Source organism: Xenopus laevis, chromosome 4L (genome assembly GCF_017654675.1).
Source record: "Xenopus laevis strain J_2021 chromosome 4L, Xenopus_laevis_v10.1, whole genome shotgun sequence".
In the NCBI taxonomy this organism is placed as follows: Eukaryota; Metazoa; Chordata; class Amphibia; order Anura; family Pipidae; genus Xenopus; species Xenopus laevis.
This window is the reverse complement of record NC_054377.1, coordinates 105,131,451-105,419,808: the sequence shown is the minus strand read 5'-3', so window position 1 is coordinate 105,419,808 and position 288,358 is coordinate 105,131,451. Positions and strand designations below refer to the sequence as shown.

Here is a 288,358-nt window from a genome sequence, read left to right as displayed (position 1 = left end):
TAATGTTATTTTTTTCAGAATGTTCATGTGCAAAATCACTGCTCACTGCTTGGTTATCCATAATGGCACACAGGAGCTTTTTAATCCACTGGGAGCAAGAACATGCTTTTATTTGGCCCAGTTGCACAAATTTGCCAGTCTGGAAAAGGTGTAGCAGGTGAACCCTAGGGACATTATCAGAGAAGGTTCATATATAATGCTTAAAGGAGAAGGAAAGTGTAAATCACATGGGGAGGGGTTGCCAAATGGTAGGCAATGCCAGTGATTATAATCACTTACCTGACACCCAGGGCCAGTGCCCCTTTTAGCAGAAAACTGCACTGGCCCCGGGTTCTCTTTCAGTGAGCACCAGGGAGGGGATGCTCTTCCTGAATCCTCCTTCTTTGAGTGGAAACTCATATGCAGTAAAGTGAAAATAGGAACTGTAACAAATAAGTTGGCTTTTTCACTCCACTGCGCATGCGTCTGCCCCAGGCATTGAAGAAAGAAGGATTGTTCCTTGATGCTCACTAAGAAGAACCCAAGGGTATCAGGTAAATGAATACAATCACTGGGGTTGCCTAACATTTCACCCCCCCCCCTCCCCAGTGATTTACACTTTCCTTCTGCTTTAAGTAATATGTAACTATGTGTGACACGGTCATCTTGTACTTGTTAGATCCTTTAGGTAACAGAGTGTTCTGGTGTGAGTGTTAAGATGAACGTACATGTATAGATACACTTAGATGAGGTTGGGAGATGATCTATTCTTTGCCTATATAAAACAGCCAGGGCCAAAATCTGGCTAATCTGCAAATTTGCCGACAAGAGGAGCCAGATTTAATCATTGAGATATGTCACATATAAACCACTGTCATCAAGCAAAAAAACATTGGTGTTCCAATCTCCTCTTTCCACCTGTCAATGCTTCACATAGTGATAGAAGGACCTCTGCTCAGAAATGCTGTTGGATTACTAATGTGTTTCCCAGTTTAGTATTCGTAAGTGTGAGTAATTTGTGCTTTACAGCACTTTTTTTGCTTGTTATATTAATCATCAGTTAGAGATTTCAGTTCAATATTAGTGCTGAGAATCATAAAAATCCCCTGAAATTCTCACCCATCAAATCTTTCATGTCCTCCTACATCTAAAATCATAACATGATAAGGACTGAATTCTTTTTCCCTAAGCCTCATTTCCACTTTAAATTTGTTTCTGTCAATGATTGTGCAATCACTCCAGTACCCCATCAATTCATTTGGCACCAGTTTTAATGTTAAACATCTCATTTTGTTGTATCTATTTCCATTCCTGTGTGCTGTGTTTCTTTTATCTGATGTTACTTCCTACAGGCAGTTAGTAGTATTATTCACATACAAATGGAGGCATGTGGCTGCCATATTTTATATGAACTGGATGGTTGAGAGCGTTTGAGGCAGGAAGTCTCATTAGTAATGAGACAGCCCCAAACTCTCTCAACCATCCAATTCATACCGAATTTGGCAGCCAATACCAGTCAGGAAAGAGGGGATCCTTGGTAAAGCAAAAAAGACTGGGGCCCCTTGTTGAGAAATGAAATAAAGAAATCAGGAATGTTCAACATTTACTCCAAAAATGTCATTGAACTACAACAAAAATGAATATCTGATTTGCAGATGGTAAGATGGTATTTAAATGGCAATATATGGTATCATTATTTCATACTCAATTCTGTTATCCCAAAGCCGACTCTCAGTCCTGCTTTGGTTCTCTTGTGTTAAATGTTAAAGGGATTACTGTCAGCACATAATTGACATTTTTGAAAATATATTTTTTATTTTTGTATGTACTTCTAATTAGCACTTGCTTTGCTTATGTACAACGTTTTCACAAAGTTCCCAGGTATAGGACCTGCTATCCAGAATGCTTGGTTCCTGTGGTTTTCCGAACAAGGGTTCTTTCTGTAATTTGGATCTCCATACCTTGGAGTCTACCAAAAAATGTAAATATAAATTAAAGCCAATTAGATTTTTTGCCTCCAATAAGGATTCATTATATCTTAGTTGGGTCAAATATAAGGTGCTGTTTTATTAATACAGAGAAAAAGGAAATCATTTTTAAAAAATGTAGTTGTTTGAAAATGGACTCTATGAGAGATGGCCTACCTTTAATCTGGAGCTTTCTGGATAGCACATTTCTGGATACAGTAGAGCTGTACAATAAATGGGTGTAAACATTTAACATGCAGATTACATACAAAAAACAACAAGAGGTAAAGAGAGTCCTGCCCTAACAAAAGCTTACAACCTAAAAGAAGAGGGATGTGATTGTACTGAATCATCTTGTTAAAGGTTAAAGTCCCAGTGGTGCTACGTGGGCTCACTTGAAAAGCAAGAAATAGTGCAATGCAACATGCTGTGATCCATTCAGTGCAATTGTGCCATATATCAGGAACAAGTAAGTCCATCAGAATGGGTACAATTTGCATCAGATCACATGAGATTAGACTGGTACCAGTATGAGTACCGATAGTAAAGACACTCAAAGAAACCTTGTAATTATCATCTGTCAGAGCAGGTTTTAGCTTCAAGGCTCCCTAGTGTGCAAGTTGCCTTATAAGCAAAAGTAGATGCAGCTGGCATCTTTTTCAGAGAAAGAAAGGGGATGTTGGCTACACTATGTAAGATAAGCTACATTATGTAAGCACAAAAGTTACTATAACTTTTCATATTGTGGTTGAAATGATTTTAAGCAATGAACTGCTTTACTAAATTTAACACAATGTCTAAGACGCAAGCATTATCTTAAACAAACAGGAACAGCACTCACATGTATTTCAGACAATTTAATTAAGCCAAATGTTAGGCACCTGTTCTCCCAGAGATTATAATCATTTACCATTTACTCTCGGCCTAGTGCACCCCTAGAAAACGGCACCCATTGGGATGCAAATATGCTCCTGGGCACTAATCCGTAGCATCCAGTAAAGATTTTACGTTAATGGTTTTACTTGCAGTAGTTCCTCTGATCAATGTTGGTAAATGAGCCCCAGTATTACTGAAACTGAGGCACAAAGGACCCTTAATTTTACAAGACTCTCTTTGAGAACTGAGCCCATGCAACTGGGGATTTACACACAATCTTCTAAGAAAAATACCAATTTCTTATTTAGCCTTTATTTTCAGTTTTGGTTTTTTTCAGTATATCATGCAATATGATCCCCATAGTAAGCAATACGTGAGAAATAAATGCTCCAATTCCTATAACCCTGTCGATTTCTTGTATACTCGCATATAAATATTAGTCAAAACATATCTAGCAACCCTTTTTGTGTCTGCAAGACCCCTGTATCCTGGGAATTTCCACAACAACAGAGAGAGCGCCAGCATTCCATTGGCTATTTTGGAGCGCAGCCAAGCCTTGGCTTTCTGTTTAGTGTAAGTCATTATCTGCTTCAAGTAACCGGACAACATCCATATCTGGCACCATATTCCGCTCGTTTACGTTCATTGTAAATTATATTATTGATTGAATGACTGAACAACAAAACCAACCTTATACATTTAAAGATTGTCAGTCTAAATTGGTAAAAGTGCTAAGTGCAAAAATCAGCATGTAGCCATGCTTTTACCCACAATGCTAAATTTTTCCAAGAGTTTCATTGCTTTTCAAGCCCACTCCAAGTTGACACACAATTCTGTAGACAAAACTATGTAAAAACAGGATTCCAAAAATGGTTTGTAAATGGTTTGCAGGTTACACGCATGTCAAACTTGGCATCCCATAGGATGGACGACTGCCTATAATCTGATACCACCTTTGTAAATAAAACCCTGTATGTCAAAGTAATAGGGCTTCCTGGATGACCATAGTGAAGGGAGGGGAGCTTTGACCTGGTTAGGAAGGCCATAGGGAGTAGAGGGTTAAAGGAACAGTAACGTCAAAAAATAAAAGTGTTTTAAAGTAATGAAAATATAATGCAGTGTTGCCCTGCACTGTTAAAAGTGATGTGTTTGCTTAATAAACACTACTATTGTTTATATAATTAAGCTGTTGTAGCAATGGGGGCAGCCATTCAAAGGAGAAAAGGCTCAGGTTACACAGCAGATAGCAAATAAGCTCTGTCTGTATAATGGTGTTATCCGTTATCCATTAGTTATCCTGTGCCATATAGCCGTTTTTCAATTTCCGCCATTGCTCAACAGCAGGCTTGTTTATATGAACTATAGTAGTGTTTCTGAAGCAAACAGATCAGTTCTACCAGTGCATGACAACAATACATGATATTTTCCTTACTTTAATGGTGTTACTGTTCCTTTAAGGTTGTTAGGAGAGAAAGGGGGAGGGCTTACCTTTGCAGGGTGAAGCAGCGAGAGCCGGAATCCGTTCAGTCTGGTATCAGTGGTGGGAGTAGCGTCCCGCCCTCCTGCCCTTGTGTTATGGTTGGTCATTGGTAAGTATGCTGCCATGGCAGCTGGGTAGGTGGGGCAGTGTTTGCCAGAGTGGCAATGGGACAGTATTCCCCTATCTGCACAGTGTGATGGTGCCTATCCAGGTAAGGGTCGCAGGAAATAAGGTTTTGAGTGAGGCCATTTGCTCCTACTTGCCCACCTAGATGCAGCACATTTAAATGTCCGGCATGGCAGGAGAGTAATTGTTTGGCCAAGCATTCCTGTTGGTTTAAAGTTATACCTGCATGTTATTTGATGTTATGAATAAAGAGGGGTAGGACTGGTGACACTGACGCTGCCCAGGTCATACGTATAATAAATAATAAAAAATACCACCCCTTTTAATACAGAACCGGTTTATCAGCAGCTAATATAGATTGAAGTAAATCTAACTTTAAGTCCAGATGTCCCTAGAACAGACTGTGTCCATTCCATTTTACCCAATAACCAATCTAGCTGCTGCATATGCCAAGATTAATGAACATTACCAGCTGATAAATATTAGTCTAAGCTGAATAGTCTATGACTGCATGGCAAATATAAAATAATAAAGCATAGTAAAACATTAGGCCAGAGTTGCAACTCATCATGACACTTTGATTGACTTCCCCTTATTGCTATATTGGTCATGAGTATTTTATCAGGAAGTTTGCTTTCCTGTTTAGTTTGTAAAAGTGAGAAGTTCTGTTTTTCTTAAGGGCAGCAATTTCCTAAAATGGCACAATGTCACAATTCATTTTATTGTTCGAATTGTACATTGTAACTTGATAAAAGGCCACATGGCCTGAAAGTTGCTGTAATGCCCTTCACCAATAAAGGTTTTTTACCCAGAACAACGTTTGGTGCTGTGACTACTTGTCTGCTAAACGAATTGTACATCATGGAGATATACTTCTTGAGCAATGCACATCTACTCAAATGTTTTTTTCCAGTACCTTTCCCACCACACAATATTCTGAAGGAAAGTCTTCTTAGGTCACTAGAGACTATTCCATATAACATAATATATCCTTTATTAAAGACTAAATGAAACGAGAAAGTCATCCATCAATGTCAGTGGAGTTCTTTAGCTGTCTAAGGACCATAAAAACTCTAAGGTTTGGCAAAGTTGCCAGATGTGGATGTTTAGGTGTAAGGCCAGCTTTAGTGTTCCATGACTTTGCTGTTACTAGTGGGACTCATTTATAAACACTGGGCAAATTTGCCTATGGGCAGAGACCCATGGCAACCAATCAAATTGCTGCATTCATTGTTCTACTTGCAGCTGGTTTCAAAAAGCTAATCACTGATTGGTTGCTATAGGTAACTGCCCATGAGCAAATTTGCCTAGTGTTGATAAATGAGCCCCAGCGTATGCTAGTTCTTAGGGTAACCTCTCTTTCAGAGAGAGAGGACAGCTTTGTTAAAGAAAGTGAAGTGATCTGTGTCTTTTGTGCTCTGTGCTTTGTCAGGAAGGCTTAAGAGAAAAGTTCACCTTTATTAAACATTTGATTACAAAATAATTTTTAAATAGTATAACCAAAATAATATTTTTTACAAATTGCTTTCTATTTTCTATTTTATTCTATCTTTTAAAGGCCTATTTACTTAAACTCGAATTAATCTAATTTTTGATGAAAACAAACTCCCTTCCATGAATTGAACTCATTTATCAATCATTTTTGACGAAATGTTGCGACACAATCAAGCATCACTGCATATCATACGATTGAGGCTCCGAAAACTCAATTTTATTTTCACAGCGAAAACATGACTTTTTCAGATTATCGGAAGAAAACCACAACTTTTTCAGGTTATCCAGTGCACATCTAGATGTTGAGAAACAACTTCATCTTCCATTGACTTCTACATGACCTTGACAGGTTTGAGATGGCGTGTTTTCAGATTTTTAGCAGATAAAAATTCAAGTTTTTATTTTTCCATGAAAACCTTGACCAGAAAAAAATCGAGATTTAATAAATTGGCCCCTTAGTATGTTATAGAATGGCTAATTCTAAAAAACTTTTCAACTGCCCTTCATTTTTTATTTTTATAGTTTTGGAATTATTTGCCTTCTTCTTCTGACTCTTTGCAGCTTTCAAAGGGGGGTCACTGACCCCATCTAAAAAGCAAATGCTCTGAGATCAAATTTGTTTTTATTGCTGCTTTTTATTGCTCTTCTTTCTATTACGCCCTCTCCTATTCATGTCCCAGTGTCTCATTCAAATCAATGCATGGTTGCTAGGGTAATTTGGACCCTGCTATTGTGGTTTTTTTTCCTGTACAGTTTTCAGAAGCTTCAGAGAAATGCACAACTAAGGTATTTGTTATAAAAGTCACTCTGTTACTAGGTGAGCATACTCAGTTGGGACTACACCTACTGTTGTGCAAAGAAGAATTGACCTTAATACTGTAGGCAAAAGAAATGCCATTAATAAAGTTGGTTGAAGAATGACAAGTTCATCAAGTTTCTCTCTAAAGGAAACCTGTCTAACTGCTAATTGATCCAGACAAAGGCAAAAGATCCCTTTTGAAGTCTCTCCAATTTGTCTCAGAGGGGGTAAAAACTCATCCCTGACCCCAAGATGGCAATTGGACCAGAATCCTGGATCAACTTTGTTCATGAGTTAAGTTCTTAAGACCTCTCTTGAAGTCTAATGTGTCTGCATAACAGCTTTAGGAAGAGCAGAGGGAGAGCATTTTCCTGGGAGCAGTGGACTGTGCCTTTTCTTGAGCAAACACCACTTTTGAACAGGTCCAGATTTGTGGAGAGGCCACCAAGGCCCAGGCCTAGGGCAGCAGGATTTTAAGGGGCGGCATGCAGCCCAACAACACCCACACTGGTTCCGAAACACTGGGGATGTGCAGGACATATGATTGTTTTTGAAATTTCCCATGTGCTAATCCCCATTGCTCTGATTCAGATGATGAAAATTTGCACGAATAAAGGGGAGGGGACCAGAGAGATGAACAAAAGTGGGCCAAGGGGTGCCCGCTATGTAAATACGGCCCTGCATTTGAAGGTGGGAGGGAGGATGTGGGCAGTGTTGGACGGGGGGGGTCAGGTCCCACCAGGGATGGCAGAACAGAGGCCTGCACATACCTCCCCCTATCCACAGGTCCAATTGCACCAGCATCATTCACAACTTGCCTCCACCAGCCTCCCCGCGAGAGCATATCTGTCTGTCGTTCGGGCGGGGGGGAAGTCAGGAAGTTTCAGGCAGGCGGGGGAACCTGCCCAGTCCAACTCTGGATGTGGGTGCAGGCAGGACTGTGAGTGGGGGAAGGCTCTGGGTCCACACTGGGCCTCCCTCTGCCTCTCTGCTGTACTGTAGTTATACCACTGCATGGGAGGCCCAAGGGAACTACTAAGGAAGCTTATGATCAGCTACCAATAGACACAATGGCTGCTTAGACAAGGCTAAAACTGCAAACTGTATCAGTAGAAAATGTGCATTATGCTGTGAATGTTCCTTTAATATTATTTATATAAAAATACCAACATGTAGAGAGTCAAGCCAGGCTCCAGTACTGTGAGACAACAATGCTAATCACTGCCCCATCATGCTAACCTCTTGACACAGCAGCTTTCCTAACCCACACTGCAGCCAAGTGACGTGTAAAGAAATATGTCTTTAGTGTCACTGTAATAGTGTTTTGCTACATAATAAGAATAATGTCTGTGTTTCCCCTTGCTTAAGTTATGGGAGAGCATAGGCTTTGTTTTTTTTATAGTACTAATAATATATGAGCAGTACAATTAAGTGGAAAGGAAAGTAAATCCCTTCCCTTGGGTTTTACAGTATTGTTTAGAAGCAGACGGTGGTTCCCAGACACGTCTTAGAGCCAGAATTACTGTGAGCCACCTCTGTGGTTTCACTTTCATGTTGCCACTGTATAGCTGTGACCTTTTGCACTGTTGTGTATGGGGATGCGTATCTCAAGAGAGATAATAGATATTTCAAATATTTTTGGTAGACATGGCATCAAAATATCTCCAGTACCGGATTATGAGCTAATATCTCAAAAAGAGTAAAATAATGCATATGTATTGGAAAGTTGTGCCCTTTGAGGGTCAGTCCACACGAGCAGATTCAAGGAGATTAGTCGCCCCATCGACAAATCGTCTCTTCTTCGGGGCGGCAATCTCCCCCAAACTGCCTTCCCCCTGCCCTCCGCCAGCTAAAATGAAAATCGCCTGTGGCAAAGCACACGCTGTGCTTCGTTTTCAGGAGTTGCCCTAAGTTGCCTCATTTTAGCCGGGGGTGGGCAGGCAGTTTGGGGAGATTGTCGCCCCGAAGAAGAGGGCGACTAATCTCCCCGAATCTGCTCGTGTGGACTGACCCTTAAGGATACTGCCAGAATCCATGCACTTTATGGTATGCTTTTCAGAGCACTTTTGCAATTTTATCTTTTTAAATGACTCTTTTAAAGAGAGGCTTTAACAATTTACTCACCACCAAACGAAATGTTTAATTTGTATTTTTTCACTTTGTCATAGTTGCACGGTGAAATTCACGGTTGGCCAGTCATCAGCGAACTGACTCTAGTATTTCTCCACTCAGTTTGTTTTGTCAGCAAATATCCACTCTCAGCAAATAAATCCGCCCTTTGCCGACTACATTGACCATTGAAATCAATGTCTGACTTGGAGAATTTCTGCCCTGAGCAACTGGAGGAGATGAAATCTAGATGACACAATATTGATGGAATTTGAAAATTAGGAACCACACACACATCTTGTCATGGAAAAGGTCTTTCACCTACTTTTATTTGGCCAGAAAACAATAGGCTGGTAAAAGAACCACAGTAGAATGTAAAGATCTGGTAACAAGTTAAAAAAGAAACCCCAATAACCTTTGAGAACACAAATGGGTCCCATTCTAATTTCTTAAAGAATTCAGTGAATAAAACTTTGTGGGAATTTACAAAAAGACAAACAGTTTGGGAAATTATTTCAGGATCTCCCTCTTTTTTCATATAAAATAGGAAAACGCATAGGGGAACTTATTTCTAAACCCCAAAATGTTAAACAATAAAAAACAAGCTTATGTACTTAAAGGGCATGTAGAGTCTAAAATAGAATAAGGCCAGAAATGCTGTATTTTGTATACTAAATATAAACATGAACTTACTGCACCACAAGCCTAATCAAACAAATAATTTATGCTTTCAAAGTTGGCTACAGGGGGTCATCATCTTGTAACTTTGTTAAACATCTTTGCAAGACTAAGACTGTGCACATGCTCAGTGTGGTCTGGGCTGCTTAGGGATCATCATAAACAAAGCTGCTTGAGTTCTGCATGGCTGGGAAGTAAGGCGGGGTCTCCCCCTGCTGTTCATAAGTATGATTGTTTCCCTGCTCAGCAGTTAGGGACCATCTGACAATTCCTATCCACAGCAGTAAATGAAGTGAGAATTTCACTGCATATAGTCAGGTTTCTTATAAAAACGGTACACATTTTTTAATTAAAGTATATTGGAGATAGGTTTCTTTTTCATTAAATGGATACTGTCATGGGAAAACATGTTATATTTTAAAACGCATCAGTTAATAGCGCTGCTCCAGCAGAATTCTGCACTGAAATCCATTTTTCAAAAGAGCAAACAGATTTTGTTATATTTTATTTTGAAGGGTGGGCGTGTCCTAACAGTCCCTACCAGAAGGAGGGGAACAGACAATTACAGCCCTGCAGTCACACAAGCAAAGACAAGCTTTAGTTCCCTATCAGGTCAGCCTAGTTACTGATTGGATCTTAGCCGAGAGTGCAGTGTGCTGAGTGCTGCTTCTCCCCTGCACAGCCTGGGAAAGGAGGCAGCAGGAAGTGGAACAGATGGACTAGTACGGGTTTTGCAGAAATTTTCAATAAAGCAACCAGAAACAAAACTTTTAAAGTGTATTTACCAAGGCAGCTGACCAATGGGGTTCTATTGGAAATCTGCATCCGGCCCTGTGCAGAAATTCTAGTAAATTAGCCCCTTAACTCCTAAGCCTAACTGTGAGTCAAAGGCATGAAGTTTGCACAATATTGTCAGCAGCTTATGAGTCTAATCCAGTTTTGCTTATTAACTAAGTCCTGCCAAAAAGTTCAACTTCGCCTTTTATATGCAGTATGCAGTGTCGGACTGGGACTCTAGGGGCCCACCCGAAAACCTTAGACCAGGGGCCCACTCTCAGTACTAATATTCTTCATCTCCTCAATCAACCTCTATTCTCCTAGTCTCCTCTCTTTATACTATAATCAATTATTCCATCTATTTAGCCTCTTTGTTCTCATAGAAATAGGGAATGGCCATGAAATAGGCCAAAAGTTTAACAGCATGAGGGCCCACTGACACCTGGGCCCGCCGGGCGTTTTCCTGGTATCCCGGTGGGCCTGTCCGACACTGGCAGTATGCATTTAGTAGTGAGTCGTTGTTTATTTGGCAATTTTCTGTTTACACAAAGTTTGTGAGAAGGAAGTGAAAAGAAGATAGCAAGAGATGCCAGATAAAGTTTGGAGAGACAGCTCAGCAAATTCTAAATCAAACACAATGATGGGGCTTTAAGATATGGGAAACTGTCATACAGAGACATATACATCGGCACAGAGGTAGGTGTGTCTGAACATTGCACCCTCTAATTAATGAACTATACCTAATACAGGTATGGAACCTGTTATCCAGAATGTATGTAAGCTCCAAACTAGATTGTAGTCAGAGTTATTGTTGAGATTTATAGAACATGTAGGGTGGCAGATAAGGAGATTAGTCGCCCAGCGACAAATCTTCTCTACTGCAAATGATTAATCTCCCCAAATGTTTTCCTGCCGGCAAGAATACGAATCACTTCGGATTTCTATTCTTGGAAGGCATTTTGGGAAGATTAGTCGCCCGCACTAGAAATGATTCGTCGCTGGGCTAATCTGACCCTCTGCCACCACCCTAAAGGTAGTCCATCAATGTCTGCAACAATGCTTTAGATATGACTACACATGCAACATAATACAGAACTATTTAAAGATGCCTAATTATATGGTCAGACTGAGGAATGGCTATTTGTATTGTGCACATATGTAGCACTTTACAGTATTTTAAGTGACAAGTCAATGATGGATTTCACATTGCTGCACATTGTTAGAAGCATGATGTGTTAAAATTAAGCTGAAAGCACATTACATGCCTTTATTTCACTTACGTGCCCCCGCATTATACTCCTTAGAATTATAAGGAACACTTTGTTCCAGCTGTAAACTGCCTTTTCACAGACCAAGCTCCCATCAGCTGCAAACAGCATTTCCACTTTTCATGTATTTATAACACAATACAAAAGCTCTTTCAGATACACTCCATACACAAACCTCCCCTTATAACGTACAGTGTAATTCCCAAATTATGGATATACAAACCTCCTGAAAGTATAGACAATGTATAAATCTTCACCTAGACAACATTTAAAGCCTTTTATTAGAGTGCACATTGAGTGGAGGTCAAACAAAAGGATAAAACATAGATGTTTAAACTAAGGGTTGGAAAGGCCCCCTCAGTCGCCTAAATCATTCATTTTGTTTTGTCCCATGAAGCACTGCTACCTTTGATGGCACTGCCCGTACATTTAATTTATTTTTTCTTCTTTAGCAACAGTGCGTTTATATATCAGGCAACTTAATTTCCAGCAATGTTCAATAATAACACGTCCCTTTAGTAATACACGCAAACCCAGAGGATAGGCCTCCATAATACTCTTTATTAGGGCTTTGGTCTTCCTAGCATTTTAACCCTCACTATCATGTTCTACTGGAGCACCTCCCACTAAATCTATCCCTCATATTAGCTAGGACCTGATTCACAGGGATCCTATGTTACTTGGAGTATTCTGGGGCCTATGCCACCCTATGATTTGGATACTAACCCACCCTCCTCATTCAAGGGGAATTTAACAGTCTGCATATAGTTTCACCTTCCAGTGCCCTATACTAAGGATACACCTGACACTGCTTATACTGCATGGCACTATCCCTCCTAAAAGAGCTAACATAATATCTGGTGGGGCTACCAGAAGCTTTATAGCATTATAGGTTGATTTCTAATTGATATTCACTTTGTAGGACTATCTCTTTTATCATATCCCTACAATGTCTGTAGTTGAGATGTTTCAGGCTGGTACACCTTAATTCATCTGATGATAAACAGTAGTCTGGCTATGGCTCCTAAGGGTAAGGGCACATGGGCAGATTTGGGGAGATTTAGTTGTCCGGCGACTAATCGCCTCTTCTTCGGGGCGACAATCTCCCCGAACTGCCTTACCCTATCTTCCGCTGGCTTTATTAAAAAAATCGCCAGTGGGATGCCACTTGCGGTGCTTCATTTTCCGAAGCTGCCTCACGAGGAAACTTTGGGAGACTTCAGAAAATGAAGCGCCGTGAGTGCCATCCCGCTAGCGATTTTTCAGTATAGCCGGCGGGAAGATAGGGCAAGGCAGTTCGGGGAGATTGTCACCCCAAAGAAGAGGCGAATAGTGCCGGGCGACTAAATCTCCCCGAATCTGCCCATGTGCCCTTACCCTTAATATAAAGTAACAAAGTGTGGGTACAACCATTTATCATATTCCTTTATCACTAAATACACTTATCCATAAAAGGTTTTAATAATCACATGTACCTGTCAATTGAGAATGATATATCACTTGCAATTAATAATAACTATAGTTCAAATAATAATATGGTTTGTGTAAAATAACATCCAGTATCCTAACTGGTGCTGGAATGTTAGAGTTCTTCCTGATTTGGGCTTTTGTCTGTGCATATTGCTGCAAAATGATAATGATGCTATGTATTTGGAATGAACGATATTGATATACTGATACATGTCTAAATGTTTATGTTAAAATGATCTACACTTTTAGTGCTGTTAAGGAAACACATTTGGCTCCATCATGTCAGTAATGATTTTGTTTTAAATAACGGCATGCACCTATCATTTATATTCTAAATAAGCAACGTAACTGCCACATTACCCCGCTAAATTGAAACACAGTTCCTGAGCATGCTCCAACCCCCAAATGATTTCCATTTAACTCTGCAGAACATATACGAACTGATGTGTGGATATGACAGGTATTCAGTGTTAATTGGGTTTAATTTCCCTGCCACTGATCCATGGTAGAAAGCAAATGCATTATGGAGGTAAACATCAAGCTCATAAATTACAAAATCTTTTATGAGAGTCTTGCTAATTATGACAAGCTATTTGTAGCCTCAGGCAAATGTCCTGACCTCCCTGAAATCCCTGTTCTGGTTAATTTACTCCAGTAAATCCTACACAGAATTATAGCTGGAAAAACTCTTTTTATGGGACCTGTTATCCAGAATGCTCGGGACTTGGGGTTTTCCAGGATAACAGATCTTTCCGTTATTTGGATCTTCATGCCTTTAGTCTACTAGAAAATCATGTAAACATTAAATAAACCCAATAGACTGGTTTCGCTTCCAATAAGGATTAATTATATCTTCATTTGGAGCAAGTACAAGGTACTGTTTTATTATTACAGAGAAAAAGGAATTCATTTTTGATTATTTGGATAAAATGTAGTCTATAGGAGATGGCCATCCTTTATTTTGGAGCTCTCTGGATAAGCTCGATCAACCAGTTTTGCTTTACTTCATTAAAGGGGTTGTTCACCTTTATATTAACTTTAAGTGTGATGTAACATATATGTAACAATATGCGATTGGTTTTCATATTTTGTTATTTGTGGTTTTTTAGCTTTTTATTCAGCAGCTCTTCGGTTTACAATTTCAGCCTAGTTGCTAGGATCCAAATAACCTTAGCAACCATGAATTGATTTGAATGAGAGACTGGAATATGAATAGGAGAGGCCTGAATAGAAAAAATTGTATTCAAATTAAGCAATAACAATATATTTTTAGCCTTACAGATCATTTATTTTTTAGAGATGAGCTCCATTTGAAAGCGGAAAAGAGTCAGAAGAAGAAGGCAAATAATTTAAAAACTATAAAAAAAGAAAAAATGAAGGCCAATTGAAAAGTTGCTAGGAATTAGCCAGTTTATAACATACTAAAATTAATATAAAGCTGAACCACCACTTTTATGTGAAAAAGTGTAGCAGATAGCAGTAAGTAACCATTTTGGGGTCATGATCCATATTTCTCGCCTTTGTCAGGAACCCACCTGATGTTGCCTTGTGCCATTATCACAGATCACCCAAATGTAGATCTGTTTGGTGTTCAAATTACATGATGTTTATTTACACAGAAGATACTGTGCACTGTTCTGTAATGTATACGTATATAACAAGCCTGCAGTTTGAGTACTTTTACAAAAGTCACTGAATTCTGAGCTGGCTTCCAATTTTTATTTTTAATTTAAGTGTTTATCCTTTATCATCTAGAATTATTCATTAACATATGACTTACAAGAAAGATAACTTCTGGCACCACACTTTCACAGCCCACTTTGTCCCCCCCAACCCCGACATACAATCACTGCACATGTCCTGCTACCAGGTCCCCTTCTTTCCTGCTTCCCGACACATTGCACTGTCCTCATTGCAGTTTCATCTCTCTATATAGAAGGTCCCCCCTCCAAGTTCCCCAAAAATATTAATTCTGCTTCCTTCCCCCATCAGCTGCATCAGTAGTTTACTGTTCAACAACAGGTTGATTTCTAAAAGCACATTGTGACATCAGAACATCATGGCTTTTATTGGGTTTTTGCATTTGGAGGCACAGGACACACACGACTGTTGTAAACAGCATTGGTGATATGGGTCATAAAAGACAACATATAAATTATCTGTTGCTCTGTCAAGGTGCAAAGGCCATATACTGTAGCTGAACGTGATCATTATTAATATACTCAGTGTGTTTTTTTTATTATTGTATTAGCATTCTAATCAATTCAAAAATGTTACTGTCGTGGTCAGTTTGATTGTGCAGTTTGGATTCAGATTAGGGTTTTTTTTAAGTATAAATGTGTTTGTTGTAGGTTTTTAAAATATATATATTTTATTTACTGTTCAGGAGTTTTTGAAATGTAGAGAGATCAAAATGCAAGCAATGAATACTGATCTTTTCCATGACACTCAACTGAACCTAATTTGTGATACAACTGCTTGCAAACCATTCAAAAAATCAAAGACTCTTTTGTCCTTTTTATCTTTTTTGAAGTAGGTATTGGATCAACCCACGAATCAGTAGAAAACAACTTCCTAATCTCCCCCTTCCTTGTCTCTCATGGTACTTTGAAGTAGTAAAGTCACTTACGTCGGAATACATATAAATATGATAAATATATGGGTGTAATTTTCATGGACACTTGCTTTAAGCAAGGCAATAATTGTGCTACAACTAGCCATATGTGATATGCTTAATGTTTGTGGTTAAAACAATGCAGCTGTGTTTTAAACAGCCTTTTCTAACAGAGTGAGATAAACACAGTCCAAACTGATTTGTTGTTACGAGATTTCTCGGGTTGGACTGGGATGTCTGGGGCCCACTCAGACTGTGACTTCAAGGGCCCGCCGTGTGCACACAAGAAACCTTCTCCCGCCATCCACCCTCCCTCCTCATCTTGTGTGCCTTCGTTGGGGGGGAGGGCTATGAAGGCTGGGGGCCATAGGGTATTTACCTGGTGTCCCACAGGTCCAGTCCAACACTAAGATGACTTAGTCATCATTCATGATCAAGTCAATAGGAGCTTGCCATCTTGGATCTTGTTAGACTATATTTTGAGCGTCAATGACAGTCACATGCTCACAATGGGCTGATTCTGATGAAGAATTTACTGGTTTTCTGAGTTGCCATGTAACATAAAGCTAAAATGATAAATACATAGCCATGTATCATGACTTTTATAATCTATATATATACTGTATATTGTGGGGGGATCCCTAAGCTCAGGTAACTGACAGCAGCCTAGAGCATGAAATGAACTGAATCAGCAGAAATGAAAAAGAGGAGCTACAGAGGACTTCAGAGATAACATAGCTTCACTAAAGAACTAAAGAACTGTGGTCACCTTGGCTTACATTGCCTACATCTTATGCTTTAGTTCTCCTTTAAAGGAGAAGGAAAGGCTTGCAGCACTTGGGGGTGCAAAATGTTAGGCACCCCCAAGTGATTGTATTGACTTACCTGAAACCCGGGCCAGTGCTCCTATCAGCAGAAAACTGCACTGGCCCGGGGTTATACCGGTGAGCACCACGGATCGATCCACTTCCGTCTTCTTCTTTATTCAAATTTCCTGGGGCAAACGCATGCCTAGTTGAAGGAAATAGCTGACTTTTTTTAGTCAAAGTTCGGATTTTTGTTCTACTGCGCATGCTCAGCCGTGCGAAGAAAGAGGAAGACGGAAGAGGATCACTCCGTGGTGCTCACCGGTATAACCCCTTGGCGGTGCAGTTTTCTGCTGATTGGAGCACTGGCCCGGGGTTTCAGGTAAATCAATACAATCACTTGGCACCCCCAAGTGTGCGAAGCCTTTCTTTCTCCTTTAAATGCTTCTATGCAAATGATCCGTTTTAAAAACCATGGTAATTTCAAGGGGCAAAGTCACACAAAGACAACCTCAGGGATTATCGAAAAATGAGGGAGAATCTATATTATTATTCTATAAATGTAGAAATAATAACTTTTTAGATTTATTTGTGGAGAAAAAGATTAAGTTAGTGTTGCATATTGTTAATATTTTCTTTTCTTCTGTCGTGACTTCTAATAATTACTTTGAATGATTTCAGAGTTAAAGGAGGACATGCTTTCTGCTTGGAGTCGTTACTTTTGGTGTAGCACCATCTGTTACCTTTAGTTATTAGGCTGCAATACTCCAAAGAGACTTCATTATTTAGTTCTCATTCTAGAAATGTGAAAAGCAATCAGGAAATAACTAGAGTTTTTATTCTAAGGAACTGTTGCTGGTTTAGATAAAATAAAAGCACTCACCATTCAGGAGACCTGTATATTTATTCTAAAAAAATTGATTGAAATATCATGATTCCAGTCACTTCTGCATAAATTGTGTTCTGATAACAATGAATTAAAGGTACGTTTCTGTGTGCGTGTACACACACCTTTGTCGCATCATTTACAGATCACAGCAATGGTCTCGTTTTTCTAGCCCGTGGAGGCGAGGATGCTGAATGTAGAAGGTTTCCATGGAAACCATCAATACAAACGTGAGGAGTCTGAACACAGAATCAAGAATCCACTTCGATTTCCGAGTAAAAGGCTCTCTTTCTCGAGATACTGTCTAGTGGCTTTGAGATGCAGAGGAAAAGATAACTAACTGTTGCATATATTTCCCTTATGGTTCGTTTTGGGAAATGGTCTGAACAGCTGGATCAGCAGCAATGGCTGTGTTTTTCCATAATTCAACCCCTACAATAGCTCTGAAGGATCTTCTGAACTCTTCGTTCTTCCAGGTGTAAATGAAAGGATTGAGCACAAAAAGGAGGCAGAACAGAAGCCAGCTTCCAGTTATCAAAGTTCTTGGCAGAGGCTGGAACAGGCCATACAGGACTGACCAAGCAAAAGGCTCCGTGGTCAGTGCAAACACGCAACATACAATCAGTACATAGAGCCCCAAGCGTTTGTCCTTACGAGGGCAGGAGCAGGGTAGGTTGTGCACCACTTGGAAATTAAGGACACTTACCCTCTTCAAACTGATTTGAACTTTTCTAAAGATACGAAAATAACAGTGGAGGACAATGGCAGTCTGGCTCAACACAGTGACAGCAGAAAGAATAGCTGTGTAGGTACTGGAAATGGGAACCTCTTGCTCCAAAAACACATAAAGTCGTAGCTGTGGACATGAGAGAGAAATCTCATGTGGCCTCTGACCAAATAACCAAGGCAGAAGAAAAGCCAGTGGCAGCACCCATGCCATAGCGATCATCCATTCTGTATTGCGCTTCTGATAGACTGTGTGGTAAACAGTAGGCAGTTTGGTGATCATGACAAAACGATTCAGGGCAATGAGAGCATGGGAGAGCAGAGACACCGTCATCCAAAGGAAAAATACACCCTCCATGAAGACTCTGTATGTGTGATTCTCAACCCGACCTGTTGAAAGCAAGATGACTTCTTGTGGCATCCAGAAAGCGCACACTAGAAGATCAGACACACAACCATTGACAATGAAGGCATTGCTAGTGGTTTTAAGTTTCTTGAAAGAGCAGACCAGATAAATCACCAGGACATTGGCCAAAGTGCCAGACACAGAAAGCAAGGAATAGACAGTGGCCACCAGCACCTTTGTACCCACGTGACTCTCGCAGTGGCCAGAAGTGATATTGGTCATCTTGTCCTGAGTGGGTGCACCATCTCCAGATGAAGAAAAGGTAAATAGTACAGAGTCAATATGTATGTGTGAGTGGAAGCAAGAGAGTGAAGCAGCCAGAAAGAAAGAAAGCGAATATGAGATTGAGAGGGTGGGTGGAGATGACACAGCAGTGACAGGACTCTTATTCTCTCCCTCTCTCTCTCTCATCTCAGTTTTCGTGAATGTAACAATACATTATACTTGGATAAATAACAGTAATTGTATTCGGCAGGTTCTAACAGGGATGTGGGATACGGAAAAGCTATATCATTATCTTTGTTATGTTCTCTTCTGTATAGACTAGGATATGGAGAGCATAAATATTGCTCAAAATGACTTAAAACATAACAGAGCCTCTGTATCTTCAACTTCCCATTGTGCTCTAAAGATTCAAGAAAAAAGAAAAAGGCTTTTAGCTGCAGGCAATATCAACAGTGTGTGCTTTTAATTGGATTCAGTCATTCTAGGGTCAAATCAGACTGGAACATGTTACTCCAGAACACAGGAACAATGATTTGCTGTATAAACAATCTCTATGGATCACCTACAAAACCTCTCAAAATTTGCATGGTACAACTGAATCCGTGTATGAAAACCAAACGTCCACCGCCAATTATCTGTAGGCTAAAGCAGTAATTAATAGCAGCAATTAATAGCAGCAAAAAAGGCTACACTTTCAGCCGTGAATTTATTGTACCCTTTTTATATTTTTATGCTCAACAGTGTGGTCATTATTTAACATGATTGTGTTATTGGAAATAGGAGGGAGGGGTGTGTGGGCTGCTGGGTTTGTGATGGTGCCAGTGCGTTAGGCTGTTGCTTTTTGCATATTCTCTAGTTGTTTATGGAATACAGACTCTCATATAATTGTGCAAGTATATATGAGTTTATAATATGAGCTGTAGGATAAACGCCTTAACAAGCACCTGTGAAAAAGGAGCTCTCTTGGCTTAGTCTGTAATGCACAAACATTTTCATAAGAATAGAATAAGCACTAAACCCTTTTTTCCACTTATTCCTTTATGTCAGTTATTGAAAACCTTAAAATTGATTAATTAGCAAAATTTGACAGTAAAGCAGATTTGACCGGTCTCTCATCGGTCACACATGAATAGCAATGGGCTGTGCACTCACATCTTAAGCACTGGCATCTCTGGGCATCCATCATGCTGAGGGCATAATCAGCAGCTCTGGTGTAGCACTGATTGAAATGAATTAGAGGTCAATTCCAATGTAAATTAGTAAGACAAGTTAAATGTTCACATCTGAACTCTACTAAATACGTCTGCATCAGTTCTAGGAAGCAATAACTACTTTTGGTTGTTTTTCTTGGGACAAGTATGTTCATTTGCTATGGAGGGTATGGAATCCATTATCCGGAAAACCATTATCCAGAAAGCTCCAAATTAAAGGAAGGCGATCTATCATAGACTCCATTTTATTCAAATAATTTGTATTTTTAAAAATGATTTCCTTTTTCACGATACCTTGCACTTGATCCCAACTAAAATCTTAGTAATCCTTATGGGCAGCCCATTTTTATTATTTAATGTTTAAATGATTTTTAGTAGACTTAGGGGGCTATTTACTAAAATGTAAGTTTTTTATCAAAACAAAGTCTACCAAACTACCATCCACGAATTGAACTCATTTATCAATAATTCTTCTCGAAAAATCTGTATTTATCGGATTATTGGACGGAAACCAGTGCAGATCACAATGTAAAGAAACAACTTGACCAGATAAATTCAAGGTTTAATAAATCGCCCCCTTAATGTATAAAGATCCAATTTACAGAAAGATCCATTATCTGGAAAACCCAAGGTCATAAGCATTCTGGATAACAGGTTCCATATCTGTAGAAAAATATTTCTACAATAAGTAGGAATACAGCTAGCAGTTAGAACTGGGTTTAGTTACAATTAATTTAATCAGATTGTTGAGCTTTAGTAAGAATAGATAGACAGATGGGCAGACAGACAGATTGATTTCTGGGTTTACATTAATTATTTTCTTCCAGCATTCAAGATATAAGCAAATGTTTACCCATAATGCAACATTCAATAATTCCACTGTTACTGCACCTGCATATAATTCTGCAAAAAAAAAGAAATGTACTTTGGTATTCATGGTCCTTCAGGCTGCTTAAAAGCTGTTATGATCTCAAGTGGGTTTTAAATTACTCATTGTCTTGTAATAAAATTGACTGTAAATGCTGTATAATAAGAGAGATTGTCTATCATTCCTTCTGCAGTTGTTTTTCCCCCATAACAATGGTCTCACAATTGAGTTTTTGTAAATGATATCTGATTGATTTAATAGGATTATGTCTCCTTGCACATTCTCATTTTAAAATGTCAAGCAAGTACAGTGTTGATCTCAGGCAATTGCCATTAAAAACGCAAAGGGACAATTTTGAGCATTTTGCTCCCTGCCCGTGAAGCAGCAAAATACTGTGGCCACAACACATAAGGGGTCATTTACAATGTCCCTGGGCAAAAATGCTCTTGCACTGCTTAGTGCAGGTTTGGGATCTGTTATTTGGCCACCCATTATCCAGAATGTTCCAAATTACAAGATGGCTTTTTTTTCGATAGACTCCATTTTATCCAAATATTCCATATTTTTAAAAATGATTTCCTTTTTCTCTGTAATAATAAAACAGTATCTTGTACTTGATCCCAACTAAGATTTAATAAATACTTATAGGAAGCAAAACCAGACTATTGGGTTTATTTAATGTTTACATGATTTTCCAGTAGACTTAGGGGCAGATTTACAAAATTCGAGTGAAGAATTCCAATGTAAAAAACTTCGAATTTCGAAGTATTTTTTGGGTACTTCGACCATCGAATTGGTTAAATTCGTTCGAATTCGAACGATTCGAAGTAAAAATCGTTCGACTATTCGACCATTCGATAATCGAAGTACTGTCTCTTTAAAAAATACTTCGACCACCTACTTCGGTAGATAAAACCTACCGAAGTCAATGTTAGCCTATGGGGAAGGTCCCCATAGGCTTGCTTGTGATTTTTTGATCGAAGGATTTTCCTTCGATCGTTGGATTAAAATCCTTCGAATCGTTCGATTCGCAGGATTTACGCAAAATCGTTCGACTTCGATATTCGAAGTCGAACGATTTTAGTTCCCAGTCGAATATCGAGGGTTAATTAACCCTCGATATTCGACTATTGATGAATCGGCCCCTTAATGTATGAAGATCTAAATTATGGAAAGATCCGAAATTCCATACCTGTACTGCCTACACTCTGCACCTCATGCCGGATAAAAGAATTCTGGCACTAGGTGCTGAATGCAGTGTCACCAGTCACAGGTGCTGCTGTATTCAGTTGGGTGGAAATTCTCTAAAGCTGGAAGTCAGTATACATTGTGAAAAAAGTTTGCAGATTGCGTTACTTTTTTACTCTTTGCTTGGTGAATAGCCCCAATAATATCCACATATCCAAGTAAAGTAAAGTCAGTCCACCAATATAACTTCATCTTTCTGAATTTGACAAAAATAATTACACCAACCTCAAATTGCTGCTCCCAAAAAAAAGTAGTACATGGAGAAAAACAACTTCTAAAACAACTTAACTCCAAAGTCTATAAACCCTGTCAACATCACACATTGGCACTCACCACAATTCAAAAAGAGTCCTGGCTGCTTCTCCCCGACCATTCAAATATTTAGAAATACTGGAGGCACTCAAGTAAATAGTCATATATGAATTTATTCAATCTTCATATATTCCAATCTCGTGTCTGGGGCATGGCACTCGTGCTAACATTTCCTAAGTGCTAAAATTTCACAAGTGCTTAGAAATGACAGTTAAACAAGGCAGTTCCATGGAACTAACTCCTATCTCTTCTCATTCCTACAGGTAATTCTGCTATATCCATATACTGCAACTGTTTATTCTGGTAATTCTGCTATATCCATATACTGCAACTGTTTATTCTTGTAATTCTGCTATATCCATATACTGCAACTGTTTATTCTGGTAATTCTGCTATATCCATATACTGCAACTGTTTATTCTGGTAATTCTGCTATATCCATATACTGCAACTGTTTATTCTGGTAATTCTGCTATATCCATATACTGCCATATCCATATACTGCAACTGTTTATTCTGGTAATTCTGCTATATCCATTTACTGCAACTGTTTATTCTGGTAATTCTGCTATATCCATATACTGCAACTGTTTATTCTGGTAATTCTGCTATATCCATATACTGCAACTGTTTATTCTGGTAATTCTGCTATATCCATATACTGCAACTGTTTAATATATACAGAGAGAGAGGGGGGGGGTAAATTTATCAATTATCACTAGAGTGAAATTCCGCAGCTCTCAATTCATTTCTATGGGATTTTGAAAGGCATATTTATCAATGGGTGAAGTGAAAGTTCACCCTTTGATAAATACGCCCATAAAAATCCCATAGAAATGAATGGAGAGTGGCGGAATTTCACTATTAACTTCACTCTTTGATGAGAGAGAGAGAGAGAGAGAGAAAGAGAGAGAGAGAGAGAGAGAGAGAGAGAGAGAGATGCACATACACAGTGAATATGGCACACAAAATTAACTTTTACTTTTTATTCCAATTTGTCAACATTTTCGTTGTGGGGTCTGATACCTTTGTCTTGAAAACATTGAGTATTTCATGGTACAGGTATGGGACCTGTTATCCAGAATGCTCGGGACCTGGGGGTTTCCGGATAATGGATCTTTCCGTAATTTGGGTCTTCTTGCCCTAAGTTTACTAGAAATTCATGTAAACATTAAATAAACCCAATAGACTGGTTTTGCTTCCAATAAGGATTAATTATATCTTAGTTGGGATCAAGTACAAGCTACTGTTTTATTATTACAGAGAAAAAGGAAATCATTTTTAAAAATTTGGATTATTTGTATAAAATGGAGTCTATGGGAGCTTTCTGGATATCGGGTTTCCAGATAAGGGATCCTACACTTATTTATAAAGGTGAGAATAAACACCAGACCATGAAGTTTATAAAGTACTCTGTTTAGCTATTCCACAAAACTCCTCCTTTTCATACAAACGAAGGACTTATAAATCCCACTCACACTTAGTCTTTCTCTCCTTTCTATTGCTGGCAGCTGGGGACATTTCCCCAAACCCTGGCCCTTACCCCATCCCAGTTATATCACGACCACGAGCTCCTTCTCTCCGGGGGAAATTCCAACAGTACAGAACACTTACTCCTATACCCAAAAACCCAGTTAATCTTTCCTGTGCTCTCTGGAATGCCAGATCTGTCTGCAACAAACTCACCGCTATACACGACCATTTCATTGCAAATTCCTTTAACCTACTCGCACTTACTGAAACCTGGCTTTCTCCTACTGACACCGCCTCACCTGCTGCCCTGTCCTATGGGGGCCTACACCTTACTCACACTCCCAGACCTGGTAACAGACCTGGAGGTGGGGTAGGTTTGCTTCTCTCTCCCCGCTGTACTTTTAAAGTTCTTCCACCTGTTCCCTCTTTATCATTCTCCTCATTTGAGGCTCACTGCATTAGGCTCTTTTCTCCGGTTTCACTGTGCATTGCTGTTATATATCGACCACCAGGACCAACTGCACAATTTCTGGACAACTTTGCTGCCTGGCTTCCTTACTTTCTTTCATCTAACATACCATCCATCATATTAGGTGACTTTAATATACCCGTTAACAACATTAACAACTCTTCTGTCTCTAAACTTCTTTCACTAACCTCCTCCCTAGGCTTATCTTTGTGCTCAGACTCCCCCTCTCACTCCAATGGTAATGCTCTGGATCTCATATTTACCAGACTCTGTTCAACCACCAATTTTACTAACTCACCATTTCCCCTCTCTGATCACAATATGCTCACATTTCAACTCTCACTAACTCCCTCCTCACCCCCTGCTATTCCCCAAACACGTACCTACCGTGACTTGCAAGCTATAGACGTGTCACATCTCTCTTCTTCCTTTGACTCTCTTCACTCTAATATCTCAACCATCTCATGTCCTAATGTGGCTACCTCTGTCTACTATAGTACTCTCACCACTGCCCTAAATGAGCTTGCTCCTTTAAAAACTAAACGTTCTAGACCCAAACCACTTCAACCTTGGCATACTGCTCATACAAAAGCGCTCCAAAGACACTCACGTGCACTTGAGCATCGCTGGCGCAAATCCCGTTCAGAATCAGACTTTTGGAGCTACAAATCTGCCCTGCGCTCCTTTAACACCAGCCTCTTCCAAGCCAAACAAACATACTTTACTTCACTCATTAACTCCCTTTCTAAAAAACCAGCACAACTTTTCTCCACCTTTAACACTCTCCTTTCCCCTTCTCCACCCCCTCCATGCACATCTGTCTCTGCTCAAGATATTGCTGAGCACTTCAAAAACAAAATTGACACTATCAGAAAGGACATTACACTACTCAACCCCCCTAGACTTCCACCACCCTCCCTCCACACTCCCCAGTCCCTCCTGTGCTCCTTCACCCCTGTCACTGATGAGGAAGTCTCAAAGCTTCTGGCCTCTTCTCACCTTACCACCTGCCCGCTTGATCCAATTCCCTCAAAACTTCTCCGCAATACCAATCCGTGTCTAATCAAAGCCTTAACTCACCTATTTAATCTTTCCCTCTCAACTGGACTGTTTCCTTCTCAACTAAAACATGCTCTTGTCACCCCCATCCTGAAAAAACCCTCTCTTGATCCCTCCAATCTTGACAACCTCCGACCTATCTCTCTGCTACCTTTCATCTCTAAACTACTTGAGCGCCTAGTCTACAACCGACTTACCTCATTCCTCTCTGACAATAACCTGCTGGACCCCCTACAATCTGGTTTTAAGCCACAACACTCCACGGAAACTGCCCTGACTCGACTGACTAATGACCTTTTAACCGCTAAAGCCAACAATCACTTCTCACTACTAATACTGCTTGACCTCTCAGCCGCATTTGACACTGTAGATCACCCTCTCCTCCTCCAGTCCCTCCAGTCACTTGGCCTTCGTGACACAGCCCTGTCTTGGTTCTCTTCTTACATCACCAATCGTTCCTTCAGTGTCTCCTACAATGGAGTAGCATCTTCTCCCCTACCTCTTTCTGTTGGAGTTCCCCAAGGCTCTGTCCTGGGACCATTACTATTCTCCCTCTATACTTCCTCCCTTGGCAAATTAATAAATTCTTATGGTTTCCACTACCACCTCTATGCTGACGATACTCAGATCTATCTCTCATCTCCTGATCTCAACCCAGAACTCCTAACTCGCGTCTCCTCCTGCCTGTCCGCTATCTCTACCTGGATGTCACAACGCTACCTTAAATTAAACCTCTCTAAAACTGAAATGGTTCTCTTTCCTCCAACTAACACCAGTAGCATCCCCGAAGTATCCATCATAGTTAACAATTCCACTATCACCCCCTCTCCCCAGGCCCGGTGCCTTGGGGTTATCCTAGATTCTGCCCTGTCATTCACTCCTCATATCCAGTCACTTATTAAATCTTGTCACTTCCACCTAAGGAACATATCCAAAATACGATCATTTATCACCCAAGACGCTGCCAAAATTCTTATTCACTCTCTCATCATATCGCGTCTAGACTACTGTAACTCTCTTTTAATTGGCCTCCCCCTCCAGAGACTGTCACCTCTCCAGTCCATAATGAACACTGCTGCGAGGCTCATACACCTCAGCAACCGCTCCTCCTCTGCCTCGCCATTCTGTCAATCCCTGCACTGGCTTCCGTTACCTTTCAGAATCAAATTCAAATTAATGACACTGACTTTCAAAGCACTTCATAACTCTGCCCCACCCTACATCTCTAAACTCATCTCTATATACTCACCCACTCGCTTACTACGCTCCTCTACTGACCTGCTACTCAACTCTTCTCTCATTACCTCCTCACATGCTCGCATTCAAGACTTTGCAAGGGCTGCACCCCTCCTCTGGAACGCTCTCCCACGGTCTGTCCGACTTTCTCCCAACCTTTCTACTTTCAAGAAATCTCTGAAAACGCACTTCTTTCGAGAAGCCTACCCTCACTCTGCTTAACTACCAAACGCAATACCACATTTCTCACCCACTTAATTCGATCTTGCCCACTCCCACACCTTGTGTATTACTCCCTTCCCTTTAGACTGTATGCCTATGCATAGGGCCTTCCTCACCTTTTTGTACCTGTATTGATTGTGATGTTTGTTACTCCATATATTCTATGTATGTAATTCATGTGATGTAGTTGTATAATCACATTTACTTTACAGTGCTACGCAATATGTTGGCGCTATATAAATACATGTTAATAATAATAATAATAATAAGACTAACACCAAAAATAAGAGCTTTATTGTACAGCCCCTCAGAGCTGGTGCAACAAATTGAAGTGAATGGAACAATTTCAAGTGCAGTTGAACTTCTGTAATTTTCTTTTTAAAGCTATGAATATTTTTTATTTCGACTGTATATCCTTTATGAAACATTACATCGCTGTATAACTGGGTGGCCGGCATTACAGTGACGACGGGTTATTCATTTCAATGCTTTTTTTTTAATTTAACATTAGAAATATGTCCCTCAGGCTGGAGAAAAGTACTAATTGTAAGTGAAGAAGCAAATGTCATGTATGTGTTTCCAGGAATCAGCAGCGGCAAAAACAACACTTTTCAGTATATTTGTTTTCCTGTGACAGGTTTATTGTGCGAAAGTTCAATATCGCCTTAAAGACCAGTATTTAACATCATTATATGGTTATAAGAATCTATTATATAAGATGCGCACAAATAGAATGTAAGTGCTTATTTTACACCCACACAGCAAGATCTACATGACTTTTCCATTATCCAAGATTTGCTTCACCGCACTGAAACACAATATAGAATGCGATTAATCTTCTGTTGCACAATAAGCAGAACCAAAAGTTGCTCAGGTGAGAATCACATTCAATGATGTTCTTCATGTAGATCAACCTTCCACTATCCCTCTGTTTACATGAAGGAAGCACATGTAGCATTACTGAATGGAACCCAGGGTAATTGAAGGGGTGGTTCTCTTTTACATTAACTTTTAGTATGTTATGGCCAATTCTAAGCAACTTTTCATTATTCATTTTTAGTTTTTTTAATGATTTGCCTTCTTCTGACTCTTTCCAGGTTTCAAATGGGGATCACTGACCCCATCTAAAACAAATGCTCTGTAAAGGTGGCCATAGACGCACATTTAATATTGTACAAAACAAATTTTCGTACAATATTCGGTGCGGTGGGAAAAGAGCTGACCGATATTGGCAGAAGACTTGGCTCGTCGATTAAGCTGGACAGAAAATTCTGACTGCCTTTGAAGGCCTCCAAGCTTCGGCCATTGTTAGTGCTGAATAGTCAGATACAGGTGGAATTATATTGTTTCTACCTCTATATCTGATGATTCAGCTCTACACGTATGTGTTAAAATGAACGATTTTTCTTGGAAAGATTTTTTCCAAGAAAGATCATAATTGTTACGTCTATGGCCACCTTAAAGGGATACTGTCATGGGAAAAAATGTTTTTTTTCAAAATGAATCAGTTAATAGTGCTGCTCCAGCAGAATTCTGCACTGAAATCCATTTCTCAAAAGAGCAAACAGATTTTTTTATATTTAATTTTGAAATCTGACATGGGGCTAGACATTTTGTCAATTTCCCAGCTGCCCCAAGTCATGTGACTTGTGCCTGCACTTTAGGAGAGAAATGCTTTCTGGCAGGCTGCTGTTTTTCCTTCTCAATGCAACTGAATGTTTCTCAGTGGGACATGGGTTTTTACTATTGAGTGCTGTTCTTAGATCTACCAAGCAGCTGTTATCTTGCGTTAGGGAGCTGTTATCTGGTTACCTTCCCATTGTTTGGCTTGTGGGGGGGAAAGGGAGGGGGTGATATCACTCAAACTTGCAGTACAGCAGTAAAGAGTGATTGAAGTTTATCAGAGCACAAGGCACATGACTTGGGGCAGCTGGGAAATTGACAATATTTCTAGCCCGTTGTCAGATTTCAAAATTGAATATAAAAAAATCTGTTTGCTCTTTTGAGAAATGGATTTCAGTGCAGAATTCTGCTGGAGCAGCACTATTAACTGATTCATTTTGAAATTATTTTTTTTTCCCATGACAGTATCCCTTTAAGTCTACACATCTATAGGTAGTGCTACTTTTTATTACTTGTCTTTCTTTTCAGACCCCCTCTTATTCATATTCCAGTCGCTTATTCAAATCAGTGCATGGTCGCTAGGGTAATTTGTATCCCAGCAACCAGATTGTTAAAATTGCAAACAGGAGAGCTGCTGAATAAAAAGCTAAATAACTTAAAACCCACAAATAATAAAAACCAAATTCAAATTGTCTCAGAATATCGCTCTCTACAACATACTAAAAGTTAACTTCAAGCTCCCTTTAAGCCTAGTGAACAAACAGCAGAAAATCCAAGACCGAGAGCTGCAGAACAAATCAGATGTCTGCATCATAATCATTTTTAAATGCTCTACGATAAAGATATGACTGAGGTTTAAGGGAATTGGTGAAGACTAAGCAACATATTGACTGGGTATTTTCCCTTCTTTTAAATGTGAGATTATTTACATTTAGCATCTTCCTTTAGGACGACTTTTCAGCGGACGAGAAGACATGCAAAAGCAGTTCAGGGAGATTGTAGCCCAGAAGAATAGGCAATTAGTCGCTAGGCGACTAAATCTCCCGAATCTGCTTGTGTGGACTGACCCTTAAAGGGGTTGTTCACCTTCAAACAACTATATGTTTTCCAATAGATCACCAGAAATAATAATTTTTTCCAATTACCTTTTATTTTCTATGTGTCACCGTTTTTCTGATATTGAAGTGTAAAGTGTCTTTTTTCACCTTCTAAAGCAGCTTTGGGAGGGGGGGTCGCCGACCCTGTAAACTGTTCTAAATGGATACATTTAGTTGATACATTTCTTTGTTCCTACAGAGCAGACTCTTTGGGTTTCTTTACAGACAGCTGTTTTGATACAAAAGTGGAATTGATACAAATACTCCAGAGATGCTGCTGAGAAATGTATCAAGTAAATGTTGCAAAATTGTAACAGCAGAGTCTGCGCCTGAATTACTGAGCTGCCAGACTCAAACACCAGAGACAGGGACATTCAACTTTAAACTTAGATTTTGGAAAAACAGTAAAAAAAATAAATAATGGAAAGTAATTAGAAAAAGTCTTTATTTCTAAACAACTTTTATCTGAAAACAACTGAATTGAAAAAAAGTGTTTGGAAGGTGAACAACCTCTTTAACATGGAACAAAACGTGAAAAAATAAAAATGTGCTCTTATTTGTTTGGCAACAGCATTTGCCGGTGTTCATCTGTGACACAAAAAAACCCCTTAAAGCTGTTGATAACAGGTGCCTACACCCCATGACAATTCACCTAAATAAAAGAAGAATGATCTGGGTCTGTGGGAAATTGCTGAGCTTTCCTCTTAAATTATAGTCATTACTTCTGAAGTTGCGCTAGCATTACTGCGCCAAGCAAAGCGAAGTTGCGCTAGCGTTACCTAATTTGCATACGATGGGAAGTTAAAGTACAATGGACACATATGTTGCAGCAAACACATTACACTACACAAGCCCAGGATACCTTAATAAAATAAAATAGAGTTGTTATAATGCCCTACACATGAGCCCAGTGTATAGTTTATGTGCCATATGTTAGAAAATGTAGGGGGGAAGCCGGTTACCCCCAAAAAACGCTCTTTTTCAGCCTATCACCCTGAAAAAGGAAAAGACGCCAGCGTTTTTTGGGACTTAGAAAAATGTTCAACTATTTTTTTTAGGAAGTCCTATCTACTCTATTGCACTTTGCCTGGTCTGAGGTGGCAAAGGCAAGTCTGGCGCAAGAGGTAACGTTCAGTAAAATCCTCATCTTAGTGAATTTGCGTAGTTACGTCCATTCGCCAGATTGCAAATTCGCCAGGCGTTAGGGAGCGAAGTATCTATCTCCTTCACTAGCGAAGTTACGCCAGCGACTGTTAGTAAATTGACAAAGTACCAAAATGACGTCACGCTGGCGAATTTTTGCCTGCGTTAGTCACTTCGCCCCTTTAGTAAATTTGCCCCACTGTGAGAAACTGTTCCATGTGCCATCAGCTTGGCTTAGCTTGCACAGTAAAGGATATATATATATATATATAGCTTGCACAATAAAGGATATATATATATATTTTTATTTATACAGAACATTGTAGAGATCAAAACAAAGTCAAAAATATGCATTGCTAAAAATACTCCATCGACTGTTAGCTATGTGAATAGCACCAAAGAAGTAGAAGGAATGGAACAAGCAAAGTCGTTCTGGGACTAGGGAAATAACATTGAATAGAAGAAACAGCTTATCTGAAAGCAGCTCCATTGTGAAGTGCTGGCTCTTACTGAAAGTACAGGATCAGACGCAATAACCTGAGATGGCTGCCTACTTACAAATATAACAACTAAAAAAATGCATTTATTAGTTAAAGTATAAAATGATGAGCAGCAGCTAAAGTAAAACTGAAAGTAACAGAGGGCCGATACAGACAGGAGAACAGGAAGAAAAGCAATCTCAAGCGGAGGCCGAAGAATCTGAAAGACCCTCTTTAACTACAGTTATGGCCAAAGTACTACGTCTAAAAGTTTCACAGGACAACCAGGAGAAGGTGAATGGGTTCCGTGAAGCTCTAGCTCTATTCTCTCAGGTGCAGCGTTTCCTGTTTGAATTTCTTCCAGAGAAGATTCAATACATGGATAATCTTCTGAAGAGCAATGTTTTCAATGTGGAGGACCTAGCAACCCTTCATACTGAGTTGAACATCCCTATTCCAGATCCTCCAACTCCGGAGTCTGAGGATTCATCCAAGATGGAGACAGATAAAGAAGAAAAAAAAGCTCCACGTTGTGGGTTCCTAAAGGAGAATGAGAAGTTGCAAAAAGTCCTCAATATAGTTCAGCCTGAGATACGAAGCCTGAGAGAAGGATGTACCCTGATTATCACCTGGATCCATCACATGATACCAAAAATTGAAGATGGAAATGACTTTGGAGTATCAGTGCAGGAAAAACTGGTAGAACGTGTAACTGCTGTAAAAACCAAAGTAGAGACTACACAGACCAACATCTCTAAATATTTTTCAGAGAGAGGAGATGCTGTTGCCAAAGCTTCGAAAGAGACACACGTGATGGATTATCGAGCTTTGGTTCATGAAAAAGATGAAATCACATTTGTAGATCTAAGAATAGCCTATACTGAAGTGCGAAACTTCTATGTTGAAATCTTTGACATTATTCTGAAGAATTTTGAGAAAATCACAGACCCTAAAGGAGAGGATAAGAGTTCAATGTACTGATATATGTCTGTAACTACTGTGATGCACAAACACGTATAAACCATACAGTTTTGCACTGGACGAAACAAATAAAAATAATAAACTTAGTGACAGAAGTGATCCTGGAAAAAAAAAGTATAAAATGACTTGCAACATACAGAGTGCAATTTAGTAATAAAAACTACACTATAAAAATCATGACAGAATCGCTTCAAGGTCCAACCATTTGTCAGTGCACCCCTGAGCTCATTACAAGGCTTCCAGGAGTATCTAGCAATAGACATTCTCTCCAAACTCATCCTAGCTGGCCTTCAGTTTGTTTTGTCATCATGGGAAAGCATTTACTGTTATTGGAGTTAAAAGAATTCACACAAAAGCCCATCTTTCTTTTTCCCATCTCCCGTCTTTCTGAATTTAACATTATTCACCAAAACAAAGTTGATAATTCTAAAATGCTTACACCTACTTCAAACAGATGCAAGCTGTACTCTAGATACACTAAAGTGAGGTTCAGGATCAACAATTTTACTCAAAACCGCCATATTCATGAAACGCTTTAAGGCTTGTGAATTTGCCATTCTTTTAACTCCAATACAGACCAAATTCAATTTCAGTTTGAGAAAAGCTTATCCCCTAATTCAGTTTCAGATTTTTCCATAGATTTTTCCATAGAGCCACGTGCAATTCAATGAGAAAAAAACATATCTGTTTTTCACATGAAAACTGATCCATGGGTATAAACTGGAGAATTTTTTTTCCCTCAAACTGAATTTTGTCCAGGAGGCCAGATTTAGTTCCCAATATGTCTTATTCCAATATCAGTTTATTACACGTTTATTGAATCTCCCCTTTCGAATGTATTTATTTTTGGCAAAATTGCCTATTTACTCATTACAGTGTTTTTCAGAAATTGAGAAGCAAAATCTATTTTGTAGAAAAATAATATTTATAGCAGAAAATGAGCTGCATCTTTATCCAGCGCAAAAGGTTGTCTCATCGATAAGAAAGGTCAGTCAATTGAGAACTCAAATATATATTGATAACCCCAAGCTCTGGAGCTCTGTACACACTAAACTGAACTCCAGAATTTCTGCTTTAACACCTGTTGCATTAACACCGTGATATATACATTACCATTGCCACATGGCAAGAAGGGCTACAGCTGGGAGATACAATCTCAATGAACTCGGCCCATTCTCAGCGCCAAAGCATTTACTTTTGATGGTCAAGCAAAGAAAACATTTCTATGTGCCCTGGGGGATAGGGATGACAAAAGGGCAGCCCAATGTATTCCACACAAACAGCCAACTCTGCATTCACTTAAGTTGGTTTTGGCAAATAATTGAACAATACCCCTATGTCCAGAAATGTTATTGATCTTAGAGCAAGAAGAGCGGTGTGAGAGGTTTATTTAAATGGATTAAAACATAAAAGACTCTCAGAATTACCCGCAGTCCGCAGCTGACAAAAGGTATCCACTGAGTCGCTGCTGTATTGATTTGACGGCTTTTATTAACACTTGGGGAAAGATTTATCAAGGGTCGAATTTCGAAGTGATAAATACTTCGAAATTCGACCATCGAATGGCTTTACTTCAACATCGAAGTTTTTTTCACCGAATTTGACCGTTTTGCGGTCGATGTACAATCGTTCGAACGATTTTTCTTTGACTTCAAAAAACTTAGAAAACTGCTCTAGAGGGTCCCCATAGGCTAACATAGCACTTCGGCAGGTTTAATTTGGCGAAGTATTGAAGTCGATTATCGAATGGTCGAATATTCGACCGATTTTACTTCGAATCTAAGTCGTAGTATCCTATTCGATGGTCGAAGTATCCAAAAAATTACTTCGAATTTCAAATTTTTTTACTTTGAAAATTCCCTCTAATTCACTTCGACCCTTGATAAATATGCCCCTTTGTCACATCAACAGTGGGTGAGAGTAATAGAACTAACGCGTTTCGTGCCTTCCAAACTGGCACTTCTTTAGAGTTCAATGTGAGTCACGTGCTATCAGCTTTAAATACACTCTAGAATGTGCATCAATTGAAAACATGTGCAAATAACGCTACAATTAGCATATAAATGTGACATACAATAAAATCCATTAAAGAGTGACAAAATGTGTGAACTATGTATTCAAATCATGCGATAAGTATTAATTTTAAATTCAAATCCATGAATCTATGAATTGAAATAAACTAATTGAATTGAATTAAATTAAATTAAGTGAAATATTATTAATTCATTCATTTACTCAGGGTGGTAAAAACATCATCTAATTTAATATTATTAAAATGAAATGCACCGTCACAGATCCATCGTAAATTCATATATATCTAACATTCTCTCTCATTATTTTCAAAATGATATAAACATGTTATTCAATAGATTTGCAGCGGTGCCTACAAATTAGCAACTCCAATTCAAGTTGTCTGGACACACATGAGCAAAGCGATATCACGTTGATACTTTTAATATTATTTTATTTGTAATTATAATTATAAGGGGAAATTCACGGGGTTTACTTCTGGAGTTTATTATTGTATTTTATAAAACATAAAAGAGACAACATTTTTTATTTTACCCTTTCATAATATCATTTAATACACATGCATAATGTAAAAGTATACTATTTTTTATAATTCGGTATATAGAAATGTACCAACCAAAATGGTCAGTAACTGCTACAGAAGACTATGTGGTCTTTCACATTGATAAATGGCAAAAAGCACTCCACTAAACACCAAAAACAATATACAATGCAAAACCTCTTAAACACAAGATATGATTATTTGGAATGAATGGAGTTGTATTGGGTTTCAATAAGACTTTTAGGGGCAAATTCATCAAGGGTCGAATTTCGAGGGGTTAAATCCCTTGAAATTCGACTGGGGAATAGAATCGAATAGGCAATTCGGGCGAATTTACACGCTGGCGAATAGTCGAATTGGCGACTATTCGCCAGGCGAATAGGCGCTCGATCGAATATTCGCTCGAAGGATTTTCATTCGATCGAATGCCTTTTTATTCGATCACAAACTTGGAAAACAAGCCTATGGGACTTTCCCATAGGCTTTTAAAGCAATTCGGTAGGTTTTAGGTGGCGAAGTAGGCAGTCAAAGTATTTTTAAAAGAGACAGTACTTCGACTATCGAATGGGCGAATAGTCGCATCGTTTTTGCGCTCGATCCAGTACTTCGACTATCGAATGGCGAATAGTCGCAGCGTTTTTGCGCTCGATCTATTCGAATCCTTCTACTCAGGCGAATTTACGCCAATTCGATAGTCGAGGAGCAAAAAATAAGTTTTTTTACACAGAATCCTTCGCTCGAAGTTAGTGAATCGGCCCCTTAGTGCAAGCAAGTCAGCATCAGCACTAACATTCACCTATAACCAAGTCCTATGCTAAGTACAGGCAGGGCCAGGAACATAATTGCATCACATAATTACTTATCATTGCACATGATCTTATCCATTAAATATCCCATATTGTACTAAGCTTAATAAAGGAAGAGACTGTCTTTAAAGGGATTCTCGGTTTTCTGAGCTACTTGGTTAAAATACTTTCTCCAGTGAGTAAGGTTGCCACTTGGCTATTAAACACTTGATGCCAGTGTTATCAATAAAGAAGAAGGACAATATATATAGAAAGATTAGCATTTTTTCCAGGAAAAGGTCAGAAGTTATGGCTCATCGATGGCTTGGCTGCAGCTAACGGGCTTCCCTCCTGGTACAGACTAAGCAGTTCATGGTTGGGTATTTATTCCATTTTTGTGAATGATGCCTTACTTGCTTTTCACATTTTGTTTTTCAAATGGTCCCATTGAGATGACTCTTAAAGGCAGGCAACCCTTCACTTCTTATACCATCAGGTGGTAGCCCATTAGCTGTGGCCTTAATTCCAGAGGCTTCAAAAAAATGAGGGTTATACAGATTTCTGGCCTGCACTAAATCATAAAATACCATATTTTCTTTAGATAGAGAATATAAAAAGCTCTTCTGAGTTTGTAGAGTGGTGAAAAATCAGAATGAATGTATGTGCTAGGAAATTATTTCTTTAATACGGATGGAACTATGCTTTGTGTGTTTTAGTGCAAGGGTCCCCTTAATGTCCCTTAGCAAAGACAGTGTACTACAGCATGACAGCCAGCATAAATATTTTTAACAATTGATATGAGCCCAATATTCCCAACAATACAGTTTCTTATTAAGTTCAATTCATTTATTGCCTGTTACAATCAATAACAATTTCAAATCACATATAAAACTGTCCGGCAAGACACTTAATAAGCACTAAATGCCATAAAATGTGACAGAAAAAAAATGCATATACAAATCAAATTCATACATGAATAAAATCACGATAAAAACAGCAAAAAATAAAAAATCTGTCTTTCCCAATAGATAAATAAACAGATAAATAAATAGATAGAGATAACTGTCCCAAATCAATCACAGACCTTCAATGTAAAAGTTCCAGATATCCCATATGGGTCAATAAAAAAGCTGATTATAGGTATAAAATGCAGGCAGGGGCGATTCAGGGGCTGCTGCCAGCCGTGTCCCAACACCTCCTGTCGATAACCGGACTTTGCTCGCTCTGCAGACTCATTTTTGAAGAACTGAGGGGTATTTATATGGTTTTTGATAGTTTTTCTTTGGCTGTTTTTATCATGATTTTATTCATATAGGAATCTGATTTGTAAATGATTTTTTTCAGTCCCTTTCTAGATGTAATTTAGTGCTTATAATTATTAAGGGGGGTATTTACTAAAACTCAAATGTATGCCATTTTTTTAAATTAACCCTGACTACTTCGGATTATTGTATGAAAACCAGTGCAGATCACAATATCAAGAAACATTTTCAAATTGTAAACGGACACCTGCCATTGACTTCTACATGAACTAAAAAGGTTTTAACTGGAGTATTTTTGGACTGAGATTTTTAGCATCTTTGGGGTATAATAAATCTCTAAAAAAATATTTTTTTTTTCCCTCTAAAACTTCGAATTTTCGAGGTTTCATAAATAGGCCCCTAGGTGCCTGGCCTGTCAGTTTGAATAACACACACAAACCTAAGTGCAGTGTGGGCACCAATATACAATGTTACTGATATATATGGGGGCAAATGGGCTCGGGTGTCCACCAACAAATTCGTAACATATATACACAACAGAAATGGGACTTATCCCCCTGCCCATGTGATCCCAAATTGCTCAATTTTAAATAAATACTCCTAGATGTGAAATAAAAGGCAATATTTATTCAACACTATGCCAATATCAAATTAAAACCAATTAAAATAAAACTAAGCAGCGCTGCATGTGCAAAAGGGATCCCTTGCTCTAGTCTATATGTATACAACCATATAAATAACAATTATATGCTGTAGTATGAAATAGCGTATTTAAGATTAGACCGGAGCGCTCCAGTAATGGACGTTAATCTCAGTTTTTGAGAAAGTAAGTAGTCTCAGACAATCCGGTATTAATATTCAATCAGTTGTAGCCAAGATATGGTGATAATACATCCCCAGGTCTGAGGCATGCCAAAATCGTCAATTTTGTGAGGCACCCCCTATGGAACAAGTCTCCTCGAGATGTAGGTGTACTACACCATTAAATATTAAGGGGGATGCACCTTCAGTGTAAGCCAAAACCTTCACGGAGAACCCAATCGTGTGTGGGTGGACGCGGTCATTTGGATTTGCCAAAGAGGCAGGCAGGCCACCCCTAAGTAGCGTGTCAATAGGGTATTGGTTTCTCCCAACGTGGCTTGCTCAATTGAAATGTAAAAATATTACCGACCAAGCGAAAGTCCATAAGCGGCCCCACTGTGACTCCGTGAGATGGCGTGTGGTAGACTAGAGCAAGGGATCCCTTTTGCACATGCAGTGCTGCTTAGTTTTATTTTAATTGGTTTTAATTTGATATTGGCATAGTGTTGAATAAATATGGCCTTTTATTTCACATCTAGGAGTATTTATTTAAAATTGAGCAATTTGGGGTCACATGGGCAGGGGGATAAGTCTCATTTCTGTTGTGTATATATGGCCTGTCAGTTTTATACGCGACTTGAAATTATTATTGATTGTAAAGAGCAAAAATGTAATTGAAGTTAATAACGAACGCTATTGTTGGATTATTTGGCTCATATTGATTGTTATTGCTTGTGGATTTATCCTAAGGGAGACCAAAGGGTATTGAGCCCCTCAAGGGCCACAGATAGGGTCACTGTTGTTGTGGCAAAAATATTAGTTGCATTTGAATTTCTATTAAATGTAGAATTGTATTGGCTGCCAATAAAACGGGTGATCTGGCTGCCAACAAAGATGTCAACAAACCCTCTCTATCACAGCACCTCATTTAGGGAGGGACCAGCTTTAACTGGAAATAGCCTTCCTTCAAAACTCTTCTCAATGGTAACTATGTCTACAGGCAGAATTTGTCATACTATATAAAGCTGATGAAAATTCCACAAATCCCACCACAGATCATATCCACAGATCATATTACAAAGATATATTTAATTATTTGGATACTGTGAAGGTCATTGCATAGAAACAGCAGTGCATTACTACCCAACGTAAAAGACAATATCACTCCTATATTAGATTTAATTTTTAGTAATAAAACCATACAAATTCATTATAAACTGCTGTTCTTGTTTAGAAAATGCAATACTTATAATTAGCTGTGTAACGAGTGATCATTATAACAGTCTGCAGATCAGTCTACCTGCTGGTGTCCCTACTGCATGCTTATTAACGACGTGTCTCCCTAATTGCACATATGTAGGAAATGTAATATTACTAATAGCTTATTCCATGAGCATAGCAAGTAATAACACTATAAATATACAGATGTTAGTTTCTGTTCTAAAACATTAACCTTATGGGTGCTGTAAGTCACTGGAAGGTGTCACAACCATAGGGTACACATAAATATAGCAAATATCACTGGTCCCTTTAAGATATCATTCATGCAGAAAATGTCCGGTCAAGAGTACTGAGCTTTAAGAGGCCACGTAGAAGTTACTGCAAGAGACATTGGCCCAGATTAAATTCCATGAGAAACTGTTGTTTTATGGTCTATCACATGAAAACGTATGGGAGACATTCAATTTGAGAAGAAATAACTTTTTTCTTAATTCAGTTCCAGTTCTTTCCCATAGGTTTCATGTGATAAAACAATGAGATACGTTTTTCTTCTTGAATTGCATCTGGAGAAAGATGGAATTGAATTAGGAGATACATTTTTCTCATCTAACAGAACCTGGCAAATTAAGTGACTGAATGAAAATTAAAGGCACCCCTTGATCCATTTTAAAATGACAGAGGAAGACTGGGATATGGTATTTATAATATACTGCTAGTAGGAAGGTTTCTACAGTATTCCTGATGTCAAACTTGGTACTGGTGTGGCCCATTTAATCCAAGGACATGGATATCTAGTAAATAAACTACTGAAATACTAAGAACTGCACGACAACCTACATTTCACACCTAGCTTCACCTACTTTGAATACTGTAGTGCTTGATTTAAACATGTTCCCAGAGAATCTTCATCCAAAAAATGCACTGCAAATACTGTTATAAAAATATTAAGCTAAACGGAAAAATATATGTATATATACTGCTTTTGATTACAAAGAATTCCTATCATGAAAATATATTCTGCAAGATTTTAATACATATACAGTACTTAATTTATTCTAGAACATACCAAAATATTAACTATACTTATTAGCTCATTCGTGTGACACCAAAATATAGTTCTAGAAAAATAATTTCAATATAAAATTCCAATTCTAAAAAAAAAAAGAAGAAGAAGAAATCCGTGGCAACTTCGGTAAAGTCCAGGATATTAAAAAATAAAATGTCAGTAGTGTGTAGATATCAGGAATCAAGACCCGATAAGTGGGGAGATGAGGTTATGTGGAGATGGATGTTCTCCTCTTTGTCTGTCCTCTGCTTCTCCACGACTGAGAATCTGTCGCCAAGGAAGGGTTAACTGGACATTCAGATCTGGGCATATTCAGACTGAAGGGACTGGGAAAAAAAAACAAATGTAATTGCCAAGGTTGTTTTTAAGAGAGAGAGTGTAACCATAATTTCCTGCGAAGGCCAACGAAATAAAAGAGAAAAGTAACACGACTTTGTGTGTGAGGAGATGTGGGTAAGGTGGGAGATGGTGACGGCCTTAAAGGAAAACTATACCCCCTAAATGAACACTTAAGCAACAGATGGTTTATATCAAATTGAATGACATATTAAAGAATCTTACCAAACTGGAATATATATTTACATAAATATTGCCCTTTTACATCTCTTGCCTTGAACCACCATTTTGTGACTCTATCTGTGCTGCCTCAGAGATCACCTGACCAGAAATACTACAACACTAACTGTAACAGGAAGAAGTGAGGAAGCAAAAGGCAGAACTCTGTCTGTTAATTGGCTCATGTGACCTAACATGTGGTTTGTATGTGTGCACAGAGAATCTTACGATCTCAGGGGGCGGCCCTTATTTTTTAAAATGGCAATTTTCTATTTATGATTACCCAATGGCACATACTACTAAAAAAGTATATTATTATGATAATGGTTCATTTACATGAAGCAGGGTTTTACACATGAGCTGTTTTACTCAGTGTCTTTTAATAGAGATCTACATTGTTTGGGGGGTATAGTTTTCCTTTAGAGTTTTCCACTATATTTTCTAACCTTTTTTTTTTTTTTTAAGGGACCCAAACCAGTTAAGAATTATTGAAGGTAGGAGCCTCCAATGATTATAATCAATTACCCAATACCCTGAGCTGCGTTCCTCTCATTGTTTTCTATTGTCCCGGACATGCCTTAGTTCTACTGAAGGTGGGTGCAGGCACAGCACAGAGATATGGCAATGTAGCTCTCACAGGAAAAGTATCCAGGGCTGGTGCATATTTTGTAGACATGCCAACCAAGGGTAGGATGTAAGTGACTAAAATCACTGGAAAAATTTGGCTTCCCTCCGCAACAGTGATTCTACCTTTCCTTCTTTAAAGGGGTTGTTCACTTTCAAATTAACTTTTAGTAGGTTGTAGAGAGTGATATTCTGACATTTGAATTTGGCTTTTTTTTTTGTTTTTTGAATTATTTAGCATTATGTTCAGCAGCTTTGGAATTTTAGCAGCTATTTGGTTGCTAGGGTCCAAATTACCCTAGCAACAAGACAGTGGTTTAAATGAGAAACTGGAATATGAATAGGAAAGGGCCTGAACATAAAACCAAGTAACACAAAGTAACAATAAAAATAAAATTGGAGTTAACTTAAAGGTGAACCACCCCTTTAGATATAATTTGTCGAATATACTACTATAAGGTATCACCATGACCCACACAGGGTAACATGACTTTTGGGACCTATAGGTTAAGAATTGCTAATGAAGAGAGTGTAGATGTATACAGAATAGAATCATTTTAGTAAGGTAATGCAACAAGAGTAAAATACATTTATACAAAGAAAAAATGTTAAGAAAGCATAACATTCAAATTGTAAGATGCCATAGTAGGAGTCAAAACACAGCTGTCCAGTCTGGATCCTGAAGATCTTGTAGGAATAAAGTGCCGCTCCCATCTTGGAAGTTCCACCCTCCCCAGACAAAGAATAAGGGAGTTAGATGTTGGGTTGGATTAAAAAGCACAACAAAGTTATAGCAAAGCAACTGAGTGAGTGATTATACATGCAAGAGAGATTATAAAATGCTACAGAGAGAAAGTTGGCATGTTATGTTTTTCCATCTATCTTTCCTTAACATGAGAAAACAGTAGATTAGTTGAAAGGTTTCTGGGAAGCAGTTGTAGAGGAAACAACAGTTGTTGTTGCAGGCAACAGAAATAGTTGTAGAGGCACATATAAAATGCCAATGAATGTAATATAGGAAGCAGATACAAAACAATCTTAGGAAGCACAGGGAAAGGTTAGGCACAGAATAGAACCAACTACAGAAACACTGAATTATAATGGCTTATAAGCAAATGCATGGGGAAATGTTATATAGCTGTTCTAGTTATATGTAAGGGTGAATATAGGATAGATCTCGTAGGATGTTAGGATAGACATTAGCTTATATCTTATTACAAGATAATAGTTTATATCATGTACCTTTTTCTTAAAAAGGTCTGTGATATATTACTTTTATTGCTGAGTAACACAAGGTTACTCCCAGATCTCATACTGATCACAAGCTATTGGTTAGTAAAGAGTTAATCTTTCAGCAGGAAGATGATTCCAAGCACAGGGCCAAAGTCACACTTGACAAAAAAAAGGACACAAGAATAAAAAGGTGAATGTTGTGCAATGGCCAAGTCATTCTGTGGCACTATTTGATAAGGGACATATGCTAGTGCCAATAGACAAATAAGAACAACCAGGCTGGAAATCCATATGGATAAATAGGCACATACAGGAGGATGGAATGGCACATATAGACTAAACATAATGTTTTAAAGTGATGATTATACCACTTTAATAATAAATTACACAATTATTTCATGATTGGAGCATTGGTCTGGGAATGGAAACTTGCAGGAAGAAGCATGCAATGTGTTAATAAAGGTCTAAGAGAGGCCCAATAAAAGTGAATAAAGCAAAGATAAAGGCTTTGAGGTTACAACTGTATTTGGAGTGATGTTTTCTATAAGCCTTTTTGTAGGGTAAGCACTGTCAGGGCACTTACAGGGATAGAACGGCTCAGGAATCGTGGGCTGGAGGCGAGGCCTGTGTATGAGGGTCGGAACGATCCATACATATCTTTAGGTGTGCTGGGGACATTCTGGTTGCGATTGTTGTTTAGCTCGCCTTGACTTCGGACACGAGAGTGGGAGTGGTACAGGTTGGAGGGTACCGCCTGGGAGCTGATGGCTCGGTTAGTATAAGGGCGACGGGTGCTCTCTATCTCTTCCAAAGCTGAATTCAGATTTCCAAGGGAGCCAGCAAACCGCAAATTTGCTGAGAAACTGGGAGGAGAAAACACGAGGAAGGAAATAGCACACAAATTCGATAACAAGGTGTATATGCTAGACAAACAAAGGCCTGTAAATTTGGTATGTGACCACCCAGAAGTGTTTTCCTAAGGTGGTTGGATGCAGAGGATACAATTAGTTCTTTGCCTATTCATGCAGAGACCCATGCTATACATTGAGTGTTATAGATGTCCAGCATGCAGTGCAACAATATGATTCAGCAATATGCACAACAAAGGGGGCGGCACAGCAATGGCACAGACTATGCAATATGCGTTCATCAAACAAAATACGAATACAACAGTATGGCTATTGCTGTAACACAGAGGTTTGCAAGCTGCAGTTGCTTGATATGTTATTTTATGCATATATAGTGAAACCTCAATTTTACATACTCTGTTTTTAGTTTTTTCATTATTATAAATCTTTTTTTTTTGTGGTCCCACCAATATATAATGCATAATGCAGACCATGATTTTATATTTTCCTGGATTTTACACCACTTTTTTCTCGTCCCCTGAAAAATGTAAAACGGGGGTTTTACTGTAACAAATGTAATAATACCATATTTTCTTGGTACAGGTATGTTATACCGAAACGTGTTTTCCAGAATTACAGGAAGGCCATTTCCCGTAAACATTTTAATTCAATTATTAAAAAGTTATTTATTTTCTCTCTGTAATAATAAAACGATACCTTGTACTTGATGCCAACTAAGATATAATTAATCCTTATTGCAGGCAAAACAATCCAATTTGGTTTAATTAATGTTTACTTTATTGTTTAGTGCACTTAAGGTATGAACGTCCAATTTATGGAAAGACCCCTTATCCAGAGCATTCTGGAGGAACTATTTAAAAAAGAAATCAACACCAACTTTACTATTTATCACAATGTCATTTGATTATATTCTTTAACTTTCTTTAAAGCCCCACGAATGTCTTAAACCCATTGGTGTCCAATCAAAGGCCACCCACATCATATTAATTATTTATAAAACACAATAAAATCTGTGAAAAGTAAAGCTCATGCTAATGCAGTGGCTTCTGACTTTCAATTAATTGAAGTATGCATAGGAGGTCAAACATTTGGTGAGGGTGCCCCTTAACTCATCAGTATAAAGGTATGTGCAGTATACTGAGGTCTCAGCCATTCAATCACAGTTCCAACAGAACAGCAAGCAGTGCTAACACCAAGTTCTAGTTGATCTTACATGTCCCTTCCAGAGAGGCAGGAACCTGTAAGAGTGTCTAGGGAGACTCATAACCTAATCTGTTGGAAACCACTGCTCTAATGGCTTCAAGAATTGAGTAAATTGCCATAAGAAAATGAGTGAATGCATGTGTGAGAAGTGTGGATAATGTTCATTATCAAGATGTAATTGGTAGCTCTGACTTGACTGTTCTAAACCCAAAAGCTACTGCCCCTATAGCATCACAGTTAATAGTGAGGACAGTTTTCATTTTAAACATAGTTCTGGTGTGACAATTTTAAAGTAAAGTATATTTTATTAAACACAAATTACACTAAATCTTCAGTAATCCCATCATCAAGCATCTTGTAAAGGATTAACATCCATTAATGTCTAGAGCCCATGGGCAGGGATTTACAATGCTATGTTATAAAGTGCTATAAAGGATTAGCAGTAACAATTGTCCCATTTAAGAGACAAAGCAATACATAAAAGAAGTAATCTTTGAATGGCCATGCTGTGTGAAGTTCTTAAGTAAAGTAACAGTATGTTCAATGAATAATGAAGCATCCTATTAAAGCAGCATTTTTGTATAATTTGCATAATTACAGTATATATGTGAATATAATTCTTTATATGTTGGAAAAATGATTTCAATGTGTAAGTTCTGGCTGCATAAGGACACATATAAGGCAGAATAGTCAAAATGTCTAATGTAACAAGTATACCTTAGCCCAGGAGTGCCCATACTTTACTAACGTGGGGTCTGCTTTTAGTGATGATGTCCCATTATGATTTACATCCATAATCTACATCCATAAAAGCATTGTTAGCATTCTGTTGCATGGAAAATATTACTAAATATTGATTCATGAGAAAATGTATATTGTTGTTATATTTAAGAAATAACTATTTCTTATGTAACCCTAACATAATAAATATCTGAATGAAAAGCATGAAATAGGAGGGTGATTTAGACAAGCTGTTTATTGACAGTGTCTTGAGATCTACTGATCACCAGCCAAAGATCTACTGGAAGATCCCAATCTTTTGGGCACCCCTGCCTTAGCCTGTACTGTAAGTGAATGGTTTCTAAGAAACTCCATCTGACCCTAACAGATGATCTGTAACAGCAAATAGCATATCCTGCATGATTAAACACAGGAAACGTAAGTGGTGACTTCCAGATGCAGATTAGGTTATGATTGGCTTGGCCACAACTCAAGTGATTATGTCAAATTCTGGAAATTTCTAACAATGGTTCTAAAAAAAAATCAGACCATCAAAACAGCAGTCTCTGTGCACTATAAAATGTACCAGTGTATTTTTCAAGGCAACTTTAAAACAAATATTATATTTACATGAAGAATAAAGGAGATTAAAGTACCCAGATTACACTGCATTGGCAGATGACACTTCTGAAAGCCATTAGTTCAATGACATAATAATACTGTCACATGCAGAGATACATTATTATCCCACGCAGACATTCAGGGAACTGGTTCTAAAGTGAACATTAACTACTTCAATGCCAAAACTATAGCACAGAGGTCTTAGATGGATTACTGAACAAACACAGTATAAATTTAGTTCTGTGTATTAACAAAAGCAAGTCAAAAATAATTAAGATTTGATTAACTTAACACAATTGCAATATTTACAGTTTGTGTCTAAATTTTTGCTACGGGTTACAGCCCTGATAATAATTTTCACTAAGTACAGAAAGCCTTTTCACTAAGTAAGGAAATGTGTTTCTCAAACATGGCAGTTGCAGCTGCAAATCCACCCAATTTCAGTGTGGGATTTAAACTTCAAAAAATAAATTATTATTAGCTTACTTGTGGTTCTTATATGAGCACATTTGTAATTTACAGATTTACAGTAATCTTCGATTTTTTTATTGATTTCTAAGATATTTGCATTTTTAAACTGGTAATACCAGGCCTTTGGCTCAACTGAGAGTCAGCAACCCGTGGGTTGCATAGATAGTAAGGGTCACTGACACTCTGGGCCTTCAAAGAGAGCTGCTGAGCTGAAGCCTACAGTATAGCCTAGCAGTATAAAACTGCTAATATCTCAGAAGCCACTTCAATTACAAAAGTGCTCAGAGAAAGTTTATACCAATTCATTATATATATATATATATATATATATATATATATATATATACACACATACAGTATATAAAAATAAATACACGATTAAGTGGCAAGCGTGAAGGCACATGGGGAAGAAGGGCTGCAATTTACAGTGTTGAAGTTTTGAAGACATTGAGGAAGGAGGAATTCCAGTTAAGGAGCAGCAAGAGAGAAAGGTTCATGGCAGAAGCCAGTTGTGGAAGTAGGTGGTGTAAACAGGCAGTGGCTCTGAGAGAACATTTTTCTGCACCCCACTAGGTCGGCCAAGAATGTATGGAGATACAACTGAAGAGATGTAGTACGGTGCACAGAAATGAAGGTTTTTGTAGGTCAAGAAAAAGACAAGCTATCATTTGCTTGTGTAGCCATATTAAACATCTGAACAACAAGGAATTCGTTCTCTTACGTGACAGGTAGACGGTTCAAGTAGCAGTGCTTGGTAGAAAAAAAGTGCATAAAAAAGAAAAAGTGCATAAACACTCTCTGACCTTCTAAAAATAAATAGAAATTATTTTTTTTTCAGAGAAATAACTGATTACACAGATTGAAAGGAAACCATGAAAGTCTTTCTCTGCTCACAGGGACCATTTGACCACCCCCACTTAGGCTCACAGTGTAATGCAATCCCTCTCTCACCTTGTTCCATTGTGAAGTGATGGGTTCTGGAATTTTCTTAAGAATCTGTGTGCCACCCATTATGGAATGTAGAGGCACACAGAATCCATTGCTTCACAATGACAAGGTAAGGGAGCAACTGCAAAACACTGTGAGCTTAAAGGGATAATATCATGATTTTTATGATGTAGTTTTTATTTCTAAATTACATTGTTTACACTGCAAATAATTGACTACAATATAACATTTCATTCCTGAACCAGCAAGTGTATTTTTTAAAATATAATTTTGGTGTGTAGGCAGCCATCTCAAGTCATTTTGCCTGGTCATGTGGTTTCAGAAAGAGCCAGCACTTTAGGATGAACTGCTTTCTGCCAGGCTTTTGTTTCTCCTACTCAATGTAACTGAATGTGTTGCAGGGGGACCTGGATTTTACTACTGAGTGCTGTTCTTAGATCTACCAGGCAATCTGCTATCTGGTTACCTTCCAATTGTTCTGTTGTTAGGCTCCTTCGTGATATCAATCCAACTTGCAGTACAGCAGTAAAGAGTGATTGAAGTTTATCAGAGAAAAGTCATATGACTGGGGGCAGCTGGGAAACTGACAATATGTCTAGCCCCATGTCAGATTTCAAAATTAAATATAAAAAAATATGTTTGCTCTTTTGAGAAACAGATTTTAGTGCAGAATTCTGATGGAGCAACACTATTAACTGGTGCATTTTGAAAAAAAAATTCCCATGACATTATCCCTTTAACAGGGCTTGGGAAATGGTTATCATCATATATCTTACAAACAATTGTGTTGATTGGCCTGCACTCCTTCTAATTATATGCCAGGTGAAAACTGGGGATTTTTGCTTTATTCCCCCACATATGTATATGCCAAAAAACAAAATACTCGAACAAAATACTCTGGACTTACTGTATATGTCAAAACTCCAAAAAAACGTAATTTATTCAGTTAAACATTTTGCCAACACAGAGGGGTGTCTTCCTCTGGCAAGAGGAGTGTCTATGGACCACTCACTATGGAATGCAGAAGCATTAATTTTTTAACTCCATATTAAATGGAAGTGTTGACAAGGTTTTGTTAATACAAAGGGCACAGACTCTTACAGAATAACGGTGTGAAAACGTTAGTATAATACTTTCCTGGATTTTAGAGGTTAATGTTAGGAGTGAGATGTGCGTGATTGACAAGGGCCTGTTAAAATGAAGGGTGGAAAATTCCAGAAGCTAGGGAAGAGTTAAATAAATTGGTATGAGTTGAAACAAGCACAACAGCACAGTGTTTATATAAAAAGGGGCTATATGTAAATTAAGGCAGCAAGTTGTGAGTAGAGGATACAATTGAAGATGAGAGGCATAAAAATCAGTCATGGAATCAGAACAGGAAGAAGGGGATTAAGAAGGAGAAAATAATTTATGTGTGTAGGAGTGTAGTTATGTTTATGGATGTGATACATACTTTGGTTTTTAAGTCTGAGGACTGTAAAACAGAGTGAATCTAACTAGTGAGGGACACAGAAGAATACGCAATATAGAAAATGGCCACCCTATAATGTTATGTATACTGTTGTAATCATGCTTGCTTTGAAAGGGCAGAATTGACAAATTCATTTTATATTGGATGAAGTCAGTTTGTGCATAGGATTTTCTCCATATAAGCTTTGAAAATCAGTTCAGCTGGAACCGGGGATTATATTGAGGGTATTCTGGAGTTGTAATGATGTACAGGTCTAAGATGTATGGGATATCGTTATATTCATTGACAAGAACATCCAAGTCCAAGTCCAAGTGCTCGGTGCCAGTCTGTAAAATTATGCAAAATATCCCATCTGTGACGGCACTCCACAAATAATCAGGATACACATGTCATCTAGTCATTCAGAGGTTTATTTAGTGGACCAACGTTTCGATTCCGTACTGGAATCTTCGTCAGGGTGAGAACCAGTACGGAATCGAAATGTTGGTCCACTAAATAAACCTCTGAATGACTAGATGACCTGCGTATCCTGATTATTTGTGGAGTGCCGTCACAGATGGGATATATATATATATATATATATATATATATATATATATATATATATATATATATATATGTTAAAATATAGCTATACAGTAAATATAGTTGTTAGATAATAGTGAAAGTATTCCAGATTAAGACAGTGGGTGGGAAGAATTAGAGCACGTCTTAACCTTTATTTGTTAATTTTAGAGAAGAAAGAGATGGGAAGCAAGAGAAAGGGCACAATCTGAATAAGGTTAGAAGGGGTCCAGGAGCAAAAGGTTATGAACAAAGAGAAACAGCAGAAAAAGAGAAAGGGAGCGGATATGTGGCAGAAACCAGGGTTTAGAGGCATGTCTCTCATTCATTAACAGCAGGAGACAGAGAGAAAGGTTGTGGGAATAGAATTTAATGTTGCTGTGCTTCCATTTATTGAGAATATCTAAAGGAGAATGATGCTGCAGAAAGTTGTATAGTGTATAAACCTGCAATATGTAGATATCAAAAAATGATGAGATGAGATTGATGAGATTAATATATTTGAACACAATAATGACAGTAAAGCAGAAACCAACTTTGGAAGCACTGAGCAGATTAGTAAAAAAAAACATAAACTGACCATTATTTGCAACTTTGGAACAGGCAACTTTATATTTCCAGTGTAGTATATCTTCTAAGGTAGCAGGGAGCTTCTAATTTAATTACTAATAACCTCCAAGATGTTAACCACTGTAGCAGACAGATACCAGGGTTTCAAGTGCTGTAAGTTGGCTGACCAGCTTGTAGAAACCACTCGTTTCTTACCTCAAGTGAGCTTGGTAGCAGCAGCCATTTTACCAACACGCTGCTAATTTAATACAATGAAAAGACCCTACTGCTTAACCAGGTGATTTCTTCTTTTCTTCTTATTGATGGGTGATGATGACACTGTTCTTCTAATCTTAGTGTTATTCTGAGTAAGCTTCCAATTTTTCTAATATACCTGTTTCAAACCCATTGATATAATGTCTATTTTATAGTCCCTCAATTAGATACTTACCCTCCACCTTTGCTATTGGTTGATCTCGGACTCTGTGCAACCCTCCTTCCAACGGCCGATGTGGATGACGTGACTCTGGAAGACTTCAGAGGGGACATGGAACCCTGTGTGCTGTTAGAAGCAAACACCCTGCAAGGCACATTTTTGGGATATTTGAAGTCTATTATTTCCAAACAAGAACTATCATATAAATGTAAATAACATTCAGCTGGCTGTCTTGTAATACTAAGGAATAATTAATGCTCTTTCCAGAGATATAAAGTATGCAAAATAAAAATGTATTGCCAAAGGAACAAGTGTCAGCCTAAAGTGTACAAACATGTGTGGAGAACATTGTTAGAGCTCTGTGGTTTAAATGCAAGTACTTTTAAGTTCCATTGACACTGAGCTGTTTGTAACATTGTCAAAGCAGTACTATGATAATATCCAAAATGCACACAAATCACCTGAAAGGCTGTGATGTAGATCTTGTGTGTAGTTTCATGTCATCCAGCCTAAAATATGGAGAACCAAATTAGTAAAAGATACAACTATTAATACAAAGATTTGGGACATGAATATCTATTTCATATGACTTTTCGTATCTATGTATGGATATCTAATATAGAAGCAAATCACAAGTGTTAAACACTGTCTCCCAAAGGTGCACTTTGTGGAGTTGCAAATACAATATTCTAACCATCAGTTTTGAATTCAGTTGCTAAAAATGATAAGTTGCCGCAACTTGTTTTACAGAAAGATAAAATTCCACAGATGTAGCTGTAAGTGAAATTCTTACCGCAGTGCTCCGGTAGTTGCAGATCGTGGATGTCTTCTGCTCTTTAAGGCACGGAGTTTGTCTCCCTGAGTTAAACCATTGCTGTGATCCAGTTCATCTTCAGAGTTATTCTGCTAAAGATCAAGATAAATAGATGGTTAAAAATCAACTGACAAACTGAACAAAACAAAGCAGTAGGGAAGCAAAGAAACTAATGAGCAGGTCTCCTGAGTTATTATTTTTTATGTAGTGCTTCAATTGTACAGCACTACAGAATATGCTGGCACTAGAAAAATACCAATAATAAATAACAGCAAATATCATGAGGACATGGAAGGACAGAATGCATCATATTGTTTTTTATTGCGAATTTTAGGACTTTTCATGTTTTTAACTAACACATCTTTTGCAGATTCTGTATGGTACATGAAGATTTTAGCCACTAGTCACATGAACATATATGAAAATGTGTAACAATTATGCCACAAACATGGATCAGTTTAGAATCAGGAAATGGGAGGGTTCCCCTGTATTGTACAGTTTACTATTATGGCAGGGAAAGTTCAAACTGACCTCTCTGTCTCGTTCATAAATATTATTGCTAGAGAACCTCCCAGACACAGATAACTCTTCGAAGTCAGTCAAAATCCGAGATACAGCCCGGTCCTCAGACTGAAACTGTTTCTGATTACTTCTGTGAAGGTCACCCTGAAGCCATAGCCAAGTCTGCTTCCTAAATATAACATGAAATTACAAGTTATTTACATGTATGAAACGATGCCAGATTTTACTTATAAAGCTTTAATAACAGGTTGACAGATACGTCTCAGAGTGGAAGGGAATTGTTCTTTATTACAGCTGTACTATTCTATTATATCTGACCACTAGGGAATTGCTGAAGCTGCATAACATCAAAAGCAGAGAACAGAGGATCAAACATGCAGAATAACTGCTAAAGTGCAAATTTATTATAGTCCATACAACATGTTTCGGACGTCACAGGCCCTTTTTCAAGTGTGAAAAAGGGCCTGTGACGCCCGAAACATGTTGTGTGGACTATAATAAATTTGCACTTTAGCAGTTATTCTGCATGTTTGTTCCTCTGTTCTCCGCTTTTGATTTTATACAAGATTTGAGGTGTGTGGACGGAGCACCTGTGAGACAGTGGGACTGGCTACATTGCTGCTTTCTACGTGTATTAAATACAAAGTGAAGCTGCATAACGTCAGGGTCTTTCAGCAGTTGGTTACCTATGGGTTAGCTGCAAAAATGCAGAGAGTCAGGTTACAAAAAGAATTTGTGCAAGTGGGTACTGGGGCAAGTTGGTGGGTCATGGGGTCACAGATCTAAAAATATGCATTTGTGCCTCATTTGACAGGCCAGTAGATGCCTGTTGCAGATAAAGCAAGTAAAAATGCTTGCTGAAGGTTCGGATGCACATCTACTCAATTAGACATATGTAGGTTTCTAGCTTAAGCTGGGCTGTATCTGCCCCCCCTTTGGTGACAGGTGCATGTACAGTACAGTTTACATACTGTGCCTATGTTGATCACTAAGGCAACTGGATTGATAAGCCTATTTATCAAAGTTCTAATTTGGTTTTCAAAGTTTTTTCTACCGTGGCTAACCACAAATGTCTACTTATATTACAATATCAAATTATTTAAAGTGAGAACAGATGCAAACGGAAAACAAATCCAAATAAGATCACCAAAATCTTGAGAATTTTGCTCACAATTGTTCTTACAAACGATAAAAAAAAACCAAAAAATGCTTAAAGCTAGAAACAAGGAAAGATTTTTATATTCAAAAAAGGACAGCTCCTACTGACTTCTAAATGACCTTGCCAGATTGTAGATGATATAGTGAGCAGCAATTTTGAGCAAATTATTACACAAAAAATGAAAGCATCAGTGAAAATACTGCAAACAAGTTCCTCTCCAAGCAACACAAACTTGATGCTTTTAGACACAGCAAAGTGTCACTTTTCTCTGCCCAAGGTCTTCTTTTATTCACTTATAGCTTTTAATTGACATGAAGCCATGCAGCTTCTATCTCTGATGCTCTGAATGTGCTCCATGCTACAGCCTGTGCTAGATCAATCCATTCTCGTGGAATTACACTCGGTACAGCAGATGCAATCAAGTAATCTGACCATGCAATACTTTTTATTAGACACTCTGAGGGAGACATGATTGCAATATATAGAATGTGCTTTCAAATAAATGTCTGAGATAGAAAAGGTTTTGCCTGGAATGCACAATCCATTTACTCCCACAAGCAGAAAATGTACTGAACATACATCTAACTGTGCTGAGTGTTTTCTTCCAAGATAACAATGTGCTTAAAACCAATTATCCTTTAACCTGAACTGCCATGGGTTAAAGATAAAGAGATCAATAACAGTGCCACAACCAAATGCTTATTATAACCCTCTGAGCGCTGTTGAAAGTAACAAGCATATCTAAAAGGGTCACAAAACACCTCTCCCTGCGAAATTATTGAGTTGAAAACTGCTTTGTTGTTTCTATGATAGATGTCAGTCCCAGCAGTGGCGACACCTCTCATTTTAATTACATTTATAAATAATATTTAGATCATTGGTCATTTATACTTAAAAGGTAAGTTAACTAAAAAATAAAAGAAAACATAATTTTAAGCAACTTTCAAATATACATGTATTAAACATTTTCAGTGTTTTTTAAGTTATTTGTAAAAACAATTGCTATTGAAAGCAGCATTAGCCTAACACCTAGGGGGTCCGAATTTCAATATTTTCGGAAAAAAAAGTCCGACCAAATCTGCACAGGTTTTTTCGGCTAATTTATTAATAAACTTTTCCGAAAACTTTGTTTGCGGGAGAAAATCGAAAAAAAACCGTGAAAAATCAGATTTTCACAACTTTTTTTTCATCCAATTTTCACTTTTTTTTGGATTTTTCACCCAAACACTCCGGATTTTGCCCAAAAAACACAGAAAATTCGGGGTATTGCCAAAAACCCAGCGCACATCAAAAAATCATTGGGACTTCTCCCATTGACTTATATGCAACCTCGACAGGTCAGATTCTGACTTTTCCCATCCTCTGGGTTAAATAAATTCCGAAAAATTCGTGATCCGATTTTATAAAAAAAATTACGATTTATTTGTGATTTTTGCATTCAGAGTTTAGTAAATAACCCCCCTAGTTGCAAAGGTCTTAGTTCCCCAGCAACGATATACCTATCAACAGTTAGGAGATTATTTATCAGAGGTCTAGTTTTAGAGGTTTGTGAGGGTTTTATACCTGAAATGAACTCACAACTGGAAAGTTTTCTGATTTAAGAAAAAAACTCAAATGTAAAAAACTCAAAAAATTTGAATTTTTTTACCTGAAAATTTAAGTTTTGTACTGAAAAATACCCTCGAAAATTAGAATTTTTCGGGTAAAAGTCAAGTCAACTTTTGATAAATAACCCCCTAAATTGTAGGCCTTTTGACAAAGGCAAACCTACGGTACTTACTCTTCCAAAAAGTGCTGCTGGGGTCCAATGATAGAACCAGGCCTGCAAGTTCGGATCCATGCAATGGTTTCAGAGTGTGTAAATCTGTAGTGCTTCATAATGTAACAAGCAATCAGGGTTCCTGTTCTGCCCAGGCCAGCTAAAAGAAAACAACATAAGCAGTAAGCACAAATGGGAAGCATGAAGAAAAAGTAAGCAGCCAAATAGATTTCTGTGATAGCTGACATCCTGTTTATTCAATATCTAGTTTGCCAATACCCAACAAATATATCTACATTATATTTTTTTTCTATATATCTACATTTTGCTTAATTTTTACAGATCTTGTCCCTCTTTTCTTATAGCTTTTCTTTAAAGAAAAACTATTTAAAAATGTACACGTGATGCTAAAGCACTAATTAGTATACTGTTGTTCTTAAAAAAAAAACAAGTAATCTGTGACTTGGTTTTAAAAAAAATTAAGAAATATTAGAAAAAAAGATTACAGAGATATGGGATCTATTATCCAGAATGCTCGGGGCCTGGAGTTTTCCGGATAAGGGATCTTTATGTAATTAGTATCTCCATACCTTTAAAGGGGATGTTCAACTTCAAACACTTTTATTTCAGTTCAGTTGTTTGTAGACAGTTCACCAGCAATAAATTACTTTCTATTTTCTATTTGTGACCATTTTTCTAATATTGAAGTGTAAAATGTAATTTTTTCACCTTCCTATGGTTTTCTTAAGGTAGGGGCAGGGGCAGACGGGTAGGGGCAGACGGGCAGATTCGGGGAGATTTAGTCGCCTGGCGACTAATCGCCTCTTCTGCGGGGCGACAATCTCCCCGAACTGCCTTCTTCCTGCTTGAATGAGAAAACGCCAGCGCAATGCACTTGCGGCGTTTCGATTTCTGAAATCGTCTGAAGTTTGTGCGATTTTGTAAATCAAAGTGCCGCGAGTGCATTGCGCTGGCGTTTTCTCATTCAAGGAGGCGGAAGGCAGGAAGAAGGCAGTTCGGGGAGATTGTCGCCCCACAGAAGAGGCGACTAAATCTCCCCGTCTGCCCTTAGCTTAAAGCAGCTCTGGGGGGGGGAGTTGCTGACCCTGTAAACTGTTCTAAATTAATACATTAGTTGATACATTGCTTATCTTTGTCCCTGCTGAGCAAAATCTCTGCATCTCATTAAAGGCGGCTGTTATAATTGATACAATTGTTGCTAAGATCCCACAGATACTGCAGAGAAATAAAACTAATGTAGCAAATTGTAACAGTTCAGAATCTGCGCCTGAATTACTGAACTGCCAGACTAAAACACCAGAGACAGAACTTAACTTCAACTTTGGAAAAACAGTAAAAAATAAAAGACGGAAAGCAATTGAAAAAAAGTCTGAACACAACTCAACTGAAAAGTGTTTCTACTAAAAAATAATTTCAACATGAAATAAACCCAATATGATAGTTTTGTTAAGAATATAGATTTATGAAATATATTTAAGATCAAGTACAAGTTACTGGTTTATTATTATTAAGGAAATCATTTTTCAAAAAAATTAGGATTAAAATTGCAGCAACACATATCTCATAGTGTCCTTTATCAACTTCCTTGGCTCCACCAATGACTCCTAACAAGAACAAAACCGTTCTGTAGTTTGATTGGCGCTCCCCCTGGCTCTGCTTTAGAACTCAGTGAGTGATTATAGGCTTTTGTATTCCTCGAAAATAGATTCTTTCCTGGTTCATTTCACTGTGCTGCATTTTGAAGCACTTCCCTGGCTCTGCACTCCCCAACAAGGACAAAACTGGTGTGCAGTTCCATGAGCATTGGCTTTAAGTGGTGGGTTTTCACCCACCCTTCAAAGTGTCCTGGCTCTTACAATGCTTAGCAATATAATTATCGGACTAATTTATGAATTGTGCCCATTTAAAAGGTTTACAGTCTGAGCTGAATGTCGATATTACTGATCCTGGACCTCTGGGCCACACACTGCACTTATAAAAGGTTATGTTAAAAACAAATGAATTAACCAATACTATAGTTATGTGATAATATATATCCCCGTTTATTTAAGTGTGGTACGTGATCATCTACTTTGAAGGCTGTAGTGCCATCTGGTATCAGTAAGCAGAGTGAAGTGAGGGAAAAAAGCATTGGAGTGCACTGGAGTGGAGTGAGGATGTCATCAGACATAAAAGAAAGTTTTAAGAGCAAACAATGAATCTCAAAACAAGGAAGTCTACTAAAGAGTATGATTTCCTCCCCTGATAACAGGGAGTATATGTGGAATATTTTCATCATTATTGTGCTAAGGATGCAGCCCAGTAATTTTGGGAAGTGCCGTACAGAAGGGGCTAATTCGATTTCGGGAACACATTGTGCTTAGACAGCAAACAATAGTGTATATGATGTTATGAAGAAAATCGTGGCTTGGTGTACAAAGTATTTATCAGAATGAATGAATCAATCAATCACAAAATGTCTCTTATAAAGGAACAATAATAATATATTTCATTGGTCACAGTTTATTGCTCTTGCTCTAACTAGCGTCATACATCAGTTCATTACTACAAAAAGCTTCCACTTGTCTTGGCTGCCTATTTATCACAGTGGTTTGTAATGTATCAACAGGGCAGAATGTATGTGTGCATAAAAATCCCCTTGGCATTAGCCCCTGTCTATTCAGCAATTAAGGATGTCAAGCACACATTAATTTCTTCAGAAGAGCTCTAAATATTTACTTGAAGAGTCTCTGGTGTCAACTAATGCCAGTGAAATTATTTCCTTTAAAGTAACAAGAGGAAGCAGCTCCTCCTTGAGGACACTGCTATGACTTCTTGATCAAAGTCAGAGCAGGATTAAGACTAAACAGGGCCCTAGGTGAGGTAGTGCTTCTGGGTCCCTCCTAGGGTTGCCATCCGGCTGGTATTTTAACCGGCCTAGTCGGTAAAACACCTGCCAAGGCAGGGGCCTGTATTACAAATTTACCGGAAATGTAGCTGCCAGTAAATTTGGAATACCCTTCAAAAAGACCCCTAGGCCTGCCCACAATGCCCTGAAAACTTAGCTTTTTTCTGTCTTCAGCAATCCGCGCCATGGCCCGTCCCTTTTTATGTCATGGCCCGCCCCTTTTTACATCATAGCCTGCCCCTTTTGTTCCCGCCCCCCACCAGCCGGTAAAAAATATAAGAAAAGGTGGCAACCCTAGCCCCCCCCCCACCTCGAACCACCTAAAGTTACAGTTGTAAAAGAAGCACTGCTATGCTAGCACATACCTCCCAACATTTTGGAAAAAGAAAGAGGGATAAAAAAGTTGAGCATGCCCATTTTTTGTGGCCACACCCCCTAATTACCATGTTCATTTTAAAAAATTTGGCAGGTTATGAAAATTTGAACATATTTCTGTTTTTTTTTCAGTTATTATAGTTTTGCACAGTCCCACTCCCAGAGACCCTTTACAAATTACTTTGCCCCCAAACAATTTTTTTGTCTTTTTTTTTGTAGTTTTTTGTAGTTTCTTTGTTTTTTTGTAGTTTTTTTTTCTCAGTTCTATCTGCCCCCCTCCCTGCAACAGTTCAACAGTCCCACACACTGCTCCAGCAGCCCCACAGACCCTATTCAATTTTACCCCCAGATCACTTTCAAATGGCTACAGAACAGCGTGCCAGCCTGGCCTGACTACCCCCTCCTCCCCCTTCACAAGCCAGTCAGACAGTCCCACTCTTCAAAAATATACTAAAACAATTAAAAAAAAATTTCAGCCTGCAGCAGGCACTGCCACAGCTGCTGCACAGACCGACCAGAAAAATAAATAGGCCGCAAGACAAAATCAGATTTAGAGACAGAGAGGAGCTCCTAACATGATAACGTTTAGACACCAACTGTAGCTCTCCCTGCACGCATCCAGCCTTTTATTGCCTTTGGCGATCCTCCCCCAGTGATGCAATGGCATCACGTGTGCCGTGACATCAGCACGCTGCTTGCGCGGTGTCACTTTCCATGCTGCGACGTTCACGTGCTGTGACAGTCACCGCGCCGCGACATTAGGGGAACCCAGAACATTTCATAGGTGATTTTTTTTTTCCGTTATCCAGGCCCAGGAGCTAGATGGGCCCTAAGCAGGTGCCTAGGGTGCCTAGCGGGTAATCCGGCCCTGATCAAAGTGCTGAGGAAAGTGCATTAGCAATGCCTTGTATTTGTGTCAGATGCAGCTAACTCTTGCATAGTGTATACTCATAAATCCATACTGGTGGCAAAACAATCCTGTGGGGTTTTTTTTAGTAGACTTAAGGTATGGTGATCCAAATTAAACAAAAACAAAACCTTATACAGAAAACGCCATGTCCCAAGTATTCCTGAATATAGATCCGATATCTGTACCAGCAATGGAAGTCCCCATTGATCTGTTGTACTGTACTAATTACCAAATGATTTATATATATATATGTATATTTCCTTAATCATTTCTCTTAATAGAGATACCTTTGCAGTGTACAGCAATAGCTCCATCAGTGTTTTCACACAGGTTCAGGAATCTCCGCACTATTCCATCACTGGGAGTGCTCCCGTCCACAAAAAACAGGTCATAATGATCAAATCCTGCATCAGTGAATCGTTTGGCATCATAAATTTTCTTGTTCAGTCGGATGACAGCACGGATATTGTGTTTTCTGAAGTATGGAAAGTAAGCTTCCGGTGCATGAAGTGGATAGCCTTCAGAGAAAGAGAAAATGTGAATATGGGCAAGAGAGGCACAGACAGAATTACACTTATAACCTGCACATTGCTGCCTTATATATATCGGGAGTACATGATGCAATGTATTAGCATTTAAAAAAAAAAAGCTTATCCAATCAGACCACTTCAATTCAAAGCAAGTCAGATTCTATAAGATTTATTTCAATGTAGATGGAAAGCCACAGTCAAAACACTAAAAGGACTGGCAATCCATTTAGGTTTACATTCACCAACATACATATGAAAATAAACTCACCTGTCACTAGACAACACAAGACACATTATAGTGATACACATTCACTTTGTTTAGAGGGAAATATTAAGCATTTTCTTCCCCTCCCATGGACCAATGTAGCACCAAACCAAAAATATCTGTTTGTTGGCTATACCAACAGGGAGGGCAAGGTCCATTAGCCTTGAGGGTTTATTTATTAGCCTTGACATTCCTCCATGTAAGAGTGGGCCGGATTTACATAGCGGGCGCCCCTAGACTCACTGTCGTCCGTCAACCCTGTCCCCTCCCCTTTATTCATGCAAATTTTCATCATCGGGACCGGAGTAATGGAGATTGGAGTACTGGGAATTTAAGAAATGATTGTATCTCCAGCACATCCCCAGTGTTCTTGAAACAATGAGGGTGTGGTTGGGCAGCATGCCGCCCCACTAAATTCCTGCTGCCCTAGGCCCGGGCCTAGGTGGCCTTTCCACAAATCTGGGCCTGGGGGTTACTAATAAAACAAATGACCTCAAGCCTACATAAACACATAACACCTTATCCATAAGTTACTGACCCCTGCCTAATGATTTGGAGTTACCTGTTACCAAGCTGAGTATGAGGCAAGGAGATGGGCGGTCTTGTGGATAAACTCCACTACCCCTACACATTTGATGGTTGTATTGGGTGCCTACGAATCACTACAAATGTTTACTGCTCTCCCCAAGCCACAAGGTGGAACAGGGACGTGGTGGTCATGGTTATAAGCTTCACACAAATTGTTTCGATTATATATCATGCATAAGCAGTGTGGCTTTTGTAGTCTCCCATGGAAATTCTTCTATGATTCAACTGCAGAAGATAAAATACAAAACTACTGACTATCTTACCGTTTTCAATTTTACTTTTTGGGTGGGGCCCACTGAATGCCAAAAACTTGCCAGGGACAATCCAATTAAAATCACCATTCTCCACCCTCTGAAAAAGAAAAGCACCATCAGATATAGACTGCTTCCTCTACTGACACAGAATAAACCTAGACACAAAAAACAGTGAAGCCCATATTCAATGATTATCATTCAGAATTAATTACGAGGGAACATTCTACAGTCTGACAATTAATATAATTCAGGAAAAAAAAATTGTTTTAACCAGGGAATATGTTTTCTTTTCCTCCTCACTGCAGGTATACATTTTACAGTGAAAAAATCACAGGAAACTGAACAAAAATTTTTAAATGGATGAAAAAATTCAATAGAGCTCCACCAATAGAAAGTGCACAAAGGGAGTCCTGTTTATCAAAATTTAAATATGATCAAAATTAACCAAACTCTGTTTGCTTATTTATTAAAAAAGTCAAAATTTTTAATGATCAGTGCTCCCGGGAGGAGGGGTGGCGAAGGTGGACACAGGGTTGCTGCCTGTGCAAGACATCAAAAATTTGAACGTTGATAAATCAGACCCGTAGGGGGTTATTTACATAACTTTGAATGCAAAAATCCTGGAAAATTCGTGATTTTCTTTTAGAAAATCTGACAAATCTGAAAATCCGGCATCTCAGACCTGTTGACGTTGCATATAAGTCAATGGGAGAAGTCTCAATGATTTTTTGATGTGCGATTGGTTTTGTGCAATACCCCGAAGTATTTGGGTAAAAAGCATAAGAAATCTGAGTTTTTGGGTGAAAAATCCAAAAAAAATCATGAAAATCGGATGTAATAATAAATAAGCGTAAAAAACCAGAGCGGATTTGATCGGAGTTTGCAGCAGAAAATGTTGAGATAAAATCAGACTTTGTTAAATAACCCTCTTAGTGGCCATTACCAATTTTGCTTAAATTCATATGTGAATAAACTCTACTCCAAGCAAAAAAAGGACCTTTAGTTTTGAGGAAACCTGACTTGACAGCATTTGAGCATTTGTCTATTATTTTCTTAAGAAAATTCACAATGACAAAATGTACAATGTCCTTTATATTAATAAAATCAAGAAGGACCCTGTAACTTTTGTGCAACAAGAGGATCAGAAGCAGACAGAAAATGGCACCTTTGAACTCCGCTGCGCAACTCTGCAGATTTGTACCAGGTCAGGATACAGGGATACTTCTGAGAAGAATACATGCTAGGAGAGACCTTGGAGGGGGTCAGTGGAGCAGTCAGTGGAGGGGGGTGGAGGGGGCAAGGGTTTTTTTGACACCTGTGTTGTTGTGATGAAAAGTCACCGGATCTTTAGGATTCTAATTCTATTCGGCCAGGCAATAGGATTCGGCAGAGTCCTGATGAAAAAGGCCAAATCCTGATGAAAGCCTGGATTCAGTGCATCCCTAAAATAGACTCACCTCATAATGTTCATATTCATCTGCATCAAAATTTTCAAAGTTAAAGAAGCCAAAGTGTAGAGCCTGAAACAGAAAAAGACAGTATTGTACTATTAGGGTACATTATATTCTGGATGCTATTTCAAGCTGGTCCCAATTTTCATCCTATGTGCCCTCCCTACCCTATTTCAAGCTGGTCCCAATTTTCATACAGTTTAATGACTAACCTTTTTAATCCTATGTGCCTTCCCTACCCAACTACCAGTTTATTATTTAAACTTAGATGGCACCACTGATTGGCAACATTGGAAAAAACCAGGTAGACCAATTGTGGGATTGTTATCCGACATGCAGCTGCCCAGCGATGGGACCATGGGCCAATCAGCTGAATCATTGTTATTTTCAATATCCAACTGTTTGTGAAAAATGTTCCTGTGTGTGGCCAGCAAACCATAAAAGAGGAAAAAAAGGAAATTATCTGCTACATAGGGTACCCTTACACCACCTTCTGAAGGAGCTTGGCCAACAATTTTAAATCTAACATCACACTGTCACACTATTTTATCTGTCAGCCGTTACCATTAACGCAAACAGCTGCCTGCAAAGGTGGTTCAGAGACATATTAGCATTTCTATGGTGGAGACAACAGCAAGTGTGACATTAGCAAGTGTGGCCAACAAGACCAGAAAGAAGTTAGAATGTGTGCCATAAAGTCAGTACAATTACATATTTTATCTACAACGTGATTTAGGAGAATTCTCAAAATGTCAAACATGGCTATAAAACACCTTATGAAGACTGGGTCTTCCGCATTCAGGGTATGCTGTGGATTGGTGCTTCTGTGCACTTTTCAATAAACAAATAAATGGTACCTTTAGTGATAGGCACACACACAGGCTGAAGGCTATTGTCAGTCTGTGTGCCCATAGCTTTATTAGGCTGACTTAATTGATGTATATATCAACTTTATCTGTTTTACACATTGAAGCTTTCTTGATTTTACAGTTAAGCATCTTTCAACAAAACCCTTCATAAGGCTTCACATTCCTGACTTACCTTCCGGATCCCCTGCAAACAATCCAGTATGGTAAGGTTATATGTGCAGCTCCCAAATGAAGCATCTCTAGAGGAGAAAGATATTTTTATTTGCTAAGTAATAAAAAAAAATCATACAACAAAAAACAAATAAAACTAAACATATTATGAGTTTCCACTTTCTCCTCACATCTGCCTCACGTTTAATTACAACTGTCTCGTTTACCTGCATTCTTTTGAACCATTTTTCACAGTATTTTAGTGAAATAACTTTCCTAGATGTTATTCTTTCCCTCCCTCCTCATTTCCAGTTAGATTAAGATATAGTCTTAATTGAAAAATCATGAACTTCCATGTTACTATATAGCTAGTCAGTATATTTTCTGGCTGAAGTTGTTACGCTATATAGTGACATCCCAGGGTGCTATATGAGACTTCTATTGCTCTGTGTTAAAACAGTTTTTCACCATTTTTATTTCCCCCCGTGCTGTACCTACTGTTAAAATAACCATTTTAGCAAAATTTAAAACAATCCATTTCTCACCTGAAAGGAAGATACTGAGCATTAGACCCACTAAGCAGAGCTCTATATACCTCCTCTGGAGACTTCTTTAAATAGATAACCTAAAATGAAAGTGTGGAAACACACATTAATTTTGTTTATTTTCTTTCTGAATACAGGCACTCACCTGCACAAAATACTGCTTATGTTTATCAGCCCAAGGGAAGAACAAATAAATCAAAGAGGACCTGATAAAAGTTTATTCTATACAGTATTCTGCAGCGCACTTAGATACAGACAGTAACTTGGACACAGGGAAAACCTATTTTTAGTCTGTTAAAACACAATAGTCAAATGTGTAGTTAAAGTATGTTATGGATACAAGAAAATTATTTTCTGCTTCTAAAAGAGTTGCCATATTGTCCTCTGCTGAGGTATTCACTACAGACAGCTGATGAAACCATACTATCTATTCTGACTACTTGTAGCTACTGTAGTCAGTGAATGCCCCAGTTTAGACAAGTAAATATGATAGCTCCCTCTTATATGTAAAATATAAACACTCAGAGAAGAATTTATTAGTGCAAATATTGAGTTCCAGTTGTGCAGTTCTATCTGCTGAACAAGGACCTGTTGCATATTTTCGAATACGCGCAGAAATCCTCAACTCTAATCAGTTCTCAGAGAACAAAAACCAACTCACATACATGTTTAATTACATACTAGTATTACATTCTTAAGGAACACGTGTGACACCTACTGGTAATTTTCTGTATGGCAATGGTTTTAAAATACAGTGTCATAGCACAAAATCCTGTTGTGTGTTTTTCTGCTCTGTGGGAGGGTGTGGGAATGTATACTGCACCAGAGCATTGTCTCTGAGCAAAGTCAAGATGCAAACAAAATAGTGGATCTATTCACTTCACAGATGTTGTTGCTATACAACTCCCAGCAGCCTTTAGCTGTTGTAGCGCACTAGGTGTTCAAGTTCAACAACAATTGGAGGGCAAAGGGTTTAGATCCCAGTTGTGTATACTGTAAACATTAATTCCAAGTATAGTTACATTATCAGTGTACTTTTATCCATCCTAAGGGGCCCCTTTGATACTTACGCAGGGGATACATGCCCTCTCTGCCTTACACAAAACTGTACTGCTATGGAAGTAGATAAGGTTGCAACAGTGCTTGGTGGAGGATTTCATTTCTCTTGGGATAGATAACTGGATTAACAAAATGCATAGAGGCAGTATATCTCAGGGGGCTGTGTGCAGGTAGACAGCCAACAGCAAAGCAGAACAAGGCAGAGAATGTCTGGTGCAGAGTTTTCCGGCCTAAGCAGTGTACTTATACAAATATCACATTTAATTTGGCAGTAGAACACCTTTCACTGTACTAAAACTAACAATAACCCTTATGTGTCACAGGCAGTCCTTATTTAGGTGATGCGATCTCAAACCGCGGAGACTGAATACTAAATAGTGTGCACCTACATACTGAATATTATGCAGGAAATTGTTTTAATTAATACTTGTGAATTGAAGTGGCATATACATTGCTGAGGCATTATAATGGGGGTTGCATATATACATAGCACTGTAGTGAATTATACAGATGTGTGTCCCTGCAGGTTGTATTTCTTGCATTCTTTATGATCACAGTCCTGTCTGCATGACCCCAGTGCACTGTGCCATGTCACTTGGTCTGATGCACACCATGTGCTATTAGTGAGACACTTGATAAGCTCCTCCACCGTGATATATGAGACCTGATCTATTTCTGTCCTGCTGTAAAATATTAACAAGGAGGAACGAGGCCACAAAACACAAAGAGAGTATCAGATCCACATAGTAAAAGCAAAGGGGATCAGAAAACTCATAATCTCAGGAACCTCATAGTTATACTGTACTAAAGTTCATTGTACACGGTCAAACCCCTATATTACATGCAATGGAATTATGGGAGTTGTAGTTCTGCAACAGGTGCCGCATCATATCTAGATACTGCAGTTTACATGTATGCTTAGCAGTAAAGGCTGAATTATTTTAACAGAGCAAAAGTAACAGTATTATATTTTGCTGGCCAGAGGATATCACTCACTTACCGCATATGCACTGATCAGGAAGCCTGCATTTGATCTTTTTCTCTGTTCAAAGCTTGTATAATGAACAATCTTCTTCCTAGATAAACTAAAGGACTGCAAAACACAGGAAAAAAAGAAAATGATGTGAATGACGTAGTATTTGCTAATACTCTCAAATGCCCAGTAAAATGCATTTTAAAGTGCTGTAAGTAAAGGGGTACACACTTCACATCTGCACAGCAGCAATGAGAATAGAGATGAACAATTAATTTCTGTACAGTAGAGATTCACATGTCATTTTTGCACATGGCACTGGGTATAGTGATGCACATCTTATTTCTGTACAGTAAGTAGCACTTCAAGTACAGTAATTACATTATGTATACTCCTCTACACAGGAAACCATACATACAGAGGTACTTCTTGCACTGTTAATTTCAGCCCAGCAGCATTGCAGTAGAGAAAAACAAAAATCATTTCAATGTAGCGGTACTGTATGTATGTATGACTCGGAGGGCATGTACCATACTGATGTACTTCTATACTGGCATGCAATATAGAGTAAGGGAGCACAGGAATGCCTTCTCTTAGGGTAAGGGCACACGCGAAGATTCGGGACCAGGAAAAAATTCGGGAAAATGTAAAATCAGGGAATTGTGTTAAAGGAATTGTTCAGTGTAAAAATAAAAACTGGATAAATAGATAGGCTGTGCAAAATAAAAAATGTTTCTAATATAGTTAGTTAGCCAAAAATGTAATGTATAAAGGCTGGAGTGACTGGATGTCTGACATAATAGCCAGAACACTACTTCCTGCTTTTCAGCTCTCTTGGTTTACACTGACTGGTTACCCTGGCTACCAGGCAGTAACCAATCAGAGACTTGAAGGGGGGCCACATGGGTCATATCTGTTGCTTTTGAATCTGAGCTGAATGCTGAGGATCATTTGCAAACTCACTGAACAGAAATGTACCATGTGGCCCCCCTTCAAGTCGCTGACTAACTCAGAGTTATAGAGCTGAAAAGCAGGAAGTTGGATTCTGGCTGTTTTATTAGACATCTGTTCACACCAGCCTTTATACATTACATTTTTGCCTAACTAACTATATTAGAAACATTTTTTATTTTGCACAGCCTATTTACCCAGTTTTTATTTTCACACTGAACTATTCCTTTAAAGTAACTTTTTCTTCAAGTACAGAAAGAATATACGGTAAGCACATTAGTCTGTTTTACTTTGAGATACAATATTTATTGTGTTAATAGCAAGGGTCAAGCATTGCAGCATTAATTTTACACTATGGGGGAGGGGCATGTGCAAGGCCTCTCTGACAGTCACATACACAACCTAAAGCAATAAGTGATTGGTGCAGGACTGTATAAGGGGCAGACTAATTGGAATTTACAGGCATAACCATGGCAAAATGTACATCTGGTTAGTATTTTAAACCTCTTTATTTCACAAATAATAACATTCATAGAGGGAAAAAAAAGTTTTGGGTACATCAGGACAACATTTTTATCTAAAATCTGGGAAAACATTACTTAAAAAGAGGGAAATGCACTCATTGAAATGTATTATAAATTGGTGGGACCACAAATAAAAAATGAAAATGTGGGAAAATTTTAAATCAGGGCACATGAAATCAAGGTTTCACTGTAAATGTATATTGGAAAGTAGCTCAGAATTATGTTTTCTTTTATTAGGCAATTTTTTTATTCTGGGGTTGACTTGCCCTTTAAAGGTACTAAAACATTACAAAAACAAAGAAAAAGAAAAATATACAATCATTTTACCATGAGCATAGATATAAAAGTTTTAAAACCAAATACAAGTTAATGTCGTATTATTACAAAGATAAAGCAAGCCAAGCAGAACTGTTTATTGCCACTGTATTCACAGGACAATCAAATGCTGAAAAAAAAGCAGTCTCATACATTATACAAACAGAAAATTTGCTAACCAAGTGAATGAGCATATGCAAACTGGAAATCCCAAGCGGTTTCCAAGGCACAGCATGCAAGGAAGACTTATGAGCAGCTGAGCTTTCCCCCACCCCAAGCAAACCCATTTATTTCCCTGGGCGATCTCCAAGCAACGCACACACAAGCCAAGCAAACTCCACAGAAACTTTACCTTCAGCTTCCTCAGCAGAGCACATCTGCCCACACTCTACACAATGAGAGACAAAGTCACACGCTAGTGATCCGTGTCACCAAGCAAGCCCTCTCTCTTGTCCTGTGATTGCCTAGTAATTTGCACTGATTGTATCTCAACAACTCGCTCAGTGTGATATCTCAAAGGGAACTGTTTCCTGTTTCCCTTCGACACATCCCAGTTCCCTGCTGATTCTACCATTTCTCTATCACTTCAACTTGTTTGCTTAAAAAAAATAAAATGGAGTTGACCATCTGAATGAATTAGGAGATAGGTATATTCATTGCAGCTAAAACAGCTAATGCATTTAAAGGAGCCCACTAGTATTCATTCGTTTTTATAATTGCATGGTTTAGTATAGAGTAAGTAAATGAATGTGTAGTTGTGGATTAGCTGTAAGTATGGAAGCAAACAGGCACCTGTGCCCACCATTGATACTTTGGGTTACAAGGCAAGATGCAATCACAGGAATAAATTCATCAAAATGAAACAAAAATGGAAAGGGGAACTATTTACAGTATATAGCTTTTTCTTGCATAAGACTCAAACCAGGTTACAGAGGTTTTACTGCAACCAAAGGCAGCCATAGTGGACAGTACTGATGAGCGAATTTGTCCCGTTTTGCTTTGCCAAAAAAACTTGCAAAACCGCTAAAAAACTAGCAAAACGGCGAAAAATTCACAAAAGTCAATAGGTAACAAAAAATTTTACGTGGAACAAATTTTCTCGCTCCAGATGCATTAAAGTCAATGGCCATTTTTTTGGGGGAGCCTTTTTTGTCTCAGCGACTTTTTTTTGTCCAAATGCTTTAAAGTCAATGGAAGTTTTTTCTTATGGCACTTTTTTTGTCCAAATGCATTAGTCAATGGGCGTTTTTTTCTTATTCTTATGGCAATTATTTTGTCTCAGCGTCATTTTTGTTTGCGACTTTTTGTTGCAGCAAATTTTTCCGCTGCAAATTTTTGCGGCAGTTTTGCTAAAAAATTCGCAGATGTCAAAATAGTCAAAATTTCACAGCAAAACCATGGATGCCTATATTGGGCAGCACAGTGGTACACTTGTTAGCAATGCAGTCTGGTGTTCAATTACAGCCAGGGAGAAACAGCTTGGTGTGGCATTAGCCGCAAGTACAGTAGCGGTGACTATAAAAGTCAGTATTTTGAATAAAATCTGGTCTGTCTATAGACACCAACTCCTCAGTTCTTTCATACGTAAATAGCTAGATTATTGCTGTCTATGAAGAACACAATAACCAAAGCAAATAATCTCCCAGAACTGCTTCCTTCCGAAGTCGCCCGAAGTTACCTCGTGAGGCAACTTCGGGCGACATTTTCGAAAACTAAGTGCTCCCAATGCCACCCCGCTGGCGATTTACGTTTTAGCCAGCGGGAAGCAGTTTGGGGAGATTATTTGCCCCCTGACCCTTACCCTTACCCTTGCCAATTGCTTTGGCTATTGTGTTCTTCATAGACAGCAATAATCTAGCTATCTAAGGTGAGGTTTCGCCTCACCTTTCCATAGTAACCAGGCACACAGTGCCTGACCATGTAAGATAAGATTGTGTGTATACATCCCAGCTAACTGTTCTCTTGTGACATGGGTTTGATGTGGAAATATCAGAATTACTCAAGTAGGAAGAGCCAGCTGGAGCTTACACAACAACTACAAGACTTCCAAACACTACTCTCGCTACAAGAATTCGCTACATTATTAGTATTATTATTATTATAATATAGGAAACAATTAGACTTTATTTATTGCTAATACTGAGTAGTTATTTTTAACCATTTTCCAGGGATTAAAACAATGTCAGCTCATACTGAAAACTAATGTCATGTTATACTAAATATTGACTTTAATTATATTTGTTTGAGTCACTAAACATTGACCCTGCTCCCATTCACTATCATCCTCCTGACAGAAAAAAGTGGATGTCAGTAGAGGCGGAGGAAGAGGTCATGAGACTTGAAGGAGTTTGTGTCATTGACCGAAAAGCAGTGTGATCAAAACTGCATAAAGGGAAAATCTGTTAAAACTGCCCGCTTACCTGGCATACGTATCCAGATGGTTGGAAAGTGTGGTTAAAACTGGCCAAACTGCCCAAACAAAACTGGTCTTTGTTTAGATAAGCCTTTGTTTAGAGCCTATGAAGTTCAGATTCCTCGCTCAATCAGAGCGAAGAGGATAGGATGAATACATGGTGGGGGTGGGGGGACATTTTCAAAGAACTTCTTTCCTGCTTCTACTCTCCCTGACAATTAAAATGTCATTAGTCCAGCCCTTAAATACAGATTCCTATTCACAGTAGCATTTCAGAATGTTCATCCTCACGAAACTCTATTCTGGTCTTCTGGTTCAGTCAACCTCCAGGCCCACAGCTCTAGCTATACAGATGCTACCACTGATAAATTTGCTACGGTAGAATAAAGACATGGGGTTATATATGTGTGTGTGTAATAAATAACTCTGTAGCCTATCAGCTGAACCAGTTAAAGCTGAAAAAAAACTGAAGCTTATATTAATTGATAAGTGCCAGCGCATAAAACCATTATTGGGTTATGTAATAAGGTGCAAAATTTGCTACAGATCTAGTAACCTATAACAGGTAGTATTTAGTGGTCACCAGTTTAAAAGCAAACATTTTATCGATTTCTCTGGGTTACTGCACCTGGGCAAATTGAATGTCTTATGTTATGTATGGGGGGAACATGTGTTTTTATGTGTGTAAGGCTATGGGCACACGTAGTTTCTACGCAGACCAAGAAACAGTCGATCGACTGTGCTCAGCCTGATCTTGTGTCTGCATCTTGTGCCTTAAAGGGCATGTAAAGTCTAAAATAGAATAAGGTTAGAAATACTGTATTTTGTATACTAAATATAAACATGAACTTACTGCACCACAAGCCTAATCAAACAAATAATTTATGCTTTCAAAGTTGGCTACAGGGGGTCACCATCTTGTAACTTTGTTAAACATCTTTGCAAGACCAAGACTGTGCACATGCTCAGTGTGGTCTGGGCTGCTTAGGGATCATCATAAACAAAGCTGCTTGAGTTCTGCATGGCTGGGAAGTAAGGCGGGGGCTCCCCCTGCTGTTCATAAGTATGATTGTTTCCCTGCTCAGCAGTTAGGGACCATCTGACAATTCCTATCCACAGCAGTAAATGAAGGGAGAATTTAAAGGGATACTGTCATGAGAAAACATGTTTTCCAAAACCCATCAGTTAATAGTGCTGCTCCAGCAGAATTCTGCACTGAAATCCATTTCTCAAAAGAGCAAACAGATTTTTTTGTATTCAATTTTGAAATCTGACATGGGGCTAGCCATATTGTCAGTTTACCAGCTGCCCCAGTCATGTGACTTGTGCCTGCACTTAAGGATGGAACTACTTTCTGGCAAGCTGTTATTTCTCCTACTTAATGTAACTGAATCAGTCTCAGTGGGACTTGGCTTTTACTATTGAGTGCTGTTCTTAGATCTACCAGGCAGCTGTTATCTTGTGTTCGGGACCTTCCCATTGTTTTGTTGTTAGTCTGCTGGGGGTGAAAGGGAGGGGGTGATATCATGCCAATTTGCAGTACAGCAGTAAAGAGTGATTGAAGTTTATCAGAGCACAAGTCACATGACTGGGGCAGCTGGGAAATTGACAATATGTCTAGCCCCATGTCAGATTTCAAAATTGAAAATAACAAAATCTATTTGCTCTTTTGAAAAATGGATTTCAGTGCAGAATTCTGCTGGAGCAGCACTATTAACTGATGCGTTTTGAAAAAACATGTTTTCCCATGACAGTATCCCTTTAACTGCATACAATCAGATTTCTTATAAAAATGGTACACATTTTTTAATTAAAGTATATTGAAGATAGGTTTATTTTTCATTAAAGAAAGTAAAAATGGCATTTTATTTTTTTTGCCCTTTAATCCCCTCTGTATGCCTGCACTCAGGCCAAAGCAGTGCCTTTGAGTGTAGATACAGGAGCAGGCTGAGCACAGGGGATCAACTGTGGGCAAGCAGAGAAACAACCCAGTGAGCCCATAACTTAATAGAGAACAGGGTCAGACTGGGCCAGCAGGATACAGGGAAAAAACCTGGTGGGTCCCAGCCCTTGTGGACCCCACTGACCCAGACAGACAACACACTCCCTGCCTGCAGACTTGTGTGGCGCTGCCCCCTGCCTTGCCCAGATTGCAGCCACAAGAAGAGGAAGTACAGACGGCGGTGGGGTGGGGGTGGAGGGGGGTTGTTATTGGAACAGGGGGCCCAGTGGGTTAGGGGCCCAGGTGGGACCTAGACCCCCCCAGGCCAATGCTGATGTGAGACTGGGATACTGTAAAAAGCATCTCTGAAACATGAATACAAAACGACCACTCACCTTGAGTTTCTTATTGAGTTTGCAGCAATATCTGTAGAGCTGTGCGAGGTTCAGAGGCCCAAAATCTGCATAGAAACTAAATGCAAATCACCATCAGGATCACAGGGTCATAAGCAACATATTCCTGACAGTTTAAATCCATAAATAACAGATACATTTCGTTATTATTATTCTTTATTAGACCTAAATGACACAACACAGTGAGGGGGGTCACATTATATGGAGCAGATTCATCAGATACTAGCAGCAAAAGTATCTTCTACCCATATATAGTTCTAACCTTCAGTACCTTTACTCCTGACTTACAAGTACAGTGTGAATTCACTGAAGATCTACAATATCAAACGGCCTTTAACAAGTTATAAGGAAAATAAGTAGATAAAAATGAAATGAAGAAATTGGCGTTTAATGGTACACAGATGCTTGTAGGATCAGTAAATTCTTTGTATCCTGAATGCAAAAAAATGCACTTCTAGATATTTTGTACTATTCTACCAATGCTGTAATATTATTTTTGTTTGCTCCCCAATATTACAAGGAGCTAACTATGCTGTCACATCACTATTTTCCCAGCTGACAGATAGAGTGAGAGTTAACTAAATATAGCTGCATTATAAACTGACAGTTGACAAACCTATGCAAATTTAGTTAGTGCAGACTTCCCTGCATTTGCATTTGTTTGCCTGCATTGCAGCTTGAAATAGAGCATGGGACAATGGAACTGTTAAGGTCCCAATAGACACAGAGATTTCTCTTGCCGAACGACCGATTTTAGCGAAGTCCGACCAATCCTTCGAAATTATCGCGCGGTTAGTGGGATTCGAATGATCGAACATTTTGCTATTTTTTCGGCCGACATCTGTCAGGAAATTGATCGGCCAGGTTAAAAAATCTTTGTTGGTCCCAGTGCAATCTATCTATGTTTGCAGGGCCAAGCAGGCAGCTCCCCTTTGTTTTTCTGGCAAATTGGTCTTTTTAGTTGATGGACAATTCGTACGATCATACGATTGTTCCGAGATAATCGTGGTCTCAAGATGACGATCAGATCTTTTAAAAATCTCAACATATATGGCCAGCTTTAGTGTACAGCTCAAGCGATGATCTAGGGAGTTGGACGACAGATGCTCTTAGGGTAAGTCATGATAGAAGCAGTTAGATTACCTGGGGGTGCATGGTGCAGTGTCAGAATAGGATATATTGCGTGCACCAGAGAACATTATGTAAAACAACACACCACAAACCATAAAATTAACCCCCCATAATTGAGGGTTTTTTACTCTTGTCAACATTTACCTTTCTCATACTTTCTACTTCCTCCTCCCCCTTCTGTATCAGTATCAGAAGGGGAAGGAGGATATAGAATATGTGTCTCATCTCATTATTGTATCTTTTTCCTTTTTTTTCAGAGCTCTCCATTTTTCTATTTAAATTCCCATAAGTACATTCCTCACTAAAGGGACGCTGACTAGAGGCTACTGTACCTGCAGATCCTGACCTGTTTCAAATCTCTGCTGTGTAACCCAGGGGCCTCAGGCACCAACAGTACGACCACTTTATATTTGCAAGTATGATGGTACTACTTATTTTGGGGAAAGTCCTTGGTTTCCTGACAAGCCCATTCAACCCTGCATGATTATTCTTATGGGCAGCAATGGATGTTATGGCTCTGTAGCCTATTTTCTTGAATAGAATCCACCAAACACCACAAACCTGCACTGTTGCTTCCAATAAACTTGTAATGTAATACAGGTATGTGACCTCTAATCCACAATGTTTATGACTTGGGGTTTTCTGGATAACAGAACTTTCTGTAATTTAGATCTTCATGCCCTAAGTCTACTAGAAAGTCTACTAGAAAATCATGTTAACAATAAATAAATAAAATTAGGCTGATTTTACTTCCAATAAGGATTAATTATATCGTAGTTTGGATCAAGTACAAGCTAATGTTGTATTATTACAGAGAAAAAGGAAATAATTTTTAAAATGTGGATTATTTGGATTAAATGGAGTCTATAGGAGACAGCCTTTTTTGTAAGTTAAAGCTTTACGGATAATGGATCCTATACCTGTATTACATTAAAAATGCAATAATATATATTAATTTTATGGTTACTGGCAAATGGCCAAATGAAATGCAAGCTGCTCCTGCTGTCAATATACTTGCAGAGGACAAAGCTTCATAGTGATTATAATGTGGTCTTCTTTATTTGAATATTACTACCCAGCAATTACAAGCCCTGGAGTACCTAAGTCTGAACATACAGCTGGTTATATATACAGTATAGATAGAGAGAGAGAGAGAGAGAGAGAGAGAGAGAGAGAGAGAGAGAGAGAGATGCTGCACCCCATAGACAGTTGTTTCACCTGGATGCCTGAGCTAAGAAATAACACAAGCAATGCAAAAGAAGGGCACTAACAGGACTTGTTGAATCAATCTTCCAAAGGTTTATTTTGCTCAACGTTTCGGTCCTCCACAGGGACCTTCATCAGGAATCAAACACAGCAAGTCCTGTGAGTGCAGTTCTTCTGCAATGCTTATATATATATATCCGAGCCACATAATCATGCTGTAATAAGACTAAAGGCAGAGTAAAATGATGGAAGCACAGATGAGCAGGTTGAAGGATCTACACCCTCTGATCAGGAGGATTAACATGATTACTGGAAGCAGAGGATCAGAAAAAGTCACAGACTGAACTGACTTCCAGCTGTATTGCTGGCAGGAGTAAATCTAGCAGTCACTTTATAGCATCATATATTTACTCATAGGGTATATGTGGCAGATCCTGAATGTTTTGTTCACTAACAAAAAATCTGATCTTATGTATGCTTTGTGGAGAATATCTGTGGCCCTTGCATATACGGCACATAGAAATATCGGTTTACAAAGCTTGATTGAGATCAGATTCCTGCTGTGAGTGCAAACATACAGGATATACCTCATATCCCTTGGAGTAAATAACTGAAGCTAATGCTAATAAATTACTGCCAGTTCAGAACAAATATATGTGGTAGTATGTCATCTCTACATTGCAGAATACGTTGCGCCAATAGAAAAACAAACTCTGATAATCTGAGGCATAAAAAAAGAAATCCGGGCTCCCAATCATATGTCAGGGCTTGCAAATAAGCTAGTGATTATTTACTTGGATGGAGGATGGAATCTCAGTTTACAACAATCTCTGCTTGCTGTTACAGTATACATTCTCACAGCCTTCCAAACTGCTCCTGTTACAGATCTGTGGCTGCTGCTTACTAGGCAATAGAACTGCACATAGCAATTAATATAGCTGACTACAAGCAGTTACTTGTAGATCACATAATCAGCCACATTAATCAAAGGTGAAACAGAGCTTGTTAAAAAGAAAAATGTCACTATTCTCTATTCACCTGCATAGGATTTTCAAGGGCATATTTATCAAAGGGATAGAGCTCCCTCTATTTTAATATTTTTTATTATTATTATTAACATGTATTTATATAGCGCCAACATATTGCGTAGCACTGTAAAGTAAATGTGATTATACAACTTATTCACATGAATGACATACATAGAACATATGGAGTTACATACATCACAATCAATACAGGTACAAAAGGTGAGGAAGGCCCTATGCAGAAAGAGCTTACACTTTAAAGGGAAGGGAGTAATACACAAGGTGTGGGAGTGGGCAAGATCGAATTAAGTGGGTGAGAAATGTGGTACTGTATGTGGTTTTGCATTTGGTAGTTAAGCAGAGTGAGGGTAGGCTTCTCGAAAGAAGTGCGTTTTAAGAGATTTCTTGAAAGCAGAAAGGTTGGGAGAAAGTCGGACAGACCGTGGGAGAGAGTTCCAGAGGAGGGGTGCAGCCCTTGCAAAGTCTTGAATGCGAGCATGTGAGGAGGTAATGAGAGAAGAGTTGAGTAGCAGGTCAGTAGAGGAGCGTAGTAAGCAGTTGGGTGAGTATATAGAGATGAGTTCAGAGATGTAGGGGGCAGAGTTATGAAGTGCTTTGAATGTCAGTGTCATTAATTTGAATTTGATTCTGAAAGGTAACGGAAGCCAGTGCAGGGATTGACAGAATGGCGTGGCAGAGGAGGAGCGGTTGCTGAGGTGTATGAGCCTCGCAGCAGTGTTCATTATGGACTGGAGAGGTGACAGTCTCTGGAGGGGAAGGCCAATTAAAAGAGAGTTACAGTAGTCTAGACATGATATGACGAGAGAGTGAATAAGAATTTTGGCAACATCTTGCGTGATAAATGATTGTATTTTGGATATGTTCCTTAGGTGTAAGTGACATGATTTGTCTTTAAACATCCTATACAAGTGAATGAATATGAAGGTATTCATTGTAAAAGTCTTGTTTCAGATGATAACATCCTTATTCCATAGATTTCACTTTGCCTATATGGTACTTAGGTCCCAATCTTATTTAATCACCATGTAACCAAATTTATCATCAGGTCCAGCTGGAATGATTCTGACCAGACTGGGTATAAACACGCACAGGCACAGGTGGAACATTATAATTGAAATGGCCAAACTTTAAAAAAGCATGAATGCAATGAAGAATATCAATATTCTATAATGTCATTAGTCAGGAGAAACACTGAACTATACTTACTTTTCATACACAAACTCCTCATCTGTACAAAAGTAGTGAGTATTTAGGGTGCTTTTTGGTTTGTTCCTCAGTGTAGCAAAATATAAGCGATCTGAAAGAAAGCACATGGGATAATAGTAAAAGGTGCATCACCTTATCACTTGTTAAACTTTGAGGTGTGTAACACTAGCAGTAGATGGTACATGTATGGGACCGGTTATCCAGAATGCTCGGGACAGGGGTTTTCCTGATAAGGGATTCTTCTGTAAGTTGGATCTTTATTTGTCTAATATTCGATCGAATAGTCCCAACCCGAAAATTTGAATCGCATTTTAATGGAGTTTTCCTCCAAAAATAACTCAAATGTCAGGAAGGCAATTAACATATTGAAATGGTTCAACAGACCTTTGCCATTGACTTGTAAATTAACTCGGCAGGTTTCAGGTGGTGAATATTTGAATTAGAGCTGTTTCCATGGTCGAGGTGTGATAAATTTCACATTCAAATTTACATTCGAGTTGGTGCTTTTAAATTTGAATTTGTGAGTTTTGACACAAAAAAAAATTGAACTTGAATTTATCATTCGAACCTTAATAAATCTGCCCCATAGTCTTCTAGAAAAGCATGTAAACATTAAATAAACCCAATAAGCTGCTTTTGCTTAAGGATTAAATATATATTAGTAGGGATCAAGTACAAGCTACTGTTTTATTATTACAGAGAAAAAGGAAATCTATCACCATTTTGGGGATCTTAGTTTTTGCCTATTACCCTGCTGCTTTGGGTTGCACCTGCAGATTCACAAGTTCCCGATTCATGTTTAGCTGAGTTACAGAACACAGGTATGGGGTCCGTTATCTGGAAATCCATTATCCAGAAAGCTGCAAATTAAGATAAGGTCATCTCCCATACAGATCATTTTATTCAAATAATCCAAATTTTTAAAAGAACCTACTCAAGAACATGTAACAAAAAGATCATGTGGTTATCTACCATCTCAAATGCATTGTCAGCATGCTGTTACAATTTATTTTAAAATTGCTTTGTGCTGCAGGAAAGTACAAAGTGTCATAGTCAAATTAACATCGCCCATTTCTCTAGCCAGTGGATTATGAGAAGCATTAGGAGGGTGATCTAATGCAGCAGGTCTTAATTATATTTTTCATCAAGACCTGATAATCAGTGCCCAGGCCTCACCCAATTGAAATATGAATAATGAAATTACCATTAATGTTACAGGTGTCTGGAAAAGCTCTACCAAAGCAATTCAGTTGCAATATATCTTCAATTATATATTGCATATGTTACATATTTATTTATATAAATGGACAGTATACCCCTTTTTTCAACAATGAATATAATTGTTTCCATTGGAAAATACTTGTTTTTCTTATTTCTTTAATTAAAGAGGGCAGAATTTAAAAAGGAACTAAACATTCTGCTTCCTGATCCCAATGAGCAAAGGCAAAACAAATCAGCAGTTTAATGTATAAATAAACCCCTTGCCACCCCCAACTATAGCCTGTAATATTTTTAGATAGATAACAGCTCATTATACAGAAGCTGTTCAGTTGATGCTTTTGTCATTAGCCAAAAATAGGAAACCTATCTACCCTGCTCCACAACAACCTCCAATGTCTTCTTCCTGTCACCCATGCAGTTTTTAGACTTAACTTTGCTAGAAACATGTATATCGTCAGTTAAGTCATAGAAATTATTGGAAAGATCAATGTGCAATTTGGCTCCAGACAATGTGGGTCATACATAACTAATTCTGGTGTTTTGGCAGTTGCCAGATCAACCATAATCAAGCAGTCATGTACTCTGCTTGGATAATAATCCTATACATATACTGGTATGATCTCTGCTAAATGGATTTACCAATGTGTCTGATAACAAACTGATTTTTATGCAGATTTCAACATACGGGCAAATATCAGCCAGTGTAATCATACTGGGACAATTTATCCAAATGCTAACTGTGCTACTTTGGAATCTGATATATTGACTGACTAAATGAATTCATTTTAAGATCCTTTCTAGTCTATAAAACAGGGGTTCCTCCCAGAAACTACTCATTTTAATTATAATTATAATATGAAACTGAAGAAATCCTTGTGTCTGCTATGGAAGAAAAGTCAAGATGAATAAGCAGCTTTTCTTATATGATAAACAGAACAATTCTACATAGCTTGTTTGTGGTGTAGGAAGGATATGATTGCATGTTACATGGCAAAGATTAGGTGTTAGACTGCTCAAGATGAAAGCCAAATGGTTAATGGCTGATGGGAGCAGCAAAAGAGAGGCTGTGATCTGGGCGGTGGAAATTTTACAAGAGTGTTTGAATGAAAGAGTACAAGGTTTCGGATGAAAAGATATACTGTAACTGTGTCACAATGCTCAGAAAGAAACAGAAGAAAAGGCAGAAATGAATGCAGAAAACAAATCCCGGAACAATGTTTCCTTCTTACAGTACAGCAGGGTTAGTTGTTGCAGTAGGGGATGAAAGGGAACTTTTACCATTTTGTCTTAAAACAGATATTTTGTTGGACTCTAGTTAAAAATTAAAATTAGAGACCTGCAATTTCTCATTTTATCCTTGAAAGTTATTGTTTTGGAGATATAAATATGTTTTCTGTAGCTTTTATCTTCAGGCTATGTTGCTGTTCACCAAATGGAGAGTAGTACTCTAACTAACAAAATTATTTTATTCACTAACCTTAAAAACAAATATGTCCCAGGAATGGTAGGTGCCAAACAAAGCATTTCACCATGGTTTAAACAAACTCTACAAAAATACAGATACAATATAGATTACAACCACCATAATAGGCAATATTTACCCTTTAAAAGTTTATCATCCTGAATATCAGTGATAGGGAATCACATCATCACATCAGAACTCCTGTTAAATAACTAATAATTAAATGCGATGCTAGTATTCTAATCTGGGTTGTATAATAAAAGCAGCTACCCTCCAGACAAACACATTCCAGCAGCAAGGAACATTACAGCAGTCTAAAAAAGCAACCAAGCAGTTCTACAGTGGCAACCTGGATATTTTGGTAAATGCTTGAAAGGCTGTTCTAGGCTGCCGTTGATCAGCAAATTATGCCTGCGTAATGCTATCTAGGTCTGGGAGGAAATGTAACACAGTTTGCCCTTGTGTAGTAACCCATACAACCTATCAGCTGTTTGCTTTTAAACAAGCGAACAATAAATGCTGCCTATTAATTAGTTACTATAGCTAACTAAACCTATAGCAAATGTTGCACCTTCCATTGCATTACCCCTTAGTGTACAAGAAATTCCAAGGACTTCCCATTTTTCATTCTGCATGAGATGGCACCAGATTGTGTAGTGTATTTGATGAGATTGCAAAAGCTGCAATACATGGAACAGATAACTGAGTAATTCTGTAAATGTTTAATTTGTTGTACACCTATATCAGACTATAAAAAACACACAAAGAGATACACACTGATCTTTGGAATGCCACTTATTAAAAATGTATAGTATTGTTTCCACATATAAAGAATATTATACCATGACATGTAGGGGCACATTTACTATTGGTCAAATATCGAGGGTTAATTAACCCTCGATATTCGAACCTCGAAGTAAAATCCTTCAACTTTGAATATCGAAGTCGAAGGATTTACCGCATTTCGTTCGATCGAACGATCGAAGGAAAAAACGTTCGATCGAACGATTAAATCCTTTGAATCGAACGATTCAAAGGATTTTAATCCATCGATGGAATGATTTTCCTTCGATCAAAAAAAAGCAAGGAAAGCTTATGGGGACCGTCCCCATAGGCTAACATTGGTGCTCGGTAGGTTTAAATGGCGAAGTAGGTAGTTGAAGTTTTTGTTAAAGAGACTTTAATGGTCGAATAGTCTAACGATTTTTAGTTCGAATCGTTCGATTCGATGTCGAAGGTTGAAGTAGCCAATTAGATGGTCAAAATAGCCAAAAAAAACTTCGAAATTCAAAGTATTTTTTATTCTAATCCTTCACTCAAGCATAGTAAATAAAGTTAGGTAATGATTACAGTGCAATGCAATGTTACATACATATAATATTTTGTAATTGTGATGTAATACAGCAGTAAGTGTTAAATACTCTATAGCACAAAGCATTATGTCCTTTTATGTCGCTATGTAAGAAAAAAAGACTACTCTTTGAGCCTCTACAACATAATGAAAGAGTATTTGATGATACTTCTGAGGCTATCGGTTGCCTTGGTGAGACTTTAACTACCACACACACAGGGCAACCCAGTAGAGGAATGGTTACTACAACATAAAGATAATTATCTGATTATTATCCCTTGCCTCTACAGACACATACGGTAAGTAATATTATACCCTTATCAGTCATACTGTGATCATTATGTGCTGCACAAATGCAAAATAAGACAAAATAAATATTAAAATGAATATAAATGGGGTCTTCCTTGGGCACAGAGTGTTTGCAAACAATCTGCAGACAAGCAGAGACTGTTTAGTGTCCGTTGTCATGGTGAGCTTGAGAATTTGAAAACAAAGCCAGGAAGTGGATGTAACAAATGTAAAAGTGCAGCATGGCATAGAGTTAAGCTCCCCATAGACGCGACGATTCTTCTTGACGAACGACCGATTTTAGGGAAGTCCGACCAATCCTACGAAATTATCGTGCGGTTAGTGGGATTCGAATGATCGTACATTTAACGATTTTTCAGCCGACATCTGTCAAGAAATTGATCGGCCAGGTTAAAAAATCTTTATCGGTCCCAGTGCAATCTATCTATGTTTGCAGGGCCAAGCAGGCAGCTTCCCTTTGTTTTCCTGGCAAATGGTCTTTTTAGTTGATGGTCAATTTGTACAATCATATGATCGTTCCGAGAAAATCGTGGTCTCTCGATGAAGATCTGATCTTTTAAAAATCTCAACATCTATGGCCAGCTTTACAGTTGTACTTACAGACAAGGCTTATGACACTTACTGTGAGGTGAGGGCTTACCAGCAAATTAAAGCAGAGTAAATGGGTTTCAGGGAACTGAAGGCAAACGTTTAAATACTCTGGGATTAACAGGCACCTAGGAGTGCCAATGGAAAGTACAAGGCTATGGATTATATCATTGTGCACGTGAGACCATGACAAGGATGTCCAGCCTGGGAGCCTCCAGCTGTTGGAGGAATACAACTCCCAGCATGCTCATAAAGCCTTCTGTTATTGGGAGTTGTAGTTGATGCCCCTGGTCTATGGTAGTGAAGGAAGAGTAGGATAAGAGAATATGTTACAGGATAAAAATAGGTGTTATATCAATGCAAATCGGGGCATAGGGGGTTTAGTTAGGGTTGTGGGACAAGATTAGACAATGTCTGTTGCTGCAGGTGCCCAGGAGGTGAATAATGCACTGACAGTTAGGGCTGTGTGACAGAATAAGGGGCACAGCAAGTGTAGGGCAGATAGAGTTCTTGATAGAGGGAACATAGGGCTGACAGATGACTAGCGTGCAATATACACAATATATATATAATAATGCACCTAAACACATTGCACAGGATAAGCACAAGCTCAGCTCCTCCCGTTTCTATACTACATCTCCCACAAAGCCCTGCTGCCACATGCTCTGAGGCTAAGCTGGAGACGTGATGTGCAGTCTATAAAACAGAACTCTGAATTAAAGGTGCATCCGTCACAGCCCTCTCCCCCGTCCCACACAACGTTATGCACCTTGCCCAGGATCTCCCCTCACCTTTAATCACTTCCGATGCGCTGATGAGCTCCTGATTGTCCATGCCACAGTCACGGGGACACTGCCTGTGCTTATCGCATCGCCCTTATAGTATTAAAAGCCCGGGAGCGCTCTCACACCCTCATGGTGGCACCGATGTCGCCTTTGTCCCTTAAGCGCCCATTCTCCTGTATGGCTTACTTCCTGGTTACGGCAGATTTTCCCACTCTCGGGCTGAGGGGGGTCCCACTGTCACACGCGGGTGGTTGGTTCGGTCTCCTCAGCCAAGTCCCACTTAACTCCCCCTGTTTCTTCTCTTCTAAGGCTACGATCTTAAAGTCACAGCTCCTAGTAATCAGCAACCAATCAAACACTGGGCTCCGTTTCTAAGGATTTGTTTCGCCTGCCCAAAGAAGGAGGGGCAGACTTCCGAGCGTTAACCCCTACTGTGTGGCAGAGCCGGGATGAGGCTCATCCCAATACATAAATCATTAACAGCGCAGCCATGATTAGTTCTATATATAAACTGGTCATAGCCGGGGTTACTTTTCACTTCATATACCGTTTAGAATCACGTGCTGTTAGCTTATGCCTCACTTATTTAACTGTAACTAAACGAGAATCTCTGCATCTGACATTTGAGCATATTTAGCAAACGCGAAAACTGAGCTCAGTAAACTGCTTCCTACTGAGTACGCTAACCTGTGGCGAATGAGCCCCACTGTCACACTGTGCCTTTTACAGCACCTGCTCCTCACCCGCCTCCTGTTAATTATAACTTCCGCCCTTACAGCAGTCACATGTCAAATCTTTGACAGGATATTGTACTGTAAATATATATCAAAGCTGCTGTTCACCTTTACATTAACTGTTAGGGGTTTATAATGGATGATGTAGTAAGTGAGACAATGTGCAATAGGTTTTCATTTTGGTTTTTGAGTTGCTTTGCTGTTTATTCAGCAGCTCTTCGGTTTCCAGTTTCAGCACTATGGTTTCTAGGGTTAAAATGACCCTAGCAACCATGCATTGATTTAAATAAGAAACTGGAATATGAATAGGAGAGGGCCTGAATATAAAGCGGAGTAAAAAAAAAAAACAATAAATTTGTAGCCTTGCAGATCATTTGTAATTAGATGGGGTCGGTGACCAGAAAAGAATGCAAATAATTCAAATCCTATCAGCAGAAAACTGCACCAGCCCGGGGTTATACCAGTGAGCACCATGGAGCGATCCACTTCCATCTTTCTTCTTCAAATTTCCCGGGGGAAACGCATGCGCAGTCAGCTGCGATTCTGGTGAAGAAACCACGTGAGGCGGCCCCCCTCGCTGGCTTACCCATCTGGTAGTGAGGCATCCGAGGCAGGAACACTAGTGCGGAGCGCGCAACTGCGCTCTCTCGCACTAGTAAAGCCGAATTTACTCTGCTCTTAAAAGTACAAGAGCGTTTTTTTGCCACCCCTGGAAATGTATCTGGCACTGCCACCTGAGGCGACTGCCTCAGCCCACCTCATTAGCCGAGCGCCCCTGTGCGAAATAGCTGACTTTTTAGTTAAAGCACGGCTTTCCAATCTTCTGTGCACAAATACAGTGGAAGATGGAAGAAGATCGCTCCGTGGTGCTCACTGGTATAACCCTGGGACAGTGCCGTTTTCTGCTGATAGGAGCACTGGCCCGGGGTTTCAGGTACGTCAATACCATCACTTGGGGGTGCCTAACATTTGGCACCCCCAAGTGCAAACAGACTTTCCTTCTCCTTTAACAATAAAGGGAACTAAATCACTAAAGGGTTACTATCAGAGCCGGGCCAACCCAGGCAGGCACGCATGCACAGAAGCGCATATACTCACAGTAATTCCAGCAGAGGCTGGAGAGAGACTGAAACTGTGCTCGTGCGCACATGTGCAGAGGCGCATTTACGCTCACAAATGACAGCAGCGGCCAGGGAGAGATGGGACCGGACATGGGGTATGCGACAGAGCAGGTACGTGCCAGGTGCCCCCCCAGCTTCGCGCCCTAGGCACGTGCCTACTCTGCTTACCCCTAGTTCCGGCCCTGATTACTATCATAGGAATTAACTATTATATTTAATCATGTCAATCACACAGAGCCCTGCATATGTGTGTGTGTGTGTGTGTGTGTGTGTGTGTGTGTATATATAGCCCTATCAGCCACTATTCTCTCTTTCTAGGCCAGTGATCCCCAACCAGTGACTCGTGGGCAACATGGTGCTTACTGTCCTATTTGATGTTTATCCCAGGGGCCACAAATCAAGTGCTCATTTTTTATTTCCTGGCTTTTTTTTAAGGCACAAAAAAACAGGTGCATTACCAATCAGTCTTCTGCAGGCTTTCACTCCACATGGTCCTACCAAATAGCCAATCAATGCCCTTTCTATGAGCTTTTTCCATGCTTGTGTTGCTCCCCAACTCTTTTTACATCTGAATGTGGTTCATCGGTAAAAAAAAAGGTTGGGGATCCCTGCTCTAGGTCATACACATAAAGATCCACTTATTTGGTGAGGTCACCAAAGGAGCAGATTGTTGCTGGATTAGGTTACCCATGCACTGGGCCAAATTGGGGCCAACGATTGGATCATACAGGAGGCCTACATGGACCATGCTTCCATCTGGCACAGTGAAAAGTGAAAGGCTTAATTTGTATCTGTTGATGGCCCAATCCATTAAACCTTCTTTGGGCTATGGCAGATGCAACGCTTTATTAACCACAGGAAATCTCCTCTCACACTGGTGAAAAGGCTCCTGAAAATACCTGCCCATCCACATTGATTTGAATCTCCACATGTAAAATACTTTACATGCGGTAGTCAATCCCTGGTAATCACCTGATGCATTCTATGGCTGTCACCAATCTGACTTTCCCAGTACATTTGCTGTGAACCGCACTATTGTACCTCTAATATTCTTTCATATGTTGGCGCATATTGAGCAAAGTTTAAAACTTGTCTCACCTTTTGATAAAGGGGTGAGAGATAACTCCTAATTCACTTTTTAAAGCTAGAACTGGTAAATATCACCTGAGATAATCGTGGAACTATCTGAAAAACGGTTTTCCGCCACCTTTGCCTGTTGATTGGAAAATAAATGTTCATTCAGGGCTGTAGCCAAATCAGATTTAGATGTAGCCAGATTTAGATGTTTGAAAATTGAAGTTGATGTTTGCATTAAGCCTGCCTTTACAACAGACATATTGGAATTGAAAGAAAACAAAGCTCATTAGAGTGAGGAATACCACAGGTGTTATACAGAAATCCATTATCTAGAAAGCTCTGAATTACAGAAAGGCCATCTCTCATAGAGACCATTTTAAGTAACTCATTTTCAAAATAATTTCCTTTTTCTCTGCCATATGTTATGTTATAATGTGCTTCTTGGTGATGACCATGAGCATCTGATATAGTCAGTGGTGGAACTATTGGGGTAACAGAACCAGCAGCTGCAATGGGGTTCAGAAGGAGAGGAAGCTCCCCCAAGCAGTACAGAGGATGTGTCATAATATTACAGTATCTTATATTTGAAACACAAGGTTGGCTGAGCTAGAACGTACTGTTTTTCCTACTATTGATGTTCTTCTGCTTGTTAGCTCAGTACCCAGAAGCACAGTCAACATTAAATACAAAACTGAAAAAAAGAATGTTCAAGACAAAAAATGTGATAATGGTAAAGGTGTGGTTCAATTAAATGAATGTAACAATGCAGTCTTTCTGCATTTGACACACAAGTGATAACTTCCAGGGAATGTATTACAGTTATGTGGTTGACCCACCCACCATACCTGTGTTTCTCAATCAGTTTCAGCTAAGCCCCAGTTATATAGACACATACTGTACATATTTTAGAGTTTTCACAATCTTTCTAAATGGCTAAAATGTTAAAAAGGTTACAGGGATAACCCGGAGTGGGTTCTTTTAAAATAAACTTGCAAATAGTGCTCCGCTGAGCATTTTTGCTATTCCCTTTTCCCTTTCATTTTTTATATTACATGCTTTACATTTACAAAATAACGGTTTTATGTTGTTAAAGGAACAGTAACATCAAAAAAATGAAAGTGTTTTAAAGTAATAAAAACTTAATGTAATGTTGCCCTGCACTGGTAAAACTGCTGTGTTTGCTTCAGAAACACTACTATTGTTTATATAAATAAGCTTCTGTGTAGCAATGGGGGCAACCATTCAAAGGAGAAAAGGCTCAGGTTACACAGCAGATAGTAGATAAATTCTGATGTTATCTGTTATCCACTATTTAACCTGTGCCATATAGCTTTTTTTTAATTTCGGCTATTGTTATACAGCAGCTTGTTTATATGAACTATAGTGGTGTTTCTGAAGCAAACACACCAGTTTTACCAGTGCAGGGCAACAGTACATTATATTTTCATAACTTTAAAACACTTTCATTTTTTGGTGCTACTGTTCCTTTAAAGCAGACTTTGCTCAGCAGCTCTCTCAAGACTGCTAGGCCGATGGTCCAAGGGTCATTTGTATACATAGGTGACACTTCCAGTGAGATATTGCTGTGTATATCACTCCCTCTCTGCCAATATCAGAACTGTCCATTTTTAGACCCATGGGCCACCAGCCCGCCATCTCTGTGAGAGAGCTACTGAACCATATCAAATAAAAAAGAAAATGAAAGCAAATGACAGTAAGTTCAGCAGACCACTCAAGGCAGTGGACATTACTTTTAAGACAATACCTTATACACAGTCACCTCTGTGATGTAAAGAGTTATTGATTTGTGCCTGTGTGGTGAGGTACCATTCTGAAGCATTTATTCAGCAATAAAGCTCCAGTTACTGTTTTGAAGAACTACTGGCTCCCAAATAGTTGTGAAGAGTGATAAAACATGTTTGTTTTATGTTGGTGACCCTTTTTTGCAATGCTACAACAAGGGACCAGATGAGAGAGTCACATGTAATGCTATCTTTGCCCAGGAGCAACATGAGACTACTTAAAAAAACGTTACGCATCATAATCTTCCATTCGGTAGTTAATACATATTTTTTTATAAACAAGAGGGCAGAGCAGCCTATAGGGACTGTCATATATAGACAGGCTCTCTTTCAAAATGTTTGCAGTACAAAATTAATATACAGGGTGAAAGAAGCAACCAGCTGCACTATTAAAAACAAGAGGGATAAAGAGCCATGTGAGAAGAGCAGAAGAGATTGAGCCTGGAGATTACACATGGGCTCAGGGAGAGCAAAGGGAGTTTTAGGTTGGTGGTATTAACACTGGAGTAATCCTTTAATCCCACTATTCTCACCAACAGGGTCTTGTAAATATTGTCAGTTAGTGTATTTCTGCTGCCCTCTACTGATAGCTCTGGCAGTTTCAGGGATGATTTAAAGAATGTGCAGAATTTTGAAAAAAAAAATGATCTTCGTTTATAGTAGTATGCAAGTAGTATGATATGTAAACTGCTAGTTTTTGCTTAAAAACAGCAATGTAATATATACGTATGTACTCATTTATGCAACTTCTGCAGCATGCTGGAGACGTGACAAAGATGCAGGGACACTACACAACATATTTTGGGCTTAACCTAAACTAACCCAGTTTTGGGATAGTTCAAGACTGGATTAAAAGGGTGACTTTTATAGATATCTCATGAGATCTACTGGTATGCATTTTGTGAGATATATTAAATAATGTGTCCCAACATCTTATCAATATTCACAGCCACTAGAGGAGCAATGGCAATCAGATGGAAGGAGACAGCAACTTCGGGCGACTTCGGTAAATGAAGTGCTCCGAGTGCCATCCCGCCGGCCATTCAGATTCTAGCTGGCGGGAAGGCAGTTCGGGGAGATTATTTGCCCAAAGAAGAGGCGATTTGTCGCCGGGCGAATAATCTCCCCGAATATCCATGTGTGGCTCTGCCCTAAAAAATAGAGTTACTTAACAGGATAAGACAGTATATGAAGTCACCAACCTTTAACCTCAACATGCCTATAATAATAAAAGTACAGCTAAACCAATTTGGGGCATCATCATTACTAAGGTATGATTTATGGTATATGTATGAAACTTACACAAATGGGATAATATATTTACTAGCTACAGAAATAATTATGTATTCCTGTTGAGCCGTTTGCTATTTTTTTTTCATTATTTCATTTTCTTCTTACGGTGTATCATTCACACTATGTATAATTTTGTTCAAAACAAACTCAATAAAAAGTTGAAAAAATTTAATAATTTACAAAAGTGGGTGAGATAATGGTGCTATACAAACAAATTACTACCCCCTTATGGTAGCCTGTACATTGCCCCATGCCCCAACTATAATATGCCACACCAATTTACAGATCACACCCTATTCTGAGTCCCATATATACCCAGTTGAGGGCAGCAGTAATTACATCAAGGGGCAGATTAATCAAATAATAAATAAAGACTCGCCCACATTCTAGTCATTCCTATTGGATTTTTAGAATTGTATTTATCAAAAGGTAAAAGTAAGAACTCACAATTTAATAAATACGCTTCTAAAAATCCCATAGGAATTAATATAAGTTAGTAGAATAGTTGAACTCATATTTTGATAAATCTGCTCTTTAATTTCAGATTTCATCTAGTCACCAGCACAACATTCTTTTCAACCATGAAGACTTGAGATATGTAGGACTAAACGAAACTGAAATATTCAGTCTATATGGGCAGATTTATCAAAATGTGAAATTAGTGTTTACCACAGAAACCCATTTTCTATTCAATCTTATGAGATTTTTAATTGTACATAAATAAATTGTATTCATCGATGGTTGAAAGTTGGAGTTCACCATTTGAGAAATATGATTCTATAGGAATATATATATATATATATTCCATAGGAATGAACAGAACAGAAGTATTAAAAACAGAGAGATCAGCAACATTTATTTCACACTTTTTTATTGGGCTGTGCAAAAGCGTGTGTTTGTGCAGTTTTATCACACTGCAGATGAATTAACTAAAATGTGTTTTCATGCAAACAAGCCAATTGACATTTAGACAGAAAAAAAACGTCGGTAGAATGTGTTTTTAGAATACCACCATTCACATGCCATATTTTGTGCCTTTAGACTCCAGCTGATGGCCTTTTTCTCACTTCTGCAGTCTTTCACTGACCTCTCAGTCTCATATATTCATGTTCTTGAAGCCAATACCTTGGCATTCAATTATATTACAGTCTGTATTTGCCTCTTCACACTTCTTTACTGTAAACTTGGCCTGTCAGGATTGAAAGGAATAAGTGGTGTTATTATTCAACACAGTTACTGCTTGTTGAGATAACTGAATATTCAATGAGCACCAAGATATATAATGGTTGCCGGAACAATTGAAGTTCTTTGTACCAACATTCTGCTATTCAATCATAAAAATGTGCAATTTTAACAGTTTTGTCCCTGCGTATAGATCTCACATATAGATATCCTACAGTTAAGTTGCTTTTTAATGTATTTTCTTTTATATCCCAGACTGTTCTTGAAAACAATCTTTGACAACAGGGTGTGGCAGTGCATATAAAATCAGCTATATAAACTATGCTCCAGGTTATGGTCCTACTGTACCTTAGTAAGCTGCTCTGCAAAATGGATAGCAGTTTGTGTGTGCAGGGTCAGAGGTCCTGTCTTGATCTGAGAGATTCCATCAGCTAGAGCCATAAATATAATCAGCTGCAAGACAAAGAAAAATGCAGACTATTATCAGAAAAAAGTATATTACTCTATAACCCTACTGAAACATGTTTACGTGTAAGTATATTAGAAGCCAACTCAGGATTTCATGAACTGATACAAATAAACACATTCCAAATTATTATAGTCAAACCTGTATGTGAAGCATATGGGTACATGAAGCAGAGTTGGTTTAGAGTATAGGTTTTATCCATTCATTTCTCAACTAACATACCGTATAAGGATATTGCACTGCCAACTGTGCAATATAAGGGTATCCAAAGCCAGTGTAGAGTCCTATCCGCATTTAAAAGCATGCAGCTGCAGGCCACGTGCTTTTACATAGTTTATGAAACTCTGAAGTGAATTCTGATGTCTATATTTCACACTAATGGACTGTGGAAGACCAGTTAGACCAGGTATTGGGTAGAATGACCACTTGTTCACCTAGATACACTTGAAAGCTCAACTGAACTATTTAACTACATATATACCCATTTCATGAAATAAGGGGCCCTAGACAAAGGTTTGACCTTCAAAGGGGTTCCATGACCAAAGGTTGAACCTTCAAGTGACAATTTAAAAAAAAGGCTGGCAAGCACTAATTTGAAGGGACAAGTGTCTAAGCAGTCAAACATAGCTTTGCATTTTACATATAACTAATATAAGGATATATTTCACCCAATATTATTTTTTAGTAGACGTGTAAATCTGATTTTATCTGACTTTATTATTTTGACACCCACACTCTGCTGCCATTTGCTTCCTCTAAATTCTAATCAAACTCCTACACCCAAAGCATTCTGCCCAAAACCATTATTCTGCATTATTATTATTTGCTGACTCAGAAGTGCTATTACTGTACTTACCCCCACTCCAAATATATTATATTATATACAGTATATATTTAAAAAAAAAGTTTTTGTCTTCAATAAATTAATCTTTATTTTTGTAAGTCCTGTGAGTGCAACTTCTTGAGTGAAATATACTGTGTGTGTATATATATATATATATATATATATATATATATATATATATATATATATATATATATATATATATATATATATATATTCTCACAAAACTGGAGCACTCATGCATGAAAAAACAGCTGCCTGGGTGCAGTAATCAAAGATTATGTAGACCAAAAATACTATACAAAAACCGCACTCACAGGACTTTATACAGGTGCAAAAAAGATCTATTTATTTTTTACAACGTTTCGGCTTCTATTACTGAAGCCTTTCTATTACTGAAGCCTTGAGAAAGGCTTCAGTAATAGAAGCCGAAACGTCGTAAAAAATAAATAGATCTTTTTTGCACCTGTATAAAGTCCTGTGAGTGCGGTTTTTGTATAGTATTTTTGGTCTATATATATATATATATATATATATATATTTGCCTCACTCACACTACAGTATTTCTAGATCTTGGGAATATAAACCAATGCATTTTGCATTTTTTTGCTCTAGCAATTTCTAAGGCTCATGGGATCACTTCACTCTTTCTTGCATTATACAAGTATGGCACCTGTTATCCAGAATGACGTAGGGTTTTCTGCATAAGAGGTCTTTCCGTAATTTGGATCTCAATAGGATTATTTTGCCCCTAACAGGGATTAATTATATTTTAGTTGGGAACAAGTACAAGGTACTGTTTTCTAATAACAGAGAAACAAGAAAATATGTTCTGAGCTTTGTGGATAACGGATTCCATAGATGTATACAAATACAGTTCTATTCACCTCTTTTAGCTGGTCCTGAAGATACTCATCCACACTCCATACTCCATGGCGCAGTGTCTAAGCAGTCAAACATATCTTTGCACCTTACATATAACTAATTTAAGGATATATTTCACCCAATATTATTTTTTAGTAGACGTGTAAATCTAATTTTATCTGGCTTTTTACATTTATACTATTATGATATTATAACTTTCACATCAAGATATAAGATAAATACTGTATTCAACAAGATGAATATAACCATTATTTCCAGAGTCTGGAGATCACATTTGCATTTGCGGGACTCATCACTTCAAGCACTTTGGGTGTAAAAGTCTTACAAAGTTAAAATAATAGTACATTCCCACCCCATCACATTCAGGTATGTATTTTATGCTTTGTTTGTTGTCTTCCATACATGTAACAGAAATATTCCAGCTGTGCGGTTTGTAAATGTATTCAGCATCAAGATCTATCTAATATAGTTAGTTAGCCAAAAATGTAATATATAAAGGCTGGAGTGATTTGATGTATAATAAAACAGGCAGAATCCAACTTCCTGCTTTTCAGCTCTATAACTCTGAGCTAGTCAGCGACTTGAAGGGGGGCCACATGGTACATTTCTGTTCAGTGAGTTTGTAATTGACCCTCAGCATTCAGCTCAGATTCAAAAGCAACAGATATGACCCATGTGGCCCCCCCTCAAGTCTCTGATTGGTTACTGCCTGGTAACCAGGGTAACCAGTCAGTGTAAACCAAGAGAGCTGAAAAGTAGTGTTGTGACTGACGTGTTATACATGAAATCACTCCAGCCTTTATACATTACATTTTTGGCTAACTAACTATATTAGAAACATTTTTTATTTTGCACAGCCTATCTATTTACCCAGTTTTTATTTTTACACTGAACAATTCCTTTAATGCATAAGGATATGTCATTATCTGCACATAAATTATATCTTATTCTAAGGAAAGCAAACCTAGTTCCTTCTACAATGAATGTGGTACTCCTCCTTTAAGTTACTTAGTATGTTACTGAATGTTTTTTTTTTTTTTTTTTATTTGGCTTCCTCTTTTGATCCTTTACAGTTTTTAATGGGGGTCCATGACCGCCCGTAGTAAAAATAATATTGCTCTGTTAGACTACAATCATATTGTTATAACTTACTACTTATCTTTCTATACAAGGTCTCTCTTATTCTGCTTCAAATCTGTTTTTCTAATCACTGCCTGGTCGCTAGACTATGTTGGACTAGCCAGAAAAAGTTATATAATTCACAAATCACAAAAAAGAAAATCAAGACTACTTCACAACTGTCTCAGAATATCACTGCCTAAATCACAACAATTAAAGGAAAACTATACCCCCCAAACAATGTAGGTCTCTATTAAAAGATACTGAGTAAAACAGCTCATGTGTAAAACCCTGCTTCATGTAAATGAACCATTATCATAATAATATACTTTTTTAGTAGTATGTGCCATTGGGTAATCATAAATAGAAAATTGCCATTTTAAAAAATAAGGGCCGCCCCCTGAGATCGTAAGATTCACTGTGTACACATACAAACCACATGTAAGGTCACATGAGCCAATTAACAGACAGAGTTCTGCCTTTTGCTTCGTCACTTCTTCCTGTTACAGTTAGTGTTGTAGTATTTCTGGTCAGGTGATCTCTGAGGCAGCACAGATAGAGTCACGAAATGGTGGTTCAAGGCAAGAGATGTAAAAGGGCAATATTTATGTAAATATATATTCCAGTTTGGTAAGATTCTTTAATATGTCATTCAATTTGATATAAACTATATGTTGCTTAAGTATTCATTTTGGGGGTATAGTTTTCCTTTAATTAAAAGGTTATCTACCCCTTTAATTCTATCTACTTTTGTTCATTTAATTGCCTTTCTTTGTGATGTTTCCAACCCTAACATGTAATCTACAAAATGTACAATGTTTATATTTCATAGATTTAATATAGCATGATTACTGGTAGATTTATAAATATATATATATATATATATATATATGATACATTTAAAATAATAACTTATAAAGGCTGAAAACATAACATTAGAAAAATTAATCCATTTTACAATGTTAACACACTTTAAAGAAACGAAGTTTAATGTATTACCTTGTGAATTGTTAATATGACATTCTATAATGGACAGAAAATATTCACTTCTTAGCACTGCGCATCTGAACAGTTATCTAGAAAACATGCTGCACAGCACCAGAGCTTGTGGTTCCCAGACACAAATTGTGCACTAGAGTATTCTGAACGTCATGTCAGAGTCAGCTTTCATCTTCCTTCCCATTAGCTTAAAATTGGCAACACGATCTGCTCTTAATGTTTCTCCACTGACTGCTGACACCCACACCCTGCTGCCATTTGCTTCCTCTAAATTCTAATCAAACTCCTATGCCCAAAGCATTCTGCCCAAAACCATTATCCTGCATTATTATTCAGCACTGACAACTCAGAAGTGCTATTACTGTACTTCCTCCTCTCCTACTTTTATCTCTATGGGGCAGATTTATCAAAGGTCAAAGTGAATTTTCGAATTAAAAAACTTCGTTTTTGGGTACTTCGATCATCTAATAGGCCAAATTCGACTAAGACTTCAATTCGAAATGAAAAACCTTAGAAAATTCGACCACTCAAAAATCGAAGTACCGTCTCTTTAAAAAACTTCGACTTAGACACTTTGCCACCTTAAACCTGCCGAATTGCTGTTTAGCCTATGAACCTATCTGAGGCTTTTGGGCAAGTTGAGAAGTCAAAGGTTTTTTTTTTTGAAAAATCCTTTGAATCATTCGATTCGAAGGGTTAAATCCTTAGATCGTACAATTTTACTTTGATCGTACTTCGATCGAATAAGGCCGTTTTCACTGGAAAAAATACATTGACCATACATTCGATGGTTGAATTTCGAAGTTTTTTTACTTCGAAATTCGATCCTTGATACTCAAAGTACCCAACAAACAGTGAAATTGTCTTAAATACACATACTGGTGGGAAAAACAGCAATGATGAAGTACATGCATCGTCACAAGACCAGCGACTCATTTAAACATCGCACTGAAGTTATAATATATAATCCATAAAATTAAAATTTACTAATATGTACATTTAAATGCTACGTGTCAAGATGTATCATATCAGGTAAGATTCAAAACAAAGCAAAATGCAACACTTATCTTTATGGCAACATTGTACCAGTCACATACATAATGTAATTATACCCTACCTAAAAAACATTGTTGCCCATGTTGCTAATGTGCTAAAAAATTTAGAAGGTATTTAAAATTGGCCCTCAGTATGCATCTCCTGACAATAAAATGCAATAATTATCTACATTATCATTTGTCAACTGAAATTACAATAACTACCTCCGAACTTAGTTATATTAAATGGGTTGATTAATGGAACATATGTAACTGCCAATCAATTAGTCAATACATTAAGGGGATAAATTATTCTAACTGATATTTGTGAGAGGAGCACCTACTGGCACCTATGGTACTTAAATAAAAATATGAATAACATGTTAAAAAGCTAAAAATATTAAAATATAGAAATTTGATCACCCGAGGGGTATAGTCATTTGGATAGTGCCACTTAATATAACTTAGTTCGGAAATATATATGTAAGGTAGTTATTGTAATTTCAGTTGACAAATAATGATAATGTAGATCATTATTGAATTTTATGGTCAGGAGATGTTTACCAAGGGCCAATTTTAAATATCTTCTCAATTTTTTAGCACATCAGCAACAACGTTTTTTAGGTAGAATATAATTATGTATATGACTGTTACAAAGTTGCCATAAAGATAACAGTGTTGCATTTTGCTTTGTTTTTAATCTTACCTGATATTATGATACATCTTGACACGTAGCATTTAAATGTACATATCAGCAAGTTTTAATTTTATGGATTATATATTACAACTTCAGTGCGATGTTTAAATGAGAGTCGCTGGTCTTGTGACGATGCATGTATGTCATCATTGCTGTTTTTCCCGCCAGTATTTGTATTAAAGTCAATTTCACGGTTTGTTGGGTACTTTGAGAAAGGCCCTGGAGGGGCCAAAACGTTACTCCATAACCCTATAATAAAGGCATCCAAACAGTTTTTTGCGAGTGCTGGCATCCCTTGGATGTATATATATAAAAATATATAGTAGCCTCACTGAGACAGAGATCTTCTTTCTGTACAGTATTTTTAGTCTTGGGAACATAAACCAATGCATTTTTTTGCTCTAGCAATTTCTAAAGCTCATGGCATCACTTCACTCTTTCATGCATTATACAAGTATGGCATTCTGTTATACAGAATGACCTAGAGTTTTCTGCATAAGGGGTCTTTCAGTAATTTGGATCTCTACGTTATTAAACCCAATAGGATTGTTTTGCCGTCAACAGGGCTTAATTATATCTTAGTTGGGATCAAGTACAAGGTACTGTTTTATAATTACAGAGAAAAAATATATGTTTTAAAATGTTCTTCGGGAGATGGCCTTCCCATAAATTGAAGCTTTCTGGATAACTGATATACATATACATATACATTTCTATTCACCCTCTTTTACCTGATCCTGAAGATACTCATCCACACAGCCTCCATGGCGCAGGTTCCGAAGAAGAATCTCAGCAGCCTCCATTCCTACTCGATCAGTAGTAACCCCTAAGAGCAAAGAGATTAAAGGGGTTGTTCAACTTTCAAACACTTTCAGTTCAGTTGTTTTTGGACAGTACATCAAAAATAAATCGTTTTTTGGGTTGCTTTTCATTTTTTATTTTTGGTCAGTTGATACATTTCTCAGCAGCATCTGTGAAACATTAGCAGCTGTTCTATCAACATCTAACATTCATGAAACTCAGGAATTTTGCTCAAAAGGGCCAAAATTAAGAAATATATCAACTAATGTATCAAATTAGAACAGTTTACATAGTTCTTCTCAGAAGAAGATGAAAATGAAACAGAAAAGCAATGACAATGGAAAAATGGTAGGTGAAGAACAGGAGTGTATCAGCCTTTCAGCCTTTCTCTGCAAGCACATAATAACCAAGTTGTAACCCTTTCCTACTGTAATATTCTATACCTTTTTATTACAAACCACAGAAAAAACACAGTACATACTGTATATGGGTAACACATGAAGTGACAGGTTACCTTTTTTACCCAGAGCAGACCCTGCAAATAAACAGCCGGTGGATGTCTCTGCAACAATGCTATTTGAAGACAGAATATTATATGTTTAACATCACACAACTTCACGAAGTCAAAAAAAAGTAATACAAGTTTGCAGAAGTGCAGTAACCAATAGCAACCATTAAGATACTTTTAAACAGATGACCAGTAAATTCTATTGATTAGCTGCTATGGGTCACTGTACCTAGGCAAATGTAAAGCCTTTTATAGCATAACTCCCTAAAAGTTAAAGGGCAACTGTCATTATTATAAAAATCCACTAACTCTTATCAGAGTTACATGTGTTATAAACCTGTCAGAATTGGGTTTCACTAATTAAAAGAGTTGTTTGGATACTTAGAGTAAGCTTCATACTGGTTGTGATTCTGATCTACATGTATGTTGCCAGCAAGAGCATCGTCACCAAGCCACAAACCAACTTACATGATGCCACTGCCATTTGCAACAGCTGTGTCTTTAGGTTCCTGTACAGCTTGAATATTTACATGTAGGTCTCTGAGTTCGCTGCGAATACACCTCACTGCTGCTGAAGCCATGTCCTTTGCCATCTGGGAAACAAAAAACAATTACACAAGATTTAAATCAGCCATATAAGGTGAAACTTTTAAAATACAAACAAGACAATAATATTTATACAGGGCAGTATTTGGTTATTGCACATACAATTCTTCATCCATGTAGTTTTTAAATATTGTGTTATATGTAAAACAGACTGCAAGTTACTAATGCATTATTTGGAGATAATATGAGATATAATGGCATTGTCATCAAGAAAGGCTTTCTCTCTGTAATACAAGGCAAATATTTAATTCTGCCTTTTGTGTTTTGCATGTTTTTGCAAATAGCAGGATATATTTAAATAGATATATTATAAAATTATGTGTTACGTGTTTGTACAACAGTAATAATATAGTGAATAGAGTACCCCCTCTTGTAAATCATAAGGATATTATAAGTTACCGAGGAGTTTAAGGACCATATAAAGACATGAGTCCAAAGACCTGTTTTTATACAGGTCATGTAACTCCGAGGTAACTTCTAATATCCTCATATTTTGCAACAGGGATACTTTACTTATGATAATACACAAGTTTCAGTGAGTCATGTGACAAACTACATCAGTACTCACCGTTTATAAGGATATAATTTACAATATATTCATGGCTTTTGTGTATTATATACTTATAATGAATATGTACATGTGGTTAATAAAATACGTTAAGGCTAGCAACAATGTGTATTACGGCTATCTGAGAAGTGGAACCATGTTCACTTACCCTTTACTCTGGAGCTCTACAGAGACCAGCAAGGACAAAAATATTTTGACCAAAATGTGGTACAACCACCTTATTTTTATTGTAATATTTCAAGAAATTTAAACTAGCTGACTTACTACTGCTACTAATCATTTTTTTTTTCATTAGGCAAAATTTTATTTTGGGTTTCAAAACCCTTTAAGTATTATTGCACGTTCCACAGCAGACGACTGCAGAAGGATATCCAAAAATTTAAAGACAAATATGCTATAAGTGTTTGGTAGACTTGTAAAAAGAGTGAGAGTATTTACTGCCAGCAAAGAAACGCCTAACACCGTCTATGCTGCCCTCGATTAAAAGGGCGGTTCACCTTTAAGTTAACTTTTAGTATGTTATAGAATGGCCAATTCTAAGCAACTTTTCAATTAGTCTTCATTATTTTATTTTATTTTTTTTATAGTTTTTGCATTATTTGCCTTCTTCTTCTCACTCTTTCCAGCTTTCAAATGGGGGTCACTGACCCCTTCTAAAAACAAATGCTTTGTAAGGCTACACCCTCTCCTATTCATATTCCAGTCTCTTATTCGAATCAATGCATGATTGCTAGGGTAAATTGGATCCTAGCAACCAGATTGCTGAAATTGTAAAGTGTACAAATATTAAAAAATGAAAACCAATTGCAAATTGTCTCAGAATATCAATCTCTACGTCAAACTAAAAGTTATCTCAAAGGTGAACAACCCCTTTAAGTTGAATGAAAACCACTTGTCACCTTTGGTACATCTTGCCCAAATATGCCCAATAGAAACCCAGTGATAGTGTCATCAAGCAGCACCATATCATCACACTAGGTTTCTGTTGAGGCCTTAAACACATAAAGCAGCTGCCTGTACACCTATCCGTGAGGAAGTGGAGAAATTTCTACGAAACGTGTTTGTAGCCTTTTAAAAATATTTTTTTTCTATACATTAATGAAATGAAATGTTGCCTAATTACATTCAGAGTTGCCAACTTCGGGCGACTTCAGAAAACGAAGTCATGCAAAGGCAAACCGTAACCTTCATGAACTCTGATGTATGGTGTGGCACCAAGAAATTGGCATACAACAGATGCAACATCATTATTTATTCTGATCTGGCCACTGCATATGTAAATAACAGTTCCATCACTCATATCTTAGAATCAAATGTTCCCAGCTTACGATATTATTTCTACTCCTACATAAAATGATATAAATAATTGTATTAATATGAAAGAAATTCAAATGTTGCTTTGATGTGCACCTGCTATCTCACTGCATATACATATCACAGAACTCTTACATAATATTGATACAATGCATGTATTACACTCACCTTATAAGGCAAAACCCCAGCTACAAAGGCCCGGCCATAGATTTTAGTAACTGAGCCTCGATCAACCAGATTAATTGGGTTTAAGTGCTTGACAGGGGACACCTTGACAAGTATCTCCCCACCTCCACGAGGATAATAACCCCTAGAAGAGACAAGAGAGAAACTAAGAACTTGGTCCATGCAATATGTCATTTCTTGTACCTAATAAAAGCTTATGCATATGCACAATGCTAGCCCCACAGGAAGAAGCGACAGGTAAATGGTTAGTCACCTGGAAGGTCTATAACAAGGTTGCTCTGCATTACAACTAAGCTACTCAGAACCATTACCTGGATTTTTCAGTTACTTTCATGGCACTAGGTCACCGTCTTCCATGGCTTTGTTCATATGGTGGAACATAGACTCAACAAATTAATAATAACTGGGTATATGTGCTTAAAATTATCAATGCAATGTAATAAAGTGCTACAGTGCTAAGTACAGCCCATGATTACCTTCGTTTGATGTCACAGTCCAGTTTAAAGGAGAAATGTTCTACAATGGGTTTAAATACCTGCAATAGAAGAGGACAGTATTAATATGAAACTTTGGGAAATATATGCTAAACATAATCTTTATTTACAGTACAGATACATACAATGTTGACTTTTCCACTGAGTATAATAAGATGAATATGTGACATGTGCCTACAGACTGGTGTAATTTAACATGTAACTAATGAACCTACATTTACCTGATTATCATTATTTTGGTTACGTAGGTTCTGTGCATTACATGCAGATAATGGAAGAATGGGCCAACCCTACCTTGTCCCCAGTCCACTGAATATGTTTAATTATGCATTAGTATTACTGTGTTTCAATTGTTACGTTACATGCAATATGAGTGTACAGTAGAGCTCTTTTATTAGGTTTACCATTATTTCTTTGTAAACAGCACAGCAACTTCTATTCAACACTGTGAAGTAGAAACAATACAACAGCTAGAAATAGATCAGTATCTCTGAAGCAGAAAAGGCTTGTCAGGTGGAAAAACATTTCCATTACTGCTTGTGAAAGGCCCTTACAAGCATAGCTTATTGTCCTTTGTGCATACTTGTGCGTATAAAGAAGAAGAATTTCAATACTGAGTGAAAATTTTAAAGGGGACCAAATCCTATTTTATCATGTTAGTCAAGCAATATTTACTTTAATTACACTGTATAGATTATTTGAATCTTGTTTCCATCAGTCTGGGAATTCATAATTATAGCAAACAGACAGGAGCCATTTTGTGGACACTGTTATTAAGACAAGCCTTGCATCATCTCAAAATCTTGTTTGTGCACCAGAATGGGGAACCTGATGTCCATCCCCATGCCCTGGTTGCACAATTATATAGTTAAGAGAACAGGGGAATGTGGGGAAAGCAGTGACATCTAGGAAGTACTGAATGGAAAGTGAAAGTAATTGCTTGCCCCACCTCTATGCCTAAGGCATAGAGGAGGGGCCGGCAATATTTGATTGACAGCTGAGATTTTTAACAGCTATGAAGCTTTAATAAAAAAAAAAAAAAGAATATGGATTTCATGTTTAATTTGAAAAGGACTTTTATTAGAGAGCTTTTTATGTCTAGGTGACAGATCCACTTTAAGTACAAATTGTATGAGTGAATATCCTATATTGATGAATAGTGAACAAGTATGATTCTAGTTTGGAAATAGACTGAGGGGCCCATTGCTCTGTGTTTGATTGATTTGTGCTATTAGAAACATTAAATATACACACACATGCACCAGTGGTATAGATGTGAGTACACATGGTATTGATGCTTTCTAATATGTGCATATTATGCATTTCAGTGTGTGAGTATATAACTATAAACCGCTGATCACCATTGTTGTGTAGTCGATCTGTGGAGCCATCTCCGCATTAGTCCCTCCTTTCAGGATCAGTTCAGTTGGAGACTCAGCAAAGAGTACACAAGGCAGAGAGACTTGCAGCAACAAGCACACACTCCTAGGGACCGAAATGGAGGAAAAGAATAAAATATGAGGAAGAGTGATAAAGGGTTATACAGGTATGGGACCTGTTATCCAGAATGCTCGGGACCTGTGGTTTTCCAGATAAGCAGTCTTTACATAATTTGGATCCCTATACCTACTAAAAAATCATTCAAACATTAAATAAACCCAACAGGGTTGCCTTCAACATGGAATCATAATATCTTAGTTGGGATCAAGTGCAATCCGGTGCTCAGTTTTGGCATGCCAGATATTCAAAACGATAAAGGAACATTTATGAAAGTCACAAAGGTACCTGGGAGGCACTTCCTAAAAGCTTTATAACTTAAGGTTGAAGACGTTTTGTGTATTTCTAATTTTTTTTTCTCCTTCAAGATACTGATGCAGTCACCTTTCCATAAAGCATTATACAATACATTTGTTAAAGCATGTTCACCCGGCTGTCTTTGGATCAGCAGTTAATGTTCCACCTTTGATTTTTCCAGGAGCAAATTCTATCTCAGTGGAACCAATTTCTGCTTTCTCCAGCTTTCCACCACATAAGTCACGGACAGTTTGCAGCCCAGAGAGATGTTGTGGTCTAGGGAGATAAAGCAGAGAAAGCATGTAGCACTACTGAATATTGAGAATACTGGTATAAGAGAAACAGAAACTAAGGTTGGTGGGGATAGGCTTGTGTCTATTTCCGGTTTAAGTTTATCTTATAGTGAGAAATTCCTTTCTACGAGTTGTGTTGGAAATAAATTATGCCAGGACCCCCAAATGATGAGTCTGCTGTGCCATCACACCCTATACATGCATTAGTCAGAACTTTGGAAGGCTAGAGTGGGAGAGGACAGATACTGGAGGCTTGTGGGGAGATGGTGCAGGCTGAAAAAGCATGCGGGTACTACAAGTCTGGCCCCTGCTTTCCTTCAGCCCCATATTATTAGCCCAAAGATCATGTGGACTCCTTGGAATGTGGGCCATGGGCCCTCGCAACAAGTAAAATGGGTATTCTCTTTTTTTCCCTATGTTTTTATTGGTGGATGTTTGTATAAATAGTGATTTCCTATTGATCTCATTTAGCCTAGGATTAAGTGCTCATGGAGTACAAAGCACGTAAGGCAATAAAGAAGTTGTTCAAATAAACTTTTTTCATTTTTTAACTTAATTTTTTGGTTAAAGTTTTTTTTAAGTGCCTAATGCCCCTTTGTTTTCATTGGTTGGAGTATACAGTTTTTTTGCACCCCTTGCTGAGGGGCTGGGGCACCTGGGCCATGTTATAAAATTGGTGAAAATGTGTAGAATTTGGAGTGCTCAACCCTTCAAATGCAACCCGGTTAAGGGGTGCTTAATCTGGATGACCTTTTCTTTCCCAACAGGTCTAGCATACAATGTAGAAACAAACCAGCAGCACACTCATTGTAGTGAAATAAGTGAGATTGTTCTTTACTTATGTACATACAAGGTAAGGGCAACGTTTCCAAACTGGGCCGTTTATCAAGTTCTTTATAGGCTTGATAAAGGGCCCAGTGGGGTCCGAAACGTTGCCCTTACCTTGTATGTACATGGCTAAATAAACAACAATCTCACTTATTTCACTACAATCAGTGTGCTGCTGGTTTGTTTCTACATAATATTGGTGAAAGACTGTTTACAACATTTGTTTTCTACATTGGTACCGCATTTTACGTTTGCTTTATATAGTCTCATTTTGTAACAAGAGCCCCAGTGGAAAGAAATTGTCCAAACACAGGCAAGCATCTGAGCTGCCCTAGCTACTCCTCAATTATGACAAATCCCCACCTGCGGTCCAAAAAAATCCCCACCCCTTTTGCAGCCCATGAATTGCACTTTTCCATGTTACGGTCTCCCTCTGCCACAGGGTCCGTGAATTGCACATTTCCATGTTAGGGTCTCCCTCTGCCACAGGGTCCGTGAATTCAGTACCTTCTGTCCCTCCCCAATTGCAGCCTGGTAAGGAATAAGGTAAAAAGCAGCCTAACCTTAAGCCTGGTGTACTCCGACCAGCTCGGATCTGATGAACATGTAACCGTTTACCCAGCAGACACCCAAGAGCAGCGCAGATGCGAAGGATCTGACCACCCTAGAAAGAGAGGAGAAGGCTTAGCAAGTTGGCATGTAGACAAAGATAACAATCTTTAATGAGTGTCTATTATACACTGGAAGAGGACAACCTGTACTCACAAAAACCCACCACACTACAACGTCCTACCCTGGCATAAAGTTGTACCTTCTTATATAAACTGCAGTGCTTATTCCATACTTTGTTGACATGACTAACACACAATAATGAAGTGCTGCTTGCCACTAAGCACAGACAATTCTTACTACAGATAAAAATCTATTGTTATTTCTAGACACTGCTAGTGCACTTTCTAGCCAGCTGCACTGGAGCATATTCACAGTGGAGTTATTAGTGTCCCACACAAGTACAAGTGGATTACTCACCCCTTCCATGATGCTCCCATCTATATCCACGGTTTCCCCTTCCCCTGCCATTCTGACAGGCACACAGCGCTTGCTGGTTACCTGTATAAAGACGACACTGTTTTATAAAACATGTTGGATTTTTAATTACCATCATTTCCCTGATAAAGTCCCATAGGGGATTGAACCACATTTTTAGTTTATCTATATTATCTTTGTAACTTGTGTACCAATACAAGGACATTGTATTGAGTAGGCCATGTGACTCTCTTGAATTTAGTGTTACCACTATCCTTGGACCTGCTTTTGGGTCAAGCTTACAGATCATTTAACAGGTACTTTGTGATATATTCATACATATCTAAAACACTGTATTTGAATACAAGAACCTGCTAATCTCTGCCCTGACAACTGCGTAAGCGAGTTTAAATCAGCGATGTTACAAGGAATCATCATCTCCACTGCTGATTCTGACGCCTGAAACAATGTAGCAGAAGTCAGCTGATTAACAGGCCTGGCAGAGAACCGACTTCTGTCCGTTCTTTTAAAAACTAGAAGCAGAGAACAGAAAGAGGGGAAAAAACCTGCTTGCAATTGCATTATCAAATAACTTGAAAACTACTGGGAATAACTGTATGTAGGAAAGTTGCTTAGAATTCAGTTTTATTTCTCTAAGCAAACTATGGTTGGGGATCTGCTTTAACTTGACCAATCCCCATGCTGCTCTATCCTAACTGCAGCCTGTCTGCCCTGCTTCCTTGTCAATGACTAATATAACAGGAGGCCAAAATAAACCCAGTGTTTCTCCTGTCTCTGGGCAGACTGGACAATCAGCCTCTTAGCATATGTATTCTATTTGTATCTGGTATGAAATGGGTTAAGGTGGCAACGCTAGAGTTACTAGAATCTTGTCAGCGATATCTGATACTATGCTACATGTAAGAGTTACAGTTCAGCTCGTCACCCTCCAACTTTTGAAGAACTACATCTCCCAGAATCCTTACAAGGACAGCTCAAAAGAAGCAGGAAACAGGCAAGCCGGGTGTGTCCCCTATTACAATATATTTCATTTCAACTGCAAAGGAAAAATGACAGTACTCGCACCGCTAGAACTGGCAACAATTGCCGCGCCCACCGGAGCTGTATGACTGAGTTCTCCTGACAGCACTTCTTCCCAGCATGCACCCGGCTCCACATGCACACAGCCCGCCCCTTCCTGTCTGGGCTTTAACTCCTGCCTCGCTACGGGTAGGCAAGAACGGAATTGAACGGGGATGGGGATAGAGGCGGGGGAAGTGAAAGCGTGCACGTCATTTGAATAACATGCACCCGTTGTGGGTGAGACCATGATTCTTTTACATTACAATGGGTAATTGTTCGGCTAGCTTTACTCTAAACCCCCGCCCATTCTCTCAGGCTGATTGGTTGAGTGTGCTCCTGTCATCGCTGTGATAGGACCAGAGCCCGCACACCCCTTTCCCTCCTTATTCTCCTTGACGCTGACATTCTGGGTTCCGCCTCTGACTTCTGATTGGTTACCCTTTACACCTGTACATCGGATTGGGCGTTCTGGTCGTTCCGGTAAAATGGCAGCGGTGAGAGCTTTAAGGAGCTGCAACCGGTCATTGGGCCGCTGGGTGAGTTACAGGGGAAATAATAATGACATTATTGTGGGGTTTATACCAGGTGGTCCCTTAGGTGCTCTTTGGTTGTTTTGAACTATATACCCGGCGCACAGCTGTGTGCATTTTATTGGTACATTTATAGCCACAACTTTAGCAAAGAGGGGAGACAGCTGGAGAGGCTCCAGCCACAAAAACACAGGAAGAATCTGTCAGTGGTTCCAGAATTGGAAATGCAAAGCTGTTTGGTCACTGTAATGACAGCAAAGTATAGCAGAATACCTTTTGCAAAATGAGTATTTACATTAAAAAAACATTATTAAAGTCTGCCACCCAGCAGCCCCTCATGGTGTGTCCCCACTGAGCTGTACTTTAACAACAACTGGAGGGACCCAGCTTGGGCCTTTGACTCATCTCAAATGATCATCTGTCTTGAATATTCTTTATCTAGGTTGGTCTGCGTCAACTGGGGTCCTGCAGTCGAATTCAGATACTTAGGTCGTCTTTTCCAAAGAAGACACCATGTGGGCGCCTACAACAGATACCGCAAAGGTCTTTAAGAACAGCCTCAGGTATATGCAATAATATGACTTGTGGGGTACAGATCTGTTATATTTTTTAAGAGTGCACAAAGTTTTGTTATTATATTCCTTAATGTCACACCTTCAAATACACTACACCCAAACCTGTTCTTTAACTCTGCAGGGGTACGGTTTCCTTGTAATTTGGAGCATTGTTTTTTAAGGCTGCTCAAAACATTCAAACATTTTTAAAAAGATAGTTTTGTTTTGCCACCAACATGGATGCTAGAGTCATATAGACTTTGGTTCCTGGTCAGACTGGTGGCAGGGCTGATCCTATCAAATGTGGGGCCCAATTGGGACCATGTTGGCGGGGCCCCTAGACAAAGTGTTGCTGGCTACTGACACACCGAGTATTTAGGAAAATAAGGGCATACAGGCACAAAATAGAAAGGAAAGGGGCAGACAAGGTAAGAGAGTGAGAGGGATGAAATAGGGGCACATAATAGGGGCACACAGGGTAAGAGAGAGAGAGGGAGGAAATAGGAGAGTGGACTGGGCCAGTTAGTTTGGGGCAGGCTGGGCCGATTCAGCTTGGGAGCAGGCTTGGTTGGATTGGGGGCAGGCAGGGCCTATCAAGGTTGGAGGAAAGCTGGGCCTATGAAAGTTGGGGGCAGGCTAGACCTATGGAGTTGGGGGATAGGCTGGCTTATCAGAGTTGGGGGTGGGCTGGACCTATGGATTTGGGGATGGGCTGGACTCTCAAAGTTGGGGGCAGGCCAGGCAGCATCATGTGCTGAGGGAAATATTATCTGTGGTACGGGGCCCCCAGAGGTGTGGGGCCCTATTGGGCCCAATTGGACCAATAGGCCTAAGGCCGGCCCTGACTGGTGGACCAACATTGCAGCAAGCAACTTTAAAAGTCCCACATTATCACCCAAGTGACATGATGTTCGTTGACGTCTCTGTTGTGGTAACTTGCATGCAACTGTCTGTAGGAACAAGTTCTCCTGCATTGTTTGTGAATCCATATTTGATTCATATTAGCATCAACTGGTCTGTTGTGTAGAAAACAGTAGTGTGAATAAGCCTAGAGTCAAATTACTACACTATTAAAAAGCAGCAAAATTAAATTAATGGTACATTTAACACTCTTTTGAAATGACTAGAATATTTGTCAATACATTGATTTTGTTTCTAGTAAGAAAGTCAAAGTAAACTTTGTCATCTCAGCAGTATACGAATATACAGTGAGACGAGACAACGTGGCTCCAGCTAGTACATATCACAAAAAGGCACTTAAAAATACACAATAAATATGTAAACATGAAATATGCAATATAAAGGCAGAAATTGGATATATACATGTTTAAACCTTTAGAATTGTGCAAATAAATTAAGAAAAGGATCATTTTAAATTTTTTGACTTAACGCTTGTTTTCATAAACGAGCCTGATACGTATGATTGACACTGATTTCTCTGTTTTTCCAGTTCTGAATGGGAAAATTGTTCAGTTCAAGCTTTCAGACATTGGAGAAGGGATCACAGAAGTTACAGTGAAAGACTGGTAGGTTTGTTTTAGTCCCTGATGTTCATGCTTTCCAGTAAATGGTTATTTCTATACTACACTGCCTATCGTAAAAATAAAGTTAACCTTAATGAATATAAGGAGCCCATTTACTTTACTTTTGTTTGAAAACTTTAGTACAGGTAGCCCCTGGGTTACGTACGAGATAAAGAGTCTGTAGGTTTGTTCTTAAGTTGAATTTGTATGTAAGTTGAAACATATACATTTACTTATTAAATACAACTTAGACAGATGTTTGTCTTAACATAGTAGTCAAATCAGTAAAGGTGCCACACTTACACTGAATCGCCTTTTGAAGTGTCGGGTGCACAGCTGTGTTCCTCTCTGCCAATGAATATATCCACAGTAAAGCAATAATTCAGTAGCACTCCGATATGTGAATCAATTATTTATTCATGCCATTAGCAGAGCGACGTTTCGGGCTATTCCAGCCCTTTATCAAGCTCATCAAGCTTGATAAAGGGCTGGAATAGCCGAAACGTCGCTCTGCTAATGGCATGAATAAATAATTGATTCACATATCGGAGTGCTGCTGAATTATTGCTTTACTGTCTTAACATAGTATTTACCTTTCTGTGCTCTGCAGTAGACAACATACACCAGAGGGGATTGGGGCAAGTGGTTTATTAAACCTAAATGCTAATAAAAGTCAAGCACACCATAGTATGTTACTGTAACAGCCTCCATCTGTAAGTGTGAGTTGTATGTAAGTCAAGTGTAGGAAACTCGAGGACTCCCTGTACTTTAGTAAAGCCATATGACTACAATACTATCTAATGGAGTCCTTAGTGATGGCTCCTGTTTTAAAACTAAATATCAGGAAAAAATAAAAACCATAAACCTAACATCACTTCTGTTATAGCACCAAGTTTCGTCATCAGAACACTGAATCCTTTTCTATGGAAAGAGTTAGATGGTTGTAAAATACATATTTTCATCAATAAAAACATTGCAGGCCAAAAAAAACCAAAAACACTGGTTTTCGGTAAGTTATTTCTTAAAGGGCATGTAAAGTCTAAAATAGAATAAGGCTAGAAATGCTGTATTTTGTATACTAAATATAAACATGAACTTACTGCACCACAAGCCTAATCAAACAAATAATTTATGCTTTCAAAGTTGGCTACAGGGGGTCACCATTTTTGTTAAACATCTTTGCAAGACCAAGACTGTGCACATGCTCGGTGTGGTCTGGGCTGCTTAGGGATTGTTATATATATATATCCCCCTGCTGTTCATAAGTATGATTGTTTCCCTGCTCAGCATTTAGGGACCATCTGACAATTCCTATCCACAGTAGTAAATGAAGGGAGAATTTCACTGCATACAGTCAGGTTACTTATAAAAATAGAACACATTTTTTAATTAAAGTATATTGGAGATAGGTTTCTTTTTCATTATAGAAGTAAAAATGGGATTTTATTTTTTTGCCTTTACATGCCCTTTAAAAAAGGCTGTACGATTTTAAAGTTTAATTAGTCTTGGTGTTTATTTTAATGGTATACTAAAAAATTTTTTTAAAATGTTGATGTTATTGGTCCTTTAAAGCGTTACATCTGGCCCAAGTGCACTTGGCCCAAGTCTACTTGGACAGCAGTCACAGCAATGTGCTTAATCCACCCACCCTCCCTCTTTTATAAATATTTACTTGTTTTATCCACATCAAGAATGTGACACAGTGACAATCTGTACATGTAAATTTAAATCAATATGACCCTCCTCTTAGATAGGGGACATCAGTAATTGCTGAATTTGTAATAGTTATGAAGAAAGAGAAAATAAACACACTACCTTACTGTTGAGCAAGTCTGTGAATTTGTTTTTGGCCCAACAATGAATAGTTGCCTAAGACAGAGAAAACAAAACCCATAGTACTTGAATACTGTATTTCTTGTGTTGTGTTATTTCTGCCTCAGTTTGTTGAAACTTTACTATAAATGTAATTATAACTGGAGAAAATGTTTGATGTAGGATGCTGTTGAAACACAGCTATATCTTCACATTGTGGCCTTTATAGCTAAAGTATTGGGGGGGAAAAATGAATGTCAAATCCTTAAATACATATGTCCCTTCTTTGTTAGGCTGCCATATCTCCCGTTTGGTATCTTTTTGTTTTTTTTAGAGATCATGTGGGTCATTGTGTTGCTTTACCAGAGAACTGTTTTTGTGTCAATTCTTGCTTTTTCTATGTCCTAATTCTCTGGCTCTGCTCCTTTTTAAGGTATGTGAAAGAAGGAGATTCTGTGTCTCAGTTTGACAGTATCTGTGAGGTACAAAGTGACAAGGCCTCTGTTACAATCACCAGCCGCTATGATGGTGTTATCAGAAAGCTACATTACAATGTGGATGACACTGCTTACGTTGGGAAACCTCTAGTCGACATTGAGACAGATGCTTTAAAAGGTTTGGAATTAGTAAAATAAAATAATATGTTTATTAAATTAGTACAGAGTCTTGATAAGATTGTCATACGCTGGGGTTTAGTAATAATGGAAACTGTATGTGTGAGGGAGTTTCTCTGCTGTCTCTCTTCCTCATGCTAGGCTGAGGGCTACTCACATGTAATGAAAGTCACCAAAATCTCAAAAAAAAGTCACTAATATCAAGGGCTTAAACACAAATTTTAAATTGACTTAGATGTGGGTAAAAAATTAGTGCTTAACATTTATTTATTTCAATATCCAACATTATTCTACTTCTACAGATCTAATATCTATCTACTTTCATAAGGAAAATTCCAACACAGCCATTTTAGGACACAGCTGCCTCATGGTTTAGTGTAGCAAGGGCAAGGTAAATAGTTCTGTAGCTGGCAGGTGTTGTATTGTGTACAGAAAACTAATATGAAGAGTTGAAGATAAGGAATTGATAAGAAATGCAACGCTAAATCATTTTAGCAAACTGGCATGATTATGAAACCACAAGCTAAGCAGAATTTAAGCCTGTATTAAAGTGATACTAACAGATTCCTGTAAAAAGCCTGTAAGTAAATGCGCTAACAACTTATCTCCACCCAAACCCCTTTGCTAGCTGACACAGCCAAGTAAAAGGAAGCTGTAGGAAGTTTTAGCACATTCGATTCATGCCAAAATCCATGTAAAATTATACTGACAGAGTCATGTAAAACTCTTGAATGTGTCAGTATAACTTTAAATGACAGATAAAATGAGTTGGGCTCTCCATCATTTTGAATGTGATTCCCTCTTTGCAAGTGTTTTGCAAGTGTTTAGTATGCTCTTGGTTACTATTTATATTTATGGCACTTACAATATAATGTAGCTTATGTATTAATGCTGCCACCCTGGTTGAAAAAGAAACCTGAACATTGTTACATACATAATTTCCCTAGATCTAAAAAAAAAATGATATACTCATCAGTACTGCACACAATGAAGGGCAATCACCCACCCGACAAAGGGCAATCACCTCTTCAACAATCCCAGTCCAGTCTTCTCTCTGCAGTCAACTGACTTGCACAATTGCAGTTACAGTATCTTTCTTTGTTTTTCAGATGTGGCCCCTGAGGAAGATGTGGTGGAAACCCCTGCTGTGTCCCATGATGAGCACACCCACCAGGAGATAAAGGGACATAAAACTTTGGCAACACCAGCAGTTCGAAGGCTAGCAATGGAGAACAATGTAAGATCATCAAAAATCATTCATGTAGGACATATACATATATTTACTAAAAACGACAGTTTGTTATGCTAGTAATGAAAAACACAGTCTTCATTCTGTTTGATGGGCAGTGAAGAGCAGATAGATTAGAATAGGACTTGCTGCTCATGGAGAAAAAAAATCTGATTTCTCAGTTCAAGACCTTCTTCTGTGTCAGTGTTCAAATGACTTCCCATGTGCACCCACACAAACAATAATAACTCTACTCTGTTTTTTTTTTAACTTTAACTCTTTATTTTTATATCGAAGGCATAAAATAAAAAAAAAGGCAATTAGTTATAGTGAGGTACAATAATTGCAGTACAGTCTGCATAAATTGGTTACATCAATATTCTTGTCCTGTTTACACCACAGTAGCTCAATGTAGGTACGTATACTATAACAAGTAACTGAAATAATTAATAATTAAATTACAAATATAAAGAAAAAGGGTAGCGAAAATACAATAAAAGAGCCATTAAATATTAGTTAGGCTAGGGTTAATACAATATGTTTTAGTTAGGATCTTTACAGAACTCAAAGGTAGCAGTATTGATTCTCATCCTTCCCCAGTGACTGCTGACAATTGGTCTAAGTGTCCAGGATTAAAGATGTTGAAGTTTCCAGGGTGCCCAAACCCTCAAGAACTGGGGGACTTTGATTTGTTTTAAAATAATAGTATATTCAAACTTCTTATTACTCTCAATCCTGTCATTTATTTCTGACCAGGAAGGAAGATCTTTAGATTTCCATTTGGACGCCATGGAAATGCCAACCATATTTAATACATGATTGAGTAATTTCTGAGTTTGTTTGGGTAGCCCTTCAAGGGGTTTCCCTAAAAGGAAGATAGTAATATCTAGTTGAATACTATCATGCATTAACCTTTCTAGTAGTGTCAGGGAGCCGGGAGCTCCCTCCAGGGAGGTAGTCAGGATCGAGGAGGAAGCCCTCTTGAGGGAGCAAGGTCGCGGTGTCCAAAGGGTTAATCAAAAGAGTAGTCAGAATCCAGGCAAGAGTTCACGGGCAGGCAGATAACAGCAAAGTCCAAAGTCCAGGCAAGGGTCAGGATAATAATCAGGAACAAGATTTAGAAATAGCAGCCCACAGGGAACCCAGGATACACTCAGGGAAAGTTTCCTATACTTGGGCGCCATTCTGGCGTCTTGGTAGCGTTTTTATATTTGAATTTGGCGCCATTGTGACGTCATTGGCGTCCTTGCGCCGACGTCGGCGCGCTGACGTCATCGCGCCAGCGCCGCTACCCACGTGGCGGCCATGGGCGCTGCCATTTTGGGAGCGACGCCGGCAGGGGAGGACGCGCCACCCGGAGCTCCTGGAACTGCTCCGGGCGGCGATCGTGACAAGTAGCTTCTGAACCTCAGTCCATAAGAGCTGTACCTGTTGGCAATCCCAGAATATATGATCGAGTGTACCCTCTGTTGGACATCCTCTCCAGCATAGTTGTGAAATTGTGGGAAATGTTTTATGTAGTCTGGGGGGGTGAGCTACCAGAACATTAATATTTTGTATATATTCTCTTTTTGTTTCACAAAAGTGACACTGCTTTTGGCAAATCTGCTCTGTTTTAATCCATTATTCCTTCACCAGAGAGCAGATAAGACAGAGGACTAATGACACACAAGTAGTGAACAGTCACCAATAAGTATTATGCCTTAGCTGGATTTCCTATAACAGTATTTTATGAATCCCTTTTAAAAGGAGGGTACTGCAAAGTAGTTACATTTTTGTATAAGATTGCCTGCTGCAGTTTTCTGCCTTTTCAGATAAAACTCAGTGAGGTGGTTGGCAGCGGGAAGGATGGTCGTATCCTTAAGGAGGACATTCTTGGTTTTCTAGCCAAGCAGACTGGGGCTATTTTGCCACCTTCACCTCAGATGGAGATCACTCCTCCACCCCCAAAGTTAGAGACCTCCAGACAACAACAAAAGGCCAAAGCTGCAAGCATTCCTGCTCCTTTAATCAAACCAGTTGTATTTGCTGGAAAGGATGTCACAGAGCCTGTAAAAGGTAAAATTGCTACTACATGCCCAAAATATGTTGAGCTTAATAAAACTAAAATATTTTACTTCTTTATATGTACATTTCAAATGTGTTTACCTCCTCCCTTACAGCTCTGTAACATCCCCATGTTGTCCAGTCTCTTTTCTCCTTAATCTACAGGATAGGTTTTCTTACATTTTGCATAATACTCTGCCTTTTTTCCACATTTACTTCCATAATTCATATTTCAGTGGGGGCTTTTTCTCCAGTTACTAGTTTGAAGCTCACTTTATCTTTCGTCCTTTCATTAAACTGCTTCATTTATTAAATGTTCTAATGTTTTCTGTCCCTTATTTTACTTTGTCTTTAAAGGGATACTGTCATGGGAAAAAAAAATTTTTTCAAAATGAATCAGTTAATAGTGCTGTTCCAGCAGAATTCTGTGCTGAAATCCATTTCTCAAAAGAGCAAACAGATTTTTTTATATTTAATTTTAAAATCTGACATGCGGCTAGACATTTTGTCAATTTCCCAGCTGCCCCAAGTCATGTGACTTGTGCCTGCACTTCAGGAGAGAAATGCTTTCTGGCAGGCTGCTTTTTTTCCTTCTCAATGTAACTGAATGTGTCTCAGTGGGACATGGGTTTTTACTATTGAGTGTTGTTCTTAGATCTACCAGGCAGCTGTTATCTTGTGTTAGGGAGCTGCTATCTGGTTACCTTCCCATTGTTCTTTTGTTTGGCTGCTGGGGGGAAAAAGGGAGGGGGTTGATATCACTCTAACTTGCAGTACTGCAGTAAAGAGTGATTGAAGTTTATCAGAGCACAAGTCACATGACTTGGGGCAGCTGGGAAATTGACAATATGTCTAGCCCCATGTCAGATTTCAAAATTGAATATAAAAAAATCTGTTTGCTCTTTTGAGAAATGGATTTCAGTGCAGAATTCTGGTTTGAATTTTTTTTTCCCATGACAGTATCCCTTTAAGTTATTTGGAGGTAGACAATTGTAAATAATGAGCTTGCATGCTGTCCTCTAGTGACCAAATAGAGGTATAGCCTCATATTGTACAAAAAATCCCAAAAGCATGCTTTTTAAGATAAAAAATATAGTTTTATTACATCAATTAAAATGTCAAACAAGCATGCTTTTGGGATTTTTTGTACAATATGACCCTTATTTTACTCACTGGTACATGCTGTTCTATTTCTTGCTTTCTTCTGTTTTAAACTAATATTTTCTAATAGGTTTCCACAAAGCCATGGTGAAAACTATGTCAGCAGCATTAAAGATTCCTCACTTTGGATACTGTGATGAAGTGGACATGACAAATCTTTCCCAGCTTAGAGAGGAGCTGAAACCCTTGGCTGAATCTCGTGGAGTCCGTCTGTCCTTCATGCCCTTCTTTTTAAAGGTAGTGCAAAGAATATCTGACACCCCCTAAAATCCTGCCACCCTAGGCCTGGGCCTAGGTGGCCTTTCCACAAATCCGGGCCTGCATACTGACGAATGAGAGAAAGTCCATAATATGAATGCATCTGTGTCAACGGCGGAGGAAGTCACATAAATGACTGGAAATCTGGAAATATAGGTTAAATATATTTTGCCTTACATGCATGTCTCTAAAAATGCCATAGGAGACAATGTAATTACAAATGCAAACAAATCAATGATAGCTCTGGTTCACTGCAACTGGGCAAACTGTGTGCCTTTATTACTTATTGGGAATAGTGTCCATATTTCAGTAAATATGTAAGGACAGCCCCTGGCCTTGTAGACTTGTCCCACTGCAGGTAGTGTCCACTAGTTCTGTCCAAACACCAGTGTAGGAGGAGTGGAACTCATCCATGTAATGCTTGTTGTTTTCCTTGGCTAAAGTAGGAGAAAGGTTAGAAGGGCGCACTCCGTTATAGATGTTAAAATTTCAGGTAAATAACCCAGTAGAAGAATTGTAGGGTGAATTTCATTGGTAAAACCATCAACTGAGACTTGTAAGTGGAGACTTCCTTCCAGTAGGGGTTTATTTTTGGGCAGTCATAATGGTAATCTTAATGATTCCTGATGTTTAAGTTGTATGAATTATTTTCTTAGGCAGCCAGTCTTGGACTGGTGCAGTTCCCGATCCTGAACTCATCGGTGGATGAAAATTGCCAAAACATTACATACAAGGTACAATATTCCAACAAATGACCCACTTGTGTCCACTGCTTAAGCACAAAAGAGCCTTATATAAGAGCACCAGTTAGAGCTTCTGAAGAACACGTGAACAACCTTGTTTTTTTTTTTTTTCTCCCTTCTGCTCAGGCTGCTCATAACATCGGAATTGCTATGGACACCCAACAAGGCCTGGTTGTCCCTAATGTGAAGAATATCCAGGTCCGGAGCATTTTTGAGATTGCTGCAGAGCTTAACCGGTTGCAGTCTTTAGGGTCCACTGGACAACTGGGGGCAACAGACTTGACTGGAGGGACGTTTACCCTTTCCAATATTGGATCGGTGAGTGAGCAGTACATAAAAAAGCAGTTGGAGTTTAAGAAATATTTTTTACTAGTGACTGACATCTGTTTCTTTCCTTCTAGATTGGTGGCACGTATGCAAAGCCTGTAATATTACCTCCTGAAGTAGCAATAGGAGCCATTGGAAAAGTGCAGGTTTGTTTTAGTTCTGTATGCTACAGGTGTTATTCTTTTTTGATATTCAATAATACTTTAATATGGTATTAATCTATTAAACAATCATTTGATGTGACCATTGAAACCACTGCTGTCATACATATTAATTTATGTCATACAGGTATGGGACCTGTTATCCAGAATGCTCGGGACCTGGGGTTTTCCAGATAATGGATCTTTCTGTAATTTGGGTCTTCATGCCTTAAGTCTACTAGAAATTAATTTAAACATTAAATAAACCCAATAGGCTGGTTTTGCTTCCAATAAGGATTAATTATATGTTAGTTGGGATCAAGTACAAGCTACTGTTTTATTATTACAGAGAAAAAGGAAATCTTTTTTAAAAATTTGGATAAAATGGAGTCTATGGGAGACAGCCATTCCGTAATTTGGAGCATTCTGGATATCGGGTTTCCGGATAAGGGATCCTATACCTGTAATATGTAATAATATCTGAAAAGATGTGATCTGTTATCCAGAAAGCTCAAAATTACAGGAAGGCTGTCTCCCATAGACTTCATTTCATCCAAATAATTGATATTTTTTAAAAATGATTTCCTCTTTCTCTTTAGTAATTAAACAGTAGCTTGTACTTGACCCAAACTACGATATAATTAATTATTATTGTAAGCAAAACCAGCCTTTTGGGTTTATTTAATTTTTATATAGATCCCTTACTTCAGAAGGGGGTCACTGACCCCAGCTGTCGAAAACCTATTGCTATGTGATGCTACAGTTTTATTGTTATCCTCACTTTTTATTACTTATCTTTCTTTTTAGACCTCTCCAATGCAAAATGTTGAATAATTAAAAAAAACACAAACATTGTTTTTTAGAAATTGCAGATCTCCGATCTCAAAATATCTGTCTACATCACACCACTGATTTTAAAGGCAAACTTTCCCCTTTAGTTTAGTTAAAATCAGTTACCAGGTAACACGCTATTGTTTTAGAGTAAAAGCAAAATTAATTTGTTTTTATTTAAATTGGACACTATGGGGGAAAAGGCATTGGCCAGACTTTTTCAGAAAATGACTGTATTTGCTAATATTTTCTGTAATTTACTGTCCTAATTATCATCTCCTTGCATACAGGTTCTTCCAAGGTTTGATTCTAAAGGACAGTTAGTGAAGGCTCAAATCATTAACATCAGCTGGTCGGCAGATCATAGGATTATTGATGGAGCAACCATGTCCCGTTTTTCTAACCTATGGAAATCCTACTTGGAAAATCCATCCCTGATGCTGCTAGAACTTAAGTGACAAAAAGGTGAATGTGATTCCTGTGCTGCCCTCACCCACCACAAAAAAAGGGACATCCTCATCTCTTCCCTTTTGAAGAACTTCTGCCAGCTTCCTTAACCTTAGGGGGGAACCTAATGGAAACCGCGCTCAACCTTCTGCATAGCTGGAAGGATTTAAAGAAAGTGTTAGTAGGTGACAGACAATATGTGTTGGTTTCCAGAATAAATTATCTGTTTTATTATACCGTTCAGTTGCCCCATTGGAATAATAAAAGCTGTATCATGGTCAAATTTTATCTATGTGTATAAAAGGCACTATTGATGAGATATGAAAGTGATAAATATATACAATAATAACAAATCAAAGTTGCTGTGAGTTCTAAGGTACCTGCCCCATATTATATGGTGCCGCTGTAGTATTTTAACGCGGAAGAACACATTGTGTGGGTGTGTCGTGAATCATTTTCTTCCAGAAGTGCAAATCATGATTGTGTTTGGTTAAATGGTAACTGCTTTGTCAAGTCTTGTGAAACTTTGACAGGGGGACCCTCAACCAGTTTTGCACTGACAGTGCCTAGTAGTGCTTGAAATAAGCGAAGCAGAACATATTTGTGATTGGTGAAGTAGAAGCACTGCTATACTGAAGATATAGGTCATTATGTAAGGTTCTCTTATCGGGGTTTCTGACCAACTGTTACACTACTATGGATCAATTAATAACGACATGATTGTACTGATGTATGTTTTAGAACATAGAAGAAATGAACAATTTTAAATTGCTGTCCTGGAAGCCAAAAGCAGACCCACTCTGTAAGTGCGATGCTGGACAGGGCTGATACTGTCCCTGAATAAAACTGAAAAAAGAGAAAATGTTTGGCTTATTATTATATGCTTTTTCTACTCTTGTTTATTCAATGTTCTCTTTTACATGTACATTATAGAGCAGTTTGTACACCTATAGCTTAGACTGGGCTGGCTGCACTTGACTTGCATGATTTCTTATCCAACATGGGGTTAGACAGGGACTCTGTGTTTCTTTAAGGAAAGAATGTGGCTGGAAGCATCAGAATCACTTTCCTGATTCACAGGATATCATGACAAAGGAATGCATTTTACATAATATATAACTGGGTTTTTTTTTTCAATTTCATGATATAGCAGTTTTATTCATAGCATAAAGGTGCAACCTGAGAGCCACCTGCTGTTTGACCTGGGTTAGTGCCAGGCAGAACACAAAAGCTTTAGTAGATTTAAGGTGTGAAGGTCTAAATTACGAAAGATTCCTTATCCAGAAAACACCAGGTCTGCAGCATTCTGGATAACAGGTCCCATACCTGTACTGTGGACTCTATTCTTTAGCATTCTTTGTACTGTCTTACTGGACCCTGTGTAGCTGTAGACCTATAATAAGTAACAACACTAATTGTGAATTTGTGCCCCCCTGTCATATACAGGTAACAGATCAGCTAATTTCAGACAGAATCTCCATGGTTTGTTTTACCCACAATGCAATATTCTCCCAACAATTCAAGTTTAACTGCATCTGCAAAGGGGAGATGCGTCAAGATTTGGGTAACTGCAAATTGTGAAAATGTTTTACATCCGATTTGATGTAATTCAGAGTGAAAATGATGTGCACGTAATTATTTAGGTGCAAGTGCGCTGGGCTGATTGATGCAGGCTGCTCTGGGAACTCAGAAGCTACTGCCAAGTTCAGAGGTGACAGGAGCATTGCAGGAGGTTTCTGATTGGAGAGCCTTCTGCAGAGTGAACACTGAACCATTGCTGCAAGCTGTTATTTATAAAGCCTTCAAATTTACACAAATCATTCAACCAAGGTCTCCATGCTTAAAATATCTTACTAACTGAACAGATATGGGTGTCATCAATATATTGAATTTTAATCATGTTAATAAAGTTGCCATTAATAGCTTGGTGTCAGTAATGTATGTGTTAATCACTGTTTGTTCTCTCATGTTTATAAATGTACTATTCTGCCTTTATGTTCTGTGTTGTTACCCAAATGAGATGATAGTTGGGCTTAAGAAGACAAAATAATTCAGCTAAAGTAGGGATTGCTATATTATGGCAACATTTATAAAGCTGAATGACTAATACAATAGTGTCTCAATGTATCGGTATCTGAGATTTGTTGACGGAAACCAAAATAAAAAGCCTCTGAGCTAAGGTGTCATGCAGATGTTGAAGGGTGACCTAATTACATCAGATAAAGACACAAACATTTGGATTTTATTAGGAATTAATTAATCCTCTGACATTGTAAAAATATTTGTTGGAAATTTTGAAAATTCACCAAACCCAGAGGGCGATGTTTACAATACAGCAGTTTTTTTTAGTTTTTTTTTTTATAGTGGTTAAAATAAATCAAGTCATACCACTTATCCTCCAAAAACCCTTTGTCTTATCCACACATGGATAGAATGACTGGGGGCTCTAGTATAACCAAATTCAAATAAAGGATGGATTTTGGTGACACTCAGAGGGAGTACAGAGACATGTTATGGGACTGGCTTCCATGGTGACAGTACTGTGCTGTGTTAGTATGCAGAATCTGCAGGCTTTTTCAGGTTTATACTGTAGGTACAATAGCTGGCTACAGACAAAGCAAAGGGGGTTGAGAGAAATGCAAAGAGAAAAACAGCTTGTATTCAAAAAGGCGAGCAGATGCAACAAGACAGATACACAGATGGAGAAATGGAGTAAAAATGACTGGAAGAGCAAGAAAGCAGAAAGGAACTTTGTGACACCGGTACCCAGTAAGAACTAAGAAGAAAAAAGACGAGAAAGAGGAACCAAATGCAGAGTTGAACAAAGGAGAAGGTGTAAAAGGGGAGAGACTACAAAAGCTTGAAGAATTTCAAAGTCGACGGAGGGCTTGATCTTGATTGTCTATTCCAAGGATCTTCATGACTGATCAGGTAAAAGGTTCATAATGCAAATGTATATGTAGCTTAAGGGTAAGGGCACACACTAAGATTTGGGGGGATTTAGTCTCCCTGTAAAGCCTTCCCGCTGGCTAGAACCTAATTCGACGTCGGGATGGCACTCGGAGCACTTCGTTTTCCGAAGTTGCACAAAGTTTCCTCACGAGGAAACAGAGGCGGCTTATCGCTTGGTGACTAAATCTCCCCAGATCTTAGCGTGTGCCCTTACCCTAACTGTTGTGAGATGTAGTCATCAGCCCCTTGGCCAAAGCATTGGCTACTATGTATCTGGACAACACATATAGTAGATAGCCAAAGAACACTGATTAGATCTGTGGGGATTTAAATTTACAGGTTTATTCTTAACCTTCTACACAAGCCCATACGGCTTATAGTCCAATCACATTTTTTTTGTCTGTACTGTTTTTTATTGTGATTACAAGGGGTTTCCACAAACAGAGCACTGGCTGTACACTTCAACCAAATTGGTTGGCTGATGGAAATTGTCTTTGGTAGGGAAGATCCACTGACAGGCCAGTCTGACCTCGAGTTGGCCTTCCATTACTAACCCAAAAATTTCAGCAGTTGCTGTGTGCACCAGAATTATTTTGTAGGGCTGCACCAAATCCTGGATTCGGTATGGGATTCTGCCTTTTTCAGCAGGATTCGGCCGAATCCTTCTGCCCAGCCGAACCAAATCTGAATCCTAATTTGCATAATTTTCATGTAAATTATGATTCTGGTTCGCTATTCGGCCGAATCTTTCGCAAAAATTCGGGGGTTCGGCCGAATCCAAAATAGTGGATTCGGTGCATCCCTATTATTTTGTAGACTTCTCTTATTTATGTGCAGACAGAATGTATCTAAATCAAAAGTTTTTTGGGCTTAAACTGTTCCAACATGAGCCAGTGTTAGCTTGTAACTGTAGTTAGAGATTCATAAATGACATTGTGGTATAGTCAAAAGTGAATTCAGTGCAGTATTTCATCCTAACTGCAGGTGGGAAACACATATCTAAAATAGCCTTTGTAGCTTGATTGTACCTCATAATGCATGTTTCTGCAGGTGCAGGTGGGGTCTCTAATAATACCTTTCAGAAATGTCTTTAGTTAACCAAAGGAAGTTTTAAAGATTATTTTTGTTTATTTATATTGCATATTGTTATATTTTCAGGATAGAAATGGAGCTCAGACAAGATTCAGTTAATCCACATTGGACCTTCACAAAAGCAAAGTCACATTATCAAAGAAGCAAAAGTGGAGCAATTAGACGTCTTCCAGAGACCCCCATGAAACCTACTGGAAGTCAACAAGTTCAGAGGTCTTGTGCCCGAAGTAGGAATGATACTCATGATAAAGGCAAAGCCAGAAGTCGCACAAGGTTGGGTGCTGAAGAGGCACGAACCATGGACTCGGCGCTAGATCTACAGCCAAGAAGAATCTTTTCTGCTGAAGAGGTATCAAAGGTCATTAAATCTGTCCTTGAGAAACAACTCCAAGATGTTGAGTATGATGTTACAGGGAGCCACCAAAGAGCTCTGGAGCTGGCACAGCTTGTTAAGGAGGCAGTGAAGGCACTGGGATATGAAAGATACAAACTTGTTTGCTACATTGTCCTTGGCCCGGTATCTCAAGGAGCCATTTGCTGTTGCAGCAGGAGTGTGTGGAGTCCCACATCAGACACCTTTGCAGAGTATGTGTTCAGGAATCAATCCGTATTTGCGCTTTGTGTTGTGTATGCTGGCTACTACGAGTGACACCTGCAGGCCAAACTGTTTCTGAATATCACTTCCTGCGTATGAAACGTTTTTTTTTTTACAAAATTAGGTATTCATGCATTTTTAACTTCACACCAATTCACACCAGTGTAAGCTCTCTCTGTAGATCTGCAAGCTATCCTATTAATACAGCAGTATGATGAGCTGGGTCTCATCCACATACAAGTCCTTTATTATTTCCTTTGATTTTATTAATGCCTTATCAACACCTTGTACTTTTTCTGCATCTGTCCGCTTATCTATTCTCCCCCCCCAGCTAAAAACAAAAGTTATGTATTTGCCCAGGAGCAGTAAACCATAGCAACTAGTCAGCAGGCAGAATTTACTGGTCACCTTTTTAAAAGCAAACATTTTATTGGATGCTATGAGTTACTGCTCCTGGGCTAACGTAGTGCCTTTTATAACATATGGGGGAACGGGTATAAATTAGTATATAGTATATCAAACACCTTCTAAGAATATTACTGCCCCTGACATACTCTTGCTAGGGTCACCTGGTTCTTCTTGTATGATTCTATGGACAACAGAAGGAGAAAAAAAACAGAATAAAGTAAAGTTCTGAAACGTGAACTTCCAGCATTCCCTCGTGGCAAAACAAAACATTTCTGTTTCTCCAGCTGCTTATAGCTCAGGTACTTTATTTATGTTCCACCTTGTTTTGCCAAATCCATGCATATTTTCAATTTTTTCTCCTGTATTATCCTCACAATACCATGCACAATAGCTCACAAGTGCAATTTTAGGGTACAAGTTGCCAAGTTTTTTTTTTTTTTTTACCTATAATGCAGTTTTTCCCCCATAATTCCAGTATAATTGCAGCTGCAATGGTATTAGTGTAATTGTATCTAATGCATTCAAATGTATGCAATTAAACCTGTGTTTGGACATGTAGCACCCACATGTTACTGGGGAACTAGGATTGTGCATTATACAACCACCCCCGGACCCTCTCTGGTGCAGGAATGTAGTGTTCCGGTTAACGGATCTTTCCATAATTTGGATGTTCATACCTTAAGTCTACTAGAAAATCATGTAAACATTAAATTAAACCCAACAGGCTGGTTTTGCATCCAAGTGAAAATATTGAACAGCACCCGCAGTAGTTAAAATCCGTATTTTATTAAATCTTCATTAAAAGTCGAGCAGGACATGTATCCCAAAGCACGCTTGACGCGTTTCGTGGACTAAGCCACTTTCTCAAAAGGTTTTGCTTCCAATAAGGATTAATTATATCTTAGTTTGGATCAAGCACAAGCTACTGTTTTATTATTATAGAGAAAAAGGAGATCATTTGCAACATTTTTCATTATTTGGATAAAATGGAATCTATGGGAGATGGCCTTTCCGTAATTTGGAACTTTCTGGATAACGGGTTTCAGGATAACGGATCCCATACCTGTATTTAACCTTGTAATTGTGAGTTATAACTGGCAGTATCCCATTGAAATAATAACTTGTTACACATATTATTTAAAAAAAGGAAAGTTCAGGAGAACTTTGCGGCTGGTCTAGTTTATTATAAGAGGTACCCGCTAAGTGGGTTCTATGTATTTATGTCCTTCCCACCTGGCAAGGCAAATCAAAGATTATGATAATACTGAATTTCAAACACATTGTTAAGCTTCAAGTGATAAAAACCGCTGAAAATAGCTTTCTAGCCCTGGGGAAATTTAAATTGTTCACATAGTAGGTCTAAACCAGACATGACAAGAGACAACTGTGTCCTGGGATGAATTGTAATAAACGAAATATAATCCTCCTGGAAATTAGAAAACCCTGGAAACCATGCGGGTGCTGGGATTACTGTAATATATTGAAGCTGGGGGGCTGCCCTGTCAATATGAGGTCATTGTGACAAATCCTCGCCTGTAATAAGGAAGAAAATTGCTCACAGATGCAAGTGACGCCTGTGTTGGTGCCACCTGCTGATAAGGATTTGTGCTCCAATGATGACTATATTTAGCTGGTCATGTGTTACATTCATCTGATGGGTGACATTCCTCCCTCCTGCTCCCAGGACTGGGCTGAAGGTCTGCCCTAAACAGTGCAATGTGACAAAAACTAATTGAGCTCTTGCACAGGGAATACAATGGAATCCTTATGATTCCTCGTGCCGTGACACAAGGAACTGTGTTGGATCCTGTTCATATCATGTAATTCTTGTAAAGATCCTCAAGTGTTTCTGCTCAGCATGAATCTCCAACCCTCTGGTGGGCTGCCTTGTCTTCCAGAAGAGACTCCTAATGACACCTTTACAGTTGAACAGGAAAATGACAATATGGATTTTACTAAGGAATGTGGGACCCTGAGCCATTAGCTGATATACGTGTGATTCCTGTTTTCTTACAGGGAGCAGCAAACTGGACCTCTTCTTAAATTAAGGTGAGTAACTCCGGTGCTGTATACATGAGACAAGCAACCGAACCTCTCTGGGTTGTTTAAGCTGCAGCTCCAGCATTTCTTTTTGTTTGGGAAGGGGCTGGTGGGAGCTGTAGTCCAGAAACATCTAAATAACTACATTTTTTTTATATTATTAATAAATATGTAACAATTTTTTATATTAGGCATACAGTTGGTGTATATCTGTGCTTTCAAAGGTCATGTATAAAAATAGTCACTCTACTGTAAAAAAAAAAAAAAAAAAAGGGCAGATACATAGTGAGGCTGGATTTTTATTGCTGTTATTTATTGATACATGTATTTGTGTCCCCAACCCTTTACTATTCATCCTAGTCAGCCATGTGAATGATTGCTTAGATGCTTAGGCCACTGCACCTAGCAACCAGACACCATATTTTTTATAAAGGGAGGTGCCAAACAAAGAAAATAATTGGCTAACACTCTGATCATATGATGATGACCAGTTATGATGAAGTTGCATTTGCACAGGCAATATCATTAGAATCGTCCAGTGTTTCTTCCGCGTTCAGCATTTCAGTGCACTCATGGGTACCTTGTCCATAGACAATCATGGGGTCAGTAAACTCCTGTATTTCTGTGTGTATAGCTGTTTTGTTGATCTGTTTGATGATTTTAACCAATGTTCCTCGTTATACATGGATGTGACTCACTTGGATGACACAGTCCCCTTGTTCTATGGTAAATACAAAGTGATGGGTGAATTTGTCCTGTTTAGCTTTGCCGAAAAATTTGTGAATTTACCATGAAATTTGCGATATGGAGAAAAATTTGTAAAATGCATTGAATTCAATGGACAGTAAAATTACTTTGACGCCTGCAACAATTTTTTACGCTCGCCTAAAAATGCATTAAAGTCAATGAGCGTCCAAATAATTTTGACGCATGACAATTTTTTATGCGCGCGACTATTCTGACGCGCGCCCAAATATTTTTTCACCGCCGAATTTTCGCTTCAGTTTCGCAAATTTATTCGACAGCGGCAAAACATGGAAATTTGCCGCAAATTCATGCCTGGTGAATTTATTCGCCCATTACTACACATACACATGATCCTAGATGCAAAATAGATGCCACTTCAGTCTAATTAAGTACATGCTGCAGAACATTATTAGATAAACTGTGATCCAAGATAGTTATTTGTATGTTGTACTAGATCATAATCTCACAAAAAAAACCACAGAAGCACAACACCTTGCCATATAGACAGGCATGTTTCTGTATGTGTGCTTGAAACTGAAGCCTAAATTCTATCAATTTTTCAGATATCCCAATGCATGTGATGGGGCCTGAATGGTAAACATGCCTGCAGTAGTTTGTGTGGGTTCTTTCTCTGGGATCCGAGCTCTATGGGAGGGCCGCATCCAAAAGCACCAGGAGGAGCTGAAAGAGGAGAATGAGCGGAGGGCAAGGGCATCTGTGGGACAGTGAGTAACCAGCTCATTACTAGTGGTAAAGTATTGGAAATTAAATTATACTTATATACTAGTTATATGCAGGTATGGGAATTCCGGGAATTCCGTCAGCCATAGACTCCATTTTATCCAAATAATGCAAATTTTAAAAAAGTATTTCCTTTTTTCTGTAATAATAAAACAGTAGCTTGTACTTGATCCAAACTAACATATAATTAATCCTTATTGGAAGCAAAACCAGTCTATTGGGTTTATTTCATGTTTACATGGGTTTTCTAGTAGACTTAAGGTATGAAATCCAAATTTCGGAAAGATCCGTTATTCTGAAAACCCCATGTCCCAAGCATTCTGAATAACAGGTCCCATACCTGCACTAGTGTACTAGTAGTGCATTGCAGTATATGGGTGCACATGCACAGTCAATTAGTTATTTTGAATGATTTATTTCTATATAATACACAAAAGCCATGAATATCCTGTAAATGATATCCTTATAAACGGTGAGTTCTGATGTCATTTCTATCAGATGACTCACTGAAATTTGTGTATTATAATAAATAAAGTACCCCCTGTTGTAAAATATGAGGATATTAGAAGTTACCTCGGAGTTCCATGACCCGTATAAAAACACTCGGCCTTCGGCCTCGTGTTTTTATATGGTCATGAAACTCCTCGGTAATTTATGATATCCTTATATTTTACAAGACGGGGTACTTTATTCACTATATCACTATGGATGCAGCATGATAATATAAATCACAGAGCAACACAAATCAAATACTGGTCTTTACTTATAGTTACAAATCTATATATATATATATATATATATATATATATATATATATATATATATATTATTTTTGTATTTATTATTGGGGGTTGTTGTTGGAAGTTAACTGTGACTCATACAATGTTTCACTGCTGCACAGCTTTGACCAATATTAATAATATGTTTCCAAGACATATGAAATTGAATTCCCTAGTCCCACTCATCAGCACTAATGCTGCAAAAAATGTATAGTCCAGAAGAGCATATTTATAAAGCAGTTAATTAAATGGTATGCCAAATGTTCTCATTCCTATCTGTTCCTGTCCAGTCCTTGCTAAATGTTTTTGTAGTCGTTTTTGCAAAAAAGTTGCTAAAGTTGTAAAAGTTGCTGTAAAATAAAAGGCATATTAAATAAACATGATAGATGTCCAATCTCAGGCCCGTCACCTGCTGTTAAACTACAGCTCCCAGAATCCCATGGCAACCAAATGCTTGAAATTCTTCTACAGCAACAGCTGTAGGTCTACTCTAGACCATCAACACTGTATACTTTTAATTTAGCTTTTACAGTATAGGCCTCTATAAAAGTATTATATTTAAGACAGCGCAACATTCCCTGTTGGTATTGAGATTGTTGGAAAAACACTGCCAGAAGGTATAACTTATTCGTTGACAGAGGAATTGTTGTTGAGTGTCTTGCTAGAAAGGCATCAAACTCGTTTTTAACCCGGCTAATAAATCACTCGTGTCTCGAAAACTATTATACAGTGATAATTGTATATGTGGGTTTTGCCATTTCGTAAGAGGGGCAGGTCAAGGAAAATTAGTATATATATATATATATATATATATATATATATATATATATATATATATATATATATATATATACACATACAAATACATTTCTTTTGTCTCTGTCTCATCTCGCTCTTGCGTCACAGAATATCCAATATATGGGAGAGCCGCATCCAACTGTCCAGACTGAAGGAAAAGGTTTTCAATGAAGATGGAAGATTGATCCTAAGAATTGAAAAGGAAGAGTGGAAGGTAACTAGAATCTGACAAAAAAAAAAAAAGTAAAATGTTTTACCATTTAATATCTTTTCTTATGAGTCAATATTTTAAATAAGATATATATGGTGTAGCTGAGTAGAGTATAGTACATTTAGATTTTGATTTTTATATTGAATAAAAAAAACCTGTAGATTTTCCTGTATTTAAGTGAAAAAAAAAGAAACAAGTGGATAATGACTTACTAATCAGCCCTACTGCATAGGGAACATAATAAATGCATTTTTGTATTATATTGGGATAGAGGAGGACCCCTATGAGCACTGAGACATTCTCTCCTCTCTGCTGCAGACACTGCCACCATGTTTGGTGAAGATTCCTCAGCTGCAGGAATGGCAGATACACCGCACAGGTCTAACAGCAATCCCCACATTCATTGCACATTTTACTAATCTACTGGTCCTGGATTTGTCTCGGAATTCTATAGCTAAAATCCCACGGGAGATTGGTGAGTAGAGAATAAATAATGAGAAAATAATAGAAGGGATTGAGACACTGTATAATCCTGCCTGTTGTATTAACACCTATATTTGCACATATAAAGCATCCTATGTATTAGTACCAAGGGCATGTAAGACAGTAAATGCATATTGCTTGATAATTGACTTGCTGTAGCTCATTAATAATAGTCTTACAGATAGCCTTAAGGAGGTTGTCCACCTTTGAGTTAACTTTTAGTTTGATGTGGAAAGTGATATTCTGAGGCAATTTGCAATTGTTTTTTATTATTTATTATTTGCAGTTTTTTGAATTATTTAGCTTTTTATTCAGCAGCTCTCCAGTTTGCAACTTCAGCAATCTGGTTGCTAGGGCTCAAATTACACTAGCAACCATGCAATGATTTGAATAAGAGAATGGAAAATGAATTGGAGAGAGGGTCTGAATAACAATATACAGTATTTGTAGCCTTAATGAGCAATTGTTATTTAGCTGGGGTCAGTGACCCCCATTTAAAGCTGGAAAAAAGAGCAAGGTAGAAAATTATCAATTACAAAGTTGTAAGGAATTGGATGTTCAATAAAATACTAAAAGTTGCCTCCAATGTGAACAACGCCTTTAAAGATATGGGGTATACACAAGAGTCAGAGGAACAGGACTCCCTTTTATGTATTTGGTGCATGACCGCAAACATTAAAAAGCATTCTTTATTTGAGATTTCTAGGTGAGTGTCTATGCTACAAAGTCCCCTTGGCATGTCAGTGGCATTTGTACCATTGTAACACAGGGAAACTATACAATGAAGCTCTGGACTGTTTTGCAACTTGGAAAAAGAGGAGGATTCCTCAGCATTAATCTATAAAAGGCCACAAAGCAAGGCATTTGGCACACTACAGCACTTCCATTGTGCTGATGACTTTAGGAACGCTGAAAATGCATATTAAAAGAAATTTAAACCCACCATAATCCTGTTTTCCTGCGCCACAAATATGTTGACCAAAAATTATTGATGTGAGAGAATTCACCAGTGGGAATGTTGCACTCTTGCTGATATGTTACATAAGGAGATCATTGTGTATTTTTGACTCTGTTATATTACACTAAAATCAAACATGGGGAGGGAAGACATATTTAATTGCTGGGGAGGGAAGACATATTTAATTGCTGCCATGAAACCTGTGTTTACTATTTCCAATTACATGAACATAGAACACAAAGCCAGATTTACACAGATTATAGTAAATGTTTGCATTTTAATGTATCCGCTGGTTGTGGAGCACCACAACTGGGTGCCACATCTATTTCAGTTTATGTGTGTTCATCCATTGTTCTGTATTATATCTCACTTATTCAGGAAAACTCACTAAACTGCGTGAGCTCTTGCTTAGCTATAACCGGATCTCAGATATTCCTGCAGAACTCTGTACCTGTGAGAGTCTGGAAAAGCTGGATCTTTCTGTAAACAGAGATATCTCAGATCTCCCTTCCCAGGTAATAAAATAAGCACTTTTATCATCAAGTTTACTCCAGGAGGGATTGTTCACCGTCTAACGCTTTTTTTCCGTTCAGTTGCTTTCACCAGAAATAAAGACTTATTTCAATTACTTTCTATTTATGACGTTTAGTTTTCACCTTCTTATGGCTTTCTAAAGCAGCTCTGGGAGGGGAAGGGGGGTCGCTGATAGATTTAGTTGTTGCATTTCTTATCATTGAATCCCTGAGTTTCATTAAAGGCAGCTGTTAGAATTGATACAATAGTTGCTAATATTCCACAGCCGACAAAATGTATCAACTAATGTAGCAAATTGTAACAGTTCAGACTGCAACTGAATCACTGAGCTGCCAGACTGAAATACTATAGACAGGAACATGAAACTTTAAAGGGGAACTCCACACAAACATAGCTTAAGCTTTTTGAAAAGTAAACATAATTAATTTCAAGCAACTTTGCAATCTACATCAATTAAAAAATATGCAAATTTTTCTTGATTTTTAATGGTTTGGAACAACGCCTAGCCTAGCCCCCTGCTCTCCTAGCCTGTCTGACTACTTTGCTGAACTGGCTGACTACTGTTACTTTGTATCAACAGCCATCTGTTCTTAGACTGCATCCTCCAAACCCCACAGTTCCCTGCACATGTGATTTCAATAAGGAAAGGAACATCACGGTGCAATGCATTGTGGGTTATGTAGTTCCTGCATGCTGTCTGTAAGCTGTGGAGAAGATGTTACAATTTGTAACATCAGTGTTTTAGTCCCTCCTTCCCTGCCAGGATTTCAAATGATACAGAAAGAATAGAACTGTTAAACAGCTGGATTTCAGCATAAAAAATGGCATTTATTCATACTTTTTGAAGAAACAGGTGATGGGTATATTAGGGGTTTCTGTGTTATGTGGGCCTCTTTATCAAACTTTGGTTTGGAACTCGGAGTTCCCCTTTAAATTTTGGAGAAATAAAAGTTGGAAAGCAACTGAAATAAGTCTATGGGGCAAATTCCCTAACCGAGAAAATTCGGAAAGCGATGGTTTTGAAGCCATTGCAACACTTCTTCAGGCATATATTCGCTAGGACAACACTAATTCACTAGTGCAAAGTTGCGTCTAGTGCGTCGAACGCTGGTTAATTTTCGCTAGCTTTACTTCGGCAATCAAATGCACTAGCGTTGCCTAATTTGCATACAGCGGAAATTATAAAGTTACATGGACGTGTATGTTGCAGCAAATACATTACACTACACAAGTCCAGGGAAACCTTAATAAATAAAATAGTTATATTGCCCTACACATGAGCCCACTGTATAGTTTATGTTCCATATATTAGAAAATGGAGGTGGGGAATCTGGTTACCCAAAATAAAAATTTTACAGACCTTTGCAGGCTACCAGTGTTTTTTGCACTAAAAATTGAGGACGTTCTATGCACTCCATTGCACTTCGCCTGATCTGAGCTGGCGAAGGCAAGTCTGGCGAATGAGGTAATGTTCAGTAAAATCCGCATCTTAGTGAATTTGCGTAGTTACGTCTATTCGCCAGTGAGAATTCACCTGGCATTAAAGTGCAAAGCAACGTTAGCGTCTATCTCCTTCGCTAGCGAAGTGACGCCTGCGCCCGTTAGAAAACCGCCGAAGTCCCTGTGGGAGTTGACACTATCGTTAGCCACTTCACCCTTTAGGGAATCTGCCCCCAAATGTCTGGTGAACAGTCTGAAAACTACCGAACTGAAAAAAAGTGTCTGAAACATGAACAACCCCTTTTATTATCTTGATTGAATTATGTCCCCTTTAGTGTAAATGATCCTGTAGGTCAATTTGTTCCACAGTGCTGATATGGTTTGTTATACTAGGTATGGAAGTGATTCACACTATGCATCTGGGGAAGGGGCTGTTGCCAGAAAGCTTGTGCTGCTATTCATAGCTTTAGTATATATAGCTGGCCGACTTGTTCACCCTCCAGCTGAGTTCTGTGGTCTCAAGTGGCTTGGAGAAACCAGGAAATGAGTAGAGAAAAAGACTCTGCAATGTATTCTCATATTTGAAGCAGACCACAAATTGTAAATGTAATTACTAAAAAAAAACCTGTAAAATCGAAATTACTTTCAGTTTAAGTTGAATCACAAATCCTTTGAAGCAGACAGTTAATACAATGATCTATTTCAGTTTAAGATCCTGTGTGATCATTTTAATTTGATCTGTAAAGCTGAGACGCACGCAGGACAATTTACTGTTAGTATTAGTTAGTTTTGATGTAAGAATCTTTATAAAGTTAGATGTCTTATTTGGAAATATTTGTATTTATTTTATATATTTTTGAAAGATTTCAACCACCCAAAAAGACTTGGTTATTTAGGGCAGTGGCATACCAGGAGATTAATCTCTAGCGATAAATCTCTGCTTTTGCAGGCGACAAATCTGCAATATCCAGTAAAAGCTTTCCCATAGACAATCATGTGAAACGCTTGTGGTAAAACCCATGTGTCGCTTCAGTTGCTACAAGAGGAAACTTCAATCGATTTTGGGAGACTATAGTGACACATGGGTTTTGCCACCAGCAATTCACATTATTGTGAGCGTTTTTGCTGGAGATTAAAGGAGATTAGTTGCCCGCAGAAGTAGAGATTTATCGCTATCGATTAATTTCCTGATGTGACATTGCCCAAAAACCTGGAATCCATAGTTGTGCTACTTTGTACCCCTTCACCCTTATGTCAGAGCATCTAATTCCCCTTTAGCCAGAACAGTTCCTAATGATGCACTGACACCGCCTTATGTCCCTTTCTGTTAGCTCAGTTCACTGGCACGGCTCATACACCTGGACCTGAGCATGAACCAGTTTGCCAGTATCCCCAGGGCAGTAGTTGAGATGCCAGCTCTAGAATGGTTGGACATGGGGAGTAACAGACTGAAGGATCTTCCACAGGACATAGACAGGTAAGAGAGAGTCAATTACCATACCCTTACTTTTTCTGGCTACAAGGCTTTGATCTATGGAGGCACTAATGTGCCCTATGTTTGTATAAAGCAACTTCCTTAAAGGGATCCTGTCATGGGAAAACATGTTTTTTTTTTTCAAAACGCATCAGTTAATAGTGCTACTCCAGCAGAATTCTGCACTGAAATCCATTTCTCAAAAGAGCAAACAGATTTTTTTATATTCAATTTTGAAATCTGACATGGGGTTAGACACTTTGTCAATTTCCCAGCTGCCCCTGGTCATGTGACTTGTGCCTGCACTTTAGGAGAGAAATGCTTTCTGGCAGGCTGCTGTTTTTCCTTCTCAATGTAATTGAAGGAGTCTCAGTGGGACATGGGTTTTTACTATTGAGTGTTGTTCTTACAGTGGTGTGAAAAACTATTTGCCCCCTTCCTGATTTCTTATTCTTTTGCATGTTTGTCACACAAAATGTTTCTGATCATCAAACACATTTAACTATTAGTCAAAGATAACAAGTAAACACAAAATGCAGTTTTTAAATGAGGGTTTTTATTATTTAGGGAGAAAAGAAATCCAAACCTGTGTGAAAAAGTAATTGCCCCCTGAACCTAATAACTGGTTGGGCCACCCTTAGCAGCAATAACTGCAATCAAGCGTTTGCGATAACTTGCAACAAGTCTTTTACAGCGCTCTGGAGGAATTTTGGCCCACTCATCTTTGCAGAATTGTTGTAATTCAGCTTTATTTGAGGGTTTTCTAGCATGAACCGCCTTTTTAAGGTCATGCCACAACATCTCAATAGGATTCAGGTCAGGACTTTGACTAGGCCACTCCAAAGTCTTCATTTTGTTTTTCTTCAGCCATTCAGAGGTGGATTTGCTGGTGTGTTTTGGGTCATTGTCCTGCTGCAGCACCCAAGATCGCTTCAGCTTGAGTTGACGAACAGATGGCCGGACATTCTCCTTCAGGATTTTTTGGTAGACAGTAGAATTCATGGTTCCATCTATCACAGCAAGTCTTCCAGGTCCTGAAGCAGCAAAACAACCCCAGACCATCACACTACCACCACCATATTTTACTGTTGGTATGATGTTCTTTTTCTGAAATGCTGTGTTACTTTTACGCCAGACGCGCACCTTCCAAAAAGTTCAACTTTTGTCTCGTCGGTCCACAAGGTATTTTCTTTTTGCTTAGGTTCTTTTTGCTTAAAAGTGGTTTGCGCCTTGGAAATCTGCCATGCAGGCCGTTTTTGCCCAGTCTCTTTCTTATGGTGGAGTCGTGAACACTGACCTTAATTGAGGCAAGTGAGGCCTGCAGTTCTTTAGATGTTGTCCTGGGGTCTTTTGTGGCCTCTCGGATGAGTTGTCTCTGCGCTCTTGGGGTAATTTTGGTCGGCCGGCCACTCCTGGGAAGGTTCACCACTGTTCCATGTTTTTGCCATTTGTGGATAATGGCTCTCACTGTGGTTCGCTGGAGTCCCAAAGCTTTAGAAATGGCTTTATAACCTTTGAAATTGAACTCAGGTGTGATAAACCACAGTTAAGTTATTTTTTAACAAGGGGGCAATCACTTTTTCACACAGGCCCATGTAGATTTGGAGTTTTTTTTCTCCCTTAATAACGTAAACCTTCATTTAAAAACTGCATTTTGTGTTCAATTATGTTATCTTTGACTAATAGTTAACGGTTTTTGATGAGCAGAAACATTTAAGTGTGACAAACATGCAAAAGAATAAGAAATCAGGAAGGGGGCAAATAGTTTTTCACACCACTGTAGATCTACCAGGCAGCCGTTATCTTGTGTTAGGGAGCTGTTATCTGGTTACCTTCCCATTGTACTTTTGTTTGGCTGCTGGGGGGGGGGGAAGAGAGGGTGGTGATATCACTCCAACTTGCAGTACAGCAGTAAAGAGTGATTGAAGTTTATCAGAGCACAAGTCTGACTTGGGGCAGCTGTAAAATTGACAATATGTCTAGCCCCATATCAGATTTCAAAATTGAATATAAAAAAATCTGTTTGCTATTTTGAGAAATTAATTTCAGTGCAGAATTCTGCTGGAGCAGCACTATTAACTGATTCATTTTGAAATTTTTTTTTTCCCATGACAGTATCCCTTTAAGTTTAAAGGGGCTCAAAATGATTTTGTTGTGGGGCCCAGTAGCTTTAAGTTACACCACTATGCATGCTTTCTCAAGCAGACCTGCGCATGGTATGAATACACTGCTATTTGTGCATTTTGGATGGGACTGTAGTAAACAGACCCCTAAAGTGGGAGCTTACAATTCCACTGAACTTCCCTCTGTTCTATTAAATTGCTCCCAACTACGCCCTCTAAGCCATCTGTAGTAGTAGATAGTACAGCACTATGAAACTGATTTGACAAATAAGTGAAACAAATTAAAATAACAAAGATATCTTTATTAATGGAAATTGTTTCATTCTATTGTTGTAGTCTGACGCTCTTCCATTTCTCTCTTCCTCAGGATGCAACATGTACATGCCTTGTGGCTACAACGCAATGAAATTTCTCATCTCCCAGACTCCATCGGTTCCATGCGGAATCTCAGCACTCTAGTTCTCTGCAACAATCAGATGAGGGGAATCCCTAAAAGTCTGCAGAGCTTGTCCAACCTCTGGTAAGGTCAATGACAAGGATTCTGAAGGGGAGCATTACAGAGCCAATATACAGTAAACCTACATAAACTAATTTATTTAAGAAAATAAATAGAACTTATGCTGAAAATACTTTTTGCTTATTCTTTTAATGTATAAAAATCCATATTTTCTTTCTTTTTGCTTGCTGATAAAGCATCTAGGGAGAATTATTTTGCTTTTACACGATCATCCCTGTAATATGCTGAATTAAATAGAGTGGATAAGCACTTTATAACTACCTCCTCCCTTCATTCCTTTGACTGTTTTGGCTTACAGATATGCAGATCTCAATTTTGCTGGACGTTTATCTGCACAAGGTTAATGGAATGATCTGCCTTGCAAGAACCAGTTAGATGCAAGGAGTAGTTTCAGTTTTTCGGTCTGCTCTGTTTAGTTCAAGAAACCAAAAACCATAGATTTTAGTCAAAATAATAATCAAAAAGTATGTTAAGCACAAACCCTAGTCAATGAACCCATGTTGAAAAAGTGGGCCTACCATCCCATTACAAGGCACTTGTCACCCCTACAATATTTTGCCTGCATTCTGGTTTGAGTAATTGTGGCAGATCTATCCAACAGGTTTGTTAACTTCAGAGATAATCCTCTTGAGCTTCAAGTGACACTGCCCAAATGTGAGGATGATGATGAAGACAGAGAACTGTTTGGGCTAGAGTTCATGAATGCATATATAGAGGAGTCGTTCAGGCTTGGTACAACAGGTAGGAGTTTTGTGTCGATGTAAACACAAATATATTAAGCAATAATATAATCTATTCAAGTTTGCATTTAAATATTCTATACATATTCATTAATATATGCTAAATGCCAGATATTCATATTAACATTTGTGTTTATTGAGCAGTGGAACCTGCCATAAATTTTTAATCACATTTACTCAATGGTTTCCTTTTTCTTTTGTTAGCAGGACATTTTTTGGGTGTTTCTCACCACCCCAATACTGATGACAGGGATAAGCAACCCTCGGCACTCCAGGGGAGCTATATATAGAATTTATGCCACTTTACATTATGTAAAAAAGTATTTAAAAAGCGTGTACATCCAAAATGCGTAAAACAGCAGAGTAATTATGAAAAAAGTTAATGTAAAATACTGGCATTATGGTTGGAGTTAATTGGCACTATTTATAGATGCACAAACTCCAGGATTAACATATAAGTATTAGAGGGGATCGATTCTAAGGTGGCTTTTTCTTAATTTTAAAGAATTTTTAAATGAACTTTGAAAAATGTGCAAAAGTTGTTGCAAAAATACAATTCCCATAATTTCTATATCATGTGAGCTGCTGAAGGAATTCTGGGAGTTTTAAAACATCTAGAGTGACAAGAGTTTGCCTGTCCTGGCTGGCAATGTAAAGGTTTAAATGAGATGCAAAAGAGGCAAAGGACATGTTATATTTAGATTAACTGAAGCCACTGTATTAGTATGGAGAGGAGAATGTAGAATTAGGGCTGAAATCACCAGTGATTGGCAAACTAACAGTAAAAACAATAAAAATATTTATTTCATTCCACTTTCAGATTAAACTGAGATTGCAAATGGAGGCCGAATAAACAAACAATAAAAGAAAAAATTTTATGCGCCACTGTAGAAGCACAGGCTACTTCTACGAGAAGTCAGGCAAGCCTTGAACACTACAGTCATGGTTCAGACTCCTCAACAATATGGAACTTTGATGGACAGTACTTAAGGACTAATGTGACAAAGCACAGCCATCTGGCAGCATCAACATTTTGTCTAGCTACCTTTGATTGATATATTTGATGAGTACAGCTCACTCCTCTGAGGTGAGCTTTGGGAAAGGTTACCGTGGTACTGCTGTGAGCAAAACATTCTCTAGAGACACTTCAGGCTCTGTGTAATACTGCAATGCTGCAATGTATCCCATACGCTGTAGGTAATCTACACGTCCGTAGTCTATGAGTAGCTTGCACAGTCGCCCCAAGTTCTCCCTCTCCTTCACTGTGAGAAACCTAAAAATTAAAGGAACATAGGTGAAGCACATAGAAAATATAGCTTAGTTATTATTACCCTATGAAGGGCCAAAACACAGTGGGGCTCATTTATAAACACTGGGCAAATCTGCACCTGGGCAGTAACCCATACCAACCAGTCAGTGATAAGCTTTTTTCAGCCAGCTGTAAATTGAACACTGGAAGCAAGAATCTGATAGGTTGCCATGGGTTACTGCCCAGGTGCAAATTTGCCCAGTGTTTATAAATAAACCTCAGTATGTTTCACTCAATCAGAAATGTGAAATACCCTGCAAGGCTGCTACAATTCTGCATATCTGCCCTTATTTCAGGAATCCCTAAATATGTGATGTCAGACCAAGGAATTAGAAGGAGCTCATTATCTGGATAGAGGATTGTTTTGTACTTTTATCTTATTAGGTTCTTTAATATTATGACAGAATTTTCTTAATAACTATCAATGGCCAAAGAATAGTATAAACATAAACGGATGTCTCTTACCCTTCAACTGTCTCTGAATGACAGTCTAGGTTCTGTTGCTCTGCATCATGTTCCTCTGACTCCATCTGTTCATCAGACTGGATGGCTTTGGCCGGCAGTTTCCTCATACCACAGGTAGCCCAACTGGACATGCGCTGAAAAAGGTTGAATTCCCTCTGATCCAGTCCTAGACTTTGGAAGAACTCTCTGCCTACATAGTGATGCCAGTCACAGCGATGGTGACAACAAAGAGCAATGACAATGCCTCCCGCACAGGCAGAACTAACTGGATATGCTTCCTTGCCTTCATTTTTTACTGTTTCCTGCTGCAAATGATCTGTCCTGGGTCTTTTTGGCAAAGGTTCAGCGGTGGCAGGAAAGTTACTCTGCATGAGACAGCGCAGTGCCAGGTCTGCAACACAGTACACAGAAATACTATGACTACAATTACAAGTGACTTCTGGTACTGACACTATTACTATCCAGGAAGAGTGATTTCTCTACTCAGGTCAAATGCATTGTTCCTTTAATGTACCAGACAAGTGCTGCTTCTGGTCATTTTTTCTGTAAAAATATTTCTTGTTTAAAAATGATATATTATTGCTTCTGCATACATATTAGTATAGTCCTTGTGCTGTACATAAACAAATTCTCTATACTATGTTTCCTCTTTGTAATCCATAACAAACAAATGCTATAGGTTCGGTCAATTATACAGAGGCAGATATTGGACTAACTGGCTAGAATATTATACATGAACTAGATAGAATATGGTATATATTTCAACAGAACTAACACATAGGTATTACGGGAAATAACTAAAAGTTATATTTGTAGCACTTCTTTCTAACTCACGTCAGGATGCTGCTGAAGTAAAACACAGAGGCTCCTGAAGAGTTTTCATTTTACAACATAAGCAGCCTGTCTGTTATCCGCCACTCTCTGAAAAAGGGCTGCTGGCAAGAGCAAATGTGAGGCACTGATACAGCTTTCATACGTTTTTTTGCAACCCATACTGACCTGTCCCTGCTCCACAAAGGTGTTTCCCAATCCCAATGACTGGAAGGTGCTTCTGACTAAGGCTAGGAACTCGATCTGCAAAATACAGATATAAACTGTTACTTAAAGGGAGGATGAAAAACATCTGTCAAAATTAGGAAAATATGCTTAAATGGGTGATTCACCTTTAAGTTAACTTTTCAAATGGCCTTCATTTTTTCTTGACAGTTTTTGAATTATTAGCTTTCAAAAAGGGGGTCACTGACCCCCTCTAAAAAACAAATGTACAAATGTATTGTTATTGCTACTTTTTATTACTCATCTTGCTATTCATGCCTCTCCTGTTCATATTCCAGTCTCTTATTCAAATCAATGCATGGTGACTAGGGTAATTTGGACCCAAGGAATCCGATTGCTGAAATTGCAAACTGAAGAGCTGTTGAATTATGTTCTTCCAATAGACAGCACTCCAATAATGTTAAAACCGTCTTTATTTGTAGGACAGCAGCACAGATGCAACGTTTCGAGCGGCACCCCACTCTTTATCAAGCATAAAAAACTCCACCACCACCTGACCTTAAATACCATTGGACACAGCGCCCTCTGGTGTCACCACATATTTTAACAGAGTATACAAAAATATTTAAAAAGGTTGCAACTTGTCATATGTAACACTTAGTATCATGTTAATTGGTTATCTTCAAAATGTAGCAAAGAGAGACTTATCTTGATAATGTCCATTGTTGATTACAATCCCAGACAAGTGATACACAGTATCCATAAAACAACCTACAAAAGATAAAATCATTTTAAAAAAGACAGCTATTTCAATAAAAATGGGTTCAAATCGTATTCATGGTTCAGTCCATTGGGGAATAATGACCCTAGTCTCCTTATCCATTGCGCCTCCTTGCGCAGTAATTCCTTGTCCCGGTCACCCCCACGTCTCTTTCTTGGGACTGTGTCTAAGATTTGAAACCGCAGCTGACTTACAGTGTGTCCATTTTCATTAAAGTGCTTGGCAACAGGTTGATTTAATTTATTCCTAATAGCCGACTTATGTTCAGTGAGCCTATCCCTCATACTCCTTATTGTCTTTCCTATATAAATTTTGCCACAGGGACATTTGATATTATATACCACATATGTGGATGCACACGTAAAATAACCTTTAATGGGAATACGAGTGCCCTGTAGGGGATGATACACCCATTCTCCTTTCAGTACATTACTGCAGTGACTGCACCCACAGCAAGGGAAAGTCCCGTTTTTGGGGGTTTTAAGGAAGGTCTGTTTAGATTTAGTAGAAGGGCCAAGATCCGCTTTCACCAATTTGTTCCCAATAGTTTCTGCATTCATATATGACATCACAGGTGGTGATTGAAAAGCAATTTTGTCCGGGAAATTTCTTGTCAATAGACTCCATTCCCTTCGTATTATACCTGAGATCTCATTACTCAACACATTATATTGGTTTACAAAGGGGATCCTCTTCCTCCCTGGAATTCTATCTCTCTCTATACTCCTTGATTCAATCTCAACCCCTTCCAAGATCCTATTAGGATAGCCCCTTCTTCTAAACTTTTCTTTCATTTCATCCATCCTATGAATCTGTTGCTGTTCATTATGCACTATCCGTTTCACCCTTAACACTTGTGATCTGGGTAAAGATTTTTTTATGTGTGGGGGATGGAAGGAATCATATCTCAATAGTGTATTCCTATCAGTTGTTTTTACGTATAGATCAGTCTCAAGTTTGCCCTTTCTAGTGTTCTTAACCATTACATCTAGAAAAGAGATATTGTTCACATCACAGTTTGTAGTAAACTTAATAAAAGGGGTACATTTATTTAATCTATCTACAAATTCGATGAGCTCAGAATGTCGTCCCGTCCAAATTGTAAAGATATCGTCTATATAGCGATACCAGCACTTACAGTTCTGTTGAAAACCATGGTCAGTGTAAATAAAAGTTTTTTCAAAATGACTTTTGCCTATTCTGAAGCGGAAGCTGCACGCATTGTAAACTCTATCACTGGCAACAGTAAATTTTTGAGTGAACAAGATAATGCTGGCTTATTCAGACAAATTGAAAGGCTAAATATGCAAAGAATTGCCCATGATTTGCACTTATGGACTTTAGCAGAGTATTATAAGTTACAAAGGATCCCAAGAGGCCTAAGATCGCATTTAAGACCCACAATGTTTATGGAAGATGTTAATTTTAAGAACAGATGGGAAGCGATTCTTAACAAGTGTTCGTTTGACATCATGCTTCTAATAATGGAACGCTTACAGCAGGAGACGCCCGTGATCACGCTTAAGGTCGAGGAGGCGGAACGAAAGATACGAGCTACAGTTTCAGCGGAACAGTTCCAAGCCGCACAATCCAAGCTCGACGAAAGTTTACGTCACTTCCGGTTGAAGCTTGAATCGCGGAAGCGAGGAAAGTTTCTCCGTGATGAGACGGACTACACGGAGAGCCGCGTGTACAGATGGACCCCACGGGAACGCCAACAGGGGTGGAACCAACGCAACCCGGAACAAGGTTTAACCTACAGAGGAGGAACACACACGGAGCACCGTATTGAGCAGGAGCAGGCCAACGCATCTGTTTCTTCCTCACCAAGGTCTTTTTTATATGGCTCACAAGACAGCCTTGGCTCCATCCGGTCAAACGGAGAAGGGGAGGCAGGAAACATCGCAAAAAAGAAACAGCCATATCGCAGGAGGAAAATGCGGTGGTAAACATTTCTACAGTACAACTTACCAACATTGAAACCAAGGTACTTTCTAAGGGGTTGGGTTTTGCTGTAACAACATTCCCTGATTTTTTCCAACTTGATATAGATTTAGAGGCTTTCTTTAGGAGAATACGACTGACAGCTGAATTGGATGATAAAGGGGAATCCACTACTGATAACCTGAATGTTTATTGTAACACTTTTCATTTACAGGATTGGGGTCTGTATAATCGAAGCACATATATGCCCTCTAAAAATAATCATGTGGTGGAAACCTATATACAGGGTGTGAAAGATGGGGTAATGAAACTTGAGGATAGTTTTAAAAAAGGTGAGATTTACCAGCCCAGGGAGAATGTTACATCAGAGGAAAGAAAAGCACTTTTGTCCCTCCAGGATAATAAAGAACTGGTGATTAAACCTGCAGATAAGGGGGGAGCTGTAGTGGTAATGGATAAAAAATATTATGTGGATACAATTGTGGCAATGTTAAATGATACCAATACATATGAGAGATTAACTACTAATCCCCTCTTTGCTGTACAGCGGGCTATCAAGGATTGTGTGGATCATGCCCTGAGAATGGAGATCATTGATCAGAAATTGGCCTATTATTTGATACAGGTTAATCCAACTACACCTGTACTATACATACTCCCTAAAATCCATAAAAATTTGGACAAGCCCCCAGGTAGGCCCATAGTGGCCGGGGTTAATTCAGTGTTTTGTCCATTGGCAAAATTTTTGGATAAAATATTTAGGGAGTATGTGTTTAAAACAAAATCCTATATTAGGGATACTGGTGACTTTATAGGTAAAATCAATATGATCAGTGATCTTCCCTCAGAATTTGTGTTAGTTACACTTGATGTGGAAAGCCTCTACACCTCCATCCCCCATGATGGGGGTGTGGAGGCAGTCCTACATCACTTGGACAGAGATATTACCCTTGATGGAGCCCAAAAAAAGTTTTTGGTTACACTACTTCAGATTGTCCTGGGTAGGAACTATTTTTTGTTTCAAGATGAATTTTTTCTACAGATTAAAGGTACAGCGATGGGCTCGAATGTCGCCCCGTCCTATGCAAATTTATTCATGGATGTATTTGAAAATCTATTTATTTACACTGACCATGGTTTTCAACAGAACTGTAAGTGCTGGTATCGCTATATAGACGATATCTTTACAATTTGGACGGGACGACATTCTGAGCTCATCGAATTTGTAGATAGATTAAATAAATGTACCCCTTTTATTAAGTTTACTACAAACTGTGATGTGAACAATATCTCTTTTCTAGATGTAATGGTTAAGAACACTAGAAAGGGCAAACTTGAGACTGATCTATACGTAAAAACAACTGATAGGAATACACTATTGAGATATGATTCCTTCCATCCCCCACACATAAAAAAATCTTTACCCAGATCACAAGTGTTAAGGGTGAAACGGATAGTGCATAATGAACAGCAACAGATTCATAGGATGGATGAAATGAAAGAAAAGTTTAGAAGAAGGGGCTATCCTAATAGGATCTTGGAAGGGGTTGAGATTGAATCAAGGAGTATTGAGAGAGATAGAATTCCAGGGAGGAAGAGGATCCCCTTTGTAAACCAATATAATGTGTTGAGTAATGAGATCTCAGGTATAATACGAAGGGAATGGAGTCTATTGACAAGAAATTTCCCGGACAAAATTGCTTTTCAATCACCACCTGTGATGTCATATATGAATGCAGAAACTATTGGGAACAAATTGGTGAAAGCGGATCTTGGCCCTTCTACTAAATCTAAACAGACCTTCCTTAAAACCCCCAAAAACGGGACTTTCCCTTGCTGTGGGTGCAGTCACTGCAGTAATGTACTGAAAGGAGAATGGGTGTATCATCCCCTACAGGGCACTCGTATTCCCATTAAAGGTTATTTTACGTGTGCATCCACATATGTGGTATATAATATCAAATGTCCCTGTGGCAAAATTTATATAGGAAAGACAATAAGGAGTATGAGGGATAGGCTCACTGAACATAAGTCGGCTATTAGGAATAAATTAAATCAACCTGTTGCCAAGCACTTTAATGAAAATGGACACACTGTAAGTCAGCTGCGGTTTCAAATCTTAGACACAGTCCCAAGAAAGAGACGTGGGGGTGACCGGGACAAGGAATTACTGCGCAAGGAGGCGCAATGGATAAGGAGACTAGGGTCATTATTCCCCAATGGACTGAACCATGAATACGATTTGAACCCATTTTTATTGAAATAGCTGTCTTTTTTAAAATGATTTTATCTTTTGTAGGTTGTTTTATGGATACTGTGTATCACTTGTCTGGGATTGTAATCAACAATGGACATTATCAAGATAAGTCTCTCTTTGCTACATTTTGAAGATAACCAATTAACATGATACTAAGTGTTACATATGACAAGTTGCAACCTTTTTAAATATTTTTGTATACTCTGTTAAAATATGTGGTGACACCAGAGGGCGCTGTGTCCAATGGTATTTAAGGTCAGGTGGTGGTGGAGTTTTTTATGCTTGATAATGAGTGGGGTGCCGCTCGAAACGTTGCATCTGTGCTGCTGTCCTACAAATAAAGACGGTTTTAACATTATTGGAGTGCTGTCTATTGGAAGAACATATTTACATGGTTGAGAACCTCTGTGAACAGGTCTCTGGACGTGCACCCAAAAACCAACTGGCCGAAATCAGGTGCGGTATAATTGTATCTACGAGCTGTTGAATTAAACAGCAAATAACTCAAAAACCACAAATAATAGAACATGAAACCAAATTGTCCCATTGAAACCAAATTGTCCCATAATACCGCTCTCTACATCATACTAAAATGATCTTGTGAGACAACTTTTGTAATTTACCTTTTTTATGACCTAATTTTGAAAAAAAAAAAACTGTTGGTGACAGCTCCTACAGCAAGGATCACTGCAAGTGCAGCAGTCCAGGTTTTAACGTCAACGTCATCTCTCCAGAGTCCAGTGCAGTGAAATGACAATGGGGTGGGGTAAGTATGGCCCCCTTTGCAACGGATTCTAAAACTCCTTTGTTGTAGCACCCATAGATACTTTATGAGCTGTCAGAACCTCTATTTCTCAGATGAGCACTTTATGCACATTTCTTTTACATTTTACAGCAGCTTTTCAAACCCTCTGATAAATTAATGTGACACATATCCCCTAAACTTTTTATGACTTCACCAACCTAAACAAAGATGCTGAATGTCAATTTGAAGTCTCTCAAAAACCGAACTTCTCTGCTTCCCGTCCACCTGTAATGAAACACACAACACGCTGAACAAATTTCTTGGTAACTCTTCTTATAGCGGTGACCTAGCCCACATGGAGTGATTTCAACTTAAAATCATTACAAAATGGAGGGAGGCTGTGACTACAGTTAGGAAGACTATTCTTTAAACCACAGGTTCACAAATTGTGGGAGTACCCAATATAAAGGCAAATTATTCTGATGTGATAATAACTTAATGCCAAAATGTTTCTAAAATAATGTAATATATAATGTCACTTTAGTGAAAGGGGAACTGCCATTGATATAATTAAGCACCTGAACTGTAGTGGATGATTAATCATTCTTTTTATAAATGACTTGATTTTTTGAAATATAAATGGTTTCCTCAATCCTACATCTTTTTTCTGCTGCAAGCAACTTAATGTGGTTTGTTGTAACACACTTAAAGTTGATTTGTAAAACAATTACAGTTTTAACAGGATTTTTAAAATAATATTGATGGTTCCCCTTAAAGTAAGTAGAAACACCATGTACTGTTAATTAATAAGTCTGTGATTCCCAACCTTAAATCTAGTGGATGCTCTTTCCACCAGCAGGAAGTGAATGTTTTCAGCGCCCTGTGTTGCAATATCCACCCAGTGGGAGAGTTTGCCCCGTCCAGCACCGAATTCTACAAAACAACGAGATCCACCCAGCAAACCCAGACTGTCCAGGTGTCCCAGAATCGAGGCCTGTTTAAGGAACAATGAAAACTATTTCAAAGCCATCAGTTCATAGACAAAACTATAACATTACAAATTACAATTATTCCATCTCACTTAAAGGGTAAGTCAACCCCAAAATAAAAATTTGCCTAATAAACTTTGCAAACTTGCAATATACATTCATTACAAATTTTCTATGGTTTTTAAGTTAGTTGTATATGTATTGCTATTAAATGCAGTGTCTATCAGTTCATACAATGTAAGACAAAGCAGCTGATTAACAGACCTGACTTTGCTGGGGAACCAAGGCTGTTGCAACATGGTTTAGAAAGTAACAACTGGGAGTTAAGCTAATGCTGCTTTCAATAGCAATTGTTTTTACAAATGTATGAATGAATGTATATTGGAAAGTTGCTTAGAATTATGTTTTCTTATTAGGCAATTTTTTTTATTTTGGGTTTGACTTGCCCTTTAAGTAATTAATTTAGCAATCATACTAATTTATTTTAAGATTAGACTGCATATATAGTGAAAATGAACACTAACATCTACCACCAGCCAGGGTGGATTATTCATTTGGCACCAGGATGCGCCAGCCATCTCCCCACAATAACCTTGGCTCCGCTCCAACCCAGCTTTTTCCATTGTACTGGGCCCCACTGGAGCATTATGACCCTGCAATTTATATTTTAATTGTCCCATGAGTTTGTTGCCCTTAAGGAACCCACACCTGCTGCTTGAGATGCTTAGATGCAGTGTCTCCATTTGCTGGATCATTCAAGGCTTCAAGTAAAGACCAGTGACATAGTTTCTTATCTGCTGATGGAGGGTCTAGGCCTAAAAAAAATATTCAGATTAAAAAAAAAGCTCAGCCAGTCAATAATGCACTGCACCAAGAAAAGAAAACAGTCAACTTAAGATAGGCAGGACATATGCGCAAATGTGGTAATTTTAAAAATGTTTTACCTCTAAAATGATAAGCAGGTTTTGGGAATATTATAGGCCGACATATACCAAAGAAGATAGATGGAACTGCTGACGTTTATAACCATTTGAATGTCTAGTAAGCAGCTAGAATGTTAGAGGCTTAGCAGTGGTGTAACCAGATGTAATTTAGCAGCTTAAGCAGAAAGCTTTGCATATTTATGTTGTGTGATGCCACAGAACCAATCCTCTTAGTTATACATGAACAAATTCTACATGTACATTAAACACAAATGAATATATGGTATTGTTTTTTTTTATCTTAAAGGGCCACAGTATCTGCAAATTAACTACTTGTCTTATTAAAGGGTTATTCTTATGGTTACAAAGTTTTACTTTACTCTGCCCTTGGTATAAATCCTATCCCAGAAAAAGCAGTATCATTACAGAGGACCAGTGTCCCATTCAAATAGCAACAATACTAAACCACTTTGCAAAAGGTGAACATCCCCTTTAAGAAGCCTTGAACTCACCACTAGTTACTTGTTTCAGCTTCTCTGTAAGTTTCAGAAGCTCATCTTTAGAGAAGGAACTAAGAGATATCTGTAAATAGCAAAACATATTTTTATAGGCAAAAAGGGTTTCCAAAGCAACAGTGAAGGAATGAACGGATTGTTTTAATTAAATACCAACCAGATCATTAGTGCTCTCTGTGATCCGGCACCCTGCATTCACATCTTGAACATAAAAGACCTGAAACATATAGAGGGCATTGCCCCCACACAAATCAGTGCCAAGCACAGAGCTTTGAGAGGACAATTAATGTGGCAGATGCCATGACAATAGATGAGATCCCATTTCTAATATTGTACTTGTCATTTTTTTTTAACCCATGAAGACGGCAATTCAAAATTTAAACAAAGCCCAATATGTTACTGATGAGCATCATACGCTAATATGGAAAAAAGATGTGTTATGTTGCACCGAATAAATCAGTAAAGCCCATTATAATATCCATATGAGAGAAATGTTATGTCACATTCATGACATCGACGATACTCCCTGACTTTATACAACAGAATAATGCTCCAGTGTTCTAGTTTGTCCTCTTTTGTGACAAAGGAGACAGAGAACAAAATTGTATTCTATTGATAAACAGGACAAAAATGAATTTTCCATGACAACCCCTCTAGATATTGCAGAATCAGTATTTACATGGCTACATTATTGGAACAAATGCTCCTCTCTTAGCTGTACATGTAGGAAGGAAACATGTTGCCTGCGTTAATATATTCCTGCTAGTGAGTCAACAGTTTTCAATTTAATAAATTATTGCTTTTAAGCTGCCAATACATTGGTGAACATATTAATTTACTTACAGGCTTGGGTTTCTCTCTGGAATTACATTTCTTGAGGTGCTTTGGAAGCTGATCCTCGTACACTGTGCTGCGAGGAACACAAAAAGAAGATACTGTAAGGCAAACTGGAATATGAGACAGCTAAAAAGTATATTTATCCCTACTTTAATAAAGCAGGACTAGAACAAAGGAAACTTACTGCTTGGGGTCCAGAGGGCATGGAATCCGCCTCCTGCTGTCATGCTCCTGCAATAAATACCACATTCAGTGACCCAAAAGGCTTTTTTTTTAGTAATTTGGATTTCTAGATCTTAATTCTGATAAAAATCATTTAAGAATAAATAAACCCAAAAGGATTGCTTTGCAACCAATATGGATTCATGCAGCTTAGTGAGGATCAAACACAAGATAAAGTACTGATTTATTATTATTACAGAGAAAATGGAAGTACCTTTTAAAAATTAGATTTGCTTAAAACGGATCAATGAGAGACAGCCTTCCTGTAAATGAGATCTTCTTGGGTAATGAGTTTGCAGATAAGGGATCCTATATTCTGTAATCACTCATATATATGGTTTTCCCTCAGTACTCCATTGCATTGCACACATCCTCATAACCCATAACAGCATAAATAAAATATCATGTTTTAAGGGTAACCTTCTTATCCACTGTTCTTTGTGTGAAATGAGCAGGTCATATTCTGAGATTGCATATGGCAGTCTCAATCACATCTGCTTCCCAGATAATAGTTGTTTGTCACTTTGCCACTGCCTGTAGTTGGATAAAGCCTGAGTGGTGTCAACTTGCGGGGCTATAAATTATTCATGGGATAACAGCAAGAACTATATTGCAAGAATTAAAGAATGTGTTCCTTACAATAGCAAGATAGGTTTGACTGAATGGTATATGTTTGGCTAAAAAAAAGCCTACAGACTCACAATCATTGTACAGTTGATCTGTACCTTTACACACTGTTTATCCCTATATCCGGTCATCTGCACAGGTGAGCTGTATCTTTGAAAATACATCACCTAACCCCATAGAAAAAAATCCAGTGGCACACTGTAGTGTGCTACTGGATTTCTTTCTTGGATATCACAGTTGATCCAAAAAGCAGGGCGAGCACCTGGAACCTACATCGGTTTTATTGAAGGTAGAGCGCTCCTAATTATCTTTTTTTTTCTCCACAGGAGTATTTCTGCCACAGCTGTCGACTTTGCAGTTGCAATTAAAGGGGTGGTTAACCTTCTAGTAAACATTTAGTGTGTTTAGCTAATTCTAAGCAACTTTTTAATTGGTTTTCATTGTTTTTTTTTTATACTTTTTTATTTAAATTATTTGCCTCCTTCTTCTGACTCTTTCCAGTTCTTATCTAAAAACAATTACCTGAAAGGCTACAAATTTAGGTTGTTATTGCAACTTTCTATCACTCACGTTTCTGTTTGGGCCCTCTCCTATTCCAGTTTATTATTCAAATCAGAAAATAGTTGCTAGGGTAATTTGGATTATCAAATTGCAAAACTGGAGAGCTGCTGAAAAAAAAAGCTAAATAACTAAAAGCTAAATAAAAACCACAAATAATACACCAAAAACAGTTGCATATTGTCTCGAAATATCACTCTCTACATCATATTAAAAGTTAATTTAAAGGTGAACAACCCCTTAAGGGTCAAAGATAAACGGGTGCTTTACCCAAATCAATTCACATAAATTTTTTGGCACAGTCACTCTTAGGGAGAACAATTTCACCACAGATGACTTGTGTGTAGGGTTGCCACCTTTATGGAAAATAATACCGGCCTTCCTATATATTTATCTTTTTTTCCCTATTAAGAACATTGGGATCAACCATAATTTTTACAGACCAGGCAGGTAAAATACCGGCCAGTTGGACACCATACTTGTGTGCCATCACCCCAACGCAGTCAGTGATATTTGCATTTCTGTGCAAGTAGAAATACACAGGTAAAGGAAATTCCATGTGTGATATTAGTTATTAGTCTTATTGGGTGAAGATTAATCAGGATTTAGTGACATAGGGATAATGGTTAATCTACAGAGAAAGAAAAGCAACCCTACTTAAACTATTGCAAAAGTAGACTATTCACACCTCATTCTCCTCTAGTAGTCAAATCAACCTTATTTGGGAAATTAAATAATTACAGTGACACGAATTGGTCCGCCTTCTTGATATATAAAGTGCAAGTGCTTGTGATAAGGTACATCAATAACTAAAGTGCAAATACTGTAATATCCGTTCATTCCTTGAGAACATTCACAACTCTAGCTAAAAAACAATCACCAGATCTTCAAGGATAAAACAAGTAATATAACTAAAGCTGGCCATAGATGCAAAGATCCGATCGTACGAATCATCGTACGATAGGACTTTCCCATCTCCCGACCCGCCACTAACCATTCAGATCAAAGTCTTACCAGTCAGATTAGTTAAAGAACAGATCAGCAATGTTCTGCCCCTGACAGCAATCGTACGATATCTATGTCCAACCAAAGCTAGTGGCAGTCTCCCACTGAAAATCGTACGATCGGCAATACACGCAGAGATATTATCGGCAGCCGACAGAAATTTTCTAACCTGTCCGATCGACCAAACGACCGATCTCCGCCGGACGAAAAATGTCGGGACTCTCCACACACGTTCCGAAAATCATATGAATCCTCGATTCGTACGATCAGATCTTTGCGTCTATGGCCAGCTTTAATTATAATACCTTATCACAAGCACTTTTATATACCAAGAAGGTGGACCGATCAGTGTCACTATAATTAATTAATTTCCCAGATAAGGTTGATTTGACTACTAGAGGAGAAAGAGAGGTGTGAATTGTCTACTTTTGCAATAGTTTAGGCTGGGTTTATTTTCTTTCTTGTTGTCTTAATTGTTCTGACTTAGGTCAGACCCCCTGCTTGAATCAATTGTCTTTCAATGAATCCTATTAGATAATCAAGGGTTGTGAACTCCCTAATGATTATAGTGATAATTGATAAATCTGCCTTTATTCTCTCTGTACAGGCCATAGATAATGACACAGTGAGTAGCCCCATGATTCTCTTTGATACCCCAACTGTACAGGGGGACACAGCAGCTCTCAATGGTCCCTTTAGCAAAGTAGTTTTACATGTGTAGAGGTCTCCCTCTCTCCTGTATCCCCTGCTCATGTGTCATGTGATCAGTGTCCCTTTACTCCTCACACATCATTAGCAATGGAACCCCTCATTATACAGTCAGTCAGTGGTATAGATATCACACTGTACCCCCACATCCATTCCCCTGTGTAGGAAGTCTCCATGCAGCCCCATGATTCAGTACCTCCCCGCTCTGAGCATGTTCTCCGCAGAACTTCTTTCCCTCAGAGACGATCATTTTGCAGAATCTCTTTTTCCTCTGCACAAAGTGACTGCACCTCCCGGGAAGGGGATTCTCTCTGGGACATGTCACTAAGGAAGAATCCGGCTCAGAAGCAGCAGATGGCTGGGGCTCCTGAGGATCCATTTCAACCTAATGAACAGCAGCTTTTTACTACTATACCGCCGTATAGCCCATCGTATTCCCTAAAAATACACTCTGTAAATTCCTTTGCCTTCTCCTCCACCACCAGCTAGCTTTCCACGTCTTCTTTCAAACTCTTTGCCATTACTAAAAATGTCCGGAGATTCGCCGCCCACACGAACCGCTTCCGCTGCGTTATGACGTCAGGACGTAGAGCGGTTGATTTGGAAATTGTACCGCGATAAACAGTGACGGAAGGAAACAAGGGCCACAGAAACGAAAGAGCGACCCTAGAAAACGGAGGAAATTGCAGATAATTCCTGGAGAACATAATTGCAGTCAGTGCTAGGGACGTTTGTAGGAGTGTAAAACAAGACAAAAGGACAAGTTGGAAGGGAGAGCAAAGTGCCAGAGTAGGACAAATACCAAAGTGATTGTGAGTGAAGCGAGTGACTGGGATTTAGTGGGAGAAACTCGGACAGAGAGCAGAAGTGTGAAGGAGCAATGGACGTAGCTATGGAAACATAGGCAAAGTGAGTGTCAGAATGTGCCCATGGGAATGGCCAGGGACCAGCAGATATTGAACGTGAGCTCCATTAGAATGAAAACAAGGGAAAGGACTCGCATCTAGAGAGAAGGATTTGGGATATTTTTAGGTGTAAGAGAGATTGAATGTGTAATTAATAGCACAAGAACAGTGTGAGTGACATGCCTGAGACTGGGGCTAGCAGCAGATCAAACTGAGGAAAGTGTTGGACAGCCAGGCCTCAGAATCCTCCTGCCCATTAGGAATACAGTGACAGAGTGGGGACAATCTACTATTACCAGAAAAATGTCCCACATACAGGAACTGCTGAGCCGGGAAGTGAAAATCCAGCTGAAGAACAGAGAATGCGACGAGAGGTAATCACTTGAAGATTTATTATATTCTACAGCAGAATTTGCAGTACCAGTTTGTTGTTGTTCAATTCAAAATTGAATATAAGCTTCATCATACTGGAATAGGAAACTTTTTAAATACAATCAGTTAATTATTCAGTACCATTTCTGAAATAAATAGTGAATAAAGTACCCCCTTTTGTAAAATATAGGGATATTATAAGTTACCGAGGAGTTTCGGCCGAGTGTTTTTATACAGGTCATGGAACTCCGAGGTAACTTCTAATATCCTCATATTTTACAACTGGGGGTACTTTATTTATTATAATACACAAATTTCAATGAGTCATGTGACAGAAATTACATCAGAACTCACCGTTTATAACTGATGACATCAGAACTCACCGTTTATAAGGATATAATTTACAGGATATTCATGGCTTTTACAGGATATTCATGGCTTTTGTGTATTATTCAAGGTTATCTGCGCAATACCTCTCTGAGCATCTGTTGCTCTTCATGAATCAGTTGGGTGTCAGATTTTCATTGAACGTTAGATCCAAAATATCTTTTAGGGGTATGTCAAATAGCTGATAATAGCACAAACAAAATTTAAAAAAATATTGATATGATTTTAAAAGTTAGCTCTAATACAACTTCTAGGCAAGATGTATTGGATCTAACTGTCACTTAAAGGGCACTTGTTGGGTAAAAATGTTATCCCCAACCAAAAGTGTGGGCTCATAGATCCTTCATTCTGGTTGGGGATAATAGTAGTTATTTATTTATTTTTTAAATGCCCCCTGCTACGCTACCTGCACTGGGAGGGAGATCCCAGTGCGAGCAGCCATGTCCATGTGCGGGTAGCGTAGTGCTGGCTGGGGGCATTTAAAAAAAAAAAAAACCTAAAAAAAAACGACTGTTATCCCCAACCGGAATGCAGGCTCTATTAGCTCGCACCTTTGGTTGGGGATACAATTTTTACACAACAGGTGTCCTTTAAGAATCCCAGCTTCTATATGAAGGGAGACAGATGATGAGTGCCGGAAAGGGAAGAGTAACTTGATTATTTCAGAAGCAGTGCATAATTTTTAATTGATTATATTTAGAAAACATCTTATTTCAGAATGAAGAAGCTTATATAACATTTACATTTCCGTTATAGTCCCACAGAACAGCACATGTGCAAGCATGGTTTTCCAGTCTTGTTACTTACACCAAGATGGAAATTGGGAAAATAAATCTCCAGCCAACTTACCCCTGTTCCCCTTTGAGCAGTTTATTTCGCCACAAATCACCAAAATTTCCAGAGCTCTGTCATTGGACATTTATGGTTTGCAACTTGTCATCTGCAGCCCAGTATGAAACCATAAAACCATGATGATAGGCTGTGGGGAGAGACTGAAGATTTATACTTGTAGGTTGATTGTCAAATGAAAGTCTCTACCACAGTTTTGCAGGATTTTCCTATGACTGCAGCCAGGTGGGCAAGTTTCTTCTTGCAAGTGTCACCTTGGAACACTAAAGGTGGTGCAGAAAAAGCTGGTCTGTATATGCTTTGCTGGCTATTGCTGCAAATAGAAATGAGCATCACTGTGATACTGTACTGCACAGCCAATTATTTGGAGGCTCCACAGACATAAATTTCTTTCAACTGAATTTTCAAAACAGCCCAATAGATACCTCGCTGAGCCACATACAGACACTGGTCAAAATTACCGTTGTTATGATGCAATACATGGGACAATAAGGTTCTGGCTCAATCAGGGTTAGCCTAGTTGACCGGCTATATCGGCCTATGAATGGCTAGTTTAAAGGAGACATTTTATGTAAAAAAAAAATAAGAACGTACCAGTGTTTTATACTTTATAGAAAGAAGAATTGTGTTTAAAAAAAAAAGTAGTGATTTATTGACTATTTCTGCAAAAACACTATTAAGCCCTCCCTTCTCTTCCACTTCCTGCTCCCTGAATTCTCTGGCAGTGCAGGGGAACCAATCAGCAACTAGCAGGACCTTATAGGGAACTGAAGCCTGTCTTTGCTTGTGTGACCGCAAGGCTGTGATTGGCTGTCCGCCTCCTACTGTGCTTCTTGTAGGGACAGTTAGGACACGCCAACCTCTCATTTGAAACAGGGACCAGTGAACATCTATAGGGAACTCCAACAAAGGGGCAGTTTTTAAAGATAATAGTAATTTTTAGCACCATGTAAAAGTAACACCATATATTACTCATAATTGCCTACAAAATTAGGGTTTTTTCATGTATCCTATATGTCTCCTTTTTAAAGGAGAAATCAACCTGTGGGGATAAAAGCACGTACCCCCCACCCCAGATAGACCCTCCTCCCCCCAGGCTAACTACCCTCCCGGGGAAGTGCCCCATCTTCCATACTTACCCCTCGGCACATATTCTTCCAGCGAATTTCCACGCGCCCATCTTCCGGCTCCTTGGTAAGCTGACTGAGAGATCGGCTATTGCCATGTAATTCCGCGCATGCGCAGTTGTCGCAAACCAGTAAACTGCTCCAACTGCGCATGCGCACAAATACCGATCTCTCAGTCAGCTTACAGAGGAGCTAGAAGATGGACACTTGTAACTTCGCTGGAAGAATCTGCGCCAAGAGGTAAGTATGAAGTATGGGGCATTTTCCCCGGGGGGGGGTAGTTAGCCTGGGGTGTTAAAATACTATAGCCCAGGGGTTGCCAACCTTTGTTACCTGTGACCCACATTCAAAAATAAAGAGTTGGGGAGCAACACAGGCATGCAAAAACTTCCTGGTGAGCCAAATAAGGGCTATGATTGGCTATTTGGTAGCCCCTATATGGACTGGCAGCCTATAAGAGGCTCTGTTTTGCAGTACTCTTGGGTTTTATGTAACTAAAACTTGCCTCCAAGCCAGGAATTCAAAGATAAGCACCTGCTTTGAGGCCACTGGGAGCAACATCCAAGGGGTTAGTGAGCAACATGTTGCTCGCGAGCTACTGGTTGGGGATCACTGGTATAGCCAAACTAAAATAATCATAATTTTTACATGTTTATCTAGTGTTGGATCATCTTATGCAAAAATACACATTTCCTCGTATATCATACTAATCAAGTTTTCTTGTGTCCTTACTACAGGTTTGTGTTAATACAAACTCTCTTTTGAGAGTTTGTATTAACACTTCCTCATGTAGTGTGTTAATGAACTCTTTAGCCACTGGGTCTTAATGAAACAATTTCATTTATTTTAATTCTCCTGGGATCTCCTGCAGCTTTAAAAGAACCCACAATATCTTGGAAGGCCACATATGTTAGCTTTCCCTAGTAAATAATGATAATACAGTACAGGTATAAGATCTGTTATCCGGAAACCCTTTATCCAGAAAGCTCAATTATGGAAAGGTCGTCTCCCATAGAATCCATTATAATAAAATAAACCAAAGTTTTAAAAATACCTTTTTCTCTGTAATAATAAAACTGTACCCTGTACTTGATCCAAACTAAGATATAATTAATCGGTATTGGAAGCAAAATCAGCCTATTGGGTTTATGTAATGTTAACATGATTTTATAGTAGACTTAAGGTATGAAGATCCATTATCCAGAAAACCCCAGGTCCCAGGCATTCTTGATAACAGGTCCCATACCTGTATATCTAAAATTTAGATTGCTCCTAAACAGTCAAACATTTTAACATTTTCGTGTTAAACATTTGTAGAAAAGTTATATTACCCTGATAGAATTTCACTTAATTTAAATAGTAAATACTGCATTGCAGTTGCTACACTATCCAATCTAATATGTAATAAAATTTTCTATTTCTATTTTACAGGAGGCTTTATGTTCGGATCTGCATTGAGATGCATACTGCTACAAGCCCTGCACATAAAAAGGTAAATCTTACTCATTGTAGGCCTCATTTACGATATGGAGGCACAGTGCAAGATGCACAAAGCTGCTCATTGACAGATTTGTATTTATGAGAGGCTGGCTGGGATGACACAAGCTAAGGAGCAGTAATGGGCACAATGAGCGATGGAGCCTATCAATATCATTAAAGGGGGTCTTCACCTTTATGTTAACTTCTAGAATGTCATAGAATGACCAATTCTTTGCAACTTTTCATATAGTCTTAAATTTTCTTAGTTTTGAATTATTTGTCTTCTTTTTCTACATTTTTCCAGCTTTCAAATGGGGGGTCACTGACCCCAGGAGCCATAAACTGATTTATCTGTAAGGCTACAATTTTATTGTAATTGTAACTTTTCTCCTTCTTTCTATTAAAGGAGAAGGAAAGCTACTGAAGCAGTTTATTGCCAATAGAATAGCCATAATAGTGCAAGTAATATCACTATATTTATTCTGCTGGCTGTTTACCAAACTTGAAGTGTTCTCTGTTTGTTTAGGATAGCAACTGCCATATTGGCTTGGTGTGACACTTCCTGCCTGAGTGTCTCTCTGCTCGCTCATAGCTCTGGGCTCAGATTACAGCAGGGAGAGGGATAGGATCAAACTGAGCATGCTCAAGGCCATGGAGGTTTAGGCTGAAAACAGGAAGTCTGATACAGAAGTCCATGTGTACACAATAGAAGGAAAGAAATGGAGTGTTTCTTTTCACAGAGGACTCAGAGCAGCATTAGTTTGAGGATTTACTGGTGTATTTATATAGACCTTTCTAATAAAGTTTACTTCATTTTAGCCTTTCCTTCTCCTTTAAGGCTTCTCTTACCCAACTTCTAGTCTCTCTCAGTGAAACAGCTGCCTAGTTGCTAGGGTAAACTGGACCCTAGAAACCACATAGCTACTGAAATTTCACACCGGAGAGCTGCTGAACAAAAAGCTAAATAATTTAAAAACAACAGAAAATAATTAAAAAATGAATACCAATTTCAATATGAATGTCTTCATCTTACTAAAAGTCAATCTAAAGGTAAACCACTACTTGGTGGTCTAACATAGGGCTTGGTTGCACCCACGGGGTTGTGCTTTGCACCTTGTGTTTTTATCTTAGAAGCTATATTCAGGGATTTTAGGGAAATATATATTTGTTAATTAATAGACTGTGGAGTAACTCTTTCATCTACTAAATATGACAATTTTTGATAACATAAGAAATATATTGTCCAAAAACGCACTGCCAGCTTGATTCAGAAAAATAGTGCAACTTTCCTTGATCAGGTCACCAGTATCCTGATATATATATATAACTCAAATTGTAGGGAAATGAGGAGAGCACTCAGCAAGCATATCAATGCTGTGGTTAACCATTTATTAGCTGACTACTCGTACACTACATGTTTCGGGCCTATGTGCCCTTCGAAACATGTCGTGTACAAGTAGTCGGCTAATGAAAGGATAACCACAGCATTGATATGCTTGCTGAGTGCTCTCCTCATTTCCCTACAATTTGAATTTTTGATAACATGTCTGTTCTGAGATCTTTATGAAGTGGGATACCAGTTTTGCTGGAATTTCACGCTAGTAATTTTGTTTAAACCTAGCACGTTGTGAGTGCTGGTTAGAATGAGTGTTTTTTCATATTTGCTTCTTAAAGCTGCTGAGTTTTCAAGCAAAGTGCCAATTAAATGTCCAAACACACATGGAGCAAAAAACAGGGGAGTATGAATATGTAGTAAAATATGACCTTTAATAGTCCATCTTTAAAAATCCATAGTAATTCCATCTCATCCCAACATTGTGGATCACACGCTCGACGCATTTTGTGGCTTCTTGCCACTTCCTCAGATGCAATCACCTGCCGGGAAGCCACGAAATGCGTTGAGTGTGTGATCCACAATGTTGGGATGAGTTGGAATTACTATGGATTTTTAAAGATGGACTATTAAAGGTGATATTTTAGTAAATATTCATACTCCTCTGTTTTTTGCTCAGTGTGTGTTTGGACATTACGTATACAATATATACCTGTGGGAGTCAGGTTAACCCATGAAGCACGGGGAGATTTTTGGATGGGGTAGTTGCTCCCTCAAATATATTAAGTGCCAATTAACTTTTTAAACTTCTTAAAGCTGCGAGTTCAACTTGAACTTTTGGGATTTAAGTTTTAAAATGCGTTCTTTGTTTATAATCATTGTACCACTGCTATACTGTATTACATAGAAATTGCTTCTATTATTGTGTATGCCATTCTATTAAATATTTTTTTTATTTGTTAGTGTAACTTCTTTTTACGTTACTGTATATCAGTTTTCTTGAATAGCACTGTGAATCACCGTCCAGCTGCAATTTTATGAAATGCGTTGTATAAGCTGCAGGGTAATCTGTATCATTGATTTTTCTTCGTTAAAGCTGTTTTGTTTTGCAGGACATGGTGATTCGGTTAACTGATGACATGGACCCTTTTTTCCTCTATAACCTTGTTGTATCAGAGGAGGATTTCCAAAGGTAAGATTTCCTCTTGTGCATGTGGAAAATTACACTGTGCATGAACTTAAGTGTAATTGTCTTATCTTACTTGAAATATAACATAACCCAGCTCATTTTACCCTGCTGGGCTGTCAATATTGGCACAGTTTTGTAAAAGAGTGAAAAAACAGTTTTTACTGTTTTACTAAATTTTGGTGTTGACGACTACACAATGGCCAAAATGCTACTCCTATTAATTTATTGTGATTTCTTACTTGAATCCAGCCTGAAGATTCAGCAGGGGCTTCTCATCGATTTCTCAGCATTCCCCCAAAAATTTATTGATTTGCTTTGTCTGTGTATCCAGGAGGAAAATAAAGACACACCAAGGTAAAGAAACTTTAAGCAGATTTATTAAGGTTCAAATGGTAAATTAGAATTTTCTAATTCTTTTTTTTTTTTTTTTGGTCAAAATTTACAAATTCTAATTTAAAAGCACCAATTTGAATGTGAGATTTATCACACCACGACCATGGAAACAGTTCTAATTTGAATATTCGCCACCTAAAACTTGCCGAAAATTCAATTACATTCATATTCGATTCAAATACAAAATGAGTTTTCAGGTAGCTCCCATTTGATCAAATTTTTGATGTTCAAATTTTTTTATAAATAACCTCCGATTTGAGTTGTGAGTACATTCGGATTTGTTAGAGTTAAAAATTTTTTTACATCAATTCAAAATTTGACCTTTGATAAGTAACCCCCTTAGTGTATACGTTTTCTGGAGTGAATACATTAAAGGGGTTGTTCACCTTCCAAACACTTTTTTTTAGTTCATTTGTTTTCAGATTGTTCCCGAGAAATAAAGACTTTTTTCAATTACTTTCCATTATTTATTTTTTTACTGTTTTTCCAAAATCTAAGTTTAAAGTTGAATGTGTCTCTGGTGTTTGAGTCTGGCAGCTCAGTAATTCAGGCGCAGACTCTGAACTGTTACAATTTTGCAACATTTAGCAGCATCTTTGGAGTATTAGCAACTATTGTATCAATTCTAACAGCTGCCTGTAATGAAACTCAGAGATTCTGCTCAGCAGGGACAAAGATAAGAAATGTATCAACTAAATGTATCGATTTAGAACAGTTCAGGGGGTCGGTGAACCCCTCAGCCAGAGCTGTTTAAGAAGGTGAAAAATGACACTTTATGCTTCAATATTAGAAAAACGGTCACAAATAGAAACTAGAAAGTATTTGAAAAAGTCTTTATTTCTGGTGATCTATCTGAAAACAACTGGTTGTTTGAAGGTGAACCACCCCTTTAAATGCTCTTCTGGATATAATACTCCCAGCTTTGTGAGGTTGTTGTTTAATACACCTGTAATAATGTAATGAGAAAAGATTTGAACACAAAGTCTGAAAAACACAAAAAGAGTCAGAATCCCTATCTTTGTCTCATTGTTTTAGCCAGTTAGTGGCAATGGCATTGTGTTATTTTGCATCCAAAGATGCCTATAACTTGACTTTACTGGGATTTCAAGACTACGCATATTTTGATCCAAGGCTGTAGATCAGTTATTGCATATGCATTGCTATGTTTGAAAGGTAAGCTCACATTGAAACATGTACTTTCCCCTACAGATTTCTGCTACAGCTGTCTCCATCTAACTCCGTCATGGGTGGCTCTCCTGCACAACTTGATGTTATAGAGACCAATCCATTTAAGCTTTTAACCCATTTGTCGCTTCGACTACTGCCTGCAAATGACTTGGAAATTAAGAGTTACCTGGCTGCATGCCTAAGGAGCATTAAGGTTGTGAAGTCTTGAAACGGTTCTGAATGACAAGATTTGTTGTTTCAAAAACATTATATGTTATTTATTTTTTTGTTTGTTTAGGATGAAAAAAACATTTTACAGCAGACATTAAATAAAACAGTGGAAGATCTTAACCAAAAACTGCTCAGCACTCAGCAGGTAAGACTGAAGTAAATCAAAGAAAAGAAAAAAAACAAAATAAAAGGCCATATTGATATTATAGTCCCTGGATAAGAAAAAATCAGGGGCTTACACAACTATAGGGAGTTAGAATGCAAGTACAGGGGTCCACTACAGCCTGTTTTTGGCAACATGCAATTGGGGGTTGGGGGTGTGTGTGTGTGTGGGAAAGGCAATATCTATGCATCTGCTTCCTACTCCTTCCCCCTTATTTATACAGTGCTGCCGTACAGTTTACTGAATTTCTGTAGGTCTCTGACCATTTAAAATAATTTTATTTCCTGCAAATTTCACACAGTCCCTGTCTGAGAAGAGCCTGGAATTGGACAGAGTGAAAAGTGAGCGGTCACTTCAGGTCACAGCCCTGACTAATCAACATACTGCAGAGTTGGCAAATGAGAAAGAGCAGGCCCAGAAGGTACATGGATTTTTATGCAGTTTGTTTGTTGAGGTTCCGATAATTGCACTTGCAGAGGTCAGGGCACTTTAAAGACTTTCTATGGTTACTTAATATGTAGATGTTTTGACTTTGTGGCATTTACACTGTATACCCTTTCTGGGGTTTGTAAAGAAGCAGGCTGCCGCCATTCAGCATTTGCATTTTTCATGTATGAGAAAACTTAGTACAAGAACTAATTAAATGGCCAGTATATACCCATAAAACACCTGCTTAAAATACATTCTGACTAATGAGCTCAGTATTAACTACCCACATTTATCATTTTGTGACTGTTTTGGTTTACTTATAAGTGGAAATCCCTTATGCAGAGAGATTATCTGATTAGACAATCTGATTATCTATCTCAATCTCAAAAGATCCAAACATGAAGTAACTTCACTTTCCCATAGTTTAAACATGATTAAACATAAAAGTATGTTAAGCACAAGCCTCTTCATTAAACTCATGTTGGACAAGGGGGTATAATGTCCCTTTAATCCGAATTCATGTGTTCTTAGAGTCAGTTGTTATCTGAGGAATCATTTCAGGAATGCTAATTTGGTGTAGGTTTTATGTTGATAAATGCCAGTTAAAAAAATGGCAGTTTATTTTTCCTCTCAGCCAGTGCTTTAGACCTACTCTATAAAGAGAAAGTTTATGTCCGTAAACTTTCTCTTTGTCCGTGATAGCTTTATGCTGGCTTTGCTATCATTAAATACAAGATACTGGCTACAAAGAACAAAAAAGAAAATGTCAGTTTGTATTCTCACCTTTTCAGACTTTTGGGATAACTGTGATCTCTTCATTAGGCTCATGCTCACCTACTGCAACAGTATGAACAGCAGAGAAAGGACCTGGAGAGCTCTCACCAACGAAGCATTCAACAAACACACAGCCGACTTACCGAGCTGGAAAGCAGTAACAAAGAGCTGCTAGAGAAGAGGTACAAGGCTGAGTCCACAGTCCGTGAGCTCCGTGCTAAATACCAAGGACTGGAAGAGGTAAGTATTATGTCTCTAGCAGAATGAAGCATCATCTGGCTTGTTTCTCTTTTAAGCTTGGCTAAACACAGTGGATATTAAAGGAACAGTAACATCAAAAATGAAAGTGTTTTAAAGTAATATGTAAAAAATATGTAGTGCTGCCATGCACTGGTAAAACTGGTGTGTTTGCTTCAGAAACACTACTATTGTCAGGGCTGGATTTACATAGTGGGCACCCCTAGTCCCGCTGTCGTTCGTCGCCCCCGTCCCCTCCCTTTTATTCACTCAAATTTCCATCATCGGGACCGGAACAATGGGGAAATCTAAAAAAAATGATAGTATCTCTGCGCATCCCCAGTGTTTCTGAGCCAATGTGGGTGTGGTTGGGCAGCATGCCACCCCCTGAAATCTTGCTGCCCTAGGCCCGGGCCTTGGTGGCCTCTCCACAAATCCGGGCCTGACTATTGTTTATATAAATAAGTTGCTGTGTAGCAATGGGGGCAGCCTTTCAAAGGAGAAAAGGCTCAGGTTACACAGCAGATAGCAGATAAGCTCTGTAGAACATAATGTTATCTGTTATCCACTATTTAACCTGTGCCATATAGCCTTTTTTCAATTTCTGGCATTGCTAAACAGCAGTTTGTTTATATGAACTATAGTAGTGTTTCAGTTTTCAAACACATCAGTTTTACCAGTGCAGGGCAACATTACATGATATTTTCATTACTTTAAAACACTTTCATATTTTAGTGTTACTGTTCCTTTAAAAAAACAGACAATATGACAGCTTTATAATAAAGGTTTTTTTTTCCAATTGTTAAGCCCAAATAATGTCCCAGAACTGCATCAGTCATAACGCGATTATCTTATGCCTGCACCTACTAGCACCCTTCTATACTTGTTTTTTGTATCAAAGTGTGAAAAGATGTTATTTGCACCTACTTAGGAGAATTGAGTGCAAGGTACTGCAAGCTTTGGTTTAAAGAAACCTTTGCATTTTGCCCTCCAAAAATGTCTAATTGACCTCTGATTCTGTTACTGAAAAGCATCAACAATGCCACAACTAACATTTGTTACATCTTAACATTTGTAACATCTTAGTCCAGAGATCTATTTAATGGCAGCCTCTCCATATAGTAGCACTTCTCTGTTTGCAGCCTATGCATCACCAGTTTTACCCATTTATTGATTTTGTTTGTTTCAGGAAACTCAGAGAGCCCAGCAGCAGATTGTGTCCCTGAAAAGGGAGAACACAACTCTGGATGCTGAGTGCCATGGTAAGGATAAGGAGTTGAACCGTTTGCAGACAAGACTGGCTGTTGTGGAGCAGGAACTTAAGGACAAGGAGCAGCTACTTTTGCGAAGCAATGAAGTGCTTTCAGCAACCCAAGAGCAAAAGGTAGGAGGTAGAAACTTAATCTGCCTTCTTAATTGCTGTTGGTGCACATTTTTCATTGGATATGAACTGTGCTGCAAGTATCTACTTCATACACTAGAGTAGAGGTCCCCAATCTTTTTTTACTCCACGTTCAAATGTACAATTCTTTTGGGAGCAATACATGCACAAGAAAAGTCCCTGGGGATGATGAATCAGGGCTGTGATTGGTTATTTGGTAGGCCCTATGTGGACTTGCAGCCTACAAGAGGTTCTGTTTGGCAGTACACTAAGTTTTTATGCAACCAATACTTGCCTAAAAATCTGGAATTCAAAAATAAGCACCTGCATTGAGTGCAACATCCAAGGGTTTGGTGAGCAACATGTTGCTTGCGAGCCACTGGCTGGGGATCACTGCGCTAGAGGATTGGAAAACACCTATATTCATATACATGGGCCTGTATGGGGGGATGAGCTAATGAGTTTATGAAGCATCTACAGGACTTTACAATCATGGCATAACTAGGAAGGCCTGCGCTCTCCTAAAGGCATTTTCCTAGTCATGGCAGAAATTTACTAATGCCAATGGACAGGACTTACCAGCATTTAAACTAGATTGGAGGCAAGGGTTTGCCTATGTGTTTTCACCATTTCCCATGATTTGGAAAGGGAGATGCTACAGTAATAATTGCAAGCTTGCCAAGAAGATCTTGGTATCTTTGATACCTACCAGCTATAATTTTTGAGCATTCGTCAAATTGTCAGATGTTATGAAATGTAATATCAGCACACACTGTATGGGAAATAGTGAGAGGAGCCTAATAAATGTTGTAAGTCCTGTCCATTGACCGGCATTAGATAATAAACACATTGTGAATGTTGACAAAGAAACAAATGATAGACCTTATGTGCAATATCCTTTTTTGGGGCACCCTGCTGGCAATATTTTTGCTGCACAAAGTTCCTTAATTCAGTGTGTTTATTTAACAGGTTGGGTTAGAAGCCACTGCTGAGAAAAGGCAAACACAGTTTGGGAAGCTGGAAGCAACAATAAAATCCTTGTCTGCAGAGCTTCTCAAGGTGAGAATTAAAATGTACCAAATAAATTGGCGCAGCAACTTGCCATCATCTTACTTTTCCCTTACTTGTCCCTCAGCAGACTTGCACTCATGGCTTCGCATTCGATTAAAATGCTTGGATTTTACTCTACTACGCATGCTTGTGTCTAAGCCTGTGCTAGAGACCCTGGAAAAAGTAGGCGAAATAGTGACACAAAACGGTTACTTTTTCCCCAGAAACTGCAGTTTTTTTTCTTAAAAGGAGCATTAGGCCTAGAAAAAAAAACAGACTTCACTGGGGGGTGTCCAACATTCTGGCAACATGTACTAGTGAATCTGCATGTAGCTATTTACACAAATAAATGAAATGGTATAAAATGAGTTGCTGGACAGTGTTACTTCACTCAAGGATATACCCGGTATTGATTTTTTTTTTGTTTGTTTTGTAAAAGGCAACATAATAGTTTAAACTAAATTATATTGAAGATAACAGACTCTTTGCTTCATTAATCTAATTCTTGCTCTGCAGATGTGGCAGTGAGAAATGAATAACTAAATTCATTAAAGAATTGCTGATCGCTCTTCGCTTTAATGCCATTGCTTCAATTTTTTTCTGAAGGCCAATAATATTATTAAGAAGCTGCAGGGTGACCTGAAGACCCTGATGGGTAAATTAAAACTGAAGAATGCTGTGACTGTGCAGCAGGAGAAAATTCTGTCTGAGAAGGAGAAGCAGATCCAGGAGGAACAAAGACAGCTGCAGGAAGCCAAGCAACATTTGCAGCTAAGACAAGAAGAGGTGAGCACAGGAGATCCTATAGCAAAAGCCTCCTGTAATGGTGCCAATGAAGTTTTAGAAGTAATATGATCTATAGATGTGAACATTAGGGAGGAGAGGTACTAAGGAATATAAAAAAGGGTTATGCTTGGAAGGAAACTTTGGAGAGGCCTAAACAAAAATATTTAAACAGTGCTGTCATTCCACACATTTTCTTTTCAAGCTACACAATCTCTGTTGAAAAATATTGCATTCTGATTAAGGGACCCTCAACCCAAATACGAGTTTTTTTGCCAGAATGAAATGCTACTTTCCAATATATCATAAAAATTAGCTCTTAAGTTGTTTGCAAATGTAATTGGGGTTGAAGGCAGTATTTTTTTTTTATCCCTTTCTGTTCTCTGGTTCTAATTCTTGAAGCATTGCAGCAAATTTCAGTTCTTCTCCATGTCTTTAAATCAGTCGGCTTGATGCTACATTGTTTTCAGGAATTTGAGCAAGGAGTACAGAGAATGTAAACAGACAGATGGCTTTAAAGAGGTTGTTCACCTTTAAATTCTGAGACAATTTGCAATTGGTTTTCATTGTTCATTATTTGTGTTTTTTTTAGTTATTTAGCTTTTTATTTAGCAGCTCTCCAGTTTGCAATTGCTGCAGTCTGGTTGTTAGGGCCAAAATTGCCCTACAGGCATGAAACGCATTAGGCCATTTTTTACTACCGTATGTCCTAATAAATATATTTGTATTTTTGATAATCTTGACTGTTTTTGGAGGGACTCACAACTATTGTTGCACTTTTTTGGATATTCACCTATGGACTGGGGTGAACTGTGTGTATATCCCTTCCACATAAGCAATTTTTCGTGTTAGCATAACTCATTGAAATGTTTTTGATTGTGGGAGTGCATACACTTTTTCCTGGCACCTGTTCATTTTGTTTTGTTTTTACCCTAGCAACCATGCTTTGGTTTGACTAAGGGACTGGAATATAAATAGGAGAGGGCTTGAATAGAAAGATGAGTAATAAAAAGTAGCAATAACAATAAAAGTATAGATTTACAGAACATTGTTTTTAGATGGGGTCAGTGACCCCCATTTGAAAGCTGGAAAGAGTCAGAAGAAAAAGGCAAATAATTAAAAAACTATAAAATATATTAGGACCAATTGAAAAGTTAGAACTAGCCCATTCTATAACATACTAAAAGTTAACCTAAAGGTGAACCACTCCTCTAAATAGCAATTACATTCAAATATAGTTGTAAAACCACCAAAAATTAATTTATGCAAAAAAAAACAAGTTATTGGGTGGAGATTCCCTTTCACATAATTGCGTGGGATTATTTCTTGACTTTGTACCTGGAATAACTAGCATTAAATTGGAAGGCCAATTAGAATAAATCTGTAAAGACATGAATCCCGTTTATTATTGTACATCGCTGAACAGAGATAACTTGGAGTCATGGAGAGTTTGTCACAAAGTTAGAGGAAGTTCATTTTTCTTTCTATTGCTTGTCAGTTTGACAAAGTACAGGAACAGCTTCAGCAAACGGAGCAGAATCTTGTGGACAGCAAAGAGAAGCTACGAACAAATGAAAATGGTGAGTGAATTCAATAAAATTACTCTACAGGCAATAAAACGATGGCTAAAAATCTCCATGGTGTTACTAAACAGCAGTTTTTTAATTACTCCGGTGTAATTGCTGCTACCCAACGCAATTTGTACATGATTTAGACGCTCATCCACAAATTGCAATTGAATTTTGTTGGCATCAGTGTAGGTGCAAATTTCCAGAATGGAGCTGATTGTGAAACTAGAAACATACCTATTTCCCAAAAGTTGGAGCTGGGATTTTGAAGCAGTTGAGTGTGCAGAGTATTTTATTATATATAGAAAACAGGCCGGCCGGTAGATGGCTGAATTTAGAGAGCAGATTGTAAAAAGGGGTATATTGGGGTGTCCCCCACTCCCTCCTTGCCAGCTGCACAGGCCTCCCAAAAAGAAGTTTTAATAATCTCACCAGATACCCAGTTCCGGAATTTCTCAAGGGCACAGCCGGATCTGAACTCTCAGCAGCCTTAAGCCTGTTTGACGAATTTTCAGTGCGTGCACTCCACAGCGGAACACAACCTCCGATTTCTTTTCACGAACTGCCGCTGCTTCACCGATTTCATGAACGGACTGCTTGAGAAAGCCTTAGTGTTGCGAAATGCGTTGCAGTATCCAGGTGGGATCATTCCTTGGTGTGGACTTTAATTTTTTATGCTTTTAATCAAAATCACGAAAAGTTACAAGTTGTTGGTTCTTCGTGATCCCCCAGTTCATGAAATCGGTGAAGCAGCGGGAGTTTGTGAAAAGAAATCGGAGGTTGCGTTCCGCTGTGGAGCGCACGCACGCACTAAAACAGACGGTGTGCCATCTTGGATCATCGTGAAAAGGACATCTGCAGAGAAACTCGTGAAACAGACTTAAGGCTGCTGAGAGTTCAGATCCGGCTGTGCCCTTGAGAAATTCCGGAACTGGGTATCTGGTGAGATTATTAAAACTTTTTGGGGGGGCTGTGCAGCTGGCAGGGAGGAGGGAGTGGGGGATGCCCCAAAATACCCCCTTTTTATAATCTGCTTTCTAAGTTCAGCCATCTACTGGCAGGCCTGTTTGTTATATCTAATTAAATACTCTGCACACTCCACTGCTTCAAAATCCCAGCTCCAACTTCTTGGAAGTAACCTTTCTGTCTTGTTGAACTACAACTGACAACCATCCTTTTTTTTTAAATTAGAAGCATATACCAACACCAAGGAACAGCCAATTGATTTTTCTCCAGAGGAAAAGTGATTGCCCACCTGGATTGTATTTATTACTGATTTTAGAATTATTTATTCATAATTTATTCACTGTGTTTTCTGGCCGGCCAGTGCTTTTGTGATTATATAATAAATTGTATTTTTAACATATTGGTTTTGCAGTCCACAGTCTATTTATTTTCATATATAGGTGGTAATCCATCATGCTTCCTATATAGCGCACTCACGTTTTCTCACTTCACTGAATGTATCATTTGAAACTTGAGTTGATTAATACTATGTCCCGTTTGAACAAAGGACACTGTTCACTTTTCTGTTGTCGTCATCTCCAGTTTATGCTCCCAAATACGCTCAGTGTATAAATACATACGTCACGTCCTAACTTGATAAATCCTGAAACGCTGTGGTGCCAACTGCTAAGATATTCTGGTGATCACCAATAAATGTGGTTTTATGGAAATGTACATTGGTACTGTTTAGTTTTGGAGTTTTCATTTAAAATCTTGTCGTGCTCATGTTTATGAAGTAGGCAGCAAAGGAAAGAAGGCTGGTGTGGGCTGAAGGGCATAACTAGTATTTAGCCAACCCTCCTTTCAGTTCCTGATACTATTCCATATGATATTCAGTCATCAGTATCAAGTGTTGTATTTGCAGTTATATCCTGGATGAACAAGCAGCTTAATGAATATCAGTCTGGAGGCAATGTACCTTTGAAGACATCGGCATTACCCAGCCAAACAGTGAGTCTTCCTTATAACTTCTTCAATACACCAGTTAGCAAATATAGAAGACATAAGAATTCATTCATTTGCTATGAGCTGAACTTTAGATTTGGGCAGCAGGGGGTTATTATATCAACAATGACCTCACTAGTGACTATTTTTCTGCCTTTGTACCAGGATAACAGGGCACCTTTTCTTGCTGCTCGGATGACCTACCCTCTTCCTGCTTCTTACCAGCCCAGATCCTTCCTACCTGTTGCCGCTACATCTAACCAGCCTCCACTAGACACTCATTCATCACGCCAGGTACTAACTAGTGCTGTATGCATTATGTTATGGATAGGGTCAACCGTATGCTTTATTATAGTTGGCAAAGAAAATGTATTTTACCAAATATTCTTGGGCCTCTCTGCAATAACAATGTTTGTGCTCAGCAGGGTCAGTACAACATTTCTTACCCCAAATCAAACCTACAGTGTATAACAACAACACAGCGATCTTCCATCACAAATAAAGAAAAGTAAGTGTCTCCACTGGAATCAAGACAAAAACCTCCATCTTATGTAAAAATTCTGATTTGTCTAGTTCTCTGGTCTTTTCTATCTGTCTTGAATATGGCCGTGGTGGTTTGGTACTCTTTTGGCAGTAACCAATCAGTGATTGGAGGGGAGCCACATGGGTCATAACTGTTGCTTTTGAATCTGAGCTGAATGCTGAGGATCAATTACAAACTCACTGAACAGTTATGTCCAATGTAGCCCCCCTTAAAGTCGCTGACTAACTCAGCGTTAGAGAGCTGAAAAGCAGGAAGTAGTGTTCTGTTCTGTTAGACATCCAGTCACTCCAGCCTTTATACATTACATTTTTGGCTAACTAACTATATTAGAAACATTTTTTATTTTACACAGTCTATCTATTTACCCAGTTTTTATTTTTACACTGAACTGTACCTTTAAGCTTACATACAGTATAATGCTTGGCATTACGTTTCCTGTGCGATGTACTGGCTATGGAATACTGTACTGTGTACTAGTTATAAGTATTTTATGTCTTGCTGTTTGGGGTGTATGTAGGGTTGCCACCTGGCCAGTAAAAATGATGGCTGATCCCAATGTTATTAATAGGGAAAAAAGATAAATATATAGGAAGGCCGGTATTTTTTCCCAGAAAAGGTGGCAACCCTAGGTGTATGTAGGTTTGTCTGTACTTAATGTAATATACAATATTATGTATTTCTATACAATATTATGTATTTCTATAAGTTGGTGTATTCACCTGCTTGTGTTGTATGACAGAAGGGGGGACAGGTAGCAAAACCAATTTATCCCTGTTTAGTACCATGTTCCAACAGTTAATGTCTCTCTTTCAGCGGAAATGTCATGGGTTTGGATCTGAAGTACCTAAAGAAGAGGGAAGGTGGATTTCCTCTGCAGGGACTGAACCACAATGTGGCCCCAGTCACAGGTACGGCTCGTCACGGACACCTGTAATCCTGCTCTAAAATAGCATTGTCATGATAAATAGCATTATCTGGATAAATAGCATTATCTGAATATTAATCCTTTACAAAGATTCACAGAGGGAGGGGGTTCTACAAAGGATAGGGGTTAGGGTTTTTTGATGTTATGGGTTTGTTTCTCCTTTAAGGTAACTTTACTGTGTTATAGAATGGCCAATTCTATAACACTGCCCCATTCAACATGACTTGGGGCAGCTGGGAAATTGACAATATGTCTAGCCCCATGTCAGATTTCAAAACTGAATATAAAAAAAAAAATCTGTTTGCTCTTTTGAGAGATGGATTTCAGTGCAGAATTTCCCATGACAGTATACCTTTAAAGCGCAATTTGTCTGTTTATAAGGGGTATGGGGTAAATCCTTCAAATAGAAGTCCTATCAAACATGGAGGCATTTGCATTGCTGTCCCTCGCACTTGGGTGCCTTGAGTGTCACAATCCAAAATGTAAACCCAAGCACAAGTATATCTATTCCCAGTAGAGAACTCACCAGAGTAGAGCAGTGGCCCTTTAAGGAGAAGGAAAGGTTAAAACTAAGTAAGCCTTATCAGAAAGGTCCATCTAAATATACCAGTAAACCCCCAAAGTAGTGCTGCTCTGAGTCCCCTGTCAAAATAAACACTGCATTTCTTTCCTTCTATTGTGTACTCATGGGCTTCTGTATCAGACTTCCTGCCTTCAGCTTAAACCTCATTGCCCTGGGCAAGAGCATGCTCAGTTTGCTCCTCTCCCCGCCCCCCCCCTCCTCTGCTGTAATCTGAGCCCAGAGCAGGGAGGGACTCAGGCAGGAAGTGATGTCACACCATGTTAATACTGCAGCTCCTATCCTAAACAAACAGTTTCTAGAGCTTTTTACTCAGGTATGGTAAAACATTCTACAGAATAAATATAGTGTTCTAGCTTGTACTATTGCAGCTAATCTATTGGCAATAAAATGCCTCCGTAGCTTTCCTTCTCCTTTAAGTGTCAGATAGACACCAAATGCATAAAGCTTGATATGATATGAAGTTTTTTTCTACTTTTTAGCAAATACTTTTTGGTCTGATGCACATGTTGGTTCTAGAGTGCCCTATACCTTCTGTTGTTCTTTGCCTTGAGTATATGTACATGAGTATGTTGTGTATGTTAAACAAGGAATGGAAACCTAAAGTAATTTTGCAGAAGTTCAATTTAAAGCAATTTGTGAAGTTAGTTGAAACGTTTAAAGGTGTGAATATGTTTGGACACAGTTGCATGTTACAGATTTCATTTGTACCGTCAATGATGTAAATAGATGTATATACACTGACCCATGATTTTATTGCTTTCTTTCAGAGCATGTGAAGCCCTCTCTCCTTCCAGTAACAGACATCAGGACAGCAGCACCCCCTCCCCACTCTGCATACTTCCCAGCCCATACTCCTTCATCATGACCAATTCACTCAATACAAGTGGCCTCACATCTGCCAACATCCCGGTGTGAATTTGCAAACAGTGCCAGATGCATCAACATTTGTGCTCTTAGACTGGACTCTGAAATCACTGTGATTATTTCCAATCAGCTAGCCAACACTTGTCACTGTTCTGACTGTTCTAATATATATAAATATATATATATATATTTGTGCATTTAACGAATATTTGTTTTGCTCTTTGCTTCAACAGCATGAAAGATAAGCATTGGTGTCTGCACAACATCAGACCAGTGCAGATATATAATGGCACACAGAATTTAGTATTTATTCAGACCTATTTCTCTGTATGTGGATGTTTAAAAAGAACTTTATACACAGGAAAAGGACATTTGTGGAAATGGTGAGTGGACAGAGAACTCTTCAATTTGTACCTGCTCAGAACTGATGGAATGTGGCATATTGGATATCATTGTAACAACAAGGGGGTTCTGATAAATGCTTGTGTAAAATAATAAGCAAAATATTCAACATGTAGAAGTGCTTTTCTTTCTGATTCCCATACAATCTGTACAATACACAAGCTGTATGCTTCTACGTACATTCTACTTTTCCCAAAGTTGGCTTCACTTGCCTTGTAAATGTTAATTTTCAGTTAAGTGGGGATTAAAAAATGGAAACGTGATATATTTATAGCCCTTATCACAGGTCTCACGTAAAACCTTTTAACCCAGGCTTCTGCAAAGTACAAAGTAATGGTGCACTCACACAATGAAAAGTTAACTCTGGGATCTTCATTGTTGTGCTAATGCAGGGATCCCCAACCGTTTGAACCCATGAGCAACATTCAGAAGAAAAAGGAGTTGGGGAGCAGCTTTGTCCAAAAAACATAGTAAATCTCTGCTTCCGGATGTACACTGTAGAATGGCGAAAGGGTGATTCTGCAAAATCCGAGGTTCTTGCTGCTGTATGGAGGATTTTACAGACCTCCGCAGGATTCACTTCTGTGCTGCAAGCAGGGAAGGAATGTCTGCAGCGTAATTTATTTCTGTGAGTGCTGCAAGTGGAGAAGGAATTCCCACAGCGGTTATTCCTAAGCTTGCTTTAGCTCATTCAGTGCTGCGAATGGTAAAGGTAGCACGCAGATCAGCCATAAATCTAACACACAGGACCCAGTAAATTACCGCTGCGGACATTCCTTCTCCACTCGCAGCACTCACAGAAGTAAATTATGCTGCGGACATTCCTTCCCTGCTTGCAGCACAGAAGTGAGTCCTGCAGAGGTCTGTAAAATCCTCAGTACAGCAGCAAGAACTAGCTTCCGGTTCAGCAGTCTAGGCAGAGATGTGGAGCGCCGCACCTCGAATTTTGCCTTTCTACAGTGTACAGCCGGAAGCAGAGATTTAATATGTTTTTTTGGACAAAGCATTGAATATAATAAACTGTAAGGTGACTGGGAGATTGGCAATCTCCATCAATTTTGGCGCATGCGCATTTGTCAATAATGGGCAAATTGTTCCAACTGCGCATGCACCGACATACCGAGGACCCGGAAGATGGCTGCAATGGGGCAATTGCCTTCTCCTTTAAGAGAAGATTAAAGGGGAACTATAGCGAAAATTTAACATAAGCTTTCTCATACTGAAGTAAGAAACTTTGTAAATACAATCAAATATTCTGCTTTATTTCTGAAATAATCAAGTTCATCTTCACTATCCCTCTTCTCCGCATCTGTTTCTCACGATAGTTCCCCTTTAAGATAAAATGCAGCCAATGTACTGTTAACCTGATAAAGTTTATTCCCAAAGTTGAAGTTGTCTGTCCCTCAAGCTGGACTCAAAATGCACTAATATTTATTAGTGACTGATACACAGTAACCTTCCATGCAGCTAAGTGAATGATCATGTAATGTCTACATCTGTTGTATGTCGTCTGCTAATCATTGAAATAAGGCAACTCCAAAATAGTGCTAAGGCTTCAGAGAGAACTGATTTCAAGACATTAAGGCTGAGCAAAGTTTTGAGGATAGTTTGAGAGAGAGGCTGAATCTGTTAGTAAGTTTAAACATTTCTGTAAATGTTTAAACCACATGTTGACTCAGACCAAGCATTCCTCTCACCCCTGGAAAATTTCCTCTCAAGAAAAAAAAAACCATTTTTTTCAAATCTCAATATAAAAATATTTAGGTTTATTCATAAATTTACATCATTCAGATCTGAGCCAATGAGGAATGTTCAGGCAAATAGGAAAAAAAAAACTGATAATGTTTAAGTTATACAACACTTTATACAAAGAAACACTTTAAATAACCAACCAAAAATATACACAAATATACTTTTTTAGAAGAGAATTTCACAATCGGTTATTTTATAAAGCTTTCTGGGCAATTTGAATCTTCAAAAATCGAATGTGCGGAGAAAGGCCACCGATAAATGCACAGTCAGTTCCAAGGCGCTTGGTTTAGCTGTGTATTCAAGTTTTGGGAACGGAGTGTCCAGAATATAGTGGTATTCGATAAACATGAGGCTGATGTCTGGGATAAAAGTTGAACGGAGGCTGAACAAACCTTGTTTTTGCCAGGAACCCTTGTATTGCGTTTACCTTTAAACTTACATGACAGAGATGGGATGTCAAACAAATGGGATCCTCACATTCGGCTGGGAAGGAATGCTGGGAGTTAGTTGAACTTTAGCTGGAATTTTGTAGCATGATTATCCCTGTGATACAATTATTAATGCAGATAGGTTTGTATCCATACATTGGAACATCCCAATGCACAAGTGAAATCCTTCATGTGCTATGCACTCACTGTTAAGGCTTCAAATCGTAGGTCCTACATGTTGTTAGAGCTCAGACTGATGAAAGGAAATGGACAGCACCAGAATTTCATGCCCTTATACAACAGCTGCAGCAGCGAGAGAGAGAAAGGAAGACCCTGGCTGCCACTTCTCCCTATGAACTGTTAAAAAACCCCTCATTTCTGTAAACATGTAAAAGAGCTGCACTAATTATCTAGTATTGTGGCAGCAAAGACATAAAATGATTACACAACTGTCAAAAAGGAGCAAAGAGGCTGCTATTAAATTAGAAAAAAATAAAATACTTTGGCTTTCTCTATATAAAAGGAATATTTAATGAGGTTAAACCTCCTGATTTGTCCAGAAACTTCTGAAAAAAAAAAAAAAACAACAAAATCCACGTGCTTGTACCTTGTATGTAAGTTGCAGGCTTGTAGTAATCTATATGTGGTGAAAGCCACCAATACACCAGCCTTATTGGGAAGATGCTTTAGATGAGCTGCCAGTTAACAAGCAGGACTGGTGCACATCACTGAGAAGGCTGGTTCCACTGGGAGAGAGCTGGTCCAAATGGGTCCCGTGTCCAGCAGCTGAGAAAAAGAATCCAACCCACACCTCAGCACAGTAGTGAATGGATTGCAAATGTACAAGCAGCAAACATCAGTCTCAGGCACCATCATACATTTGTGTCCTGCAAAAGAGGCTCCTTGCCTTCACCTTGTGCTGGGGGGCTGTGTCCCGCCCCATGCTTTTTCCAACTGCCGGAACGAATGTTCAGATTGGTGTGTTCAGGAATAAATAATGCTACAAGCAAAGCCAGCAGCACAGAACAAGCACCAAAGAGGAAAGGAGGCCCTGGGATTATGGAATTCTGCAAAGACATCATAACAATTAAAAGCTTACCGGAATGTTTTCCAAGCCTTTTACACACTATAAGAATGCCTACTCGACAAGGTGACAGTTGGGAAAAGGTGCCTATAGCTTACTCCTATCTCCACCTAATAAGGCTTATAAAATGGGCAAAAATGACCTAAAAACTGATCAGACATGCTAATCTTGAGCACAGCAACTGATCAAACACTGTGTTTAAAAGGATACTGTCATGGGAAAACATGTTTTTTTCAAAACACATCAGTTAATAGTGCTACTCCAGCAGAATTCTGCACGGAAATCCAATTCTCAAAAGAGCAAACAGATTTTTTTTTTTTTTTTAATATTCAATTTTGAAATCTGACATGGGGCTAGACATATTGTCAGTTTCCCCATGTGCCCCAGTCATGTGCCTTGTGCCTGCACTTTAGGATGGAACTACTTTCTGGCAGGCTGTTATCTCTCTTAACTGAATCAGTCTCAGTGGGACTTGGCTTTTACAATTGAGTGTTTTTAGATCTACGGAGCTGTTATCTTGTGTTAGGGAACTGTTATTTTGTGTTAAGGAGCTGCTATCTGGTTACCTTCCCATTGTTCTATTGTCAGGCTGTGTGGGGACGGACAGAGGGGGGTAATATCACTCCAACTTGCAGTACAGCAGTTGAGTGACTGAAGTTTATCAGAGCACAAGCCACATGACTGGGGGCAGCTGGGAAACTGACAATATGTCTAGCCCCATGTCAGATTTCAAAATTGAATATAAAAAAAAATCTGTTTGCTCTTTTGAAAAATGGATTTCAGTGCAGAATTCTGCTGGAGCAGCACTATTAACTCATGCGTTTTGAAAAAAACATGTTGTCCCATGACAGTATCCCTTTAAAGAAACAATAACATCAAAAAAATTAAAGTGTTTGCAGTAATGAATAAATAATGTAGTGTTGTCCTGCACTGGTAAAACTGGGGCGTTTTCTTCAAAACTGCCAAGTTGCCATGGGGCAGTCTTTCAAGCACAGGATAAACAGTAGATAACAGATAAGTTATAAAGAATCTTTTTGTATACTACAGAGCTAATCTGTTATTTGTCCTGTGCCATTTTTCCTTTTTCAGCTTTGAATGGCTGCCCCAGTGGCTTCCCAGCAGCTTGTTTATATCAACTACAGTAGAGTTGCTGAAGCAAACACACCAGTTGTACCAGTGCAGGGCAACATACAATTATATTTTAATTCATTTAATACACTTTCATTTGTTGGTGTTACTGTTCCTTTAAGATTTGAAATTGCCCCTGTCAAATTGATAGGAATAATGAATTAAGCAAAGCCCTTTACAAAAGGTTTACTTTTAAACAAAGGGGCCATGAAAAGTGAAAAAAATGGCATCTTAGAAATCATCCTCTAAGTACCAAGTACTTAACGTAAAGGTGTGTGGCAATGTATAAAGGTTTCCCCTTTGAGGAACTGTGCAAGATAATACCTGCTCTGACTTGTGGGCTGTCACCTTCCCTGGATGCTGTGCTTCTGTAATAGGAATCTCATTCAATTCCACGTGAAAGATATAAAATATAAAGCCGTAGAGGGCAGGGCCAAGCCCATTGCACAGACCACGAATGCCTGTGACCATTCCTTGCACAACACCTAGAAACAAACAAGTGACATTAGTGAAGTGATTGAGAGTTAGAGCAAAGCAATTCCAGTGATAACTCACACGTACCTTGTTGGTCAGGATCTGCCGTTCGGGAAACCAAAGCACTCACTGCGGGAAATGTTATACTGGACATTGCAGCCACTGCTCCAGCCGCCCACATCATCCTACCATTGAGTCAACAAAGGGAAAGCAGAATGGAAAATTAAAGGGGAACTCCAAGATTTGATAGAGGCCCACATAACACAGAAACCCCTAATATACCCTTCACAGTTATCTGTTTCTTCAAAAAGTTTGAATAAATGTCATTTTCTATGCTGAAATCCAGCTGGTTAACAGTTCTTCTCTTTCTGCATCATTTGAAATCCTGGCAGGGAAGGAGGGTCTAAACACTGATGTTACAAATTGTAACAACTTCTCCACAGTACAGCATGCAGGAACTACATAACCTACAATGCATTGCACTCTGATGTTCCTTTCCTTATTGAAATCACGTGTGCAGGGAATTGTGGGGTTTGGATTATACACGTGAAAGATGGCTGTTGATACAAAGTAACAGTAGTCAGCCAGCTCAGCAGAGTAGTCAGTGAGATCAGCAGAAAAGCTGGGGGCTAGGCTTAGAGAATTGTTTCAAACCATTAAAAATCATGAAAAGTCTGCACATTTTTTAATTGATGTATATTGCAAAGTTGCTTGAAATTCTGTTTACTTTTCAAAAAGCTTAAGTTATGTGTGTGTGGCGTTTCCCTTTAACAAATATAATGTCAATGGAGGACAAATGCAAATATTTATACAATCATTCATGATTTGTGTTGCTATTTATTCCATTTATATAAACTCAGACCCTCTCTACCTTCATAGTTTAAAACTAGGGATGTACCAAATCCATCATTTCTGGACTTTGCTAAACACCTGCACTTGCAGTGAGCTTGCGGGTCAGACCATTATTGCTAGAATATGTAATGATATGTGACAATCTTCTAGCCCATGAGTGTAACCTGCACCTTGAGACACATGGGAGAAAACTCAACAGCTTCCAAAATATAAATGTGCATTATCTATGGACAAAATATTAGACAGAACTGTTACATACCAAGGCTCAGAGCCAAAGCCATACCAGGCCAGCTGCAATATTTGGAAGCCCAGGCCCAGAAGAATTGTGTTCTTGTTTCCTATCGATCTCATTAGTAAACTCAAAACAACGGTCTGCCAAAAAATGAAAACGCATAACATGATGTAGGACTGTCCCAGTAAAGAGGAATAGCCAGCAAAGGCAAACTAAACCAAACTAAAAGGCAATACTTTCTTAAAGGGCTAGTAGTATACGCTGGTTTGCACTATTACCTCTGCAGAATCACAAGTGAACCCAAATAATGCAGTAATTATATTCAGGGTTCCATTTCAATTTGCTTCCTCTCTGCAGGCAATTTCAGATAAAATGCAACTATCTTTTGCTACTATCAGTGTTGTTTTCCAGAACCGGGGGGGAAGAATATTGGTCAACACTTAGATGCCCGTATGTTTGTTTCATGTTAACTATTAAAACTAAAGGTTATGAACTGTGCACCTAAACTTCTGAAACAAATCACTGGCACATTAAAGGGGTGTTTCACCTTTAAGTAAACTTTTAGTATGTTATAGAATGACTAATTCTAAGCAACCTTTCAATTGATTGTTAGTTTTTTTTTATAGTTTTTCAATTATTCGCCTTCTTCTGACTCTTTCCAGCTTTCAAATGGGAGCCACTGACCCCATCTAAAAATGTATTGTTAGTGTTGCTTTTTATTACTCATCTTTCTATTCAGGCCTCTCCTATTCATATTTTAGTCTCTTATTCAAATCAGTGCATGCCTGATATGGTAATTTGGACCCTAGCAACCAGATTGCTGAAATTGCAAACCGGAAAGCTGCTAAATAAAAAGCTAAATAAGTAAAAAAAAACAAATAATAAACAATGAAAACCAAATGCAAACATCACTCTCTACATCATACTAAAAGTAAACTCAAAAGTGAACTACCTTTTAACTACATTAAAATAACAGCATTTCCATTGATGGTTTCCCTGCACAGAATACTAGACAAGACTCCAAGGAGAAACAAACACCTAGTAAAAGGTAAATAGCTTACCTGAGCAATGATGGAAAGGATCCCCAAAACAGCTATAAAGGCTGCAACACTTTCAGGTGAAAAATCCATGATCTGGTAATAATATACATATATAATTAGGGGAAGAGTGAACACAGGGTAAAACAACAAAAACAAATGGTTTTGTTGCTTCAGCAGAGTGAGGGATCAACTAGAAAACACATTCCTGCTTCTTAACTGTGTTGAGATTTATCCATAGATCACAAGAGTGTGGACAAACCATGTTGCTCTTTGAGTATAATCGTGTATATCCATAATGGAGAGAAGGAATGCTATACCCAGTTATAATAAACACCTCACTATAGATTGTTCTGCTATCCAAAACTTTCCATGCTGACATTGTAAATGTACGAAGTGACTCACAAAGGACCTACAGATGGAGGCCTGGATATCCCAAATCATGCATTGGGATATTACAGATTTTTAGCTAACTCTTTTTTTTTTGTTATGAATGCCAAAATAGTTCATATTATGCAATTTTAATCAACTCAAACTCTTGGAATAGAGCTTAGAAAATATACATGTCTGGGACACCCTTAGGAATCATTCAGTGCAGTGCTTTGATTGTTGTATTTTATACACAAAACACGCATTATGATGTATTATTGACTTAAGGCCACTTTTTGTATAAGCCTAAGTTAGAAAGCCTCTTTCCCAGAGTTTGGCTGGGGAATTTTGCGGTCCACAACAAATTTGAGGGACAAAAAGTATTATTAGGGGTATTATACCCAAAGTTAAGTAGATCCTGCGATCTTCTTTAATTCTGAATGGCTATTTTCACATTGTTCATCTCGACCAACACTTACCTGTCTAAGGTACAGAAAAAAGCTGGAATACTGCCCGGCTTCAGGGAGGTAGGAGAGGAATACTGTGATACATATGAGCAGTACAATGGAATCTTGTCCAACCTTTTTTAAAGACTAAACGATAAACAAAGAAACGTTAGAAAAAGGCCCTGCTTTAGGATTTAAATCATGCTGGGCAATCCCACTTACTGCAAAAGGGTCTGCTTGCTCCCAAGAAATAGGTGCTCCCCAGGATGCTGGTCGCATCTTTTCAGGTAGAGACTCGGGAACGGCCACCAGGATAAAACAGATGTCGAGCAGTGCAATGGCTGTGGCCAGTAGCACCACAAGGTTATCCCCGTATACACGGCTCAGGTAAGCACCTATAGCTGGGCTTGTGACTAGACTAGCAGCAAATGTGGCAGAAACCTGCAAAAAATCAAAGTGGAGTTCTTAGTATAACATGGCATAAGGAAAGTGACAAAAAAAATCAAAGCAATAAAAGTTTTTTTTTTTTTATAAAGCACAGACAAAAGGGCATATACGAAAGTAAAAAGATTTTTTAGAAAAATTATAGCAAAATATTATTTTGGCCTACACTGGACTTGGCCTGTGACATTCATAGGACTGAAGCAATTATGTCCACAACAATAATAAATGTCATAGCACAGCATAATTGATATACATCTGTGTAATGCTATTGTCGTTGGGACTCCTCCAGTTGGAATTTTGTGGGTTTTGTTACATTCATTAGAATGGTGCATTTTAAATTCAAATGTGACTGTTGCACTAAACAGCAATGACATTCAGCTATGGAATACTTTGCACATTTAATATACCTTTTTAAAAGCAGATAGGCCAGTTGGGTGACCTGTGTTAGGGAATAATAACAGCTGTAGTTACTGCTTGCTACAGAGCAAGTGATAGTTACAGCTCCCTCTGATGTTTCACAGTTAGGACACTACAGTGTTTACAGCTGCACTAAAGCCACTGGATCCCAAATGGCATTAAAGGAGTCGTTTGTCTTTAAATTAACTTTTAGTATGATATAGAGAGTGATATTCTGAGAAAATTTGCAATTGGTTTTTATTTTTTATTATTTGTGGTTTTTGAGTTATTTAGCTTTTTAATCAGCAGCTCTCCAGTTTGCAATTTCAGCAATCTGGTTGTTAGGGTCCAAATTACCCTAGTAACCATGCCTTGAAATAAACAAGAGACTGGAATATGAATAGGAGGGCGCCTGGATAGAAAGAGGAGTAATATAATGTAGCAATAACAATACATTTTTAGCCTTACAGAGCATTGTTTATTTAGATGGGGTCAGTGACCTCCATTTGAAAGTTATTAAAGGTGAACCACCCATTTAAGACTGCATTCTGTATCCTCACTTACTACACAGACTAGACCAAGACATAAAGCAGATGTGAACTCACCAGGCCATATGCCATACTTCTTTCATGCTCCTGCGTTATATCCGCTACATAAGCGAAGACTACAGAGAATGTAACAGCAAACACTCCAGACACAGAAATAACTGCAAAATACCACCTGCAAAATCAAAGGCAGTATAAGATTGGTGTATACAGCATCTTAATACAGGATGAGGATTGCACTGTTGCCTAAAATAATATTGTTTAATGTGCCAAAAATATGTGCCCAATTACAAAAGGCTAATGTCAAGCTGACACGTACATAACCCCCATATGTATTAAAAGGCACTAAGTTTGCATTTAAACAGGCGACCAATAACTATTGACCTATATGTGTTGGCCAAAAGTTGGGATCAAAACTCTGGGCGATGCAGCTCCAGAAGGACAATTGCTCACTAGGGAACAATTGCTACTGGCTCATCCTGGAGTCCAAATTCACCCCCTAGTATATCAACAATTTAGGCATGCCTTTGTAACGCAATTTGCGTCATCCAGAGTGACCCTGATCACATCACCCCTCTTAGAGGCCCTTAGATCGCCAACCCAAAAGAAAATGATTGCTAATCTGTATGGGAAATTGCTATCTACAATTCCCTCACCATTCGCCAAGGTGTATGCGACTTGGCATGTGGGTATCCCCACTTTGACAGAGGAGGAGTGGGAGGAGGGCAAAGATAAGGCGTATCAGTATCTTATTGCCACTAGAGACAGACTTACCCAATTCAAAACATTACATAGAATACATATCACACCATTACGCCTGAGCCGCAAGGGAGAGGTGGCTAAGTCCTATTGCCCGAAGTGTCGCCAGCATGAAGCTGGCTATATTCATATGGTGTGGAGCTGTCCTCAAATCAATAAATACTGGGATGGGGTTATGTCCCATATACAAGACAAAACTACCTTCCCCAAAATAATGTCTCCACAAGTCTGTATACTGGGGGTGATAGATGAGATTGTCCCCCTAAATGCCAAAAGAGATCTATGGCGTTCACTATTGTTCTATGCGAGAAAAGCTTTATTTATGAAATGGTTGGACCCTAAGCCACCCTCCCTTCAGTTTTGGCTGGACCTAATAAATAAACATCTCCCACTCATACAACTGACGTATCTAGCTAGAGGGTGTCCGAACAAATATGGGAAGATCTGGGATGAATGGACTGCGGCCAACTCTTAGCGAATACCAAGGTTTGATAGGGAATCATTGATTATATCCAACCCTGTCTCTAATGTATTGATGTGAACTGCGATTTGTCTGTAAGTACTGCTGTATGCTGTGACATAAAATGTGATTAGATTGTACCTGGAACCCCCCCTTCTTTCCTTCTGTACCCCCCCTTTTTTTTTTTGGAAATTAAAAATAAACACTGTTAAAAAAAAAACAGGCGACCAATAAATGCTTCATGCTAATTGGTTGCTATGGGTTACTGCTCCTGGGCAAACAGTGTATTTTATTACATAAACCCCTGTGTGAGACATTAGCTTAGAGCTTGAGTTGGAATACTAAAAACTAAGCACTGTTGGCAAATCATGAAAAGTGTCAGCATAAGTAGTTTCCATTGATTTGTCCAATGTAATAAAATGATTACGGACTAAATTAAGGATGCACCCCAAATCCTTCACAAAAGAATCTGCCAAATACCGAATCAAATCCAAATCTGCATATGCAAATTAGTGGTGGGAAGGGGAAAACATTTTTTACTTCCTTGTTTTGTGACAAAAAGTCCTGTGACTTCCCTTCCCGCCCCTAATTTGCATATGCAAATTATGATTCAGATGTGGTTCAGCCGGGCAGAAGGATTCGGCCGAATCTGAATCCTGCTGAAAATGGCCGAATACTGGATTTGGTGCATCCCTAGACTAAATCTCACACTTGCAATAAATCCTGTAATTCAAGTGAATATTAGCAGCCACAAACCCCACTCACCATGGACTGATTTTCATTAATGGAATGGGAGCACAAGTGAAAAATACTGTTAGCAGCAGGAAGGACTTTCTCCCCCACACATCTGATAGTGCACCTATCAAAGGAGCACTTAGGAAGGACAATAAACCCTGAAAGAAAATAGGGACAGGGGTCATATGTCAATCTGAACAGTAAAGAATTTTATACTATGGAAAAAATATTGGCATCTGTTAATGGCTCGGAACAAATCACCCACTGCTTCCTCTCCATATTGTTATTTCTACAGCATTAGCACCAGCATCACAGGCTCATTTGATCAATGTTTGCTACTGATCCTACCTTTCTGGTAAATAATGTAGGGAAATTGCCTTATCCAGTCCTCTTCACAGCCATACAAGAAGCACATAGTCACTACTGTTCCTGTTCTAACACACAAGCCCTGACTTGTTACAGGGTTTGTTCTATATCTGACTTAACCGGTTTCATTTAAAATGAAAGTATCAGCAGTTTGTTATGAAGACAGAAATATAAAAAAATCATTGAGCTCCATTACTCTGGGCTACCAGGCAGCATGGTAATTAGATCGAAAAAAAAAATAAAAGACAATTTGTGTCAGTGGAAGAGAAAATTCCATCCTAACTCCAAGATGGCAATGGGACCAGTCCCTGATTTCTAAGATCTAATTTCAGCTAAAAAGCCATTCCAGCCCTTCTTGAAGTTATCTTATGTATCTACCAGTACAAGCTTAAAGGAATTGTTCAGTATAAAAATAAAAACTGGGTAAATAGAATGTGCAAAGTAAAAAAAAAATCTAATATAGTTAGTCAAAAATGTAATGTATAAAGGCTGGAGTGACTGGATGTCTAATATAATAGCCAGAACACTACTTCCTGCTTTCAGCTCTCTTGGGTACCAGGCAGTTACCAATCAGTGATTGGGGGGTGAGGTACATGGGTCATAACTGTTGCTTTTGAATCTGAGCTGAATGCTAAGGATCAATTGCAAACTCACTGAACAGTTATGTCCCATGTGACCCCCCTTAAAGTGGACCTGTCATCCAGACACAAATAGCTGTATAATAAAAGTCCTTTTCGAATTAAACATGAAATCCAATTTCTTTTTTTTTATTAAAGCATTCATAGTGGTTGTAAGCTCATTTAAAATTCTGGTGCACAAACAAGATTCTGAGATGATGCAAGGCTTGCCCTAATAACAATGTCCACAAAATGGCTGCCGCCTACTTGCTATAATTTCGAATTCCCAGACTGAAGCAAACAGTATTAACTATAATTTATATAGTGTAATTAAAGTTAATTTTGCTTGACTTATGTGATAAAATAGGATTTTGAATATCTTTTTTGGAAGACGGGTCCCCTTTAATGTCGCTGACTAAATCAGAGTTATAGAGCTGAAAAGCAGGAAGTAGTGTTCTGGGTATTATGTTAGACATCCAGTCACTCCAGCCTTTATACATTACATTTTTGGCTAACTAACTATATTAGAAACATTTTGCACATACTATATATTTAACCAATTTTTATTTTCACACTGAACTGTTCCTTTAAGGTTTTGGGGCACTTGCTGATGGGGAAATTTGTCGCCCGCAGTCGCTCATAATTGCGAACAACAATTTTTAAAAAATGTGTCTCCATTGGAAATAGCAGAATTCGCTGGCGGTAAAACCAACATATCACGAAGACGCCTGAAGTTTCCTTCAGAGGCAATGTCAGGTGACTTTGCGATATGTTGGATTTACCGCCAGCGATTGAAGTTGTATCCAAAAGGAGAGGCATTTTTGGGAGATTTGTTGCTCGCAGTCGTGCATAAATAATCGTGGGGTACAAATCTCCCAGTCGGCTACTGCCCTTCATTGTAAGAAGTCTTTTTGAATATGCGTTGCCACTATTTTTCTTTAAACTGAAAACTTATAATAAATATATATATATATTTATAAAACCTTCTTAAAAAAAATAACGGATACAGAGACTTGCAGAAAAAGTTTTGCCAATGGTCGGGAAAGTGTTGATAAATCCAAAAGCAAAATCAAATTTGCCGGGAATCGTTTGATATTTAATAAATCAGCCCCTAAATTTTAGCCTGGGAGAATGCTTGAAACACTGCAAGAGGACCACAGAAGGGACCAGGAAGACATTAGAATACACAAGATATATACAGAAGATAAGCTCTCACCTTGACACCCTGAATAAGTCCATTCATTAGGAAGGTATGCTTAGGAAACGTCTCGTGTAAAACCTGAGTAGAAGGAAAGAACGAAGTAGTTTAGGAATATTAGCAACCACTGAAGAGATAATGAGTAAATAACATGCACACACACAAGAGAACAGGAAATTGTGGTGACTCACACTGGAGACTTAGAAGACAATAACTGCACTCGGCATGAGCAAATGTCAATGGAAATAGTTGCTTTGCAACAAGTGACATATTCACTGCCAAATCAGCACAGGAATAACACACTATCTATTCAATGAATAACACAATATATGTTCTGTGCATGTTCAGCAGTACAGTAAATAACCATACCAGAAATGCTTTGAAAATAAGCTTTTATTACAAACAAAAACACAAGTACAATCTTGTGAGGGAGATTAAAGATTAAATCCCATTCTCAATAGTGACCGATTTGCTTTTCATTGTATGCCAATAATGTGGCTTTGCATCCAATGTTATGCTCATCAAGAACAAATGGATTTGTACATGAATTATTCTCATTTCATCATTACGGTACTTGTATAGAAACGCTAGCCACAATTGTCATGCAAAGGGGATCTGACAGCCAGACATAAAAATCTGTATAATAAAAGTCCTTTTCAAATTATACATGAGACCCAAATATTTTTTTAATAAAGCACCCATACCTGTTATTAAGGTATTTAAAAATCGTAGCAGTGCCCCTGCTCTATGCCTTAGTGGTGGGGCAGGCAATTACTTTCACTTTGCATTGTACACTTTCTAGAGGTCGCTGCACTTTCACATTCTCCCTCCCTCTTCACTGCCTATAATTGTGTAACCAAAGCATGGGCATCAGGTCCCCCATTCTGACACATACATTTGGGAAGATGCAAAGCTTGCCTTAAAGGAGAAGGAAAGGCCAAAATTAAGTAAGCTTCATCAGAAAGGTCTATATAAATACACCAGAAAACCCTCAAAGTAATGTTGCTCTGAGTCCTCTGTCAAAAGAAACGCAGCATTTATTTCCTTTTATTGTGTACACATGGGCTTCTGTATCAGACTTCCTGTTTTCAGCTTTCTCCAGGGCAGAGCTTGAGCATGCTCAGTGTGCTCCTCTCCCCCTCCCTCCTCCCATCCCTGCTATAATCTGAGCTCAGAGCTGTAAGTGAGCAGGGAGAGACTCAGGCAGGAAGTGATGTCACACCAAGCTTATATGGCAGCTTCTATCCTAAACAAACAGAGACAGTATCTAGAGCCGCTTACTCAGGTATGGTAAAGCATTCTGCAGAATAAATATAGCATTCTAGCTTGTACTATTGTGGCTAATCTATTGGCAATAAAATGTCTTGGAGCTTTCCTTCTCCTTTAATAATAGTGTCAATCAAATAGCAGCGGCCTGTGTCCTGTGACAGACTGAATTAAACACAATTTAAATAATGTATATAATGTAAGTGAAGTTTATGTGTTTTGAGAAACACCAGAGAAAAGGATTTGGAATTATTTATTAGGGCGACATGTGCCTTTTAAGCAAGTTCTTGTAAGTTCAATTAGTTTGTAATAAAGGTGGGCTCAACTCAAAAATGCTTAAAGGGGTTGTTCACCTACCAACACTTTTTTTCAGTTCACCAGAAATAAAGACTTTTTCCAATCTATGTTCTATGTGTGACAGTTTTTATAATATTGAAGTGTAAATTGTCATTTTTCACCTTCTAAAGCTGTTCGGGGGGGGGGGTTGCTGACTTTGTAATTGTTCTCATTGGATACATTTAGTTGATACATTTGTTATCTTTGTGCCTGCTGAATCCCTGAGTTTCATTACAGGCAGCTGTTAGAATTGATACAATAGTTGCTAATACTCCAGAGATGCTGCTGAGAAATGTATCAACTAAATGTTGCGAAATAGTAACAGTTTAGAATCTGCACCTGAATTACTGAGCTGCCAGGTGATCAATCTGAAAATTGAACTGAAACAAGTGTTTGGAAGATGAATAACCCCTTTAAAACCTGTAAAGGATGGAGCTACAGTTTCTGGTGGAACAAAGGGTTTAAACTGTTCCTCACACAGTCTCCCTTAAACATACATCTTCTATTGCTAAAATGACAAGGCTCTTTTAGTGCCAAATGTAGGCTATACGGCACCCACACGAGAAGACAAAAATGTCATTGCTGTAGATTGCATAATTCTGGTGGGCTCTTTGGTTTGTCATGCCAACATTAGCCAGTTTTACATTCACTATTTCAGTTGTTCACTAAAATATCCTGCCCCGTGCCAGACATCTTCATAATCTGCTTTACTTCATCTAATTATGGACAAACAACTTTACATATTTAGAACAGTACAATCAGGCACGTTTCAGCCTGCAACGCGCCTGGGCCGACGTTCGAAATGCGCCATTGCTAGTACAGAGAGCGAAATCGAGCTCTTTGCACTAGAAAAGCCGAATTTCAGGTTTAATAACCAGAAACTAAAAGTTACTAAGAGGCTTTTTGCTGCCCCTGGTAACTTCTGGGGAGCTGCCGTCTGAGGCAAGGCGCACACCTTGTTTCATGGTAGGAAGGCCCCTGAGAATAATATTATATATCAAGAAGTGCAGCTTCAATTTGAATGGTAATTTGCACTTTTCCGTCTGTTCAGCAGCCGTGCCCTGCAACTACACCTCTTTGTGGCTACAGGGGATCCCAGCTCCCCCTCGATACTCTGCTTATTTCTCCCAGTGGAAGGGCACCGTGTTGTTGTAAGTTTTTGGCTTTTGATGTTGCGTGATTACCCATACATATAAATTATCCTCCCACACACAAACACAAACAACTGGAAATATTTACTACACTGTCCAAGAATAACACATTGCCTTTTTAATTAGTTTTGCATTTGCTTTGCATGTGGTCACAAAGCTGCTGCGATTTCTGCTAAACAAGTATATGGTTTTCTCTCTGCCTATAACCTGCTATCATTTCATCTGTTTATCTTCCTTTGGGTCCAACATGTATATTGTGCTTCCACAACAGGGGGCAATGTACAACGTACATGATAAAGTCACGAGACACCAACTTTTTTTTCTTTTTTCTAAAGTCCTATCATTTATTGTACTATAAAGCTATTCTAAGCAATCATCAACTGGTCTTTAATTAATTCCTATGGTTTTCCACTCAGCCTTCCTATTCCGGCTCTGTGCAGTTTGAAAATGTAATCTTGTGGATGAAGTCACTAATATAAAGCCTTTTAATTTACATTTTCCATTCTTATTTAAAAAAAAAAAAAAACTTCTCTCTGGTTGCTAAGGTAATTAGCTACTTGCAAACAATTAATGATTAGAATCCTACACGAGAGCTACAGAACAAAATAGGTAAATCTTTAAAATGACCAATAATAAAACAAATACAATTTTGTCTTAGAATTCCGATGTCTACACCTTGTTACAGGCATGGGAACCCGGTATCGAGAAAGTCCTGAATTACGGGGAAGCCACCTCCCATAGAATTCATTTTAAGCAAATAATTCCAATTTTTAGAAATAATTGTAATAATAGCAGTACAGGTATGGGATCTGTTATCTGGAAACCCATTATCCAGAAAGCTCTGAAGAATTACAGAAAGGCCATATCCCATAGACTTCATTTTATCAAAATAATCAACATTTTTAAAAAAGTATTTATTTTTTTCTCTGTAATAATAAAACAGTAGCCTGTACTTGATCCAAACTAAGATATAATTAATCCTTATTGGAAGCAAAACCAGCCTATTGTTTATGCCTATGTTTACATGATTTTCCAGTAGACTTAAGGTATGAAGATCTAAATTTCGGAAAGATCTATTATCTGGAAAGCCCCAGGTCCTGAGCATTATGGATAACAGGTCCAATACCTCTACTTGATCGCAGATAAAATATAACTAATCCCTATTGGAGGCAAAACAATCCTATTGGGTTTAATTTATGTCATAATGGGGGTTCATTTATTAACACTGGGCAAATTTGCCATGGGCAGTTACCCATGGCAACCAATTAGCAATTAGTTTTTTTAAAGCCAGCAGCAAGTACAATGAATGCAACAATCTGATTGTTGCCATGAGTTATTGCCCATGGGCAAATTTGCCCAGTGTTGATAAATGACCCCCAATGACTTTTTAGTAGAATTAAGGTATAGTGATCCAGATTATGGAATGACCCCTTATCCGGAAAACCCCAGGAACCCAAGCAGTCTGGATAACAGGTCCCATACCGATCACAGGTAATTTTAAGGTGAGCAAGTCCTTTAAAAACATCAGTAAAAAAAGAACAGGAATTTTAACAGCATAATTCATCTATTGTGTCACTAATAAATCACTAGACATGCTGAACAATGTGTCTATCACATGGTAAAAGCTATCCGGCCAGCTGGTGTATTTGTAATATTTACATCATGTAAGCAACAACCATACAAGCAACTATTGAAAACATGCAGCAGTTTTCTGGCCACGTACTGCCCAATATAAAATGAATGAACACATGCTCATCAGTATAAAGGAACTGAGTCACACTTATGCTCTATGCTGCATGTTATCATGTAAACATCAGAATGGCATAGATCAAATAGGTGAGTGAAAACACAGAATCTATGGTTCCAGTACTACAGTCTTCTTATCGGGACACCACAGATACCATAATCCGTGGCACTATAAAGGAAACAGTATCCAGTTTAAAACATTTCACCAGAATTAATGCACATAAGTATGTCTTGTATTTCATCCCCCTTATTCTGCAAAAAGCTGCGGGAAACAATGGTGCCATTAAAAAATATAAAAAACTTTAATTTCTCTTTTAATTAGTGCTTACTTCACAAAAGGCTGCAACTTCCTCCTCAAACCAAACCCTTTAGATTCTAACATCTGCCACCGCTTTAATCTAGGCAGAATATTTATTAACACAGTATTTTATTTGTACTGGTATGGGATCCGTTATCTGGAAACCCGTTATCCAGAAAGCTCTGAATTATGGAAAGGCCGTCTCCCATAGGCTCCATTTTATCCAAATAATCCAAATTTTTAAAAAAATGATTTTGCTCTGTAATAATAAAAGAGTAAATTGTACATGATCCCAATTAGGATATAATGAATCCTTATTCGAAGCAAAACGAGTTTATTGGGTTTAACGTTTACATGATTTTCTAGTAGACAAGCTATGAAGATCCAGATTACGGAAAGATACATTATCCAGGTCGTAAGCATTCTGGATAATTAAATAATTACATATTTATAGCAGTTTCCTTGCACATAAATTCTTCAATGCCCTTGGTTATATTAGTGAGTATGGCAGTTAATTTACTCTAGAATTTATAACACCACCATGGACTGGAAAACTCAAGGAGAACAGATCAGGGAGATATAACAAACACTTCGGACAGAAAATAAAACTGCACACGTTTCTGAAGAAATGTTACCAATTATGATGCTTTTTAGGAAACACAACTTACCACTAAAGTTGGAGCAGTCAGCAAACCCCAGGCGAAAAACTCCAAAAAGATGACAATAACTGCATGATAGACACTAGGAGAGCCAATACCTTGAGGCTGAAAAGAAAATAAAATGAGCACAATTGCTTAAATTGTTATCGTCTCTTAAAAGCTGAATGGTAGTTGTATAAAAAAAAGGGAACAGCAGTTGTTTCATCATCCCTTTTGACAGTTTTAGTATGCTTTAGTGTACTTCCTCAACTGCAAACAACTTAAGCAAACTGTTTTCAGATGTGCAAATTAATGACTTGTGCTGGAATCAGTCAGAGGAGGGGAAATATATTGGTGATTGTCTGCATGAGTGCGTTGGATGCAGCTGTAATATACATTTAAGCTGACCATAAACATTATAAGGCTATTGCCACACACACACACAGGCTGAGAAACAGCCCCACTGCTCCAATATCTAGTGTGTGTGTGTGTGTGTGTTTGCAAAACACACTGCATCAGCCTGGGTGCAGACAAACGTAGCAGATTTAAGTGCTGACATTCCAGTGTGGCAGAAACCAAATATCTGCAAGGTCTCCAATGGATCTGTGCTCGATTTGGCCACCTACATCGGACTGTTCCGGTCATTGGCCCAGCATAACAGGCACATGAAGGCTAGTCAGGAGAGTATGGCTTTAACTAGTCATTGAACAGATTTATTAAACATACATTACAGTTTAGTGTATTTTTTTTTTTAATAGCAATAGTTTTCCTTTAAGGGAACAGTAACATTAAAAACAAGTGTTTTAAAAGAGTGAAAATATACTGTACTTTCACCCTGCACTGGTAAAACTGGTGTATTTGGGTCAGAAACACAAATATTTTATGTAAATAAGCTGTTGTGTAGCCATGGGGGCAGCCTAGGAAGAATCTCGCTATACTACAGAACTTATCTGTTATGAATCCTGTGCCATTTCTCCTTTTTCAGTTTTGAATGGCTGCCCCCATGATTACACAGCAGCTTGTTTATTTAATCTATAGTAGAGTTTCTGAATCAAACACGACAGTTGTACCTGTGCAGTGCAATCAGTGCATTAAATTTTCTTGCTTTAATGTTTTGGTGTTACTGTTCCTTTAAGTGAGAGATGCACAACTTGCATCCCTTCTGTAATTAGCCCACGCCCCAAGGTGACACACTAAAAACCCTGTGTGTGCTCCATATTATCTGTGTAGGAGGCAGGAACATACTTCAGCATGCGCACATAGCAAATATACTGATAACACATCAATCCAATATTACATTCACATCACAGTAGGCTTAAAGTAGTGTACAACCTTACACTCGCTACACATGGTTTTCAAAGTAAAATGCTACATAATGGAGCACAAGAATCAATAAATAGGCTTGTGCTCTTAATGGAGATACAGGAATGGATTTTAAGTTAAGGGGTTTTTCACCTTTTAACTTACGGTACTTTTAGTATGATGTAGAGCGTGATATTCTGAGACAATCTGCACTTGGTTTTCATCTTTTATTATGTGTTTTTGAATTATTTAGCTTTTTATTCAGCAGCTCTCTGGTTTGTAATGTCAGCAATCCGATTGCTAGGGTCCAAATTACCCTAGCAATCATGAATTGATTAGAATAAAATACTGGATTACAAATAGGAGAGGGCCTGAATATAAAGATTAGCAATAAAAAGTAGCAGAAAAAATACATTTGTAGCCTTACAGAACATTTATTTTTTAAACAGGGTCAGTGACCCCCATTTGAAAGCTGGAAAAAGCTAGAAGAGGAAGGCACATAACTAAAAAACAATAATAAAAAAAAAACAATGAAGGCAAATTAAAAATCTGTTTAGAATTAGCCATTCTATAACATAATAAAAGTGAACCACCCATTTAAAAGATACTTATTGTACTGAGCTAACAATATTAAATGTAACCCTTTTGAATAGCCATGAGGCCCTGACATTCTGTATTCTAGCAGTCTCTGTTGTAGCCAGAAGAAGTGGGACCGCAATAAAGCATGCCCACGACTACTGAGCCAGAAGAAAACATTCATATTGTCAGGGGTAGAGCAATACTGAGACACAGAGAGGAAACCAACTGTCACCTTTCCACGAAAGGAAATAATATGACCTTCTGTTAGTAAGTAATTTATTGTCTGTGGCTTGTTCTCTTTTTTTGAAAGCAACTCTACACGACACCCCAGGCAGCTTCAAATATTTAAAGTAACAGACAGCAAGTGTATGTTCGACCTCCCACATGCACCAGTTTCTCGGTTACACACTTTACAACATCTCGTTTGCATTGCATTATAAATAAACTCACTGATCCGCCGTCCTTAATGATGATTTTCTTGGCCAGCAACACACTACGGTTCACTCGTTTTTTCTTCTTCCCTTGAGTCATTTTCACATCACTGGAGACCAGCAGACAATCCCCTGACCAAGAGAAATTTATATTGGTTAACAGTCTTGCATAAAATCTCGCTCTCTACATTGTAGCATTAGTGTGAAGTTCAATTTATACCCAAAGCTTGTGTGTGGTAAGAGAATACTGATCACACAATCCTTATGTACCGACAATAAAGAGAAAAACCACACTGTGGATAAAAGCAGCGTTCTCTGTTGACGTTCTTTGCCTGGTGGATCGCCCAGTAATTATTCTTGGCCGCCCATCTCTGCTTTGGCCAAAACCTCACACGCATTAAAGGAATAATCTCTACAGAACCTGTTAGGACTGGCTGTTGTGTTTGAAAACTAGCCTCACTATCTTAAAAAAGAAGGAAAGGTTAAAACTCAGTAAGCTTTATCAGAAAGGTCTATATAAATACACCAATAAACCCTCAAAGTAATGCTGCTCTGAGTCCTCTGTCAAAATAAACACCACATTTCTTTCCTTCTATTATTTACACCTGGGCTTCTCTATCAGACTTCCTATTTCAGCTAAAACCTCCAGGACTTGGGCTAAAGCATGCTCAGTTTGCTCCTCGCTACCCTCCCTCCTCCCCTCCCTTCTGTAATCTAAGCACAGAGCTATGAGTGAGCATGGAGAAACTCAGGTAGGAAGTGATGTCACACCAAGCTAATATGGCAGCTGCTATCCTAAACAAACAGAGAGTTTCTAGAGCTGTTTACTGATATATGGAAAAGCATTCTAAAAAATAAAAATGGTGGTCTAGCTTGCACTGCTATGGCTAATCTATACAATAAACTGCCTTGGTAGCTTTCCTTCTCGTTTAAATAAAAATTTGAAACGTGTAACAAGTAATTAAGCAGCTTTTTGATCGTATATTATTGCTAAACATTAGAACTGCTCACTTACAGTAAAACCATTCCCAGCCCCTAGAGTATTGAACATAGAGGAAATGAAAAAGCCTTAAACCAAATTTTTCAAAGGAGACATATATGTAAAAAAAATAAAAGAATGTGCCAGTGCATTAAACTTTTTTTACATATAGAAGGAATGCTTTGTTTCTGATTTATTTCTTGAAAACTTTTGTAAAAACCCTACTAGTCCCGCCCATCTGTTCCACTTCTTGTTGCCTCCTTTCCCAGGCAGTACTCAGCACACTGTACTGTAGCATGGGAACCAATCAGCAACTAGACTGACCTGATAGGGGACTGACGCCTGTCTTTGCTTGTGTGACTGCAGAGCTGTGATTGGCTATCCCCCTCCTACTGTGCTTGTGACAGGGGCCATTATGACCACCCCTCATTTTGAACACAGACAGGGACCAGTGAACATCTATAGGGAGTTCCAGTAAAGGGTCAATTTTTAAAGACAATTTTAATTTACACCCAAAAGTAAAACCAGCACCATATAGTATAGGGTTACACAGAATTGGATCCCATAAGCCGCCTAAGCAGTGCTTAAGTCTGATAATATCTATCTCATAGTTTGTAACAGTATAACTTTTCACTGAAGACAAGTGTGCCTGTGTTCACTGACCTTGTACATGTGAGATTAACCTTCAGTCCCAACATTAAATACAATGGGACTTTATGCTGGCCTGCATACAAACTGCCACTAGAGAGCCCCCACGAATACTGATGGTCAACAGGTTCATCAAAAACAAAATTACTCGCAGAAATATAAGTAAAGCCCTATATACAGGTGATGTCATTAGTGCAAATTGCAGCCCCCCAAAACACATTTATAAAGGTGTGAAAAAAGGCATTGAAATACACAACAATGCACCACCATGGTATGCCATGCAAAAAGTATGTGGCTATTAAGCAGGGTTATAATTCTTTGCATCTCTGTAGCCAAATGTTAAATCGTGGAAGAGTTGAGAAAAAGCCACGTAAAACACAATTCAATAAAACACAATTTATATTACTGAATGACTGAATATGGTGGTGGCATGTTCAATGGAAATACCTTAGGTCAGTGGTTGTTTTGTTTTAAATATGGGACCGGGGCTCAGGCCTGGGGTAAAAAGTGACTGGGGAGATACCATTTAATTGTGCAAGTTATGCAAAAATCTCTTTGCTTATAAGTAGTTATGTGTGTGTGGTTAGCTCAAGTGGCTGGTTTTTCAAACCTCACAAACAGCTTTGCTCATTTGAGCCTACAAATAAGATCTGACAGCTTTGTATGGAAAGTCCATGATGCCTCTATCACATGGATCATAGTAAAACAGCATGTGAATCAGCCCCAGGGGGAAAGAGACATATCAGATTAGCAGACAAGTTTTCATATGAAACCAGATGTGTGTGAACACAAAATACGCACAACCCGAATCTCAGCCTCTGGTTTGCAGCAGGTGCACATTTAAAAGAAATTTCAATTTCCAAATTTGCTCTAAATGGAACTTATCTATAGGAATGCTTCACTGGCGCAAAACAAGACTGTATAATTGTCATCAAACTTAGTACAGCGTTACATTAATTTTACATACCCTTGTGTATATGTAAGGGCTGAACTTGAGGAATGTGTGTCTTTTTTTAATCCTCTAATACTATGCATGTGGAACCAATTATTTATTTTCTACCAGCCACAACAGGGGAGAAAGGTGGAGAATGGTTAACGAATGTTATACAGGCAAAACCACATTGGACACAAGCCCTGAGAGACAGTAACTTACCAACTGTCCTCTATGTAATTGTACAATCATCTCAGGAAACTACTGGCACTGCATCTGGCCTTTGTTTAGTGACATAAGGCCACAGACAATGATCTGATTGGGCTGCCTGTGCCTCCTATACAACAAATACATTGACACACAGACCATGGGGGGCAGGGTGGGTTTTGGATCTTAAGGGGGACTGTCTGTGCTGCAATTAATTGTATGAGCGACCCTTTGCTGTCAGTGGGCTACACGCTCACTGGGAAGGAGCTATGGTCCTCTTTGTTCAGTCACAGAAGTTCCAGTCCGGTGGAAGGACATAGGGATTGGCTAGCATGGGGAAGAAGCCATCCTGTAGCCTATCAAATACAATTGTAGCTCTACCGGAACTAGAACTTCTGTGACAAAACGAGTAGTAAAGAGGGGTGTATGGGGGGAAACAACATGCAGGCACCTCAGTTCCCGCCCACCCTTCCGAAGTCCGCAGCTCACTGACAGAACTGGGTCCGGCTAAACCAAACTGCCCAACAGTCCCGCTTTCCAAACACAAGACGCGGTCATGAATTGCTACTTACGCGTCCCGCAAAGATGTTACCTGCAAGCGCCTTGCCTCCTGTCTTACAGAAAATCCCGACGCCACAAGCCTCATCACGCGAGACTGTGGCGTCACGACTACACGTAAGCGCAGTGACGCGTCACGCATCCGCCTAGTGGGCGGTGCAGAGATGGTGAGAGCCGAAAACTGCTTGTTAGTGGTAGTAGGTCTGAAGAACAGATGTTTTTCCTCTGCTCGCACCGCCTACGTCTGTTGGAAAACACAATAAAAAAAGGGGAAAAAATACCTTGCCTTGCCCTAAACCGCAGTTTTTTATCAGAAGTCATTTATATTTTTTATTCATAGCACTTATTGTGCCAATTGAGCTTCATTTTTTTTAATAGTTATTTGATAAATTGCCTTCTTTGTCTGACTCCTTCCAGCTTTCACTGGAGGTCTCTGTCCCCCATCTAAAAACATATACTTTGTAAGCCTAGCCATTTAAAGTTATTGCTATAGTTTATTACTCTTTTTATTCAGGCCTCTCCTACTTATATTCCTGTCTCTTATTCAAGGTTGAATGGTTGCTATAGTAATTTGGGCCCTAGCAACCAGATGGCTGAAACTGCAAACTGGAGAGCTGCTGAATAAAAAGTGAAATAACTCAAAAACCACTAATAATAAAAAATGAAAACCAGTTGCAAATTGTCTCAGAATATCACTCTCTACATCATACTAAAAGTTCATTTAAAGGTGAACAACCCCTTTAATACCTCAAATGAATTGTTAAAGGGGAACTATCACGAAAATGGAAATTTAATAGAAGCTTCATCAGGCTTAAATAAGAACTTATAAGTAAGAAAGAAACTTATTTCCATCAATTAAATTCTATACCGTTTCTGAAATAATCAAGTTTAAGTTCACTTTTCCTCTCTCAGCATTTGTTTCTCTTCATTCTCTCTTCATGTAGCAGTTGGGTGTCAGTGGGGGTCATTTAAAAAGTTTGTGCATCGCATATTTATTCACAAATGGTTGTATTGCTTGTGTTTTATCCTGAACGTTAATATATTGCACTGCTCTGCTCTTCTTTCCAGTTTTTGCGAATTTTGAGAATAAATTTTCACAAATGGCTTGCGAATGAGACGGGTGTTTGCCTGAGTGCGCTTACTGTGCGAGGTTGTTGTGAGCGAAAATACCGTTGACGGTTACATAAATTCGCAATTTGCAAAACTGTTTTGCGAATATTTTCTCCACCACCAAAGTTGTGGCGTAATTCAAACGCAGAGTGTGCACATAATAAGGCAGTTTGCGATTTTTGCCATATTTAATAGGCTTATAGACATTCGCAATGTGAAGAAAAAAAATCGCAATTCTGTTTGCACAAGCTTATTCAGCCTTATAAAGGTAACAAAGTGCAGGGCAAATATATTCACTGCGCGAACCAATCTGCCCTGTGCGAAGTTTATAAAAGAGCCGCATTGACAGATCCTATATATCTTATAGCAGGGCTCCTGTTGCCTAGAAGATGTATTAGAGCTCACCAGACATCACGGGGCAAATTCACTAAGCGCCGAAGCGCAGAACACTAGCGTTACTTCGCTAGCGTTTGGCATTTTCATTACTGCGCAAATTCACTAACGAACGCTGGCGTAGTTTCGCTAGTGTTACTTCGCACCCTTACGCCTGGCGAAGTTTCGCTAGCGACGTAACTACGCAAATTCACTAACGCGCACAGTGTACTGAACGCTACCTTTTACGCTAGACTTCCTTCGCCACCTCAGACCAGGCGAAGCGCAATAGAGTAGATAGGGATTGCTTCAAAAAAAGCCAAAAAACGCTGGCGTGTTTTCTACATTATGGGTGATAGGCTGAAAAAGATCGAAAAAATTTTTGTGGCTCCCCTCCTTCCCCCTACATTTCCTGACTCATGGCAACTTACCTAGACAGTGGGCACATGTGTAGGGCAAAATAAAAATTTTATTTGATGTTTTGAAGCTTTTCTAGCCATTTGTAGTGCTGATACGTATTCCTCCATTGGAATTTGAATTTGGCGCCGTATGCAGATTAGCCTTCGCTAGCGTAACTTCGCTTTACTTAGCGAATCAACGCTAGCGCAACTTCGCAACCTTACGCTACCCCTGAGCGCAACTTCGGATTTTAGTGAATTTGCGAAGCGCTGGCGAAACTACGCCTGGCGAAGTGTGGCTAAGTGCAGCGAAGTTACGCCTGGCGCAACTATGAATCTTAGTGAATTTTCCCCCCAAGTGTCTCTACATGCAGAATTTGTGCAAAAGTTTGTTTAGGTTTTGTTTGTACTGGAATCCGTTATTTGAATGAGCTCTAATTCATCTGCTAGGAAATATTTAATTGATTGTATTTAGAAGGTTTCTTGTTTCATTTCCCCTTTAATCCTGACTGCAAACTGCAAGGGGTAAGGCTGTACATGTGACCTAATAAATAATGTTACCTATATCTACTGCCTGGTGGTAGATTGCCTTTATTCGAGTGCCTGCTCTACAAAATTCTGGTTCTTGGGACATTAACGAGTTCTGATTTATTAGAATAAATCCACAAAGGAGAATATAATAACTATACAGAGAACTGAGTCATTGAGTATTCAGTACATACTCAAAATAAAGACCATTAGCAGAGCAATCCCTCCAATAAAGCTTTAGAGAAGGTTATTATACAGTCCACCCAGAGCTTCTCTTGCTTCCTCAACACCTCTTAAAGGGGAGACAAACCCCCCTACTAATAAAACCCCCCAGCTTAGATGTTAACTCCAATGTAACCCCATTGACAGGCTACATGGAGCAGATATAGGTGCAAAAACATTAATGTATGTATTTTTGTATGCGTCTGACTGGTGCCTTTTTGTGTTGTTTTCTTTAATAAATGCAACTTATTCAAGGTTTCAGAAAATACTTGCATCTATATTCATGGTCACATTTTTAAGCTGCATTCTTTCTCTGTGTGTGTAAAAAATTTAGCTGCTCCCCTGGTTGGGTAAGGAACGTAAAGTTTTTTTCAGTTAATGTATTAGATTCAACTATTTATAACATATTTAAAGGTTCACCACCTACAGCAGTGTGAACTTAAAGAAGAATGAAAGCCCACATTAAGTGGGTTATTTATTAAGGGTTGAGTTGTGTTTTCTCATAAAATTTGAGTTTATCGAGGTTAGTTCCACTTAAAAACATGAATTTTTGGGGGGAAAAAGTTAGAATTTTTCGTGATTCATTAGATGCTTAAAGTCAGAAACTCGAAATACTCCAGCTAAAACCTGCCGAATTCATGTAGACACCTATGACTAGTGCCGGGTGTTTGTGTAAGGTGGGCCATGTGGGGTCAGTATGTATCTAATTTTTAAATATGAACTATAATAAATAATTTTTTTTTACTAAATACAAGCCTTGGGACATATATCTTTTGATATAAATTTTTTTTTCCTTATTGGCTGCCTTTGGAACCGGGTCATGTCCCTCTGGCTGTGGTGAAAGATATACAGAAATCAGATGTATGGACCCCCAATTATACAAAGAATTCATGTAAAAGTCAATGGCAGAGGTCCCTTTAACCCAGGGATCCCCAACCTTTAGAACCCCGTGAGCCACATACAGAAGTAAGAGGAGTTGGGGAGCAACACATGCATGAAAAATGTTCCTGGGGTGCCAAATAAGGGCTGTGATTGGCCATTTTGTAACCCCTATGTATATAAGCACCTGCTTTGAGGCCACTGGGAGCAACATCCAAGGGGTTGGAGAGCAACATGTTGCTCGCGAGCTACTGGTTGGGGATCACTGCTTTAACCCTTTGAAGATGTTTTTGGCCTTCATGATTTTCGGGTCTTTTAAGCTGGTTTTCTCACAAACTCAACCTTTAATAAATAACCTCCTAAAAGTAGTATTTTTGGACAGCCCTTCCTTTCCCGAACCGTACTAGTTTACACTTCCCAAATCTTCCCCGTTCTCATTATTTGTAAAGAAAGATTCAATAGCGCAAGATGACACCCTTCTGCCCAGACCCAGATATGTAGCAAGGCCACAAAGGCCCTGGCCTAGGGTGGCATATTTTAAGGGGTGGCATACCGCCATGCCGCTTCTTTATTTCCTGGTTCCTACAGGACATCCGGAGTGGAATTGCAGGGGCAGCAGAGGAGCCAACAGGAACAGGTGAGATGAGGGAGCTCAACATGCAGCTGGCCTAGGGTCATCTCATTTGGAAATCCGGCTCTGCTTCCACCCCGCTACACTACTCTGTTTTTTCTTTCTGGTAAGAAAAACATAGCAGATTCAGGGGGCACACTGGTGCAGTCTATTCCAAGACTATTTAAGGCAAATGTACTGTCAGCTTGCAGCTTGAAAATGGGACAGTGGGAGGGGGATGTTTTATATTATAACAGAGTGGTTTAAGGAGAATATTACATAAAAGATACAGGAATGTGACAGGAAAAGATCAATACATTTTCAGAGAAAAATACTGAGAACAATTGGAATTTAACGTTTATACAGGTCATAAGGCTGGGTGTGCAATTTTATATATCGGAATAGAAGGAAATTATGGTAAAAAACAGGAATAGAAAGGAACTGGATTCGAATAGATACTCACATGCCACAAGCCATCATAAGTAAAGATGACCTCAGAACAGACCATAAGCGGAATTGACGAGAGTAAGAAAGAATTGTAAGAGGGATGAGGATTTTACAGAGAAAGCAGAAGTGGTAATTTAAAGAAAGTTTTAAAAGAGGAAATGCTGAAATATAAAGAGAAGAATGAAATGAGATAACGAAAGCCCAGGTTTATAATGCAGTATAATAGGGATTGTAGCAGAACAGAAAGATGTTCTAAGGAGAACTAAACCCTAAAAATGAATTTGGCTAGAAATGCAATATTATATATATATATATATATGTTGTAGCTCCCACCCTTCCCAGCTATAGTCAGGTGATCCCACTGGTGTCTAATAAAAGGGCAGCCAAGTATGGAGGTTTACTTTGAAAGCAGCTAGTAAGTTGCAGGTAAAACCTAGTCCCTTTGTAAAATGTATAATGAAGCAATAGAATTCTTAATGAATCAGATGAAAATTAAGCGTAGGACTGGCCAGATATGGGATGACTTTGACGTAGTTGGCCAGCTTAAATATATTGCAATATATGGACAAACAATCCCTGTTTTGTTTAAAGGGTAAGGCATTTTTTAGTAGCAGTATGCACAAAATGTCGCTGTCTTAAATATATTGATAATGGGTTGAGTGCAGAGGACTCTTGTATGTGTCTATATGTATTTTGTGGTCACAGCCTCATTGCACCCCCGCCTAATGTTTTTAAAAAATAGTGGTGAGCACAACTTTCCCTTGTTTGTTATAGTTATACAAGAGCAGTGACCAGCTCTATGTTGTAGCTCCCACCCTTCCCAGCTATAGTCAGGTGATCCCACTGGTGTCTAATAAAAGGGCAGCCAAGTATGGAGGTTTACTTTGAAAGCAGCTAGTAAGTTGCAGGTAAAACCTAGTCCCTTTGTAAAATGTATAATGAAGCAATAGAATTCTTAATGAATCAGATGAAAATTAAGCGTAGGACTGGCCAGATATGGGATGACTTTGACGTAGTTGGCCAGCTTAAATATATTGCAATATATGGACAAACAATCCCTGTTTTGTTTAAAGGGTAAGGCATTTTTTAGTAGCAGTATGCACAAAATGTCGCTGTCTTAAATATATTGATAATGGGTTGAGTGCAGAGGACTCTTGTATGTGTCTATATGTATTTTGTGGTCACAGCCTCATTGCACCCCCGCCTAATGTTTTTAAAAAATAGTGGTGAGCACAACTTTCCCTTGTTTGTTATAGTTATACAAGAGCAGTGACCAGCTCTATGTTGTAGCTCCGACCCTTCCCAGCTATAGTCAGGTGATCCCACTGGTGTCTAATAAAAGGGCAGCCAAGTATGGAGGTTTACTTTGAAAGCAGCTAGTAAGTTGCAGGTAAAACCTAGTCCCTTTGTAAAATGTATAATGAAGCAATAGAATTCTTAATGAATCAGATGAAAATTAAGCGTAGGACTGGCCAGATATGGGATGACTTTGACGTAGTTGGCCAGCTTAAATATATTGCAATATTTGGACAAACAATCCCTGTTTTGTTTAAAGGGTAAGGCATTTTTTAGTAGCAGTATGCACAAAATGTCGCTGTCTTAAATATATTGATAATGGGTTGAGTGCAGAGGACTCTTGTATGTGTCTATATATATATATATATATATATATATATATATATACATACACACACACACATATATATATATATATATATACAGTATATATAGTATATATATATATATATATATATTCAGTATACTGTGCATCGGTCCCTAAGCTCAGTAAGTGACAGCAGCACAGAGCATGTGCAGTGAATGAACAGAAAAGAAGATGGGAGCTACAGGGGCATCTTTGGAATTGGAGGTACAGATCTTTACTGTCAAAGGGCTGTTACCTTGGGCTGGTAAAGAAGATCAAAACAAAATGTAAAACATTTCTGCCCTACTTCTTTAGTTAAAGGAGAAGGAAACCCCCTGGGTGCAAAACCCCTCCCCCCTCCCCTGTGTTGCCCCCCCTCCCTCCTCCCCCTGGCCTACCTGTCCCCCTGGGCAAATGCCCCTAACTTGTTACTCACCCCTCTGCGCAAGTCCTGTCCACAGAGTTCACAGTCGCCATCTTCTCCCACGCGTTTCTTCTTCCTGCTTTGACCGGTACATAGTCTTATGCTGTTCTCAGGGGTGCTTCGCCAATGAGGCGAGTTGAGGCTGTCACCTCAGGCGGCAGCGCCCCACTAGGTACCAGGGGCAGCAAAAATGCTGCTCCTGGTATTTTAAGAGCTAATTTCCAGGGGAGGGGGGGGGCAACTGCTGCTGCCTCAGGTAGCGGAGGGGCTAGTATGCCCCTGGCTGTTCTACAAATAAACTTACTTCACATTTTTAAGTCCTGTGAGTGCTGATCCTGTTGGAATGGATGGAAATGATTCACTGATCGTGCACCCAGGGATATGAACACTTTAAACGAGATTGCTGGCCTTCCTGGTGGTAAATATATATATATATATATATATATATATATATATATATATATATATATATATATATATATATACAAAGACGAGTAATTAAAAGTAACAATAACAATACACTGTAGCCTTACAGAGGCAAATGTTTTCAATGACCCCTATTTGAAAGCTGGGTCAGAGTCAGATTAAGCTAGCAAATAATTCAACTGTATAAAAAATGAAATCCATTGAAAAGTTGATTAGAAATAGCCTTTCTATAGCATACTAAAAGTTAACTTAAAGGTGAACGACCCCTTTAAAATATATCAGGGCTCAACCTAATTCTGTTTGTCAGGCATCACATACAGTTACAATATACACAATACTGTGATTAGCAGTCCTCTGCACAAATGTTCCAGTCAGCACTAATTACCCTGTGTCTACAGTAGGACACATTTCTGGTTGAATAGAGAGAACAGATGCTGTGGCATTGCTAGCTATACATGATGTAATCAGAAGAATGTGGCCAGCTAGGTTATACTCACAACAGAGCACCTCAGCACTTGCACAACACTTTGGTTCAAATTGAGCTTTTTTCATGATCTCCAACCTGGGGATGGAAAATCCTCACTCTAATGTTTCCATGGTGCCCTCTTACTTACACTTTTAACATAACATTAAGGGGTGGTTCACCTTTATGTTAACTTTTAGTATGTTATAGAATGCCTAATTTTGTGCAACTTTTCAATTTACATTCAATATTTATTTTTTATAGTTTTTGAATTATTTGTCTTCTTCTTCTGACTGTTTCCAGCTTTTCAATGGGGGACCCCATCTAATAACAAATGCTCTGTAAGGCTACACATTTATTGTTATTGCTACTTTTTATTACTTATATTTCTATTCAGGGCGTCTCCTATTCATATTCTCTTAATCATATCAATGCATGGTTGCTAGGATAATTTGGACCCTAGCAACCAGATTGCTGACATTAGAAACTGGAGAGCTGCTGAATAAAAAGCTAAGTAACACTAAAATCACAGATAATAAAAAAAAAGAAAAATAAATATCCCTTTCTACATCATACTAAGAGAGTTATTTATCAAAGTCCGAATTTATCTCAATATTTTCTGATAGAAACTCCGATCAAATCCACTCTGGTTTTTTTATAAAATTTTCCAGGAAATTTGCTTTGCGGAGAAAAAAACAGAATTTCAAGATTTTTTCATCCGATTTTCACGAATTTCACGATTTTTTGGGGTATTGCAGGAGACCCTGTGCACATCAAAAAATCATTGGGACTTCTCCCATTGACTTATATGCAACCTCAACAGGTCTGAGATGCCGGATTTTCAGATTCAGACTTTTCCATCCTCAGTGTTTAATAAATTCCGAAAAATTTGTGATTTTTTAAAAGTCTGATTTTTTTGTGATTTTTGCATTCAGAGTTTAGTAAATAACCCCTTAAATATTAATTTAAAGGAACAACCCCTTTAATGACTCTGTAGTAGTACCCTTTTTCTGAGCATTCTTGTACCTATACCTGCAAATTTAATGCTGAAATATCCTACACTTCCCCCGAGGTCAGTACATTTATCCCAGTTTGTTGTGCATGTGTCTCCTCACTAGAACATGCATCTTTATGAAACCTTAAGATTAAGAAGAATATTAATGAGCTGAAAGAGTGCATAGATGTTAATCTATGAGGAAAGACTATCAAAGATCTTTGCAGTTGCTTAATCCTTTTATTAAGTCACTAGACATTAAGCCCGTTAAATTAACGGGCGCTAGAACATATGTCGTCACATACCTCCCAACATTTCAGAATGGGTAACATTAGTAGGCAGGGCCCCCTTTGTAGCACTGGTGGCCAGAGGGTAAATGCTGGTGCCCAGGGGGTGTTAACATTGGTGGCCAGGGGGGTGTTAACATTGGTGGCCAGGGGGGTGTTAACATTGGTGGCCAGGGGGGTTAACATTGGTGGCCAGGGGGGTTAACATTGGTGGCCAGGGGGGGTTAACATTGGTGGCCAGGGGGGTGTTAACATTGGTGGCCAGGGGGGGTTAACATTGGTGGCCAGGGGTGTTAACATTGGTGGCCAGGGGGGGTTAACATTGGTGGCCAGGGGGTTAACATTGGTGGCCAGGGGGCATTGGTGGCCAGGGGGGGTTAACATTGGTGGCCAGGGGGGTTAACATTGGTGGCCAGGGGGTTAACATTGGTGGCCAGAGGGGTGTTAACATTGGTGGCCGGGGGGTTAACATTGGTGGCCGGGGGGGTTAACATTGGTGGCCAGGGGGCATTGGTGGCCAGGGGGGGTTAACATTGGTGGCCAGGGGGGGTGTTAACATTGGTGGCCAGGGGGGTTAACATTGGTGGCCAGGAGGGGTTAACATTGGTGGCCAGGGGGGGTTAACATTGGTGGCCAGTAGGACTTACTTGTCAAGTTCGCCGGGGCCCTTTCACGCAGTTTCTCCTTAGTGACGTCTTCTTCCTCGGCGGTGGCTTCTTCTTCTCCTTTGGCGGCGGTGGATCCTCTCTTCAGACGGCGGTGGATCCTCTCTTTAGACGGCGTCGGTGGATCTTCTCTTCAGACAGCGGTGGATCCTCTCTTCAGACGCCAGCGGTGGATCTTCTCTTCAGACGCCAGCGGTGGATCCTCTCTTCAGACGCCGGCGGTGGATCCTCTCTTCAGGCGGCGGCGGTGGATCCTCTCTTCAGACACTGGCGGTGGATCCTCTCTTCAGACGCCGGCGGTGGATCCTCTTCAGGTGACAGGCAGCAGATCCTCTCTTCGGACAGGTAATTCCAGCAGCTAACGGTCCGTGGGGCATATGCTCACATGCTCTCAGACTCCTCCCACACACACACACTCTACTGACTGTCCTTCAACCCACCACACTGCTTCCCCACCTCTCCCCGCCTACTTCTAGTTCCAATCCCGCCCACTGCGAGGTGCAGCCCCGCCCAGCAGACGGCTGTGACGTCGGAGCAGGTTCCTTCCCCCGCACTGAGCGCTGGCCAGGGAGCAGCTGGGACTGGGGTGATGCGGCCGGACACATGGACTGTCAGGTACTCGGGCTGTGGGTGGGACTGGGGGAGGACACGGGGAAAACACTGGGGTACTGTTCCCTGCAGCGTCCGCCTCTCCTCGCCCAATGCGAGTTCCAATCCCACCCACTGCGAGGTGCAGCCCCGCCCAGCAGACGGCTGTGACGTCGGAGCAGGTTCCTTTCCCCGCACTGAGCGCTGGCCGGGGAGCAGCTGGGACCGGGGAGATGCGGCCGGACACACGGACTGTCAGGTATTTGGGCTGTGGGTGGGACTGGGGGAGGACACGGGGAAAACACTGGGGTACTGTTCTGCAACGGCCTCAATACTTGTTTTACCGGCTAGGCCGGTAAAATACAGGCCGGGTGGCAACACATGCGCCGCACATGCGCAGTAGCGAATTCCACGGACACAGGGACTGGACGCAGAGACACTTGCACTTTATTATATAGGATAACCAACCAACGAGTTGGTTGTGACTTAATAAAAGGGTTAAGCACCCGTAAATATCTTTGGTGTGTGTGTGCAGCTCCTGTTTTTAATATTAACAGACAGGACATGAGCCAGTCGTCCTGGGAGCAGCACCATGTAATATTTACACACAAGGGAGTGCAAAAATGAGGGTTTTTCTCTTGCTTTCATTACAGATACAATAAAGGAAACTATAGACATACAACAAAGGGATACTTGTTTTGTGAATCTGATTCACAAAGAGTCTTTTATTGTTAATGCATTTTATGATTAATGATTGAATTGGGAGTTCCACGTGCTAACATTTTCTTGCTGTAAAGAACACACTTGTGCTGCGAGTCACTGACACATTTCATCCTATCTAACTGGGGAATTCCAGGGTGAATCAGCTAATTGCAGAGCACGACTGCATGAAAAACGTGTTAGGACGACCAAGCATGCTTCCAGACCATTTTAGCAATCACCTGTTGGGTTGGAAAGCCTGGAGTTAAGATTGACCAAAAGTTAATCAGAGTTTAACTAATTGGGATGGAACAGCTAGAAAAAGAAAGAAAAAGAAAGAAGAGAAACAGAAAGGTGAGATGAGGGCACAAAGGAAAAGAAATACCCAACAGTCTTTCTGCCCATCATAATCCCACTGTTAATCTACCTGGCACCACTCTATTACTGACCCTCATACTCCAACCCTCACTCTGTCTGACCCACCACACTCACTCTGCCCCTCATACTCTCGTCTTCAGTTTCTGACCCCCAGTCTTTATATTCCCGCCCCACTTACTGCACCATTCACTCTCATTACCACTTCCAGAGTCTCTCAGTTTCCATTCTCTGCGCTCAGCAGTCTTTCTATGTTCCAGGAAGTCACAGCAATTTCTCATGTACTTTTCCCTCACATTCCTCTTATGTCCTGTGTTTCTGAGTGCAGTGTCTCTTCACTCTACTCACATGCCTCCACAATGATACTAGCGAAGAAAATTAGTCCAGCACCCACTGTTTCATGAATAAAACGGCCTTTATTGGACCAAGGGCATTACAGCAACGTTTCAGACCAACTGGTCTTTTATCAAGCTAACCAACATGTGATTCAATAGTGCTATTTATACACTCACACACCACCTAGTGGTCATTAGTGACAATTAGTATATAGAAAAAATGGACTAATTTTTTCTATATACTAATTGTCACTAATGACCACTAGGTGGTGTGTGAGTGTATAAATAGCACTATTGAATCACATGTTGGTTAGCTTGATAAAAGACCAGTTGGTCTGAAACGTTGCTGTAATGCCCTTGGTCCAATAAAGGCCGTTTTATTCATGAAACAGTGGGTGCTGGACTAATTTTCTTCGCTATTATTGCCAGTGGAAGGTGGCCACTGGAGGACGTGCACCCAGCCAAAGAAGTGAGTTGCAGTTGTGCTGACTACTAATCTGCTATTGTTTTTTCCACAATGATACTAGCCATGCCACCTGTTTCCTCTACAAATGTTGCTAAGCATTTCATGTTTACCATGACATTTTGGTTCCTGGTAATATTTGCTGGTACCAATCACCTTCTGGAGCTGCACTTCTGCCTCCACTCTTGCATCCACCCCCCCCCCATAGCAATGTGTTTTCTAATTGGAACCCCCATTCCCTCACTCCAAAGTCAAAGATAGTGGAGAAATGGATGTTGAAGGTCACCAGGGAATGGCCCTATGGTTAAAACCCTTTGCAAACATATCATGAACTAACGCTTAACTGAAGAAGTAGGCTATAAATATTGTACATTATGTTTTGGGCTTCTATACCAGCCCAAGGCAACCACAGCCCTTTAGCAGTAAAGACCTGTGTCTCCAAAGATGCCCCTGTAGCTCCCCATCTTCTTTTCTGCTGATTCGTTGCACATGCTCTGTGCTGCTGTCACTTACTGAGTTTAGGGACCCAATCACAATAGATTGTGTGTGTGTATATATATATTATATATTATATATATATATAATATAAATGTCACAATATAAGGTTGATTATTAAATAATTCAGATTACTGGTACATGGTAGCTCAGAAACCAGCAGAATTGAATAATCAGCTCAGTAGCATCAACTTATATGCAAACCTCATTTTCTGCTTGAATTGCTAAGCTTAGCTTCTCAACAGCTGCTAAATGCACACTGAGCATGTGCATGGAAACTCCTGTGACAAGTTTAAAGGCCTGGATTATTACTACTATTAGGCTAAACCTTTAGGCTTGCTCAATAAGTTCAGTATATAATATATGCTATTTCTAGCCATATTAGTTTTTAGGATTTAGTTAATTTTTGTTTTTCTTTAAGAACAAGGAGCAAGGCTACACCTATAGAGAAATATGGAATTACCAGCTACAAATGTGAGTTCTATTAATTCTGTTCAGCATCCAACATCTACACTGTAATGTACACTTTTTGTACCCATGTAAATGTATGAATATATGTGGAGACACTAACAAGTTGTTCAGAATCTGCTTCTTACACTTACATATTTCTTATGGATCTACACAGCAATCAGTGGTACAAAATGCTCTATATCAGAACGAGATATTAAGTGAAAATGAAAGTAAAATAATTTCCGTTTATCTATCCACACTTCAGAGAAAACTGAAGGACCATAATATTGGTAAAAATTGTTTATTTTCCCAGTTTTGATCTACATGATAATCTCACAAATGCAGTGAGACGCTAAATCTCTCTTGTATAAAACACATACCAAAGATTTCCTGAATTTGTGCAAAAAAGCAAAGTTCTTTTTCATTTTCAGCTGCTCCTTAAACATATCTAAAATCAGATTCAGGTGGGTATGACAGACCCAGCCACCACAAAAAAACAAACAGATTTTAAAGATTAAATATTTGACATAGTCTGCAAAACACAAAAATGACCCAATAAGAAAAGTTGTGCAGCCATCAGGAAAACCTAATGAGTTCATGTTCAAGTATTAACAAAATATACATTTTCTTTTTAAAGAAAAAAGAATTAAATAGTGTCCATCTTGTTAAAGATCAGCAGCTTCACATTCTTTGGTCTTTACTCCGTGTGCCGCACAGCTATCTTGGGTTGTCTTCATCCTCAGAATAAATAGCAGCTAATGCCATCTTTGTCCTTACCAGTCCTCAGGCTTTGATAGCGGTTGCTGATGGTTTCAGAACATAACCATAAAGAAATGTAGCTGCAACCACTAACAATGCTCCGACAAAAAATACACTAAGGAAAAGAAAAGAAAATTTTATTTTCGCCTTTATTTTCATATAAAACAGTAATAGTTCATTTTTATGAGCGATGGCACACCCCTTGGGCGACAAAGTATCTGCAAATACCTCTTAATTTTGCATAACAGGAATCTGCATTTAAAACATTTGAATTGTGCAATCATGTCAAAATGTCTTTGTTTGCATATTTGCACAATTCCCTTTCAGTGCAGAATGAAGAGGTATTCTCGTGTGCTTTGTCACCTGTGTGACATCTCCCACAGCTGTCAAAGAAACCAACGTGACATGACTCTGAGGGTAGGACTACACAGACATTTTCAGCGCGATCCGACCCGCTGCGACAAAACGACAGCGTCAAATCACATGCAACGAAAATAAGGTAAGTAAATGCATTGTCGGATGAAGTTGCAGCGTTGATCCCAAGCGACACGACTGTCAAATGCAGACACAGCATGCAGCATCCGTGTAGTCCTACCCTTTAGGTGGCCACACGGGCAGATTTATGCTGCCGATTAGGGTCCTTTAGACTGATTCGGAAGCTTATCTGCATGTAGGGTTGCCACCTTTTAAAAAAATCTCTACCGGCTGGTGGAGGGGGCGGGAATAAAAGGGCGGGCCCTGGCTGCAAAGGGGCGGGTCGCGACAATTAAGGGGGTGGATCCATGGCTCGTGATTGGCTGGGCTGGTCATGGCGTCAAAGGGGGTGGGGCCACAACACTCGTTTGGACTCAAGCCAGCAGCAAAAAGGTTAGTTTTTACTAGGCTGGGTGCAGGCCACCGGCATTTGTTTGATGTATTATAAATTTACCAGCAGCTACATTGTCGGTAAATTTGTAATACCGGCCTTGGCCTTGGCTGGTGTTTTACCGGCCAGGCTGGTAAAATACCGGCCAGGTGGCAACACTATCTGCATGTGTATGGGGCCCTCAGATAGGCCCCCCTAATTTGGCCAAAAATCGTCCAATCACGATCGAGAAAGCTTGATTTTTCTGTCGGATTGAGGACCGCATGGGCTCATTGATGTGGTCCTTGCTCTAAATTTTCATATCCCCTTCATTGTAATGTGATCTATTGGCCCCAGCAGCTAATTGGCCCCTTCAGTTTGAGTTATCTGCCTGTGTATGGGATCACTCTGATTGGCCTACTGGATCAATGTCTGCCCAAAAATTAGCAAGATATTGATCAGATAGGTTTAAAAATCTTGTCGGAATGAGGACTACATTGGCTCGTTAATGAGGTCCTTGGCATTGTTGTGATTGGACTTATGGTCAAATGATTAGCCCAATATTGTGGATCTATGGGAACATATCTGCTTGTTTGATGACCTTGCCACATGAGCAGCTCTTTCAATGTATCGCCAACTTTATACTTATAAAATTTGTAAAAGTGATCATGTGACTGTACCTTGTGGGGACAAAGTCCTTCAACCAGAAGTAGGAGATTAGTGTGGACAAAATGATTGAGATAGATGCTGCAAAACTTTTTAAGATGTTGTCAGCATATTTAATAACAGTGGCGACCACCAATCCGCCCAGAGCCTGCAGAAATTTAAAGAAAAAAAATGACAAAGACAAAGTTCAGGCTAACATTTCATAGAAGCTTTAAAATTATGGTAAACAATGGTCTTACAAAGGCAGCAACACTACTGGGTTTGTTGGCACCTGAGGCAATTGTGCTCTCTGCACTTAAAAAGCAGAATTTCTTTATAAAAAATAAGGAATTTAACACTTTGGGATAAGACAGACGGGGAGTTTATCCTCTGTCAATAATGTAGATCACCGGCAGATACAAATTGCTTCATTTTTCCAAAGCCATCCAAAGTTCCCTTGCAAGTATTTAGAGTAAGTTAGCTGCCCACAGAAGAGGAGATTTATTGTAAGTGACTAATCTTCTTGTCTGTCATTGCTGTTAAAGTTAGCAAGTGCAGCTTTTTGTTGGCCCTGGTAAAGTGCCACCTGAGGCAAGGTTTTCATGGCTAAAATAGTTTTGTTCAGAGGCTTCTCTCAGCTCCATTCATTCAGTTGAACAGCCTTGTTTGCTATGTGAAGCATCACGCCTTGAGGCTATCAAAACTTTTAATGGGGATTCCAGTCCTGTCAACGGTAATAGATGTGGGTCAGAAGGTTGTGTTTGCTCCTCTTGCCTTTTTTTTAAGTGGTAGAGAAAACACGTTATACCATAGACCTTATGGAGTTGTTAGGGGTTGCTTCAATACCCATTGTTATAAAACTAAAAAAAAACATTGATTATAATGTTTTCTTTTGCAAGGAACATTAATTTTTCACAACAATAACAGAGGTATGTAACAAGTATTGCTAAGTCAAACTAAAAGCCATCCCCTACCATGGCATTCATCTCCCATTAAGTTAGAACTGGCCTTACTGTACTTAAGCACAGCTTGATACAGAACTTTGTTAGTGCTTTTCCCAGAATATTACTCATTTACAGTCATTTAGAAACTCTAGCAATCCCTCTTGCTTATTTTATAGCACATAATATCCTTCCTGCTAGAAAGACGTATCTCTCTTCCTTTTAATGTCTAACAGTCTTTACCACTATCCCTTAGAGATCTACTTAGCAGCAGCATATTCCATTATACTGTATGTGTGTGTGTATGTGTCTCATTTTCTAATTTAAAACAACATGACAAGTTAATATTTTACCACAGCTTCACTTCCTTATCTGACAATGTGCCTTGTACTGGGCAGTGAGACGCTCTCCTCCAACCAATATACCTGCTATGCTTTGTACACTTCTAGACTCTTTCGCAGGACTGTTATTCACTTAAAGGAAAACTATACCCCCAAAATGAATACTTAGGCAACAGATAGTTTATATCAAATTGAATGGCATATTAAAGAATCTTACCAAACTGGAATATATATTTACATAAATATTGCCCTTTTACATCTCTTGCCTTGAACCACCATTTCGTGACTCTATCTGTGCTGTCTCAGAGATCACCTGACCAGAAATACTACAACACTAACTGTAACAGGAAGAAGTGAGGAAGCAAAAGGCAGAACTCTCTGTCTGTTAATTGGCTCATGTGACCTTACATGTGGTATGTATGTGTGTACAGTGAATCTTACGATCTCAGGGGGCGGCCCTTATTTTTTAAAATGGCAATTTTCTATTTATGATTACCCAATGGCACATACTACTAAAAAAGTATATTATTATGATAATGGTTCATTTACATGAAGCAGGGTTTTACACATGAGCTGTTTTACTCAGTATCTTTTAATAGAGACCTACATTGTTTGGGGGGTATAGTTTTCCTTTAAAGGAAAACTATACCCCCAAAATGAACACTTAAGCAACAGATAGTTCATATCATAGTAAGTGGCATATTAAAGAATCTTACCAAACTGGAATATATATTTAAGTAAATATTGCCCTTTTACATCTCTTGCCTTGAGCCACCATTTCGTGATGGTCTGTGTGCTGCCTCAGAGATCACCTGACCAGAAATACTTCAATTCTAACTGTAACAGGAAGAAGTGTGGAAGCAAAAGACACAACTCTGTCTGTTAATTGGCTCATGTGACCTAACATATATGGTTTGTTGGTATGTTTGTGAGTACAGTGAATCCTACGATCCCAGGGGGCGGCCCTTATTTTTTAAAATGGCAATTTTCTATTTGTGATTACCCAATGGCACATACTACTAGAAAAGTATATTATTATGAAAATAGTTTATTTACATGAAGCAGGATTTTACATATGAGCTGTTTTATGCAATATCTTTTTATAGAGACCTACATTGTTTGGGGGGTATAGTTTTCCTTTAACGTGCTAGACATTGTGGGGACTGTAGTTTTGGCTGCAGGAGAGCTGACTACAAATACAAACATCACTGAAAATTGGTAGTGGGAGTCCCCACTAGAGGGCAACAGTTGTTTGTTCTGTGTCAGCCGCAGCTCAACTCAGCCGTGAAAAGCAGAACTGCTCACACGAGTGCCAGATAAATACAACATTCTTATAACTATATATAATGCCTAACACAACATTATACATTAGCCTGCAGACTTACATTAGTAGGCATGCTGCAAATCATTTCTTTGTTAATGTATTTATATATACATATATAACAGGAATGATAAAAGGTGAAAGGAGAGGAGAACAGAGTACAGAGTAAACTGGGCATAAAAGGGGAAGGAAAGGAGAAAAAGGTTGGAGATATGCCTGTCCGTAAAGTCCGCCAATCTGCAAAGGACTGATTATAAGTAAGTACATTTCATAGCAACAATATTTATAATTACTTCAGAGCATAAACCAATATCTGGGAATAGAGTGTACAGTATAGCACTGTAACCTTGATAAAGTTCTCTGTTGAGACCGAAACGTCTGTTATATTTTTTTGTTTATCACCAAACACCTGTGATTGCCTTGTAATATGATGTTTTACAATCTACTCCTACACCCAGGCATGTAACATCGTTTAATGGATTGCACACTTTTGTATATATATATATATATATATATATATATATATATACACTATATATATATATATATATATATATATATATATATATATATATATATATATATATATATATATATATATATATATATATATATATATATATATAGGGACCTATAGGATCTGCTAGGCTCCTATAGCTTTAAATCCCTACCCTTCCTTATTCCTAGTTACTAGGCCAAAGTCCATGTATCTAGTTTAAGTATTTCACTATCAGTCATTGGCCAAAGGGTGTATGACCACTTACCTCCACACTTCCATATAGTGTTGGAAAGGAGTGGCCTCTTCCTCTTTGGCTGCTGGGTACACCAAGGCCCAGTAAAGCCACTGCCCTAAAGGGACCTGTACCTAGTACCTAATAGACTCTCTAGGAGAGTAAGATAGATTATATAGAAAGAGCAGTTGTGTGCTCCATCAAGGATAATAGCAGGGAGTAGCTTCCCACAAGGTTTCCTTGTATGCCTTTAGTGAAGGGACCACAGTGGATAGGCTAGACTTCTTCTTCCTAACTACTCCAATGGATGGTATTCGGACCACTTAAAGGTATAATGCCTGAGGGAATTGATGTACGCTTGACTATTTGACTTATGGGAGTGAAATCTGTGATTGCTGTATCATCCTCCTCTATCTACCCTCCTCTGTGACTTGTTACACCTGCATTGCCTCATACGTGAGAAAACCTGTGGTCAATATTGTTGCTCTTGTAAATAAATCCATCTGTTATTTCACCATCAAGAACCTCCTGGCGTCCAATTTATCTATCTTTTGCATATAATAGCCTGTGTGGTGTAGTTCTACTACCTCTTAAAGGAAGCTTCCACTTGGCGAAGGCCGTGACCCTGTTGTGTAAGTCGCAGTGTAACCCATGCTCATACCAATAGTTGGACACTTTAACCATTTGTCTTCTGGATAGCCCAGAATATCCTTACATATATATATATATATATATATATATATATATATATATATATATATATATATTTATTTATTTACTGTATATATGTATTTAAGAAAGTTGCTTAGAATTATATTTAGAAATCTATGTGCCTGTCACTGCAGATACACAAAGGAGAGGTTGAGAGCAGACCACCTTTTCTCCTCCTGCATACAAAACACAGACAAAGAAAAGGCCCCCAAAACATTGGTAAATTGACCTTTTCTACCAAGAAATATTAATGTTGGTCATTATTTAGGGTTTTACTTAGCCCTATACACTCCTGCCCCTCCCCTGGGAACAGCAGGGTGTGTTTCCTCATAGTTACACCCCTGACGGCTGACTAACAAGGAGAGCATTCTTGAAATTAATCGCCACCCAAAAAAGTTTTTAGTATAATGAAAGAAAATTCTAAGATGTTCTTTAACTGAGATTAGTAGAAAATAAGTTTGGAATGTAACAACAATAATAAAATCACTGAGACAGTGCTACGCAATCTGTTGGCACTATATAAATACATGTTAATAATAACCTACATTGGATAGGTGTTCCAGTTTTAACAGCAAGTTCTCCCAGTTCTGTATTGAAAGCATCTACCCTCCCATATGGCATGTTTTACTATGGGGATAGGCATGCAGCTGTTATCGTGCTCTAAAACTGGTGGGAACACTTTCCTCTGGAAGGTTACCTGCAGAGCCACAACAGTCCATGTTAGATTATTGTATCCTTGGAAGAATCCCGCCTTAGAGACACGCTCTCCATCATAAATAAAAACTCCCATTAGACCAAACATCCATCCAAAGACTCCTGCAAAAAAGATAGAAATATCAGCATACCTAGTGAGAAGAAACACAGAAAGTTGGGCGAATCTGCACCGTTTCGCTTTGCCGAAAAATTCACGTTTTTTTTTGCCGCCAGCGAATTTTTGCGGCCGTTTTGCGAATTTATTCGCCTGCGGAGAATCGCGCTAATTTGCATCAGCCTCATAAATAGGCAACCAATCAGTTATAAGGAAATGAAAGCAAATATATCATTGGTTTATATTAGTTATATAATTATGGCTAACTTGTGTGATGTTATTATTAAAGCTAGACTGTTTTCAGTGTGGAAGAAAGGTCTTTGCTACAGCACTTTTGTCTGTTTGCTCCTTGATTGAAACTTCATTTAATACTACTGTACAGTGGTGCACAATGTGCTTGTATTTGCAACTTACCAAGCTGTATATTCCTTATCCACAGGGACTGCTTAGTTTCTTTTAGAATCTTTTCAAAATAGACCCCAGCAAAGCCACTGGAAAAACAAGCAGTGATGACAGCCATGAGGCCTACAATGCCAGAGCCCATAGATACCTCTTTGTTTGGAGTTTTTGAAGAATCGGCAGGCCACTAAAAAGGGTTCAGAATACATTGCAATGAGCTCTGGAGAGAGAGAACTCAAACCAAGTCACACATGTATCAGATATATCAGAAGCATTTACTACAGCACTATAAAATATGGTCATCCTTCCAGTTGCAAGATAGATATGTTTGGCAGCAGCAGCAGCAACATCACCAAGCCTCCAAATCTCTTTTACTGGAAGCAAAAATCCAAGGATAAACATAATGGACCACTGTCGATGACATTTTAATCCTAGCAGAAACAATATTATTTGTAATTTGAACAGGGAGGAATGACAGAAGGGAAATTACTTATGGAATAGGGAGAAAGCTCAGAGGATAAATGAGCAGATTGCATAGTTAAGGGATGCAGCTCACATGCAAATCTGGGGTTTTGATGTTCTTACATATATAGAAACAAAAGTACAATCATCAGATCAGGATTGCAGTTCCACAAATATTTGTACCCTGTACTCTAAAGTCTTGGCTTTAGGATGAAATGACATATGCAGAGGAAAACAACACCCTTGTCCACCTGTATGGTGATCCTTTATTTGGAAACTGGTAATTCAGAAAGCTATGACTTATGGAAAATGCATCTCCAATAGGTTCATTTTAAGTCAATAATTCAAATTTTTAAAAAAAGCCAAAAAAGGCAAAAATCTCATTTTTACTTTCTTTAATGAAAAAGAAACCTATCTCCAATATACTTTAATTAAAAAATGTGTACCGTTTTTATAAGAAATCTGATTGTATGCAGTGAAATTCTCCCTTCATTTACTGCTGTGGATAGGAATTGTCAGATGGTCTCTAACTGCTGAGCAGGGACACAATCATACTTATGAACAGCAGGGGGAGCCCCCGCCTTACTTCCCAGCCATGCAGAACTCAAGCAGCTTTGTTTATGATGATCCCTAAGCAGCCCAGACCACACTAAGCATGTGCACAGTCTTGGTCTTGCAAAGATGTTTAACAAAGTTACAAGATGGTGACCCCCTGTAGCTAACTTTGAAAACATACATTATTTGTTTGATGAGGCTTGTGGTGCAGTAAGTTCATGTTTATATTTAGTATACAAAATACAGCATTTCTAGCCTTATTCTATTTTAGACTTTACATGCCCTTTAATAATGTACTTGATCCTGCTTATGCTGCACTCTATATTGGTGGCAAAACAAAATAATTAGGTTTATTTAATATTTAAATTCATTTTTGCAGACTTAATATATGGTGATCCAAATTATGGCAAGATCCCTTATCCAGAAAACCTCAGGTGCCAATCATTCCTGATCCTTGTTCCTATACCTGTACATGTTTCACAAATCCCGCCCTTCTGCCAAAACTGATGAGAAAGTGCCACTCCAGAACGTAAAACTGTAAAAACACTATTAACTTCTCAATAAAGTTCCTCTCAGAAATGAGAGGATTTTCGTTTTGATCAGGAGGGGGAATTTCACCATAAATGCTAACAAAAGCAATACTTCAATATATGAAAAAGCACAGAGGAAGCATATTCCTTTTAGCTATAGTGGTCCAATTGAAGATCCAAATGTACCACAAGGGTATCCTCTCACCCATAAATTAATCGATAACTCTCTTAAATGGTGAGGCCTAGCAATACATGTGATACATTATCCACAAAGTGAGAAGAAGGTTCTGTTGTATACTTGGGATTTACCTGAACTAATGCTACACCAGCCATCAGTATGAGCAATGAAACCCACTGATGCGTTGCCAGTTTTTTCTGTAGCATGCACACGGAGAACAGAGCTGTTGTGAGGATTTTCAGCTGATATGTCACCTGAAAAATACAATTGAGTAAATATTAGAACACAAATCAAAAGTGACCTCTTAATGGCGCTACTATAATACCTGAATATATATTCATTACAAAACAATACCTAAAGTCAATTATGTGAGCTTAGTCTGTCTAAAGAAATCAATCTGCTGCAGTTGGACTGTAAACTGAAATGTCATACTATTCCTAAAAAGAAAGAGCTCTATCTTGTCTAAGGTATCACACATTGTAACCCATTGTCATTAAAAAGAAAAACAGCCATTTGGTTTGTGTAGAACTTCTTATTTACCCTCTAAATAGCCTGTACATCATTGCAATTTAACAGGAGAATGACATAGGACATAGAAACAGCACCCCTAATGGATATAAACAGAAAGTGTAGTGCTTCTATAGTCTACAGAGGGATAAGTAGACAATATTGCTGCCCTTGAACACCTGCACAAGAGTAAAAACATTAAGTTATATTAATAAGAATTCTATATAATGAGCCACTTATTATATCGATGGCTGTAGCTGGGGGAAGGGAGGTATCTGTATTACAGGGCACTTTTAAGTGGACAGATATTTTTTTTGGTTTGTGTTTGTACGAAATGGAAATTGAATGTGACTTTCCTTTCCATTCCATTTCAGATTTTACCCTGTGTAGCAAAAGAATTGACAAAATATTTATATTTCTTAATGTTCAGCACAAGCCTTATTCACTGAACTAATGTTAAAGAAAGTGGTATACTGTCCCTTTAACAAAGCAATGGCTACAGCGTGGCAGAATGCTTGACTTGTTTTGTGTGTATCCATGTTTGCACTGTGACCACAGTTAAACAGAAATAACTGGTAAAACACGTAAAGACAGCATTTAAGCAGTAGGGCTTAAATAAACTGAATAACAAAAGATTATAGGCCTTACTAGTCTACACTAATAGCTACAGATTCAAAAGATCAAAAAGGCTACAGAAACTCAACTTAGTACTAAATTTAATGCTGTGTATTTCTGCTTAGGGTGTTTATTAAAGCATTAGAGAATCTGCCTTCAGAATAAAGATCCTGTTCTCCTTTGTCCTCTAATACTTATTATGGGATGAGTACATTTATACAGGATAACAAATCTCTTCCATGGATGTGAAAGGATATAGAAAAGACAATAGACACGACCACAGTGCCTCCATATTTTCCCCTTCCTCTTTTTTTAGAGGACATTCTTGCTCACCCCTTCTACTACTTCTAATATTGTTTTTCCCATTACCACCCCAGCTTCCCATTTTTATATAATATTGCTTTTTTCTGTTCTCCCTTTTAGCACTGTTCTTTGTCACCTCTTTTATTCTCTGTCTCTTTCTTCACCTCTTTTATTCTCTGTCTCTTTCTTCACTTGCTCCTGCTTCCTCTTTTTTTGTGTTTCTCACAAGTGCTTACATGTCATGGGTTGCATTATGCAATTCCCTGCAACAGGCAAAGAAAGTGACATTTGTCAGGAAATGCCAATTTGTTAGGCACAACCTGGTGAATATGTCACTAACTGCTTACCTGGACTAATGGGTTAACAGGCTTCACAAGGAATTTTGGGGGGGGGGGGTGTCCAGTGTGGTGCTATAAAGACTTTGTTTTAGACTGATTTGTACACACTTGAAAAAGGGCCCTTGTTGCCCGAAACTTGTCATGTGGACTACTTCCTACTAAAATTAGAGCTAATGTTTGCATCTTCTTGTTGTGATTACCCTGGGCTGGTATTCCCCTTTTGTAAAAGACAGACTGGCCCAGGGTACTTTCCCTCTGAGCCTAAACAATTCACAAGTTCACCAGGTACTTCAGTCAGTATATTTACATACCTCCCAACATTTTTGAAATAGAAAGAGGGACAAAAAGAATTGTAGTGCAAATTTTTTGACCACCCTCATTTGTGGCTACATCCCCTAATTACCATGTTCATTTTACAAAATTTGGCAGGTTATGCAAGTTTGAACACATTTCTGTGGCTTTTGTGTGTTATTACAGTTTTTCTAATGAAAGCGAATTGCCCTTTAAAGGAGAACTAAACCCCCCTTTGTGATAAGTCCCTCTCTGCTGGCCCCCCTACCTGCCTCCCCCCTGCACAGCCTTACCCCTGAATTCTTTCCCCTCTAGAAATATCGACCGCACATGCAGAGTGAGCTCAGCAGAGTTCATGGGCGCCGTCTTTTTCTCTTCGGTAATCTTCGTGGAGCGACCGGCATATTGGCGCATGTACAGTTGGAGTAATCTTCCGGTTCATGACAACTGCGCATCCGCCAAAAGAGATGGAAATTGCAGAAGGGGAGGAAGAAGACCTGAAGATTCCTGAAGAGAAGAAGATGGCGCCTGTGAGCTCCGCTGCGCTCACTCTGCATATGCAGTCACTATTTCTAGAGGGGAAAGAATTCAGGGGTAAGATCATGAAGGGGGGATGCAGGAAGGGGGGTCAGGGGAGGGGGGACAATGGGGATTTACCACAATGGGGAGTTTACTTCTCCTTTAAGCTGCAAGTCACAGTTTCCTCAAGAGACCTGCTTATCTTAAATTGTTACAATTGCTTCTTTGCTTATCTTAAATTATTACAAATGTATCTACGTGCACCTGCCACATATTCTGGGCTCTCTGCCAACAGCCAATTACGTTTTAGAAACTTTGTATGTTTTTCTGGCTGTTCAGTGCAGGAGATCACAGAGAAAGTTAAAACATTTCAGTAACAATCCGGGACTGCGGACTGAGCTATCAAAATCGGGACTGTCCTGCGAAAAATAGGACAGTTGGGAGGTATGTATTTATATGAATATATATATATATATAAACATTTGGTTTGGAGTAACACAGTTTTTAAATGAATGATGTAAATTAATTTGAACATTCAGTCAGAGCTGACAGATGAAAGCTATGGTCACATTCCTAAAATGCCCAGTACCTGATAAGTGGCTGCATCAAGGTTGGACAGTGCTACGTAAAGAAGGTTATTCTGCAGGGTATAAATCCCAGAAGGTATCGCTAGCTTCAGAGTGTCCATCGGTTTGTTGACTATTTCATCTTGCAGCACTCTTTTCAGAGATCTGAGATTATAATCTAAAAAGTAATGGTGAAGTCACACAAAGAGCAGGATTAGTATCTGGTATTTATATAGCTCTAAAACATTTGAGCAGCGCTGCCCCAGTGGAGCTTACCATCTAATATCACTATCACATTCACACACAGTACAGTCAGTTTTATCATGATGTACCCCATATAAACTGTATATCTCCCTACTCAGTTGAGCTATAGGGATTAAAAGGGTAATGGCAACTAGTCTCCCAAGTGACTTCTCTCTCACCTAGAAATTGTCCCATTACTCTGTGCCAATGCAAATCACTGTTTTGTGCCAAGCTACACATGTAACAGGCTCAAATACACAAAATTAGGTATTTTCATGCAATGCAAGTTTATCACATGTAGTGTAAGAAATAAGCCTCACAAGGAAGATTTTATATGTATATAATATTTTATGTGTGAATATAATGTCAAATGTTAATGCCAAAGAGACAGGTAAAAGGACACATGCTGGGACAGGGAGTTGCAAAAACAGTTATCTGATAACACTGCAGTCTCTGGGATCAAAAGAATAGTCATAGACAGACCCAAGAAAGAGCCTGAGGCGTCAGGGTATTCAAGCTAAACAGTTGGACCTGAGGTGGTGATATGTGACTTAAGGCTAAGGCCACACTAGGCGATAGCGCGGCGATTTGACTCGCGGCGACTTATCGCCGCGACTTTTAAGCCGCAATCGCTGTGGAAACTTTTGCGCTGGCGTCTATGGGGAATCGCGAGCGTAAAAACACACGCGGCGATCTTTTTTCTATTGTCGCTTGAAATCGCCTCGCTAGGCGATTTCGAGCGACAATAGAAAAAAGATCGCCGCGTGTGTTTTTACGCTGGCGATTTGTCGCGATTCCCCATAGACGCCAGCGCCAAAGTTTCCCCAGCGATTGCGGATTAAAAGTCGCGGCGAAAAGTCGCCGCGAGTCAAATCGCGGCGCTATCGCCTAGTGTGCCCTTAGCCTAACAGTTTCGTCATAATGTGTAAATGAAGGCTAACTACAAATTCTTGTAATAGTATGCAAAGAGCCTGTCGTAAAAACCTGTTGTGAGATCAAGCGATTACAGGATCTCAAAAGCCTTCCTTTACATATGGTGCAGGAAAGTTATGTCATCTAACAAGAAACAAGAGTCCATCTGAGCTTCTGTTTAGCCAGTTGTCTTGTGGGGGGTGAGGCTCTAAAAACAGTATAAAAGATGTGTCCAAGGTACATTCTGGAGTTCTGTTTTGGGGAACAGACCTCTGTGTACAGGGGTCCACCTCTGAACAGAAACTCTGCAGGCCCAGAGACCGACGTTCTGTCCAAGGACTGGTAACTATCTCAGCATCTCTTTGTCATTGACAGTTATTACTTATGTGTGTGTGGTTATAGGTGTAAGAGGGTTTAGAGCATATTGTTTGAATTAGTTGTTGTAACCTTTTTCTCCTTGTTTACATACTGTAGATGTTGATTATTGTTTGTTAGAGTTGTTGATTTGTCTCACTGGTTGTTTTTATATGCATTGCAAATATCATTCTGAATTATAGATTATTGGTTTTTCCTTGTACCTTTCCTTATGTGCATATTATGGCTTATTATTTTCTGTAATTGTGTTAGTGTGTTTTGATTTTATACATAAATCTTCTTTTCAGTAATACAGTTGGTTGAATGTCATTTCTTTGCCAAACCTCCCCGTTAGAACCTACAGTTATTGTATTATTATGGACTAATATTAATATTTCATATTAATATTGATGTTGTCCATAAGAATATCTTACATATTTGGCGACTTGCCTACATCCTGTTGAGCAAGTTTTCTTGCATACACAATCAGTTTTATGGTCCCCACAGCAGACATAGGCCTTAATAATCACAGGAAAACCTTTGTTATGATAATCAGGGCTTCATGTAAGTTCCCTGAACAACAGCTTTCATAGTAAATAACAAAATCAAGATCGCAATTTCTTACAGTAGGACCTGGCACGTACCATTGACACAAAATGAAGGGGGTCAATTTCTAATGTTTTGTCCCTATGGAGTTATTTGTAAATGTTGTTACAATTGAAAGCAGTACCTGTCTGTCCCTTTTTATTCTCTAAATTGGTGGCTCTGACTTTTGAAGCAATGTAACAGAAGCCAACTGACGTAATGTTGCTGACATGCCGTGACGGAGTCTTGTTTGCTATTTTTCATATAAAGTGTACAGAATCCATCACATTACTATGGAACACGATGAGGGAGTTGTTGTATTACACTGTAAGCCTAAGGGATGCTGGGAAGTCATTTGTTTTACTTTTAAGGGGTAAAAAACACAATTTGTTCAGTTCAGTGTTTATGCACCTTTTCTATATAATCTCAAATAAATGAGCTCATGTCAAAAAAGGAAAGTATGTTTTCCTTTAAGATAAAAACTTGTGGGATCTTATGTACTTACTGTTGTCTTTATAAACAAGCAGAATACAGGCCACAATCTTCAACACCTCGGCTGCGACCACAGCTGTGGACGGTAGGTATCGTGGCCCTTCTTCCTTCTGCATGCGGGAATAGCGCATTGTTAACACTAAACTGGTGGTCTGGAGCACCAATACCCCCAAAGATATGTACTTTATCTGGGATGCCATTGTGGGAGCTGACTCATTCTGAAAGAAAAAAAGAACAAGACTCAAAGGCCTAGTTTGAAAGCATTGAAAGATCAACATGATTTATCTGAAGCAGATACATTAATTGAAATTACGAAATTGAAACAAAGAGTATATGCTGTTTTAATCAAAGGTCATTGTATATTGGTACAGTTGCATGGAATAGAAGCTTTTGTATGGCTTGCATTGCCAAGACAGAAACAGGGAACACATTTCCAAATATGTTTCAATGCTGACAGGACAATAAAAGTGTAAATACCACACATTTACGGTGGGTTACGGTTATTCTGGGAAACAGAAATATTGCTCTTATATGGGGAAATTAGGACAGTCCGTACAAATCAGATTCTGTAGTAACACAGGAAATGGTTTGTAAATAAGGATTATTTCTCAGACTGCTTAAATAATAAATCTACCCTATAAAGGAATCAAAATCACTGCATTCAGAAGTCTGACAGTGAGAAAAAGTTATTGAATGAGAGGTTTCATGCCAACTTTTCCAAGAAAGATAGATAATGAATGTTATGTGCATCTGGAAAAAAAAAATGTAACACATACTTTATTGTCTTTAAAAGGACAAGGCATTTTCCTTTCACTGATCTAATCTTTTACTTTATATTTTATATATAAAAAAAGTTTTCTATTTGCATCCTTGATATAAGGTATGAATTTCTCACTGTATATATATATATACCACTCTAACGAATCTGAAGTAAAGTTACAAACCATCATATTATGGAAGATACAAAATTTTGCCTACCCTATATATACAGAAATTAAGTTCCCAGACCAGGACTGTAGCTAGAAGTTCCTGGGCCCCAGTGCAGATTTGGGGCACAAAAGTTGTGCTGTAAATGACATACTGTAACTAAATTAATGCTTAAAATTTCAGTTTAGGTTTCCAGCAAAGCCTCTGAAACACTGATATGGATAGGAATTATGGATACTCCTAATCTTTGTATTCTGCCAAATGCTACATACTCCAGAATTGTTTTATATTCACATTTCAGTAAAATCTAAAGATTGCATAACAATTCTGGAAAAAAAACAACATTTCCTTATTGCTTTCTAGTGCTTTAAAGTCGCATCATAGAATATTTTGCTTAGGTTCAGTTTAACATTCTTTTCCAAATCCTCCAAAAATTAGAATATTAAAGGGCATATAAAGTCTAAAATAGAATAAGGCTAGAAATGCTGTATTTTCTATACTAAATATAAACATGAACTTACTGCACCACAAGCCTAATCAAACAAATTATTTATGTTTTCAAAGTTGGCTACAGGGGGTCACCATCTTGTTACTTTGTTAAACATCTTTGCAAGACCAAGACTGTGCACATGCTCAGTGTGGTCTGTGCTGCTTAAGGATCATCATAAACAAAGCTGATCACCATACAGGTGGACAAGGGTGTTATAAAGGCCTTGTTTTCCTCTGCATATGTCATTTCATCCTAAACCCTAGACTTTAGAGTACAGGGTACAAATATTTGTGGAACTGCAATCCTGATCTGATGACTGGGCTTTTGTTTCTGTATATGTAAGAACATCAAAACCCCAGATTTGCATGTGAGCCGCATCCCTTAACTACGCAATCTGCTCATTTATCCTCTGAGCTTTCTCCCTACTCCATAAGTAATTTCCCTTCTGTCATTCCTCCCAGTTCAAATTACAAATAATATTGTTTCTGCTAGGATTAAAATGTCATCGACAGTGGTCCATTATGTTCAAAGTTGGCTACAGGGGGTCACCATCTTGTAACTTTGTTAAACATCTTTGCAAGACCAAGACTGTGCACATGCTCAGTGTGGTCTGGGCTGCTTAGGGATCGTCATAAGCAAAGCTGCTTGAGTTCTGCATGGCTGGAAAGTAAGGCGGGGGCTCCCCCTGCTGTTCATAAGTATGATTGTTTCCCTGCTCAGCAGTTAGGGACCATCTGACAATTCCTATCCACAGCAGTAAATGAAGGGAGAATTTCACTGCATACAGTCAGGTTTCTTATAAAAACTGTACACATTTTTTAATTATAGTATATTGGAGATAGGTTTCTTTTTCATTAACGAACGTAAAAATGGGATTTTATTTTTTTGCCTTTACATGCCCTTTCAATGAACTTTTTTTATGATGCAGAGGGTGGTGTTCTGAGACAATTTGCGATTGATATTCAATTTCTATTATTTGTGTTATTATTTGAGTTATTTAGCTTTTTATTCAGCAGCTCTCCAGTCTGTAAGTTCAACAGTCTGATTGCTAGGGGCCAAATTACCCTAGCAACCATGCATTGATTTGAATAAGAGACTGGAATACAAATAGGAGATTATAAAGATGAGTAATAAAAAGTAGCAATAACAATACATTTTTAGCCTTACCTAGCATTTGTTGTTTTAGATGGGGTCAGTGACCCCCATTTGAAAGCTGGCAAGTGTCAGAAGAAGAAGGCAAGTAATTAAAAAAACTATAAATAATGTAGAGCAATTGAAATGTTAAGAATTAAGAATAAACCATTCGATATTACACTAAAAGTTAACTTAAAGGTGAACCATCCCTTTAAGTAATATATGGTATGGGGAGCAAAGATTCTCATGAACACTGCTGTGAGTATTGCCATGATAGGCAAAAGCCATTGGCTAGAGCTAGACTTTATTGTCCAATCTCCTGTACACTACGCTAAAGCCTACATCTCATGGCTATTTTGTTTCATTAACTATAATCCCTTCAGCTATTTCACCATACCTGGAAACTAGCCTGTGACCTAATTATCTGTGTGTCAACAGTTTCAATCTTTATCAATTTTCAGTAGCTGGAGAATTTAGATGTCTATAAAGGTTGATTCATCCAGATCATGATACACAGTATCTAGTTATGATAATGACTGCTGAGTGTCGAAACATCAGATGGTAATAAAATAAAACTGGCACAGGAGAAGATCATTAGCATTTAACCTGCACCTGGCACGACACCTAAAACAGAAAATCAAGGGTTGTCAATGCACATATACAACTTGTGATTAGTGGTGTAATTTTGGGGCCCTAGGCCCCCTGTAAAAAAAATGACACCCCTCTCCCAGGAAATCACAGGTGAACTGTCACATGCTCAAAATTGAAAGTCACCCATGATATTTCACGTGTCACGTCCAGCCTGTTAACCACGGTCACAGGATCTGCCCCCTCTATAGTTACTCCACTGTTTGTCATGCAAACATACAAAATTACAAGTACTTCCTAATTGCTCTCCAATACCAAGGTAATAAATTGATTTATACATACAGATTCCGTTTTTACAGGCTCATTGCTTGCAGCTTCTGCAGTCCCAGGCTCCGTTGCTTCACTCACTTTTTCCATGACAGACATTATAAATATTTCACAGCTAAACACATTCCAAAATTTCTGCTGTATCTGGAGAAAGTCGGTTGCTCCTTGGCTAATATTATTTTCTTTAAATTATTTCACACTAAAATTGTCCACAAAGCGAAACAGAACACCGACACACAGGATTCCTCTGATGCAAATCTATAAGCATACTGTCCTGTATGGCAAACAAAATCTTTAGCCAACAATGAATCCATTCACAGGGCACATCACCCCCTAGTTCTGTGTCGACTTCTCTGTAGAGAAACGTGAATCTGAAGTTTCATGCAATTGAGGACACGCTGTTCCAGGATGCTTAAGGATTTATCCGGGTATGCGGGTAGGAAAGAAGCCAGTGCAAACAGTGGCTCTCATTGTGTGCAATTTGCACCAAGTCAACAGCAGGAGGGAAAGGCTCTACAGCTTTGTGTGGTGAGAGTGTACCTTTACATACAGGGCTATTTAAATATCAGATCTTTTTCTGGCATACACTCCCAGAAAGCAGGAGTATTATTCATAATTTATTCACAAAACCTGAAAGGGCACATGCTTATTGCAGGAGTGTACTAGACATTGTAGGAGTGTACTAATGGACTTTGAAGCACAGTCAAAGGTAGACTGTAAAAGTAACCATCATTTAGACACATAAGTTAGGGAGCACTGGCAGGAGCAGGGTACTAAAGAGCCCTGTCCTTTGCACTTGCCCTATGGTATGTGTTTAGAGCATATAAACAATATATAGTACAGACTGAATGAATGTAACTACAAATTTATATAATATATAATTTATAATTTATGTATTAAACATAAAGATGTATAAGGCCCGGCAATAACCCATCAACAATAGTGCCCAGTGTAATCTAGTCTGTATTTGCTTCCACCGATCACACAGTAAGTCAGCCTATTTACCTGACTGGTCGAAGCAAATACAGACTAGGTCACTATTGTTGATGGGTTTTTTTTCACAAGCCTTACACATCTTTTAACACAAGTGTCATTTATCATATATTTGTAGTTACAGTCTACACTATAAGGGTTATTTATTAAAGTCTGAATTGAAAAAACTTGAGAAATTTGAGTTTTTTTTTCATTAGAAAACTTAAATTTTACAGGATTTATCATACCCTGATGCTGCAAAAAGCCAGAATCTGAAAATCTGCCATCTCAGCGATTAGGGTCTTCGGGGGGTTTAGTCTGAAAATCAGACTTTTTTGGGGGTTTTCTGGCAAAAACTAGCGATTTGGGAAAACAAGCTGATTAATTTGGGTTATTTAATTAATAAATAAGGTCAATCGAGCATGGGAGTTTGATCAAGGTTTTTTTTTAAATAATATATGAGATAAATAGATTTTAGTACAGATCAGTAGTGATTACACTAATTTTTCACGTATGAGGTTGTGGGTCAGGTTCCGCCATTCCCAGCTCCAATACAGTAGGGCTCATTTGTCAACACTGGTTAAATGTAAACCTGGGCAGTATCCATACCAAGTCTTCCAATGTTTGCTTTCATTATTCTACCTGCAGCTGGCTGAAAAAGGCTGTTCACTGAGAGGTAGCTTTGGGTTATTACATAGGTGCAAAATTGCCCAGTGTTGATAAAGAATCTTTTTAGGTAAGACCTGTGGACCTTAAAATTGTGTAGTCAGGTGGCACATTAAGATTAATGTATGGGAAACCCTCTTGTCTGCTTTCACTGCTATCAGGCACAGGGTGTGAAGGAAATTGTTCGGGAAGATGTAATAAGGAAACTATATTTACTCAGATAAGATATGGCATGTCAATAACCTGTAACATAAGCAATACAAAAAAGGCAAATGTAATAAAATCCATAAACAGAAAGAAAAAACACATAAATAAGAACATACATTTGCATTTCACAATGTAATATTCTTCATGAGGTATTACACTGCATATTTTATTAAATCTCTTTTATTTTTCGAAAACAGAAGCATAGATAGAGAATAATGCAAACATCATTTTCAGTACAAAATATTTCAACTGGTTCACATCAGTACAACTTCATTTAGTATAACATATTTCAAGGTATAGTTTCAATCAAGATTGTAGAAACACATTCCTTGGAGCCCAAATTTGTGGGTGTTTCTCCACCCTGTCTGCTAATAAAGCTGTTAAATACAACAGATTCTGCGCCTGGGTAATTCTTGCAAGTACAGCATGAACATCTATAGTATTCTGCAGCCAATGTCTCGCTAAATTGGTTCGTGCAGCAGCTAAGATTTGCGCCATCAAGGTATTCTGGAGCTCCGTGAGGACTTTGGATGGGCAGGCTAAAAGAGTCGTAGTGGCCTCAGGGACTATATGTGTATGAAATACTCGCTCAAGTAAGTTATAAACTTCTGTCCAATATTGCTTAGCCACAGGGCATGTCCACCAGATATGTAGGTAATCCCCAACTGTTGTACAGCCCCTGAAGCAAGAAGTGGGAGTGGAAGGGTCAAAGCAATGTTTCCTTGCTGGTGTGAGGTGCCAACGCATCAGTACTTTATATGTAGATTCTTTAATAGCCGTATTAGGGGATATTTTAGAAATAGAGTTCCAGATGAGTGACCATTCTTGCTGAGATATAGAGCGCCCCAAATCTTTCTCCCAATCTAGCATATATTTAAGGGGCTTGTCAACATCAGCGGAGATTAAATACTTATATAGTAAGGAAATAGTACCCTTCTGTTTCCCAGCCCGTTGAGAACAGGTTTCCAACAAAGATCGGAGGTCTAGACTTGAAGGAGGGGTCAATAGAATGAATAAAGTGCAGTAGCTGTGAATATCTATAGGTTTCGCCCTCTGGCAAAGATTTTACAAATTGTAAATACTGGAATGATTTAATACCTATAGTCAATAACATATCTTGTATCCTATTGATGCCATTTACTTTCCACCATTGAAACGCCGGAGTAGCGTAGCTAGGGAGAAAAAGCGGGTTATTATATAATGGAGTGAGAATACTATGAGATCCCGCCGGTTGGAATATCCCTCGACTGTCATGCCATATCTTAATGGTATGTTTCAGCACTGAGCTAATTACGGGGACAGACTTAAGTTGTGTCTTATCTGCCCATAGATAGAATGACAGGTCCGTGGGATGTGCTAAAAGTGTCTCCAACTGGACCCACCTGTTCTCATGAGGTGGTAGATGCCATTGTGTGGTCTGGGAGAGCCTCGCAGCCTTATAATACAGCAATAAATTAGGTAAGCCCAGGCCGCCTTGTAGTGGAGGCCTGTACATAGTCCTCTTGTTTATACGTGGTGGTTTGTGGGCCCAAATAAATTTGTTAATTTTAGATTGAAGGTAATTAATATCTTTTATCTTAAGCGCCACTGGCAAAGTGCGAAACCGATACAAAATTCTGGGTACTAAAGTCATTTTTACTGAGTGTATTCTCCCAAACCACGATATAGCGTATCGAGACCACTCTTCAAGGTCTTTAGCTAATTTCTTAATTAGGTTGGGATAATTACATTTGCAGAGTGACGTATACACCGGCGTAATATTGACCCCTAAGTAATCAATGAAGGAATGTCTCCAGATAAATGGGAAGTTGAGTTCCAACAGTTTAATTACATGTTTAGGGGTATTTAAAGGTAACGCCTGGGATTTTGAAATGTTCACTGTCAAACCTGATACGCAAGAGAATTTTTCCAGTAACAGAAATAAATTGGGTAGAGAAGTTTGAGGTTTGGTGATCGTAAGACATATATCATCCGCATAGAGGCTAACTTTAAATTCCGTATTTTTAATTCTAATACCCCCAATATTTTGGTCCTGCCTAATCAACTGGGCTAGCGGCTCTACTGCTAGAGCAAATATCAAAGGGGAAAGGGGACAACCCTGGCGTGTACCTCGCAGGATTGGAAAAGTGGAAGAAAGGAGTCCCATACACCTAATTTTAGCTGTGGGAGTGGAATAGAGAACCCTGATCAAGTTAATAAAGTTACCTTTAATGCCGAATAGTCGAAAGACATGATAGATGTGCGACCAATGTACCGAATCAAAAGCTTTTTTCAGATCCAGTAGTAAGATTATGCTTTGTAAAGCTTGGGAGTTAGCATAATCTATTGTGCTAATGAGTCTCCTAATGTTGTCTGGGGTCTGTCTCTGCAAAATAAAACCCGACTGATCCGGGTGAACCAGTTTTGGCATATAATTGTTCAGACGATTAGCCATCACCTTAGCCAATAATCGCATATCGACATTGATTATGGAAATGGGCCTGTAATTTTGTGGATCAGTATGGTCTTTATTAGGTTTAGGCAATAAACAAATCGTAGCTTCCAACATATCAGATGGAATAGAGTGGCCCTCCAGTATTTCATTGAAGACTGCAGTCAGGTGGGGCACAAGTAACGAAGCAAATTGTTTATAATACATTAGAGGAAACCCATCAGGACCTGGGCTTGATTTAGGTTTCATGTGTTTGATAGCTCACTCCACCTCATCTGACGTAATCTCTGCATTCAAAGCGTCTAAGTCCTGTTGATTCAATTTAGGGAGATCCAATTTGCCCAAAAATGTTTCCGAGTCAATTTTATGCAGTCCGCAACCCTGTGCTTCACCATATAAGTTACTATAGAAGTCACGGAATGTTTGCAAAATCTCCTGAGGGATAGAAGATAGTCGACCCTGACTATTACGCAATGCCGTAATTCTCGGCAGTTGCGAATAATTATTCAATTTTCTAGCCAGCAATGTGTCGGGTTTATCCCTATAAATAAAAAGTCTTTGTTTAGTCCATCTAATAGATTTGTCAGCCTCCTCCATCAGCTGTTTAGTAAGAACCGATTGGGTAGCTTGTAACTTATTAGTGACATAAGGGGTAGGGTTCCGTTTATTCAGATCTTCTAATCTATGTAAATCGGCCGTAAGCTCAGTGACAGTTTGTTGGTGTTTCTTTTTATGTATGGACCCAAGTTTTATAAAAGAGCCTCTAATAGTTGCCTTATGGGCCGCCCAAATAATACCCATTGATAGTGCCGGATCTAGGTTGGTAATAAAGTAATTTTCCAAGTCATTAGTAATGTTGTCTTTGATGGTAGGGTTAGATAACAGTGCTTCATTTAAGCGCCAATTGGTTCTGGGGCCTAAAGGCGGTCTGTATATCAAAGACATCCCTATAGCTGCATGGTCCGACCATGTGATCGGGTGTATAACTGTAGCTGTGACCTGTGAGAGTGTTTGAATTGGGGTAAAGAAGTAGTCTATGCGGGAGTAAACCCGGTGCGGGTACGAAAAAAAAGTAAAATCTCTGGTAGAAGGGTGTAAAGAGCGCCAGGTATCCACAAGAGCTAAAGATTTAAGGGATTTAGTGAGTGTGGCCGGGGGTTTATGAGTATACAGCCCAGAGGACGGGGTTTTGTCTAAAGTGGAAGACATTACCATATTGAAATCTCCCATCAGGATGATGGTGCCCGGAGTGAGCTGGCCAATCTTAGTGAATAGGGAGTGGAAAAATGCGCTCTGACCTTCAGAAGGGGCGTATACATTAACCAGCGTATATAACTTACCCAACAAAGTACCCTGCAATATAATATATTGGCTATTAGAATCCGTAATGGTTTTAGTCGTCTGGAATCCCAAGGCTGATCTAATATAAAAGGCGACCCCTCTACGTTTGGAATGGAAGGTGGTATAGTAGACTTGAGAATATTGTTTATGCAAATATGGAAATGGGGAACCCTCAGCAAGGTTTGTCTCCTGAAGTGCTATAATGTCGGCCTTAAGGTTACGGTAATATTTAGCTGCTATAGACCTTTTCGTAGGAGAATTAAGTCCCTTAACATTATGAGAAATTATAGTTAGTTCCGCCATGGTATCAGGAAAAAGGGAGCTGTAGCAAGACGGACAACACACCTTGCATTAGGTCTCAGTCTGGCACAATTTGGTACCCAAAATAAGAACCACAGATGTATCCATCGAAATTGAGAACATGGAAATAGTGAAACAAGCCATATAACCACTGTGATCTTAGACCCCAGTGCAATAGTAGCTACACAAAGCATTCTAAAATAAAATATTGGGAAGAGAACAAATAGAAAAAATACCAGATGAACTGAGCGAAATATGGAGATTCGTTGTACTGAAAGAACATTGTTAACAAAAGCAAAGGAGAACAAAACAAAATATTCATTTATAAAAACAAATGAATCTTGAAACAAAATATGTCTGCCCACTCTCGGACAGATGGCCTCAATCTTGTGAGGCATGGGAAAACAGCCGTGAGTCACGAGCCTCCCGGGCTAACTAGCCCTACACTGCATATTTTAACCATACTTATTTGCAAAATGAATGACTAGTGATGGACGAATAAATTCGCCAGGCATGGATTTGCAGTGAATCTCCACGTTTCACTGCCCTCTAATACGTTTCCCCCAGCAATACCTGGTAGAGATCCCCCTCATCCCGGTGACAGTGATACCAGCCCCCCCCCATTATGCCTGTGTATGCACCCCTCCCGAAAGTCTGCCTGACAAATATTGGGTTTGCAGATGCCATTGGACATGAACCACCATGGCATCTTTGTTGTGGTCTTCTCCCTACAGGTCTCTAATCCTCTATTATGTTGGACAAGGGGCCAAATGATAATTTCATTCTAATTTGGACCAGCACATCAGTGGCCAAACATATAAGATCTGCTTGTCGGACCTTGGCTAACAAACAGATCTTTAGATGTATGGCCATCTTAACACTTAAGGGTCATTTACAAGGGCCAAGTGTTAAAGCACTGAGGTGCACAAACTCATTCCCCTTAGTGCGCACTTGCCTCCGAGATTTTAAGAAAATATCTTAACTAAAAAACTACTCTTCAGAATAATAATGTACATTAATCAGGTTATTTCTTAAGTCCGAATAGTAAAATCTAGAACCATTTTTGGTTTTTTTCACAAGAAAAGTATAATTTTGGAAAAATTTCGGAAATTTTTTTCGTAGATTTATTATACCCCAATGCTGCAAAAAGCCTAGATCCGCCATCTCAGACCTGTCAATGTCCTGTATGAATTAATGGGGGAGGCACCTATACCTAAATGAAGTTATCGGGTCTTTGGTGGGTTTAGTTAAATAATATATGTACTGAATAATGTACTCCATGTAGTAAAATATAAGGATAGAAGACGTCACTGAGCAATTCTGAATAAGTTGGTGTGTAGCCAGTGTAAATGGTCAAAGAAATTATCATGTGGATGATTCAAGCGACCCAGTGGAGGGGGGGAGGGGTATGTTCACCTAAATCACCTACATGAGATAATGCAGACATCAAGCAGCATTCTAGTAGCTGAACAGTGTGCCTGCTCCCCCCTGACACAACTTATCTCAGTCCTGTTCTGTAGATTTAGTATTTCTTCCTCATCCAAGTCTATGATATTGGCACAGTCCTTTGCCCCTGTAACATCCTACAAGGGGAAGGAGACCCATGGCTTAAAAAAAGAGTGACGAGTGAATTTGATAGAGACTCAAATTGTCTAAATACATGGAATAAAACATGGAAGGGTGGATAAGTAAAATAGGTTCAGAAGAATACAACATGGGAGGAATTGGGGTTGCGGGTAAAATACAAAGGGGCAGATAAGGATGTTTGGTGACCAGAAAAGGATGATGCATACTTAAACATGGGAACCTAGGAGAGTAGTGAATATGTAAAAGAAGTTACAGATGACAATTATTATATGTTGGGCACAGGATGTCAGAAGCAGGTGGAGGAGGTGTAGGGCCCTCTGAAAGTGGAAATGATCAGGAGAAGAGAATGGCACATGGAGTAAGTATGGAGAGGAGAGTGAAGAGACTGTAAGGAAAGAAAGAACAAGACAGATCTATGGCAGAAGAGTAAGACACAAAATAGTAAAATGTCTTTATTTATGTCATTTATTTAAGCTCTCTTTATATACATAAAACATTTCTCAGTTTATATATTTACCAATAATGATGTACAGGCAATGTAGTAAAATATCATTTTTTTATAGTCAGAAGGGGTGATCTCCTTATAACAATTATATAGTGAAAGATTACAAAAGAAACCCATAAATAGAATAAGTAGATAAAGCTGGTAACATCCATTGAACTGAACCCCTGATACTTTAATGTAGAAAAGATCCAGGGAGATTCTTGCCAATTCAGCATTTGTGTAAGATCTTTCTTCATCAGACACTGATCTAAGCCTTCTAGTGCCATGAAGTCCCTTACTGTACTTAAGAAAAATGCTTGTGGAATGAATACTTTACTGATTACCTGGACAATAAAGCTAATATGATTTCACTAGTTCTATCATGTATATAGATAAAAAATAATTAATACATTATTCTCATATTAACCTCTTTCAAATTAATCTTTAAATATATTGCCCTCTGCATCATACAAGGGTACATTTTACAATTATGGTTGCCACACTTGTAATTACTTTTTATTTCACCAATAAAATACAAATTTTTCCCACTTGCTGGACTTGCTTTTGAATTATTTGTTATCTATCCCTGGCTACTAAACTAATACTGTATACAGTAGGCCCCTAACTGAGGATCTGCTTGGTTTATGTGTTTGTATGCCGTATTTACTTGAGTATAAGCCGGCACGAGTATAAGCCGAGGTACCTAATTTTACCTACGAAAACTGGGAAAACTTATTGACTCGAGTATAAGCCTAGACACAACTACAGCCCTGTCTCCTAGCAGCGCACATTCCACCAAAGCGACACCCCAGCGATCAACTGGACTTCTTTGCAAAGTTGATGGTGACAGAGAATTGCCAAACGGATTACTGTGTGCATTGTCCCACTGTCCCACTACCATGTACAGAGGGTGCTGTGTGATATTGCCATCACTGTTATTCTTTCATATAACCAACAGAGGGCGCTGTGTGATATTGCAGTCACTGTTATTCTTTCATATAACCAACAGAGGGCGCTGTGTGATATTGCAGTCACTGTTATTCTTTCATATAACCAACAGAGGGCGCATTGTTATTCTTTCATATAACCAACAGAGGGTGCTGTGTGATATTGCAGTCACTGTTATTCTTTCATATAACCAACAGATGGCGCTGTGTGATATTGCAGTCACTGTTATTCTTTCATATAACCAACAGATGGCGCTGTGTGATATTGCAGTCACTGTTATTCTTTCATATAACCAACAGAGGGCACTGTGTGATATTGCAGTCACTGTTAATCTTTCATATAACCAACAGTTGGCGCTGTGTGATATTGCAGTGACTGTTATTCTTTCATATAACCAACAGAGGGCGCTGTGTGATATTGCAGTCTTTCCCCAAGCAAACTGTTGGTATAGGAATGATTAAAAGTGACTGCAATCTCAGCTACTGCCCACTGACTCGAGTATAAGCCGAGGTAGACTTTTTCAGCACATTTTGGATGCTGAAAAACTTGGCTTATACTTGAGTATATACGGTATACTGATGCCTGGAGTTACACATCGTGATGAATGTCACTCTGTTCTTCTTGCCATTTTTCTTCCATCTCTTAAAGAGGCTCTTGCTATACTGCTTTGGGCAGTGGCATAACAAGAGTGTAACAAGAGAGCACTGGGCCCCCACCAAACAAATCTTTTGGGGGCCCAGCTCGCATAGCTGCCCCTGCCCGCAACCCCCCATCCCCTACAATTTCCTCTATAGTTATGGCACTGAGTTTGGGGAATGTTTGCGAGCTATGATTTTTAGTTGCTTGTGAAATTAAGGTAACCATTGACATTTGAATGTGTCAAAATACAAAATATTGTAAGGTGCACTTAAAATATGATAATCCCCCCATAAGGTTTAATTTAAAGAGTGCATTCCCTTGAATAGTGATAGGTGAAACTTGTGAATTGCCATTACTATTTAGGGATACAGATCTTTGTTAAGTATTCCTCTGTCTTATCCACTATACAAGTCAGGTCATATCTATATTAGCCATAGAAGGCCAGGTTTTGAGCCAATGACCCATGTACAGATGCTACAAATATTACTTCTCCCAAAAACTCATGAAAATAATGGTTTAAGTAGGAGTAAAACTTGCCTCATGGCTGCCCCCACACAGTGCAATAATTACCAAAATATCTGTATATTATATATATATATATATATATATATATATATATATATATATATATATATATATATTTATTTATTTATTTTACTGTGGATATGTTTTTCTAGGTACAGGTGACAATCTAGAGCTATAGAGCTATTAATTCTTGTATACAGAGAAAACACATAACCCTTATTTTGTTCCCCGTATTCTCATTTCTCTAGTAAATGTTGGGATTTTTTGATGTGTAATAAATGTTCCCAGCTCACATTACGGCATAAGTGTCTACTATTATGGGTGTGCCAAGGTTTGTTTGTATATTCTTGTGGTTCCTCAGATTATATTAAATATAGGGGATTGTCTTTAAGAAATACTTTTTGCACCTTTGTAAAAATATTTTGTTCATAGATCCAATTTACAAAGATTTTTAATTTCTTGCCAGAGTCCTTAGTGGGATCTTGTTTCAGTTTGATATATGTATTACAACCAGGGCTGCATGCCGTCCCCGCGTGCGTGCATACATGTGCACGGGGGCCATAACATAGGGGAGGGAAAGGAAGGGGAAGCATAAGGGAAGGGGAGGGAGGGACAGAAGGGCGAGCGACAGAGGGGGTAGGCGAGAGCTGCAGAGGGGAGTGAATCTGGACTGGGTTAGGCAGAAGAATCTTGAACAGGCACCCTCACATTGTTGTACCCTATGCAGGTGCCTCTTTTGCCTACCCCTAGTTCCGGCTCGGATTACAACCACTTTGGCCCCGATTTTAGCCTTTCACCATCTAAAAGCTGCTGAGCTTTTTCTTATTTAAGAAAGCCTGTTTGGGGAAAAATACCTCAACTAACAAGGTTTTTCCCCCCCGAAATCCTTACTTGAGTAGTCTTAGATTGGCCCTTTAGTGATTACAAAAATCTTTGTTAGTTGACCTGATGGTAATATTAGGGTTATTCTCAATAAGAGCATTGTAAATTTTATGATAAAAATTTCTTTTGTGTAATACAGCAGTATGAAAGAGAAGAGGGAAAATTGGGCAGATTTGAAGTTCCTTTTATTAGAAGTAAAAATGGCCACCTGTTCAGTATTTTAATACATATTTTTTCAAGGTAGAAACCAAGTCAGCTTTTTTAGTAAAAGATTGCTTCTCTGTTGTAACATCGTGAACGTTTCAGGTTTGCTGTACATTTTTCTTTGGCTGTGGATTCTCACTTCTACAGGAATTGTGCAAAACATTTTCTCTATATGTTATTTCTATCATCTTGAATCAATCTAATAAGTGTTTATGTGCTAATATCTCAGTAAAATAGTTCTCTGTTCCTAATATAAACAAAGGCTTACAGTTTAATACAGTGGCAGCTGTGCAAACTAAATATTAAGCACAAAACAAAAACTGTGTACCAGAAACAAAATATTAGGACGGTTCTACAACACTGGTGGGGTGACGTCTATAAAAGGTTGCAAATAAATTCTTGAGTTTTAGGAATTTCTATAGTATTATGATTATTACTTGGCTAAATACACCAGATCTTTAATATTTTTTTGATTCTGGGGGAATTTATGGAAAATAAAACAATTACAAAGTATAAAAAGTGAAAAGTTAAATATTTACAAATAATTACAAAGTTTGCCAAACAAGCAGATCTTTAGTTATACACCCAACCCAGTGGTGCAAGAGCATAGGGCCAGTCTCCCTAGTAGAGAATGGGCTGATGGTGATTTACCCAATATCCCTGAGATACTTCTGTACCCTGTGGGCTATCTAACAGATGCAATGATTTCAGTGTAATACAGTGTAATACATAAAACAAAGCTTATTTTAGAGGCAATTTGCCATGAACCTCTGACCTCCACCTTAGACGGCACTTTAAATAAAATAATTCCACTGAGAGAAATAAGTATAATGTATAGAGTAGGAAATTTTAGTGTACCTATCCTATTATAAAATATTCTACAGACAGATGAACAGTCTCCTGAGACTGACACAACAGGTGGATCCTGCACCATATGTTTCTACCTAATGTCTAAAGAGCAATATAAAGTGTATATAGTCTTCAGTGCCCGTGATGTTCTGATTCTACGACTTGCCAATTGCTACAAGGAGTGTGATGAGGAATGCCAAATTCCCACAAAGGTAGATAAACAGCAGGAGAACATCAGTCTTTGCCTGAAATGACAAAAATTAAAATGTTTAACCTTATACAATTGCTGTCACAGTAACTGGCACTTTTAAGATTTGCAATAGTGATATGTTTTTTTACAGATGCCAAAATGTCATTATGTGCACAGCAAGTCAAAAGGAAAAGAAAAATAAGTATAAAAGTATAAAAGTGCCCACAAGATGTCACTAAAGACAAAAATAATGCACCTCATGTGCCTGAAAAATTCAGGTAAGCTGTTAAATTCTTTCTTTCTTTCTTTCTTTCTTTCTTTCTTTCTTTCTTTCTTTCTTTCTTTCTTTCTTTCTTTCTTTCTTTCTTTCTTTCTTTCTTTCTTTCTTTCTTTCTCTCTCTCTCTCTCTCTCTCTCTCTCTCTATCCATCCATCCATCCATCCATCCATCCATCCATCCATCCATCTATCTATCTATCTATCTATCTATCTATCTATCTATCTATCATCTGTTTATGTATCGTCTGTCTGTCTATCTGTATCATTCTTTTGCTCAATCTGGTAAATTCCTACTCCTCCTATCTATATACACACACACACACACATATTCACATATATTCACTTTTGAATCATTAGCAGGTTTACATTAATGCCTTCTTACCGGGCTCTTTGATTTTGGGTCCCCATCAACATCATAGCTGATCTTTTCTGCAATAGAAGAAGCAATAAGTGAGAGTTTGGTGAGTATTTGCAGCCATCTCTATCTAGCTAATGTCTGCTGAAAGGAATGTGACCATCGTCACTGAAATCACATTTGCATGAATCTAAAACTAAGCTTTTATCCAAGAGAAATTATATTGGAGCTATAAGAGGCACTGGATGCCAATATAAAAGTAGTGTGCAGTAGTACCAAATATCATAAAAAATAATACAATATCAGAGGAGCCCCAAAGTTTTTTTTGACTTTACCCTTGAGTGTGTTTCGGTCAGTGCATTTTTGGTACAGCCTTATTTTGTACTATGCAGAAAATAGGGAAAACTACCATAAAAAGTGGTAAATTTGAACCTTCCTATTGGTGGACACAACATACATCAATTGAATTAAACTTTTCTTAAGAGTTGATCAAATCAACATCTTAATCTGCTCCCACAGGAAAATAGGTAAGGGCAAATTAGACCGTACCTTTCTCTACCATTTCAGCATTGATTTCAAGTGATATAAAGGCAAGAACTTCCCAGGCAAAAAAGCCACCCATCACTTCAGGCATCCAGGTATATGTGCGAGATATAACTTGCAGTCCGAGGAACAGGTTAGCCACTGCAAGAGATTTGAAGAGATAAAATAATTTAAAGTCATTTGGCAACAGAGGTTTACTCAAATGAAAAGCGGATTAATATATTTATTGTATTCTAAATCATAATTGTTCAATAAAAAGTCCCTTATACTTGGCAATGTAGAGGGTAAGACCAACTTACCTGCTAGAACTTTGATAACCAACGCATTGATAAAATGAAACCAGTTGAAAATGAATCTCCTGTAAACAGAGACATAAATAAGGTGAAATACTGTAAATTCATGGACATCATCTATAATTACCCAGCACCCCATTGGTCACTGACCTGCTGCTCTGTGGTGTGGGTCGAAACAAGGCAATGAATGGTTGAAAAAAGGCCAGGCTCATGACAATGCAGCCAATGATAGCATGTGTGCTTAGATTCTGAGTAGGATGAGAACATTGTGTTATTGCCAAAAGGGACAGAAAACAGAAAGTATGTAAAAATAAGCTTGACTAGTAAACACAAGTATGGCCATGATCAGTTAGTGTTGGTAGCTATGTACTGTATTACTGCAGTATCCACTGACAATGGAGCGTTGGTTTTTAACATACTACAAGATTGTGTTGCTGCTAGATGCATCTTGTACTGCTTCCCTGTACTGCTTATAGACAATCGGCATCTTGGGAGCTGCTTCTGCAAGTGTGAGACAGCCAACTGATCTCCTGCCTGAACAGGTTACATGATCAGTGTTGAACTGTGGTTACATTCTCAGGGTACACAGCCAGGACCAAGAGCGGCTGTGTGGGAGCATTGCACTTGGAATACTTTGGAAAGCTGTTTTGAATAAATAAATTAGATTGCTATGATGCCTTAAAAATTGCAGTGATGCACTATATGTTAAAACCCATGTTTATATTTATTATCGTGCTGTATGATACATAACATAAACAACACACATTTACACATACAGTAGTTTCGATACTTGGGCAAATACAAACAAGTATCTATAATGATTCATTACTTACATAGCTCCACCCTTTCTCCTTGACAAAGGCCAGCACAAAGGCTGCTATTGTTGCACACACTGTCAGCACCATGAGAAGAATGTGAGCCTGAGAGAGACAGTAACAGAGATTGGGATTACTTACTACCTATGTTACTTTCCAACCTTTCACATGCACTTGTCCAGTTATTCAATTTACTCCAAGGTTTGGGGACCAGAATACAATTTAATAGTAACTGTCATTGCTACCAGTGTACAAACATGCCTCCAAATTGCAGATCTTTTAACCCCCTATTATGTTGTTCCATCAATTCCTGTGATGTTAAATGTTCATTCTAATAAGTGTTAGCATCTTAGCACTGGGTGGAGTAATGCGAATGGTTATGGACACAGGATATGGAAATGAAGGGGGAGCGAACACTGAAGAGAGAGCAGTCAGTAGTGATGGGCAAATACAATGGGCAGACATGAATTCGCTGTGAATATCCGCTTTTCACTGCAAGCAAATTCATTCGGCAAAACTGCGGTGACAATTTAACGGCACAATTGATGCGCATCAAAATTATTCGGACGCCCATTAACTTAATGCATTTGGACCAAATAGTCACGCGTATAAAAATTGGCGCTCGCATCAAAATTGAAGTGCTTCAAAATTATTTTGACGCCCATTGACGTTTTGCAAATCTTTTGCCGTTTTGCGAACTTCACGGAAAATTTGAGAATTTTTCGGCGATGCAAGACTGCACAGATTCGCCCATCACAGGCAGTGAGGAATAAAGCTAACTTCTACCCTGCAGTCTGGCATCTCTGTGTGTATTCTTACAGTTCCGCAACACACTGCAATGGGTTATCACCCCCTCCCCCATAGACATTTCTTTCTTTGCAGGGAATTCCATTATCACAATACGTTTTATTACTATTTATTCATTTATATATATATATATATATATATATCATTCAAATATAAAAGATTTATTTTATATATATTGAGCAATCAACAGAGTTTAGTGAATCTTGTTTTAAATAATGATAGTCATTTAAATCATATAGTCCATAGCAGTTGGTGGACTGTATACATCCCATGGGCCTTTAGGCCTTTAGACAGCCCTGAGCCACTATATTTGGATTTCCTTTGACTTGTAACAAAAAAGCATCCATTTTTTTTATATATAAAACTTTCATAAAATACCAATATAAATATAAAAACATAAATAAACACTCTCTAGATGGCACTACAAATCTTGAAGTTCCTTTGAGAAATTCCTGTGGCTCACTCAATATACTAACAACCTAATTTGTTAGCCCATAAATACACAAATTATATATAATATAGTGAAGAAAGTTATTTATTTATGAATTTATTCACTATTCATGAATTACTTAACTCTATAATAATTTGTGTATTCATGTATTCTTATTGCCATCTATTTATCTATTATTTATATTTTTATATTCATACTGGTATTTTATTAAACATATATATTATCATAAAAGGGGCCCTCTCTCTTTATGACTCGATTTTATCATACATACCCAAAGATATATAGAGATTGTAGTAATCCAGAGTTTGAGGATTATTTTATGATTCATTATTAGTAATACTATTAATAATTTGTCTACTATAAAATAACTTTTATAAAGGTTAAGATTAACTGACTCTGATTCCGGGGAAGAGAACAATTGGTAATTATATGGCAGTGTTTTACTCTCACCTGAAACCAAATAGCTTTGCCCAAAACCAGCTGCTTGCCAGTTACCTTGAAGTATCGAGCAAGGATCATTCCCAAACTACCTGTTGTCATCCATGCAATGAGCATCAAAGAACCTGCAATTAAAGGATATACTTAGAAAGCAATTTAACTGTAATAGCTTAATATTATCATGTAATTACCACTTATCAATAGGGCATAACCCTGTCAGCATAAAAGTAATACGGCTCACATCCAAGTTATTTATTACTTTGACCTATGATGAGACAAAAATACACATTCATAAACTTCACCACAGCCAAAGCATATGTGACCCATTGTCTGTTATATAATCATGTTTTTCCTTCATCTAAATGATGGGAAAAAAAATTTTTTAGAGGAACAATATGATTCGTGAAAAAAATAGAAATATGAATCTTAGTAAATCAGCCCCAATGTGTGTGTGTGTGTATACTTATGTTCCCAGGACATTAACCTAAGCAAGCATACAGTATACTATTAATTTAATGTGTTTGTTGCGTGTGTAGTAAAATAAACATGTAGCAATTTAAAGGTGTCATCGTGTTATGTTTCAGGCTGTTCTTAAGGGAGTGACTAAGAGAGTTCAGGATAGACGTAGGAGTCGGACACTTACCATGAGCCTTAATTAGGGGGTCAAGTCCAGATGAAGTACTTGTTACATTACTAGCTTCTAAAAGGTCAATTTTAGAACTACTAAAGAACCTCCCTGAAGGGCCATGATACTGGATTTGTCCTGTAGAAAAAAAGCTCACAGATTAGATTTAGATGGTTAGAGTATTACGGGGGAATGTAATAAAAGTTGGTAACGGAAAAACTATTCGCTATGCGAAAAGTTATGCCTTTGCGCAAACAAATTTTGCTTTGTGTGAATTTAATATAGCTTTTGCAAACCCGGAAACTGTTTAGTGACCACTTCCAACAGTGGAAGACAGTTTACAAATCTTATAGTTTGCGCCAATGCACAGTCAATGTAATAAAACTTCTTACTGAAAAAGTCTTTATGTTTGCGCCAAAAGATTACGACACCTTCAAGCGCTTCTTAAGATTGCGCAATTAAAATTCGCAATGCGCAATTAAAATTTGCAGTTTGTGCAAATTGTTTTGCTCTTTGTGACTTTTATTAAATTCCCCCTTTAGTGCTTAAACATATCCAGATACTTTTTGATCTACAATTGGACAATTCATGAAATTCATGTGAACATAATTTTTAGGGAAAACAATCAAAGTGACATTTTTTGGGAAAACAATCTTCTCTTATATTTTTTGAGATTTTTTATACCCTGATGCTGCAAAAAATCCGCCATCTTAGATCTGTCGAGGTCATGTTTAAGTTAATGAGTGGTGTCCCTATTCCAATTTAAAGATATTGTGGTTTGCGCTGGGTTTAGCCAAAAAAAAAATCAAAAAATTATTTGGGCAAAAACTCAAAAAAAATTAAGCAATTCGGGAGAAAAGTCTGAAAAAAATAATTTCCGATCGATTTTATCGAGTTTCATCCCGATCCATATAATTTGAGTTATTTTATTAATAAATAAGGCAACAGTGTGGATGGGAGTTTGGTCAAGTTTTTTTTTTTCATTTAAATTATGAGATAACATCGGATTTTAGTAAAGTTTAAGTTAACCCCCTCTGAGTTAACTTTTAGTAGGATGTAGAGAGTGATATTCTGAGAAAATTTGCAATTGGTTTTCATTTTTTATTATTTGTTTTTTTTTGTGGTTATTTAGCTTTTTAATTAGCAGATCTCTAGTTTGCAATTTCAGCAATTCTGGTTGCTAGAGTCCAAATTAGCCTAGCAACCATTCACTGATGTGAATAAGAGTCCGGAATATATATAGGAGAGTGCCTGAACAGAAAGATGATTAATAAAAAGTAGCAATAATAATAAATGTGTAGCCTTAAAGAGCATTTGTTTTTAGATGCGGTCAGTGACCCCCATTTAAAAGCTGAAAAGGGTCAGAAGAAGAAGGCAAATCACTAAAAAAACTATAAAAAATAAATATTGAGAACCAATTGAAAATTTGCTTAGAATTAGCCATTCTATAACATACTAAAAATTACCTTAAAGGAAAACTATACCCCCAAAATGAATACTTAAGCAACAGATAGTTTATATCAAATTGAATGACATATTAAAGAATCTTACCAAACTGGAATATATATTTACATAAATATTGCCCTTTTACATCTCTTGCCTTGAACCACCATTTCGTGACTCTATCTGTGCTGCCTCAGAGATCACCTGACCAGAAATACTACAACACTAACTGTAACAGGAAGAAGTGAGGAAGCAAAAGGCAGAACTCTGTCTGTTAATTGGCTCATGTGACCTTACATGTGGTTTGTAGGTGTGCACAGTGAATCATACGATCTCAGGGGGCGGCCCTTATTTCTTAAAATGGCAATTTTCTATTTATGATTACCCAATGGCACATACTACTGAAAAAGTATATTATTATGATAATGGTTCATTTACATGAAGCAGTGTTTTAGACATGAGCTGTTTTACTCAGTATCTTTTAATAGAGACCTACATTGTTTGGGGGGTATAGTTTTCCTTTAAAGGTGAACCACCCCTTTAACTATATTCAGGCTGAAATGTTTGATTTGTTTACAAAACCACAGCAAAACCACTGCAAAAGATATACAACTGTGAATATAAATATATATTTAGAATTTTAAAAACATTTTAAAAGCATGATTGCAAGTACTGGATAGGAATAACAGGTACTGTATGTCAATGCATATTTATGATTTCCCCATTACTGGAAAATATCTTCGGGAGAAATTATTGGCATTAGATGAAAAAATGAATCATATAATATCAAATCATGCATTGTAAAATATGTTTTTCATTTGACAAAATATTTTATATAAAAAAATATAGATTTTATATTATATATATATATATTTTATTTTATATAAAATATATTAGAATGTGGTGCATATGATGAATAACGCAAGTTTGAACCCATGAAATTGTACCTTTGAATGTGCAGGAGCAAATACATATGCACCTTTAGCACCTTTAGTAATTGTTAATTTGGCAACTAAATATAAACTTGTGAGAATGACTTAGAATCTTAATTATATATTGTATGCATTGTTGTTTTACAGGAGAACTAAATCCTAAAAATGAATATGACAAAAAATCACATATGTTATACAATGACTTATAGCACCAGCCAAATGTTTCAGCTTGTCAATAGCAGCAATGATCCAGGACTTCAAACCTGTCACAGGGGGTCACCATCTTGGAAAGTGTCTGTGCTCTGAGCAGCTGTTGAGAAGCAGAGCTTAGTGGTTGTCACAAATTATCAAGCATACAATGAGGTTGGCCTGTCATATAAGCGGATGCTACAAGGCTGATTCTGATGCTAGGTGCATTGTGCTGCCATGTAGTAATCATCTGTATTAGTTACTATATATTATAGTATATTGTGACCTTTATATTCTATGTGTATTGTATATTGTGAGTGGGTCCCTAAGCTCAGTAAGTGACAGTAGCACAGAGCATGTGCAGTGGATCAGCAGAAAAGAAGACAGGGAGCTACTGGGGCATCTTTGGGGACAGAGATCTTCCCTGCTAAAGGGCTGTGGTTGTCTTGGGCTGGTGCAGAAACCCAAAACATAATGTACATAATTTCTAGCCTACGTCTTTAGTTAAGCTTTATTTCTCCTTTAAGGCAATGAAGAATGGAACCAAACCAATTTGTTCCTGGTTAAAATAAGGCTAAGGAAGAGTGTGATTAGGTGTAATTCTGCAATCATAGAAAATCTGTACATGGAGTGCAAACTGCAGTAAGTACTTACCGTTGTTGGATGTACCCTGGGCCAAAAATATATAGTACAAGCTACTGATGGAACTGGATTTCTGAAATGGGTTTTGGATTGAGATGTTTCTTGAAATAAAAGAGCACTGAATAATGCCGTTTCTGTAGGACATCATTATAACCTCCAGATTACTCTGATAGGAGGGAAATAGACAACTTGTCAGCTTGTGCATTTTGTCTCACTTAGATTATCACAAATAACATTCCACAAGATAACACAATAAGTCAGTTGTCATAAGGCCTCAGGCAGAGCATTGGCTCTGATGCTCTCAGCCTGTGTATTTTTTTAAGGCTGGGAGAAGCTGATCTGCTCTGTGTCCCAGCTCCATACAATTAAACCTCTTCCAATTGTGTGTCTGTTGCAACATTCTGTTGTGTGTGACTGCAAACCCACTCAATGGAGATAGGGCATGGAATGGATTCATTCCTATTGCCCTTGGTCTTAAAGTGGGTTTGACTCAATGCTGATTTTTAGGATTCACAATTTAGTGGGCTTCTAGAGCTCAGCTAAACTTTAAAACACCCCATAAAATAGTATGACACTTGAATTCTCATTTGCTGTTAAACACATTCTGACAAACTGATATATTGATCAATTAGGTAAACATTCAATAAACTGCTAGGAAAGGCAAATGTTAATAAATGTGGAAAAATTCAAATTGCTGGGAATCTTTTAGGATTCTGAGGTTCAAATTCAACAGTGTAGTAAATCTGCACCTCAATGTTCCCCAAAATCATGTTCGAGGACTGAATTATAATGAAGCAGCATCATCTTTTATCATCATGAGCTCATTGAAAAGGTCTTGTGCTGAACATTTTGCCTATTTTTTTATTATTAAACAAATGTCCATGGTTTTCATTATTTCTAGCACTTAACAAGAAAATTAGCCTTCACTTTAGCATTTCACGGTTCTACAAAATCAGTGATTGCAGAATAGAATGTAGTAAAACAAAATATCAATAGGCAATAAAGGCAGCTGTATAATAAACTGCTCCATTTATCCACAATTTTTGGCCTGGACGCCTGCAGTTGTGCAGCACTGCAATGTACTATGTGGCCAAATCACTGACAATAATGGGGTTTTTTTGCTTTGTTTTCTGTCCACAGTTCATTGTGTCTCTGTTCCCCTGTTACAGGTTCCGTGGTTCATATATCTTGGCAAATAGTTTTTCCTCACAAATGTAATTTTAGGAATTAGTAGGATGAGCCAATCTATTTAAACACCCTGTTTCACAGTAGATGGATGCTGTTTGTCAAAATTTTGCTCAAACTGCTTTTCAGCTCTCTAACTCTGAGTTAGTCAACGACTTGAAGGGGGGCCACATGGGACAAAACTGTTCAGTAAATTTGCAACTGACCCTCACCATTTAGTTCAGATTCAAAAGCAAACAGTTATGACCCATGTGAGCCCCCCTCAAGTCACTGATTTGTTACTGCCTGGTAACCAGTCACTGGAAACCAAGAGAGCTGAAAAGCAGGAAGTAGTGTTCTGGCTATTATGTTAGACATCCAGTCACTCCAGCATTTATACATTACATTTTTGGCTAACTAACTATATTAAAAACATTTTTTATTTTGCACATCCTATCTCTTTACCAAGTTTTTATTTTTATACTGAACAATTCCTTTAAAGGACAATGGTTGAAAGGCCTATTTAGGATTTGTGTGGATATGTTTTAGTTATGATAAACATATGAGATGCTAATATTTAAACACATCAATCTCTTTTTGAAGGTTTGTCTTCATAGCTTTAGAAAATGACCAATAACCCAGAAGACAAAATATATTGACGTGTGAAGTTGAACATTATAGTGTCATTGTGCAGCTGAATACAAATTGGACTTTGTGTCAAGCCCTTTCCAAGTCAACTTCCAGTCTGCTGTCTCAAACACTGGATGGTTGCTAGGGTCCAAAAGAAATAACGTGATGTCAAGTGTTATAAACACTTTAAAAACCACTTAAAAAAATGAAAACAAGATATGCATGAATGTAGAATTATTAAAAACAAGGAAAATGCGTCATATATTTTGTATAAATACATATTTACAAAACAATAGAACATTTGAAAGGTTTTTTGTTAATGAAATATACATTGGTGTAGTTGTAAGCAGTGTCGAACTGGCCCACCGCGATACCAGGGCCCAGGTATCAGTCTGTCCTTCTGCTCACCCAATTATTTGCCTTGTATGTCTATACCACAGCCATTCCCCCATTTCTAAGAGAGAAGAGAGGAAATAGAGGGAAGACTGGATGATAATATGTAAGGAGAAGTGATTAAAATAACAAAGAAAGAAGAAAAAGAAGAAAAGCTAATGAAGAAAAAAGGAAAAATAATTTGGAGAGTGGGCCTGCACTCAAAGGTTTTCTGTTGGGCCCCAGGCATCCTAGTCTGACACTGGTTGTAAGTGCCTTTAAAACACTTGTGTGATAAGGAACATGTGTCAGAATGGAAGACAGAAAAAAGGAGAAAAGGCTTTAGTGATAGAAGAAGCATTGCCGCCAGATCAAGGTGGCGTAAGATGGAAGAATAACGCAAAAGACTACACTCGGTAAGCAGTTTCGCGTAGGATTGAATTGCGAAAAGTAAGCATTACTGGCACTTTCAATGGGCGATTAGCACGAAAACATAGGTAACGGAAAGATATATTGGTTAATGCGATAAGTGTTTCACGCAATGAATTGCATAGTGGACATACAAAGTGGTGCACCTATCATACAAAATGTACCATATTGCTTTGAATTGAATTGAGCCCTATGTAATAGTTTAATGTTTATGAAATAGAGATACAGGTATGGGATCTCCTATCTGTAAACTCAATATCCTGAAAAATCCAAATTATGAGAAGGCCATCTTCCCCAGGGTCCATTTAAGCAAATAATTCCAATTTTTAAGATTATTTCCTTTTTAATTGCAATAATAAAACAATACTTGTGTTAAGCTGCATAAATCCAAATTGGCGATAAAATAATCCTATTAGGTTTATTTATTGATTACATGTTTTTAATAGACTTTTTAAGGGATGTTGATCCAAATACAGGAAAACCCCTTATCCGGGAAACCCCAGGCCTAAAACTTTCTGGATAGCAAATCCCATACCTGTATTGTATCTATGGATATCTTTTTACCTTGTGAACATCTTATGGGAAAAAAACTGTATATCCAGAATTGCAGGCTTTGTTCAATATAAGGGTAAACCATAATAACTTAAGGTGCTCATGGGAAGGAAAGTTTACATGTGAGGGATACAGATAGGTGGAGAACTTACCGGAGTAAGGACACGTGGTCTGGATTTACCTTCAGAGTAGGCATGTTGAACTTCAATCACTCCAGCTGCATTCATCACACAATTGTAGATATCATCATTTCCCTGGAGAAGAGGATATTTCATAAGCAATATTATGAGACATGAGTATAATATCTTAACATTGCTGCCTATGGCCTGTGTTCATAGGAATGCTTAGAGCAGACAATATATTCCTTCCAAAGTACTATACCTGTGGTGCCAAACCTTTTGTGTTTACTGGGTTGATACATATCAAGTTGGCAGACTTATATTAAACTAATATCAAACGAAGAACTCCATGAAACCCTATAGGAGGATGGCAGCCACAATTAGTTTTTAAAGTGATACTGACACTAAAAAATACTTTTAAAAATACAAATGAACATATTCGACTGTCATATGTAAATCTTTCGACTTCGAATATCGAAGGATTTACTGCAAATAGTTCGATCGAACGATTAAATCCTTCGAATCGTTAGATTTGAAGGATTTTAATCCATCGATCTAACAATTTTTCTTCGACCAAAAAGGGATTGCAAAGCCTATGAGGACCTTCCCCATAGGCTAACATTGACTTCGGTAGGTTTTAGGTGGCTAACTAGGGGCTCGAAGTTTTTTTAAAGAGACAGTACTTCGACTATCGAATGGTAGAATATTCGAACGATTTTTAGTTTGAATCGTTCGATTCAAAGTTGAAGTCGTAGTCGAAGGTCGAAGTAGCCAATTTGATGGTCGAAGTAGCCAAAAAAATCTTTCGAAATTCAAAGTTTTTTTTTATTCTATTCCTTAGTAAGTAAATGGGTCCCTAAAAGTCACCTATAGGTCATGTTGATAATTTTTTGCTGAGAGGTTTGTTTTGTAAGTAATTGTTAGTTGAAGTTTCTAAACCTGATTGTTTTGCCAACCTGACTGTCCCATCTCAGCCTGTCAGTTAAAGTTTCTAATGCTAACGGACTCCTGCTGCACAAATATGGCAGCCCCCTCATACAGGAACATGGGGCATCAGACAGGTAATGTAAAAGTATTGTGCAAATACTTTATGGCAAAGTTATAAGTAGCTTTCAAAGGTAATATTATGATATATGTAAAAAAGAGTTTAATTTTTGGTGTCTCATATGTCTGCAAGACTTTCAGTTTGACAGTCTTTGTTTACGATATATAAAAGTGCTTTTAGAACATAAAAAATCAGTGGCAGCTGAATGTAGTAATATTACAATATATTGTAATATTTAGGGGCCCATTTACTTAGTTCGAGTGAAGGAATAGAGGAAAAATTGTTTGAATTTTGAATGGTCGAATATGGCTACTTCGACCATCGAATGGGCTACTTCAACCTTCGACTACGACCTTCGAATCGAACGATTCAAACTAAAAATCGTTCGACTATTCGACCATTCATAGTCGAAGTACTGTCTCTTTAAAAAATTCTTCGACCCCCTAGTTCACCACCTAAAACCTACTGAGGCCAATGTTATGGGGAAGGTCCCCATAGGCTTCCTAACAATTTTCTGATCGAAGGAATATCCTTCGATCGATGGATTAAAATCGATCGAACAATTATTCCTTCCATCGTTCGATCGTAGGAATATTGCTAAATCCTTCGACTTCGATATTCGAAGTCGAAGGATTTTGCTTCGACGGTCGAATAGCGAGGGTTAATTAACCTTTGATATTCGACCCTAGGTAAATGTGCCCCTTAAACTATATCAATTATCAGTTTTTTTACAATCGTAGCTCACCATTTGCATGTCATCGGAAAAACCAATGGACACATATCCAGTAGATGAACCACTGATTTCAAGATGATAGCCCCCTCCGCTGGCAGGTGAGATTGGGGAAGAGGACATGAAGACACAGTTAGTGCTGGTGGATGGGTCACAGTCTGTAGGGACGCTGAAACAAACTTTGTCTGTGCCACAAGATGTTCTGGAAATGACTTCAGATTCAAATTTTTTGGAAGGAAGGCTTGTGCTTAAAGCGTATACACCTGGCACATTTGGCACAGTCATACGTGGGTTTGAGTGATTGATTAACTGAAACAAAAACATATGTTTGACATGGTACCCTGCATGTATTTATTGAGCATATACCAGTATCACAGCATTTATGCCTATATGCAATATTGTGGTTGATAACTTGTGTGGATTACATTCATTACTTTTTTTGTAATATTATTGTGCATTTGTCCTGAGGAAGACACCCTTCTGTGGTGTTGAAATGTTGATCAATAAAGAATTTTGTAATATTTTCAAAATGTGTCAGTATATAATTTTGCATTAGTCAAGGAAATGTAAATTGAGTTTACACTTTTTCTAAAATAACATTTTGACATATTGGGCATTAACCGTGGATTCGTCTTCATCAATTCCATGTTGAACAATTATAGATGAATCATGGTCAGAATTTTTATAATAAAAATATTAAGTGGTTCAAAGCAAATAATATTATGGAAGAAGCCCAAGAAAACAGAGAAAAGAACTTGTGTGCCAATCATATGCTTTTAATTTCCAAATGTGATTTGCTGTAATAATCAATACTTACACTTAGAACAGGACTTTCAACTCCCACCCAGAATGTTCTAAAATTCCGAACAAACGTAGCTCTGGATCAGGATGTAATAAAATCATTGTTAGGCATTGTGTTTGTATTAGTTATTTAAAGGGGTTCTCAAAAACTGTTGCACAGTGAAAGAAAATATAATTCTAAGCAGCTTTCCAATATACAATTACACATTTTACATGGTTTTAATGTTGACTGAAAATGTAATTGTTATTAAAAGCAGTATTTGTCTGACTGTTACATGCCCTGCACTGCTGGCTCTGACTCCTGAAACAATTTTGTAAGATAGCTGTTTGAAAGAGCTAGTGGAAAGATGAATCATGTTTCCTTGTTTAAGAGTGACGCCCAAAAAATGGAAAGGGATAAACACATTCTACAATCAACAGCCATTACATTGACACATAACTAATGATGTGTTACATAATGTAGAAAGCTTATGCCAACAGATTAGCTAGTTTCTATATTTTATACACTTTGTGCTCTGTTCCTTGTCATGTAAGAAAATGGGTCATAGGCTTCAGGTTTACTGTTCACTATGTGACTACAGACTGACACTAGACTATAAGACATAAAACACTGAGAGACATTTTGAAGTCTTTAGCAAATACCCCAATACTGTGTGTACTTTAACTAAAAAGTCGGCTATTTCATTCAACTGTGCATGTGTTTGCCCCGGGAAATTTGAAGAAAGAAGAAGCCAGAAGAAGATCGCTCCGTGGTGCTCACTGGTATAACCCTGGGCCAGTGGAGTTTTCTGCTGATAGGAGCACTGGCCCGGGGTTTCAGGTAAGTCAATACAATCACTTGGGGGTGCCTAACATTTGGCACCCCCAAGTGCACCAAGCCTTTCCTTCTCCTTTAAAGCAAACAGTAAACCTTCATGAACCAGTTTTTATGGTAGGACTTAAAAAGAGGCAGTAGCAGTATAGTCCAGTCCAATCAGTATCACAACACTCACAATTTCTCTGCAATGTTCACTAATCTCACTGTGTGCACTCTTTTATGATTTTTACATGGAATACTCTCTATACTGTCTCTTTATTTATGGTAAAACTGACATTGACATCAGCTACCAGTCTTGGGCCTGATTCAATTAATTGAGAAAGGGGATTATCAAGTAAAAAGTCATGGATGTGGTTCAATTTGAGATGCAATTCAATTCAGAAAAACTTATCTCACTGTTTATCACTTGAAAACGCTATTGAATTCTATAGGAAAAAACTGGAATTGAATTTGGAGAAAAGTTTTTTCTCCTCAAATTGAATCTCGTCCATGACTTTTCACGTGATAAACCATGAGACAACTTTTTCTCACTGAATTGAATCTGGGCCGTTGTCGGATCCTTGGGTACTCACTGTATACACCCTCATTTTTCTATTAAATCACATTTCCAATGGAAAGCTGTCTTTTTACATTATGATGTACCCCAATAGTGTATGCCATTTTTTCATGGAAAACACAAATTCCAATGCTGCTTCAAAGACTGGTCCATTTGCAAATCTGAGATTTCACTACATGCTGCTTCTGAAACTTTCCATGAATTAACTAAAAGTGGAATTATGTGAAAGAAGGTTTTGCTGTGTGACGTACAAGTTAGGGAGCGCCAGGGGGCACAGGGTGTAAAACAGTCTTGACTGTATCTTGCACCTGCCTATAGGAATTATAATCAGACTTGAGGTGCAAAACACAGAAATAGCAGGTGCCTGGCAAATGAGCACTAAGGGGAGCGAGATTTTCACTCTAACACCTTTGGCTAGGGCATTTTTAAATAACTACCACTTGTCACCATAATTTGGTTAGTTTTTATCTTTTATCTTTAATTCTTAAGTTAAAGGGATACTGTCATGGGAAATTTTTTTTTTTCAAAATGAATCAGTTAATAGTGCTGCTCCAGCAGAATTCTGCACTGAAATCCATTTCTTAAAAGAGCAAAAAAGACATATTGTCAATTTCCCAGCTGCCCCAAGTCATGTGACTTGTGCTCTGATAAACTTCAATCACTCTTTAATGCTGTACTGCAAGTTGGAGTGATATCACCCCCTCCCTTTTCCCCCCCCAGCAGCCAAACAAAAGAACAATGGGAAGGTAACCAGATAGCAGCTCCCTAACACAAGATTACAGCTGCCTGGTAGATCTAAGAACAACACTCAATAGTAAAAACCATACCTCCCAACTGTCCCTTTTTCGTAGGGACAGTCCCTCTTTTGACAGCTCATCCCTCATTTGTACTGGAAAGTCCCTCTTTTCTCTGCACTGAACAGCCAGAAAAAGAAACAAAGTTTCTCACTGAATTGGCTTTTAGCAGAGAGCCCAGAACAGCTAACAGGTGCAAATAAGATACTTTGTAACAATTTTGAGACACAAAAACACAGTTATATAAGGAGAAATATTTTCAAACTTTCATAACCTGCCAAATTTTGTAAAACAAACATGGTAATTAGGAGGTGTGGCCACAGAAAGGGGTGTGGCCAAAAATTGCTGCACTACGTGCGGAAATTTTTTTTTTGTCCCTCTTTTTACTTCCAAAATGTTGGGAGGTATGGTAAAAACCCATGTCTCACTGAGACACATTCAGTAACATTGAGAAGGAAAAACAGTAGTCTGCCAGAAAGCATTTCTCTCCTAAAGTGCAGGCACAAGTCACATGGCCAGGCGCAGCTGGGAAATTGACAATATGTCTAGCCCCATGTCAGATTTCAAAATTGAATATAAAAAATCTGTTTGCTCTTTTGAGAAATGGATTTCAGTGCAGAATTCTGCTGGAGTAGCACTATTAACTGATGTGTTTTGAAAAAAACATGTTTTCCAATGACAGTATCCCTTTAAAAACAAGTGTCTGTCTACTTCAATTAGGCCCATAAAATGTGTTAACTGTAATAAAACCTCACCTGAAATGTACATCATCAGATAAGTCTGGTGCAGTCCACAGTGCTGTTATATTGTACTTTTTGGTTGTATTCACATGACTCACTGCCAATCCCTGCCAAACAGAAGTATTAAGATTTAGAACAGCACCTTAAAGGGCATACAAAGGTAAAAAAATAAAATTCCATTTTTACTTTCTTTAATGAAAAAGAAATCTATCTCCAATATGCTTTAATTAAAAAATGTGTACCGTTTTTATAAGAAACTTCTTGCTTCATTTACTGCTGTGGATAGCAACTGTCAGATGGTCCCTAACTGCTGAGCAGGGAAACAATCATACTTATGAACAGCAGGGGGAGCCCCCGCCTTACTTCCCAGCCATGCAGAACTCAAGCAGCTTTGTTTATGATGATCCCTAAGCAGCCCAGACCACACTGAGCATGTGCACAGTCTTAATCTTGCAAAGATGTTTAACAAAGTTACAAGATGGTAACCCCCTGTAGCCAACTTTGAAAGCATAAATTATTTGTTTGATTAGGGCTTGTGGTGCAGTAAGTTCATGTTTATATTTAGTATACAAAATACAGCATTTCTAGCCTTATTCTAGTTTAGACTTTACATGCCCTTGAATATTAGACTCTCCAGCTTACAACATTCTCAACCGGGGTAATTAATGTTTAACCCTGACAGCCATCAGCGACTTGTTATCTCAGCAATGTGTCCTCAGGTAGCAGCCATACAAATGTATTTCCTCCCTTCAGTATAATACACAAAGTATGCAATTGATCTTAAATTTTTTCGTCTCTGCGTCTTTTCTGTGTTGTACAATCAGCACTTTTTAGTTTATCAAAAACAAATAAACATGTAATGCAAACTTATAAGCAATAGTGGAAAGCTACTTACCATTACTCCTCCGCACTCAAGGATTTGAGAATTAGAGTTGAGCACCCTGAAATTTCCAACCATATTATTTCCTGATACAGACCGAGCTTGCAAGAAGAATCCTTCAAAGGTAGTATTGGAGTTTGCCAACAGAGTCACTGCAGAAGGCAGACAAATACAATGCACATGCATGTAAACAGGATAAAACGGACAAAGTGTTGTTTGTAGCTAAAGTGTAGAGAATAGACTTACTTGGGTTAAGCTGGCCATAGACGTACTGATACAGTGGTACAAAACTTTCGGATCATGTGCGGATTGTCCCGATATATTTCGCACCATGGCAATCGGTCATTCAGCCAATCAGACATATTAAAAGATTTATATCGGCTACCAATAATATCTCTGCATGTATTGCCTATCTGATGATATCAGTGGGAGATTGTCACTACGATTTGTCAGACATAACTTTCCTACGATTGCTGTCTGTCAGTGAATGGCGAGAACATTGTCTGATTTGTTCTTTTTCCTACATATTTTATTCTGAATGCTTACATTATTTGGCAGACATAACTTTCCTACGACTGCTATATGATGTCCATTAATGGCCAGAACATCGTCTGATTTGTTCTTTTTCCATCTTATTTTAATCTGTATGGTTAATGGTAGACTGAAACAAATGAGAGTTTGTGGCACAAAGAATAAAATCTACACTTCTATGGTCAGCTTTATAGTGCACTACCTGGGGGATGGTGGTGGGGGGTGGACAGTACATCTCTCAATTTGTTGACTTTGGCAAGAGAGAGATCCATAAGTGCTGGCCATATTCTGTCTATAGCGATTTTTATACAATCATTTTTTCTTTCAAAATAAAAATGCTGGAAAAATAAAATTCTGAATTATTTGTAAAGAGTGCCTTAATTTACCTATACTTGTTCCTAAGAGCTACAGTGCTTTGGTGATAATTTTACCTTTGCCTTTTACAGAAAGTCCTAAACTAATAACAAACACTTTTAACCGGAAGATGTACGGGAAGAAGATGACACAGCAATGTTAGGGGCAAAACTGTGAATGCAAATATTTTCAGTGGGAGGCTGTATATTTCCGTGGCATTTATACCAATAATATACAACCACTCGGTCAGCCTGTAAGGAGTATCACATTACATAGGCCATATTTCAACATATTCAGACTCGAGGGCTGATAGGACAGATGTAAATGGTCAAACTGAGCTTATTCCTTTTTAATTTTAGTTTTGTCTTTTCCTTCACAATATTATTTTAGTTTTTTCTAACCAAACAGCATCTCTTGTGACGCAAGAAGAACATTAGCAATACTGTTACTCCATGTTATTTCATAAAACCCCTTCCTGTTTGGATACATTTCTGTTTACAGAAACAACAGCTAGACCCAGCTCCTTTCTGAACACCCATCATAAATGAATGCAGGGCTTTTTATAAATTCCAAATCTTTGAAACCATGGTAATTGCCTTTTATTTGTATAACTAATTATATATGCAGTACAAATGCAATATTCTACAATATATGTATCATCACGTCAGATCTGGTATTATCATTTTTTTACATTTTAGCTGTGTTTGACTCCATATATTATTGAATTGTTTTTTTACTGCTACATTCTGTGAGCAGCAAAGAAGGGAAGATGCCACCATATGGCTGCCCCTCAAATCCTTGCTTAGTCCTGTTAGAGCAGATTGTGACTATAGCCACATGATAAATGCGCTGTTTGAGGAGGTTAGGTGGGAAAGTCAAAAAATGGAACACTAATTAAAATAATTCCCTGCACCAGAATAAAAAGTGGTTACAGTCTTTAAGGGGTTTTCTCAAGCTTTTTTTTTTCTCCAGTTCCTGTATAACATAATATCATTATCCAATGGAGTGAATCTTAGAGAATTGTGATTTGGCTGTCTGTTTTTTATGTTCTCACCTGTAATTTCATCTCCAGGGCTGAATGTGTAGCTTGAGGCAGACACTCTGTATGGTGCCATTGATACCTGTGTGGTGAATGTCTTGTGGACAGGTGTCATGGTATCACATGCTAAGCTGATTTTTCCATTACCAAATGGCTGAGCAGAGTTAATAAGAAGGCAGAAGACAAGAAGGCCAAACACTGTACACCTCATCTAAAAAAAGCAAGACAGGAAACCAGTGAATTGCAAATATGCTCAAATGCAAGGTACTATGCCACAAAAAAATATTCTATCCCATATGGTGTCGCTACCATATGATTTCGCTTTGAACACAGTTTATTGTCATTAAACTGCAGCTAAGTTTACAACATGACGGTTGTAAACTAAACTTTGTATCCTTTCATAACATAATTCAAGATGCAGACAAATTGATACCTCTCCTAAACACCACCAAATCCTGCTTAATTCTCCATACTGGAATATAAAGATATACAGTAAGACATTTTCAAACGAGGAATGTTTCAAATCTCATGAAACACTTTTCTGCCAATCACAAGATGGCATTCATTTATTTTCTGTATACTAAGAAAGGTTGCACGGTTGCAAATCCAAGTTCCTAGGTGTTAGTGCAGCCTTCTTCCTAATTTGTATATTTTTTACAATACACCTCCTTCCCACCACCCACTCCACCAATCACAGGATCACAGAAGAGCTCTGTTTTTTTTACACTTTGACATTATTAAAACCTGTTAAATCAATTTTTAACTTCAGGTCCTAATACAACAAAATGTGGAAAAAATCCATGTGGCTGAACACAGTACTGTTATATTACGTTCACATATGAATCTACAGTCGTTTGATTTGTGCTGGCACTACAAATACAGAAGGACTGGGTTTCAGGAGCGGAAGATTATAAAGATTCTGCTTAATAACAGGTTGGGCACAAAACAGAATTGCTGCTTTATAGGGAAACATTTGTTTATTGATGTTGAAACTGCTATAAATGATATGGGAGTATTCAGCAAAGATGGAAAAACATATTTAAAGTATATGTAATGGTACATTTGAGTGTCTTTGGTTAAAGATGGGCTGAGAGCTGAGGTCTGTACAAGACGTACGGTATGTCCATGTGTAATCCTGCAGTTTTGTTTTATTACACACCAATAGGCACAAGACCATTTGTTCTAATTTAAAGGGATCCTGTAATCGGAAAACATGTTTTTTTCAAAACGCATCAGTAAATAGTGCTACTCCAGCAGAATTCTGCACTGAAATCCATTTCTCAAAAGAGCAAACAGATTTTGTTATATTCAATTTTGAAATCTGACATGGGGCTAGACATTTTGTCAACTTCCCAGCTGCCCCTGGTCATGTGACATCTTGGAAAGTGTCTGTGACACTCACATGATCAGTTGTCTCTAAGCAGCTGTTAAGACGCTAAGCTTAGGGGTCGTCACAAATTTACAAGCAGAAAAAGGTGGGGGGCTACTGGGTTCACTTTGGATCACATTATCTGTACTGCTAAAGGGCAGTGATTGACTTGGGGTGGTATAAAAGCCCAAAATATAATGTATTACATTTCTAGTCTACTCCTTTATTTAGGCTTTAGTTCTCCTTTAAAACCCCTTCAGGAAAACCATTAAGCTTGTTTAATTCTCTGCAGTAAGTGGGGAATGGCCCAGAGTAGAGGGGCAGTTTGGGTATCAGAAATATATTATGCACTACTACACAACACTACACACCAGTCACTGGAAATATCTGCATCTATCTGTTATTTCTATATGGAGATAAAACATACCTTGCTGGCTTTTGTGTATAAGTAGAGCATGCAGGAGTCCCGGTGCTGTTTCCCAGATGCAAGTCACAGTCCTGACAACACAAATGAATCCCGAGGTGAAACTTCTTACAATTAAATAGAGAAAGCTGTGTTGGGAAATGACTGAGCAGACAGACGTGTAGAAAGATGAATGAACAAACTTCTATAAAGTTATCTTAACTGGCATTTCCTTGTTGCAATTCCTGTAGTAATAAAAGTCTTCCCTCCCACAGTTATCCCTTTTATTATGCAGGCAGACTTGAAAAATTAAAATTCACCACACCCCAGAAATCAGCAACCAAATCCTGATGGATCTTACACTGAACTCAAAGGCAAATTATTTGAAATGATCACACAGGCACAGATATAATCCATATGGGTGTGTAACCACTCAATTACAGGGTGCAATAAAGAGAAACAATTCTAAAATAAGAAACCTTTGAAAGTATATTTGAATTATTAACTGGAAACAGTTATAGGATCTTTTATCCAGACACTTGTTTCCAGAAAGCTTAGTTCTAAAATACATCAATTCCATTTCCCATGGTGTCTTATTTGAACAAACAATTATTAAGTTTCTGACTAATTTGCTTTTCGATTTATTAATTAGACTGTACCTTGGACTCGATGTTAAGTAAGTTAGAATAATGGCATCATGCAGAATGCTGCCAAATCTGGTTGGACTTTTCATGTTTAAATGTTTACTCAGTTGCCTTGGTTCAGACAGTTCTGTACATTTTATCACCCACGTATTTTCCCACTTTGGGCTCCAAATTGGTTGAGCAAATTGCTTGTACCCATGGGTACTGTTGTCATTCAGGCTATTAGCACTTGAAAATACTGGAAAACATTTCAGGTGATGATGCAGGTGCAACTGTAGGTGCAGGTAATATGAAGTCTGCTTGTTGTGTGGCCGCAAAGCATATGGAATGGCCCCATTTGCCATTGGTGCTGTATATTTTGAAACAACCACTTATTTGGAATACCCCAAGTCCTATTCATTCTACATAATACCTATATAAATCTAATTTAAATTTTGTGGACAAAGAGCTGCTGTTAATTTCCTCCACAATTTCATTTTCCTTCATGATGCAAGTTTTGTGGCATTTTATATCTGAATAAATGATGTATGGTAACATGAAATTACAGAGATACATAAGTCCACTGCACATAGGGTTCAAAATTTCGAACGAAAAGTACTTGTTAATGTCCTCATGGATGACAGACGCTCACTTTTCTTTATATTTAATTATACCATAAAGAACAAACATAGCCACAAACAGACAAACATACTGTATCTCTCTCTGACCTAGTTTTTTCTTTCGTTCTCTAATTTTACAAATTGTTTTAATAAGTATTTTGGATGTAGTTTCCTTCAATAAAACTAGCCATACACATAAATGTCTGCTCGTTTGGCAGATAAGTTGCTAACTTTGTCTGAAGGGGCTGATTTGGTATTTTGAGTCTGCCATGTACAAACAACATAAGAACTAAATTATTGTAATTTGTTTGTGTGTATCCGCACCTCCTTACAAGACAAAACCCTCATGGCGAAACGCGTGTCAAGCATTTGAGCTCCGGTAAAGCACAAATGTGTGTTATACGAGAAGGGGTAATGGAATTGTTCTAAGGGTGGTGGTTGGCTCAATATATCTTAATGGGAAAATTTTATGCACCAAAACAAACTTTGTTAAGTAGGCGTGCTCACTAACTGTGAGGATAAGGAAACCTTATTTGTTGACGCTAAGGGGCAGATTTATCAAGGGTCGAAGGGAATTCGAGGGCATTTTCAAAGTAAAAAAATTAGAAATTCGGAATAATATTTTGGATACTTTGACCATTGAATAGGATGCCACGACTTTAAATTTATATCGAATTCGATTCAAAGTAAAAATCGTTTGAATATTCGACCATTCGATAATCAAAGAACTGTCTCTTTAAAAAAACTTCGACTTCAATACTTCGCCAAAATAAACCTGCCGAAGTGCTATGTTAGCCTATGGGAACCTTCTACAACCATTTTCGAAGTCTTTACACATCGAAGTAAAATCGTTCGATCGTACGCTAAAATCGTTCGATTCGAGCAATTTAATCGTTCGATCGAACGATTTTACTTCGATCGTTCGATGGCCAAATTCGAAGTCGAAGTATTTTAATTCAAGGGTCGAATTTGGAAGTATTTATCACTTCGAAATTCGACCCTTGATAAATCTGCCCCTAGGTATTCACTAGCAACAGGGATTAGGCCACACGAACCTAGGTGCCTCTGAGAGGACGTAGTGACAGGAAACCTGTACTGGCACATCAAACCTGGTTTATTACGCCGTATTTGTCTACGTCTGTAGAACAATTGTATGATAGAACTTACGCTTTTTTTATTTCACCATATAACCGCAGCTGCTGAACCATAACCGCCTAACTGTCATTTTCCCAGTTCAATTTACTACATAGGACAATTTATTTTTGAGGGCTGAGAGGTCTGATGTAAGATTGTGGTGGGGCCAGTGGGTAATTGCTACACACGCTGAGTATCCCGAATACCTTATACAAGATCAATATACATCAAGTGTTTTTAATTGTTTTTGACTTCATTGATTTTGCCCTTTTTTAACAGAGCTATTAAATGTTACATTTTATTCTAGTCCTTCTACTATTTCTGCACCAGTAGATTGAGAACTGCCTACTACAGACTTGGCACTTTTGGCACTAAAAAGCACTTTCTGTCTTAATGAATTAATATCATTGATGAATTAACCACCAAAACTAGTATATTTTGCACAGCATAAAAAAAGAAGTAGATATTAATAACAACAGTCTCTCATTTTTTCAAATGACACTTTATTGAAAAATCTATCACAATGAATTTTACATATGGTAACAATAAATCGATCACTCCAAGCAGTGTTTTCCTTTTTTTCCACACATACCAATCTTGTTTCACAAATTTTGGGATGGTACGACGATAAGAACTCTTCTTGGCAGTTTCTTTCTTTTGGGATATTTTTTTCAAACATAAGAACTAAGCAGTGTCAAATCATTTTGCCTGTACTGTCTTGCTTGTTAGGCAATACTTCTCTTTCTAGTTTTACCAGACATGCAGAAATAGAAGAAGTGAAGAGAGTTCATTTTTAATCATAGTAATTAAACCATTGGCTCAATGTACAATGGTTAAACAAAGCTATAAATTGAATGAACTAACAATGAATGCCATATTATATACAGTATAGAGCCATGTAGTCTGTAAATAAACAAAATAGTCCAAAACGCACCACAGTCGAGGGGAGGCTCAAGTGCACTGTCCTTAGCCTTCACCTGGGGAGCGGAAACAACCATATGTGTGAAAAAAATAGTTATCTTGTGACTAAGGGGCCTATTTACTAACAATCGAATTTCTATTTCTTCTCACAAATCTCTCAAAATGTTTTTTTCTATATTTCTTTAAAACTCTAAACATTTGAGATTTATTTATGTGTAAAAACCACAAAAAACTCTAACATAAAAATGTGCCAGGTAAAAGTTGTTAAGGTCCTATAGTCAATGGGAGCTGAGCTGATCCTATTGGACCATTTTTAATTAATTCTGTTATCAAGAGGTTTTCTGATTATTTTTGTTGCTAGGGATTGTCTAGGGATTGTCCAGAAAACACAAATTTTTAGAGGTTTTCAAGGTATTCATATTTTTAGCACATAATTCAGTGTACTCATTATATTTATTTTTATTTTTTCTATAAATTCTATGGCATTAGTGGTTTCTACTTTCTAATTTCTATACACCTGTTTGGAGTACTGCTCATTGAGTGCCTGCTTTCACACATATGGAAAAGCATGTAAATAATACAAGCAATACAATAATATATATTATTATCTATTGATTGATAGATTTATTTTCTAGCAGACTTTTTCCAGTAGCTGATTCTCTTCTTTTTAAAGTTATGCAAACTACCCCTCCGAAGATGGGCTTCCCATAATGTGGAGCCTTCTGGATAGAGGGTTTTCGGATAACAGATCCCATACCTGTAATATTAATGATAATAATATGTACCTAATAAATAACACACTTAAACCTTGTATACAAGATGTGAAACACTGCAAGAAGATGGCAGTATTAAGTCTTTTGGAAAAATCTGGTTTTAATGCAGGGTTTAGTTTCCAACTCATTTACTTTAACAGCCAGGGAAGTATGTGGGCTCCCCTATGAAAACATTCTGTATATGCATATTTACAGTATATAACACCATAACAGAGCCATCTTCTTTAAGGTTATGAGATCATGTGAAAATTCAGGGACACTGCTAAAAAATGCATGTTGCAGGGCATCAGTGTGGCAGCTCTACAGGAAAAAGCTAGATTCGGTGAAGTGGAAATTAAATAATTTAATGAAATGTCTGATTGTCTTAATGGGTTACTTGGATCCTTTATTGAGTTTTGTTTATTTCTGGTTTCCCCTTTTTGCAGTGAAATTGTGTGTATTGGTTGCATATGACATTAGGGCTCATTAATCGTATAGTTACAAATTTGCTCCAGTGCAAGTTACTGCACTTATCATATAAAAGTATAGGACCTGTTATCCAGAATGCTCGGGAACTGGGTAATGGATCTTTCAGTATTTGGATCTTCATACCTTAAGTCTACTAGAAAATCTTGTAAACATGAAATAAACACAATAGGCTCCCTTTGCTTCCAATAAGAAACAAGGAACTGTTTTATCATTACAGAGAAAAAAATTGATTATTTGGAGTCTATGGAGTATATGGGAGACAGGCTTGCCGTAATTTGGAACCTATTGGTTTCCAAATAAAGGATCCCATACCTGTATCACATACTTACTGCACAAGACATTTGGATTCAGTAAGGGAAATGCCTTATAAAAATCAACATCAACACTCATATAATGCAATTGAGAGTATCTGGCTCTAATTATTCTGCTACAATTTTTTTGAATGTTTTATCGAAAGGAAAAATCAAAAAATTGGTTCATGTTATAAAGTTTTCGCCAGGCCTAGAAACCCATGGCAGATCTTTGCTTTTAAAATGCCCACCAGTAAATGCTGCCTGCTGATTGTTTACTATAAGTTATTAGACCTTTGGCAAACTATGACTTTTTGTTATTTGCTAAGTGCAAAAAATGATTGCAAACTGTTTTTGTGAACTTGGCACACTTCCTCACAAGTTGGGCCCAAAGGCACTAAGTAGATCACAAAATGCTGCTCATTCTTGTGAATACGGTACTTCCAGAAATTGGTAGCACTGTAGCAAAGTAATAGAAACTCCTTTGGTGTAAGAATTATCTATTGGAAATTCAGTCTTACGTGTATTGTTGTAGGACATGTAGTGTAGTTCAGCAATGTCTCTCTCCGGCCCTCATGGTCCAGACCCACTCCCCCGATCAGGCGGAACTAAAAGAAAAATATGTGCCAGGGTTGACACGGTGGCTGAGGCAGCAACCCCAATGCGGCCCCCCTCTCCCGATTAATTAATTTACTAATATACAGTACTTCGCCTTTCTGCACTAGCAGAACCAAATTTCCAATTAAAAAATGGAAATTCGGCTCTTAAAGTTACAGGAGGCATTTTTTTGCCGCCCCTTGTAACTGGCCGCTTACCGTCACCTGAGACAAGGTTCTCACCTTGCCTCATGGCAGGAGCGGCCCTGGGCACTGCGTGCAGGATTTTGCGCATGTGCGTGGTGCGCCAACGTTCACCTAGTGGACCCCCAATGAACCAGCTTATGAATAGTGACTCCAACAGAATGTCCCCCTTATTTAGATGTATTGGGGTATTTTATACAGATTTGTGTTATAGCAAATGTACTGTAGTTCAGTGATATATCAAACTCATGTTTAGGGACTATGCTTAACAGCCAGTTATACAGTATATAACACGTGGCACAAAGCCAGTTATAGGAACTTGCTAGGAAATGTAAATGAATTTCAGCACCTATACAACTGCTCACCCCACAATGGTTTTAATCTTAAAAAGGAACTTTTAATAATACAATATAATTTTCATTTCCACCTTTTACTTTTTTTCCCCTCTGTGCTCACAGCTTTAGTGGAGTTCGGGGTACTATTACACCAGTTTCTATTTACTGTTTACTTGAGCTCAGCATCACCTGAGATAAAAAGTCACAGCCAATCACTAACACTCTGCTTATGTATTTATATAGCACCACAAAAGTCCACAGCACTTTACAAGGCTTAAACACAAACAGAGATGCAACTATTTTAAATTAAACTGTGAGAACAACTTTGTTAGTGTCTTAGTAGAGAGTAGAATGAGCTACATGGCCAGAAGTGCTTACAATCAATAAATATGCTTACCCAGACTACATAGTTATGCTGGATCAGGGAATATTTTATGCGCTACCAATTTCTTCTACACCTCCACATAAGTGGAAAGGTTTGGGATGACTAGAAGAGCCTAGTAAAACAGTTTAAGCTCATGTATCAGCAGCACAGTTACACTGGTTTGAAAAAACAAATGTGTGAGTCCAACACATAGGCCCATTTATCAAAAGTCTACTTTGTGTTAAGTTACAGTTTTTTTTTACTTTGAAAAATCTTAGTTTGCTTATTTATTAAAAAATTCACATTCAAAAAAATTTGAATAAAATCGTGAAAAATAACTCAAATATAATCTATATATGATTTTCAATGGGTCTAAAATTTAAAAAAACTTGCATTGAAGAAACACTTTAAATTTGCCATAGACCCGTCCCATTGATGTTTTCGATGAACTTGGCAGCTTTTAGATGCTGACGTTTTCCATTTGAATTTTAAAATTTTTTTTACACTTAATAACTATGCATTCAAGTTTTTTTTTTAAATTCAAACATTGATAAATCGCCCCCATAAAGTTGCTACACTGTAATTACTAACAGCACCATAACCACACACACACAAACACACATACACATAACTATCCAAGGTTTTGCAGTCATTATATATTTATATATAAAAATATCTGCATAAACATACACTGCACAACTTGTAACTAGCAGGCTTAGTAACTCCCAAAATTGTGTGTTCATGGCAAAAGTCTAAAGCTACCATGGGGCAGCAGCTGCCATATGTTCTGCATAAAAAAGAATAAGAAAGTAGAAAACACATTCTCTCACCTTAAATACAGTGCAGGGAAAGCTTTGGGTTTCTGCTTTTACTTTGCTCTTGGTTAGAGAGACAATGCATTACATGTCTAACCTTAATTTATAGCCCTCAAAGTCACAGAGATAAAGTGCAAAGACTAGATGTGAACTTGCTACTCAGTATATAACTGGGCAGGCTCCCACTATCTCCATTCTCCAAAAGGAATGTGGTGATTAGGAGCAAATGGTTTTAGAACCATTATGGCATGTGCAAACAAATTAAATGTACAAACAAGAACAATGTACAGCTTTCAGGAGAGGTACCAATGTATGAAACAACACACTTAATAGGGCTCATGCATAGGGTTATGCCTTGACACCATTCATTAGCTGTAGATTATAGAGAATTATTGTTTAACTCTATTTTTATGATCCAGTCAGTCCAATTATGTGACCTTCGCTTATGTGTTTTTTAACAGTCACGTAACTCCTCTGTAATTTATCTTTGTACATTACAGTAAGGAGGTACTTTATCCTCTATATATTTATGACTGGATGGCAAAAAAAATATTTTTTATTTCTATCACTGCATAAGAAATGCAGTTTATTTTCTTTTGTACCTTCTAATTTTAGCTGAAAGGTGAGCTAATGCTTCCTATACCCAGGCTATAAAGGGTCATGCTAATTATGGACTACAAAAGAAAACATTACATTTCAGTATTGGATCATATGGTACAGGAAACGTTTCTTAAAAAAGAAAAAAAGTTTCTTAAAAGTATTTTTCAATGCAAAAGGAGTTTAAGTTTCAGAGAAGCAACTCAGAGTTTTTCTCATAGATGCGTTTTACTTACGCTGGATTCTTCTCTGGAAAAAGGAAAACCATAAGATCTCCTGTTTTAATAGAGCTATTAAATAAAGCAAATTTTCTACAGCAAAAGAAAACACCTATAAATATAGGAAAAATAGTGCCAAAAGCAAATTATTAGCCGGCATCGCTTAGAAAATTTCTTGGCAGTTAGTAGAAAAGTCATGAACCTGAGGAATTTCAATGAAAATTAATGAAGCATTACATCAAGGGGGTTATTTACTAAACCTCGAGTCAAAAAAAACCTAAAATTTTTGAAACAGATGGAAATTGAGCGTAGGACTGGCCAGATATGGGATGACTTTGACGTAGTTGGCCATCTTAAATATATTGCAATATATGGAAAAACAATCCCTGTTTTGTTTAAAGGGTAAGGCATTTTTCAGTAGCAGTATGCACAAAATGTCTCTGTCTTAAATATATTGATAATGGGTTGAGTGCAGAGGACCTCTTGTATTTGTCTATAACTAGCCTATATCCATACCCATGGCCCTTTTCGCAGAAGTTCTGTAAAGTTCTGTAAAGCCTGACGTAACTCAAAAGAAAAAGGGAGTCCAAAAAGCTCACAGGTAACAATGTGGGAAGCCCACAACTGTGTCTCTTCCCAAAAAGCACTAGATTGAATCTTATGCCTCGCTGGGCATATAGCAGGGGGCTATTTTAGCACAGGACTAGGACCATGGGTATGCCAACACCTGCACTTCTTCCCAATAAGCGATAATTCAGATTATGCGTCTTGAGGCATCCGGTAAATTCTTCTCCATTACCTGGGAGTCATTCCTCAGTGTCCACACAGAGGTAAAAATAAACAAAAAATACAAAAGAAAAAACAAAAACTGTGTTAGATTTCTCTCAAAATTCACCAAAAAAATAAAAAGAGTGAGGAGGGAGATCCTACGTCCCTGTCCAGTAGGACAAAAAATAACTGTGGTGAGGAGGAAGTCATGTGGTCTTATAGGTCATGATTAATTTTGATTGGCTATATTATAGGTCCTACCTCCAGGTCTGGGAGGGGCAATGCCCATGTGTACTGACATGTCAGGACTAGAAGAAAAGGAATTTACGTCAAGTAGGTAAGTAAAATTCTCATTTTTATGTTCTTCAAGAGTCTTTAATATGGTATTTGCCAAAGACATTCCTGTTTGGGAATGAACTGGTACAAATTGCAGAAACTCTCACCGGTAAACTTGTCAAAGCAAACTGTAAATTTCAGCTGATCTACAAAATTAAGTCTGGAGTGGAGTCCACACATAAAAAATGCTGTTTTATGGATATTATTTATTTAACAATTTGGTCCTGGACTTTGCGACCCATTAAGGTAGTAATCTCTTCACATATACTCAAAGACAAATAAGAAGGCTTACCTTGCCCTTTGCTACCATGCTTTTCTATGTGTGCCGCTATGAATGGATCAAACTGAGCTACGTATTCAAGAGATCCAAGGTAAACACTATTATTTATGGAGACACATCTCTCTACTGTGCCAGGAAAGGGCAAGACATACTGGGACGTCTTAAGACATTTTTCCAATACTTTCTTGGGTTTCAAGTGTCTTATGTACTTCCGAATCTATTCTACATTGTACATGGCAACTTTTAATATAGGCTTTTACACACTGCTGATGTTCTGCACTATTTTCATGGTGTATGCAGCATTTAGATGCATGCTTCCAGTCACTAAAGCCATAATAAGAAAATGCTGTAGTTGTTGTTGTTGAAAAGAGTCGATAAAGGTCACAGCACCATCCGTAGAATCAACAAAAAGCCTTTATTAGTTTACATGGCGTAAATCTCCAACAAGCAACAACGTTTCAGGTCCAAACTGATCACTTAGAGGTCATACAGCTTTATACTATTTTACACAACGCCATCTATAGGCTAATGAGAAAAACACAAACTGACAGAAAAAGTTCAAAGAAAAAAAAGAAAAAATTGTAAACAACAAACAAGACATGGCTACCTTTATAGATACAATGTTGTATAAACAGAATGTCCATATCCTTTCTCTTGTTGCAGCAGTCCTGCTGTTATTGTTGATGCCATAACAAAGTATCTGTAAAACCAATAAAAATAAACAGAAATTATATTTTAACAATAGTTTTTTTCAATTTCACAGCAGACATATGTTCCCACATCCTCTCTTTTATCGTCCGAGTGGTTTATCCCACATATAATTGTCCTCAAGTCAAGTCAAGTGGATTTTATTGTCATTTCAGCCATATACAGTAAATACAGTACATAGTAGAAACAAAATGGCTATCCTCCAGAACCTCAAGGGCACTTAATAACATATACTATACAAATGCAGAGTTGCATGTTTAGTAATCTTTGATCTTAATCAGAGTGCCCTTGTGTGGATGATGGACAACACCTCCCTTTATTACATTGGAGCAGCAGTTACACGACAGGCACGGAAAAGTCCCATTCTTTTTTGCACGTAATAAATGCTGCTGTCCTGTACCGCCCCCAGATCTGATTTAACCACTAGGGACCCAATGGTCCTATTTCTTTTATAGGACATTAAGGGTGAGTTTTGAAAGGATTCTACATCAGTTATCCCATCCCCTAACAACCCTCAATGTTTGCGTATAATTTTGGCCACATCCTGACTGATCTATTTAGAGACAAAAGGAATTCTTCTCCCCCTACTTCTGGATTGATGTCTGGAGTCACTGCCAGAGTTCTCAATAACCATCCATTGCTGTCTCAAAAGGGATTCCGGATACCCTCTATGGAGAAAAGAGTCAACAGCGAAAATAAAAAATGTTTCCCTCAGAAGGTGAATAGATAATGAAGCTTCTTTCCACAGTTTCTCCATTTGGCATTATACCCAATACCATTTCATTAGTGAAAGAATGTTTCATACCACCAGAATAACGTCTTTCGGAAACATTGTACTTCCGGTAAGATTTATAGACATTTCTAGACCACGATGACACTAATATTCCTGCAGCAAGTTTTTATTTTGCTTTGGCCACAAAGCAGGCTCAGTAGAAGCCACTTACTATAAAAGCAGCAGTAGAAAAAGCAATATTATCTATTGTACATCAGTGTTGCGCAAGCTCAGTATCATTTTTTTCTGTAACACTGTAATTTCAGTCTGTGCTATTACATGACATATATTTGCATTATCTGTTGTCTCAGACAAAGTTATAACCAATTCATGTTGAGATATGTGCTTAGGGCTTGCAGTCACTTCTTCAAAGGTATCATTCAAAAATGCATCAGTTTTACTTGTATGAGGTTTTTCAGGAAACTGATAATTTAGCTTTACTTTTAAATTCTGACCAAAACTGAGTAGCATGCTCTCTCTTCTTTTTAAAACACTCTTTTCTTTTAAGTGATCTTGACTTGTGTTTTTTTTAAAATTTGTAGCGCTATAGTAAACTGCCTTGTACTTAGCAGTTATAGCTACTTTCCTTTGTGGGCTGATACCACAGATGAGCTCTCTTTCTCAGGGGCAAGCCCTCGCAATGCGGTGGTGGCAGGGTATAGTGTAACTGTAACTAGGTGCAATAGCACAATGATGGGCGCCAGTAGTTCTTTAACTGTTGAACATAGAACTGTATTTATTAAACAATAGCACATAGATCATCAAGCACATTGATCCACAATGGAGCATAGACTAACACAGCAGCATAAAGGAAGCATATACTCACAGCACGTATAGGCTGAATCCCTACAGGCTAGGGAATATACAGCAGAGAGTAAGTTGACAGCGTGTGAGGGGTATTGCCCAGTTTTCAGGATATCTTCCAGTGGCAGACTAGGGGAATTCCTATCATCCCTATCTCAACACTTTAGTCCTTACTCCGGGTCAGTAATACCCTGGGATCTTAATCCCTCTAATCTCCTCAGAGGAGCCTTGAGCTGCTCAACTAAATAACCTCTCTATCACTCCTAGAGTGATCTATAATTGAGTATAGCTGTCTAATTACTAGGGCCAAGGCGCCTAGGGTCAGCACTACCCATTCCCTTCCAGCCTGCTTGGTTGGGCTAAAGCAATGGACCCAGACCTCATGGTTCCTAAACCTTTTATACTCTGGCACAGTGCCATCTGGTGTACACTGTGAGAACTGCAGGGGTTACATAAGCACAAGGTCCCCATAAGGACCCACTGAGGTGTCCATATAACTAGGGATGTGCCTGTCTGTAAAGTGTAAGGGTGTCTAAAATTTTCACATCCCTACAAATTTAAAGGTTTTATTTGTTTAAAATGTCAACTACACATTTGGATTTTAGAATGTTATTACCAGACTAGGAATTCAAGCTACCATTCAGGATTGTCATGCTATGTAAGTAAAGAAATAATGCAAATATACTAATATGCACATTGCGCAATGAAACTTAACAAAGGCAGCAAGATTAATCCAACCTAAATTTAACTCTGTCACAAATGGTCACCAAGGTTTATTGCAGATCTAAAGTATGCCCAAAAATAAATGCAACATTTAGGAGCAGATTTATCAAAGGTCGAGGTGAATTTTTGAATTAAATTTTTTTTAATGTCAAGCTATTTTTGTGTACCTTGACTAGGAAATAGTCCAAATTCAATTAGAATCTGAAAAAAAATCGAAAATTCAAACATCAAGATTTATCATGTACTGTTTTGCCCATTCACCATCTAAAACCTGCCTAATTTCTGTTTTAGCCTATGCGGGACCTCCTAGAACCTATTTGGAGTCATTTGGTGGACAAAAAACTTTGAAGCAAATTCAATCGAATGCGCTATTAGTTCGATTCATACGATTCAGATTCAATCGAATATGGACCTATTCGATCAAAACTGACCTTTTCGGGCAAAAAAAAAAACCTTTGACTTATTTTTGGTTGGTCTTTTGGAATTCGAATTTTGAAGTTTTTCAAATTCAAAATTCGACCCTTAATAAATATGCCCCTTAATTTGTTTTACTAATATACTTGGCCAGGTATGGGCAATTTAGTGGTTGGGAGTAACATCTTAGGTGCAGAGGCATTAGTAGGAGTAATACAATAAAAACACTTTGTAACTTTACTCACTGCGGAGATTAGCAGGCGAAGTATGCAGGGCCACACTGTGCGTAATTCTTGTAAAGGCAACCGTTCAGGCTAGCATAGGTTTCGTATGGGCAGAACTGCCTGTAACAGTAAGGTGGAGCCAAGAGAGGTTATTCTGAGAAAACATATAAATCTGACTAAGGAGTGGAACTGTGGAAGTGGAGCACCTTTAAATTAACTTTTAGTATGATGTAAAAAGTTATATTCAGAGACAATTTGCAATCACCATTTGTAGTTTAAATATTTAGCTTTTTTCAACAGCTCCACAGTTTGGAATTTTAACAGCTATCTTGTGTTCTGAATTTATTACTACATCTTGTATTTAATATAGTTAGTTAGTTTGTTGCCATATTTTTTCATTTTTTCTTTTAGATATTCACTTCTAAATTTCACCAATCCCAGCACTACGTGATGTCAAAATAAGGGGCAAACAATTATGGACTTTAGTGGGTCTCTTGTTTATTATGGTCTTTTTAAATGGCATTTGGATACAAACCTTTTTTCACTGTAAAGCTAGAGTATTGTCCTTTTAAATGGTATTTTGATGCAAACTTTTTTCACTGTAAAGCTTGAGTATTGTCCTTTTAAATGGTATTTTGATGCAAACTTTTTTCACTGTAAAGCTTGAGTATTGTCCTTTTAAATGGTATTTTGATACAAATTTTTTTTCACTCCAAAGCTTGTTAAGTATGCTAATTTGATAATTGAACACTCTTTTACATGAGCGTTTTTGCCTGCGCTCCCCTGCGTTCCGTTTTTCGGCGTTCAGCCGCAGGGGAGCGCAGGAATAGACGCATTTAATTATTTCAAATGGGGCTGTACTCACACAGGCGCATGTAGGCGCCGAACGCAGGAAAAATGCAGCATGTTGCGTCTCAACCTGCGTTCAGGCAGGCAAAAACGCTCATGTGTAAGAGCCCTAAATTATGTCTGCACTATGTCCACACTATGCTTGACAAAGGGGCGTGTCCTCGAAACGTTGCACAACTGCATAATAAAATTGCAAGGGCTCGCCCTGCTACCGCAACTCCTGTGTGCCAGTGAAATTCTTCTTACTAGAGCCAAGAGAAGCAATTCTGAGAAAAGTTTTGACACAAAATGAGGCCTATGGGTGGAAAAATTGTTGCACATCAAAAAAATGTATCGCCCATTGACTTCAATGAATTTTGGCAAGTTTTCAGTGAGGCAAATGGGTCAGATTTGCCCATCACTACCACGAGGCATAATTAAGCATAAATCATTTTGTAAAAAAACACTAATTAAGGGCTCCCCTGCGTTCCAGTTTCATGCGTTTAGCCGCAGGGGAGCGCAGTACTAGATGCACTAAATTCTTTTCAATGGGGCTGTACTCACACAGACGTATGTAAGCGCCTAACGCAGGTTGGGAGGCAGCATGTTGCATTTTTCCTGCGTTTGGCGTTTACATACGTGAGTACAGCCCCATTGAAAAGAATTCAGTGCGTCTACTACTGCGCTCCTGTGCTCGCCTGTAAGAGCCCTTACTACTTTCACTACAGGTGATAGTGGAAGGGATACAATGTGCTGTTCTGTCAGTAGATGGCAGCATAAATACAAGGTTAAGCACTTTGGCAAAAAAATTATAAATGCAAGTTATACACTAAATGGCAATGTGTTGGGAGTTTCCTTAACTGAGAAGGATCTGGGTTTTTTGTAGATAACAAGTTGTCTAATTCTGGGCAGTGTCATGTTGTGGCCACTAAAGCAAATAAAGTTCTGTCTTGCATAAAAAAGGGAATTAACTCAAGGGAAAAAAAAACATAATTATGCCTCTTTATATGTCCCTGGTAAGCAGTGTCGGACTGGGGTGCCTGGGGCCCACCAGGAAACCTCATCTCAAGGGCCCACAGCCCCCCAATAAAAAAGAATGCCCACAAATAAATATTAAAATTAACATTTTTATTTAAAAAAATTGGAATGACCGTAACAATATTAAATTAAAATATCTTGTTCAACTCTCCAGTTTTAAATTCTGGCACCAACTGGGTTGCTAGGGTCTAAATTTCCCTAGCAACCAGGCAGTGGTTTGAGTCAGAAGTAGGGGAAATTATCTGAAAACTATACCAAATAAAAAATTACAAATTCAAATGGTAATTTCATGTATAATACTCCCAGAATTCATAGAACGATGGCCCGGTGGCAATTCCATGTATAATATTCTCTCAGAGCAGCATGAACACAGTACAGTATATATATATATATATATATATATATATATATATATATATATATTCAGACTGGTGCACTATAAACAGTTCTCAGCTGCCTGGGTGCTGGTCAACACATGATAACATCATAGAAAAACAGACCGCACTCCAAGGACTTCATATATTAAAAAAGAGGTGACATTTTATTCTCAACATTTCAGCACCCTCACTGGGGCCCAGGGGCCGTCTTCAGGAGAGTCTCTCCTGGAGACGGCCCAATGAGGGCGCCAAAACGTTGAGAATATATATATATATATATATATATATATATATATATATATATATATATATATATATATATATGACTACCCCCCACAGCTCAAAACAGGGTGACAGGGTGACAGTGGCAGATTAACAAATAATACCCTTGAACGCAGTTATTTTTTCTACAAGAGGTAATGTCAAATGACAACAAGGAAAGAGTTAAACCCTAGATAAACACGACCAGACAGAAGAGAAAGGAATAAAACAGGCGTTCTTACTAGTGTTCTTCTTGCTGCTGTGGTTTTAGGGGAGTTGGAATCTGGAAAGCAGCCAGTCACATTTCTTAACTGTAGATAAAGAAATCCTTCCCTGCAACTCATCAACAGGACCCACAAAATGTGGGTGGGATATTCAAATAACCGACTCCGTGATTTGACGCTGCAGCTCTTTGCTGTTTTTTGAGCTGTCTGCTTGTTATCTTCAGACGCAGCCTACAGAGAGATCTACGATGACCTGCAGGCAGGTGGTGGGCCATCCGATCTGATCTGTGATTTATGGGCAGAAGCAGAGTGACAGAATGCGGGCAGTGGGCCCACAGCCAATAATTTAACGGATTGCTTCAAATTTTAGTGGGGCCCACTGCCCGTTTCTCACAAACTGTACGGTCCAAATGAATCTTTATTGTGTGATGGCATATTATCTAGGGGCCCACCAAGTCCAGGGGCCCACCGGGTTATTTCCTCGGGCCCCGGCAGGCCAGTCAGACCCTGCTGGTAAGGCCTCACCTGGAGTATGCAGTGCAGTTTTGGGCTCCAGTCCTTAAGAGGGATATAAATGAGCTGGAGAGAGTGCAGAGACTAAGTGCAACTAAACTGGTTAGAGGGATGGAAGACAAATTATGAGGGTAGACTGTCAAGGTTGGGGTATCTGGAAAAAACCCGCTTGCGAGGGGACATGATTACACTTTACAAGTACATTAGAGGACATTATAGACAAATAGCAGGGGACCTTTTTACCCATAAAGAGGATCACCGTACCAGAGGCCACCCCTTTAGACTAGAAGAAAAGAACATTCATTTGAAGCAACGTAGGTGGTTCTTCACAGTCAGGACAGTGAGGTTGTGGAATGCACTGCCGGGTGATGTTGTGATGGCTGATTCAGTTAATGCCTTTAAGAATGGCTTGGATGATTTTTTGGACAGACATAATATCAAAGGCTATTGTGATACTAAATTCTATAGTTAGGATAGGTATGGGTATATAGAATTTATGTGGAGGAATGAAGGGGGGTGTATGGATGCTGGGTTTTCATTTGAAGGGGTTGAACTTGATGGACTTTGTCTTATTTCAACCCGATTTAACTATGCACAGTAACTATGCACAGTAACTATGGAACTATAGAGGTTTCTAGTGGGAGAGGTTCCCAGCCCTGCAGACTGATATAGTTAGGAGACAGCATTGACTTTACTTTGTGCGGAGATTAGCAGGCGGAGTATGCAGGGCCACACTGTGCGTAATTCTTTCAAAGGCAACCGTTCAGGCTAGAGTAAGTTTCCTATATGGGCAGCACTGTCTGTGCTGTGCTCGTGCCAGATTGGCAGTAACAGTAAGGTACAGCCAAGAGAGGTTATTCTGAGAAAACATATAAATCTGACTTAGGAGTGGAACTGTGGAAGTGGAGCACCTTTAAATTAACTTTTAGTATGATGTAAAAAGTTATATTCAGAGACAATTTGCAATCACCATTTGTAGTTTAAATATTTAGCTTTTTTCAACAGCTCCCCAGTTTGGAATTTTAACAGCTATCTTGTGTTGTGTATTTATTACTACATCTTGTATCTCATATAAATAATTATAAAACAACTGGACTTGCTGAGTAATCATTGAAGACCTTTCACTACTCATCCGAGCAGCTTCTTCAGTTCAACTGACTGGTGTGGGAAGTTCTCGGCATATCCACTAATCCAATCACAATGGCACAATTGTAACTCTTCAAAGTGGTGACATCTGATATTTACAGAGGTGTTGATTCTGTGTTGTTACTGTGAGCCTCTAAGAGCAATGCTGTCTCTGTGTGTCGCCAATCAGCGCTGGCCCATTCTCCACAACAGGAATCGCTAAACAATATCTTTGAAAAATAAAACTTTTATTCAGGCTCCATAAGTGATAACAGGCAGTGGGTAAGTGGTACAAACTAACACGGTTCGTGCCCTTCCTATTGGCACTTCATCATAGTTCTGAGAGCAATGCTGCCCATGTTTTATGGGATGCCTGTCCCATAGTTTATGGACCCCATTTGAAAGCTTGGTCAGAAGAAAACGGCAAATATATTAAAAACTGTAAAAAAAAGACCAATTGAAAATCAGCAAATAATTGGACATACTAAATATGAGTTATAAGGTGAACTACCACTTTATACATTTAAATTCTTCCAAATGCATTCAGTTCCAAGTACATAAAATAAATATATGTAATCTGGCATAGCCAGCCTGGATGTAACTGGATTGATTACTGGATCACATTACACATCAAGTGATAGTTATTAATTTAAAACATCAACCTCTGAACTGTGTGTATGTGCCAATGCATTTTCTGTTATACATAAATTATACTAATTACTAGATACATGTTCCCTGTGTACCTAAATATGTTGTTCACTTTTAAATTAACTTTTAGTATGACATAGATAGTGATACTCTGAGACAATTTAGCTTTTTATTCAATAGCTTTACGGTTTGCAATTTCAGCATTCTGGTTACTAGGGTCCTAATTACCCTAGCAACCATACATTGATTTGAATAAGAGACTGGAATATGAATAGGAGAGGGCCTGAATAAAAAAATAAGAAATAAAAAGTTACAAAAACAGAGCATATGTTTTTATCGATGGGTCAGCGACCCCTATTTGAAAGTTGAAAAAAGTCAAGTAAGAGACAAATAATTATAAATATAATAATAATAACATAATTTATGTATCTAACAAAAAAAATAATGAAGACCAATTGCTAAGTTGCTGAGAACTGGCAATTCTATGACATACTAAGGGGTTTATTTACTAAACTCCGCATACAAAAATCATGAAAAATTTGGGATAAAATCAGACTCTTAAAAAATCACGAATTTATTAAACCCCCAGGTTGGAAAATTCCAAATCTGAAAATCCGGCATCTCAGACCTGTTGAGGTTACATATAAGTCAATGGAAGAAGTCCCAATGATTTTTTGATGTACACTGGGTTTCGTGCAATACCCCAAAGTTTTCAGAGTTTTCGTGTGAAAATTCTGAAAAAATCTAGATAATCGTCAAAATCGGATGAAACAATCTGAAAAAATCTTGAATATCTGATTTTTTCCTGCAAAGCAAATTGTAATGTAATGTAATAATAAATAAGCGTAAAAAAACCTGAGCGGATTTGATCGGAGTTTGTAGCAGAAAATATTGATATAAATTCAAACCTTGATAAATAACCCCCAAAAAGAAAAGTTAACTTAAAAGTGAACTCCTTTAAAGATCTGGAGCAAGGTATAGTAATTTGCAAAGATACTCCAGGTCTTGAAATATTAGTTTAAAGGTCACTCTCATGGGGAGGTTTGCACATCTGTGGTTAGCATTAACATTAGCAGTGTGAGACAGGCAGTAGTGACAATATATTTAATGGCAAGCAGAATTAGGATCTTAAGTGAAGTCTGTGGCAAAATTGGCAGGGATTCAGGAGATTGGCCACTCACCGTTAGGCTGGGGTGAGTTGTTAGTGTGCTGTGCAGACTGCAGCAGAAGTGTGACAGTGTGTGACTGTGACAATGCGGTTGGGTAGCACCGTAGCAGATAAGGAGGATGGTTTGGGCTTGGCTGTTGGCTTATGGTGGGTAAGTACAGGCACAGGCAGGGCCGGACTGGGAGTAAAAAGCAGCCCTGGCAAAAAAAATCAAAGCAGCCCACATAGAAATGCATGCTGGTCTTTTATTTACACACGATTATACATATATACTGTATATATATACAGTATATATATATATATATATATATATATATATATATATATATATATATATATATATATATATATATAGCAAATTTGAGTACAGTGCACAGGGATAACCGAAAAAAGCAATGCCTGTGTGCTGGTTACATGTGTCAATAGTCATAGGCAAGAGAGAAAAACCGCACCAACAGGTCTTTATACAAAAATAGAAAACCTTTTATTCAATGTTTCGGCTCGACCGCTGGAGCCGTCTTCAGGAACAAAAAAAAAAAAAAAAAGACGGCTCCAGCAGTCGAGCCGAAACGTTGAATAAAAGGTTTTCTATTTTTGTATAAAGACCTGTTGGTGCGGTTTTTCTCTCTTGCCTATATATATATATATATATATTTTTTTTTTTTTATATTATATTATAAGACATAAACAAATGCAAAAGGAGTACATTTTAGTTTCTGGGCTTGCGCTAAAGGAGAACTAATAATGCATCCTATAAGATACATACCAATGGGCATTTAAATTTATGTTTGCTTATCATTTACAGTAGGGAGTACATTATCCCTTATAATACATGAGTGATACTCAGAGTTCACTGTATAACTCAGCCTGCAGCCTTGTGCCTTTATATGGTCACATAACCCCTCAGTGACTTCTAATATCCTTATCATTTACAGTAGGAGGTACATTATCCCTTAAAATACATTAGTGATACTCAGAGTTCCCTGTATAACTCAGCCTGCAGCCTTGTGCCTTTATATGGTCAGAGAACAACCCCTCAGTGACTTCTAATATCCTTATCATTTACAGTAGGGGGTACATTATCCTTTATATTACACGAGTGATACTCAGAGTTCCCTGTATAACTCAGCTGCAGCAGTTCTAGAGTTGCCAACTGGCATACCACAGGGACTCCAGTGCTTGTCTCTCTCGTACTAACTGTTGCTGTAACCCTGCCTTTGTATTGTATCCAGCACTTCATGGCACATAGTGGCCACCAACTATTTCATACTCTGACAGCCCAGAATTACAGAAAGAAAAGGAAAGAGAAGGGATCCTTTCTGCTTTATTTTTTTCAAATTCTCACTCATACCCCTTCATTTTTCCACCCTTCAGCATTTAGCTTTTCTTTATTCCAGCTTTCTCTCCGTTCATTCCTTATTCTGCTTCCCCATCTTCACTCCTATTTAGTTTGGCCCTATATTTTTTATTCGATCAGCCTCTCCTCCTTTTGCTCCTATTTTTTTTAATTGTATTTTAAAAACTGTATAATTGAATGTTACTGTGACAGGGAGCATTACATTCAGGGCTTCAGGCTCAGCACAGGCAGACCAGCAGTCAGCACACACAATATAATCCACACCTGTCCACAGCCTCAGTAACTACTGGGCAGACATGGACCTGCTGACTGCTGCTCTACAGTAGTGTGTGCTAGAGTACTTACTGAGCTGATGCGGGCTGCAGAGAGAGGAGACTGAGAGGCCCTGTACATTCGGCTTCCACAGCACTCGTGCACGGCAGCAACAGCAGCAGAGAGCAGAGACGAGTGGGAGGGGCGGGGCCACAGTTGGAGTTAGGACTGTGGAGCGGGGTCCGATAGCCCGCCGGATGCGGTGAAAAGTAAGTTTTAAATTAGTATTGCCGCGGCCCAATTAAACAAAATATAGTGCGGCCCCTCGGGCATTTGCCCGAAAAGTTACATTGCCAGTCCGGGCCTGGGCACAGGCCAGCACGGTGTGTGTTATGTCAATGTGATGCTCGGCTCCTCCTGCCATACTCTGCCTGTCCTATGCTTCCTGTGTGTGCCATACTCTGCCTGTCCTATGCTTCCTGTGTGTGCCATACTCTGCCTGTCCTATGCTTCCTGTGTGTGCCATTCTCTGTCTGCCCTATGCTCCCTGTGTGTGCCATACTTTGTCTGCCATATGCCCCCTGTGTGTGCCGTACTCTGCCTGCCCTTATGCTCCAGTGTGTGCCATACAATGCCTGCCCTATGCTCCCTGTGTGTGTCATACTCTGCCTTTCCTATGCTCCCTGTGTGTGTCATACTCTGTCTGCCATATGCCCCCTGTGTGTGCCGTAATCTGCCTGCCCTTATGCTCCAGTGTGTGCCATACGATGCCTGCCCTATGCTCCCTGTGTGTGCCATACTCTGCCTGTCACATGCTCCTTGTGTGTAATACTCTGCCTGCCCTATGGTCCTTGTGTGTAATACTCTGCATGCCCTATGCTGCCTGTGTGTGCCATACTCTGTCTGCCAAATGCTCCCTGTGTGTGTAATACTCCGCCTGCCCTATGCTTCTTGTGTGTAATACTCTGCCTGTCCTATGCTGCCTGTGTGTGCCATACTTTGTCTGCCCTATGCTCCCTGTGTGTGCCATTATCTGCCTGCCCTATGCTTCTTGGGTGTGCCATACTCTGCCTGTGTGTGCCCTGCTCTGCCTGTTTAACAAATGCCTGGTATTTGTTTTGGGGGTATATTAGCATTTGAAAATTGTTGTTAGGGGCCCCTAAGGTGTTTAATCATGTGTTGGGGGTGCTGTGTTATCCACAAGGGAGTAGGAGGCACATGGATTTAAGGGTTTGTTTTGAGTTAACTTTTTTCACATATGAGTGATAAGTGATATACCTGCAGTGACCACCAACCATTTGATTTTTTAGTGTGCTTGTTGTAACATGGGTGTGGTTTAAAGTGGATGTGGTTTAAAAACAGGGAGTGGCTAACACTGGCTTCCATTATCAGCCCTCCATCATGTAGGCCAAAAAACTTCTGGCCCTCTGTACCACAGAAGTTGGACAGCTCTGAGCTAGACAGTTATCAGATGTGGAGGAAAGCTTACTTCTGCTTCACTGTTTCAAAAAGAGAATAGAGAATATTTAAGAGTGTGGCAGACACCCTCCATGATGAGAACCCGACAGTAGGCGAAAAGTCTTGATTGTGTGGTGTTGAAACGCTAATGAACTGTGGTCCTGTGTCTTTATGTTGGAAGAGTTTGCTGAATAGACCTGTTTTTTTGCCTGAAGACATGGTGTCCCTGTCTTTATGTTCCTGATCCTACGCTTACCTGCCTACCATAGCTAATTCCCCCAAAATTACGTGTACAGGCAGCCAGCTTGTCACAATATAATAAAGTATATTTTTTCAATTAAAAAAAACAAGTTCTCTAGAGTTAACAGCCATTATGAAAAGCCAACTATGAAAAGGCATAGGTCTATAGGGATATACAAGTTTCTAGAGTAAAGCTGGCAATACCAGCATAGAGCCGCAAGCTCACCAAGTGAACGTATCTTTGGCTGCCCACGTGGCCAACAATTCGATTCATATACGCTCCTATGGAGGATAATCGGTAGAGGACCTTATCAATGCATTGATGTGGTCCTTGCCCACCTGGATTTTTATACCTGACTGATATTAAAGGAATTGTTCAGTGTAAAAATAAAAACTGGGTAAATAGATCGGCTGTGCAAAATAAAAAATGTTATATATAGTAATATATAGTTAGTTAGCCAAAAATGTAATATATAAAGGCTGGAGTGATTTGATGTATAACATGTCAGTCAGAACACTACTTCCTGCTTTTTAGCTCTCTTGGGTTACACTGACTTGTTACCCTGGTTACCAGGCAGTAACCAATCAGAGACTTGAGGGGGGGCACATGGGTCATATATGTTGCTTTTGAATCTGAGCTGAATGCTGAGGATCAATTACAAACTCACTGAACAGAAATGTACCATGTGGCCCCCCTTCAAGTCACTGACTAGCTCAGAGTTATAGAGCTGAAAAGCAGGAAGTTGGATTCTGGCTGTTTTATTAGACATCTGTTCACTCCAGCCTTTATATATTACATTTTTGGCTAACTAACTATATTAGAAACATTTTTTATTTTGCACAGCCTATCTATTTACACAGTTTTTATTTTCACACTGAACTATTCCTTTAAGCCGATTTGATCATCCGACTTATGGCCAGCTTAATTTAACAGTATAAGGAATAATATATCCCTTACTGTCACCAAGGAGTCCCATGACCATATAATGGCATGTACAGCGTGTGACAAGGTAATTTTTTTGCTATTAGCTTTTGTTCTCTCATTATAGCATAACCCTTTCCCTGCCAGCCAATTAGTCCTAAACTCATTACATTCACTTAGGATTTTTGACAAGAAAACCTACATGAAATAAGGCAAAATATATATAATTTTTTTTCCATAATGAATTGGCATTGAACACTATAACAAAATGTTGTACTTTTTCTGGAGATATAACAAACATTTTGAGTGAATTATGTAAAAAAGCGAAATAAAGTAGTAGAAGTAAATTACAACTGCTTAATCCAACTGTGCCAGATATGTGTTGGTATCCCACTTTTCTTGCCCAGAAGACAACCCAATAATAAAACAGCATTTTGTACAATTTACAGTAAAACACAACAGATAAAGGCATCTCTAGGTTAAAATGGCATATCTAATGATAGAAGTGGAACATTCTCATTAGTTAGGTATTTTTACAAACTGCATACCTCTAGGTTTTTAACTGGGGTGTAGTTTTTGCTCTAAATGTAGCTGCAGATCACCAGGGTCAGACTGGGTGGCCCGGGGCACACATGTATTTTACGGGCGGCAGGAAAGAGCGCCGCCAAGTGCATGCGCTTGTGCGCAGATGCGTCTGCACACTAAGTTTTCCAGGCAGCCGCAGAAGGAAGGAGTATGGAAATTGCACATCTGGGTGCAGATCTGGGCCAGCAGGGCGCACAAGAGCTGGGGGCCTACCGAGTTTTTTTCCTGGTGTTCCCGGACCAGTCCAACCCTGCAGATCACCATAAAATGCAACAATATTTTTTGGGATTTTTTTTTCTGAAACACCCTCACAGTCACAAAGTCAGAATTGAATTTGAGAAAAAAAATCTTCAAAAAAAATGTTCAAATGAACCCAAATATGTGTGCCATACTCTGCCTGCCCTATGTTCCTTGTCTGTGTCATACTCTGCCTGCCCTATGCTTGCTGTGTGTGCCATAATCTGCCTGCCCTATGTTCCTTGTCTATGCCATACTCTGCCTGCCCTATGCTTCCTGTGTGTTCTTTACTCTGCCTGCCCTATGCTCCCTGTGTGTGCCATACTCTGCCTGCCTTGTGCTCCTTGTGTGTTTCATACTTTGCTTGTCCTATGCTCATTGTGTGTGCCATACTCTACCAATCATTAGGTTTTTGGTGTTCTACCACAATTAATGTAGACATGGTCTTAAAAATTCTTGTAGCAACATGCCTGTGGTTTAAAATGGGTGTGGCTGAAAACAGTGAGTCACCAGCACTGGCTTCCATTATCAGTCCTCCACCTCGTAGGCCAGAAAAATTCTGACCCTCTGCCCAACAGAAGTTGCTGCTTTAGGCCAAAGAGCTCACAATCAGTGGCAAATAAAATAAGTAAGTAATAAAGTAATAAAATAAGTAATCAGAACATTCACAGTGTGATCAGTAATCAGAAAAAAAAGCTGACAGCTATGCAAACCCAGATTACTTCTTAAACTACTGCAGTACAGCTACTCAGCAAGGTGGAGACTGGAGGAAAAAAACTTAATATAAACAAATCTGGCAAAGAAAGAAAGCTTAACACATTGCACTCCCTGGAGTTCCCTGGAACTTCCTGGAACATTCTGGAACACAAAACTATCTCATATTCTATAGTTCTTACTATCAATACCGAAATAGAACACCTTCAACCAACAACTTCAATCTAAAAACCAGATGATTGAATAGTGATTATTACCTGATCACTAGTCACGCTACGATATGAACAGGTTTTACAAGCAATGAACGTAATGAACAGCAACATGCCTGTATAACCAACTCAATGAAATCACTGAAAATTCAATAAAACAGAAAACATGAATATTCCATGTGATTCAAGAATACCTGAAATTTCAATAACTACCAAAGATGAAGAACAGTAAATACAGTAAATGAGCGCAAGACTCAACTAAAATGCAATAAAATTACTAAAAAAAGTGTTTAAAAGTGAAATAAAAGTAACTCAAGCAATAAAAAAAGTAACAAAGAGCAACTCAGAATGCACAATTCAGTAAATACAATGAAGAACAATTAAGATGAAACACAATCAAAAGCCAGCAAACAAGCAGCAACACACAACTAAAAATTCAACAAAGTCACTGAAAATGCGAAAAGAGTGAAATAAAGGTAATGCAAGAGATAAAAAAGTAATAAAGAAGACAATTTCAGAAAATACAATCAAGAAATCATAGGTAAGCAAGAAATAAGCAAAAACCAGCAAATGAATGGCAATACCTAAAATAAAACTCAATAAAACCACTGAAAATGCAATAAAAGACAAAAAAACAGTGATTAAGCTGTGTGTTAAGTGTGCAAAATACTAGTCACACCACCAAATGATTATATCGCTGCTCCAGCAGAATTCTTCACTAAAATCAATTTTTCAAAAGAGCTATCAGATTTTTTTATATTTAATTTTGAAATCTGACATGGGGCTAGACATGTTGTCAGTTTCCCAGGTGCGCCCAATAATGTGACTTGTGCTCTTATGAACGTCAGTCACTCTTTACTGTTGCATTGCAAGCTGGAGTGATATCACCCCCCTTCCTTTACCCCCTAGCAACCTATCAGAAGAACAATGAGACAGTAACAAGATGACAGCTCTCTGACACAAGATACCAGCTTCCTAGTAGGTATGAGAATAGCCCTCAATAGTAAAAATCCAAGTTTCACTGCACTTCCTTCAGTTACATTAAGTTGAAGCTTATCTGAAAGCAGTTCCATTGTCAAGTACTGGCTCTTTCTGAAATCACATGACCAGGCAAAATGAAAAAATATATACTTGTTGGTTCTGGAATAAAATTTTATATGGAAGAGCGAATTATTTGCTGTGTAAACAATTTAATTTAGAAATAAAAACTACACCATCATGACAGAATTCCTTGGATTTTATGAGAGGATGTGTTTTTTTTTAAAGCAGAAAGACAGTTAAATTTAAACACTACAATTTGAGCCTGAAAACTTCACATTCATGGAGGTAAAATATTCTAGTGTTCTTCTTCTAAAGGTGCATACAGTGTAGTTTATCCATAGTGATGTTATATATAATAGTGGGCTCATATGCTGTGCATTATCATGGCAAACAAACAATGTACTGTTGTGTAGTATGAATTGCTTGTATGCACCCTGTAGGCTTACTATCATATATGAGCTATACTTGTATTTTTGTGTTGTACAAAGGAGCCACTTATTAATTTATCGGTGAAATAAATGTGTTACTGTAGTTGTGGATGTGCTGGAATAATGAGGTAGCAAGTTAATGCTTCTGCTGTTTTATTAATGTACAATAATAAGGCAGATCGAATCCTGCATTTGCATTTTACTTTCATGTAACCTCAGTATTTCAATTCATGGTTTATGGGAACATCAGATTACTGAACCCTATTTTGCTTCACAATCAGGTATTGAGGTGGCTGGTATTATTGCCTGGGATGCTCGTCTGGCTTGTCCCATCACTGCAGATAATCTTCAAAAAGCTGTCAGACAGGTAACTAAAAAGAAAAGGCAGGAATGGGGAAAAAGATGAGACTTAAAGACTAACAATGGACTGGACCATGTGACATTTATTACCACATATCCACGTGAGGCACAATCCTTTGAAAAGATTCTAAAAAAAAAAAACATTGGCATGTATTGAGCAAAGACAGAAACCTAAACACATATAATACATGAAAAACAAAAACTATTAAACAAAGTCTGACTCCAAGTATTTTGAAGAATGGGGAAAAAAAGAGACGGCAAGTTTAATAAATGTGGTTCTTGTGTGGTAGGTACAACTTGCAACAAAATACTACTAGGACGCATGTTTCCTTTAACCCATTTATTCAAACCCAGTGAGCATGGTACCTCTTCTGCCCAGGGTCAGACTAGGCCATGGGACACAGGGAAAAAACCCAGTGGACCCTGGCCCTCGCCGACCCAGGTCCGCTACTTCTGTGCCGATCACGGTGTCACCCCTCCCTCGCATGCGCGTGAACATAACGGCAAATAAAAAGCAACCGGTACTTAAAGTGTGTGTGTGTGGGGGGGGGGGGGTGGTGCTGTCATTTTGTGTGTGTGGAGGGGGGTTGGTGGCACTTGCGGCTATGTTGGGGGACCCCCAGGTGGCAGCGCCAGTGGGTCCCTGACATCCCAGTCAGACGCTGCTCCTGCCTGCATTCCCCTAGTTTTGGCCATCTGTTTAGGAT

The 288,358-nt window shown here is 38.5% G+C and overlaps 12 protein-coding genes and 1 long non-coding RNA gene across 21 annotated transcripts; 5 read left to right on the top strand and 8 right to left on the bottom strand.

Annotated features, from left to right (window-relative positions):
• Positions 1 to 16,834: 16,834 nt before the first annotated feature.
• gpr88.L (G protein-coupled receptor 88 L homeolog) lies at positions 16,835 to 18,842 on the bottom strand. Its single transcript, XM_018257182.2, has one exon. It carries the CDS (start codon positions 18,681 to 18,683, stop codon positions 17,688 to 17,690), a length of 996 nt encoding a protein of 331 aa, XP_018112671.2. The 5' UTR covers positions 18,684 to 18,842; the 3' UTR covers positions 16,835 to 17,687.
• Positions 18,843 to 31,292: 12,450 nt separating this feature from the next.
• Positions 31,293 to 32,193, top strand: LOC108714427 (proteasome activator complex subunit 2-like). Its single transcript, XM_041590572.1, has one exon. It carries the CDS (start codon positions 31,373 to 31,375, stop codon positions 32,105 to 32,107), a length of 735 nt encoding a protein of 244 aa, XP_041446506.1. The 5' UTR covers positions 31,293 to 31,372; the 3' UTR covers positions 32,108 to 32,193.
• Positions 32,194 to 38,596: 6,403 nt separating this feature from the next.
• On the bottom strand, positions 38,597 to 82,457 carry cdc14a.L (cell division cycle 14A L homeolog). Of its 3 annotated transcripts, none has more exons than XM_018256588.2 (16): positions 82,079 to 82,453; positions 76,357 to 76,447; positions 71,750 to 71,825; positions 65,237 to 65,329; positions 63,178 to 63,257; positions 62,655 to 62,721; positions 61,620 to 61,682; positions 60,172 to 60,259; positions 58,813 to 59,043; positions 54,354 to 54,492; positions 51,424 to 51,583; positions 50,872 to 50,981; positions 50,540 to 50,587; positions 50,094 to 50,222; positions 42,810 to 43,089; positions 38,597 to 40,140 (listed from the first exon to the last, which is right to left on the bottom strand). In XM_018256588.2, exons 1-16 carry the CDS (start codon positions 82,119 to 82,121, stop codon positions 40,111 to 40,113), a joined length of 1,728 nt encoding a protein of 575 aa, XP_018112077.1. In that variant the 5' UTR covers positions 82,122 to 82,453; the 3' UTR covers positions 38,597 to 40,110.
• A 6,496-nt stretch (positions 82,458 to 88,953) lies between these two features.
• rtca.L (RNA 3'-terminal phosphate cyclase) lies at positions 88,954 to 104,891 on the bottom strand (the record flags this gene model as incomplete). The annotated part of the gene is given in 13 exon segments (NM_001092565.1): positions 88,954 to 89,122; positions 89,149 to 89,288; positions 89,630 to 89,734; positions 96,057 to 96,151; positions 96,641 to 96,699; positions 97,103 to 97,227; positions 99,291 to 99,432; positions 99,785 to 99,843; positions 101,164 to 101,287; positions 101,729 to 101,872; positions 103,281 to 103,381; positions 103,747 to 103,827; positions 104,830 to 104,891. Coding segments are annotated over 11 exon segments (1,098 nt in total). The 3' UTR covers positions 88,954 to 89,122; positions 89,149 to 89,195.
• A 409-nt stretch (positions 104,892 to 105,300) lies between these two features.
• Positions 105,301 to 117,888, top strand: dbt.L (dihydrolipoamide branched chain transacylase E2 L homeolog). The gene is given in 11 exon segments (NM_001094323.1): positions 105,301 to 105,362; positions 105,799 to 105,919; positions 107,361 to 107,436; positions 109,679 to 109,860; positions 110,969 to 111,096; positions 112,902 to 113,145; positions 114,365 to 114,531; positions 115,209 to 115,286; positions 115,422 to 115,613; positions 115,697 to 115,768; positions 116,884 to 117,888. Coding segments are annotated over 11 exon segments (1,479 nt in total). The 5' UTR covers positions 105,301 to 105,311; the 3' UTR covers positions 117,052 to 117,888.
• Positions 117,889 to 121,079: 3,191 nt separating this feature from the next.
• LOC108713663 (dynein light chain Tctex-type 5-B-like) lies at positions 121,080 to 122,033 on the top strand. The gene has a single exon (XM_018257181.2). The coding sequence runs from the start codon at positions 121,158 to 121,160 to the stop codon at positions 121,731 to 121,733; it is 576 nt and encodes a 191-aa protein (XP_018112670.1). The 5' UTR covers positions 121,080 to 121,157; the 3' UTR covers positions 121,734 to 122,033.
• A 1,689-nt stretch (positions 122,034 to 123,722) lies between these two features.
• lrrc39.L (leucine rich repeat containing 39 L homeolog) lies at positions 123,723 to 136,538 on the top strand. 2 transcript variants are annotated; one of them, XM_018258643.2, is made up of 9 exons: positions 123,725 to 124,136; positions 125,438 to 125,599; positions 127,301 to 127,406; positions 127,722 to 127,878; positions 129,223 to 129,359; positions 132,150 to 132,295; positions 134,783 to 134,935; positions 135,534 to 135,673; positions 136,493 to 136,538. In XM_018258643.2, exons 2-9 carry the CDS (start codon positions 125,466 to 125,468, stop codon positions 136,495 to 136,497), a joined length of 978 nt encoding a protein of 325 aa, XP_018114132.1. In that variant the 5' UTR covers positions 123,725 to 124,136; positions 125,438 to 125,465; the 3' UTR covers positions 136,498 to 136,538. The 2 variants fall into 2 exon arrangements, with proteins under 2 accessions (XP_018114130.1, XP_018114132.1); XM_018258641.2 differs by having other exon boundaries at positions 123,723 to 124,136; positions 135,534 to 136,538.
• On the bottom strand, positions 136,449 to 151,078 carry trmt13.L (tRNA methyltransferase 13 homolog (S. cerevisiae) L homeolog). 2 transcript variants are annotated; one of them, XM_041589259.1, is made up of 11 exons: positions 150,695 to 151,078; positions 147,618 to 147,663; positions 147,440 to 147,506; positions 146,754 to 146,813; positions 146,594 to 146,663; positions 145,867 to 145,973; positions 144,996 to 145,163; positions 144,388 to 144,454; positions 138,446 to 138,520; positions 137,447 to 137,837; positions 136,449 to 136,945 (listed from the first exon to the last, which is right to left on the bottom strand). In XM_041589259.1, exons 1-11 carry the CDS (start codon positions 150,930 to 150,932, stop codon positions 136,777 to 136,779), a joined length of 1,458 nt encoding a protein of 485 aa, XP_041445193.1. In that variant the 5' UTR covers positions 150,933 to 151,078; the 3' UTR covers positions 136,449 to 136,776.
• Positions 151,079 to 151,156: 78 nt separating this feature from the next.
• sass6.2.L (SAS-6 centriolar assembly protein L homeolog) lies at positions 151,157 to 171,747 on the top strand. Of its 3 annotated transcripts, none has more exons than XM_018258640.2 (17): positions 151,157 to 151,832; positions 155,625 to 155,685; positions 158,118 to 158,197; positions 158,444 to 158,548; positions 159,797 to 159,968; positions 160,053 to 160,130; positions 160,450 to 160,569; positions 161,400 to 161,591; positions 162,778 to 162,972; positions 163,939 to 164,028; positions 164,626 to 164,805; positions 166,301 to 166,382; positions 168,241 to 168,326; positions 168,486 to 168,614; positions 168,746 to 168,828; positions 169,678 to 169,772; positions 171,140 to 171,747. In XM_018258640.2, the coding sequence occupies exons 1-17, from the start codon at positions 151,762 to 151,764 to the stop codon at positions 171,235 to 171,237; spliced, it is 1,917 nt and encodes a 638-aa protein (XP_018114129.1). In that variant the 5' UTR covers positions 151,157 to 151,761; the 3' UTR covers positions 171,238 to 171,747. The 3 variants fall into 3 exon arrangements, with proteins under 3 accessions (XP_018114129.1, XP_018114128.1, XP_041446505.1); XM_018258639.2 differs by having other exon boundaries at positions 168,743 to 168,828; XM_041590571.1 differs by lacking the exon at positions 168,746 to 168,828.
• Positions 171,748 to 173,383: 1,636 nt separating this feature from the next.
• Positions 173,384 to 196,189, bottom strand: mfsd14a.L (major facilitator superfamily domain containing 14A L homeolog). 3 transcript variants are annotated; one of them, XM_018256476.2, is made up of 13 exons: positions 196,045 to 196,189; positions 192,727 to 192,839; positions 190,426 to 190,521; positions 184,979 to 185,041; positions 182,810 to 182,937; positions 180,886 to 181,000; positions 179,663 to 179,881; positions 179,474 to 179,587; positions 178,650 to 178,721; positions 177,616 to 177,728; positions 176,592 to 176,689; positions 176,355 to 176,515; positions 173,384 to 174,885 (listed from the first exon to the last, which is right to left on the bottom strand). In XM_018256476.2, the coding sequence occupies exons 2-13, from the start codon at positions 192,805 to 192,807 to the stop codon at positions 174,691 to 174,693; spliced, it is 1,455 nt and encodes a 484-aa protein (XP_018111965.1). In that variant the 5' UTR covers positions 192,808 to 192,839; positions 196,045 to 196,189; the 3' UTR covers positions 173,384 to 174,690.
• A 12,998-nt stretch (positions 196,190 to 209,187) lies between these two features.
• On the bottom strand, positions 209,188 to 227,866 carry slc35a3.1.L (solute carrier family 35 (UDP-N-acetylglucosamine (UDP-GlcNAc) transporter), member A3, gene 1 L homeolog). The gene is made up of 8 exons (XM_018256932.2): positions 227,334 to 227,866; positions 223,866 to 224,070; positions 221,290 to 221,444; positions 218,259 to 218,381; positions 216,418 to 216,589; positions 215,893 to 216,011; positions 211,186 to 211,319; positions 209,188 to 209,776 (listed from the first exon to the last, which is right to left on the bottom strand). Exons 1-8 carry the CDS (start codon positions 227,415 to 227,417, stop codon positions 209,686 to 209,688), a joined length of 1,083 nt encoding a protein of 360 aa, XP_018112421.1. The 5' UTR covers positions 227,418 to 227,866; the 3' UTR covers positions 209,188 to 209,685.
• A 10,602-nt stretch (positions 227,867 to 238,468) lies between these two features.
• LOC108714424 (putative ferric-chelate reductase 1) lies at positions 238,469 to 260,850 on the bottom strand. The gene is made up of 16 exons (XM_041590570.1): positions 260,704 to 260,850; positions 258,923 to 259,118; positions 256,999 to 257,135; positions 256,119 to 256,210; positions 253,213 to 253,273; positions 252,411 to 252,704; positions 250,654 to 250,755; positions 247,367 to 247,520; positions 244,167 to 244,286; positions 243,536 to 243,648; positions 241,846 to 241,932; positions 241,163 to 241,260; positions 241,019 to 241,077; positions 240,726 to 240,860; positions 240,204 to 240,250; positions 238,469 to 239,598 (listed from the first exon to the last, which is right to left on the bottom strand). The coding sequence occupies exons 1-16, from the start codon at positions 260,731 to 260,733 to the stop codon at positions 239,509 to 239,511; spliced, it is 1,815 nt and encodes a 604-aa protein (XP_041446504.1). The 5' UTR covers positions 260,734 to 260,850; the 3' UTR covers positions 238,469 to 239,508.
• Positions 260,851 to 270,417: 9,567 nt separating this feature from the next.
• On the bottom strand, positions 270,418 to 276,618 carry LOC121402854. Its single transcript, XR_005966822.1, has 3 exons — positions 276,413 to 276,618; positions 273,688 to 273,786; positions 270,418 to 270,721 (listed from the first exon to the last, which is right to left on the bottom strand). It is a non-coding gene; the product is annotated as an uncharacterized LOC121402854 (long non-coding RNA).
• Positions 276,619 to 288,358: the final 11,740 nt, after the last annotated feature.

Coding starts and splice junctions, on each gene's coding strand:
- gpr88.L (XM_018257182.2), bottom strand. CDS start 18,683: ATGACCAATATCACTTCTGGCCACTGCGAGAGTCACGTGGGTACAAAG.
- LOC108714427 (XM_041590572.1), top strand. CDS start 31,373: ATGGCCAAAGTACTACGTCTAAAAGTTTCACAGGACAACCAGGAGAAG.
- cdc14a.L (XM_018256588.2), bottom strand. CDS start 82,121: ATGGACAATCAGGAGCTCATCAGCGCATCGGAAGTGATTAAAG. Junction 62,722..63,177: donor GCTCAGTATCTTCCTTTCAG/GTGAGAAATGGA, acceptor TTTCTCCTCTAG/AGATGCTTCATTTGGGAGCT. Junction 40,141..42,809: donor TCCTGAGCCGTTCTATCCCT/GTAAGTGCCCTG, acceptor TTTTTTTCCCAG/TCCCTTCAGTCTGAATATGC.
- LOC108713663 (XM_018257181.2), top strand. CDS start 121,158: ATGGAGCTCAGACAAGATTCAGTTAATCCACATTGGACCTTCACAAAA.
- lrrc39.L (XM_018258641.2), top strand. CDS start 125,466: ATGGTAAACATGCCTGCAGTAGTTTGTGTGGGTTCTTTCTCTGGGATC. Junction 125,600..127,300: donor GCAAGGGCATCTGTGGGACA/GTGAGTAACCAG, acceptor CTTGCGTCACAG/AATATCCAATATATGGGAGA. Junction 127,407..127,721: donor TTGAAAAGGAAGAGTGGAAG/GTAACTAGAATC, acceptor TCTCTGCTGCAG/ACACTGCCACCATGTTTGGT.
- trmt13.L (XM_041589259.1), bottom strand. CDS start 150,932: ATGGATCCTCAGGAGCCCCAGCCATCTGCTGCTTCTGAGCCGGATTCT. Junction 145,974..146,593: donor GCTGAAACAAGTAACTAGTG/GTGAGTTCAAGG, acceptor TATTTTTTTTAG/GCCTAGACCCTCCATCAGCA. Junction 138,521..144,387: donor CATTCAGCATCTTTGTTTAG/GTTGGTGAAGTC, acceptor TGTATTTTGCAG/ATCGAGTTCCTAGCCTTAGT.
- sass6.2.L (XM_018258639.2), top strand. CDS start 151,762: ATGTCCCACATACAGGAACTGCTGAGCCGGGAAGTGAAAATCCAGCTG. Junction 155,686..158,117: donor CAAGCCCTGCACATAAAAAG/GTAAATCTTACT, acceptor TTTGTTTTGCAG/GACATGGTGATTCGGTTAAC. Junction 161,592..162,777: donor AATACCAAGGACTGGAAGAG/GTAAGTATTATG, acceptor TGTTTGTTTCAG/GAAACTCAGAGAGCCCAGCA.
- mfsd14a.L (XM_041589156.1), bottom strand. CDS start 194,116: ATGAGGGGTGGTCATAATGGCCCCTGTCACAAGCACAGTAGGAGGGGG. Junction 179,588..179,662: donor AGCAAGCAGACCCTTTTGCA/GTAAGTGGGATT, acceptor TTTATCGTTTAG/TCTTTAAAAAAGGTTGGACA. Junction 176,690..177,615: donor GGCTTTGGCTCTGAGCCTTG/GTATGTAACAGT, acceptor ACTCAATGGTAG/GATGATGTGGGCGGCTGGAG.
- slc35a3.1.L (XM_018256932.2), bottom strand. CDS start 227,417: ATGTCTGTCATGGAAAAAGTGAGTGAAGCAACGGAGCCTGGGACTGCA. Junction 216,012..216,417: donor GATAAGGAATATACAGCTTG/GTAAGTTGCAAA, acceptor TCTTTTTTGCAG/GAGTCTTTGGATGGATGTTT. Junction 211,320..215,892: donor GGACTGTTGTGGCTCTGCAG/GTAACCTTCCAG, acceptor AAATTTCTGCAG/GCTCTGGGCGGATTGGTGGT.
- LOC108714424 (XM_041590570.1), bottom strand. CDS start 260,733: ATGCTCTACTTATACACAAAAGCCAGCAAG. Junction 257,136..258,922: donor CCCTGGAGATGAAATTACAG/GTGAGAACATAA, acceptor TGCCTTCTGCAG/TGACTCTGTTGGCAAACTCC. Junction 240,861..241,018: donor GGTTATCAAAGTTCTAGCAG/GTAAGTTGGTCT, acceptor AATCTCTTGCAG/TGGCTAACCTGTTCCTCGGA.